Below are 213545 nucleotides of genomic sequence, written 5' to 3'. Positions count from 1 at the left end.
TCCAGGCTCTCTCATCCCTCCAATACCAGCCAGCCGCCCTCAATGCACACAGCAGCAAACCTTGGGTGTCGGTAGCACTCCTGCCTGGATTAGAGACAAGTGTTCTGTCTGCCCCATAGGCAGAAGCGGGGCCTGCCCTGGGAGTCTTCTGCTGAGGCCTCACTGACCTTGTTTTTCCTCCTTCCCTGAAACTGAATCCCCTAGAGCATCTGGCCTCCCAACCAGCAGACTGTGGCAAGGTGCAGACACCACTCAGAATTTCCTTCCCCACCTCAGGTCCCACGTGGGCCCTCTGAGGCTGCTCTGCTCACAGAGTGCGAATGCAGCCCCTTCTGGCGCAGACCAGATGGGGCAGGACAGGAGAGCAAGGGAAGGAAGAAAGGGGAGAGGCGGGGAACTGTGGCCAATAAACCAGGTCCCGGCTGGGTGCGGTGGCTCACGCCTGTAATCCCACCACTTTGGGAAGCCGAGGCGGGAAGACCACCTGAGGTCAGGAGTTCGACACCAGCCTGGCCAACACAGTGAAATCCCGTCTCTACTAAAAATACAAAAATTAGCCAGGAGTGGTGGTGGACGCCTGTAATCCCAGCTACTCAGGGGGCTGAGGCAGGAGAATCGCTTGAACCCAGGAGGCCGAGATTGCAGTGAGCCGAGATCTCACCACTGCACTCCAGCCTGGGTGACAGAGCAAGACTCTGTCTCAAAGAAAAAAAAAAAACAAAAACAGGTCCCCTGGGAGTGGTGGGCAAGGGACAAAGGAAGGTCTCCTTGGTGGGTGGTTGATAAAGAAAGAAACAGGAAGGATACGGATCACTGGTGATGGAGGCCCCCACATGCTGCCTAAAATCACCCTCACCCAAATATTGATACAGGAGATAGAAAGAAACTATTTAGGCAGATAGTGAGGGTAAGAAAGTCCTTGGCAGAGTTTCCCTTTTAACAAAAAGCAGCCCAGGCTGGGTGCAGTAGTTCACGCCTGTAATCCCAGCATTTCGGGAGGCAGAGGCAGGAGGATCATCTGAGGTCAGAAGTTTGAGACCAGCTTGACCAACATAGCGAAACTCCGTCTCTACTAAAAAAAAAAAAAAAATACAAAAAATTAGCCAGGCGTGGTAGCAGGTGCCTATAATCCCAGGTACTCGGGAGGCTGAGGCAGGAAAATCACTTGAACCCGGGAGGCGGAGGCTGCAGCGAGCCAAGATCGCGCTATTGCACTCCAGCCTGGGCAACAAGAGCAAAACTCCAGCTCAAAGAAAACAAACAAACAAACAAACAAAAAAAGCCCAAGAAATTATTTTTTTTAACAAGCATCCTGAGAAATTGAGCTGCAAACATAGATAAGCAAGCTGGAAGCTTGCATGAGAAAATGCCAGGAGCTGTGCCAATAGAAAAGAGCTACCTGAGGGCCAGCCATGTTCAACATGGAGGCTCCATCTTCCCTTTTATTATCATGTGTACAGTAAAAAAAAAAAAAAAAAAAAAAAACGGGCAAGATGGTGCAGGCCAGGCAGAGAACCTACCTACATAATGAAAGATTAGGGTGGGGGGACTTCCAGAAATTCGTGCCCTATGCAAGTGGCACACCTAGTCCTAACCAGTTTTTGCACCCTATGCAAATAGCACACCTGGCCCAACCAATCTTTCAAGCCCTATGTAAATCAGACACAACCTGCTCACCAAGTGTCTATAAAACCCCCTGCATTTCACCTCAAAACCGGCAACCTGTTCGGGACCCCTTTCTCTGCATCAGAGACAGCTATTCTTTCACCTATTAAACTTCCACTCTTGAACAGGTGTGGTAGCTCATGCCTATAATCCCAGCACTTTGGAAGGCCGAGGCAGGTGGGTCACTTGAGGTCAGGAGTTCAAGACCAACCTGGCCAACGTGGTGAAACCTCATCTCTACTAAAAATACAAAAAAATTCGCTGGGTGTGGTGGCACACACCTGTAATCTCAGCTACTCAGAGGCTGAGGCACGAGAATCGCTTGAACCCAGGAGGCAGAGGTTGCAGTGATCTGAGATCCTGCCATTACACTCCAGCCTGGGCAACAGAGCAAGACTCCATCTCAAAAAATAAGTAAATAGGCCAGGAGGGTGACTCACACCTGTAATCCCAGCTACCTGAGAGACTGAGACAGGAATTACTTGACCCCAGGAGGTGAAGGTTGCAGTGAACCGAGATTGTGCCACTGCACTCTGGCCTGGGTGACAGAGCAAGACTCCATCTCGAAAAGATAAATAAATAAATATAAACTTCCACTCTTAACCTCACTCCTTGTGTGTCCACATCCTTGATTTCCTCCGCTGTAAGACAACGAATCTCAGTTATCACCCCAGACAATGGCCCTTTCAATATCATTCCCCCCAGGTCCCCAGTGCTCAGTAAGGCTAGGCCAGGCTGAACCATTTGAGTCCTGGAAGCTTAGAATGGAATGGGCCACATGCCTCCACGCCCAACCCCAGTCATCCCCGGCTTGAATCCCTTCAGCCTCTGGTGAAATGACTAGTCACAGTAGCCTCCTTTGTTTGGCTTTCTAGCGCCAGATTGTGACCTGGATGAAAGAAACAATAGTGAGCATGTATTGAGCACCTACTGGATGCCAGGCACTAAGCGCTTTTGATGCAACCATCTGATTCTTCCACCTCTATTTATTTATTCCTGTGTTTATTCAACAAATTATTTATTTTATTGTATCATTTTGTATTCATTTTCAGAGACAGGGTCTTGCTGTGTTGCCCAGGCTGCAGTGCAGTGGCATGATCATTGCTCACTGCGGCCTCAACCTCCTGGGCTCAGGCGATCCTCCCACTTCAGCCTCCCAAGTAGCTGGGGCTACAGGTGCATGCCACCAGCCCGGCTAATTTTTTTTTTTTTTTTTTTGTAGAGACAGGGGTCTCCCTATATTGCCCAGGCTGGTCTCAAAGTCCCGTTCTCAAGTGATCCTTCTACCTCCGCTTCCCAAAGCCGTGTAATTACAGTCATGAGCCACCTCACCCAGTCTATTCAACAAATATTTTCTAAGCATCTACTGCACACCAGTTCTGTTCTAGGTGCAGTAATATGGCAGTGAACAAGACAGACAAAATTCCCTGCTTCACAGAGCTGAGTTGAGAGGAGAGACCAATAATAAACAAAATAAATAAGGCAAATGGATCGCAGTTTAAATGGTGCTAAGTGCAAAGGAGGAAAATAAAGGCCCAGCATGATGGCTCACGCCTGTAATCCCAGCACTTTGGGAGGCCAAGGCGGGTGGTTTGCTTGAGCCCAAGAGGTTGAGATCAGCCTGGGCAACATGGCAAAACCCCATCTCTACAAAAATACAAATATTAGCTGGGCGTAGTGGCACGCACCTGGAATCCCAGCTACTCGGGAGGCTGAGGCAGGAGGGTCGCTTGAGCCCAGGAGGCGGAGGCTGCAGTGAGCCGAGATCATGCCACTGCACTCCAGCCTGGGTGACAGAGCAAGACCCTGTCTTGAAAAAAAATAAAAAAATAAAGCCAGAAAAGGGGTGGAATCCATCAGGAGGGGAGCCCTCCCTGGCTGGGAACATTATGAGATAGGTATTACAAACCTCATCTTACAGATGAGTAAACTCAGTCTCCGAGAAATGAAGTCACTTCTGGAGGTCACACAGGGAAAGTGAGCTAGTCTCTGGACTCCCTTTGAGCTCTGACCTCTGGGTGAGCAGCTGAAGCACAGAGAAAGGGAGATTAAGGAGACACGCCCAGAACAGGGCAGGGGTCCCGGGTGCAGCTATGCAGGCTGTGCACTGCACAACTCCAGAAGCACCATTCATAGAGATCACAATGTGAATGCTGCCCCCTTGAGTCTAGAAGGGCACAAGAATTACAGATTAATGTGGTGGCCTGGAGATAGGGACAGGTCACACAGGTAGCCCTGGAAAGAAGGTCTCAGCTGGATGCAGTGGTTCATGCCTGTAAACCCTGCACTTTGGGAGGCTGAAGCGGGTGGATCACCTGAGGTGAGGAGTTCAAGACCAGCCTAGCCAACATGATGAAACTCCGTCACTACTAAGAATACAAAAAATTATTTGGGAGGCCGAGGCGGGCGGATCACAAGGTCAGGAGATCGAGACCATCCTGGCTAACACGGTGAAACCCCGTCTCTACTAAAAGTACAAAAAAATTAGCTGGGCGTGGTGGCGGGCGCCTGTAGTCCCAGCTACTCGGAGAGGCTGAGGCAGGAGAATGGCATGAACCCGGGAGGCGGAGCTTACAGTGAGCCGAGATTGCGCCACTGCACTCCAGCCTGAGCGACAGAGTGAGACTCCATCTCAAAAAAAAAAAAAAAAATACAAAAAATTAGCTGGTCGTGATGGCACCCACCTGTAATCCCAGCTACTCAGGAGGCTAAGGCAGGAGAGTCGCTTGAAACCAGGAGGCGGAGGTTGCAGTGAGCCGAGATTGCACCACTGCACTCCAGCCCGGGCAACAAGAGTGAAACTCTGTCTCAAAAAAAAAGAAAGACAGAAAAAGAAAAGTCTCTATTGCCAGTTGTCTATTCTCAATAGCTTGCTTTTTTCACTTAATATATCAGCAGCCACTTCCCCATGTCAACCCATAAAGATCTAGTTGAGTAATTCTCCCAAAGCTAGTCACTAGACCAGCAACATCACATCACCTGGGAATTTTTATAGACAGGGTCTCACTCTGTTGCCTAGGCTGGAGTGCAGTGATGGGATCACAGCTCACTGCAGCCTGGAACTCCTGGACTCAAGTTATCCTCCTGCCTCAGCCTCCCGAGTAGCTGGGACTACAAGCATGCACCACTACACCTGGGTTTTTTTTTTTTTCTTTTTTTTGTAGAGATAGAGTCTCGCTATATTGCCCAGCTGGTCTCAAACTCCTGAGTTCAGGCGATCCTCCCATCTCAGCTTCCCAAAGCTCTGAGATTACAGGTGTGAGCCACTGCCCTGGCCCATATTTTTTTTTCCATTAGACTGTTTTTCTGTTCCATTAGACTGTAAGCTTGAAAGACAGGAACTATGTCTGCCTTTCTGACCACTGGACCCAGCATACCATACAGTAGATGCCTAAGACATGCTTTGTCAGACTGGGGGAAAATATATATTTAAAAATTTTATAAAGATTGCATATATATATATAATTTATTTGGAATTTCAGCTTTAAATAATTGTTTTTGGTCAGGCACAGTGGCTTACGCCCATAATCCCGACACTTTGAGAGGCTGAGGCAGGAGGATCACTGGAGCCCAAGAGTTCAAGGTTGCAGTGAGTTATGATTGTGCCACTGTGCTCCAGCCTGGGCGACAGAATGAGACCCTATCTCAAAAAAAATATAATAATAATTGTATTTATGAATAACTTTTATTTAAATTAAATTTATCAAAATCTTTCTTGGACAGGCACTGTGGCTCATGCCCGTAATCCCAGCATTTTGGGAGGCTGAGGCGGGGGAATCACTTGAGGTCAGGAGTTCGAGACCAGCCTGGCCAACATGGCAAAACCCCGTCTCTACTAAAAATACAAAAATTAGCTGGGCGTGGTGGCAGGCGCCTGTAATCCCAGCTACTCAGGAGGCTGAGGCAGGAGAATTATTTGAGCCCAGGAGATGGAGGTTGCAGTGAGCCGAGATCGCGCCAATACACTCCAGTCTGGGCGACAGGTACTGTGTCTCCAAAAAAAAAAAAAAAATTCTTAAAGTGACTTTATTCCAAATGACATACATTAACGATATAATAGATATCGTGCCTTTTTTTAAAGAGAAATTTGAATGTTTTCAAAGAAAAAACTTTTTGGAAAATGGTATGAAAAATAATTTTAATATGTGCTTTAGCCTCGGGCTACCAGAAGAGCCCCAGATAGGGTCCAGGGAGGCCTCAGTCCCACACCGTCCCCTTCTGCCCCGCCCAGATGGATTTCCAGGCTCAGGGAAGTCCGCTCTCGGGTCCAACCATATCCTGGGAAGGGACGCAGCACCTGTCCCGCCTCCGCCTGTCCGCGAGGTGACGCCAGGCGGACCGGAGCTATCCTCTGGAGTCCTTCATCTCTATGATCTCCGCAGCGGCCTAAGCGACCCGGAAGCCGTGTCAGACTGAGGGGTCAGTGGTTCCGGGTAGGAGCTAGGTGACCCTCGGCTACAGCAGGGATCTGCAGCGACTGCAGCCATGGGGGCGCACCTGGTCCGGCGCTACCTGGGCGATGCCTCGGTGGAGCCCGACCCCCTGCAGATGCCAACCTTCCCGCCCGACTACGGCTTCCCCGAACGCAAGGAGCGAGGTGAGGCCCAGTGCGCAGGCGCAGCCAGAGGGAGTGGGGCGCGGGTGCCTGAACCCCCGAACCCGTGGCACCCCAGGGCTGAGATAACCTCAGGTGTTGTATCTGGGTTTGGGTCTAGACTAGGAGTCCACAGGACGTGCGTGACCCCACCTGAATGTGGAGGCGTTCCAGCCCAAGGGCACGGCTTGAGCAAAAGCCAGGGAGCAAAAGTGAGGCGACAAGTGGGGGTTCGGGCAGGAATGCGACGCGCAGAGCTGGGTCGAGTCTTTTTTTTTTTCTTTTGAGACGGAGTCTCGCTTTTTTCTTTCAGGCTGGAGTGCAGTGGCTTGGTCTCGACTCACTGGCAGCCTCCACCTCCCGGGTTCAAGCGATTCTCCTGCCTCAGACTCGCGAGTAGCTGTGATTACAGATGTGTACCACCATGCCCAGCTAATTTTTTGTATTGTTAGTAGAGACGGGGTTTCGCCTTGTTGGCCAGGCTGGTCTTGAACTCCTGACCTCAAGTGATCCGCCCGCCTTGGCCTCCCAAAGTGCTGGGATCGCAGGCGTGAGCCACCACACCCGGCCTCGGGCCAAGTCTTGGGGGACGTGGGAAGTCATGAGAGGGCATGGACACGTTCATTGTATCCCCTTCCTGATGTCGCTGCAATTGCGGGGTATGCACAAGGAAATAAGGAAGATTCACGCCGCAAATACTGTCCTGCAAAGTGCTTTGTTTTGCTTTGAGACGGGATCTTGCTCTGTTGCCCAGGCTGAGTGCAGTGGCGCAATCACAGCTCACTGCATCCTCGACCTCCTGGGCTCAAACCATCCTCCCGCCTCAGCCTCCCGAGTAGCTGGGACTACAGGAGCGCCCCAGGATGCCAGGCTGATTTTTTATTTTTTGTAGAGATGGGGGTCTTGCTATGTTGCCCAGGCTTGTCTCAAACTCTTGGGCTCAAACGATCCTTCTGCCCAGCCTCCCAAAGTGCTGGAATTGCCGATGTGAGCCACTACGCCCAGGACGGTTTTTTGGTTCGTGTGTTTGTTTTTGCTTTTAATGTAGTAATATCACAGGCATACCGAGCACCAGCTCTGGGCCACGTCCCACGTTAGGCACCGCGGATACAGCAGGGAACTGGAGGGATGCAGGCACTGTCTCCAGAGAATTCATAGAGCAGTGGGAAAGACTGTGGAATCAGGCAGAGCTGGGGGGTGTCAAGGCAGGCTTCCAGGAGGCAGTGGCTGGAAACAAAGACGTGAAGGGTGGCCGGGCACGGTGGCTCATGCCTGTAATCCCAGCACTTTGGGAGGCTGAGGCGGGCAGATCACCTGAGGTCAGGAGTTTGAGACCAGCCTGGCCAACATGGTGAAACACCATCTCTACTAAAAATACAAAAATTAAGGCCAGGCACGGTGTCTCACGCCTATAATCCCAGCACTTTGGGAGGCTGAGGCAGGCAGATCACCAGGTCAGGGGGTTGAGACCATCCTGGCCAATATGGTGAAACCCTGCCTCTACTAAAAATACAAAAATTAGCCAGGGGCGTGGTGGTGCGCACCTGTAGTCCCAGCTACTCAGGAGGCTGAGGCAGGAGAATCGCTTGAACCCAGGAGGCGCAGGTTATAGTGAGCTGAGATCACACCACTGCACTCCAGCCTGGGCGACAGAGGAAGACTCCATCTCAAAAAAAAAATACAAAAATTAGGCCAGGCACGGTGGTTTATGCCTGGTAATCCCAGCACTTTGGGAGGCCAAGGCCGGTGGATCACCTGAGGTCAGGAGTTCGAGACCAGCCTGGCCAACATGGTGAAACCCTGTCTCTACTAAAAATACAAAAATTAGCCAGGTGAGGTGGTGTGTACCTGTAATCCCAGCTGTCTGGGAGGCTGAGGCAGGAGAATTGGCTGGAACCCGGGAGGCAGAGGTTGCAGTGAGCCAAGGTCAGGCCACCACACGCCAGCCTGGGTGACAGAGCGAGACTGTCTGAAAAAAAAAAAAAAAAAAAAAAAAAAAAAAAAAAAAGATGTGAAGGGGCATGAGTAGGGGTTGACCAAAGAGAGGTGGCAGAGCCAAAGCTTCTAAGCAGAGGAGGGACACAGTCAGGTTTGGTTGGTCAAAAGTGGGCAAGTGGAGTCTGCTGAGTGGGCGACAAGCTTGAGACAGAGACCTCTAAGCAGCCTGGATTTGAGAGAAAGTTGGGAGATGGTATAATCACTCCAGTGTCCTCACTCCAGGGTAGTCCTTCCGCCCCAGCTGAACCTGCAGTTCATTGGTCCATCCACCTCCCTCCCACTGCCTCACATACCTTGCTTTGCCCAAGATCAGCTTTGCAAACGCTAGCAACCTGCTGCCCTTCTGTCTTGCTTACTCTGGATAAACTCACCTCTTTCCCTTCCTTGGTGTCTATCCCCGTGCAACTGAACGTGATGGGGTGGGGGAGATAAGAAAAAAACAGCTCTAAGCCAGGCAAAATGGCTCATGCCTGTAATGCCAACGGTTTGGGAGGCCAAGGCAGGAGGATTGCTCGAGGCCAGAAGTTCAAGAACAGCCTGGGCAACGTAGCAAGGCCCTGTCTCTACAATTTTTTATTTTTATTTTTTTAATTAGCTGGGTGTGGTGACGCATTCCTGCAATCCCTGCTGACTGGTCTCCCGATTGGTACTCCGGTGGACTCTATATGCTGCCTGGCCTTTCTCTTACCTCCCGGATCCTTCACTCTCTCCCTCCCTCCTTGATCACTGTCCCCTGCCCTCTCTTTCCTCCTTTCCACCCCTTTCAGCCAGTCACTTTGCTCACTGCAACATCTGCCTTCCTGGTTCAAGCGATTCTCCCGCCTCAGCCTCCAGAGTAGCTGGGATTACAGGTGCGCGCCACCACACCAAGCTCATTTTTGTATTTTTAGTAGAGACAGGGTTTTACCATGTTGGCCAGGCTGATCTCGAACTCCTGACCTCAAGTGATCCACCCGTCTCGGCCTCCCAAAGTGCTGGGATTATAGGCGTGAGCCACCGCGCCCGGCCCATATTTATTTATTTGTTTATAGAGATGGGCTCTCGCTCTGTTGCTTAGGCTGGAGTGCAGTGGGGTGGTTATCACCCACTGCAGCCTCAAACTCCTGGGTTCAAGCGATCCTCCCGAGTAGCTCTGGCTACTCGGTGTGCACTACCATGCAAAGATAATTTTATTATTTTTTCTAGACATGGGATCTTTCTGTGCTCCCCAGGCTGGTCTCCCTAGTACTTAAGCACTGCCAGACACGCTGTGGTGCTCTGTCTTCTGTCTGTTCTGTGTCTCCCTCCGAGGGCAGAGACACTTGTGTGTTCTGTTCCCTGCTGTATCCCCACCACTAAGCACACAGTAGGCAGTCTAATGTCCTTGCCACTAGCTGATTATAAGTTCGAGACAAAAGAGGGAGGAGTCTAGCATTGCCACCTGGAGCTCCAAGTGCAGATAGGGAACGGCCAGGGGCTGCAGGTGATACCCAGGCCTGGGGCTCAAGCGAGGTGTGGGATGGAGGGACCACATCAGGCTCATCTACATACGGGGCGGCAGCAGAGAAAAAGGCTTTCAGGCCAGGCACAGTGGCTCACACCTGTAATCCCAGCACTTTGGGAGGCCAAGGTGGGTGGATCACCTGAGGTCAGGAGTTCGAGACCAGCCTGACTAACATGGCGAAACCCGGTCTCTACTAAAAATACAAAAATTAGCCGGGCATGGTGGCAGGTGCCTGTGGTTCCAGCTACTCAGGAAGCTGAGGCAGAAGAATCGCTTGAACCTGGGAGACAGAGGTTGCGGTGAGCTGAGATCTTGCCACTGCCCTCCAGCCTGGGTGACAGAGTGAGACTCCATCTCAAAAGAAAAGAAAAAGGCTCTCAGAACAAAGCATAAGGTAAGGCAGCCATAGAGATGGGAGGAAACCTGGGGAGGCGGGATGTGGGAGGAGCCACAGGAAAGAAGGAAGCGGGAGGCTGGGGTCCTGGGCTGTTGGGTGGCCCTGTGAGAGCCCATGTCTGGGCAGCGAGGGGGTGGGGCAGAAGCCAGGGAATGGGACAAGGGGCAGGAGAGGAGGATCTGGGCCTCAGTGGGATGAGAGAACCGCAGCTGGGAAGCAGAGGGGAGAGAAGCCAGCCGGGGACGACTGCCATTGAGATGTGAATGTGTCTCGTCTCACTTGCGCAGATGGGAAGGAGCTGGGACCGAGAAAGATGTGGACGTCAGGAGGGCTAGGGAGGCTGGGTCTGAGGGAGGCGGCGGGGAACGAGTGCAGGATCGCCAGGCACAGGCTCCGGGGTGAGTGTCCAAGATTCCTCACGCTCCCGTCGGCCTCCTCCTGAAGGTTGATTTGTCCGGAGTCGGATTTGCTAGGTGAGTGGGGCACCGGGACCCAGATACTAGTCCAGCTGTCTTCTGAGCCCACGCTTAAGTACCTTACAGGTACTGTTAGCCCAGTGGATGCTCGGGTAACTTCCATGACCGGATGGTCAGTTCTGAGGCTCAGAGAGAGGCCACCCCGCCTGTAGGGACCAGCCGCACAGGATCAGTGGGTCTCTCCCCGTGTGCGGCGACGAGAGAGCGTAGAAATAAAGACACAAGACAAAGAGATAAAAGAAAAGGCAGCTGGGCCCAGGGGACCACTACCACCGATGCGCGGAGACCGGTAGTGGCCCCGAATGTCTGGCTTCGCTGTTATTTATTGTATACAAAGCAAAAGGGGCAGGGTAAAGAATGCGAGTCATCTCCAATGTTAGGTAAGGTCATGTGGGTCACGTGTCCACTGGACAGGGGGCCCTTCCCTGCCTGGCAGCCGAGGCAGAGAGAGAGAGGAGACAAAGAGAAAGACAGCTTATGCCATTATTTCTGCATATCAGAGACTTTTAGTACTTTCACTAATTTACTACTACTGTCTAGAAAGCAGAATCAGGTGTACAGGATGGAACATGAAGGTGGACTAAGAGCGTGACCACTGAAGCACAGCATCACAGGGAGACGGTTAGGCCTCCGGATAACGGCGGGCGAGCCTGACTGGTGTCAGGCCCTCCACAAGAGGTGGAGGAGCAGAGTCTTCTCTAAACTCCCCCGGGGAAAAGGTGACTCCCTTTCCCGGTCTGCTAAGTAGCGGGTATTGTTCCTTGACACCTTTTTGCTACCGCTAGACCACGGTCCGCCTGGCAACGGGCGTCTTCCCAGACGCTGGCGTCACCGCTAGACCAAGGAGCCCTTCTGGTGGCCCTGTCTGGGCATAACAGAAGGCACTCTTGTCTTCTGGTCACACCTCACTATGTCCCCTCAGCTCCTATCTCTGTATGGCCTGGTTTTTTCTAGGTTATGATTATAGAGCGAGGATTATTATAATATTGGAATAAAGAGCAATTGCTATAAACTAATGATTAATGATATTAATATATAATCATATCTAAGATCTGTATCTGGTATAACTATTACTGTTTTATATATTTTATACTGGAACAGCTTGTGCCCTCGGTCTCTTGCCTCGGCGCCTGGGTGGCTTGCCGCCCACATCTCCCCCCTTTTATTAACTAGGATCACGATCGCCATCATTGCTTGTCATTGACTTCGGACTTGGTTTCGGACTCCTTGGAGGCATCTGCAGACTAAAAGGAGACAACATAAGCATACCAATATTAATAATGCCAGTGACAACAATGATCCTCTGAGGGGCTTGATCTATTTGAAGGGATTAAAATCAGATGATTGTTTAGTTAGGCCTTCAAAAATGTCTGAGCCAGGAACAGTGGATAAATGAGCTTGTGAAGCCTCGAAAATTTGCTCTTTAAGTGGCGAAATATTCGAGGTTAAGTTATCATCCCAGGCTTTTAAATGTCTTGAGACCTTTTCCCAGCTATGTTGATCTTGATTATAAGCATAAGGCGTTATGCAATAATCAGAAGTATTCCAACCACACTGTAGTTGCATACGGTGTTCCAAGTTCATAACTCTATCTCCCAGCCAGGTTACACTTTGGCGGAGATCATTAATTTGATTAGCTAATTTTTGATCAATTTGAGCCTGAGAATTCCAAAGTCTGGAGGAGTTTTTTTGCCATGCTTCGACATAGTGAGCGGTTTAACAGAATTGTGGATGGCAACTCCAGCAGTTGCTGCTGTTGCAGTAACCGCAATTAGTCCTGCAATGGCTGCAATAAGAGTAAAAATAAATCTCTTTGTTCTTTTGAGGATACCTTTAAGAACTTCATTGACTATGTGAATAGAGGGGAAGATTCCCATGGACGATGTAAAGAAACTGGTATCCATACCCCCTCCCTAGCCCTTACTAAGAGAATACTTGTAGTGGGATTAAAAGTTGCGTCAATGCAAGTGAACAGCTTACAGTTATCACATTCTATAGTTTGTGCATTAGGAATAATAATTATATTTCCAACCAACAGCATATAAGGGGGTTTGACACAGCTCGTTCAGAAATGAGGGTGATGTTGAATGTGGGTGTGTTGGTATTAGTACGAAGGAGTTGATAGGTAGCATTCCATATCCTTATTCCTGTCAGGGCTGCAGCTAATTTCCATAGTTCAGGATGTTCCGGGGTAACAAAGGGATGAATCATTTTTGGTCTAGGAGGAGCAATGCCTGCATCCTTCCATTTAAATGGGTAAAGAGACACCCATTGTCTCAGCCTGTATGACTGCCATCCATGCTCTATATAATTTAAGGAATAAATAAACTCCGAGCATGAGGTAGTTTTGCCGGAGCAATCTTGCCAATAATATCCTTTTGGAGCCCAATCAATAACAATACCCATGGCTAGAGTTTGAAGTACAACAGCCTTAGGAGCATTACAATCATCCTATAAAATCAAAGTCACTATAAAAGGCCCCTTTGTAGGTTTCTTTGGGCAGTCTGACAGTCCTTTTGTTTTATTAACTTTGGTAGTGAGAGGAGCTCTCCATGCCTCATGTGGAGTAAGTTTGACAGTGAAAAGTTGAAAAGAATTGGTACTGAACACGTTATGCAATTGATAAGAATCATTTGTAAAGGACGGTACAGTCCACATCCAATTCTGGTACAAATAAGCTAAACAGCCAGGCGTCTTCCCAATGCGTAGTGGTGGATATTTATAACCACTGGACAGATTTAAGTGCATACCTTCTTCTTCCGGTTGAGCTGGAAACCGATCACCATTAGGGACTGGCATGAATGCACTATTATTAGTGTAAACTTCTACTGGGGAGTCCATCCGAGAGACAAACCGAATTAGAGGGGGAAAAGGAACATATGCCCAGTAAGTATCATTTTGAATTGCCCCAACCGGTGGTATACTTACCGCTGCACTGACTACCATAAAGGCAGCCAGAATTATATTACCAGTCGTTTTTGGAATGCCTTTTTCTTTTAAAAAATTTTCTGTTTGATGAGGTAAAACCTTTATATGACCCCATGTTGGTGGAGTTGAACAAGCGGTGTTGTAGGTCACACGGCGAGATTTTGTCTCAATGTGGAGGTTCTGAAGTGTATGTGTCAGGCGGTGAAAGTTGCTCTTTTGTTTCCAATGGGTCTTTGCCTTTTGTTTCTGGTAGCGTTTCATCTTTGGAGTTATGGTGCAATTTTAATTGTCGGGAGGGAACCCACACGGGCTGTAGTCCTTTTCCTGGGGAAACACAAGCAAAACCCCTACCCCCAGTTATGACCGTGCCTGATTGCCATGTGTTAGTTTTTACGTCCTTCCACTATACCCGCATTCCTTTTTGTGGATCAAATTTATTTCCAGTGAAATGTTGTTCTGCGGCTGTGAAAGGTTGATTTCTTGTTACATTTAAGAAATTTAGTGTGAAAAGAGCCAGATTTAATTGGGCATGAGGAGTAGCAGCATCTCTCTTTGATTTAGTTGCTTGTTTTCGAAGTTGATCTTTGAGTGTTTTATTGGCTCGTTCAGCTAAAGCCTGTCCTTGAGAATTATAGGGGATGCCAGTTGTGTGAGTAATTGCCCAGGTCTGAGTAAACTGTTTGAAAGCAGCACTAGTGTAGCCGGGGCCGTTACCAGTTTTTAGTTTCTCGGGACAGCCCATAACCGAGAAACAGGAAAGAATATGTCGTTTAACATGAGCTGTACTTTCTCCTGTTTGACAAGTGGCCCAAATAAAATGCGAAAAGGTATCAATAGTTACATGTATTACATGTATTACAAGTTTGCCAAAAGGAAGATAATGAGTCACATTCATTTGCCAGAGAGCATTCTGTGAAAGTCCTCTAGGGTTAACTCCTGAAGAAAGTGGCTGTAAAATTAACACTTGACATACTAGGACAGTGACGTACAATGGTTTTGGCTTGTTTCCATGTAAGGGGGAACTTTTTTCGGAGTCCCGCAGCATTGACATGGGTTAAAGCATGAAAGTTTTCTGCATCTGTAAATACGGGAGTAACTAATGTATCAGCTCTGGCATTTGCTCTCGAGAGGGTTCCCGGGAGGGGTGTGTGGGCCCGAATGTGAGTAATGTAGAAAGGAGAAGACCTTGCTCTGAGCACAGACTGAAACTTTTGAAAAAGAAAGAACAGGTTATCATCAGGCAGAAATTTGATTAAGGCAGTTTTAATGTTGCGAGCAACATGTACTACGTAGGCTGAGTCAGAGAGGATGTTAACTGGTTCAGGGAAATCTTCAAGGACAGCCATAACAGCAAGCAGCTCAGCTCGTTGTGCTGAAATAGCTCCTGTGCTACGAACACGTTCTCTTGGTCCTGTATATGCTGCTCGGCCATTAAAGGAAGCATCAGTGAAAACAGTGACAGCTTCAGGTAATGGGGTGTTTCTAGTAATATTAGGTAAAATCCAAGCAGTGAGTTTAAGGAACTGAAATAATTTTACATTAAGATAGTGATTATCAATTATACCCGGGAAACCTGCCAAATGCACTTGCCAAGCGATGCAAGCAGCAAAAGCCTGTTGAACTTGTAATCAGGTGAGGGGAACAATGATTTTTTGGGGCTCTGTTCCCGAAAGACGAAAGAGACAAGAACGAGCCTGACCAATTAAGGTAGAAATTTGATCTAGATATATAGTTAGCGTCCGTAAAGAGTTGTGTGGAGGAAAGCACCATTCAATTAAATTATGTGCCTGAATAATGAGTCCTGTTGGAGAATGTTCAGTGGGAAAAATTAGTATTTCACAAGGTAAATGTGGATTCACTGTGGTAACCTGAGACTGTTGAATGCATTTTTCTATAAGTCGTAATTCAGAATCTGCCTCAGGAGTCAAAGACCTTTTACTGCGTAAATCAGGATTGCCCCATAGTGTTGCAAAAAGATTAGACAGAACATAAGTAGGAATGCCTAAGGAGGGACGAATCCAATTAATATCTCCAAGTAATTTTTGGAAATCATTTAGAGTTTTTAAGGAGTCTCTGGCCGGGCGCGGTGGCTCACGCTTGTAATCCCAGCACTTTGGGAGGCTGAGGCGGGCGGATCACGAGGTCAGGAGATCGAGACCACGGTGAGACCCCATCTCTACTAAAAATACAAAAAATTAGCCGGGCATGGTGGCGGGCGCCTGTAGTCCCAGCTACTTGGAGAGGCTGAGGCAGGAGAATGGTGTGAACCCGGGAGGCCGAGCTTGCAGTGAGCCGAGATTGCGCCACTGCACTCCAGCCTGGGCAACAGAGCAAGACTCCGTCTCAAAAAAAAAAAAAAAAAAAAAAAGGAGTCTCGTCTGAGTTGAACTTTTTGAGGCTTAATGACCTTGTCCTCTAGCTGCATTCCTAAATAGTAATGGGGAATGAAGTCTGAATTTTTTCTGGGGCGATAACCAAGCCAGCTGCTGTGACTGCTTGTTGTAATGCAGAAAAACAAGATATCAATACAGAACGTGAAGGTGCTGCACAAAGAATATCATCTGTGTAATGAATAATATAGTAATATATATATAATTATATATATATTATAATATATAATTATCAGGAGATCGAGACCACAGTGAAACCCCGTCTCTACTAAAAAATACAAAAAATTAGCCGATCGTGGTGGCGGGCGCCTGTAGTCCCAGCTACTCAGAGAGGCTGAGGCAGGAGAATGGCGTGAACCCGGGAGGCGGAGCTTGCAGTGAGCCGAGATTGCGCCACTGCACTCCAGCCTGGGCGACAGAGTGAGACTCCATCTCAAAAAAAAAAAAAAGAACCAAAATATGAAGTGCCTCCAGCTTATTTTTTGGAAGCGGCCACTGATCTACCCAGACAGGTTTTTGAGTTTTCCACGTCAAAGGAATGGGGTCTGGAGGCTTAATAGTGACCGCTTCTAAAAAGAATAACCAAGTCCTGTAGAGTCTGCTTTAGGAGTAGGTATGATAGCCTCAGTGATGCCTTGTGCTGATTTTCCTAAACCCATACCTTGAACAAATCCCATTTTAGTCATCGTATCTTTACTCTGCTGGCTGTAATTGCCTTTAGGAAAAGTAATCCGAGCCCCCCATTGATATAAAAAATCTCTTCCCCACAGATTAACAGGAATGGGTGTAATAAGGGGGCGAATAGTTCCAGTCTGTCCTTCAGGGCCTGTGCAATGTAAAATTGTGGAGCTTTCATATACCTCTGAAGCCTGACCGACACCCACTAATGCTGTGGAGGCATGCTCCTTTGGCCAGTGTCAGGGCCATTGATGTAAAGATATAATAGAAACATCAGCACCCGTATCAGTCATTCCCTCAAACTTTTTTCCCTGAATATGCACGGAGCACACAGGACGAGTGTCAGAAATTTTGCTGGCCCAGTAGGCCGCTTTACCTTGATAATCTGTGCTACCAAAAACCTCCTTTTCTTGTACTAGAACTGGATCCCAAAGGAATGTAAGGAAGTATCGGGAGTTGAGCAATGCAGTCCCCTGCTGCTGCATTCCAAGGGACTGCAGAGCTAATGACAATATGAATTTCACCTGAATAGTCAGAATCAATTACACCAGTATGTACTTGAACACCTTTTAAACTTAAACTTGAACGTCCTAGTAGCAAACCTACACTGCCAGCCGGCAAGGGACCAAAAACAACACCTGTAGGAATAGCAATAGGTGGCTCTCCAGGCAACAAAGAAATATCTCTGGTACAACAGAGATCTACTGCTGCTGAGCCTGTGGTGCGGGGGACAAGCATTGTACTGAGATTCGTGCTGGGGCTGAGCCATTAGATCCTGTGGGACAAATTGCTGAAGTGGGAATTGGGGTGGAGGTTGAATGGAATGAACTGGGAAGGCTCCCGTCTGGCTGGACGCCCGGGGCTGAGAGTTGAGGAATGCCCCATTGTTTAAAGGGTCCTGGGGCCAGCCCCTCATCCCATTTCCCTGATGTTTAGAAGGTCGTAAAGGATTGCCATTGATATCAAATTTGGAATGGCATTGAGATGCGCAGTGAAAGCCCTTTCGGCATCATGGGCATACAGTAGAAGGTGGGGTGTCCTGCTGCTGAAAAGTTTTTTGTTGTTGGTGGTGATGTAAGGGACGGCAACCTGCACACCGAGGGCAATTTCTTTTTGCATGTCCCTTCTGGCCGCATATGAAGCATTGGCCAGAGAATTGTCCAGGCATTCAAATAGAGGCCATAGCTTGTGCCATAATCATTGCTGTATGCAGAGTTCCTCCCAGCCCTTCACAGGCTTTAATGTAGGAGGTGAGTACATCACCACCCGGTGGAATTTTGCCTTTGACGGGGCGAATAGCCGCCTGACAATCTGGATTTGCTTGTTCATAAGCCATAAGTTCTACAACAAGTCTTTGGCCGTGGCTATCAGGAATTGCCTTTTCTGCTGCGTCTTGAAGACGAGCAATAAAGTCTGGGTAGGGCTCATGTTGTCCCTGTCTGACGGCTGTGAAAGATGGGCATACTTTACCATCATCTTGAATTTCGTCCCAAGCATCTAAGCAACATTTTCGCAGTTGTTCAATAACCTCATCATTTAGTATAGTTTGGTGTCGGATTGCAGCCCATTGACCCATTCCCAGTAACTGGTCAGCAGTAACGTTAACAGGAGGATTAGAGCCCTGATTAAGACGAATGCGTTCCTGGACAGCATCAACCCACTAAGTCCTGAACTGTAAATACTGAGATTTAGATAAGACTGACTTTGCTAAAAGTTCCCAATCATAGGGTACCAAACGTTTATCTTCTGCTAAGGCTTTTAATGTGGAACGGACAAAAGGAGAGTTGGTGCCATATTGTTTCACTGATTCCTTAAAATCTTTAAGGAATTTAAAAGAAAAACTTTCCCAAGTAGCAGGGCGTAGCTGGACCTGGCCTGGACATATGGGGTCAGGCTGAACTACCGCCTGAACAGCGGGAATGCCAGGTATCGGCTGTGCCCCAGAAGCAGGCAATTGCGGAGCCTGATTATTTCCCTGAGCAGCCTGATTTTCGGGCTGAGGGACTTGATTATCAGCCTCTTGATCTTGTTGAGCTGCGGGGTCAGCCGCCTGCTGGGCAGGATCAACAACAGGCTGTGGGTGGTTTTGCACTGTTGGGGTGGCATGTACTGGAGGTTGTAAAATTACAGGAAATTGCCAGGCTTCGGGATCCCCGTATTCCCTTGCCTGAATTATAGCCCTCATAAGCGGAGTGTCATTTTCAGGGATGTATGTAATTTGTTGCTTATGAGCGGCAATAGTAGTATTAGCAACAGCAGTTGTGACGGGACCAGGAGCAGGAAAAGGTGTAGAATTTTGAATAGAAGGAGAGTTGAGAAACTTAGAGCCAGATTGAGACCAGATTACCTGCTGAGCAGGTCTTTCATGGGCCTGAAAACCAGGCTGCCACGGCAACTGCAGACCAGGCCTCAAGGGAGCCTGTGACTCTAGCCGAGTCTGATTTGTAGGAAAGGAACCAGGCTTCAAGGGAGCCTGTGACTCTAGCCGAGTCTGAGTACTTAGTACTGGCTTGTCCCATGGTGTCCCCGGAATACTCTGAGTGCTCTAGCTTACCACCAAGCTTATCGACCGCAGTCCTCAGGAATCTCTGGTTGAACTCCTCCGCTGAATCCCACACTCAGAGTGCAACTTCACACAGCGAGGGAGAGCCCCCACGTCGGAGCACCAGATGTAGGGTCCAGCCCCACAGGGTCGGTGGGTCTCTCCCCGTGTGCGGCGACGAGAGAGTGTAGAAATAAAGACACAAGACAAAGAGATAAAAGAAAAGGCAGCTGGGCCCGGGGGACCACTACTACCAATGCGCGGAGACCAATAGTGGCCCCGGATGTCTGGCTTCGCTGTTATTTATTGTATACAAAGCAAAAGGGGCAGGATAAAGAATGTGAGTCTTCTCCAATGATAGGTAAGGTCACGTGGGTCACATGTCCACTGGACAGGGGACCCTTCCCTGCCTGGCAGCCGAGGCAGAGAGAGAGAGAGGAGACAGAGAAAGACAGCTTACGCCATTTCTACGTATCAGAGACTTTTAGTACTTTCACTAATTTACTACTGCCATCTAGAAAGCAGAATCAGGTGTACAGGATGGAACATGAAGGTGGACTAAGAGCGTGACCACTGAAGCACAGCATCACAGGGAGACAGGCCTCCGGATAACTGCGGGAAAGCCTGACTGGTGTCAGGCCCTCCACAAGAGGTGGAGGAGCAGAGTCTTCTCTAAACTCCCCCGGGGAAAAGGTGACTCCCTTTCCCGGTCTGCTAAGTAGCGGGTGTTGTTCCTTGACACCTTTTGCTACCGCTAGACCACGGTCCGCCTGGCAACGGGCATCTTCCCAGATGCTGGCGTCACCGCTAGACCAAGGAGCCCTTCTGGTGGCCCTGTCTGGGCATAACAGAAGGCACTCATCTTCTGGTCACACCTCACTATGTCCCCTCAGCTCCTATCTCTGTATGGCCTGGTTTTTCCTAGGTTATGATTATAGAGCGAGGATTATTATATTGGAATAAAGAGCAATTGCTACAAACTAATGATTAATGATATTCATATATAATCATATCTAAGATCTATATCTGGTATAACTATTACTGTTTTATATTTTATTATACTGGAACAGCTCGTGTCCTCGGTCTCTTGCCTCAGCGCCTGGGTGGCTTGCCGCCCACAGCCGCCGGCCAGTGCAGAGCTGGGACTCAGGCGGGTTGCAGACAAGAAAGGCTGGGCGTGCTGCCTGGAGCTCCAGGTGCAGGTGGAGGGGCTGAGGGGTGCTCTGGGAGAAGGTGGATTCCGAGCTCGGACTCTGGAGAGCGGGGCTGTAGAGAGTTGGGGACGGGCATCCCTGTGGGAGGGGAGGCAGGGATCAAGCATGGGATGTTGAGGTGCCTCAGGGTGAGGGGGAGCCACCTTCTCCTGTCTGGGCCTTGGTGTCTGGAGTTGCCTTTGTGCAAATTAGAAAAGGAGGCCCCTTCAGGACAGTGCATCTGTCAAAGGCATCTGCCATCCACTGCCATCTGCCACCTGGATGTGTATGGCGGACACGCCGAGCCGTGGCTTCCTGATGCCGTGTGCCTTGGTCCCCTGGGGATCCCCGGAATTGGGTTGGGGGGCCTCCAGCCTGGTTGAGCCCCGCCCACTCCCTGCAGAGATGGTGGCCACGCAGCAGGAGATGATGGACGCGCAGCTGAGGCTCCAGCTGCGGGACTACTGCGCCCACTACCTCATCCGGCTGCTCAAGTGCAAGCGCGACAGCTTCCCCAACATCCTGGCCTGCAAGCAGGAGCGGCACGACTGGGACTACTGCGAGCACCGCGAGTGAGCACTCCCACACCGGCCCACCCACACCCCCGGCCCGCAACACCCCATACCCCCAGCCTTCCACACCCCCGGCCCGCCCAAGCCCCACCCCCAGTACCCACAGCCTGCACCCCACCCAGGCCCTGGCCCCTGGCAGGATGTGGCTCCAGAGGCCAGGGACCTGAACTGCACTGAGGTTTGTTTCTAGCCGGGCCCCACCTTAGTCCCAGAGAGGGCTCTCTAGGGGCCTGTTGGATGGGGACAGGGCAGGTGGCTGAAGCCACCTAGGTGAGTGGCCAAGCCCAGATTCCAGTGGGAAGCCCTGCCACCTGCGTGGGCAGACCCCAGACCCAAGCCACAGGCACTGGGACATGTCTTCTTCAGAGGCCTCCCCCACAGTGCTCTGGGACAGCCTCTCCGCTTCCCAGGGCTTGCTTCCCAGGGCTTGGGGGGCGTGTCCTGGCCAGGGACCCTGACAGCCCCTCTCGTGCTTTTCCCCCAGCTATGTGATGCGCATGAAGGAGTTTGAGCGGGAGCGGAGGCTGCTTCAGCGGAAGAAGCGGCGGGAGAAGAAGGCGGCAGAGTTGGCCAAAGGCCAGGGACCCGGGGAAGTGGACCCCAAGGTGGCCCTGTAGGGGGTGCACCCCCCACCCTATGGACCAGTCAAATAAAAGCCTTCAGGCCCCTCAACCAGAGTCCCCTCTTACTGCTCCGCCGCGAGGGTGAGAGAGCAAAGGGCAGTGTGGTGGTCCCCAACCCTGGAAAGAAACACACAGAGCCCGAGTCCAACTGGGGCAAGCAGGCTTTATTCCGGGTGCTGGAGAGCTGTGGGCCCCACTCCTCCCCCAGAATGCCACCGGGGTGAGGGGCTGAGCCCCAGCATGGGTGAGCGCTCAGAGCAGGAAGGGGATGATGGGCATGCGCAGGGGCGGGTAGTCCCGGAACTCCTTCAGGTAACTGCGGTGCTTGCCCTTGGCCCAGATGGTCATCTGGGTGAAGCCCACCAGGGAGAACAGGGCCACTGCAGGAAAGAACGGGCGTCAGGGAGGGGCTGCCGGCCCGGAGGGGCAGGGCCCCGCCGAGGGAAGGCTGCAGGCTCACCTGGGAGACACTGTGTCATGATCGCGAAACCGATCCAGGACCCCACCTGTGGGCAGGGGCGCAGAGTGAGTGTGGGCAGGGCTGGGCAAGGCCCGCTGTTCCGCCAGCCTCGCACCCCGTGTATGTCCTGGACTCAGCCAGCCACCTCCCGCCGCCCCTGCTTTCTGAGTCAGGGATGGGAACCCAATTCCAGCGAAGGCGGGGCTGTATACGGCGGAAGCCCAGCGGCACACGCCTCCCGGCCCCCAACAGCAGAGGCGCCGCGGTCTCCACCTCCCAATGCTCCCGTTGCAAGCGGCAAAAGCAGCTGCCCAGCCAGACGCCCCCTCCCAGGGACTGGTCCCTCCACATGGGACCCCAAGTCCCAGGGCAGAGAGGGGTAAGGCAGCCCCTCACCTCGTAGGTGTAGTTGGGGCAGGACACCAGCAGGAAGAGCCACGTGAAGGGGTTCTTGGTGGGGTATGGGATCTTCCGGGTCTTGGACCCTGGCAAGCAGGCCAGGAGAAAGTCAGACCCCCTCACCCAGCTCATCTGTCCCCCTGCCCCCAGCAGGCACTCACCAGCGGGCCGCAGGTCCCGCAGGGCCATGTGGATGGAGAAGTTGCCGAGCTGGCAGATCTGTCAGAGAAGCAGGATCAGCCTAGGGCCGCCCAGACTCCCCCACCCGTCCCCACACCCAGCCTCCTTACCACAAAGATGGCGAGCGCCAGTTTCACCTGCTGAGCTCCGTAGGCTGAAGAGGAAGCAGGGAGGGAAGGCCCATGAGGGGAGGACCCGCTGGGTGGGGACCGTGGGGGAGGGAAGGACGGTCTGAGGCCACTTACTAGGGGGCGTGTAGAGAGGGTGGTTGATGTAATAGGCCATCCACGCGGCGAAGCCCCAGTAGTAGGTGCAGTTCTGAAAGGGAGCGGGGCAGGGATGGGACCTGGGCCAGCGCCGGACAGGGCAGATTCTGCCCATGTCTCATCGCGAGGGTCCTGGGAGCATGGTGGGAAAGGACAGGAGGGGTCTTGGGGCGGGGCTAGGGAGGATAGGCGGGGCAAAGTGGTGAGGCTAGGGCAAGGCTCTGTGAGGGCGTGGTAGACAGGAGGGGCCTAGGGGCGAAACTGAGACGGGGCTCTGCAGGGGCGGGGCTGGGGGGATAGGCGGGGCCTAGGGGTGAGACTGGGGTGGATAGGCAGGCCTAGGGGCCCGGCGGGGGCGGGGCTGGAGGGACGGGCGGGGCCTAGAGGCTCTGTGGGGGCGGGGCTGGGGAGGTTAGCGGGGGGCCTAGGGGTAGGGCTCTGCTGGGGCATAGTGGAAGACAGGAAGGGCCTTGGGGTGGGGCTCGGTGGGGGCGGGGTGGGGAAGAAAGGCGGGGCTTAGGGGTGAGGCGGGGGCGGGCTCACCTTGAAGATGTTGCGCAAAGGCATGGTGCCATGGGAGAAGCGGTGCACGAAGAGCGTCTCCAGCAGGCGCTTGACGTAGTGGAATGAGTGACAGATGCAGGCGAGGCTGGTCAGGGGGAGCGGGCTCAGCTGGGGCTGGTCCGGCAGGTCTTCTGCCTTCCCCTACCCTCCTCCCGCCTGCCCCACTTACTGCACCACTGTGTGCCGACTGGACGTGAAGTCATATTTGTGGCCATAGATGAAGGGCACTCGGAAGTAGAAGAGCAGGTAGATGAAAAGGGGCCCCGCGTACTCTGTTAGGAAGACCTGAGGGTAGAGGGGGGCAAGATGAGTCACCCAATGTGGCTGACGGGAAAAGAGGCCGTGGGTAGGGTCAAGACTCACCGTCACCCAGCTGATCTGGGCCCCCAGGTCCCGGAAGTAGAGTGTGGCCGTGGTGCCCACGGGCAGCTTCTGCAGAACATCCTCATCCTTCAGGGACTTGCCCTCTGCAGAGAGGCGGGCCAGGGCTCAGGGGCTGCCCGGGCCTTCTCCCACTGCCACCCAGGAGCCCAGGGGGCGGGCCGAAGTGGACAGCTGTACTCACTGGGGTCCAGGCGGAGGGACTGGCGGGCGGGGTACCACTGCGGATCTGCGGAGAACAGGGCGGTCACAGCCCACAGCCTGGCACGGCTCAGCCGGTCCGCTGCCCAGCCGCTGTGCCAGCTTCTCAGGGTTCCCAGGGTGCAGGGACCCCAGGACTCCACAGCTCCTCTCAACCGGGGGCAAAGCGTCAGGCTTGTGCAGTTCTAGCACACAGGCCGGAAGAGCGCGGGCAGAAGCAGGATCTTGTCCTTCCCAGAGCCTAGCAAGGGCGTTCCTGCAGAGTGCCACGTGGGGGCGCCTGCCCCAGTCACGCCTCAGAAGCCTGGGCCACAACGGGGCATCTCTGCAGGACCCTGGGAGAGGGGTGCAGGATGGGATCCCTCCCACCCTAAGGTCCCCCTGGTCAGAGGGGTTGCAGGGGCAGTGTGGCCGGGCCTAGGACTCACGAGTCTTGGTGAAGAGGTTCTTGATCTCCGCAATGGTGGCGTGGGGCTCCACCTGGGGGAAGCACAGGCGCAGGGACGTCAGCTCTGCGGGGAGCCCAGACCCAGGATGGGGAGGTACTGAAGGGGACAGCAGGCTGGGGGTTGGGCTGCAGCTATGGGAAGGGGAAAGGGCTGGGGTCCAGGCCTCTGCCTGCAGTCAGGGAAGGACCAGCGAGGGCCCTGCCAGTGCAGTGACAGCAAGGGTCTGGGGCTCCACTTTCACCCTCAGCCAGCAGGCCCCCAGCCCGGCTAGTGTCGGATTAAGCATGGGAAGGCGAGCCTGCTTCTCTGCCCCTCCTCTCCACTCCTCACCCATGACTCCCCTGGGAGCAAAGGCCCTCTGTCCTCCCCAGGGACAGCCCAAGCCCCTTCCCCCAGGCCTGGCCTCAGCAGGGGCAAGGCTCACTCCTCCACCGCCCTCCCAGGACCAAAATCCCCACAGGGTCCACTGAGACTCCTGTGCCTCCATTTCCCCGCCACACCCAGGGGACGTGGCTATCCACCCTACCCCAAGTGAGGGCATACCCCTCCATAGGGCAGAGGGTGGGGCACAAAGGGCCCCACTGGACAGCTCCTGGGCTGGAAGGAGGGGGGTCCCGAGCCCAGTGCCCTCGGCCCAGTGCAGCCCACGCCCCAGTCCTACCTTGTCCAAGAAACACAGCTTCTCCCTTGTCTTTGCATCCAGAATCTCCACCTCGAAGAAGAGAACAGCCTTTTTAGGTTTCTTGGCCACCTTTGGGGGTGCGGGCCTGGGGAGCCCATTGAGGCCAGGGAGGAGGCCTGGGGTGGCCTCCCGGGCCACCAAGCTCAAGTTCATGTCCATGCCGCCTGCCACCAGCCCTGCCGCTCGGCTCTGCCCACGGTGGCCAGCAGCCCCAGCTGCCGGCCCTCAGCCCCCACCACCGACCTCCCCACGCGAAGCAGCCCTGGGACGGGCAAGCGCGATCAAATTCTGCCGCGGTGCTGGAAAGGAGCCCGTGCCGGCCCTGGCACTGCCGGCTTCTGTGCCAGATGTAACCCGAGTGGCAACCACAGCCACAGCCCAGCTAAATATAAAACCACCCCAGACTACGCCCCCCAGGAGCCATGCCACAGACCTTCTCTGAGGGGGGCTTGGGAGTCGCCCCTGGGAGCCAGGCTGCCCTGAAAGCAGCATTTGAGTGGTCACAGCCCCTCAACGGCACCAGCACAGGGAAAGCCCCAGGGGCAGGCATGATGACACCTCCCAGCCCCCGCCCTGCACAGAGCCAGTGGCTGGAGGAGAGTGAGAGGCCAGCGGGCCGTGCAGGCCCCGGCTCGCAGCTCAGGCCTAGGGAGTTCACTGGGCTTGGAGAAATCCCAGCTATTTTGAGAATCCGAGAGACAGATCATCCATTTCCCCTTCTGAGCTGTAAGAGACACTTTGGATTATTTTCCTTGTGCATTTGTGTCAGGGAGGTGACAGATTCTGGAGTTATGGGTGCAGAGAGCCTCTCTCGAAGTGTGGAAAGGATCGGGGTGCGTGGAAGTTTTAGGCAAGCGCCTCCAGCTTGGGCTGATGAGGCCTCCCCAACCTTCCTCCCCACCCACTTCTCACCTTGTAGCCACCTGTGGGGCAGGCTTTCCACTGAGTCAGCCCAAACACTGTACCCCGACCCAGGACCTGCACCCCACTAAAGCCTGGCGCTTCCTGCATCCAAGAGCCAGGCCTGTGCCAGCCCCTGAGGGAGGAGTCTGGCCCAGCCCTCCCTGAGCCCCCAGGCCAGTGATGAACGATGGGGGTGCAGAGGGGCAGGGCTGGAGGGAGCCAGCCCCCAGGGATCTGACCCACCCTATGCAGGGGTCAGTGCAATCCTATTATACAGGGGTCGTGGCAAGCAGGCAGGCCTGATCCCAAGTCAGCCACCAGCCAGCAATTCTTAGGGGACCCTTCCTACCCACAGAACCCCCAGCGGGGGCCCCCAGAGAGTGCCTGAGGAAAAGGAGCAGGACACAACGCTCAGAAACAAACCTCTGGGCCGGGGCCATCCCAGGGCAGGCGCACCCACCCAGAGCCCAGGGAGACCGGGCCACGGCAGCTAGGGCCCACCCTGAAGGAGAGGGCACCACGGTCAAGCCAGAGAAGCTGGGCACCCCTCCTGCACACTCCCAGCGACAGTAGGAGACAAGGGGGCTTGGTGGCCTGCACTCGGGAACCGTAACCAGTCCTGCCTTGTAGTCCCTGGGGGACCCCAGGCATGTCACCTCTCTCTAGGCCTCAGAAGGGGGCAGGTAGGAAGCAGACTACCTCCTAGGACTGTGAGGGTCCCCTGAGACAATGCATGGGGTACACTAGGTGACCCCTGACAGATGGGAGCACCCCATGGGATGGGAGGCATTGTTGCCCGTGGGTTTGGTTCAGATCCTCACTCCCCTGCTGGCCTGGCAGTCACCACAGCATGGGGGCCTATTTCCCCAGCTATGACACACTCGCCCCCACTTCCTGGACCGGAGGGTGGGAACGGGCCCAGCAGCCAGGAAATCCTGGCCCATGGGGCCTCCTGAGTCCCTGCTGTCAACTCCAGGCACTGCCTGGCCATGTGGCCTCTAGGGGAAGGTTACTGAACTCCTCCGAGCCACAGCGATAACAAGGCCAAAGAACTGGCACATGGAGGAGCCAGAAAAAAGAGCTCGGTCACACCATGCAGGACGTTGGGCCCCACCAAGGGGATTTGTGGGATAGGGACAGAGGACACGGGGCGGGATGCACGGGAAAGGGTTAGCATAGCAGGGCCCTGGGCGGGCACGGGGCCTGCCCTGTGGCTGTAGGTATATTAATAGTTCCTGGGCCCCAGGCAGGCACTGCCCACATGCTTCCAAGCCCATGTGGCCTGCAGGAAGGCAGCCCAGCGTCCACAGGGAGAGGAGGCCTCCGAGTTCCTGCTGAACCACTCAACAGCTTAAAATACAACCAGCCCCTCTCCCTGTCCAGCCAGCTGCTAGTGGGAGGGGTGAAATCCTACCCTGCTCCCCCCAACCTGGGCACCGAACCAGGGCCCAAGAGGGAGAGTACGGCCATCGGGGTCCCGGCTAGCTGCTGGGAGAGGACGCCGGGCTGCGGCAGGAGGGGGTGGCCGAGAGAGGGGCCACGCTCACAGCTGCAGCAGTGGTGCCCAGGCCAGAATGAGGCCCAAGGAGAGGAGACGCCTGAACCTGCAAGGAGGTAAGCACGGGCTGCAAGGTGGCGCCTAGGGGCCCCTGGGGACAGGAATGCCCAAGGCTAGGGCCACCTGGGCAGGATGAGTCCTCAGTGGGACGGGCACCCGTCTCCCATTTCCTGCCCCAAATCCCCAGCGCATCAGCCCATCTCCTCCTAGAGAGAGGACTGAAGGGCTCTGGTGGGAGCGTGAGACCTCTCCGTACCATTTTTGCAATTCCCTGTGTCTCTATAATTTTTTTTTTTTTTTTTTTTTGAGACAGAGTCTCACTCTGTTGCCCAGGTTGGAGTGCAGTGGTGCGATCTCGACTCACTGCAACCTCCACCTCCCGGGTTCAAACGATTCTCCTACCTCAGCCTCCTGAGTAGCTGGGATTACAGGCACATGCCACCACATCCAGCTAATTTTTTGTATTTTAGGAGAGATGGGGTTTCACCACATTGCCCAGGCTGGTCTCGAACTCCTGAGCTCAGGCAATCTGCCCACCTGGGCCTCCCAAAGTGCTAGGATTATAGGCGTGAGCCACCTGGCCCAGCCTATAATTATTTCTAAGTAAGAAAGTTAAATAAGATATTCCAGGTGAGGTAAAAGAAATAAGTTATGCTAGGTGAAACAAGCCGGACACAAAAGGTCCCATATCTATGCGAAATGCCCAGAGCAGACAGACAGAAAGCAAATTGGAGGGGCCAGGGGCTGGGCGGGGGGAATGGGGAGTGGCTGCTGCTGGGTACCCGGTCTCCTTTCAGAGTGGGGAAAATGTTCTGGAACGAGACAGAGGTGGAGGTTGCACAATGATGTGCATGCACTCAATGCCACTGTTCACTTTTAAACGGTTAGTTTCATGTTACGTGAATTTCACCTCAATAAATTATTCTTTAAAAGTGTGAGGGGTAACAAACAGGCCCCAAATACCCATCAAAATAAAAACAGTCAGGTGGGAGGAACAGGAGAGATTCCCAACCCCCCAGAGGGAGGGCCTAATGTGAGACCTCATCGAGGGCTCCGCGCCCCACACCCCACTGCCACCCCAACCTCTGCTCTGTGCCTGCCACACACACACACACACACACATAAACAGACACACACACACACACACACACACATGCCTGCCCAGGCCTGAGGTCAGCAGGGGGCAGGGGCTCCCAGGGGAAGCCCAGGGCTGCAGAGGGTACAGGCAGCTGCTGAACAGAGATCCAGGCAGGTGGTCCTGAGAACAGACTGGGAGGCAGCAGGCTCTGGCCCTATCTCCAGGAGAAGCGGTGAGGCAGGGAGGAGAGGCAGGACCTCCTGAGGAAGCCCACGGAGCCACTCGGAGGGGCTGGGAGAGGCTGAGATGCTCTGGGCGGATGAAGGGATACCTGTGGGAGGGGGGCTACTGGTGTCAGCGAGGTCCCAGCAATGGCCACGGGCAAGGGATGTGACCCCATAGCCTCAGGCACGATGGGCAGGGAGAGGGCAGGAACAGGCAGACAGGCAGGCATGCGCTCTGGCCTGGGGCACAGGCTGGTGGCGCTGCCGGCCTGTGACTCTGTGATGACAGTTCCACTAGCCTGAGAGGAATTCTCACCAGGAGGCCCAAGATTCCTGGGCCCAGCCAACAGCAACTCGTGGCAGCACGAGGTCAGGGCAGGGCCAAGAGCCAGGACACCAAGAGCGCGAAGCCCACCCTGCAAGAGGGAGCAGGGGCAAGGTTTGTGCCTCCCAAGCCGGGAGGGGAGTGCCGCAAGCAACAGAGCCCCTGTCTTCACTGACTTTGTGATCGCGAAGATATTACTAATGGGGGCAGGAGGAGTGAAGAGGGGGGCTCTTGTTGTCTAAGCACTTGTCACAGCTCCTGGGAATGCACCCGCCTGGTGGGTGAACAACCCAGAGAAGCAGACCCGCCCATTTCCTGGCTGTGTGGCCCTGGGCAAGTTACCCAACCTCTCTGAACCTCCATTTCCTCATGGCAAAGTGGGCTGTCCCCACCTGCCATCTGACAGGGTTATCGTAATCATCCCCAGTTTAGGATAAATCTTATGATGACCAGGCACGGTGGCTCATGCCTGTAATCCTAGCACTTTGGGAGGCCAAGGTGGGCAGGTTACCTGAGGTCAGGAGTTCAAGACCATCCTGGACAACATGGCGAAACCCCGTCTCTAGTAAAGATACAAAAATTAGCCAGGCGTGGTGGCGCATGCCTGTAATCCCAGCTACTCAGGAGGCTGTGGCAGGAGAATTGCTTGAACCCAGGAGGAAGAGGTTGCAGTGAGCTGATATTGCACCACTGCACTCCAGCCTGGGAGACAGAGCAAGACTCCATCTCAAAATTTAAAAAAAGAATAAATATGATTAGGCGGGGCACTGTGGCTCACACCTGTAATCCTAGCACTTTGGGAGGCCAAGGCAGGCAGATCACCTGAGGCCAGGAATTCGAGACCAGCCTGCCCAATATGGTGAAACCCCATCTCTAATAAAAATACAAAAATTAGCCAGGCATGGTGATGTGTGCCTGTAATCCAAGCTACTCAGGAGGGTGAGTCAGGAGAATTGCTTGAACTTGGGATGGTGGAGGTTGCAGTGAGCTGAGATCATGCCATTGTACTCCAGCCTGGGCAACAGAGCAAGACCCTGTCTCAAAATAAATAAATAAATAAATACGATTAGACCAACACTAGCAGAACAGCCATGTCAGGTGCACAAGGGGGCCAAACCCTGGCAGGATCCACAGGCCCCTTCTCCTGGGACGCTGACCATGCTCTTGAAGGGGCCCATCCACAGGAAGCCAGGGCCAGAGAGCTGATGCAGTGACGCCTTGCCCAGCTGGTCACAGTGAACCCAAACCCTAACAATAGCGAGATACTTTCGGGGCAGAGGCCGAGCTGACCTGTCACCACAGGGATGACTAGTTGCAAGCCGCGGAGGCTGCGACGCTCCCCACTGCCCCCTTGTGGCCGCACAGCCTCACTCCCGCCTGCTGGAAGGGCTCCCGCAGCAGCCGGCTCAGGCACAGTCCCAAAGCCCATGTGAGGGAGGGAGACAGCTCTGGTGCAGAATGGGACCTTAACCCTGGCCCTGCCACCAGCCAAGAGAGCTCAGGGAGCCTGCATTCATTTATCCATTCATTCATTCCTGCCTCCCTCCATCCCACACCCCAGGCACTGTTCCAGCTCCCAGGATATGGCAGTGAAAAAAACCAAGCCAGCCTCTGGGGTTCATGGGACCTGAATTCTGGCCTGTGCATGCTGGGGAAGCAGGGGGTGGGGCAGATAGCCATAACATGTTTTGTCACCAAGAGTTGTGAACAAAACTAGAAGGTTGGGGGGGGAGGTCAGATTTTTTTTTTTTTTTGAGACAGAGTCCGGCTGTCGCCCAGGCTGGAGTGCAGTGGCGTGATCTCGGCTCACTGCAACCTCCAAGAGGATGGCCATTTTAGAGTGGTCAGGGAAGGCCTTTCTGAGAAAGGGGCGTGTGAACAAAGGCCAGTAGACAGTGGGGGAACCAGTGCAGTCCAGGCAGAAGGAACAGTAAGTGCCAAGGCCCTGAGGCTGGACCATACCAAGCGTGGCTGAGCAGGAAGGAGTCCTGTGTGGCCTGAGCAGAGTTGAGTCAGGGAGAGAGTGGGAGGAGGTGAGGGCAGAAAGGTGACGTGGCCGTCTGTGCCACGGCTTTGTGGGCCATGGGGAGGACGTTAGCTTTTACTGTGAGTGAAGTGGCAGCCATAGAGGGTTCTTCAGCAGAGGAGGGATGAAACTTGCCTCAGGGTCAAGACTTGGCTTCCCCAGCTTTACCTGCTTGCCACTGCTGGGTGGAACAGACTGGAGGAGTGAGGGCAGGAGCTGGGAGCAAAGATGGAGCTGCAGAGAGGTGAAAAGCGGGCTGGGCGCAGTGGCTCATGCCTGGAATCCCAGCACTTTGGGAGGCTGAGACAGGACGATCACTTAAGCCCAGGAGTTCAAGACCAGCTTGGGCAAAATAGCAAGGCTCTGCCTCTACAAAAAGTGTTTATAAAAATTAGCGGCCGGGCGCGGTGGCTCACGCTTGTAATCCCAGCACTTTGGGAGGCCGAGGCGGGCGGATCACGAGGTCAGGAGGTTGAGACCACGGTGAAACCCCATCTCTACTAAAACTACAAAAAATTAGCCGGGCGTGGTGGCGGGCGCCTGTAGTCCCAGCTACTCGGAGAGGCTGAGGCAGGAGAATGGCGTGAACCCGGGAGGCGGAGCTTGCAGTGAGCCGAGATCGCGCCACTGCACTCCAGCCTGGGCGACAGAGCGAGACTCTGTCTCAAAAAAAAAAAAAAAAAATTAGCTGGGTCCAGGCACAGTGGCTCACACCTGTAATCCCAGCACTTTGGGAGGCTGAGGTGGGCAGATCACCTGAGGCCAGGAGTTCAACACTAGTCTGGCCAACATGGTAAAACCCCATGTAAAAACACAAAAATTAGCCAGGTATGGTGGCACACACCTGTAATCCCAGCCACTTGGGAGGCTGAGGCACAAGAATCACTTAAACCCAGGAGACGGAGGTTGTAGTGAGCCGAGATTGCGCCACTGCACTCCAGCCTGGGCAACAGAGTGAGACTCTGTCTTAAAAAAAAAAAAAAAAAAAAAGAATAAATAAAAATACAAAAAAATTCTTTGGGCATGGCGGTGGGCACCTGTAATCCCAGCTACTCAGGAGGCTGAGGCAGGAGAATCGCTTGAACCCAGGAGGCAGAAGTTGCAGTGAGCCGAGATTGCACCACTGCACTCCAGCCTGGGCCACAGAGCAAGACTCCATCTCAAAAAACAAAAATAAAAAATTAGCCAGGTGTGGTGACTTGCACCTACAGTCCCACCTACTCCTCAGGGGCTGAGACCGGAGGATCGCTTAAGCCTAGGAGTTCCAGGCTGCAGTGAGCCATGATTGATTGCACTACGGCACTACAGCCTGGGTGACAAAGCAAGACCCTGTCTCAAAAAAAAAAAAACCAGGGCCAGGCACAGTGGCTCACGCCTGTAATCCCAGCACTTTGGGAGGCGGAGGCGGGCAGATCACCAGGTCAAGAGATCAAGATCAGCCTGGCTAACACGGTGAAAACCCATCTCTACTAAAAATACAAAAATTAGCCGAGCATGGTGGCACGTGCCTGTAGTCCCAGCTACTCAGGAGGCTGAGGCAAGATAATCGATTGAACCCAGGAGGCGGAGGTTGCAGTGAGCAGAGGTCGGGCCACTGCACTCCAACCTGGTGACAGAGTGAGACTCCATCTCAAAAAAAAAAAAAAAAGCACAAGGCAGAGACAAGCAGTGAAATTCTAGACACACTGTGGAAGTGAAGGCAACATGGCCTGGGAGTGGAGTGGGTGGGGGGATGAGAGGTACAGGGAAGGAGGGAGGAGCAGGCACCACCTGAGCCGAGACTGGAAGAGCTGAGCCTGCAATTCCTGCTCACCCCCTGGAGGCGCAGCCTGCAGGCCTGGCACACACAGCCATGCACAGAAGGCCTCTGGAGCTTCGGCTTCCCCAGCTTCACAAATAAGCCAAGCCTGGTGCTTCCCAGTCCCCTCCCGGCTGTAAACAAGCAGGTTCAATGGCCTTGCTGGCGGCAGAGTCCACACCACAGGACACAGCAAGGTGCCTGCCTGCCCTCTCAGCCCCAGACTAGGGGCAGACCCGGGCCAGAGGGGGAGCTTGGATTCTGGGCCGGCCTCATCTCCCATGGCTTATGAATCTGCAACTTCTGTGTGTCCTAGGACGTGACCTGCCTAATGGTGATGAGTGAGAACAGCGACCAACAGTTATTTCACGTTCCCTGCCCGGGGCTGGAACTGCCACAGCTTCCCAGACATCTCTCCTGCAGCAGCCGGAGCGAGCAGGAGCCATTAGCTCCGTTTCACAGACGAAGAGGCCAAGATCTAAGCAGTAAATCCCAGAGCCCAGAAGACCACGTGTGCATGTTCAAAGCCAGGCCATACCCCACCACACATGGGCCTCCAGGGCCCCCTTGCAGAGCTGATGTGGTGCCGCACAGCCCACCTCTTGAGCTCAAAGCTCCAGCAGGCTCTCTCGGACCCCGCAGGGGACTGCACTCCCTGGTAGGAAGCATCTTCTCCCAAGTCTGGGGCACGAGAGGCCTGGCTGGGGGTGCGAGCCCTGGTCAGTGCAACCAGGGCCCCAGGTAAAGACACAAAGGGCCTGACAGGTCCTGCAGCTGGCCAGCCAGGCACTCACCATCCCTGCGCCGGGCACAAGCCCTGCTGCACTCATCACCTGAGCTCCCTGTCCAGGCAATGCCCAGCACAGAAGTCGGAGGCCTGGCCCGATCATGCCCAGAGCCACGCCGGCCACCTCACCCCCATCACCTCGCCCCCATCACAGATGCAGAGACTCTGGCACATTCATCTGGACTCTGGCTCAGTGGCTCAGCCCTCTCGGCTCCCTTTCCTTCCCACTTCCAGAAATATCAAGTCAACCTGCTAATGCCAGGATGGCTGAGAAGACCTAGGGCTCAGCTGCCAGGAACGCTGCACAGGCCACACCTGCTCGGCCAGAAATACCACCTTCCCCAGTGGCCTCAGCGTGTGACCTCGTTTCTCAGTGGCACCCGGGGGCGGCTGCACCAGCCTCCCCGAGGCGCCACGGTGGAAGCAGAATGTCACCCAGGGTGGGGAGGAAGGGCTGAGAGACGCTGACCTCCCACTCCCAGGTCCCTGGAGTGCTCTGCTCCTGTCTTCTACCCGTGCTGGCAAGACGAGAGGTGCCAGGGTCTCAATGCCAATGTCCCTGGGCTCTCGGATCCGAGGCCACGGCCAGGTGCAGAGGCAGCGGTAGCCCGGGACCCGGAGAAGCTGGAGTTGCTGTTCCCACCCAGCGGAGCCCCGAGCGAGCAGGTAGCAATCCAGCCTTGGAGGATGGTCATCAGACACACGAGCTCCTGGCTTGGGCGACGCAGCCACAGGAGTCGGAGGATGAATATGGCACAGGACAAACACAGGGCGAAGTCGGAGAACCTGGGTCTCAGCCCTGGGCCTGCCCCCCATTCTCAGTGGCACCCACAGCGTACACCCGTCCCTGGGGCTGTGCCCTCAGGGCCTCCGAGGAGCACTGGCCACCCAGAGCGGCACGGCTCTGGCCTGTTTCATTCAGATGTGACATCTATCAGATGCTCACCCTGTACCTAGGACTACGCTGAGACCGCCACCCAGGCCTCACCCAGGCCCTATAAGAAAAAGACTGTGGGCCAGGCGCAATGGCTCACACCTGTAATCCCAGCACTTTGGGAGGCAGAGGCGGGTGGATCACGAGGTCAGGAGATCGAGACCATCCTGGCTAACACGGTGAAACCCCGTCTCTACTAAAAGTACAAAAAAAGTTAGCCGGGCGCAGTGGCGGGCGCCTGTAGTCCCAGCTACTCGGGAGGCTGAGGCAGGAGAATGGCATGAACCTGGGAGGCAGAGCTTGCAGTGAGCCCAAGATCGCGCCACTGCACTCCAGCCTGGGCAACAGAGCAAGACTCCGTCTCAGGCCGGGCGCGGTGGCTCACGCTTGTAATCCCAGCACTTTCGGAGGCCAAGGCAGGTGGATCACGAGGTCAGGAGATCGAGACCACAGTGAAACCCCGTCTCTACTAAAAAATACAAAAAATTAGCCGGGCGTGGTGGCGGGCGCCTGTAGTCCCAGCTACTCGGAGAGGCTGAGGCAGGAGAATGGCGTGAACCCAGGAGGCGGAGCTTGCAGTGAGCCGAGATTGTGCCACTGCACTCCAGCCTGGGCGACAGAGAGAGACTCTGTCTGAAAAAAAAAAGACTCCGTCTCAAAAAAAAAAAAAAAAGAAGAAAGAAAGAAAGAGAAGAAAAAGACTGTGATGCCTGTTAAGTGGCTTGGAAAACTGGGGCTTGGGAACGAGGAAGCCCTCGCCCAAGGTAAGTAGCCTGGAAGTGCCCATGTGAGTGTCTACCCAGCTTGCTCAGGCCCAAAGCTCCTACAATAAAATAATGCCTCCATCCTAGAGAGCAGGGCTATGTGCAACAGAGAAAGGAAAAGGCAGGCCAGGCACGGTGGCTCACGCCTATAATCCCAGCACTTTGCGAGGCCAGACTGGGAGGACTGCTTGAGCCCGGGGAGGTCAAGGCTGCAGTGACCTATCATTGGACCGCTGCACTCCAGCCTGGGGGACAGAAGACACATCATCTCAAAAAAAAAAAAAAAAACAAAGAAAGAAAGAAAAGAAAAAGGCCGGGCGCAGTGGTTCACGCCTGTAATCTCAGCACTTTGGGAGGCCAGGGTAGGTGGACTGCTTGAGCCCAGGAGGTCAAGGCTGCAGTGAGCTATGAGTGCACCACTGACTGCACTCCAGCCTGGGCGACAGAGGAGACTCCATCTCAAAAAGAAAAAAAAAACAAAGGGAGAGAGAGAGAGAGGGAGAGAGAGGGAGAAAGAGGGGGAGAGAGAGAGAGGGGGAAAGGGGGGGAGACAGAGGGGAAGGGGGGAGGGGGGAGAGAGAGAGAGGGAGAGAAAGAGAAAGAGAGAAAAAAGAAAAAAGAAAGAAAGAAAGAGAGAGAGAAAGAAAGAAAAGAAAGAAAAAGAAAGAAAGAAAGAAAGAAAGAAAGAAAGAAAGAAAGAAAGAAAGAAAGAAAGAAAGAAAGAAAGAAAGAAGAAAGGGCCGGGCGCGGTGGCTCACGCTTGTAATCCCAGCACTTTGGGAGGTCGAGGCGGGCGGATCACGAGGTCAGGAGATCGAGACCACGGTGAAACCCCGTCTCTACCAAAAATACAAAAAAAATTAGCCGGGCGTGGTGGCGGGCGCCTGTAGTCCCAGCTACTCGGAGAGGCTGAGGCAGGAGAATGGCGTGAACCCGGGAGGCGGAGCTTGCAGTGAGCCGAGATCGCGCCACTGCACTCCAGCCTGGGTGACAGAGCAAGACTCCGTCTCAAAAAAAAAAAAAAAAAAGAAAAAAAAAAAAAAAAAAAGAAAGAAGAAAGAAAGAAAGAGAGAGAGAGAGAGAAAGGGTAAAACCAAAAAAAAAAAAACAACAACAACAAAAACCTACCACACTGGATACGATCCTCCAGCAGACACTGAGGACTGAGCCTCTGCCTGGCCTGGGGACCCAGCCCGCTGGCCTCTGCCCCACAGCCTCATACACAGCCAGGCTGTACCAGAGCAAAAGGTCTATCAGCAACTCATACCACAGGGGAGCCCAGGCAGGGTTTACAGCTGTGGCAATGCCTCCTGCATGTTTTCCTGTCACAAGCTAAGACAGCCAATGGGCCTAGAAAAGCAGGGGCGTGTCCTCAATGCTGACTGAGAGGCACTGCCACAGGGGGCGGTGTCAGACCTGCCTTGCCTGCTTCTCCAACTAGTAAATGGGTGTGCCTGCAAGAGGATCTAACACAGGCACTGCTTAGGAATTAGGGAATTCCTGCAGCCTGGGCAACATGTCAAAACTCCATCTCTACACAAAATACAATAATTGGCCAGGTGCGGTGGCTCACGCCTGTAATCCCAATACTCTGGGAGGCCGAGGCGGGTGGATCACCTGAGGTCAGGAGTTCGAGACTAGCCTGGCCAACATGATGAAACTCTATCTCTACCAGAAATACAAAAAAATTAGCTGGGTGTGGTGGTGGGTGCCTGTAATCCCAGCTACTCAGGAGCCTGAGGCAGGAGAATCGCAGGAACCTGGGAGGTGGAGGTTGCAGTGAGCTGAGATCGCACCACTGCACTCCAGCCTGGGTGACAAAGCAAGACTCCACATCAAAAAAAGAAAAAAAAATAGTGTCTTTGCAGACATAATTAAAGATCTTAAGATGACATTATCCTGAATTTAAGGTGGACTTAATAAGAGAAAGGAGTGCCCTTATAAGCAAAAGAACGGCCGGGCGTGGTAGTTCATGCCTGTAATCCCAGTACTCTGGGAGGCCGAGGTTGGCAGATCACCTGAGGTGAGGAGTTCGAGACCAGCCTGGCCAACATGTTGAAACCCTGTCTCTACAAAAATTAGCTGGGCATAGTGGTACGGGCCTGTAGTCCCAGCTACTCGGGAGGCTAAGACAGGAGAATCGCATGAACCCAGGAGGTGGAGGTTGCAGTGAGCTGAGATCACGCCACTATACTGCTGCATGTGCGACAGAGAAAGACTCCATCTAAAAAAAAAAAAAAAAAAAAAAAACTGACGCTCCTGGCTGCTGGGGCCAGCCCTCAAGGAGCTCCAGTGTAAAGGCCAACCACTCAACTCCCCAGGTCTCAGACCCCCAGGGGATGGTCCAGAACTGCATCCCTGCACCCACGGCTGGGTGGCAGTCGGTGACGACACCTGGGTCTCTCTCCAACTCAGGGCAGGAAGGCACTGTTGGACCAGGAAGCTGGAAGGTGGCCAGAGGCTGAGCCCTGCAGATACAAACTGACTGGAGGAGCAGGAGGAGCTCATCCGGGCCAACCCCCGACTGCCCGAGTCCAGCAGACAGGTTAGTCCACCCCCATGAGCTCAGCTTGCCAAAGAGCCTAGACTGGGGTCTACGTGGCCAGCCTTATACACGCGGCGGCAGCTAACACCACCTGCCCACTCACAACCAGCCAGGCACGGAGGCTCATCCTCAACACGAATCATCTCCTTTACAATGTATTCATCCTCTTTTGCAGATAAGGAAACTGAGGCTCATTTCTTCACTGACACATGCCAGGCACTGTTAAGGACTTTGCGGTTCAGCTATAGAAGGAGAGATAAAAATCCTTGCTCGCATGGAACTGACATCTTAGCAAAGAAAGAGTCACAATGAAATAAATCGTTATATGCAGTATGTTCAAAGGTGATGTGCAACATGGAAAGAAGAAAGGGGACAGGGAGTGGCAGTTGAAGGGGGAAGGTGTATAGTTTATTTATTTATTTATTTTTTTCTTGAGACAGAGTCTCACTGTGTTGCCCAGGCTGGAGCGCAGTGGCGCAATCTCGGCTCACTGCAACCTCTGCCTGCTGGGTTCCAGTGATTCTCCTGCCTCAGCCTCCTGAGTAGCTGGGATTACAGGTGCATGCCACCATGCCCAGCTAATTTTTGTATTTTTAGTAGAGATGGGGTTTCACCATGTTGGTCAGGCTAGTCTCAAACTCCTGACCTCATGATCTGCCTGCCTCAGCCTCCCTAAGTGCTGGGATTACAGGCATGAGACACTGCGCCTGGCCTATAGTATTTTATAAAAAGGCCTGGCCAGGCGCGGTGGCTCACACCTGTAATCCCAGCATTTTGGGAGGCCGAGGTGGGCGGATCACAAGGTCAAGAGATCAAGACCATCCTGGCCAACATGGTGAAACCCTGTCTCTATTAAAAGTATAAAAATTAGGCCGGGCGCGGTGGCTCAAGCCTGTAATCCCAGCACTTTGGGAGGCCGAGGCGGGCGGATCATGAGGTCAGGAGATCGAGACCATCCTGGCTAACACGGTGAAACCCCGTCTCTACTAAAAATACAAAAAATTAGCAGGGCGTGTTGGCGGGCGCCTGTAGTCCCAGCTACTCGGGAGGCTGAGGCAGGAGAATGGCGTGAACCCCGGGAGGCGGAGCTTGCAGTGAGCCGAGATCGCGCCACTGCACTCCAGCCTGGGGGACAGAGCAAGACTCCGTCTCAAAAAAAATAAAAATAAAAAAAAATAAAAAAATAAAAGTATAAAAATTAGCTGGGTGTAGTGGTGCACGCCTGTAATCCCAGCTACTCGGGAGGCTGAGGCAGGAGAATCGCTTGAACCCGGGAGGCAGAGGTTGCAGTGAGCCGGGATTATGACACTGCACTCCAGCCTGGTGACAGAGCAAGACTCCATCTCAAAAAAAAAAAAAAAAAAAAAAAAAAAAGAGGCCAAAAGCTGAGTGCAGATCGGGTACACTGGCTCATGCCTGTAATCCCAGCACTTCGGGAGGCCAGGGCAGGAGGATCACCTGAGCCCAAGAGTTTGAGGCCAGGCTGGGCAACATAGCAAGACCCTTATCTCTACAAAAACTTTTAAAAACTTAGACGGGTTAGGGGGCCGAGGAGGGCAGATCACAAGGTCAGGAGTTCAAGACCAGCCTGGTCAATATGGTGAAACCCTGGCCAATATGGTGAAACCGCATCTCTATGAAAAATATAAAAGTTAGCTGGGCGTGGTGGCACACGCCTGTAGTCCCAGCTACTTGGGAGGCTGAGGCAGAACTGCTTGAACCCGGGAGGCAGAGGTTGCAGTGAGCCGAGATCGCATCACTGCAACCCAGCCTGGCGACAGAGTGAGACTCCATCTCAAAAAAAAAAAAAAAAAAAGTCCAATTAAAGGTTGTGGAAATAATTCTGTGAAGGTAATGATGGCTTAGACAAAGGGGTCAGCAAATTACAGCCAATAGGGCGACTCTGGTCTACTGCCGGCTTTTGAACCAACTAAAAACGGCTTTAACTTTTATCTTTTAAAAAATACATGAGGTTTTTACATTTTTAAGCGGATGGAAAAAAGAAAATCAAAGAAACCTATTTCATGATATGTGAAAATTAAATTCAAATTTCAGTGTCCATAGAGTTGTATTGAACACGCCATGCTCACTGGATGATGTCTGTGGCTGCCACTGTAGTAGTATCACTGCTGCTAAGATGTCTGAGATGATTGGATGTGGTGGCTCACGCCTGTAATCCCAGCACTTTGGGAGGCCAAGGTGAGCAGATCACTTGAAATCAGGAGTTCGAGACCAGCCTGGCCAACATGGTGAACCCCTGTCTCTACCAAAATACAAAAATTAGCCAGACGTGGTGATACGTGCCTGTAATCCCAGCTACTTAGGAGGCTGAGACAGGAGAATTGCTTGAACCCGGGAAGCGGAGGGTGTAGTGAGCCGAGATCGCACCACTGCACTCCAGCCTGGGCAACAGTGCAAAACTCCGTTTCTAAAAGAAAAAAAAGAGACGACAGAGACGAGTTGTGCTACGGAGACCTTTAGGCAAAGCCTAAGATCTTTACTAGCTGGATTAAGTTTGCCAACCCCTGGCTTAGGCCTGGTAACAGCAGTGAGGCTGATGAGAAGTGGTTAAATTCTAGAATGCTGAGCTAAGGGATGTGCTGACATTTGGACATGAGGCATGAGAGAAAGAGCAGAGTCAAACAGCTTAGGGCCTGGGTAACAAACAGGCCGGAACTGCCACCAATGGGGTGGGGAAATGCAGGTTCAAGGGGAAAAATCAGAAGCTCCATTTTGGACATGTAAAGTTTGAAATGCCCATTAGGGCCAGGCATGGTGGCTCACACTGGTAATCCCAGCACTTTGGGAGGCCAAGAGGGGGCGGATCATGAGGTCAGGAGATCGAGACCATCCTGGCTAACACAGTGAAACCTCATCTCTACTAAAAATACAAAAAATTAGCCGGGCATATTGACATGCACCTGTAGTCCCAGCTACTTGGGAGGCTGAGGCAGAAGAATCACTTGAACCCAGGAGGCAGAGGTTGCAGTGAACCGAGATCATGCCACTGCACTCCAGCCTGGGCGACAGAACGAGACTCCGTCTCAAAAAAAAAAAAAAAAGAAATGCCCATATGCCCATTAAACATCCACATGGTTGGGAGGCCAAGGCAGGAGGATCCCTCGAGGCCCAGAGTCCAAGACCAAGACCCAAGACCAACCTGGGCAACATCGCAAGACCCCATTTCTACCAAAAAAAAAAAAACAAAAGTAGCCGGCTGTAGGTGATATGCACCTGTAGTCCCAGCATACTCAGGAGGCTAAGGCAGGAGTATCACTTAAGCCCAGGAGGCCCAAGCTGCAGTGAACTATAATAGCACCATTGCACTCCAACCTGGGTGACAGAATGAGACCCTGACTCAAAAAAAAAAAAAAAAAATTAGGCCAGGCACAGTGGCTCACACCTGTAATCCCAACACTTTGGGAGGCCAAAGCAGGTGGATTACCAGAGGTCAGGAGTTTGAGACCATCCTAGCTAACATGGTGAAAACTCATCTCAACTGAAAATACAGAAAATTAGCCGGGTGTGGTGGCACACGCCTGTAGTCCCAGCTACTCCAGAGACTGAGGCACAAGAATCACTTGAACTTGGGAGGCAGAGGTTGCAGTGAGCAGAGTTCATGCCACTGCACTCCAGCCTGGGCAACAGACTGTGACTCTGTCTCAAAAAACATAAAACAAGGCCGGGCGCGGTGGCTCACGCTTGTAATCCCAGCACTTTGGGAGGCCGAGGCGGGCGGATCCCGAGGTCAGGAGATCGAGACCACAGTGAAACCCTGTCTCTACTAAAAATACAAAAAAATTAGCCAGGCATGGTGGCAGGCGCCTGTAGTCCCAGCTACTCGGAGAGGCTGAGGCAGGAGAATGGCATCAACCTGGGAGGCGGAGCTTGCAGTCAGCCGTGATCGCGCCACTGCACTCCAGCCTGGGCGACATCTCAAAAAAAAAAAAAAAAAAACATGGCCGGGCGCGGTGGCTCACGCTTGTAATCCCAGCACTTTGGGAGGCCGAGGTGGGCGGATCACGAGGTCAGGAGATCGAGACCACGGTGAAACCCCGTCTCTACTAAAAAATACAAAAAATTAGCCGGGCGTGGTGGCGGGCGCCTGTAGTCCCAGCTACAAGGAGAGGCTGAGGCAGGAGAATGGTGTGAACCCAGGAGGCGGAGCTTGCAGTGAGCCGAGATTGCGCCACTGCACTCCAGCCTGGGCGACAGAGCGAGACTCTGTCTCAAAAAAAAAAAAAAAAAAAAAAAAAAAAAAACATAAAACAAAACAAAACAGGCCAGGTACGGTGGCTCACACTTGTAATCCCAGCACTTTGGGAGGCCGAGGCAGGTGGATCACGAGGTCAGGAGATCGAGACCATCCTGGCTAACACGGTGAAACCCAGTCTCTATTAAAAATACAAAAAATTAGCCGGGCGTGGTGGCGGGCGCCTGTAGTCCCAGCTACTCGGGAGGCTGAGGCAGGAGAATGGCGTGAACCCAGGAGGCAGGGCTTGCAGTGAGTCAAGATCACGCCACTGCACTCCAGCCTGGGCGAAAAGAGCGAGACTCTGTCTCAAAATTAATTAATTAATTAATTAATTAAAATAAAATGAAAATCCACATGGAGAGATCCAGTTCATTGAGAAGCACCAGCTGCCACCACCCTCCACCCTGAATCAGACAGAAATATCTGAGTGTGCAAACTCAGGGCTCTGCAAACTTTTTGCTCCTAAAATAATTTTGCAAATGTTATACACACCCCCAACATTTTTAAGGTGACATCTAGTATTTTTTACCTAAGCTTTAAGAGTTGCAAAAGATGTCATTTCTGGCCAACTGTCGGTATTAAAAATTTTACATAAACATTTACAGGGCTCTGTTAAATCTATCTAGAGTCTAAATGCTTTAGTAATTTGAAACCTACCATTATCCCTTTAAAAAAAAATAAGAGGCTATGAATAAGCTCTTTAACATTTGCTCTCATTTTGCTTTGAAGTTGGTTTCTGTTCCCCTCCTCATAGGATCTTATTCTAATACATGTTTATGACTGAAAATTAGCACTGATTACCCTATCATATTGATCAAACTGAAATTTAATTTTTAGGCTGGATGCAGTGGCTCATGCCTGTAATCCCAGCACTTTGGGAGGCCAAGGTGGGCAGATCACTTAAGGTCAGGAGTTTGAGACCAGCCTGGCCAACATAGTGAAACCCTGTTTCTACTAAAAATACTAAAGTTAGCTGGGCATAGTGGCGTGCACCAGCTACTACCTGGGAGGCTAAGGTGGGAGAATGGCTTGAACCCGCTCTCAGAGGTGGAGGTTGCAGCAAGCCAAGATCGCGACACTGCACTCCAGCCAGGGCAACAGAGCAAGACTCTGTCTTAAAAAAAAGAAAATAGAAAAGAAACTTAATGTTGGCCGGGCGCGGTGGCTCACGCTTGTAATCCCAGCACTTTGGGAGGCTGAGGCGGGCGGATCACGAGGTCAGGAGATCGAGACCACGGTGAAACCCCGTCTCTACTAAAAATACAAAAAAATTAGCCGGGCGTGGTGGCGGGCGCCTGTAGTCCCAGCTACTCGGAGAGGCTGAGGCAGGAGAATGGCGTGAACCCAGGAGGCGGAGCTTGCAGTGAGCCGAGATTGTGCCACTGCACTCCAGCCTGGGCGACAGAGCAAGACTCCATCTCAAAAAAAAAAAAAAAAAAAAAAGAAACTTAATGTTTAAGAAATATTTCAGTGACCAAAGGTTCTAAGCATAGAAAGAAAAATCCAGGCTAGACATGGTAGTGCATGCAGCCAGGCCAAGATAGTGAGAGCCCTGTTTCTGTAATAAATAAATAAATAAAAAGAAAATTTCTGCAGGAGGTTGCTCACTACAACCTCTGCCTCCCGGGTTCAAGCAATTCTCCTGCCTCAGCCTCCCAAGTAGCCAGGACTACAGACACGTGCCACTGCACCTGGCTAATTTTTGTATTTTTAGTAGAAGAGGGATTTCAGCATGTTGACCAGGCTGGTCTTGAACTCCTGACATCAAGTGATCCGCCCACCTCGGCCTTCCAAAGTGCTGAAATTACAGGTGTGAGCCACTGCACCTGGCCTAGGATGGAGTTTTCTTAGAGCAAAAAAAAAAAAAAAAAAAAAAAAAAATCCCAAATCTAGAATTCCTTCTGAGTTAGATGCCCAAAAACTTTCAGTGATCTATGATCGGAAATGTCTGCAATGATTTCCCAGCTGAGTAGCCCCCTAGCCCTGCCCCCATGATTTTTCTGAAAGCAGATTTGTGACCACCCCAGGTGCAGCAGGACTCGGTCCCCAGGGATGAGCTAGCATGGATCGCTTCCTCACCTTCCAGGCAGGTCCCCCAAGAGTCAGTGGTATGGCAGGCGTGACCCGGCCAGGAAAGGAGATCAGGGTCCCAACTCCTAGTCCAGCCATGTCCTGGGGGCTCTATGTGGCCCAGAGGAGCTCTGATCAAGCCTTGGATGGAATACTGAGCCACTCAGCTCTGCCTGAGGGAGGCTGCAGTTACCTGCTGTGTTGTGACCCATTTCCGATGCTCCTCAGGGACAGCAGGAAGAAGCCGGGCAACCCACACAGCCCTTTCCCAAGCACAGCAGGGATGTACTTGTCACACGGAGACCTACAAAGGGCTCAACCATGTGCAGGGGTATCTGTCACTCCCAAAAACCTTTTCTGCTAACTGTGCAGTTTGCAGTCACCACGCACACAACCAACACGGACTGTGCCCCTTGCTGCACCGGGCCTGCCTGTGCCAGCTGCTGGGCTCGGTGATGAAGGGCAGTCAGGTGGGTCTACGTGTGACAAGAGCGTGCGGGCAGCAATCCAGGGGCCGGGATATGACAGTGCACACGACTGAGAGAAGCCATCCCCACCAACCCCCAGGCTTGCTGGTGCTCAAGAGGACATGAACAAAGCACCTATTACATAATACAGGGTCACCATGTACCAGGCACTGTGGAGAGGAGACAGTGGGGCAGAGGGCCAAGAGGGCCACAGTGGGTATGCCCGGGAAGGCCCTGCCGAGGAAATGGGATTTCAGCAGAGGGCCAGCATGAGGCTCCCTGGCGGGGAATGCAAAGGCCCTGGGGTAGCACAGAGTTTTGGGGAAGCAGGTGACACCCGGAGGCTGGAACAGAGTAAATTTTAGGGGGAGCAGCTAAGCAGCAGGCTGGAGCGGAGCCAAGACAAGTGCTTTAGGTTTTACCCTTGAGCAATGAGGAATCGCTGGAGTGCCACAGGCTGCTCTGGTTTCTTGAAGAACAATCTCTCTGCTGGGGACAGAGGAACAGTAAGGGAGCAAATGTGGCTTCAGAGACAGCAGTGAGAGACTTGGAAGCAACCCAGGGGAGAGACTCAGGTGCTTAGACCAGGGAGGGAATAGAGGAGGGAAGGAGTGAAAAGGACACCGTAGTTCCTAGATTCTGAGGTGTCAATGGTTCAAAACAAGCCGCCTGCTGGGCGTGGTGGCTCTTGTCTGTAATCCCAGCACTTTGGGAAACAGAGGCAGGAGGATCATTGGAGCCCATGAGTTCAAGACCAGCCTGGGCAACATAGCAAGACCCTGTCTCTACGGAAAAATTTTAAATTAGCCGGGCATGGTGGCATGCACCTGTGGTCTCAGCTACTTGGGAGGCTGGGGCACAAGAATCCCTTGAACCCAGGAGTCGGAGTTGCAGGGAGCCGTGATCATGCCACTGCACTCTAGCATGGGCGACAGAGCAAGACCCTGTCTCAAAAAAAGAAAAGAAAAGAATGGCCAAACACCACAGCAGCAAAAGATGAGCCCAGTTCATGGAAGAGCAGAACCCTCCACTACTGTCATCAAGGATATGCTATAAGCTCAGGACCCACACTCAAAGCCAGACCTGCCAGTCCCATAGAATGGCCGCACACCCCAAGATCATGCAAGCATCCTCGTCCTCATCAGTTACAGTGACTTTTGAGGGCAGGCATCAATTATGCGGCTGAACGCCTGAGCCTGTCCTGTGTGCTCCGTAAGACAGTGGCCTCTACCAAACATACACATACTCGTTCCACAAGTATCCAGAGACCCTCCCCAGGGCCAGGGGTTACAGGGGAGAGCCAGGGACTTACACAAACTGCCTTATCAGAAGGTGCCAAGTGCTGTGTGGAGAATTCAAACATGAACGGTGACAAGGTGATAAGTATGGCCTGGGTGAGTCAGGGGCAGAGGCTTCTCGGAGGTATTTTGTCACATTCAGACCAGTATTTGGATAGGGATTCTCCAGCTCTGTCCTCTGTGGATCCCCCACCCCTGGTTGGGAGATTTTGTTAAACTATTCTCTGGGCCCGGCGCGTTGGCTCACGCCTGTAATCCTAGCACTTTGGGAGGCTGAGGCGGGAGGATCATTTGAGGTCAGGAGTTCAAGACCTGCCTGGCCAACATGGTGAACCCGTCTTTACTAAAAATACAAAAATTAGCCAGGTGTGGTGTGGTGCATGCCTGTAATCCCAGCTACTCAGGAGACTGAGGCAGGAGAATTGCTTGAACCCGGGAGGCAGAGGTTGCAATGAGCTGCGATCACACCATTGCACTCCGGCCTGGGCAACAAACGGAGACTCCGTCTAAATTTAAAAAAAAAAAAAAAAAAAAAAAAAAACTATTCTCTGAAACAAGTAGTATACAGGCAATACACTGTTTCCAACTATACATGTCTCCTCAGGAATTCCAGTATCTGCACACACACTCCCACCCCACCCTCTGCAATCCTCCAACCCCACCCAGCTCCTGAGAAACATTCATTCAGCAGCTCCACCCATCTGCCCACCTCCTGAGTTAGACACTTCAGGTGTCGGGGGAACAGCTTCTCCCCACAAGGAGCCTGGAGGCTCAGCTCCTTGACTTCAGCCTGTTTCCAGATGGTTCCTGAAGCTCCAGGGCTTGTGTTAACTTCCCACCCCCACCCCCAACTTGGCACCCCACCCTAAGGACAAGCCCAGATCCCACGCTCTGGCCAGTGATCCCTGTTCACTTTCAAATGGAAAAAAAAAGAAAAAAAGAATTCGGAAGGACCCAGGAGACCGCACAAAGCCCTGCATTCTCTCAGGCAGTCTGTGAATGGCTGGTGGGCTCTGCTTACATAAGAGCCTGGTTCGAGCAGGGACAGAGGCAGGGCCATGCCAGCCTGTCAGTGTGACACAGCTACAGGCCCACAGACAGGGCCTTTACACCTTGCAGGGCTGGGAAACACTCATGACCCACATCCAGCTAACCATGTAACTGGGGTGAGTCGCTCTGCTCCCAGTAAGCCCCACACGCAATCCACGGTACACTTCTCAGAATAAGGAACAAGTGCTCTGTGCATTTTTATTACAAACACCATGGTGGGCAGGTGCAGTGCCTCAACACCTGTAATCCCAACACTTTGGGAGGCCAAAGCGGGTGGATCACCTGAGGTCAGGAGTTTGAGACCACCCTAGCCAATATAGCAAAACACCGTTTCTACTAAAAATAAAAAAATTAGCCGGGAGTGGTGGTGGACGCCTGTAATCCCAGCTACTCGGGAGGCTGAGGCAGGAGAATCGATTGAACCCGGGAGGCAGAGGTTGTAGTGAGCCAAGATTGCACCACTGCACTCCAGACTGGGCCACAAAAGCGAAACTCCATCTCAGAAAAAAAAAAAAAACACTATGGCATGAAGGCCCTCTGAGGACTTAAAAATGAACTGCCCTCCAATAGGGAATCTTTTAGGTAAAATCAGTAGAATGTGGTCAGGCATGGTGTCTCACACCTGTAATCCCTGCACTTTGGGAGGTCAAGGCAGGAGGATCACTTGAGCCCAAGAGTCGGAGACCAGCCTGGGCAATATAACAAGACCCCATCTCTACTAAAAACAATAATTCATAGGTAATTGAATAAAACAGAAAAGGGACTTTCATTGCCATCAAAATGAGGCAGAGCACAGTGGCTCGCGCCTGTAATCCCAGCACTTTGGAAGGCTGAGGTGGGTGGATCAGTTGAGGTCAGGAGTTCGAAACCAGCCTGGCCAACATGTGAAACCCGGTCTCTACTACACATACAAAAAATAAGCCAGGCATGGTGGCGTGTTAGCTGGTAATCTCAGCTAATCGGGAGGCTGAGGCAGGAGAATCGCTTGAACCCAGGAGGCGGAGGTTGCAGTGACCCAAGATTATGCCATTGCACTCCAGCCTTGGTGACAAGAGTGAAACTCCATCTCAAAAAAAAAAAAAAAAAAAAATGAAAAGAAGTCCACAGGTCTCTCTGGGTAGCTACAAAGCCGTGCCCTGTCAGCCTCATCCCTCAACGTAGGACATCTGCAAACTCTGGGCTCCATGCCTCTGCACACACCACTTGGTTCCCTCCACCTAGAACACCATTCTCCTCCCTGGCCCCAAAGACCTCGACCTTCAGGCCTTGGCTTAAATGAAAAGATCTTGAGGGCAGAGAATGTGGTTTGTTCATCCTAGGATTCTTAGCATTGATAAGAGGGAAAAAACATGTTGGAACAAATGAACTAACGAATAAGTGATGGACTGGAAAACAGAGGCAGGGCCCCATGACGGGAAAAGGCCTGGACCAGCAGGACCTGCCCACAACCTGTGTGGTGAGGGGAAGGCCTGAGTGTTGTCTTGGCAGCTTCCATCTCAGAAGGGCCACTGTGCCAGGAGGGTTGAGATGATGGGGAACAGGACAGCCACTGGCAGGATAGACCCAGGGCTTGTGGCCAAGAGGCCAGAAGAAGCCGGTTGCCAGCCAGGCATGGTGGCATACACCTAGAATCCCAGAGCTTTGGGAAGCTGAGGCAGGAGATCACTTGAGCCAAGGAGATCACTTGAGCCAAGGAGTTCAAGAACAGCCTGGGCAACATGGTGAGACTGTGTCTCTACCAAGAAAAATCCTTTAAAAATTAGCCAGGCACTGGCCCGGAACAGTGGTTCACACCTGTAATCCCAGCACTTCGGGAGGCCGAGGTGGGCAGATCACTTGAGCTCAGGAGTTGGAGATCAGCCTGGCCCACATGGTGAAACCCTGTCTCTACTAAAAATACCAAAATCAGCTGCGTGTGGCCTGTAGTCCCAGTTACTCGGGAGCCTGAGACAAAAGAATGGCTTGAAACTGGAAGGCTGAAGTTGCAGTGAATCGAGATCACTCTACTGCACTCCAGCCTGGGCAAGAGCAAAACTCCAACTCAAACAAACAAACAAACAAAAAAAAAACAAGCAGCCAGACATAGTGGTACACACCTGCAGTCCCAGCTACTTGGGAGGCCGAGGCGGGCAGATCACTTAAGATCAAGAGTTCGAGGCCATCCTGGCCAACATGGTGAAACCTTGCCTCTACTAAAAATACAAAAATTATGGCCAGGCATGGTGGCTCATGCCTGTAATCCCCACACTTTGGGAGGCCAAAGCAGGTGATCATTTGTGGTCAGGAGTTCAACACCAGCCTGGCCAACACAATGAAACCCCATCTGTATTAAAATACAAAAATTAGTGGGGTATGGTGGTGGGCAGCAGTAATCCCAGCTACTCAGGAGGCTAAGGCAGGAGAATGCTTGAACCCCAGAGGAGGGGGTTGCAGAGAGCCAAGATTGCACCACTGCACTCCAGTCTAGGTGACAGAGCAAGACTCTGCCTCAAAAAAATATATTTTTAAATAAATAAATAAAAATACAAAACTTAGCCAGGCATGGTGGTGGGCACCTGTAGTCCCAGCTACTCAGGAGGCTGAGGCAGGAGAATCACTTGAACCCAGGAGGTGGAGGTTGCAGTGAGCTGATATCCCACCACTGCACTCCAGCCTGGGTGACAGGGCAGGACTCCGTCTCAGAAAAAAAAAAAAAAAAAAAAGAAAGAAACACAACCCAAGCCCAGATGGGCTGCGAAGGAGATGAGTGGGGTGCCGAGGTGACAGGCAAGGGGTTGGACTCTAGATTGGATGGCCAAGGAAGGTCTCTCTGGGGGACATGGAAGCTGAGCGCTCGCTAACAACAAGGGCCAGGCATGAGAAAAGCAGAGGGAAGGGCATCCGGGGCCCAGGGAATAGCATGTGCTCAGGGCAGGAACGTGGCTTTGGGTATCTGCAGAGATGAAAGACAGTAGCGTAGTGACAAGTGAGGAAAGCAGGCAACAGATGACAAGAAGCCTCTGAGGGAGGGTTCTGAGCCATGGCACACTAAGATCCTCCCACTTACAGGCAAAAAGGCCTTCTGCCTGTGGCTGGGTGGGGGACAGACAGCCAGGAGGGAGCAGGAACACAAGCAGTGTGCTCCTAGGTGAGGCAGCTGTGACAGGCACCTGGTGGCCAGACTGTCTTCCAGCCTCCACTTCCTGGGATGATTCTTTGTCACAACAGGTTAAAAAGTGGGCTCTGAATGTGTTGTGACTTCCCCAAGGGTCTTCCCACGAAGGAAAGAACTGATCATCTCAAAATGTGACTTGCGGCCAGGTGCGGTGGTGCACGCCTGTAATCCCAGTACTTTGGGAGGCCGAGGCGGATGGATCACGAGGTCAGGAGATCGAGACCATCCTGGCTAATACGGTGAAACCTCATTTCTATTAGAAATACAAAAAAAAATTAGCCGGGCGTGGTGGCAGGCGCCTATAGTCCCAGCTACTCGGGAGGCTGAGGCAGGAGAATGGTGTGAACCCAGGAGGCGGAGCTTGCAGTGAGCCGAGATCGCGCCACTGCACGCCAGCCTGGGCAACAGAGTGAGACTCTGTCTCAAAAAAAAAATTAGCCAGGTGTGGTGGCGGGTGCTTGTAATCCCAGCTACTCGGGAGGCTGAGGCAGGAGAATCGCTTGAACCTGGGAGGCGGAGACTGCAGTGAGCCGAGATGGAGCCACTGCACTCCAGCCTGGGTGACAGAGCGAGAGGCGGAGCTTGCAGTGAGTCAAGATCGCACCACTGCACTCCATGCAGCCTGGGCGACAGAGCAAGACTCCTTCTCAAAAAAAAAAAAAAAAAAAAAAAACAAAAGAGAGAGAGAGATAAGAACAGCATCTATTTCTTATGTTTAGTATGAGATTCAGATATGTTACTAGATAAGAAGCACTTACACTGCCAGGCGCAGTGGCTCATGCCTGTAATCCCAACACTCTGGGAGGCTAAGCTGGGCAGATCACCTGAGGTCAGGAGTTTCAGAACAGCCTGGCCAACATGGTGAAACCCCGTGTCTACTAAAAATACAAAAACTAGCCGGGTGTGGTGGTGGGCACCTGTAATCCCAGCTACTCGGGAGACTGAGGCAGGAGAATCGCCTGAACCCGGGAGGCGGAGGTTGCAGTGAGCCGAGATCACGCCATTGCACTCCAGTCTAGGGGATAAGAGCGAGACATCGTCTCAAAAAAAAAAAAAAAAAAAAAAAAAAAAAAAAAAAAAAAAAAAAAAAAAAAAAACACTTAGAATTAAGCACTATATTCACCGTAATTTACTAGGATGATTACTATCTTCTGGCTGCTGCGGGAAATGTCCCAGGTATTAAAACATTCTCAGCAGCCACTGTCAATATCAGCAAGAGGGTGTTAAGACCCAGCCTGAACCTGACCAACTAGCTCAAGGTCTCTGACCTTTCTCACGCAGCCAGGCTTGTCAATCAAAGGGCAGGATTCCCGACCAAACCCAACCACCTTATCAAGAGTCGCAAGGCCTTTCCAAGCACCGCCCTCACTCAAGGCTGTCAACCCTCCTCTGTTCTCCTCAGGAACCAGTTAGTCGAGAGGGCTTTGCTGGGCCCAGCTGGTGGAGCCTCTAAATCCACCTGGGTGCGACTGAAATAGCTACTCCACCTGGCACACACCAAAGCCCACCACTCATCCGGTCCCACTTTCTTGCTACTCGGCCCCGCCTCCCCCATCCAGGCCCGCCGCTTCCTCCTTGCCCCGCCTCCTCTCCCCGACCCCCACCTCCTCCTCCTCCTTAGCCTCGCCTCCCCATCCCTGGCCCCGCCTCCCCCTCCCTGGCCCCGCCTCCCACATCCCGGGCCCGCCTCCCACATCCCGGCCCCGCCTCCCACATCCCGGCCCCGCCTCCCACATCCCGGCCCCGCCTCTTCCTTCTTGTCCCGCTTCCTCCTCCTGAGCCCCACCTCCTCCTCCTCGGCCTCGCCTTCCCCCCGGCCCCGCCTCTTCGTTCTCAGCCCTACCTCCTCATCCTCAGGGATCGCTTCCTCCATCTCAGCCTTGCTCCCTCCTCCTCCGGACCTGCCTCTTCCACCTCGGCCCTGCCTCCTCGGCCCTGCCTCCTCCTCCTCAGGACACGCCTTTTCCTGCTCAGTTCTGCCCCCTACTCCTTGGGACCCGCCTCCCCCTCCCAGGCACCCCTCCCCTTCCTCAAGCCCCACCTCCTCCTCCTCCTCGGCCCTGCCCCCTCCTCGGCCCCGCCTCCTCACATCTGCCCCACTGTGTCCAGAGGTGAACAGGGCCGCACTACTTGTCAAGCGTTAGCTACTGCAAGGTGCTGCACCAAGCTGAGGCTTTCCAGGCATGTATCTGCTCATACAATGCTCACCAGACCAAGAACACCTTGAAACGATAACCCTGGGAGGCAGGGACAATTATCCCGGTCAATATGAACATCGGGCAGGAGAGAGGAAGGGGCCTGAGCTGTAGCGTTTGCCACTTTCCATGGTGTAAATACCCTACCTGTGACTTAGAGATGTCAGCCTGATATCCCTGAACACAGAGTTGGGAAGATGCACACCACCAGCCAATGTCAGCCGGGTCTCGCACACCCAGGTGTCATTTTATGAATTAAAAAGCTAGCTCAAGGCCAGCCGTGGTGGCTCACGCCTGTAATCCCAACACTTTGGGAGGCCGAGGCAGGAGGATCACTTAAGGTCAGGAGTTCGAGACCAGCCTGGCCAATATGGTGAAACCCCATCTCTACTAAAAATACAAAAATTAGCCGGGCGTGGTAGTGGGCGCCTGTAATCCCAGGTACTCAGGAGGCTGAGGCAGGAGAATCGCTTGAACCCAGGAGGCAGAGGTTGCAGTGAGCCTAGATGGCACCACTGCACTCCAGCCTGGGCAACAGAGGAGGACCCTGTCTCACAAAAAAAAAAAAAAAAAAAAAAAAAAACTAGCTTGAGAGGCTAAAGAACTTGCCTGTGGGCTCCAAATCTTGTCAGTGGCAGTTAAGCATATGAGCCCAGCACTGATCCAAAGCCCGTAAGCATTGCCACCTTCCCAGGAAGAGTATCAATCAATACTGTCCAACCCAAAGGGGAACTGGCCTGCAGCCCTGGAAAAGGCCTTCTTCTCTCAGGTCCCTCATCTGTAACTTTACAGAAGTTAAACCAGAAAAATTCTCTCAAGCCTGGGGCTCTGAGATTCTGAGTGCCTACAGCAAAGAAATGGCCTAAGTACAAAGCTACAGCCAGGGGGACAGAAGGGATTCCACCAGAAGATGCCCAGTGAGTCACCATCTGCTCAAAGCAAGAAGCCTGCAGGAAAATCTGAAAAGCCTAAGATCCCCTCCAAGCCCCTCAGGATCTTGGCCTGAGTCAGGCTAACATAGGAAAGGTCTTTATAGCTCACCACAGCTCAAGGCTCGCCACTTTCCCTTTTTTTTTTTTTTTTTTTTGAGATGGAGTCTCGCTCTGTTGTCCAGGACTGGAATGCAGTGGCGTGATCTCGGCTCACTGCAAGCTCCGCCTCCCAGGTTCAAATGAATTCTCCTGCCTCAGTCTCTCGAGTACCTGGGATTACAGGCACCCGCCACCAGGCCCAACTAACTTCTTCTATTTTTTACTAGAGACGGGGTTTCACCATGTTAGCCAGGATGGTCTCGATCTCCTGACCTCGTGATTCGCCCGCCTCAGCCTCCCAAAGTGCTGGGATTACAGGTGTGAGCCACAGCGCCCGGCCATTTTTTATATTTTTAGTGGAGGGGGGTTTCGCCATGTTGGCCAGGCTAGTCTCAAACTCCTGACCTCAGGTGATCCTCTTGCCTCAGCCTCCCAACATGCTGGGATTACAGGCATGAACCACTGCACCCAGCCAAGGCTCATCACTCTCAATCCTACCCTTACTGCAAGGGGCAGCCCATCCGATTTCAGGGCAGAGAAAGACCCTATCCCAGCAGTCCACACTGACCCGCAGCACCTCGCCCTCCCTTCAGGGATGCTCTGTCCTCAGAACACAGCAGGACAGCCACCAGCTGTCCTAGGGCAGCATCGGCAGAGAAGCCATCGGTGTGGACAAAACTGGAGTCAGACAAACCCAGGTTCAGCTCCCTGGCTTCCAGGCTCTGTGACCTTGACCAGCTTAGTTTACCTCTCTGAGCTTCAGTTCCATCATCTGTAAAGTAGAACACTAGTCCCCATCTGATCAGGTGCTAATAAGACTCACCCCTGGGCAAGGCGTGGTGGCTCACACCTATAATCCCAGCACTTTGGGATGCCAAGGCAGGAGGATTGCTTGAGCCCAGGAGTTCGAGACCAGCCTGGACTAACATGGTGAAACCCCATCTCTACTAAAACTACAAAAATTAGCCAGGTGTGGTGGCACCCACCTGTAATAGCTACTTGGGAGGCTGAGGCAGGAAAATAGCTTGAACCGGGGAGGTGGAGGCTGCAGTGACGTGAGATCGCATCACTGCACTCCAGCCTGGGTGACAGAGCAAGACTCCCTCACCAAAAAAAAAAAAAAAAAAAAAGGCTGGGCGTGGTGGCTCACTCCTGTAATCCCAGCACTTTGGGAGGCCGAGGCGGGCGGATCACGAGGTCAGGAGATCGAGACCATCCTGGCTAACATGGTGAAACCCCGTCTCTACTAAAAAATAGAAGAAGTTAGCTGGACGTGGTGGCGGGCGCCTGTAGTCCCGGCTACTTGGGAGGCTGAGGCAGGAGAATGGCGTGAACCTGGGAGGCGGAGTTTGCAGTGAGCCAAGATGGAGCCACTGCACTCCAGTCTGGGCGAGAGTGTGAGACTCTGCCTAAAAAAAAAAAAGAAAAGAAGAAAGAAAGAAAACATCCTAAATGTGGGTTATGGGGATCCCAAGAGGCTCGCCTCTGGGTACTCAGCTGCGGGAAATGGGCAGCGACTTGGACTGCTGGAGGCTGAAGAGAGACTGATTTTCTCAGGAATTAACAGGCTCATTTACAAGATGTAGTAGCTGTTTTTTCCAGTTGCTACTGGGCTCATTACTTTGAGTCTCATCTGCAGTGGCAAAAACAGCAATAAAATAAAAAAATACATTAAAAAAAAAACTACCATATCCTAGGATAAGCAGTTTGCTTACCGACCTAGCTCTGACCCCAAGACAATGCCAAGGCCTGCTCTGGTATTCTAAGAAAAGGGCTTCAGCCAAGGCCTGGAGGTGACCTGTTCTAGAGAGAGGCTTCACCTCAATTAGGCCACAGAGTGGATAACTTTTCCTCTCAGATGAGATTTGGCAGTGATATGAGGCTACTGTGGAAATAGCCACCGATCTCCCCTCCTGCTGGGATCCCAACTGCCATGATAACAGTCCTCAACCAGACATTAATTCGTTGTGTGACAGTCAACACGTCCTGCACCCTTCTGGGCATTACCTCTATCAATTGTAAACTGCACTTCATAATCTCCAAGGTCTCTCCAGGAGCCAACCTCTCAGCGGACAAGAGACTGCTTGAGGGTGGGAAGATGGATTTAGTCCCAAGCAGAAATAGATTTTTTTTCTTTTTTTTGAGACAGAGTCTCGCTCTTGTCACCCAGGCTGGAGTGCAGTGGTGCGATCTCAGCTCACTGCAACCTCTGCCTACCGGGTTCAAGTGATTCTCATTCCTCAGCCTCTCAAGTAGCTGGGATTACAGGCGCGCACCACCACACCCAGCTAATTTTTTATTTTTTGTAGAGACAGGGTTTCATCATGTTGGCCAGGCTGGTCTCGAACTCCTGACCTCAAGTGATTCACCCGTCTCAGCCTCCCAAAGTGCTGGGATTACAGGCATGAGCCACCTCGCCCGGCCAGAAATATACTCTTTGATGTAGATAAACCTTTTCTCAAATTGCTTGTTAAATGTGAGTGAAAGCATCCTTTCTATTTTTACTGACCTACAATAAACACATGCAGTTAAACTAATCTGCTTGCTATGCAATCTGCTGGGCCGGGAAACAACTGCTTCTCCCACCCAGAAGCCCTGTAGCTATCGCTTCTATGGGTACTTGGCAAAAGATTGGCAGAGAATAACAAACAACACAGCAAAATAACAATTTATTTTTTTCCTTCAAGGTCACTATGAACAGTGAGTTTGAAGCTTCCCCCTTTTTTTTTTTTCTTTTTTTTTTGAGACAGACTCTCGCTCTGTCGTCCAGGCTGGAGTACAGTGGCATGATCTCAGCTCACTGCAACCTCTGCCTCCAAGTAGCTGAGATTACAGGCGTGTGCCACAACACTCGGCTCACTTTTGTATTTTTAGTAGAGACGAGGTTTCTCCATGTTAGCCAGGCTGGTCTCAAACTCCTCACCTCAAGCCATCCGGCCACCTCAGCCTACCAAAGTGCTGGGATTACAGGCGTGAGCCACCATGCCTGGCCAAAGCTCCCCCTTCCTTCTGGGAGAGAAAAGGATTAAGTATGGTGGAGCATATTCTCCAGTCCAAGTCTTGGGCCTCAGGCTGTGCCCAGCTTCCTGGAACAAAAGCACACACCCCCAGGGTGCTCAGAGGCCTACTTTATCTGACAGTTAACTAGCAAAACTAAACCAACTACATTTGCAAAATGCCATATGGATGTTCCAAACTGCATGTTTCAAGCTGGACGTGGTAGCTTTTTTTTTTTTTTTCCTTCAAACAGGGTCTCTCTCGCCCAGGCTGGAGTACAGTGGCCTGATTTTTGGGCTCACTGCAGCCTCAACCTCCTGGGCTCAAGCCATCCTCCTGCTTCAGCCTCCCGAGTAGCTGAGACTACAGTAGTGGGACTACAGGTTTAGACAGAGTTTGAGAGGGGAATCCACATCAGAACTTTATTCTAGAATGAAAACTTAAATGACAGAGATCATTGAATACAAACCTCCTCATTCTTGATATACCATGTCAAAAATTACAGGATTTCTGGGTCAAAGGCTTCTAAGGGGCCGGACACAGTGGCTCACACCTGTAATCCCAGCACTTTGGGAGGCCAAGGTGGGTGGATCACCTGAGGTCGGGAGTTCGAGACCAGCCTGACCAACATGGAGATACCCCGTCTCTACTAAAAATACAAAATTAGCCAGGCGTGGTGGCTCATGCCTGTAATTCCGGCTACTCGGGAGGCTGGGGCAGGAGAATCACTTGAACCCGGGAGGTGGAGGTTGCGGTGAGCCGAGATCACGCCATTGCACTCCAGCGTGCGCAACAAGAACAAAACTCCATCTCAGAAAAAAGGCTTCAAAGGATTGTAGGTAAATTTCCAAAAATAGTAACAATAAAGGGGGCAGAAGGCAGAGGTAGTAATATTCAACTTGTGAATAAAAACAAACAACCAGCCGCGCTCCTTCACACCTGTAATCCCAGTACTTTGGGAGGCTGAGGTGGGCAAATCACTTGAGGTCAGGAGTTTGAGGCCAGCCTGGTCGACATGGTGAAACCCCCGTCTCTACTAAAAATACAAAAAATTAGCCGGGCTTGGTGGCGGGCACCTGTAATCCCAGCTATTCAGGAGGCTGAGGCAGGAGAATCGCTTAAACCCAGGAGGCGGAGTTTGCAGTAGGCTGAGATCGCGCCATTGCACTCCAGCCTAGGCAATAAGACCGAAACTCTGTCTCCAAAAGAAGAAAAAAAAAATCCTACGTATCCAAGGTACCTAGAGTAGTCAATTCATTGAGACGGAAAGTAGAATGGTGGCTGCCAGAGGCGGAGGTGGAGAGGAATGGGGAGTTAGTATTTAATGGCTCCAGCTGTTTTCCAAGATGCAGAGTTCTGGAGATGGGTGGTGGTGATGGTTGCACAACAATGTGAATGTTCTTAATGCCACTGAACTGCACACTTAAAAATAGTTAAGATGGTAAATTTTATGTGTATTTTGCCAGAATTTTTTAAATTGGAGGGGAAGTGAGAAACAAGAAATTGCTCGACCTGCCATTTTTCATTTGAGGACCAGCATGGCATAGTGGCTAGGAACTAAGACCTTGGCGTCCTGAGTTCCTCTATCTGTTTTGCATTTACTAACTAGGGGCCTTTGAACAAGTCACTTGGTATCTCTGAGACTTTATTCATCCTTACAAACAGGAGTAATAATAGTTCTTATACAAGGTAACAGAATCTCACCAGCACAAGAGTAAGCACTTGCTAAATTGTTCTTATTTTGAATTTTAATAACAAATTTTATTATTTGATGATAGTTACTTAAAAGTTAGCAATAATTCAGGGATAATTGGTTGAATTATTAATATTATATTATCACCTAGGGCGATAACCACATCAGAAGACTTCGTTTTAAGGGAAAAAGAGACCCAAGTTAGGAGTCAGAAGACTTGGGCTTCAAGAGTGGCTGTGGGTGGGTATAAGATTTCTCCTTGGTGACAACCAAGGGTTGACGGAGATGACCTCTTAGATAACCAGAAAGCACGATCAGCTTCGCTGCTCTAGGAAAGCCAGCCGTGGAGCTGCACCTCCCTCACCGCCTAAGTCTCCTGGGAACGTCCCGGGCGAGGGAAGCGGTCCAAAGGTCGTACACAAGAATACTGATTGCAAAGCCCCTTCCTACGCTGGTGACGGCGGCGTGGCGCAAGATTTGTGCAAGACTCCCTCGGATTGGGAGCAAGGGTCCCGCACCTTCGTGGCTCCCATGACAAAGTCTGCAACTCAGCCCGCTGGGGGAGCTGCAAGGAACCTGCAAGCGTCCCAGCCCCTGCAGAGACCCCCAAGAAAAAGTACCCCCAAAACAGCCTGGGTTGCAGATTTATAAATACTTCCTCCGCACATGCGCATTGGAATTTACGAGTGGCCCGGGGCGCAACGCTTGCCCACTGCGCCTGCGCCGTCCGGCTCTTCCTTCGGGGCACAGGACCAGAAAGTGGGGTCCCGTGGTCCCGCAAAGAAGGAAAAAGAATGGGTCAGCAGTGGCCACACGGTCCCTGTTTCTCGTTTCTTACCTCGTAGTGCTTCATGGCTCCCTCCCACAGCGGCTACTGCTCCGCGGCTGCTGCTGCCTAACTGCGCGGCACAGCACAGGGTCCCTACAGGGCTCGCAACCGCTGCGATAGACTAAACGCGGCTCTGCGTCCGCCCCGCCCCTCCCGGCCGCGCGCGCCCCGTCGGCCAATCAGGGCACGAGGCGCCCACCTTCGCCCCTGCTCCTTGGGGCCGGTCCGAACCAAGACTGGGGCTAGCACCAGGGGATTGACCAATCAACTTGCGAGACCCATCGAAGGGGGCGGAACGCCTGTAGGAGGGGCTAAAGAGAAGGGGCTTGACCATCCACCAATCCAAAGGAGGTCTCTGCGCCGCGCGTCCCTTTGCCACGCCCCCTGATGGCGTCGCTGTGGAAACCAAGGTAAGCAACGGTTAAACCAGACGCGGGGGCGGGGTAAGAAGTTGAGTGACAGGCAAGGCAGTATCCACATGACAGGCGGCGCCGACGGTGTAAATTCTGAGGTGGGCGGCCCCGGGGGTACACCAGGAACAGCAGGAGAGGGCTAGGGGCTGGGGTCGCGGGCTGCGGAGTCTGGATGGCGAGGTCACTATGGGAGGAGACTCTTGAGTGGCAGGGAAGGAAAGGGGAAACGGGGTGGCGAAAAGCTCCCCATTTGGGAACCCCCAACCTGCGAGAGCCCCATCCCCATTCTGGGGGTGGCTTCACTGCTGTTTTTAATGAAAGCCCCCGCCCCGCTTTGTTTTTTTGTTTTGTTTTGTTTTTGAAACAATCTCGTTCGGTCCCCCAGCTGGAGTGCAGTGGCGCAATGACGGCTCACTGCAACCTCCGCCTCCCGGGTTCAAGCGATTCTCATGCCTCAGCCTCCCAAGTAGCTGAGATGACAGGCGCTCGCCACCACGCCCGGCTAATTTTTGTATTTTTTTTAGTAGAGACGGGGTTTCCCCGTGGTTGGCCAGGCTGGTCTTGAACTCCTGACCTCAGGGGATCCTCCCACCTCAGCCTCCCAAAGTGCTAGGATTACAGGCCTGAGCCACCGCGCCCGGCCCCCCTCCCCACTTTGCTCCGCCCTATGGACAGGGGAACTACATTTGTCTCTGCTTGACGTCCAGAATGGTGTCTAGTGGCTCCATGGGGCCACTGAGCCCTTGAAATGGGGCTGGTCCAGGCCAGGCACGATGGCTCACACCTGTAATCCTAGCACCTTGGGAGGCCGAGGCAGGCAGATGACGAGGTGAGGAGTTCGAGACCAGCCTGGCCGATATGGTGAAACCTCGTCTCTACTAAAGATACAAAAATTAGCCGGGCGTGGTGGTGCACACCTGTAGTCCCAGCTAATCAGGAGGCTGAGGCAGAAGAATCTCTTGAACCCGGGAGGCAGAGGTTGCAGTGGGCCAAGATCTCACCGCTACACTCCAGCCTGAGCAACAGACCGTTTCAAAAAAAAAAGAAAAGAAAAAAAGAAATGGGACTGGTCCAAATTGAGATGTACTGTAAATGAAAAACACATAAATTTCTGGCCAGGCACGGTGGCTCACACCTGTAATCCCAGCACTTTGGGAGGCCAAGACGGGCAGATCACTTGAGGTCAGGAATTCAAGACCAGCCTGGACAACGTGATGAAACCCTGTCTCTACTAAAAATACAAAAATTATTTTAGGTGTAATGGCGGGCGCCTGTATTCCCAGCTACTAGGGAGGCTGAGGCAGGAGAATCGCTTGAACCTGGGAGGTGGAGGTTGCAGTGAGCCAAGATCACACCACTGCACTCCAGCCTGGGCGACAGAGTGAAATTCTGTCTCAAAAAAAAAAAAAGGACTTCTGACAGGCAAAGGAACAGGCACTACCTGGCACACTTCGTCACCTCCTCTCCTTATTGTTGTTTCCAGATCCTGCCCCTGAGCCTTCATGAGCTGTTGAACCATCCGGAATTCACAGGCCTGTCATGAGAGACACGATGAGAAGTCCTTAGAGGTAGATCGCTGATTCACAGGGGAGCAGGCGGAGGCAAGGGTGAGTCAGTGCTTGGAACTCAGTCATCCGGATTTGGCTCTGGAAACTTCTGAAGCTGTAGGCTTTGGGGATCCCTGACTGCGAGTACAGGAAGCCAACGCTATGTGGTCTTCAGGAAACTCATTATCTTTTTCACTGGCGCTATCTGGGAAAAACAGATGAAAACCTGAAGGTGTTTTGTATGTGTGCTTTCAAAAGCAAGGATCTGGCCGGACGCAGTGGCTCAGGCCTGTAATCCCAGCACTTTGGGAGGCCGAGGCAGGTGGATCACTTGAGGTCAGGAGTTCGAGACCAGCTTGGCCAACATGGTGAAACCCTGTCTCTACTAAAAATACAAAAATTATCTGGGTGTGGTGGCAGGCACCTGTAATCACAGCTACTCAGGAAGCTGAGGCAGAAGAATCAGTTGAACCCAGGTGGCAGAGGTTGCAGTGAGCAGAGATCACACCACCGCACTCCAGCCTGGGTGACGAGTGAAACTCCGTCTCAAAAAAAAAGCAAAGATATTTTTCTGGTGGCAGTTTTGAGTTTTGAGGCCTTCTGTGTCATGACAAGCCTCACTCCCTGCCCTTCTTGGGTGCTGGGGGAGAGTATTTGCTTCCATGCCACAAGTTAGTTTTTTGGTAGAGATGAGATCTCATTATGTTGCCCAGGCTGCTCTGGAACTCCTGGCCTCAAGTGATCCTCCTTCCCTGGCCTCCCAAAGCGCTGGGATTACAGGCATGAGCCATCCCACTCGGCCTGAGACCACAGTTAAAATCCTATCAGATTGAATTACCTGAGGTACTTGATTGTGAGGGGCCATGGGGATAGGGTTGAACCCCTAACTAAGACCCAGCCACGTGTTGCTCCTTCACCAGTTATAAAATTTTCAACTTATTTAATGTGATCTGAAGAGGTGAGTCTTCCAGCTCTGGGTTGCAGCTAGATAGGGCATGACGGTGTACAAGTAGGTGTCATTTTGAAGAGATTCCATACATATTCCCATAAACTCAGAATGTTTTGGAAATTCCCTTTTGAGACTGCTTTTCTGAGCCCCACACTTACTCAACAGGCACCAAATCATCCTCATACACCTACTATGCTGCATGTCAACTGGAACATACAAATAATTTTCACCCCCTCCTCACCCATAAGAAGCTGGCAGAAAGGCAGGATCCAGCCTCCAAAGTAGAATTCCTCTTTGTTTTTGAGGGGTGTTGCAGGCTTGAGGAACCCCTTGTTTGCCCATCTGGCTTCCAGTAACCAGGCTGTCAGCAGAAATGAAACCCACCCTTGGAATGAAGACTGGCCACTTTGTTCAAGCCACTGAGGACACTGTACTGTGGCCCTCTGATGGTGCCTGTCTGTAGGGACAGCTAGATCCTGCTGGTGTCTTCACAGTCCCAGCAGTGGCTGATTCACAATGGTGACTGGTAGATCTGTTGGGTCCTTGCTGAGCTGATGGTAACTAGCTCATTTATTAAAGTAATTTCCAAGGGAGAAACTGCAAGAGACGGCCTAAGCTGTGGCAGCTTCCAAGGATGAGCTTTTCTGGACCTCAGGTTTGGGGGAACCCGAGACCATTTGAATGCCAGAGATGTGATGTGTTTGGTAATGTCGTGTCTCACAAGCTCCTTTTGTATTTCCCATGGGCAGATCGGGTTGGATCTTGACTTTTTCCAGAAACTGGCTTGGCTGGTTTGGGGTGTGTGTGAATGAGCTGGCTCGCCGGGTGTGTGAGGGGAGGTGAAACTGGGACTAGACAAGCCAGGGCTCGTTAGCAAGTTTCCGCTGTGTCAGGAATCCTGGAGAGAGGTTTCCCAAGCCCTATCCTGTCTTGCCTGGGTTGTTTAGTTTTTCTCCTTCTTTGTTTTTTTTTTCATTGAAGTGTAATTGACATGTAGTAAAATTCACCCATTTCAGTGTACAGCTCTGAACACATACAGTCATGCAACCACCATTACAATCAAGATACAGAACATTTACACCAACCCAAAAAATTCTCCAAACTACTCCATTTGTTGCAAGTCCCAGCCCCTGGCAAGCATTCATCTGCTTTCTGTCCTGATACTTTTGCCTTTTCCAGAAGGTCGAATGAAATGGAATCACACAGCCTTTTGAGCCTGGCTTCTTTCACCCACATAATGCATATGAGGTTCGTCTGTAATGTTGTTTTTTTGTATCTGTAGCTCGTTCCTTTTTATGGCTGAATAGTATTCCATTGTGTGGATGGATCCCATTTGTCTATCCATTCATCCATTGAAGGACAGTTAGGGTTTAACTGCTGTTGGTAATAACTAATAAAGCCTCAGCAAACATTCGCTCATGAGACTCCATCTCAAAAAAAAAAAAAAAAAAGTAGATTTTACCCTGCTGGTGTTGCTATGTGGATGAAATTGAGAGGAGCCAGGAGATGAACATTATAATAGTATCTTTTTTATTTTTATTTTTGAGATGGAGTCTCGCTCTGTCACCCAGGCTGGAGTGCAGTGGTGCAATCTCAGCTCACTGCAACCTCCACCTTCTGGGTTCAAGCGATTCTCCTGCCTCAGCCTCTCGAGTAGCTGGGATTACACGTGTGCACCACCATGCCCAGCTAATTTTTGTATTTTTAGTACAGACGGGGTTTCACCATGTTGGTCAGGATGGTCTCCATCTCTTGACCTTGTGATCCTCCCGCCTCAGCCTCCCAAAGTGCTGGGATTACGGGCATGAGCCACCGCACCCAGCCATGAATTTTTATATATGAACAAAGGTTTTCATTTCACATGGGTATCCCACTAGGAGTGGGATTACTGGCTCATATGGCTATAGTACTTTTTGAAGGTCTTTTTTTTTTTTTTTTTTTTGAGAATGAATCTTGCTCTGTTGCCCAGGCTGGAGTGCAGTGGCATCATCTCGGCTCACTGCAACCTCCACCTCCTAGGTTCAAGTGATTCTCCTGCCTCAGCCTCCCAAATAGCTGGGATCACAGGCACACGCCACCACGCCTGACTAATTTTTGCATTTTTCGTAGAGATGGGGTTTCACCATGTTGGCCAGGCTGCTCTCAAACTCCTGACTTCAAGGGATCCACCTGCCTCAGCCTCCCAAAGTGCTGAGATTACAGGCATGAGCCACCGCACCCAGCCTTGAAGATCTTTTCAAAATTTATTTGGATTTTTATTTATTTTTGAGACACGGTCTCACTGTCTGTCAGGCTAGTGTGCAGTGGCACACTCATAGCTCACTGCAGCTTGGAATTCCTGAGCTCAAGTGATCCTCCCACCTCAGCCTCCCAAGTAGCTGGCACGTGCCACCATGCCCAGCTGATTTCTTTGTCATTCTTTGTAGATATGGGGTCTCACTATGTGGGCCAGGCTGATCTGGAACTCCTGGGCTCAAGTGATCCTCCTGCCTTGGTCTCCAAAAGTGCTGGGTTTACAGGTGTGAGCCACCACACCTGGCCTGAAGGTCTTTTTTTCAACAGGTGAGCTGAAGACAGGAGTGATGCAATTTTCTTAAAATTAAGGCTTTATGATCATCTGAGTCACATTATACACAAGCTGAGTGTCTACTGTAAGCACTCAGTATGCTAAACACTTCAGCATTTTACTCTCTGGGTGACGCTGGGGAAGTCACATGACCTCTCAGAATCTCCATCTCCCCACCTGTAAAATGGGTGTAATGATAGCCCAACCTCATAGGGCTGTTGTGACAAGTATATGAGTTAATATTCATCAAGTACTTGGAACAGGCTTGGCCATGTCAATGTTAGATGTTATTATAGGCCAGACATGGTGGCTTATGCCTGTAATCCTAACACTTGGGGAGGCCAAGGCCGGCGGATCACCTGAGCTCAGGTGTTTGAGACCAACCTGAGCAATGTGGCAAAACCCCATCTCTACCAAAACCATACAAAAAATTAGCCGGGCATGGTGGCAGGCACCTGTGATCGCAGCTACTCAGGAAGCTGGGGTGGGAGGATCATTTGAACCTGGGAGGTGGAGGTTGCAGTGAGCCAACATTGTGCCACTGTGCTCCAGCATGGGTGACAGTGTGAGACCCCATCTCAAAAAAACAAAAAAACAAAAAAACAAGGCCGGGTGTGGGGTTCAACCCCTGTAATCCCAGCACTTTGGGAGGCCAAGGTGGGTGAATCATGAGATCAGGAGTTCGAGACTGGCCTGGCCAACATGGTGAAACCCAGTCTCTACTAAAAATACAAAAATTAGCCAGGTGTGGTGGTAGGCACCTGTAATCCCAGCTACTCGGGAGGCTGAGGCAGAGAATCGCTTGAACCCAGGAGGCGGAAGTTGCAGTGAGCCGAGATCGCACCACTGCAACTCCACTGCACTCCAGCCTGGGTGACAGAGCGAGACTCCATCTCAAAAATAAAAATAAAAATGTTATTATAATGTTCATTTCCTGGCTCCTCTCAATTTCATCCACATAGCAACACCAGCAGGGTAAAATCTACTCTTTTTTTTTGAGACAGAGTCTCGCTCTGTTGCCCAGGCTGGAGTACAGTGGCGCGATCTTGGTTCACTGCAACCTCCACCTCCCAGGTTCAAGCAATTCTCCTGCCTCAGCCTCCTGAGTAGCTGGGAGTATGGGCGCATGCCACCATGCCCAGCTGATTTTTGTGTTTTTAGTAGAGACAGGGTTTCACCACGTTGGACAGGCTAGTCTCAAACTCCTGACCTCAAGTGATCCACCTGCCTCAGCTTCCCAAAGTGGTGGGATTACAGGCATGAGCCACCACACCTGGCCTAATCTACTCTTATCTCCAATTTATGGAGGACAGACCTAATGCTCCCAGAGATCGAGCAGGCTATGGAAGATCACACACGTAGGGAATAAGGAAACAGTTGGTCCAGGATTTGAACTAAAGCAACCATCCTCAGACTCACTTGTGTAGTTCCTATATCAGTCAGGATTTTACCAAAGACACAGAGCCAGAGCCAGTAGGAGTGAGAGTGTGTGTGTGTGTGTGTGTGTGTGTGTGTGTTTGTGTGCAGACATTTATTTCAAGGAATTGGCTTACATGTTTGTGGGGGCTGGCTAGACAACGCCAAAATCTGCTGGGTGGGCTAGCAGGCTGGAAACTTAGGCAGGAGCTGATGCTTTTTCTGCCGGGAAACCTCAGTGTTTACTTTCAGTGTTGGCTTTTTTTTTTTTTCTTCGAGATGGAGTCTTGCTCTGTCACCCAGGCTGGAGTGCAGTGGCCTGATCTCGGCTCACTGCAACCTCTGCCTCCTGGGTTCAAGTAATTCTCCTGCCTCAGCCTCCCAAGAAGCTGGGATTATAAGCGCCCGCCACCACACCCAGCTAATTTTTTTTGTATTTTTAGTAGAGACGGGGTTTCACAGTGGTCTCGATCTCCTGACCTCGTGATCCGCCCGCCTCGGCCTCCCAAAGTACTGGGATTACAAGCGTGAGCCACCGCGCCCGGCCTAATTTTTGTATTTTTAGTAGAGACAGGGTTTCACCATGTTGGCCAGGCTGATCTCGAACTCCAGACCTCATGATCTTCCTGCCTCGGCCTTGCAAAATGCTGGGATTACAGGTATGAGCCACCACACCCGGCCTCAGTGTTGGCTTTTAAAGCCTGTAGACTGATTGGATGAGTCCCGCTTACATCCTCACATCCTTGAGGGTCATGTCCCGTTTTTAAAGTCAAGCGACTGTAGACGTGTTAACCTAACCGCATCAACATAATAACTTCACAGCAACACCTAGATTAGTGTTTAGTTGAATAACTAGGTTCTAGAGCTTAGCCACACTGACACAACAAACAACTATCACAGCTTTTCCAAGTTAAGAGCCCAATATCTGCTGAAGTTTACGAAGAGGCCATTTTTTCAGTAATATTCTGAAGTTCTCAGTGAGTGTTCAGGTCACAGTACCATGTCCATTACGAGAGAGTTACTGGGTTTGTTTGTTTGTTTAATTTCCTGGCTCCTAGAACTGATTAAAATAAATAAATAAAACTTCCAGAACTGGCTGGGTGTGGTGGCTCACGCCTGTAATCCCAGCACCTTGGGATATCAAGGCAGGTTGATCACCTGAGGTCAGGAGTTCAAGACCAGCCTGGCCAACATGGTGAAACCCTGTCTCTACTAAAACTACAAAAATTAGCCAGGCATGGTGGAAAGCGCCTGTAATCCCAGCTACTTGGGAGGCTGAGGCAGGAGAATCACTTGAACCCAGGAGGCGGAGGTTGCAGTGAGCTGAAATCGTGCCACTGCACTCCAGCCTGGGCAACGAGAGTGAAACTTCATCTCAAAACAAACAAAACTTAGTGAACATGACCCAGGCTTACTCAAGGAGAGGAGAGTTCCCAGCCCTAACATTGACCCCAAGCACAAAGACATCCCTTGCACAGTGTTTTTGGCAAAATGTTGCCCTCCAGTGTGTCAAGAAACTTTATTATTATTATTATTATTATTTGAAACTCTCACTCTGTCATCCAGTCTGGAGTGCAGTGGCGCCATCTTGGCTCACTGCAACCTTTGCCTCTCAGGTTGAAGTGAGTCTCCTGCTTCAGCCTCCAGAGTAGCTGGGATTACAGGCACCTGCCACCACGCCTGGCTAATTTTTGTATTTTTAGTAGAGACAGGGTTTCACCACATTGGCCAGGCTGGTCTCGAAATCCTGACCTCAGGTGATCCACCCGCCTCGGCCTCCCAAAGTGCTGGGATTACAGGCATTGAGTCACCGCGCCTGGCCTATGGCAAGAAACTTTAGAACCACCAGAAAGATCCACCCTGGTGGAGCCATGTTAAGGCCTTTGGAGGCTGTTGCATTTGTAATTCTAAATTAAATTTATATTATAAAATACTAGCTTATAAGTATAAAGTCACGAGCTCTGAGTTTTTCCCCATGATGCTCCTGATAGTTATTTATATAATTTTTTTATGGGGAGTCTCAGGATCTCACTGTCACCCAGGCTGGAGAGCAGTGGCACAATCATAGCTGACTGCAGCCTCAAATTCCTGGGCTCAAGAGATCCTCCCGCCTCAGGAGGCAGGAGGATGGTCTTCTTCCGTAGGAGTCCCTGTCTGCCCAGGGGCAGCTGTCACTGGAATCTTTTAGCTGTGATGCTGCCAGGAATGAGGTGATGGCTGAAGAGCCCACCACTAAGAACATGGTTAGTCACCCCTTTGACAATGCTTCCTTTGTGCCATGCCTGCTCTGAGCACTTCGCAAATGTTGACTCATATAAACTTCAAAGCCCTCATGATGTGGGCACAATTGCTATCCTCATTCCTCATTGTGCAGATGAAGAAGCTGAGGCCAGCAAAGGCCTAGTAACTAACCCAAGGTTACACGGCCGGGAAATGCTGGAGCTGGGAATGAAGCCCAGCTGTCTGGTTCCAGAGCCAGTGTTACTGACCTCCCAGGCAGTTCTTCCAGGAACCTCCTCCACTTCCCTGGGCCCTTCCCAGGTGGAACCCCTTTCTGAGCCTCCTTTTCCCATCAGCCCTGTCTTTGACGGAGGCACCCCAGACTTTCAGAGCCAAACGCAATCGTGTTGCCTACAATTGAGGAAACAGAGGCCTTGAAAGGTGTGTGACACACCTATGTCCCCCCAAATTATAAAGGTAGTTGGGGAAGAAAAAGAAGCACGTGTGTAAGAACGGGGAATATTTATGAGGTTCTCACTGTGTTCCAGGCACTGCGGACCCAGTGCAGACAGGACCTGGCCCCTGCCCAGGTGGTGATGTCAGGCTGAGAGGGAACACACTGGGAGGAAAGCAAAGAAACAAGATAAATTTCAAATTTAGCGGCAAGTGCTCTTGAGACGGCAGTAAAGTGAAGAAGGCGGGACTGGGAGGACCTTGGGAGATAAGCTTCCGTCCAGATCCTCACCTTGCTTTAGGAGGTGAGAACAGACGCAGTCTTCCATCCCAACATCCTTCTCCCCACGGTTGGGAGAATAGCGCTGGTGGGTTTTTTTGTTCATTTTACTTTATTTTACTTATTTTATTTTACTTATTTATGAGACGGAGTCTCGCTCTGTTGCCGAGGCTGGAGTGCAACGGCGGGATCTTGGCTCACTGCAACCTCCGCCTCCCCGATTCAAGCTATTCTCAGGCCTCAGCCTCCTGAGTAGCTGGGATTACAGGTGCGTGCCACCAACGCCCGGGTAATTTTTGTATTTTTAGCAGAGACGGGGTTTCACCATATTGGCCAGGCTGGTCTCGAACTCCTGACCTCAGGTGATCCGACCGCCTCAGCCTCCCAAAATGCTGGGATTACAGGCGTGAGCCACCGCGCCCGGCCTGTTTGTTCATCTTAAATAGAAACGGAGTCTCCCTATGTTGCCTAGGCTGGTCTCCAACTCCTAGGCTCAAGAGACCCTCCTGTCTTGGCTTCAGGAAGTGATGGGATTACAGGCGTGAGGCTCCGCGCCCGGCCTGATAGGTTCTCTTATTGCCATGTTGTAGATCGAAAGGGGCCCCTGGGCTAGGCAGACACAGGTTAGGTAGTTCGTCCGGCATCACCCGGCGGGAGCCCACCACAGGCCCCGCGAGACAAGAGCGGGCAGGTTTATCACCTCCCAGGGAAACGACTGGGTAGTCCCAGGCCCCACCCCTTCCCGGTACAGCATGTTCGCTGTGGCTCTCGACCCACTGACCCAGGCGGAGGGCGGGACGCAGGGTAGCTGGGGTCGCGTAGAGAGTGAAAGAAGGTCGCGATTGGCTCGTCCCGAAAGGTGGGCGGGGCCTCCTCCGACCTGTGCGCGCGCGCCGCGGGGAGGTGTTGCCGAGGGCGGAGCAGGAGGGGGCGTGCCCCCGCGCTGGCGGCCGTTGACGGTGAGGCCCCGCCCCGGATGTCGTGTGTCGCTGAAAGGGCAGCGGCGATTGGCCAGCGCTGCGGGGGGGGGGGCGGGGCGGAAGGTTCTGGAGGGGGCTGGCGGGCTCTGGAAGCTTCCGCCGGACGGGTATATAGAGTCCGGGACCGGGCGGCGGCGGAGCCGGGGGACGGCAACAGCGGGTCGGCGGGTCGCAGGCGGGGGCTATGGGTAAAGACTACTACCAGACGCTGGGCCTGGCCCGCGGCGCATCAGACGAGGAGATCAAGCGGGCCTACCGCCGCCAGGCGCTGCGCTACCACCCGGACAAGAACAAGGAGCCCGGCGCCGAGGAGAAGTTCAAGGAGATCGCCGAGGCCTACGACGTGCTCAGCGACCCGCGCAAGCGCGAGATCTTCGACCGCTACGGGGAGGAAGGTGTGTGCTCGTGGCCAGGGGTGCGGCCCCGCCGTTTGACAGACAGGGAAACTGAGGCACGCTGGTCCGTCTCGGCAGCCCCCCCGGGGAGGACGCCCCGAGCCCTGGGGCCGAGCTGCCCCGCCCTCCGGCCTCGCGAGCCTCCGCCCTCGGATTGGCGGCCGCGCGGTGGGAGGAGGAGCCTTGGCCCAGCCGCTTGCCCAGAAGCTTCTAGCATGTCTGGGGCTGCCCCTCCCCGGCCGTCTCCTCCCGCGGCCCCGAGCAGCCCCAGGGTGCGGTGCAGGGGGTTGGGGGAGCCGGGGGTGACGACGGGGACGGCGCGGTGGAGCCCGCTGCGGACCCGGGCTCCGCAGGGCGGCGCCTCTGGCTCAGCTACGGGGCGCGGGGCTGTGAATGCAGGCGCCGACCCCGTTCGCAGGCTTGGGGGCTGGGTTGGGATAATAACCGGGAAGGGATGATCTGGCCCCGGCCGGGCACGCAGGAGGCAGCGGCAGCCCAGGTGCGGAGAGCGGGGCTTTTTGTCCCTGTGCCCGTTGATGACTCAGGCTGGCTTCTGGGATTGATCTGGAGCTGATTTTTTGTGCAAGGATGGTGGCAGTGAATGCTAATTTGCGAGAATTTAAAAACTCCCCATCTATTTTGTTTTTTGTTTTTTTTTCTTATTTCTACTCTTCCTACCCATCACTAGCCCTAAAACATTGAGAGTAAACACTTACCGAAAGCCAACCCTGGACCGTGTGTCTTTAGCCATCTCTTGGGTGACATTGCCAGGAGGATGGGGTCAGTCCAGGAATGGCAGGGCCAGGGTGGCACCTGGAGGTGGAAATGTAACCGCACGAGTCCTTTTCCACTGTCAGGCTACGCGGAAGTACTTGGTGGGGGCGGGCGGGGGGGGGGGCGTCTCTGCTGCTGCAGTGGGAGGTAGAAGCTTGGGTTTCTTCCTTGCTCTCCTCTGACAGACTAAAAAAAGTTCCTCCCCCATGGCTTCCAAGCTTTTTTCCCCCTGTAAGGGAAGCGCGAGAGAGTCTGCTGTTCAGCCATCTGACTGCTTCTAATTCTGCTTTTCAGGCCTAAAGGGCAGTGGCCCCAGTGGCGGTAGCGGCGGTGGTGCCAATGGTACCTCTTTCAGCTACACATTCCATGGAGATCCTCATGCCATGTTTGCTGAGTTCTTCGGTGGCAGAAATCCCTTTGACACCTTTTTTGGGCAGCGGAACGGGGAGGAAGGCATGGACATTGATGACCCATTCTCTGGCTTCCCTATGGGCATGGGTGGCTTCACCAACGTGAACTTTGGCCGCTCTCGCTCTGCCCAAGAGCCCGCCCGAAAGAAGCAAGATCCCCCAGTCACCCACGACCTTCGAGTCTCCCTTGAAGAGATCTACAGCGGCTGTACCAAGAAGATGAAAATCTCCCACAAGCGGCTAAACCCCGACGGAAAGAGCATTCGAAACGAAGACAAAATATTGACCATTGAAGTGAAGAAGGGGTGGAAAGAAGGGACCAAAATCACTTTCCCCAAGGAAGGAGACCAGACCTCCAACAACATTCCAGCTGATATCGTGTTTGTTTTAAAGGACAAGCCACACAATATCTTTAAGAGAGATGGCTCTGATGTCATTTATCCTGCCAGGATCAGCCTCCGGGAGGTAAGGTGCCAGGTGGGGCAGTGTCTGTAGAGGGCGATGGCTGCTCTTTAAAGCAGTTTAGTATTTGCTGAACAAATGTGTTGGGGTGTGTAGTGCGTGCCAGGCTTGGGACACAACAGTGAACAGGACTGACCAGGGCGCTGTTCTGGAGCTTTCATGGAGGGGACATGTAGATTTGGGGCCCAGGTCTTAGCTGCAGAGGCCTGATGGGTCTTACTCTATGCCAGATGGCCTCTGGGCAAGAGCTGAGCCTGTTGAGCTAGCTTCCATCTAATGCTGTCCCTTTGCTCTTCAAGGCTCTGTGTGGCTGCACAGTGAACGTCCCCACTCTGGACGGCAGGACGATACCAGTCGTATTCAAAGATGTCATCAGGCCTGGCATGCGGCGAAAAGTTCCTGGAGAAGGCCTCCCCCTCCCCAAAACACCCGAGAAACGTGGGGACCTCATTATTGAGTTTGAAGTGATCTTCCCCGAAAGGATTCCCCAGACATCAAGAACCGTACTTGAGCAGGTTCTTCCAATATAGCTAGCTGAGCTCCCCAAGGACTGACCAGGGACCTTTCCAGAGCTCAAGGATTTCTGGACCTTTCTACCAGTTGTGGACCATGAGAGGGTGGGCCCAGGGAGGGCTTTCGTACTGCTGAATGTTTTCCGGAGCATATATTACAATCTTTCAAAGTCACTAGACGTCAGTGGTTTTTCGAGCTATAGGGCATCAGGTGGTGGGAACAGCAGAAAAAGGCATTCCAGTCTGCCCCACTGGGTCCGGCAGCCCTCCCAGGATGGGCCCACATCCATCTCCAGTCCCTATCCAGGGGTGAGAGGCAGACCAGCAGCTGGACTTGATCCCTCTGCGTCCCTTTGCTTCTGGCTGCTAGATAATGTCGACCTGCTGTCTTGGTTCCCAGACCCCGTACACTCCTCCGTTTCTGTTGCGTGATCAGTTCGTGGTTTATTCTGTATTTGTCTCCCATGTCTTGCTCTTCTCCTGGAGAATTCTGTCTTCTCTTTGGCCATCTCAAATTGAGAACCTAAACTATTCCTGTAGAACTGCCTGGTTGGCACCCACAAGCAATACCTCTTGTTCCAGCAGGACCAAGGGAGCCAGCCTCCAGTGAGTGACTCCAGCAAGTGCAGCCACCTTTCCCTTGAGGGTCTGGGAGCCTTGCCCCACCAAGGGGCCCTCCTGACCTCTGGCTCCAGTGAAGCTGAATGTCCTCACTTTGTGGGTCACACTCTTTACATTTCTGTAAGGCAATCTTGGCACACCTGGGGCTTACCAGTGGCCCAGGTAATTTTTTGTTTCATGGACTATGGACTCTTTCAAAGGGATCTGATCCTTTTGAATTTTGCACAGCCCTAGATACAATCCCTTTTGATAAAAGGGTCTTTGCTTCTGATTACAGGAGCACTGTGGAACGTCTGTAAATATGTTTTTATAATTCCATGTATAGTTGGTGTACACTCAAAACCTGTCCCCGGCAGCCACTGCTCTCTGTATATGGCCATAATGGAATTCTGAAGAAATGTTGGGGAGGGAAGGGGAGTTGGAACAAATGTCTGTTCCCTGGAGGCCAGTCTGGTGCTCAGACCTTTAGACTCATTGTAAGTTGCCACTGCCAACATGAGACCAAAGTGTGTGACTTGTCAATGCAGCGTGACAGCATTAAAGACTGATGTTAAACCTCAGGGGAGCGGTCCTGCGACTCTGTTTGAGGGTTCTGCTGGTTTTGGGGGTGGATTAGGGACCTGGGTATCCCTCCAAATGCAATCAAGATGGGAGGGTGGGATGGGCAGGAGGCAAGTGCCCTGCAAGGGAAAGATAAGTCCCCCTTCCTCGGCCATAAGTGGTTTGGAGAACTTCTACCCACACTCAGGGTCCAAAAAACCAGAGACCCAAGCACAGTGGCCTTGGGGATCATTTTTTGATGAAGGTTGGAGTCAAAGTAGAGGTGGGGGGAGGCAGGGTCTGGCTCTTAATTCTGCCTTTCTTCAGGGTCCCTGGCTTTTTCAGCAGACCTTGGCTCTGGGGCCAAAAGACCAACCCAGGGTCTGGCCTCTTAATGCCCAATCACTCCTTTCCTGCTAGAATGGGCTGGGTGTCCTGAAAGCTGGCCAAACCGGAGCTCAAGGTCCTGCCCAGGACTAGCCCCACCCTAGAGAAGACCCATTTCCTGCCTTGGCTTTATTTGCAGGCTACTAAATCTGCTTTTACTTTGTAACTTTTTTTTAAGTAACTGGTTTTATTGTAAGTAATTACTCAGGCTTAAAACAATGTATTGCTGCTTTGCTACAAAATGTTCTAAAGTGGAAACACTGTATATAGACCAGGAGCAGTGGCTCAGGCATGTAATCCCAGCACTTTGGGAGGCCAAGGTGGGCAGATCCCTTGAGCTCAGGAGTTTGAGACCAGCCTCAGTTTGAAACCCCATCTCTACAAAAAAAATTTTAAAATTCAGCCGGGGGTGGCAGCGTACACCTGTAGGGCCAGCAATTTATGGGACTGAGGCAGGAGGATCACTTGAGCCCAAGAGGTGGAGGCAGCAACGAGCTGTGTTTGTGCCACTGCACTCCAGCCTGGGTGACAAAGTGAGACCCTGTCTCAAGAAAAAAAAACTAAAACAATATCCAAAAGTCAAACTGGGCCAGACGCAGTGGCTCACACCTGTAATCCCAGCACTTTGGGAGGCCAAGGCGGGCAGATCACCTGAGGTCAGGAGTTTCAGACCAGCGTGGCCAACATGGTGAAACTCCGTCTCTATTAAAAATACCAAAAGTCAGCCAGGCGTGGCGCATGTACCTGTAGTCCCATTTACTCAGGAGGCTGAGGCAGGAGAATCACTTGTACGTGGGAGGCAGAGGTTGCAGTGAGCAAAAATCCCACTGCTGCACTCCAGCCTGGGTGACAGAGCGAGGCTGTGTCTTACAAATGTCAAGCTAAGAGTTGCTTTCCCTTCCCACTGAAACAGTTTAAGCGCTGAAAACAGTCTAGGGGCAGCCCTGCCAGTCCAGGAGAACTTTCTGCAATGACTAGAACATTCTATGTACCGTTTTATTTAAACATCTTACAAATTCAATAAAATTAGAATCAGTTCCTTAGTCCTGCCACGCTTCAGTTGCTTAGCAGCCACACATGTATGTGGCCAGTGGCAACTGTTGGACAAGTCAAGTCTAGAGGGCTTTTCCCCAAAGACATTGCAGGGGTGACTTTGAAGAGCAGCCACATTAAGCCAGGAGACGCCAGCCCAATCAGGAGGTGACCCTGGAATATCAGAGCTAAGAGATGTTTACCAAAGTATCCCAAACGCCAAGGTCACATTTACTGGGGAACTGACCTGACCTCATTGGTGACACAAATCCCAGGGCTGCCATCCCCACCCCCAAGTCTCCATTATACACCAAGTCCCTGTGAACTTAATACTGAAGTGTCACAAACACAAAGGTGCATGAAACCTTAAGGTATATACAGTTCTGGGAACTTCACAAAAAATACGGCCAAGCAACCTACCGGGTAGCAGTGTGAGGAGTGGGACGGTGGGATTTTGAGGGGAAAATCAGTGGTAAAAGGACCCAAAGACCTTTCACACATGCATTTTTTTGCTCAAAGGCCACTACTTGGCTTGTCTATCTTGGCCGGATATCTGGTGCACCCACATGCAAACTTTTCCCAAAGTCTTGGGCTTTTTTTGTTTTTTTCAGACAGAGTCTCGCTCTATCCAAGCTGGAGGGCGGTGGTGCGATCTCGGCTCACTGCAATCTCCACCTCCCAGGTTCAAGCAATTCTCAGCCTTCTGAGTAGCTGAGATTACAGGCGTGCGCCACCACATCAGGCTAATTTTTGTATTCTTAGTATAGAGATGGGGTTTCACCACATTGGCCAGGCTGGCCTCAAACTCCTGACCTCAAGTGATCCACCCGCCTCGGCCTCCCAAAGTGCTGAGATGACAGGCGTGAACCTGCGCTGGCCGATATCTTGATATCTTGATATGTTGCTGTGGCCTCAAGCGATTCTCCCACCTTGGCCTCCCAAAGCTCTGGGATTACAGACAGCCTTGGGCTTTCTTTAATGGATTTATTTCACTTTTCCATGCTGCGTCTCTGATCAGGTCTCAGAGCTCCTTCCATGACAGTACATGTGCAACAGACTCATTCTTTGACCCACCTGCATTACAATCCATTATAGCAGCAGTATTTTATCTTTTTATAATTATAGGACAGCACTCAATAGGTCCATTTGGCCCATGGTGAAAAGCCGAGTCCTCCCATCCCTCCCCTGGCCCTGAAGTCCCCATCCTACTGCACCACTATAGACACTGGCATTGGCATCGCAGATTTTTTTTCCTTTTCTCATTTTTGAGACAGAGTCTCGCTCTGTCGCCAAGGCTGGAGTGCAGTGGCGCACTCTCGGCTCACTGCAACCTCTGCCTCCCAGGTTCAAGCGACCCTCCTGCCTCAGCTTCCCTAGTAGCTGGGATTACAGGCGCGTACAACCACGCCCGGCTAATTTTTGTATTTTTAGTGGAGACGGGATTTCATCATGTTGGCCCAGGCTAGTCTCAAACTCCTGACCTCAAGTGATCCGCCCACCTCAGCCTCCCAAAGTGCTGGGATGACAGGCGTGAGTGAGTCACTGCACCCGGCCTTTTTTTCCTTTTTAAAAAAACCATTTCTGTGCTTCCTCCAAGAGATGAGTCTGTGCTTACATAAGCATAAACACAATTTCTAAATTTTCAATTTTATTTTTTGACTGTGTAATCACAATACAACACTGGAAAGGATACAGAGAGTGAAAGTCCTCCCTCCCACCCTACCATCCGATTCCACACCCCCGAACTGGGTACGAATGTTCCCCGTCTCTCCTGCGCCTTTCCTGAGATGCTGCGGGGAATACATTTTTCTTTTTTTACACAAGGAGTACATACTGTACACTCTGCTTTTTTTTTTTTTTTTCCTCGCACAAGATGCTGTGAACATAAAGAGCTTCCTCATTCCTGTGCTATTCCCCACCTTTATTCTGGCAAGCCCACCCAGATGGGTGTGAAGATCTAAATTAGTGTTTGGCGACCCCTGACTCCTCTCACATCGTTCTTGCTTCCAGCTTTGAGTCCCAGTTTGATCGCTTGCTTTATTTTATTTTATTTTATTTTATTGACACAGAGTCTCGCCCTGTCGCCCAGGCTGGAGTGCAATGGTGCGATCTCAGCTCACTGCAACCTCTGCCTCCTGGGTTCAAACAATTATCTTGCCTCAGCCTGCCGAGTAGTTGGGATTACAGGCACCCGCCACCACGCCCGGCTATTTTGTATTTTTAGTAGAGATGGGGTTTCACCATGTTGGTCAGGCTGGTCTCAAATTCCTGACCTCAGGTGATCTGCCCTCCTAAAACGTTAGCTGAGCGTTAGCCAGGTGTGGTGGCTCATGCTTGTAATCCCAGCTCTTTGGGAGGCCGAGGCAGGTGGATCATTTGAGGTCAAGAGTCCAAGACCAGCCTGGCCAACGTGGTGAAACCCCGTCTCTATTAAAAATACAAAAAGTAGCTGGGTGTGGTGGCAGGTGCCTGTAATCCCAGCTACTCGGGAAGCTGAGGCAAGAGAATCACTTGAAACTGGGAGGTGGAGGCTGCAGTGAGCCCAGATCCCACCACTGCACACCAGCCTGGGTGACAGAGCAAGACTGTCTCAAAAAAAAAAAAGAAAAAAAAAAGGCAGAAGAAACCGGAAACAGAAGTGCAGCTCTCATAGAGATGCTGTGACATCTGGGTGAGTTAGTGCATTTAGGCAGCAAAAGAACATAGCGATGAAGAACCCAGCTTCTGGGGTGGGGGGGTGCCAAGTCCAAGTTCTGCTCACCACGTTTCCTCAAACAAATGACAAAACCTTTCAGAGCCTCAGTTTCTTCCCATGTATAAAAGGACTAATCATACATCGCAGCCCCTCGTTTCTCACTCTTCTGGAGCTAGAACTCAGACAGCTAATCCCTGAGAAGCGCTTTATCCAGGCCAGGAATAGAGTAAGTGTGAATAACAATAGCAAATATAGCTAAAGCACTTAGCAGAAAACCTGCCCCAGGCCAGGTGGAGCAGGTCATGCCTGTAATCCCAGCACTATGGGAGGCCATGGTGGGTGGATCACTTGAGGTCAGGAGTTCGAGACCAGCCTGGCCAATGTGGTGAAACCCCATCTCTACTAAAAACTGAAACATTATATCTAAAAGTCAAGCTGGGCCGGGCACAGTGGCTCATGCCTGTAATCCCAGCACTTTGGGAGGCCAAGGCGGGTGGCTCACCTGAGGTCAGGAGTTTCAGACCAGCCTGGCCAACACAGTGAAACCCCGTCTCTACTAAAATTACAAAAATTCGCTGGGCGTGGTGGCAGGCACCTGTAACACCAGCTACTCGGGTGGCCGAGGCAGGAGAATTGCTTCAACCTAGGAGGCAGAGGTTGCAGTGAGCTGAGATTGCCCCACTGCCCTCCAACCTTGGCAACAGAGTGAAACTCTCTCTCAAAAAAAAAAAAAAAAAAAAAAGGAAAGAATAAAAGAAATCTCAATGCACCAAACTTCCACTAAATACTAAAAATGGGCCAGGTGCAGTGGCTCACGCCTGTAATCCCAGCACTTTGGGAGGCCGAAGTGGGTGGATCACCTGAGGTCAGGAGTTGGAGACCAGCCTGGACAACATGTTGAAACCCTGTCTCTACTAAAAATACAAAAATTAGCTGGGCGTGGTGGCAGGCGCCTGTAATCCGAATTACTCTGGAGGGTGAAGCAGGAGAATCGCTTGGACCTAGAAGGTGGAGGTTGCACTGAGCCAAGACTGTGCCACTGCACTCCAGCCTCGGTGACAGAGCAAGACTCTGTCAAAAAAAAAAAAAAAAGAAAGAAAAAAAACACCTAAAAATGGCACAACACAAACAAGAAGCATCTATCTATATTCTCTATTAAAATCTAGGCCTTGGCTGGGTGAGGTGGCTTGTGCCTGTAATCCTAGAACTTTGGGAGGCTCAGCCAGGTGGATCACCTGAGGTCGAAATCTCGCCACTGCACTCCATCCTGGGCGACAGAGTAAGACACTGTCTCAAAAAAAAAAAAAAAAAATCTAGGCCTTAAAGAGCATGCACTCATCTTCTCTCCCACCGACCTGACAGCACTTTTTTTTTTTTTTTTTTTGAGACAGAGTCTCACTCTGTCACCTAGGATGGAGTGCAGTGGCACAATCTTATCTTGGCTCACTGCAACCTCTGCCCCCGAGGTTCAAGCGATTCTCCTGCCTCAGCCTCCTGAGTAGCTGGGATTACAGGCGCATGCTGCCACGTCCGGCTAATTTTTTGTATTTTAGTAGAGACAGGGTTTCACCATGTTACCCAGACTGGTCTTGAACTCCTGAGCTCAGGCAATCCACCCGCCTCAGCCTCGCAAAGTGCTAGGATTACAGGCATGAGCCACCCCTCCTGGCTGAAAGTACTTTCATAGTCTGTTGATATCACACTTGCCTGAGGGGAAGCAGAGGCTGATTTCTCAAACTGCGTGATTATTAGTTGAGACACCTTCCCTCTTTGTCAGTGGGGCAGGAGAGACAACGGCAGGAGAATACTCAAAAATGTCCCCTGCTTCGTGGCAACTGTGAGTTCCCTTGAGGTCACCAACTACATCCTAATAATCTGTATCACCAGTTGCCAGAGTGATGCTTGCCCCGGAACTGACCCTTTGAGTGTTTGTTAAGTGAGTAATTAAGTGACAAAGTGATTCAGACAAGAGGACCTGCAACATTTTTCCTACGATAGTTCATGTCATGGTATGTGCAGAGGAAGGATAACCCAGCCCTCGGGTCGGCTGTTAGTCCCCACCACTCTTGCCAGGGACCCCACTCCCATACCCCAATTCCTTCAGCTCTCCCACCAGGAAGAAGCAGATATTCAGTCCGGGAGAGCCCCTCTTTCCTGAGGCACCTGTTTCTTTTTCTCTTCTTCTTTTTCTTTTCTTTTCTTTTCTTTTCTTTTTTGAGACCGAGTCTTGCTCTGTCATTCAGGCTGGGGTGCAGTGGCATGATCTCAGCTCACTGCAACCCCTACCTCCCAGATTCAAGCAATTCTCATGCCTCGGCCTCTTGAGTAGCTGGGACTACTGGCGCCCACCACCACGCCCAGCTAATTTTTTAAATTTTAGTAGCAACGTGGTTTCACCATGTTGGCCAGGCTGGTCTTGAACTCCTGACCTCAGGTGATCCGCCTACCTCGGCCTCCCAAAGTGCTGGGATTACAGGCGTGAGCCACTGCACCTGGCATGGGGGACCTGTTTCTATTTCACGATCTGTAGACCAGTCTATGGGCACAGTTCCTGAGGGACACCTCAGTGCTAGGCCCAGGAGATGCACCAAGCAGAAAACTTGGCTATCTGGGGTAGGGGAGGGAGGATGGAGCTCGTGAAACTCAGTCTCCTAGGAAACACACCTGTGGGTTTCAGTGTCCTAGGGCTGCCACAACAAACTGGGTGGCTTCAAATGACAAGTAATTTGTTGGTGGTGGTGGTATTGAGGCAGAGTCTCACTCTGCCACCCAGGCTGGAGTGCAGTGGCGCGATCTCAGCTCACTGCAGCCTCCGCCTCCCAGGTTCAAGTGATCTGCTTCAGCCTCCCAAGTAGCTGGGATTATAGGCACATATCACCACGCCCAGCTAATGTTTTGTATTTTTAGTAGGGACAGGGTTTCACCATATTAGCCAGGCTGGTGTCAAACTCCTGACCTCAGGTGATCTTCCCGCCTCAGCCTCCCAAAGTGCTGGGATGACAGGCATGAGCCACCACACCCAGCCTGTTTGTTTTGAGACAGGATCTCACTCTGTTGCCCAGGCTGGAGTGCAATGGCACAATCAGGGCTCACTGAAGCCTCGATCTCCTGGGCTCAAGCGATCCTCCTATCTCAGCCTCCTGAGTAGCTGAGACCACAGGCGTGCACCATCATGCCAGGGTAATTTTTAAATTTTTTTTGTAGAGACAGGGTCTCACTGTGTTGCCCAAGCTGGCTTTGAACTCCTGGGCTCAAGCAATTCTCCTGTTTTGGCTTCCCAAAGTGCTGGGATTACAAGCATGAGCCTTTGCACCTGGCATTAACAAGTGGGGACGGCTTTCTCCTGGCTTCTGGTGGCTTCAGCAATCCTTAGCCTTCCTTGGGCTTGTAGCTGTATCGCTCCAATCTCTGCCACTGCCCTCCCGTGGCCCTCCCCTCTGTATGTCTCTGTGTCTTCTCCTTTTCCATTTCTTATAAGGACACCCGTCATTGGATTTTGGGGCCAGCCACCCTAATCCAGGATGATCTCATCTCGAGATGCTCCACTGAATTACATCTGTGAAGACACTTACTCCAAGTCAAGTCACATTCACAGTTCTGGAATGTGGACATATATTTTAGGGTGGGGCATCATTCAACTCATTAAACTGACCGAGCCACTTCCCATAGCCCGCAGCGTGGAGGGGAAGACGCCTGGCAGGCCCTGGACACACAGGCCAAGGGACAGGAGCTTGTTAGGGTGCAGGGAGGGGCTCCTGGGACCGAGGCCCGGGGATGAGGCCCCTAGGCTGGAGATCTGGGAACCACTCCCCCACAGGGCCATACACACACACACACACACACACACACACACACACACACACACACGCCTGGTGTGGCTGGAATCGAGAGAACAGGAGAGAGCAGGGCAGGGCGTGTCTAGGAATGAGACAGGCCAGGCCCTGCATTCCTGAGTGGGAAGAGAAATTGAGAGTTAGGAGGGACAAGGCCTGATTTGCTTTTACCAGGGAGACCGAGCCGGGACCTGGTGGTTTGCCTTCACGGGGCCCCAACGTTCCCCAGGAATGTTACGCTGGATATCAATGTAGCCAGGTGTGACACCTGAAAAAAAACACTTTGGCTCACAGGGGCGGGTTCTTTGGGGGCACATGGCCTTCTGGGGGGAGGTCCTCCGTAGGGAAAGGAGGTGACCTGACTTGGGTGCTCACGGGCGCCCCCTGGCCTCTGTGCGGAGAACTGACTGTAGGGGTAAGGGCAGAGCGGGAGTACCAGGACCGAAGCCATTCACTGCACCGCCAGGCAGGAGGTGATGGGGCTGGCTGGACCGGGAGAGGTCTGAGCAGGTGGGGGGAAAGTAGTCCAGGATTTTTTTTTTTCTTGAGATGGAGTCTCGCTCTGTCGCCCAGGCTGGAGTGCAGTGGCGCAATATCGGCTTGCTGCAACCTCCATCTCGGGGGTTCACGCAATTCTCCTGCCTCAGTCTCCCGAGTATCTGGGAGTACAGGCGTGTCCCACCACACCCGGCTAATTTTTGTTTTTTTAGGAGAGGTGGGGTTTCACTATGTTGGCCATGCTGGTCTCAATCTCCTGACCTCAGGCAATCCACCCGCCTTGGCCTCCCAAAGTGCTGGGATTACAGGCATGAGCCACCGCACCTGACTGATTTTTTTATTTTTATTTTTGGCTTTGCTTTGTTTTGTTTTGTTTATTAGAGACAGGGTTTCATTCTGTTGCCCAGGCTGGAGTGAAATGGTGCGATCATAGCTCACCACAGCCTTGACCTCCTGGACTCAAGTCATCCTCTTACCTCAGCCTCCCAAGTAGCTGGGACCACAGGCACGAACCACCACACCCACCCAAGAATACATCTTGGGGCCGGGCACGGTGGCTCACACCTGTAATTGCAGCACTTTGGGAGGCTGAGGAGGGCAGATCACTTGCGGTCAGGCGTTCAAGACCAGCCTGGCCAATACGATAAAACATCATCTCTACTAAAAATACAAAAATCACCCGACCAATCAGAGAGCTCGCTAAAACGCTAATTAGGCAAAAACAGAAGGTAAAGAAATAGGCAATCATCTATCGCCTAACAGCACAGCGGGAGGGACAATGATTGGGATATAAACCCAGGCATTCAAGCCAGCAACGTCTACCCCCTTTGGGTGCCCTCCCTTTGAATGGGAGCTCGGTTTTCACCCTATTAAATCTTGCAACTGCAAAACAAAACAAAACAAAACAAAAAAATCAGCCGGGCCTGGTGGTATGCACCCGTAATCCCAGCTACTTGGGAGGCTGAGGCTGAGAATCATTTGAAACCGGGAGGCCAAGGTTGCGGTGAGCTGAGATTGTGCCACTGCACTCCACTCCAACCTGGGTGACATAGACAGACTTTGTCTTTAAATGTATGTATGTATGTATGTATGTATGTATGTATGTATATCTTGGGCCAGAGATGAGATAGGTGGCTCCCTCCTGTAATCTCAGCTACTTGGGAGGAGGCTGAAGCGGGAGGTTGAGCCCAGGTGTTCGAAATCAGCCTGGGCAACATGGCAAAACCCCATCTCTACGAAAAATACCAAAATTAGCTGGATGTGGTAGGAGGATCACTTGAACCTGGGAGGTCAAGGCTATGGTGAGCTATGATGGCACCACTGCACTTCAGCCTGGATGACAGAGCGTGATCCTGTCTCAAAAAAAAAAAAAAAAAAAAAAAACAGAGAAGAAAAGAAAATATTGTGCCTATAAGAAAAGCTTTTTAAAAATATCTGATGTGTCTGTGGTTTCACTGTCATTGCTTGCCCATTGGGATTTAAAAAAAGGAAAAGAACAGAAAAGAAAGTAGTGCTGATAGGACGTGCTGCTGACAGAGCTGGAGTATAAGAGAAAGGTAGGCTGGGCGCAGTGGCTCACGCCTGTAATCCCAGCATTTTGGGAGGCCAAGGCAGGAGGATCATTTGAGCTCAGGAGTTTGAAACCAGCCTTGGCAACATGGTAAAATCCCATCTCTGCAAAAAATAAAAAAAAATTAGCTGAGTGTAGTGGCCCGTACCTGTGGTCCCAGGTACTTGAGAGGCTGAGGTAGGAGGATTGCTTGAGCCCAGGATGTTGAGGCTGCAGGGAGTCATGATTTTGCCAGTGTACTTCAGCCTGAGTAACAAAGCAAGACTCTGTCAAGAAAGAAAAGAAAAGAAGAGGAGAGGAGAGGGAAAAGGAAGGAAAGAAGGAAGGAAGAGAGGAAGGGAGGGAGGGGAAGGAAGAAGGAAAGGAAGTAAGAAAAAAAGAAGAGAAGGAAGGAAGGAAGGAGAGAAAGAGAGAGAAAAGAAAGGAAGGAGAGAGAGGAAGCAAGGTAGGTAGTAGTCAAGTCTTATTCCAAGGTTTGGGGCCTGATCAACTGAAAGTCAGAATTGCTGTCACCATGCGGTGGAAGACAGGGTAAAGGGCATATTTGGGGTGTCAATCAAAACCTAAATTCCAGATGGTTTCAGTTTGAGATGCCCTGAGACGTCCTTACAGAGAAAGCAAGACAGAGAAATAGAAATACCTCAGGAGTTCAGGGAGAAGGGCTGGTGTGGTGTTTTTCATCACCACTGTTGCCATTTGTTTCTCTTTGCTGCTGCAAAGACCCCTCTAGAAAACAGTGTGACGTGCACAGCTGCTGGGTGTCACTTCCTAAAACCCAGCAGTCAAAAGCAGGTGCCAGGCCAGGTGCAGTGGCTCACGCCTGTAATCCCAGCACTTTGGGAGACTGAGGCGGGTGGATCACCTGAGGTCAGGAGTTCGAGACCCACATGGCAAAACCCTGTCTTTACTAAAAATACAAAAATTAGTCAGGCATGGTCGCGGGCGCCTGTAATCCCATCTACTCAGGAGCCTGAGGCAGGAGAATTGCTTGAACCTCCGGGAGGCAGAGGTTGCAGTGAGCCAAGATTGCGCCACTGCATTCCAGCCTGGGAGACAGAGCAAGACTTCTGTCTCAATTAAAAACAAACAAACAAACAAAAAAGGCAGGTGACAGTGCTGGGGCTGTAACCTGAGGCCACAGGACTCAGTCCCGTCTTCAGGATCACCTGGCTGGGGCTATATCCCTTGGTGCTGTCCCTCCTGTCCCCCACATCTCAGTCCACCCTGTCCCCAAAGTTGAAGAAAGTAGAACTCACTCCCTCGAGGGACGTCTCATGTCCTGGGGTTGGAGCTAAGATTCCACATCTATGAGTTACTGTGCATCCTTCAGCTCGTGTCTCCCCTCTCTGAGCCTCAGTCTCCTCCTCTGTAGAGTGGGGGTGATATCAGTCCCATCTCCAGGAGCTCAACATGATCCATTGAGATTAGACATGAAAAGCAACCAGCACAGAGCCTGACACACAGCGAGGGTCCAATACAGGTTTCTATTTATATGATGTGTCCATTATGACATATTGCATCTATCCATGGTTGTGACCTCAGCACATTTTAGTAATAGCAGCTGGTATGCAGTAAGTGCTTACTATCTGTCTGGCACCATCAGGGGCATTTGACGTGGAATAGCCCATTTAATCCTAACATGCTGATAACCGCCTAAGGAGGTGTGTACTATTATTATTATTATTATTTTTTTTTTTTTTTGAGACGGAGCCTCGCTCTGTCGCCCAGGCTGGAGTGCAGTGGCGCAATCTCGGCTCACTGCAAGCTCCGCCTCCCGGGTTCATGCCATTCTCCTGCCTCAGCCTCTCCGAGTAGCTGGGACTACAGGCGCCCGCCACCACGCCCGGCTAATTTTTTTTTTTGTATTTTTAGTAGAGACGGGGTTTCACCGTGGTCTCGATCTCCTGACCTCATGATCCGCCCGCCTCGGCCTCCCAAAGTGCTGGGATTACAAGCGTGAGCCACCGCGCCCAGCCTATTATTATTTTTTATTATTATTTTTGGAGATGGAGTCCTGCTGTGTCTCCCAGGCTGGAGTGCAGTGGCATGTTCTGAGCTCACTGCAACCTCCGCCTCCCGAATCAAGCTCACTGCAACCTCTGCCTCCCGAGAATCAAGCGATTCTCCTGCCTCAGCTTCCAGAATAGCTGGCATTACAGGTGCAAGCCACCGTGCCCGGCTAATTTTATATATATATATATATATATTTTTTTTTTTTTTTTTTTTTTTTTTTTTTTTTTTTTTTTTTTAGACGGAGTCTCGCTCTGTCGCTCAGGCTGGAGTGCAGTGGCATGCTGTCGCCTCACTGCAAGCTCTGCCTCCCGGGTTCACGCCATTCTCCTGTCTCAGCCTCCCAAGCTGGGACTACAGGCGCCTGCTACCACACCCGACTAATTTTTTGTATGTTTAGTACAGACAGGGTTTCACCATGTTAGCCAGGATGGTCTTGATCTCCTGACCTCGTGATTCGCCCACCTCGGCCTCCCAAAGTGGTAGAATTACAGGTGTGAGCCACCACGCCCGGCTGGTGTGTATTATTATTATCTCCATTTTACAAATGAGGAGACTGAGGCACAGAAGGGAACGGGCTTCATACAAGGTCACAGAGCTGCTGAGCAGCACAGGTTATGGAGAAAAAGAAGACAATTCTACCCCACAACCTCAGGTGGACTACGGATGGAATAAAGACTCAGGAAAAGTAACACTGTAGAATGCGCGGGGCGCAGTGGCTCACGCCTATAATCCCAGCACTTTGGGAGGCTAAGGTGGGCAGATCATGAGGTCAGGAGTTCTAAACCAGCCTGGCCAATATGGTGAAACCCTGTCTCTATTTTGTAAAATACAAAAATATTAGCTAGGCATGGTGGCACAGCCTGTAATCCCAGCTACTCAGGAGGCTGGGGCAGGAGAATTGCTTGAGCTCAGGAGGCAGAGGTTGCAGTGAGCTGAGATCACGCCACTGCACTCCAGCCTGGGCGATAGAGCAAGATTCCGTCTCAAAATAAATAAATAAATAAATGAAATAACAAAACCAAAAAACGTAGAATGAAGAAATGAAAATGGGGCCGGGCGCGGTGACTCATGCCTGTAATCCCAGCACTTTGGGAGGCCGAGGTGGGCAGATCACGAGGTCAGGAGATCGAGACCATCCTGGGTAACATGGTGAAACCCCTCTCTACTAAAAACACAAAAAAATAGCTGGACGTGCCCGGGCGCGGTGGCTCATGTCTGTAATCCCAGCACTTTGGGAGGCTGAGGCAGGCGGATCACGAGGTCAGAGATCGAGACCATCCTGGCTAACACGGTGAAACTCCGTCTCTACTAAAAATGCAAAAAAATTAGCCAGGCATGGTGGCGGGCACCTGTAGTCCCAGCTACTCGGGAGGCTGAGGCAGGAGAATGGCATGAACCTGAGAGGCGGAGCTTGCAGTGAGCTGAGATCACGCCACTGCACTCCAGCCTGGGAGACAGAGCAAGACTCCGTCTCAAAAAAAAAAAAAAAAAAAAAGAAAAAGAAAAGAAAAAAGAAAATGTGGAAGAGTCAGGTGCGGTAGCTCACTCATGCCTGCAATCCCAGCACTCTGGGAGGCCAAAGCGTGCAGATTACTTGAGGCCAGGAGTTCAAAACCAGTCTGGACAACATGGCGAAACCCGGTCTTCACTAAAAAAATACAAAAATTAGCTAGGTATGGTGGCACATGCCTCTAATCTCAGCTACTCGGAAGGCTGAGGCATGAGAATCGCTTGAGCCTGGGAGGCGGAGGTTGCAGTGAGCTGAGATCACACCACTGCACTCCAGCCTGGGTGACAGAGTGAGACTCTGTTTCAAAAAAAAATAAAGAAAATGTGGAAGTATAAGTTTGCCATATAGGGATGAAAAGGCCTTCTTTTGTTTTGTTTTGGGAGATAGGGTCTTGCTCAGTCACCCAGGCTAGAATGCAGTGGTGTGATCAAAGCTTACTGTAGGCTTGAACTCCTGGGCTCAAGTGATCCTCCCATCTCAGCCTCCTGAGTAGCTGGGACTATAGTCCAGTGCCTCCATGCCCGGCTAATTTTTATTATTTTTTGTAGAGACAGGGTCTCACTATGTTACCCAGGCTGGTCTTGAACTCCTGGTGTCAAGCAATCCACCCGCCTCAGCCTCCCAAAGTGCTGGGATTACAGGCATGAGCTAGGGTGCCCAGCCAAGCCTTCTTAATATAACTTCACAGTGAGTTCTATTATATCAAAATTAAGAATTTCCCTCCAATGAAGGATATCATGGGTGAAGCAAATTTTCCCATGACAGAGTGGGAGGATAAATACACGATGTCTAAAACTGCACCTAGGTCATCAGGAGAGTTACATGGTTTAATAAACAGGAAGTTCTTGGAATGATGCCTGGCACATAGGAAGCTGTAGCTCATAGCTCACTGTAGCCTCAACTCCTGGGCTCAAGTGATCCTCCTGCCTCAGCTTCCCGAGAAACTGGGACTACAGGCACACACCACTACACCCATTTTTGTAGAGATGGAGGTCTTGCTATGTTGCCTAGGCTAGTCTCGAACTCCTGCCCTCAAGGGATCCTTTCAGCCTCAGCCTCCAAGTCACTGAAATTAGAGGCTGCAGCCACTGCACCCAGCAAAACAATGATGTTCTAACTCACTCAATCTTCCCTTTTGCATGTGTTAGCTGGCATTCAAGGATGGAATTTTTTTCTTTTTTCTGTTTGTTTTTGTTTTTGTTTTGAGATGGAGTCTCCTTCTCTCGCCCAGGCTGGAGTGCAGTGGCGCAATCTCGGCTCACTGCAAGCTCCGCCTCCCGGGTTCACGCCATTCTCCTGCCTCAGCCTCCCGAGTAGCTGGGACTACAGGCACCCGCCACCACACCCGGCTAATTTTTTGTATTTTTAGTAGAGACGGGGTTTCACCGTGTTAGCCAGGATGGTCTCGATCTCCTGACCTCGTGATCTGCCCGCCTGGGCCTCCCAAAGTGCTGGGACTACAGGCATGAGCCACAGCACCCCGCCTGTTTTTTTTTTTTTTTTTTTTTTTTTGAGACAGAGTTTCGCTCTTTCACCCAGGCTGGAGTGCAGTGGCTCAATCTCCACTCACTGCAACCTCTGCCTTCTGGTTTCAAGTGATTCTCCTGCCTCAGCCTCCCGAGTAGCTGGGATTACAGGCGTCCACCATCACACCCAGCTAATTTTTGTATTTTTAGTAGAGATGAGGTTTCACCATGTTGGCCAAGCTGGTCTCAAACTCCTGACCTTGTGATCTGCTCGCCTCGCCCTCCCAAAGTGTTGGGATTACAGGCGTGAGCCACTGCACCCGGCCTCTTTTTTCTTTTAAAGGAACAGAGCTGCTCACCACTGGACTTCCCAGCCTCAGCTTTTAGGCATTCCTCTTGAGCTATAAAATCAGGAAGGAGAAGGCCGGGCGCTGTGGCTCACGCCTGTAATCCCAGCACTTTGGGAGGCCGAGACGGGCGGATCACGAGGTCAGGAGATCGAGACCATCCTGGCTAACATGGTGAAACCCCGTCTCTACTAAAAACATAAAAAATTAGCCGGGCGCGGCGGCAGGCGCCTGTAGTCCCAGCTACTTGGGAGGCTGAGGCAGGAGAATGGCGTGAACCCGGGAGGCGGAGCTTGCAGTGAGCCGAGATCGCGCCACTGCACTCCAGCCTCGGGGAAAGAGCGAGACTGTCTCAAAAAAAAAAAAAAAAAAAAAAAAAATCAGGAAGGAGGGCTGGGCATGGTGGCTCACACCTATAATCCCAGCACTTTTGGGAGGCCAAAGAGGGAGGATGGCTTGAGCCCAGGAGTTCGAGACCAGCTCTGTGCAACATGGTGAGACCCTGTCTCTATCAAAAAACAAACGAGCCTGGCGCAGTGACTCATGCCTGTAATCCTAGCATTTTGGGAAGATGAGGCAAGTGGATCACTTGAGGCCAGGAGTTTAATGGGAAGATGAGGCAAGTGGATCACTTGAGGCCAGGAGTTTAAGACTGGCCTGGTCAACAGGGTGAAACCCTGTCTCTACTAAAAATACAAAACTAGCCAGGTGTGGTGGCGGGCACCTGTAATCCCAGCTAATCAGGAGGCTGAGGCAGGAGAATCACTTGAACCTGGGAGGTGGAGGTTGCAGTGAGCCGAGATTGTGTCATTGCACTCCAGCCTGGGCAACAAGAGTGGAACTCTGTCTCAAAACAAACGAACAAACAAAGGAACAGGCCGCACGCAGTGGCTCATGCCTGTAATCTCAGCATTTCAGGAGGACAAGGCAGGTGGATTACTTGAGGCCAGGAGTTCCACACCAGCCTGGCCAACATGGCGAAACCCCATCTCTATTAAAAATACAAAATATTTAGCCGAGCACGATGGCGCACGCCTGTAATCCCAGCTACTCAGGAGACTGAGGCGTGAGAATTGCTCGAACCTGAGAAGCGGAGGTTGCAGTAAGCTGAGATTGCACCACTGCACTGCAGCCTGGGTGACAGAGTGAGGCTGTGTCTCAAACAAACAAACAAACAACAACAACAAAAAAAAATTAGCCAGGTGTGGTGGTACATGTCTGTGGTCCCAGCTACTCGGTGGGCTAAGATGGGAGGATTGCTTGAGCCTAGGAGGCGGAGGTTGCAGTGAGCTGAGATCTTGCCACTGCACTCCAGCCTGGCCGACAGAGCTAGACACTGTCTCAAAAAAAAAAAAAAAAAAAATCAGAAATGAGGTGCCCAGTGCTGCTCTGTGTCTTGAGCAATCCCACAATCCCATCACCCCTTCTCTGGGCACTTCCTCATCAGGAAACAGGAGCCAATTGGAGTCTGGCTCAGGACTCTGCAGCCTCAGTCATGCTGTCCCCTGGGCTCAGCATCCGTCCTCTCCAAGTGTGCAGGGGGCAGCTCAGATGCCAGGCTCAAGCAGGGCAGGCAGCACAGTCCCACAGAGGGTACTGGCCAGCCCAGGCAACTGATTGCTCAATGGGATGGCAGAGGTCAGCAGAACAGGAAGGGACGGACAATAGCTGTGCCTGTTGCCTGGCCTGCCACAGCAATCTCGGTGTTTGCCAGCTGGGTGGGGCTGGCTAGGCAATCCGCAGCAGCAAAGCTCAAGGTTCCATCTCCCCTTTCAGTTTGCCCCTCTGCAGGTCCTGGTGGGACTGAGATGCACAATATCTCACCCTGGGAACTGCAAAGAACCAGTCTTTCTATGGAGCTTGAGCAGGGTCTCAGCACTTAGAAGCTTCCAGGAACTACAGTTCCCAGAACACACAGCATTCAGCCCCAGTTGCTGTCCAAGTGGCTGGGTTTGAACTAGAACAAGAATCTCACTTGTCCCGGGAACTGAGCGTCCTGGCCTGGTCCAGGTGCTTTTTTGACTCTTGTTTCTTGGATCTGTGCCCACCTGATAAATCCCCCTTCCTTATAAACTACCTGGTCTATTTGTCCACACAGGTTTGCTGAGAACCTGCTGTGTGGCAGCCTGAGGTGGGAGTGAGGGGTTGACAAGAGAGATTCAGCCTCCACCCTCACAGTCAGATGGAGGAGACAGATCTGTGAAAGGCTGGCTGGGTACCTTCTGTGACCTAGCACATAGTAAGAGCCCAAAAAACCAACAAGCAAATAAACTATCTCACCCTTGTCTTTCATTCCATCTCGCCTTTCCACACTGACTTACTAGCTCCCACCGTATTGCACTACCCTAAAGCGTGCTGTATCTCTCTGTCCGGCTTTTGCACGCTCTGTTATCTCTACCAGGAGCACATTCGGCTTATTCACTGACGCGTCTGCAGAGGTAGGACAGAGTCTGGCACGGAGCAGGGGGCACATTAAATATTTGATGAGTGAGTGAATGAATGAATGAATGCCTTTGTCCATTGTACAGCCCAGGAAGCAGGGACACTCGGGACCCTCCCTATTCATCTCGATCCCCCGCCCGCCCCCAGAGAATGAATGCATCTTTTTATCCGCTCCGAGGATGGCCGGGCTGGGGCAGAGGAGGCCAGGCGAGGAACTGGGTTGGGGACTTCCATTGACCCTCACCCAGGTCTCCTAAACGGTCCGCTTTCCTGGACGTCGGAAGTTCGAATCCTTTCCCCGAAACCTGGCCTAGGTCACCTGACTCCCCCGCCCCTCACCACCCAGGGCACCCGAGACTGACACTCAGCCGACAGCACGTGGTTCAGGGGCCCCAGCTTCCTTCCCATTGGCCGCTCGTCTCCTTCCTCCCTCGCGATTGGCCGGGGCCCAGCTGCAGCTCCCCCCCTTCCTCAGCCCTCCGGTGGTACAGCCCGCCGCGGCTTAGGCGGGGCGGAACGGTCCACTGCTTCGCGGCACGGGGGGGAGTCGGGAAGAGCCGGGCGAGGCGGAGGGATCCCTCTGGAATGTTTCTGTCGGGTCCACCCGAAGCGGACGACGCGGATTGGCCGCGAGCCCGGGAGGCAGCCGCTGATTGGCCGGCCGCGGGCGTCGGCCCCGCCCCCAGGCGCCGCTGCGGGAGAGGCCCGGGCTGGAGTTTGCGGAGGGCCGAGCCGTGTGCGCACGGGGAGGCGGGGGCGGCGGCGGCGGAGCAGGTGAGTGGTCTATGCGGGAAGGATGTGTCTGCTCCGGGGGTCGCGGACCTGCGAGGATCCGGCCGATCGTGCAGGGTGGGGCCGGCCCCGTGGACGCGACTGGAGGTCTAGGCTGTGCGCGGGGATACCGGAGGCCCCTTCCCAGGGGGAGCGGCGGTTGGGGGTGGTGGGGGCAGCTCCCTTCCTGCTTGGGGGCAGGGGATAAACGCCTCCCAACGCAGGGCTGGGGTCTCTGGGCTTGCCCCTCCCCCCGTCCCCCGTCTGGACGGTCCCCATCCCAGCGTGGACAGGCGCGGGGTCAGTGTTTCTGACCCTTTCCTGGGCACTTCCCCTGAGCTAACCGCGTCTGAACCCTCCAGGGCCTGGGGGGACGCAGTGAGGACCAGGGTCTGGATAATAATCATCATGAAAAACTCCACCTCAGCTAGCATTTATTGGAGAGCTTCCGTGTCACGCATTTACCATGAGGATAATTGACTCTAAACACCTCATGGGAGGTGCTGTTCCTTCTTGTAAAAAAGGTGAGGCAGCCTACCCAGAGAGGTGGAGTGACTTGCCCAAGGTCACACAGCTGGTAACTGGCACATCTGGGACTGGAACTCATGCCCCAGGGTCCAGAACTGGAGTCACACCCACTAGACTGGATACCAATAACTCCATGGCTCAGTTGTTGCTGAGTAGCTCCGGCCCCCGACCCCTGCCACCCCCTACCCCGTACTCATCATCAGGGCCGCACCTGCTGGTCTTTTGCTTTACCAGCCACTCAAACAGGAAGCTGCCCTCCTTTCTCTTCTCCCCTGAGCTAGAGAGGGCAGGTCTAACTACCTGGGTCCAGAGAAGAGAGTGACGCCTGCAGGGGGCCAGGATGCTGGGGTCCTGGGCCCACTGGGTCCCCCCTGGCAACCTGGGCCGAGGCTGGGAAGTAGGCGTTCTCCCCGGAAACACCCAGGAGCCGGTTTTTCAAGAGTGAATCAGAGGCCTCTCTCCCTCCTTCTCTCCAAAGCAATACTGTGCTGGAAGGGGGAGCCTGGGCGGGGTTTCCCCCTTCCCCTAGCTTCTGTGTGCTCCCAGGAACCCCCTTCCCCTCCTCCTGCTGGCCACACTGCTTCTGTGTGGCGGTGGGGTTGCTAAGTTTCAGGCCCTTCCCAGGATGAGGGGGTGAGGATGCTGAAATTCCAGCCCAAACACTCAATATCCGGGCTGAAGTGGCTCTTCTTCATCTCTGTGTTCAGGTGTGAGGGGAGCCGGGAAAAGTGGGGAGGCTAGGACAGTTAGCAACCCCACAGCAGGCATTTTGGGGGGCTGTTTCGAAGATGGAGGAGCACAGCGAGCAATCAGAGTAAGGACCTGAGACATATTCATTCATTCACTCAGTCTACAAATATTTAGTGAGCACCTACTATGTGCATGTGCTAGGCACTGTTCTTGGCACAGAAAATACAATAGTGAACAAAACAAAAGTCCTGCTTTTGAGGAGTTGGCACTCTGAAAGGAAGCAGCCAACAAACAAGTTAGCAAGTAAATAAAGAAGATAATTTCAGATGGCACTAGGTGCTATGTATAAAATATGAGCGGGTCGCCGGGCGCGGTGGCTCACGCCTGTAATCCTAGCACTTTGGGAGGCCGAGGCGGGTGGATCATGAGGTCAGGAGATCGAGACCATCCTGGCTAACACGGTGAAACCCCGTTTCTACTAAAAGTACAAAAAATGAGCCGGGCGTGGTGGCAGGCGCCTGTAGTCCCAGCTACTCGGGAGGCTGAGGCAGGAGAATGGCCTGAACCCGGGAGGCAGAGCTTGCAGTGAGCCAAGATTGTGCCACTGTACTCCAGCCTGGGCTACAGAGCAAGACTCCATCTCAAAAAAAAAAAAAAAATATGAGCGGGTGGTACTGTAGAGAGTAGTTGTGGGCAAGGGGTGCCAGCCCCGCAAAGATCAGACAAGGGGCCGGGCGCAGTGGCTCACGCCTGTAATCCCAGCAATTTGGGAGGCCGAGGCGGGTGCGTTGCTTGAGGTCAGGACTTTGAGACCAGGCTGGCCAACATGGGGAAACCCTGTCTCTACTAAAAATACAAAAATTGGCCGGGCACGGTGGCTCACCCCTGTAATCCCAGCACTTTGGGAGGCTGAGACAGGTGGGTCAAGAGGTCAGGAGTTGGAAACCAGCCTGATCAACACAGTGAAACCCCCTCTCTACTAAAAATATGAAAATTAGCTGGGTGTGGTGGCGCATGCCTGTAAGTCCAGCTACTCAGGAGGCTGAGGCAGGAGAATCACTTGTACCCGGGAGGTGGAGGTTGCAGTGAGCTGAGATCGCGCCACTGCACTCCAGCCTGGGCTACAGAGCGAGACCCCATCTCAAAAAAAAAATAAAAATAGACTGGGCATGGTGGCTCATGCCTGTAATCCCAGCACTTTGGGAGGCCAAGGCAGGCGGATCACCTGAGGTCAGGAGTTCAAGACCAGCCTGACCAACATGGAGAAACCCTGTCTCTACTAAAAATATAAAATAAGCTGGGCGTGGTGGCACATGCCTGTAATCACAGCTACATGGGAGGCTGAGGCAGGAGAATCGCTTGAACCCGGTAGGCGGAGGTTGCGGTGAGCCAGGATCGCGCCATTGCGCTCCAACCTGGGCAACAAGAATGAAACTCCGTCTCAAAAATAAATAAATAAAAATAAATAAATACAAAATAAAAAAATTAGCTGGATGTGGTGGTGCATGCCTGTAATCCCAGCTACTCAGGAGGCTAGAGCAGAAGAATCATTTGAACCCAGAAGGTGGAGGTTGCAGTGAGCTGAGATGGTGCCACTGCACTCCAACCTAGGTGACAGAGCAAGACTCCATCTCAAAAAAAAGAAATGGGCAAGGCCAAGGTCTTTAGGCAAGGCCAAGGTTTTTAGGCTGGACCAAGTTTGGAATCATGTGGTTGGAGCAGAAGATGAACCCAGAGTAGCGATTCTGCAGGGGTTTGTGGGTCACAGTAAGGAGTTGCAGTTTTTCTTCCAGAAGGGAGGAAACTGTTGTAAAGTTTCAGGCAGGGCAGTGATGCCATCTGGTTTACGTTTTAAAATAGAGACATGAAGTTAAATGACAGCCTGAGGCTGGAAGACAAGAGTTCTGCCAGGGCAGCATGCAATTAAGTTCATGGGCCTGAGCCGTCTGTACCACAGGGGCGGTTCCAGCATGCTGGGGCAAGCCTGGGAGGCTCCCTGGAGGAGTGGGCCTGGAGTAGGTATTGGCAGGCAGAGAGGGCTGGGATATTCCTGGGCAGGGCAGGGCAGAGGAAGAGACACCCATAACAATGACAACAGCGTCCTTAAATGGAGTCTGAGGCAGAGTGTAGATGGGATACATGGGTAATCTCTTTGGATTTCCACAACCACCTTGAGAGTGACAGGAATTCCACCCATTTTTCAGATGAAGAAACTGAGGCCCTGTGACGTGAAGTGACTTGCCCCCGGCCACACAGCTGGTAAGTGGCAGGGGTGGGATTTGAACCCAGGCCACGAAGCCTCTTATGGCAGTGGCAGGCAGATTCATTACTCACTCACTTTCCTCACTGCTGTTAATCCCTCCTCATGGGTGGGGACACGGAAGCCAGCATGAACCAGGGCAGTGGGTGTGGGCAGAGAGAGAGAGTAAGGAGGCTGGGAATTGGTGGTCAGAATGTAGGGATCTTGGGGAAAGGAGGAAGCTTGAATCTTGGTACAGATGGCAGTAGCAAGGCCGGGCGCAGTGGCTCACGCCTGTAATCCCAGCATTTTGGGAGGCTGAGGCGGGTGGATCACGAGGTCAGGGGATCAAGACCATCCTGGCTAACATGATGAAACAGCGTCTCTACTAAAAATACAAACAATTAGCCGGGCATGGTGGCGGGCACCTGTAGTCCCAGCTACTCGGGAGGCTGAGGCAGGAGAATGGCGTGAATCTGGGAGGCAGAGCTTGCAGTGAGCCGAGATTGTGCCACTGCACTCCAGCCTGGGCGACAGAGTGAGACTCCATCTCAAAAAAAAAAAACAAAACAAAAGATGGCACTAGCAGTAATTGTCACCAATATTTATGCAACCATTATTGTGTGCCAGGACTGTTCCAAGCACATGCATGATTTCCTTGGAACTCAGAGAGGTTAAGACCCTTGCCCAAAGTTACACAGTTATTAAGAGATGAAGCCAGGTTCCAGATTCATGTTTTTAGTTTCCTGCCTCCCAGTGCGTAGAGCTGGCGGAGTTGGAGGGATGATGAGGGGTCTTTTCTTTCTTCTTTTTTTTTTTTTTTTTGAGATGGAGTCTCGCTCTGTCACCCAGGCTGGAGTGCAGTGGTGCGATCTCGGCTCACTGCAAACTCCGCCTCCCGGGTTCATGCCATTCTCCTGCCTCAGCCTCCCAAGTAGCTGGGACTACAGGCACCTGCCACCACGCCCGGCTAATTTTGAAAATATATGGCTGGGTGTGGTGGCTCGTGCCCTCCTCGGCCTCCCAGAGTGTTAGGATTACAGGCATGAGCCACCACGCCCGGCCGACACTGATTTTTCTTTCTAGCGAGGTCAGAGTCCGGGGAGGGGTCAGAGCAGAGACAAATGTGACATGACTTATGTTTTACAGGACCATTCTGGCTGCTGTCTGGACAAGAAGTCGTTGGGGGGTGAGGGTGGAAGCTGGGAAACCCACAGGAGGCAACTACACTAATTTAGGTGAGTGATCATGGAGATGGACCAGGTGAGATGAGAGGGTGTGTTAGGGGACAGACGAATGAATGGATGCATGAACAAATGGATACATGAGACTGGGTGCAGGCTGGGCACAGTGGCTCACACCTGTAATCCCAGCACTCTGGGAGGCCAAGGCGGGCGAATCACCTGACGTCAGGAGTTCCAGACCAGCCTGGTCAACATGGAGAAACCCCATCTCTACTAAAAATACAAAAATTAGCCAGGTGTGGTGGTGTGCACCTGTAATCCCAGCTACTCAGGAGGCTGAGGCAGAAGAATCGCTTGAACCTGGGAGGTGGAGGTTGCAGTGAGCCGAGATCATGCCATTGCACTCCAGCCTGGGTGACAGAGTGAGAGTTCATCTCAAAAAAAAAAGAAAAAAAAAAAAGATTGGATGCGGCCAAGCTGAATCCAGCATGGCCCCTGGAAGAGACCATTGGATAGGAGGCACCAGGAAGTCCCTTTTACGTAAGAAAATATAGGCTGAGCGCAGTGGCTCACACCAGCCTCCTTTGGCTCACGCCATTTTGGCCAGGCTGGTCTCGAACTCTTGACCTTAGGTGATCCACCCGCCTCGGCCTCCCAAAGTGTTGGGATTACAGGCGGGAGCCACTGCCCCTGCGCCCAGCCTAACTAATGTATTTTCTTTCTTTCTTTCTTTCTTTTTTTTTTTTTTTTTGAGATGGAGTCTCGCTCTGTCACCCAGGCTGGAGTGCAGTGGCACGATCTCAGCTCACTGCAAGCTCCGCCTCCCAGGTTCATGCCATTCTCCTGCCTCAGCCTCCCAAGTAGCTGGGACTACAGGTGTGTGCCACCACGCCCGGCTAATTTTTTTTGTATTTTTAGTAGAGATGGGGTTTCACTGTGTTAGCCAGGATGGTCTCGATCTCCTGACCTCATGATCCACCCGCCTTGGACTCCCAAAATGCTGGGATTACAGGCGTGAGCCACCACGCCTGGCCTTTTTTTTCTTTTTGAGACGGAATTTCGCTCTTGTTGCCCAGGCTGGAGTGCAATGGCATGGTCTCAGCTCACCTCAACCTCTGCCTCCCAGGTTCAAGCGATTCTCCTGCCTTAGCCTCCCTAGTAGCTGAGATTACAGGCATGTGCCACTACACCCGGCTAATTTTGTATTTTTAGTAGAGATGGGGTTTCTCCATGTTAGTCAGGCTGGTCTCGAACTTTCGACCTCAGGTGATCCGCCTGCCTCTGCCTCCCAAAGTGCTGGGATTACAGGCATGAACCACCGTCCCTGACCTAACTAATGTGTTTTCTTTTTTTTCTTTTTTTTTTTTTTTTTTTGAGACGGAGTCTCGCTCTGTCGCCCAGGCTGGAGTGCAGTGGCTCAATCTCGGCTCACTGCAAGCTCCGCCTCCCGGGTTCACGCCATTCTCCTGCCTCAGCCTCTCCGAGTAGCTGGGACTACAGGCACCCGCCACCACGCCCGGCTAGTTTTTTGTATTTTTAGTAGAGACGGGCTTTCATCATGGTCTCGATCACCTGACCTCGTGATCCACCCGCCTTGGCCTCCCAAAGTGCTGGGATTACAAGCGTGAGCCACCGCGCCCGGCCAATTCTTTTTTTTCTTTTTGAGACTGAGTCTGTCTCTGTTGCCCAGGCTGGAGTGCAATGGCATGGTCTTGGCTCACCGCAACCTCCACCTCCCAGGTTCAAGCAATTCTCCTGCCTCAGCCTCCCCAGTAGCTGGGATTACAGGCGCCCGCCATCACACACAGCTAATTTTTGTATTTTTAGTAGAGATGGGGTTTCACCATGTTGGCCAGGCTGGTCTCGAACTCCTGACCTCGTGATCCGCCCGCCTCGGCTTCCCAAAGTGCAGGGATTACAGGTATGAGCCACTGCACCTGGCCAACTACTGTATGTTCTGGAGAACAATCCAGGCTCTTGAGAGCAAGCACTCATTGCCTCCAGAGCTACTTCAAGCCATTCAGGAGAGATCTGGCCCCATAACACAGACACCTCCCACTAGGCCCCACCTCCCAACACCACACCACCACTTTGGGGATCAAATTTTAGCATGAGTTTCTTTTTTTTTTTTTTTTGCCATGTTTCACATTTATTAAGATTCTTTCACTTTAATACATAAACCCTTTGAAATCAATATCAAGCAGGAAAATTCATGTTAGAAAAAGTTGGAATAAGAGCTAATATTGTATATTCAGAACGTCTGAGAAAGCATTTTTGACTATTACAAAAGTTGATTTAACAAAAAGTCTAATATGAAAATGTACATGACCTAATTTTTACATCATAGTAAAACAGGCCCTATGGAGAGAGGACATGAGTTTCTCTCCTGAACAGCCATTATTTATACTCGTTCCAAGGCTTCTAACATGATGATACTATCTCCTAGTATTTTCACCATTCTGATATTGTTCTGTTGTCCACTAGTCGCCATCTCCACACATTCATCTATCACAAGGTTCATAAAGGGATCAAATCCCCGCAATATTCCTTGGACATGTCTGCCATCATTTAATTTCAATGATAACTTCTTGTCCATAAATTTTTTCAACTCAGGAGGGTGAGCTTTGCTCGTGGTGTATACTCCACAGGCTCACAGATGCCTTGGAACGGAACGCATGGCTTCCCTCACGCTACCGCGGTAGGCCCAATGTCTTGCGTCTGGCGTCATCGACCTTGTTAGCCAATCGATTGTTCTAGCATGAGTTTCAGTGGGGCAAACCTTATCCAAACCATAGCAGGTTGGGTGTGGTAGCTTATGCCTATAATCCCAGCGCTTTGGATGGCCAAGGCGGGAGGATTGCTTGAGCCCAGGAGTTCAGGATCAACCTGGGCAACGTAGTGAAACCCATCTCTACAAAAACTAAAAATTAGCTGGGCATGGTGGTGAACACCTGTAGTCTCAGCTATTCAGGAGGCTGAGACAGGAGGATTGCTTGAGCCCAGGAATTTGAGGCTGTAGTGAGCTGTGATCACATCACTCCACTGCAGCCTGGACAACAGAGTGAGACCCCATTTAAAAAATAATAATAATAAAGAAAACATAGCATCCTGTTACCTCCCTGCCCTCACGTTCTCACTATCCCCCTTTACTCACTGTTCCAACCCCACAGGCCTCCTCACTGTTCCTCAAACATGCCAATTGCATGCCCAGTTCAGGGCTTGGCTTTTCTTTCTTTTTTTTTTTTTTGTTTAGACAGAGTCTCGCTCTGTCGCCCAGGCTGGAATGCAATGGCGTGATCTCAGCTCACTGCAACCTCAGCCTCCTGAGTAGCTTGGGGTTACAGGCATGTACCACCACGCCCAGCTAGTTTTTGTATTTTTAGTAAAGATGGGGTTTGCATGCACCACCATACCTGGCTAATTTTTGTATATTTAGTGGAGATGGGGTTTCACCATGTTGGTCAGGCTGGCCTCAAACTCCTGACCTCGTGATCCACCTGCCTTGGCCTCCCAAAGTGCTGGGATTACAGGCATGAGCCACTGCGCCTGGCCAGGGCTTTTCTTTGTTTTCTTTGAGACGGAGTCTCGGTTTGTCACCCAGGCTGGAGTGCAGTGGTATGATCTCGGCTCACTGCAACCTCCGCCTCCTGTGTTCAAGTGATTCTCCCACCTCAGCTTCCCGAGTAGCTGGGATCACAGGTGTGCACCACCACGCCCACCTATGTATTGGATTTTTAGTAGAGACGGGGTTTTGCCATGTCAGCCAGGCTGGTCTCGAACTCCTGACCTCATGTGATCTGTCAACCTCAGCCTCTCAAAGTGCTAGGATTACAGGCTTGAGCCACCATGCCCAGCCCCAGCTCAGGGCCTTTCTACTGGCTGTTCTCTCTACTTAGAATGTTCTTGGCCAGGCGCGGTGGCTCAAGCCTGTAATCCCAGCACTTTGGGAGGCTGAGGCGGGCAGATCACGAGGTCAGGAGATCGAGACCATCCTGGGTAACACGGTGAAACCCCGTCTCTACTAAAAATACAAAAAATTAGCCGGGCGTGTTGGCGGGCGCCTGTAGTCCCAGCTACGCGGGAGGCTGAGGCAGGAGAATGGCGTGAACCCGGGAGGCGGAGCTTGCAGTGAGCCGAGATTGTGCCACTGTACTCCAGCCTGGGGGACAGAGAAAGACTCCGTCTCAAAAAAAAAAGAACGTTCTTGCCCCAGATCATTGCATGAATGCTTCCTCCTGTGGTTCAGGTCTCAAGTTCAGCTTCACGTGCTCATAGACGCCCTCACCGATCTTGTCTGTAGAACTTGTCTTGCTTTGTCTCCATATCATATTAAAAATTATATGAGACTGGGCACAGTGGCTCATGCCTGTAATCCCAGCTCTTTGGGAGGCCATGGCAGGAGGATTACTTGAGCCCAGGAGTTTGAGACCAGCAGGGGCAACATAGCAAGACCCTGTTTCTAAAAAATAAAAATAAAAAAATTAGCTGAGCATGGTGGCAAGCACCTGTGGTCCCAGCTACTCATGAGGCTGAAGTGGGAGGATCACTTGAGCCCAGGAGGGCAAGGGTGCAGTGTGCTCTGATTGCACCACTGCACTTCAGCCTGGGCAAAACAGCAAGACTCTGTCAAAAAAAAGGAAAATAAAAGAAAGGAAACAAAATTATATTAGACATTTACACATTTCCCTGCTCACTGTGCATTTCCTCTTCCGGACTGTCCACTTCTGGTGGTCATGGGCAGAGCCCCAGCTAGCCTATATAGCATCTGTGAGTGAATTAGAAAGATATCTCTTCGGCCAGGCGCAGTGACTCACACCTGTAATCCCAGCACTTTGGGAGGCCGAGGCGAGCGGATCACGAGGTCAGGAGTTCAAGACCAGCCTGGCCAACATAGTGAAACTCCGTCTCTACTAAAAACACACAAAAAATTAGCCGGCGTGGTGGCATGCACCTGTAGTCCCAGCTACCTGGGAGGTTGAGGCAGGAGAACTGCTGGAACCTGGGAGGTGGAGGTTACAGTGAGCCAAGATCGCACCACTGCACTCCAGCCTGGGCGACAGAACGAGACTCTGTCTCAAAAAAAAAAAAAAAAGAGAAAAAGAAAGACATCTCTTCCTCCTGGCAGACACCACACCAAGAAATGTAGCTTGGCAGGCAGTGCGCAGGCCGAATTTCAGTCCTACTTGCCACCTTGGTCTAGTAATTTTGCACAGTGCACAACTTGTGTAACTGAACATGATGGCCCTAGTCAGGGATCTTGCTTTTTTTATTGAAGACAATATCTAAAATGGTGCGTAGAATATAGTAAGTACTTAAAAAAAAAAAAAAAGTTTGAAGGGAGTGGAGAATGGAGAAAGAGAGAAAGAAACTGGCCAGGCATAGAAACACTCCAAGAGGCAGAGGCGGGTGGATCACTTGAGGTCAGGAGTTCAAGACCAGCCTGGACAACATGACAAAACCCCATCTCTGCTAAAAGCACAAAAATTAGCCAAGTGTGGTGGTGCGCTCCTGTAGTCACAGCTACTTGGGAGGCTGAGGCAGGTGAATCGCTTGAACCCAGGAGGCAGAGGTTGCAGTGAGCTGAGATTGCACCATTGCACTCCTGCTTGGGTGCCAGAGCACGACTCTGTCTCAAAAAAAAAAAAAAAAAAAAGAGAGAGAGAAAAGAAAAGAGAGAAAAAAAAATGTATGTCCATCAAGACAAGTTTTGCTGTAGAAAACAACCCCAAAAGTCTTAGTGGCTGAATTCAGAAGCAAAGGTTTGCTTTTTCTTCCTGCTACGCTTCCATTGCGGCTCAGCAGGGGTCGCCATTCACCATAGTCATTCAGGACCTGGCCTCATAGAGTCGCCGCCATATCAAGTGTGGCTCATCACCCTGCCTGGGAAAGATAGATCTCTGGAGGCTCCAGCACTTAAATGCCTCAGCCCAGAAATGTCATGTGCCACTTCCTCTCACAACCCATTTGCCAGAAATAATCATTTAGCTGCCCAGTCACAAAGAGGCCAGGAAGTGCCATCCACCTGTTTGGTCCAAAGGGGGAGAGTCAGAAATTTTTTGCACACAGTGTTAGTGAGTGTGGCTGAGAGGAAAATAGAAGCATAGTCGCTTTGAGGCTCCATTTTCTCATCTGTTCAGTGGGCATAATTACAGCATAACATGATCCCTATGTTACAGTGTGGTGTGAGGGTTAAGGAAGGTCACAGGCCGGGCATGGTGGCCCATACCTGTCATGCCACAGCTTTGGGAGGCCAAAAGCTCCTGGAAGCCAGGAGTTCCAGACCAGCCTGGGCAACATAGAAAGATCTCCTCCTTGCTGGGCGCAGTGGCTCACGCCTGTAATCCCAGCACTTTGGGAGGCCGAGGCAGGCAGATCACAAAGTCAGGAGATCGAGACCATCCTTGGCTAACGTGGTGAAACCTCGTCTCTACTAAAAATACAAAAAATTAGCCGGGGGTGGTGGCAGGCGCCTGTAGTCCCAGCTACTCCAGAGGCTGAGACAGGAGATAGCGTGAACCCTGGAGGTGGAGCTTGCAGTGAGCTGAGATCGCGCCACTGCACTCCAGCCTGGGTAACATAGTGAGACTCTGTCTCAAAAAAAAAAAAAAAAAAAAAAACGCCTTTCTCTCTCTCTCTCTCTCTCTCTATATATATATATATAATTTTTTTTTTTTTTTTGAGACGGAGTCTATCTCTGTCACCCAGGCTGGAGTGAGTGCATTGGCACGATCTCTGCTCACTGCCAACCTTCGTCTCCTGGGTTCAAGCGATTCTCCTGCCTCAGCCTCCCCAGTAGCTGGTACTACAGGCATGTGCCACCACACCCGGCTAATTTTTGTGTTTTTTTTTTAGTACAGACAGGGTTTCACTATGTTGGCCAGGCTGGTCTTGAACTCCTGACCTCATGATCTGCCCACCTCGGCCTCGGCCTCGGCCTCCCAAAGTGCTGGGATTACAGGCATGAGCCACCATGCCCGGCCTGCAAAAAGTTTTGAAACATTAGCTGAGCATTAGCCAGGCGCAGTGGCTCATGCTTGTAATCCCAGCCCTTTGGGAGGCTGAGGTGGGCAGATCACTTGAGGTCAGGAGTTCAAGACCAGCCTGGCCAACTTGGAGAAACCCATCTCTACCAAAAATGTAGAAATTAGCCTGGTGTGGTGGTGCACACCTGTAATCCCAGCTTCTCGGGAGGCTGAGACAAGAGAATCGCTTGAACCCGGGAGGCAGGGATTGCAGTGAGCTGAGATTGCACCACTGCACTCCAGCCTGGGCAACAGAGCAAGACTCAGTCTCAAAAAAAAAAAAAAAAAAAAGTGTCAGGGTCTCCTCTTTAAGAATTGCTTGAACCCGGGAGGCGGAGTTTGCAGTGAGCCAAGATCACACCACAGCACTGCAGCCTAGGGGACAAAGAGAGACTCCATCTCAAAAAAATAAAATAAAGGTTAGCTGAGCTTCATGGCATGTGCCTATGGTCCCAGCTATTTGAGAGACTGAGGCGTGAGGATCCCTTGAGCCTGGGAGATCAAGGCTGCAGTGAGCTTTAATTATACCATTGCATTCCAGTCTAGGTGACAGAGCAAGACCCTGTCACAACAGCAAATGAAACAAACACAAAGGGGCACAAAGCAATAATCCTAGCTGCTGCTGCTGCTGCTGCTGCTGTTATTATTATTATTATTATTATTATTATTATCATTGTTATTATTATTGAGACAGTCTTGCTCTTTCGCCCAGGCTGGCATGCAGTGGTGTGATCTTGGCTCACTGCAACCTCTGCCTCCTGGGTTCAAGCAATTCTCATGCCTCAGCCTCTTGAATCGCTGAGATTACAGGCGTGTGCCACCACGCCTAGCTAATTTTTTTGTATTTTTGTAGAGATGGGATTTCAACATGTTGGTCAGGCATCTTGAACTCCTGACCTCAAGTGATCCTTCCGTCTCAGCCTCCCACAGTGCTGGGATTACAGGTGTGAGCCTTTTATTTTATTTTGTTTTATTTTATTTTATTTATAGACAGAGCCTTAGTCTGTCACCCAGGCTAGAGTGCAGTGGCGTGATCTCGGCTCACTGCAACCTCCACCTCCCCAGTTCAAGCTGTTCTTGTGCCTCAGCCTCCCAAGTAGCTGGGATTACAGGTGCGCACCACCACCCTGGGCTAATTTTTATATTTTTAGTAGAGGTGGGGTTTCACCATGTTGGCCAGGCTGGTTTCAAACTCCTGACCTCAAGTGATCCGTCCACCTCAGCCTTCCATAGTGGTGGGATTACAGGCATGAGCCACTGCACCCAGCCCTGTTATTTTATATAAGTATCCTGTCACTATACAAGAGATGAGGATTTCAACTGAGGCCAGTTTGTTCTCTGAGTACTTCCTTGGGCCTGTCTGGTTCGAGTAGTGTGGGAGGGGCACCCAAGGCCCCTGCCCAGGCCCTGAGCCCCACTTCCTGTCCTACAGATCTTCTGGTGACCCCACTTCTCGCTGCTCATGCCGCTGGGACTGGGGCGGCGGAAAAAGGCGCCCCCTCTAGTGGAAAATGAGGAGGCTGAGCCAGGCCGTGGAGGGCTGGGCGTGGGGGAGCCAGGGCCTCTGGGCGGAGGTGGGGCGGGGGGCCCCCAAATGGGCTTGCCCCCCCCTCCCCCAGCCCTGCGGCCCCGCCTCGTGTTCCACACCCAGCTGGCCCATGGCAGTCCCACTGGCCGCATCGAGGGCTTCACCAACGTCAAGGAGCTGTATGGCAAGATCGCCGAGGCCTTCCGCCTGCCAACTGCCGAGGTACCCACTGGGGAGCCGGGCACCAGGGTCCCTGATGGTAGACCAGAGGTCTGGGCCTGCATCCTGTTCGTGAGCTGGGGCTCAGATGCCGAAGCTGCAGATGCTGAGCCTGTGCCCCACTCAGTAGTGGGGGCCAATGGCCTGGGCTGGATGCTGAGTTCCCATCAGGCACTGGGAGGCCTGTGCCCCTGTGAATTGTGGGGAACTGGAGGCCAGGGCTGGATGCCCAGTTCCCATCAGGCACTGGGAGGCCTGTGCCCCGGTGGATTGTAGGAGCTGATGGCCAGGGCTGCATGCTGACATCCCATCAGGCATTGGGAGGGGTGTACCCCCAGTAGAATGTGCAAGACTGGGGGTGGATGCTGAGTTCCCAGCAGGCACTGAGAGACCTGAGCTCCAGTGGATTGTGGGAGGCCAGGGCTGGATGGATTGATTGGATGGATGGATTGAGAGGCCTGCCTCCCAGTCGATTGTGCAAGACTGATGGCCAGGGCTGGACGCTGAGTTCCCATCAGGCATTAGGAGGCATGTGCCCCAGTGAAGTATGGAGAACTGGAGGCCAAGGCTGGATGCTGAGTTCCCATCAGGCATTGGGAGGCCTGCACCCCAGTGGATTGTGGGGAGCTGATGGCCACAGTTAAATGCTGAGTTCCCATCAGACACTCAAGAGAGGCCTGCACCCCAATGGACTGTGGGAGCTGATGGCCGGGGCTGGATGCTGAGTTCCTGTCAGGCATTGGGAGGCCAGTGCCCCAGGAGATGGTGGAGGCTAGAGGCCAGCTACAAGATGCACTTCCTCGTGATGCCTTGGAGAATCTCAACACTGTGGGAGGCGGGCTTGCCTGGTGCCAAGCACTGTGGGGATAGATGGGAGAGGGGCAAGGAGAGCAATAGTGGATTTGAGCAAGAAGTAGATGCAGGGGTCTCCATAAGTGGGATGAGTTTCTGTGTCCTCCACAAACATTTCGCGAGCACTCACTGTGTGCCAGGCTGCGTTCCCTGAAAGCAGCAATGAATTTTTTTTTTGAGACGGAGTCTTGCTCTGTCACCAGGCTGGAGTGCAGTGGCGAGATCTTGGCTCACTGCAACCTCCATCTCCTGGGTTCAAACCATTCTCCTGCCTCAGCCTCCCAAGTAGCTGGGATTACAGGCACCCGCCACTACACCCAGCTAATTTTTGTATTTTTAGTAGAGACAGGATTTCACCATGTTGGCCAGGCTGGTCTCGGTCTCCTGACCTTGTGATCCCTCCACCTCGGTCTCCCAAAGTGCTGGGATTACAGGCGTGAGCCACTGCACCCGGCACAGCAATGAATTTTTGCTAGGACAGAAATCCTAGCTGGGTACAGTGGTGCACACCTGTAGTCCCAGCTACTTGGAAGGTTGAGGTGGGGGGATCACTGGAGCTCAGGAGTTCCAGGCCAGCCTGGGCAACATACTGAGGCTCCCATCTCTAAAAAAATTATTTTAACTATGTGGATGTGGTGGCACGTGCCTGTGGTCCCAGCTACTTGAGAGACTGAGATAGGATCACTTGAGCCCAGGAGTTGGAGACCAGCCTGTGCAACATAGACCCATATCTCCACAGACAATAACAAAAAATAGCCAAGCATGGTGGCGAGCACCTGTAGTTCCAGCTACTTGGGAGGCTGAGGTGGGAGGATTGCCAGAATCCGGGAGGTTGAGGCTGCAGCGAGTATGATTGCACCACTGTACTCCAGCCTGGGTGACACAGGAAGACCCTGTCTCAAAATAAAAAAAGGAAGGAAAACTAAATCCTAGCCCTAGCAGAGCTAACAGGCTAATGTGGGCCCTGCCCTGGCCCTGGCTCTGGCTCAGTGGGTGATCGGGCACTGGGATGGAATCCACTCCCCCCCCACTCTCCCACGCCACCCCCCCCCCCCCCCGTCTTCTCCCAGCTCTCTCTCTTTGCCCTCCAGTGTTGATTAGCAAAGGGGGAGGGAGGGGGGAGAGGGTTCAGCGTCTCCCACCCCTGCAGGTGATGTTCTGCACCCTGAACACCCACAAAGTGGACATGGACAAGCTCCTGGGGGGCCAGATCGGGCTGGAGGACTTCATCTTCGCCCACGTGAAGGGGCAGCGCAAGGAGGTGGAGGTGTTCAAGTCGGAGGATGCACTCGGTCTCACCATCACGGACAACGGGGCTGGCTACGCCTTCATCAAGGTGCCTGGGGAGACGGGGCACCCCGGAGGCCTGGGAGCGAGGGTGGGCCATGGGACCCCGGAAACCAGGGCAGAGCCCCAAGGGCTGATGACTCCCCGCCCCCGCAGCGCATCAAGGAGGGCAGCGTGATCGACCACATCCACCTCATCAGCGTGGGCGACATGATCGAGGCCATTAATGGGCAGAGCCTGCTGGGCTGCCGGCACTACGAGGTGGCCCGGCTGCTCAAGGAGCTGCCCCGAGGCCGTACCTTCACGCTGAAGCTCACGGAGCCTCGCAAGGCCTTCGGTGAGGAGCCGCCCCCTGGACCTCCCCAATGTGGCTGCTCGCATGGGCGCAGGCGGTGGTGCCGCGAGCGGCCAGCAGGTGGCGCCCAAACCTGGCCTGCCGAAAGGGAAGGGGTTGCAGCTCCTCCTGGCCCCAAGACGGGGTGCTGGCCCTTGGCCCAGCCGGGGAGAAGGGCAGGGTGAGGAGGAAGTTGCCCTCACACCTAGCTTCCAGGGGCCATTAGCCCAGCCAAGTGCCCTCACCCCGGCCAGCCCCCAGCCCCCAACCCCCAACAGGCCAGGCTTGACTGCTCAGTGCCAGCCCCCCCACTTTTCCATCTGGCTTCACTAACTCTCAGGAATGGGCCCCAGGCCCCTGAGGTGGGGATGGGGTATTAAATCATTTCCCCGGGCAGGTAGGGCTGGTCTGTGGCCCAGCAGCCATACCCCCTTGGCCAAGAGGAGACAGACTCAGACAGCTGGAGACTCAGGCTGGGGTACACCCGCTTCCTGTCCCCCAGCCCCTGGGAGCAGAAGCGGCCCCTCCAGTCTCCCCTCCAGCATTTCCTATTCCTGGCTCCCAGCTGTCCCCCCTGCTCTGCCCCACATCCATGCCAGGCCTGAGTCAGGATTCCTGCCCTCCTGGGATCACCCCGGCCCCAGCCCCCAAGAACTTGCAGAAGCTTAGAGAAGTTTGGGGTGGTGGTGAAAGCCAGGAAGGACAAGTTCCTGCCCAGAGCATGCTAAAACCAAGCTTCCCCCACACTCACTCCTCTCCTGCCTCCCACAGACATGATCAGCCAGCGCTCAGCAGGTGGCCGCCCTGGCTCTGGCCCACAAGTGGGCACTGGCCGAGGGACCCTGCGGCTCCGATCCCGGGGCCCCGCCACGGTGGAGGATCTGGTGAGTGCTCCAGCCGGACCCTATCTCCGGCATCTCTTCCCTTTCTTTTTTTTTTTTTGAGACAGAGTCTCACTCTTGTCACCCAGGCTGGAGTGCAGTGGCGTGATCTCAGCTCACTGCAACCTCTGCCTCCCAGGTTCAAGCAATACTTTTGCCTCAGCCTCCCAAGTAGCTGGGATTACAGGTGCCCACCACCATGCCCGGCTGATTTTTGTATTTTTAGTAGAGACGGGGTTTCACCATGTTGGCCAGGCTGGTCTCGAACTCCTGGCATTAGGTGATCCAGCCTTCTCGGCCTCCCAAAGTGCTGGGATTATGGGCGTGAGCCACTGCACCCAGCCCTCCCTTCCTTTTCATAACCAGCAGCATTACCCGTTAGCTGAGGGGACTCTGGGCAGACAGCCTGGATTCTAGTCCACTTCTGCCACTTCCCAGCTCCCAGGGACCTTCCTTGGGCACGTGGGCCTCAGTTTGCCCATCAGTAAAATGGGGATGAGCTGAACACCGATACCTTCTTCTCAGGGTTGTCCTGAGGTCTAAATACGAATATATGTAAAGTGGTGACAAGGGCGGCCAGTCCAATTACAGTGTATATTCACATTGTTATGATGTCGCTGTCACCCCTCCCTGGCCCCAGCCCTCCGCCTTTGAAGAGAAGGCCATTGAGAAAGTGGATGACCTGCTGGAGAGTTACATGGGTATCAGGGACACGGAGCTGGGTGAGTGAGGGCTGTCTGGGGGAGGGGGCATCTAGGTCTGCTGGGGGCCGAATCCACCCTGAGCCCCTTGGTCCCTGGTGTCATTTGTGCCTCCGTTCTGCCCCCTCCCCCAATAGCGGCCACCATGGTGGAACTGGGAAAGGACAAAAGGAACCCGGATGAGCTGGCCGAGGCCCTGGACGAACGGCTGGGTGACTTTGCCTTCCCTGACGAGTTCGTCTTTGACGTCTGGGGCGCCATCGGGGACGCCAAGGTCGGCCGCTACTAGGACTCCCCCCGGACCCTGCGATGATGACATGGGCCCAACCTGGTGGGGGCCCCCAGCAGGGACACTGACGTCAGGACCGGAGCCTCCAGCCTGAGCCTAGCTCAGCAGCCCAAGGACGATGGGGAAGGGAGGTGGGGACGGGCCCCCTGCCCCGCTCCAATCGGTACCATCCCCTCCCCGGTTCCCAATCTGGCCGGGGTCCCCGGTCCCCCTGTGCCCTTTTCCCCACCTACCTCAGCCGGGTCAGGCACGGGGAGGGGAGGGATCGGCCAAATTGGGCGGCCACCCCCGCCTCCGCCACTTTCCACCATCAGCTGCCAAACTGGTCCCTCTGTCTCCCTGGGGCCTTGGGTTCTGTTTGGGGGTCATGACCTTCCTAGTTTCCTGACGCAAGGAATACAGGGGAGAGGGTTGTCCCTCCCCTAGCAAATGCAATAATGCCCTCGCTCCTCCTGAGAGGAGCCCCCTCCCCATGGAGCCTGTTACCTCCGCATTTGACACGAGTCTGCTGTGAACCCCCAACCTCCTCCCCACCTGCCATCTCTTCCCTCCAGCCCCATCCCTGGCCCAGCACAGGAGGGAGGGAGGGATGATGGCGGTGGGCTTTTGTATCTGAATTTGCTGTCTTGAACATAAAGAATCTATCTGCTGTTGGACCTGTGTGGCTTCAGGGTGGGAGAGGGGGAAGGTTGGGGCTGAGAAAGAATTCAGCAGCTGAAATCCATCTTCCGCAGGCTCCAAATTGAATTAGGAGCTGGCACCAGGCCGCCTGCCCCCTCCCACTGTCCCTTCTGGCTGCAGGCCACCAGGCTTCCAGGCAGGGCCAGAGCTTCCTGGACTACTGAGGGTTCAAATCCTGCCCCTTCTCCCACAAGGCCTCCCACCCCCTGGAGCTTCACAAGGCTGCTGTCTGCAGCTGGTGACAACCCCGGGACTGTGGGGAGCACCAGGGCATTGAAACGTGGCTTGGAAATAGAAAGATGGAACCTCAGGCCTGCCAGAGCCCCATCCCTACACCGGGAGGTTGGGGGCAGGCATGATGCAGCCCCCACCCCACCCGGCCCAATGCTGGACACGCAGGCATCCATGGGGCACCCTGCTTTGCCCTAGACATAAGCCTGGCATACTTGTTTTGACAACCCACTCATCTTCGAGGATTGAGGGTGATCAGGGAAAGGCAGGGTGGGACCCTAGCCAGACCTGGAAGGGAAGGGATTGAAGCAAGGGGCGCTGGGCCAGAGGCCCCCACAGGAATGCTTGGGGGTGAGCCGAGAGGCTGTGGGGAAGTCCGAGGCCAGCTTGTAATCCTCATTCCAACAGGCGGGCGGGCACTGGGCCACCAGGAAGAGGGGAAGGGGGAAGAGGGGAAGACCCTCGGGGCTGGGTGTTGGTGGGCAGACCCGGGTGGAGTCGGGGAGCCGCAGTCCTGGTGACTCAGGGCATCCCTGGGCACCTGTGGGCTCCTCAGGTGTCTGTGCTGGGAGCCAGCTGCGGTGGTGAAGGGGTGTGGCTGTGTGCGTCTCGGGTGTGGGGTAGGACTGTGAGTCTATCAGAGTGTTGATGGCTCGTGACGCAGTGAGGGAGGGCTGTGTCGTGGGTAAGGGATGTGATAACCGGCTCTGTGTTCCAGGGCAATTGCAGGTGTAACTGGCAGTGTCTGATGGTGGCGAGTGCAACGGAGTGACTGTGTCTTGGGGTGCCCGGGGTGTGGGCGTGTGTGTCTTAGGGTGCTGTTGTTTCTGGGGCAAGGAGGGGTGCCTGGCTAGGTCTTGGGGTGTTCAGGGATGTCAGGGTATGTCTCGGGATGTTGCTGTTTCCTGGGTGGGGGTGCTGGCTAGGTCTAGGGGTGTCTAGGGGTGCAGGTGTGTGTGTCTCAGGGCATTGCTGTTTCTGGGTGAGGGTGGGGGTGGCCAGCTAGGTCTCTGGTGTCCAGGAGCAGGGGGTGTCACTTCTTGTGCCTTGGGTGTACGGAGTGTGCTTGTGGGGCCTGTCTGGGATTGTTGGGGGGTCATCACAAGTCATACAGAGTGTGGTCAGGGGCAGTTTTGGCAATAAGGAGTGCGTGTGCATGTGTGTGTCTCTCGGGGTGCCAAGCGAGACCCTATTTCCCAGCACTAAGGAGGGTGGTGCAGGTGATCATCTCAGAGGGCTGCATTTTGGGGTGTTGAGGGGAGGGGCTGGAATTGAGGCAGTAACTCTGGGTGCGTCCCGGCGCTGGGGGTAAGACCCTGAGTGCAGGGATGTGGCGGCAGCAACCTGGCTGTGCTGAGATGGGGACAGGATGAAACTGAGTGGGAAGTGACAGGATTGTATGTCTTAGGGTGTGAGGCTGTGCCAGTGTGACCCAACTTCTCAGGGCAGGAGGCGAGTATTTGTGGCTTAGGACGTGTGTCCCAGGTGTCACTCAGCCCATCTTAAAGCAGGAGCCAGACACTGGGGAGAGTCCCCAGGTCACCAGGCCTCCTGGTTCCGCTGCCCCATTTCAGCCTCCTCCCCTTGCCTCCCAGGATATGACTCTCTGTGGCCCTAGCCAGGGCTTAAGCCCCTGTATAAATAGTAGGCGGATCCCCTGGCCAGGCTGGGCCTGACCCAAGCTGGTCTACCGGAGGCCCTGCCCACCAGCACCCACCCCGACATCCACGAAGGCTTTGGCAGGGCAGGGGGCATTGCTGGCCCCACAGAATTGGAGTTAGCCTCCCTAGCCCCAAAGCCCCAGGGAGGGGGCAGTGGCACCCCCTGCAGCCGCCCCGGCCAGCCCCAGACGACGCTCACATTTTCCAGTGTTTAGATTTTATCCACTTTATTAATGAGGCAAGAGGCCCGAGCCTCGGGGGGGAAGGGGGCTGCTCCTGCCCTGCTGGGAGGAGGGGGTCACAGGGGGCCAGACTGACTCCAGGGAGCTTCACTCCTCGTGGAGGGAGCCGCTGGGGCCCAGAGTGGCCCCCGCCCATTGCCAGGAGCAGAGAGTGGGGTCTCTGCCTCTCCAGGCCCCCAGCGGGCGTGCGCGGGGTGGAGCGGCCCCTGGAGGCCAGCAAGGGCGGCGGGAGGAGCCGAGGAGCCACCCCAGGAAGAGGGAGGGAGGAAGCGGCTTGCCGGAGAGCCAGGGCGCAGTTGGCGGCAGGGCTGAGCGGCCGGTGATGGGGACCCCGCATCCCAGGCAGTGCCGGGTAAGCGGGTTGCACATGAGGGTCCCTGATTGCGGAGGAGGAGGGCATGAAGAGGTGGGGCCATGGCCACCTGCTGTCAGTCCTGTGTCCCTGGGCTCTTCTCCCTGATCTGTGCGTCCCTGTCTTACCGTCTGCCCATCCTCCCTTCCCATCTGGCCTGGTGGGCAGTTCCGCCCTTTCAGCCCTCACCACCAGGATATCAAAGAGTGAGTGGATGGTCGTGGGGCCGCCTCCAGGCCTCTGGGGCAGGGATATGGAGTGGAACCGTGGGCACCCAGGATGAGGCAGAGGTGATCAGGGTAGGGCCTGGCGAGAGACCGCAGTGGAGCAGAGGCAGGTCCGTGGGGCAGGAGCAGAGATGGATCCATGGCACAGATGTGGCTATGCCATGTAGAGTCAGAGATGGGTCCATGGGGGACAGGGACATGGCCGTGGGGAGAGATGTGCCCATGGTGGTAGAGATGGGGCTGGGGCATCGAGGATGGGACTGGAGTAAAGCTGACATGGGGAAAGTCAGGTAGGGCCACAGGGGCAGAAATGGGTGAGAGCTATCAGATGGAGCCACAGGCCTCAGGAATTTGCTGCGGTGTAAAAATGGAAGGTGGGGGTCGGGGGGTGGGGAGAAATCTGTGAGGCCCAGAGGCACTGGCAGAGATGCCTGAGGACGGGCTGGGGGGAATATTGCAGGGAACCATGAAGGGCAGAGAAGGGGCCAGTGGGGATAGAGGGAGGCCCTGGAGCAGGAGATGGGGTGGTGAGAGGCGAAAGAGAGGGAGGAGGGTTTCCAAATGGAGTGGCCAGGTCATTTGGAGTTGCCCATGGCAACTGCCATGGGCAGAGGGGCCGCCTGAGAACGCCATGGAGTCAAACAGGCCCTGATGTTCTGAGATGGCACCGTGGGCTGGTCCCCGCCCCGGCCCAGCCAGCCTCACTCTGCCCTCCTCTCCTCTATCCAGCACCCCTGGCGCCTGACATGAGCCCTTGCGGGCCCCTCAACCTGAGCCTGACGGGCGAGGCGACCACATGCGCGGCGCCCTGGGTCTCCAACACGTCGGCCGTGGCGCCGTCGGGCGCTTCGCCCGCGCTGCCCATCTTCTCCATGACGCTGGGCGCCGTGTCCAACCTGCTGGCGCTGGCGCTGCTGGCGCAGGCCGCGGGCCGCCTGCGACGCCGCCGCTCGGCCGCCACCTTCCTGCTGTTCGTGGCCAGCCTGCTGGCCACCGACCTGGCGGGCCACGTGATCCCGGGCGCGCTGGTGCTGCGTCTGTACACTGCGGGGCGCGCTCCGGCCGGCGGGGCCTGCCACTTCCTGGGCGGCTGCATGGTCTTCTTCGGCCTGTGCCCGCTGCTGCTGGGCTGTGGCATGGCCGTGGAGCGCTGCGTGGGCGTCACGCGACCGCTGCTCCACGCCGCGCGGGTCTCGGTCGCCCGCGCGCGCCTGGCGTTGGCCGCGGTGGCCGCGGTGGCCTTGGCCGTGGCGCTGCTGCCGCTGGCGCGCGTGGGCCGCTATGAGCTGCAGTACCCGGGCACGTGGTGCTTCATCGGCCTGAGTCCCCCGGGCGGCTGGCGCCAGGCACTGCTTGCTGGTCTCTTCGCCAGCGTCGGCCTGGTCGCGCTCCTCGCCGCGCTAGTGTGCAACACGCTCAGCGGCCTGGCTCTGCTACGCGCCCGCTGGCGACGCCGCTCCCGACGGCCTCCCCCGGCCTCAGGCCCCGACAGCCGGCGTCGCTGGGGGGCGCGCGGACCCCGCTCGGCCTCCGCCTCGTCCGCCTCGTCCATCGCTTCGGCCTCCACCTTCTTTGGCGGCTCCCGGAGCCGCGGCTCTGCACGCAGAGCTCGTGCCCACGACGTGGAGATGGTGGGCCAGCTTGTCGGTATCATGGTGGTGTCGTGCATCTGCTGGAGCCCAATGCTGGTGAGGGGCGCACCGGCCCCTCGAGCCACGCTCCTTCCCGCTCCCTCTCGGCACCCTCCCGCCCTTTGTCGTCCCAGGACACCTGGGGCCTCCATCCTGGACTCAACCAAGGCCCCGGCCCCTGGAGGCCCCACCTGTCCCGAAAGCCAGCATTGCCTTCTCCATCTGACCTCCCATCCTTCCTCCTAGCCCCCCCTCCTCTTCCTTTTTGGGATCTTTGTAGCGCACCCCGACCCACACAAGCCTCCTCTCCTGCCCCACCGTTATAAGCCCCCGCGCTTCATTCCCTAGTCCTTTCACCCAACCCCCTCGTTTTTCCTCTTTCCGGGATACCTGAGACTCTTCTACGGCCGGACCCTCACCCACTGAAGGTGTTTGTTTCTTTGCCCCCCTTTTTTTCCGTATCCCCTTCCCATCTGGATCCCCATTTACCCTCCTGCGACGGCTCACCCCTCCTCCCAGGCTTTTACCTTCCGGCCACGCCCCCACCATCCCTGAGCCCCCGTGCGCCCGCGCCTGCTCTAAGGCTCACACCGGCTTCCCCCGCAGGTGTTGGTGGCGCTGGCCGTCGGGGGCTGGAGCTCTACCTCCCTGCAGCGGCCACTGTTCCTGGCCGTGCGCCTTGCCTCCTGGAACCAGATCCTGGACCCTTGGGTGTACATCCTGCTGCGCCAGGCCGTGCTGCGCCAACTGCTTCGCCTCCTGCCCCCGAGGGCCGGGGCCAAGGGCGGCCCCGCGGGGCTGGGCCTAACCCCGAGCGCATGGGAGGCCAGCTCGCTGCGCAGTTCCCGGCACAGCGGCCTCAGCCACTTCTAAGCACAACCGGAGGCCCAACGACTAGGCCAGCCCACTCTGGTCTGGGCCCAGGTGCGCGGCGCAGAGCCTTTGAGGAATAAAAAGCCATTCTGCGAGCCCAGGCAGGGCGGTGTGTCCCGTCGGGGCTTCGGCATCCACTGGGGCCGCGCGGGGGGCTGCCGGGACGTCGCGTGCGCCTCCAGGGCGGATGCAGTTCCGGGGCCTGCCAGAAGAGGGCGCGGAGACACGGAGGCGCGGTTCTAGGAAGCTCGAGGGTGCCAGGCCCGTGGGCGCCGGAGCCGCAGGAGCAAGCACACCGTGCGGGCGGCGGAGGCTGGGGCTCCGGTGGGAGCAGAGACAGAGGGTGTGGGGGGCGTTTCCTGACCTTGCCGCCGCCCTAACGGACTTCCGAAACCATTCTGCTCACTGCGGCTTTGAGCTCTTCCAATACAGCCCCAAAACCCTACCCCCAAACAATTTTGCCCCATGCCCCCGGGCGCCCCCCAACACAATCCCGACCCCCCTCCCATCTCGGCTTACCCGCGCTCCCCACCATAATAACAGCCCCGAGTCCACACTGCTCCTTGATCCTCTTCAAATGACACCCCCATCACTCGAGACTCCCACGACCACCCAGCCACCTGCCCCCCAAACGTCCGCAACTCCAAGCACGCCCCTACCCCCAATGACTGCACACAAGAAGACACGGAGGACGCAAGGATCGGGCAAATCCCAAAGGCCTTTTTAAAAACTAAGAGCTCTCGGGCAGGGGCAGGGGCAGGGGAGGGGGCTAGCAGCCCCCGGCCACGAAGTCGAAGTCCAGGAAGGCTGCCTGCTCCGTGGCTGTGAGGGGCCGCGCGTCGCGGGGCGGGCTCAGTGTGGGGGCCTCCCCGGTGAACTCCTCGTCGAAGTTGCTAACGTCGGTGCGGCCGGACAGCGTGGGCACAAAGGGCGGCGGCAGGCGCCGGGCCAACAGGGCTTCCCAGCCCAGAGTCTGCAGGGGAGGGAAGCGGAGGGGAGGGTCAGCCTGGAGGCTGAGGAGGGGGCGTGCTGCAGTGGGGACCAGTCCTGGGGCTCGGGGACCACGGAGAGGAGTCAGCATATAGAGGAAAAGTGGAGTGGGGGGACTGGTGCTCAGGAGGGATCACCTGCAAGAGCCTGGTGGAGAAGCGGGATTAGGAAAAGTGGAGGCCGGGCATGGTGGCTCACGACTGTAATCCCAGCCCTTTGGGAGGCCGAGGCGGGAGGATCACTTGAGGCCAGGAGTTCAAGACCAGCCTGGCCAACATGGCGAAACCCTGTCTCTACTAAAAATACAAAAATTAGCCCGGTGTGGTGAAGTGGTGTGCACCTGTAATCCCAGGTACTTGGGAGGCTGAGGCAGGAGAATCGCATGAACCTGGGAGGCAGAGGTTGCAGTGAGCCGAGATTGAGCCACTGCACTCCAGCCTGGGTGACAGAGCAAGACCCTGGCTTAAAAAAAAAAAAAAAAAAAAAGGGAAAAGTGGAGATGTGGGATTAGGAGGGTCCCTGGGGGGAACAAAAGTGGAGGGGGGAAATGGGGGTGTCAAAGGAGGTGACGATGTTGCCCTGGAGGTGCAACAAGGCCCTTGAGGCAAAGCGGCTAGGCATGGGGGGCATTGGGTGTGGGGTGATGAATCGGCCCTGGGGGAGGACCGGGGTCACTGAGGTCCTCGTGGGGAATCTCACCCTGAAGAAGGGCTGTTTCTTCACATCTTCTGCATCTCTCTCGCTAGATCCCAGCCTCCGCTCTGGGTTCCTCCGCAGCAGCTTGGAGGAAGGAGCGCTGTGTCAGGATCTGTCCCCTCCTGGGACCCAGTGCCCTCCCCAGGCCCGCCCCACGTCGGGGGTCCTCACCCTTCTCATGATGCCGATGGCTTCAGCCGACAGGAAGCGGGGGTAGCGAACCTCGTCATTGACGATGCTGTCGAAGACCTCCTCCTCGTCATCCCCTGGGAATGGGGACTGGGGAGAGGGCGGCCCGGGGTGCATGAGGCCTCTCATCTGGCTGCTCCACACCCAGCCCGGCCTGAGTCCCACACTCTACTGCAGCTCTTGGGTGCTAGCTTACTTGGGCAGCGAAATGCCCCATTTTATAGATGTGGAAACTGAGGCCAGGGAAGCAGAGGCAGCAGCCCTCAATCACACATGTGGTAGACGCAGACTTGGATCCCACCCCGGGCACACGCAGGTTCCGATGAGATCCAAGACACACAGGGGCGGGGTCTCACCTCGCCAACCAGCATCTCGTAGAGCAGCACACCCAGCCCCCACCAGTCCACAGCCCGCGTGTACGACGTGTCCGTCAGCACCTCAGGGGCCAGGAACTCCGGGGTCCCACAGAATGTGCTGGTCCGGTCCCCATAGCCCATCCCTGGGGACAGCAAGGCCGTGTGAGGTTATGGGGGCCAGAGGAGTCGCTCAGCCCAATGTGGGGTTGTCCACACAGCCAGCCCTGTCCCAGGGTCAGGGTGGGGGGCACCCTGAGTAGGGTTAGGGACCCCATTCCTTCCCCCTCCTTTGTCTACTCCCGAGGCCAGCCCCTCACCCTCCTTGCAGAGGCCAAAGTCTGCGATCTTGACGTAGCCCTCGGTGTCCAGGAGCAAATTGTCCAACTTCAGGTCCCTGTTGGGGGTTGGAGGGGTGGAAAGAGGGATGAGCGGGGGGCTGGGCGCTGTCCACACAACGGGCAGTGTGCACACGCATGCACACACGCACACACCTGTAGACGATCTTGTGTTCGTGAAGAAACTGTAGGCCCAGTACCACGCAGGCAGAATAAAAGCTGCAGAGAGAGAGAGGCTGCTGAGAGGGGTAGGGCCACCCTTCAAGGAGGGAGGGTCACATAAGCCTGGCTCCCACATCCTCAAAAGCCCCCCAGTCCACCCAAAGCTCTGGGAGGCTGAGGGAAGTAAAGCCTGAGGGTGGAGGGGTGAGAAGCAGGCTGCCAGCCTCTCGGGGGGACTGAGTGTCAGATGCTGTAGGGGGAGGCAGGGGCCCAGGCTAGGGGGCCAGGCTCACACGGCACGGGGCTCAGAGAACACGTCGCTGTGGATGTGCAGCATCAGGTCCCCACCAGCCGAGTACTCCATCACGAAGCACACGTGCTCCGGTGTCTGGAAACAGCCAAAGAGGTTCACCAGGAAGGGGTGTCCGGCGGTGGTCACTGCTGCCAATATCCGCTTCTCACACATCAGGCTGGGGAGGGGTGGGGGACAGAAGTCAGAGACCGTGGCCGCCACTTACCCCAGACTCCCAGATGGCAAGCAAAGCCCATACAGAGGGAAGCAGAACTAAGAAACATCATCTCAGCAACTGGATACAGCCATGCCTGAAGGCAGCCCACTCCTGGACTTTTCTGATCCAGACAAATAAATTTCTTTACTTGTTTCAGCCTTTCTGAGTTGGGTTCCTGATTATCAAAAGGATGCTGGGAAGAGCAAGGACAATCTCAGTGCCTGTACCGAATGTTTAGAGGGGTTAGGCACTGTGTAGAGAGCTCCTGACAACCATGTGTGGAAGGCAGTAACATTCCGCTTCTCCACATCAAGAGGGGTTCTTTTTTTTTTTTTTTTTCCAGACAGAGTCAGGCTGGAGTGCAGTGGCGCGATCTTGGCTCGCTGCAACCTCTGCCTCCTGGGTTCAAGCGATTCTCCTGCCTCAGCCTCCCAAGTAGGTGGGACTACAGGCATCCACCACCATGCCTGGCTGATGTTTGTATTTTTAGTAGAGACAGGGTTTCACCATGTCGGCCACACGGGTCTCGATGTCCTGACCTCAGGTGATCCGCCCACCTCAGCCTCCCAAAGTGCTGGGATTACAGGCGTGAGCCACTGCGCCCAGCCAAAAGGCTGAGGTTCTGAAGGGAAAAGTGACCTCCCCTGGATCTCCAAGCCCATGCTGCACAAGTGAGATTTGAACCCAGGAACCTGACCCCAAAGCAGAGGCAGTATGGTGGCACCACGAAGGGCACAGGCTTCAGAGCCTGAGTCTCTAGCTTTGAATCCTGGACCTGCTTCTTACTGGCTGTGTGACCTTGGGTAAATTGCTCAACCTCTCTGTGCCATCAGTATTTAGCTTATAGGGCTACATGGAGGAACAAATGAGTAACTTTTCTAAGAACTATTATTATCTTGGTATTAGGCTAGTAGGTATTAGTGACTTTTTGTTTGTTTTGAGACAGGGTCTCACTCTGTTGCCCAGGCTGGAGTGCAGTGGCACGATCTCGGCTCACTGAAACCTTGACCTACTGGGCTCAGGCGATCCTCCTATCGCAGCCTCATGAGTAGCTGGGGCTACAAGCATGTGCCACCACACCCAGCTAGTTATTTTGTATTTTTTGTAAAGATAGGGTGTCGCCATGTTGCCCAGCCTGGTCTTGAAATTCTGAGCCCAAACGATCCACCTGCCTCGGCCTCCCAGAGTGCTGGGATTACAGGCAAGAGCCACCGTGCCTGGCGTTAGTGACTACTATGAGTCACTCTCCCTGCAGCTCCAAGGAGAGAACTGTTCTGTCATTTCCCAAAAAAGAAGACAGAGGTCCCCAGAGGACCACGGCAGGTCCCCACCTCTCCACCTCGTCTCGGGCCACAATGTCCCCTTTCTTCAGAGCCTTGATGGCGAACAGCTCCCCACTGGGCCGGAATTCAGAGAGCAGCACCTGGAACCACAGTGGGCAGGGATGGTTTTAGTGGCCAGCCAGGGACCTGGGGGGTCTCCCAATTCCCTGCCCTCCACCTCACCTTCCCAAAATGACCCCGGCCCAGCACCGCCAGGAACTTGAAATCCTCAAGGGTCAGAGGTGACTTCCTCAGAGGGCTGTGGAGAGAGGCCACTGGTGAGAACAAGGACAGCGGGCAGGGGTGGTGGACAGGGGGCCAGGGAGTGGTGTCACCTGCACAGGGCGGGGCCTGGGGTCTCCTGGGTCTCCGAAGGCAGCTCGGGAGTGGTGGAGGATTCCTGGATCGGGGAGCTCTGTGACGGAGAGAGGAGGCCAGAGTAAGGGGAGTCAGAGATGCTGTCATAACCACAACAGCCTCCGAGGCCCTGCAAGATCTGCCCCCGACCTCTCTGTCCTCACCTCTCCTCCCACGCGGCCCCTCACTCACTCTCCTCCAGCCACACGCCTGCACCACCACGCCTGGCTAATTTTTGTATTTTTAGTAGAGACGGGGTTTTACCATGTTGGCCAGGCTGGTCTGGAACTCCTGACCTCAGGTGATCCATCCGCCTCGGCCTCCCAAAGTGCCGGGATTACAGGCGTGAGCCACCATGCCCAACCCGATTTTTTTTTTTTTTTTAGAGACAGAGTCTTGCTCTGTCGCCCAGGATGGAGTGCAGGGGCACAGTCATAGCTCAGTGCAGCCTCCAACTCTACCTCCGCCTCCTGAGTAGCTGGGACTAAAGGCTTGCACCACCACGCCCAGGTAATTTTTTTTTTTTTTTTTTTTTTTTTTTTGAGACGGAGTTTCGTTCTTGTTGCCCAGGCTGGAGTACAATGGTGTGATCTCCACTCACTGCAACCTCCGCCTCCCAGGTTCAAGTGATTCTCCTACCTCAGCCTCCCAAATAGCTGGGATTACAGGCATGCACCACCACGCCCGGCTAATTTTTTATATTTTTAGTAGAGACGGGGTTTCTCCATGTTGGTCAGGGTGGTCTTCAACTCCCGACCTGAGGTGATCCACCTGCCTCAGCCTCCCAAAGTGCTAGGATTACAGGCGTGAGCCACCGCGCCCAGCCTAATTTTTGTAGAGATGGGGTCTTGTGCTGTTCCTCGGGCTGGTCTCAAACTTCTGGCCTCAAGCGATCTTCTTCGTTCAGCTTCCTGAGTAGCTGGGACTACGAGTGCAAGCCATCATGCCTGGCTCGACAACGTCCATTTTTTATTTTTTTTTTTATTTTTGAGACTGAGTCTCACTCTGTTGCCCAGACTGGGGTACAGTGGTGTGATCTCGGCTCACTGCAACCTCCGCCTCCCGAGTTCCAGCAATTCTCCTGTCTCAGCCTCCCGAGTAGCTGGGATTACAGGCGTGCGCCACCATGCCCAGCTAATTTTTGTATTTTTAGTAGAGATGGGGTTTCACCTTGTTGGCCAGGTTGGTCTCCAACTCGTGACCTCATGATCCGCCCACCTTGGACTCCCAAAGTGCTGGGATTACAGACGTGAGCCACCGCGCCCAGCCGACAATGTCCATGTTTAGCTCAGCCAGCTATAGCCTGCATTATATGCACTTCCTGCCTGAGGAGAGGAATTGATTCCTGTGCCTCCCACCGAGTGCCTATTTCCCCACATCTCCCCACCCCCGGCATTCTGTCATCAACCTTTTGGATTTTCTGCCACACTCATCTACTTTAATGAGGTATGTCATTTAATGGAATGCCACGAAGCATTTATTCTTATTCCATTTTTTATTTTTTTTGAGACGGAGTCTCGCTCTGTCGCCCAGGCTGGAGTGCAGTGGCGCGATCTCGGCTCACTGCAAGCTCCGCCTCCTGGGTTCACGCCATTCTCCTGCCTCAGCCTCCCCAGTAGCTGGGACTACAGGCACCCGCCACCACACCTGGCTAATTTTTTGTATTTTTAGTACAGATGGGGTTTCACCATGTTAGCCAGGATGATCTCGATCTCCTGATCTCGTGATCCACCTGCCTCGGCCTCCCAAAGTGCTGGGATTACAGGCATGAGCCACCACGCCCAACCCATTACTTCTACTTTCTAAAAAATTAGATCTATAAAAAATTAGCTGGGTGTGGTGGTGCACGCCTGTAGTCCCAGCTACTTGGGAGGCTGAAGTGAGAGGATCACCTGAGCTCTGGAGGTCGAGGCCGCAGCGAGCCGTGATTGCACCACTGCACTCCACCCTGGGTGGCAGAGCGAGACCCCGTTTCAAAAAAAAAAAAGATAAAAGATAAAATGCATTCAGGCGGCCGGGTGCAGTGGCTCACGCCTGTAATCCCAGCACTTTGGGAGGCCGAGGCAGGAGGATCACGAGGTCAGGAGATCGAGACCATCCTGGCTAACACGGTGAAACCCCGTCTCTACTAAAAATACAAAAAATTAGCCGAGCGAGGTGGCGGGTGCCTGTAGTCCCAGCTACGCGGGAGGCTGAGGCAGGAGAATGGCATGAACCCTGGGGGCGGAGCCTGCAGTGAGCCGAGATTGCGCCACTGCACTCCAGCCTGGGTGAAAGAGCGAGACTCCGTCTCAAAAAAAAAAAAAAAAAAAAAAAAGGCATTCAGGCTGGGCGCAGTAGCTCATACCTGTAATCTCAGCACTTTGGGAGGCTGAGGAGGGGAGAACACTTGGGGTCAGGAGTTCAAGACCAGCCTGGCCAACAAGGTGAAACCCCGTCTCTATTAAAAATACAAAAATTAGCTGGGTGTGGTGGCACACACCTGTAGTCCCAGCTACTCAGGTGGCTGAGGCAGGAGAATCCCTTGAAACTGGGAGGCAGAGGTTGCAGTGAGCCTAGATCACGCCACTGCACTCCAGCCTGGGCAACAGAGTGGGACTCCATCTCAAAAAAAAAAAAAAAAAAGAGATGGAGTTTTGCCATGTTGTTCAGGCTGGACTCCAACTCCTGGGCTCAAGTCATCCTCCTGCCTCGGCCTCCCAAGTAGCTCAGACCACAGGTGAACTGATTTTTACATTTTTAAATCGTTGGGGGAAAAAAAAACAAAGGAATAATATTTCATTGCCCATGAAAGTTCTACAATGTTCAAACTTCCACATGTACTACCAATAAGGTTTTACTGGAATACAGACACGCTTATGGTGTACATATCATCTGTGGCTGCTTTCAAACTACAAAGCAGACAGGGACTGTCTAGCCCACAAAGCCAAAAATATTGACTCTCTGACCCTTTCTGGAAAATGCGTGCTGACCTCTGACCTAGATCAAGATGAGGAACATTTCCATCACCCAGCAGGTCCCCTTGTGGCTCCCAGCTTGTGGTAGCCTCTGCCTAGAGAACTGCACTCTCTCAATCATTCTATCATTGACATGAGTTTTAAATATGCTCGTTTTGCAAAGCGGTACACTGAGGCACAGAGGTGAAGCACAGAGCCAAGAGGTGGCAGGGCAGGGGTGGGAACCCAGGGGGTCCAGCCCCTGAGCTCACAGTTTTATTTACTTATTTTTATTTTTTGAGATGGCGTCTTGCTCTGTCGCCCAGGCTGGAGCGCAGTTGGTGTGATCTTGACTTACTGCAACCTCCGCCTCTCAGGTTCAACTGATCCTCCTGCCCCAGTTGCCCGGGTAGCTGGGATTACAGGTGCCCACCACCGCACCCGGCTAATTCTTATATTTTTAGTAGAGATGGGGTTTTATTGTGTTGGCCAGGCTGGTCTTGAACTCCCGGCCTCAAGTGATCCACCCGCCTCAGCCTCCCAAAGTGCTGGGATTGCAGGTGTGAGCCACTGCACCCAGCCTGTTTTGTTTTTTGAGATAGGATTTCACTATGTTGCCCAGGCTGGAGTGCAGTGGCAGGATCATGGCTCACAGTGGCTCACCGTGTTGCCCAGGCTGGTCTCAAACTCCTGGGCTCCAGCAATCCTCCCATGTCAGCCTCCCAGAAGTGCTGGGATTATAGGCATGAGCTGTTTTTTTAACTAGGATGGAGATCTGGGCACAGTTTTTAACCAGCATAGAGATCTGGGGCCCTGGTTCTGCCATAGACATGCTGCGTGGCTCCAGGGAAGTTCCTAGTGGTCTCTGAGCCGGAGCAGGACCCCTGATGCTGCCCAGGCCAGGCCTAGGGGGAGAGAAGGGGGGAACCTCACCAGGCTCGATGGGCTGGAAGGAGGATCCCGCGAGCTCTTCTGAGGTGAGCTGTCCGAGTCAGTGCCGAGGTTCAGCTTCTCCACCGATACGTCACTGCAGCAGACGAGAGGAGGGTGTGTCTGGGACCCAGGACCCTCGAAGGCTTCAAGGGGCAGCCAGGACCATGGGGCCCCCCTTCCTTACCCCGTGGTCCGGGCCTCAGATCCCGGAGAAGCCCCAGGGCTGAAGGTGCCTGTGGCCGTGGCATTGGGGATGAGCCTCCGCAGCAGCCGCACCCATGTGGCGACATCGATGTTCATCTGCCTAGCACGCTGGAACGCCTTCCCTGGGGGGACAGGGGCAGGCGTCACCCTCCATGACACTCCCAGGACCCCTGGCCTCTCCCGCAGGAGGCCTGGAGCACCCTCTCACCTTGCTGCTTGGAGAAAATTTTCTTCTGCCGTCGGAGCCGAGGAATCCTCTCAATGACAGGGTTGCGGAAGGTGACCTGGAGGAAGGGACCAAAATGTGAGGACCCCCTGCCCACCTGCAGGCAGACAGCTTGGTAAGGAAGCCCCTAGGAGCACAGGTGTGCGCACCCAAGTGGGGTTCTGGTCATGTGGCATCAGATTCAACCCGAGTACCAGGTGACAATGAAGAGGTCATCAGTGCAACCCATGGCTCCCCTTCTGAAGGGACGTCTTGGAAAAGCAAGAAGCAGACAACCAGGTCCCCTTCTAGAGGTGGGGAGAGCATCTGACCCAATAAGACTGACAGACAGCGACTGCAAACAGATGCCATGCCATCCCACACCCAGATTCCCCACATGTGCTCCCAGACCCCAGACCTGCAGTAGCAGCAACACCTGGGAACTTGCTAGAAACGCAGGTTTCCAGGCCCCCCTTTGACCTACTGAGCCAGAAACGTGGAGTGGAGGAAGCGCGCGCACGCGCTCTCTCTCTCTCTCTCTATATATATATATATACACACACACACATATATATGTATATATATATACACACACATATATATATATGCACATATGAGTAGTCCAATCTCGGCTCACTGCAGCCTCCACCTCCTGGGCTCAAGAGATCCTCCCACCTCAGCCTCCTGAGTAGCTGGGACTACAGGCACGCACCCCCCTGCCTGGCAAATTGTTGTATTTTTTGTAGAGACGGAGTTTCACCATGTTGGCCAGGCTGGTCCTGAACTCCTGGGCTCAAGTGATCTGCCCACTTTAGCCTCCCAAAGTGCTGGGATTACAGGCGCGAGCCACCGCGCCTGGCCTTAAAGCACTCAACATTTCAACAAGCCCCCAGGCAATGCTGGTGCCCACCCATCTACGGAAGCTACCTGTCAAGTTGAATTCTCCCAACTTCAACACAACTTCTAGAAGGTGCTGAAGTCACAGAACTGCAGTGTCTGGTACGGTTGTCACATGTGGCGATTTAAATTTAAATTAGTGAAAATGTCAGTGAAATTAAAACTTTTGTTCCCTGGTCACACTAGTCGCACTTCAGATAGAGAACATTTCCATCTACAACAGAACTCAGCTACTGTGGGTGCGTCGACAACAGAGCTGCAGAAAGTTCCTTTTTTCTTTGAGACTCTGTTGCCCAGGCTGGAGTGCAGTGGCGCAATCTGGGCTCACCACAACCTCCACCTCCCAGGCTCTAGGGATTCTCCTGCCTCAGCCTCCTGAGTAGCTGGGATTACAGGTGCCCACCACCATCCCTGGCTAATTTTTTTTTTTTTTTTTTTGAGACAGAGTCTCACTCTGTTGCCCAGGCTGGAGTGCAGTGGTGCGATCTTGGCTCACTACAACTTCCGCCTCCCGGGTTCAAGTGATTCTCCTGCCTCAGCCTCCCAAGTAACTGGGATTACAGGCGTGTGCCACCACACCTGGCTGATTTTTGTATTTTTAGTAGAGACTGGGTTTCTCCATGTTGGCCAGGCTGGTCTTGAACTCCTGATCTCAGGTGATCTGCCTGCCTACCCCCCAAAGTGCTGGGATGACAGGCGTGAGCCACCGCACCCAGCTGAATTTTTGTATTTTTAGTAAAGATGGGGTTTCACCATGTTGGCCAGGCTGGTCTCAAACTCCTGACTTCAAATGATCCATCTGCCTCAGCCTCCCAAAGTGCTGGGATTATAGGCATGAGCCATAGCACCTGGCCAGAGCTGCAGAAAGTTCTATGGAATGGTGCTTCTGTAGAGGCATAAAAACAAAATAGAATGCCACAGAGAGACCTTGAAGGCAAGGAGAAACGCTTTAGAATGTGTCCCCCAGGCCACCCACCATCACTTTCCATTTGGTTTGGGCTGTGTTCTGAATGGGAGAACAATTTTAAAGCTCTGCCATCTGGAGTCAACTCTTCTCCATGCCCCCTTCTTTTTTTTTTTTTTTTTTAAGACAGAGTTTCGCTCTTGTTGCCCAGGCTGGAGTGCAATGGTGCGATCTCAGCTCACTGCAACCTTCGCCTCCCAGGTTCAAGTGATTCTCCTGCCTCAGCCTCCCGCATAGCTGGAATTACAGGTGCCTGCTACCACACCCGGCTAATTTTTCTATTTTTAGTAGAGACGGGGTTTCACCATGTTGACCAGGCTAGTCTCGAACTCCTGACCTGGTGATCTGCCCGCCTCGGCCTCCCAAAGTGCTGGGATTACAGGCGTGAGCCACCATGCCTGGCCCCGCCCCTTTCTTTCACTGGTGCTTGATGGTCAGACCAGGGCAGAACCTCTGCTTAGGGATATGGATATAGAGAGATGGATAAATAGACATAGAAAGAGACAGATATAGACGCAGGTAGATAGAGAGGGGCATGGATGGAAGGGTAGTTACAGATAGAGAAAGAGAGAGGGACTGATAGAGAAAGGGATTCATAGAGAGAGAAGGATGGATGGATCGATGGATAGATAGATATAGCTATCGAGAGAAAAATAGAGACACAGATAGATATAGAGAGGGATAGATAGAGACAGAGAGAGGAATAGGTGGATATAAATAGAGATAGAGTAATATACAGAGATGGGTGGATAGAGGGATGAGCATAGATAAATGGATGGATAAGATGATAGATAATATAGATGGATAGATAATATAGACAGATGGGTAGAAAGATAGATTAGTTGATAGATAATATAGGTGGATGGATAGATACAGCAATATAGAGAAAAATAGAGGCACGGACAGATATAGAGAGGGATAGATAGAGATAGAGAGAGGAATGGGTAGATATATATAGAGAGAAATATACAGGGATGGATAGATGGATGGATGATGCATTCATAAGATTGATGGATAATATGACTGACAATAGAGACGGATGCATGGAAAAATAGATTGGTTGATGGATAATATATAGATAGATAGAGAGACAGATAAATGGATAGATGGATTAGATAAATAGATGATATAGATACCTAATATAGATGGATACATAGATAAGACAGATAGATAATATAGGTGTATCTATCAATGGATAGAGGATGCATTGGTAAGATGGCTGGGCCAGGCGCAGTGGCTCACGCCGGTAATCCCAGCACTTTGGGAGGCTGAGGCAGGCAGATCACGAGGTCAGAGATCGAGACCATCCTGGCTAACACGGTGAAACCTCATCTCTACTAAAAATACAAAAAATTAGCCAGGCGTGGTAGCGGGCGCCTGTAGTCCCAGCTACTTGGGAGGCTGAGGCAGGAGAATGGCATGAACCCGGGAGGCAGAGGTTGCAGTGAGCCAAGATAGCGCCACTGCACTCCAGCCTGGGAGACAGTGAGACTCCATCTCAAAAAAAAAAAAAAAAAAAAGATGGATGGATGAATGCATAGACAGACAGACAGAATGGATGGATGGACACGTAGGTGGGTAAATAATAGATAACATGTGTGTGTATACATATATAGGTAATCTATCATATATATGTAAAACGGGGTACACATATAGGTTAGCAGAAGATTAAAAGAGTTGTTTAGCATAATTTGGCTAAATGAGGGGTCAAGTGACTTTCCTTCTCTGTGCCCCAGTTTCCTCCTCTATCAAATTTGAGTAATAACAGTCCCTCTTTTGTTGGTTGGTTGTGAGAATTAATGAGTTCACATCGCCAAAGTACTCGCTACAGAGCCTGGCTTATACTATAAGAACTCAGCTAGAAATGTCATTCAGACCAGGGGTTCTCGGCCAGGGAGCACTTGACAATGTCTGGAGACCTCTGGGCTGTCAAAACACAGGGGGAGGCGGTGCTACTGACATCCTGTAAGCAGTGGGGAGAGGTGCTGCTAAACATCCTCTAGTACACAGGACAGCCCCACTACAGAGGATGATGTAGCCCCAGATCTCAACAATGCCAAGTACAGGCCACCTCAATTCAGACCTTCACCCTCACACAGCTGTGGAAGGAATCGCTTTCTCTTGACTGTGGCTCTGGTAGCAATCACCACGATATGTTGCCAGGTTTTGTATCTCTTTTCTGGCTGGATGAAATTTTATAATTTATTTCCTTTTTCTTTAAACATTTCTAAATTTGGAAATCAGCTGCTGCTGCTGCTTTTTTTTTTTTTTTTTTTTTTTAATATCTTGCCTCAGAACAAAACCAATCCCAGCTAAGGTCCTATCACTGATGTGGCTAATCAGAAGTGCTTTTCTTCTTCTTCTTTTTTTTTTTCTTTTGAGACAGAGTCTTACTCTGTTGCCCAGGCTGGAGTGCAATTGCGTGATCTCACCTCACTGCAACCTCCGTCTCCTGGGTTCAAGCAATTCTCCTGCCTCAGCCTCCCGAGTAGCTGGGATTACAGGTGCCCACTAACATGCCCAGCTAATTTTTGTATTTTTAATACAGATGGGGTTTCACCATGTTGAACAGGCTAGTCTGGAACTCCTGGCCTCAAGTGATCCACCCGCCTTGGCCTCCCACAGTGCTGGGATTACAGGCATGAGCCACCACGCCTGGCCAAGGTGTGCTTTTCTATCAAGGTTCAGAGACAGATCTAAAATGTATCTTCCCCTTCTAGAATACACTGATATAAAACATACCTGCCACTTCTAAAAGAGCCTGATCTGAAACTATCTTTCCACACTAAGAGAAACCATATCTAAAACATATCTTATGCTTCTAAAAGAGCCTGATCTAAAATATATCTTCCCCTTCTAGAACCGGCAGATCTTTTTTTTTTTTTTTTTGGAGATGGAGTCTCGCTCTGTTGCCCAGGCTGGAGTGCAGTGGTGGGATCTCAGCTCACTGCAGCCTCTGCCTCCTGGGTTCAAGCGATTCTCCTGTCTCAGCCTCCCGAGTAGCTGGGACTAAAGGCATGTGCCACCACAGCCAGCTAATTTTGTATTTTTAGTTGAGATGCGGTTTCACCATGTTGGCCAGGCTGGTCTCCCTGACCTCAGGTGATCCACCTGCCTCCGCCTTCCAAAGTGCTGGGATTACAGGCGTGAGCCACCACGCCCAGCCTAGAACAGGCAGATCTAAAGCCTATCTTCCCTTTCTAGAAAAGCCTGATCTAAAACATACCTTTCCCTCTACAAGATATCTATTTAAAACGTATCTTCCCCTTCTAGAAGAGATACATCTAAAACATATCTTCCCTTTTTAGAAAAGCCTGACCTAAAACATGCCTTCCCCTTCCAGAAAAGGCAAATCTAAAACGTATCTTCCCTTTTCAGAATAACATGATCTAAATTGTTTTTTTTTTTTTTTTTTTTTTTTGAGATGGAGTCTCGCTCTTTCACCCAGGCTGGAGTGCAGTGGCGCGATCTCGGCTCACTGCAGGCTCCGCCCCCCGGGGTTCACGCCATTCTCCTGCCTCAGCCTCCCTTGTAGCTGGGACTACAGGCGCCTGCCACCTCGCCCGGCTAATTTTTTGTATTTTTAGTAGAGACGGGGTTTCACCGTGTTAGCCAGGATGGTCTCGATCTCCTGACCTTGTGATCCGCCCGCCTCGGCCTCCCAAAGTGCTGGGATTACAGGCGTGAGCCACTGCGCCCGGCCCAAGAATAACATGATCTAAAGCCTATCTTCCCTTTCTAGAAAAGCCTGATCTAAAACATATCTTTCCCTTCTAGAAAAAAGCAGATCTAAAACGTCTCTTCCCCTTCTAGAAGAGCCTGACCTAAAATGTATCTTCTCCTTCTAGAAAAGGCAGAGTTAAAACGCGTCTTCCGTTTCTAGAAGAGCTGGATCTAAAATGTATTTTCCTCTTCTAGAAGAGCCTGATCTTCCCCTTCTGAAAGGGCCAGACCTAAAACGTATTTTCCCCTTCTAGGAAACTGGGAATGGGGCAGTGAGGGAGAAGAAGCATTTTCTCAAGGTCAGGTGTGGGCTATACCTCGGCCACCAGGCAGCCCTGGGGTTCCATGTCCAGCTGCACCTCATGCCTCTCATTGTCCAAGAAATCCTCCAACTTCAGGAATTTGAGGGCACACAGGCCCCGCTGGTCCCGCCAGAACACAGCCAACTCCAGTTCCCGTGCCTGGAGGGAGAGGAAGAGGGCCGTCACTCAGGGTGCCAGAGGCATGGAACCCCTCCTCCTCTAGGCCCTGCTGTCCTCCAATGCAGCTCACCCTCTCCAGCTCCAGAGTGAAGCTCTGGTCCCAGGCATTGGGGCCACATGGCTTCCAAGACGTCTGCCCCACCACTGTGTTATCCAGCTTAAGCACAGTGCTGACTTCACCTGAAATGGGAGAGAGGGCCCAGTCAGAAAATGCTGGCAGTGGCCAGACAAGGTTGCTCATGTCTGTAATTCCGGCACTAGGAGGTCGAAGCAGGCAGATCACTTGAGGCCAGGAGTTCAAGATCAGCCTGGCCATCACAGCAAAACCCCGTTTCTACTAAAAATACAATTAGCTGGGCGTGGTGGCATCCGCCTGAAAGGCCAGCTACTTAGGAGGCTGAGGCAGGATAATCACTTGAACCCAGGAGGCAGAGGTTGTAGTGAGCCGAGATCGTGCTACTGCACTCCAGCCTGGATGACACAGTGAGACTCTGTCAAAAAAAGAAAGAAAAGAAAAGAAAAGAGAAGAGAAGAGAAGAGAAAAAAGAAAAGAAAAGAGAAAAGAAACAAGAAAAACGGCCAGGCACATCTCAACACTTTGGGAGGCTGAGGCAGGTGGATCACCTGAGGTCAGGAGTTTGAGACCAGCCTGACCAACATGGTGAAACCCCGTGTCTACTAAAAATACACAATTACCCAGGCGTGGTGGCGCATGCCTGTAATCCCAGTTGCTCGGGAGGCTGAGGCAGGAGAATCACTTGAACCCAGGAGGCAGAGGTTGCAGTGAGCCGAGATCGCGCCACCGCACTCCAGCCTGGGCAACAAGAGCGAAGCTCCATCTCAAAAAAAAAGAAAAAGAAAAGAAAAGAAAGAAAATGCTGGCAGAAAGGGGCATGTCTATTTACTTTTTCTTTCTTATTATTTATTTTTTTTGGTAGAGATGAGTCTTGTTATGTTGCCCAGGCTGGTCTCAAACTCCTGGCCTCAAGTGATATTCTCCTGCCTCAGCCTCCCAAGTGTCTGGGATTACAGGCATGAGCCACCAGGCCTGGCTGTGTGCTATCTTTTTAAAATAAATCCTCCCCTCCATAACTTTTCTCCCACTGTAAAGTTTTGCATTTGACATTGAAGCCTTTAATCCAGTTGATTTTTTTACATGGTGTGATGTAAGGCAGGGATCCAAATTCAATTTTATTCTACATGGAAGTCCCAGCAACATACTCCTAAGGATTTATTTACTCATCTATTTTTTGAGCCAGAGTCTCTCTCTGTCACCCAGGCTGGAGTGCAGTGGCACAATCTTGGCTCACTGTAACTTCCACCTTCTGGGTTCAAGCAATTCTCGTGCCTCAGCCTCCAAAGTAGCTCAGACTATAGGCACACACCACCATGCCCAGCTAATTTTTGTGTTTTTAGTAGAGATGGGGTTTTGCCATGTTGGCCAGGACGATCTTGAACTCCTGACCTCAAGTGATCACTGGCCTTGGCCTCCCAAAGTGCTGGGATTACAGGCATGAGCCACCGCGCCCAGGCACTCCTAAGAATTTACCCTAGCAAAATGCATGTGGGTATACATCAGGAGATGCATTTATATAAAGTGTATATAACAGTCCAAAATAGAGGCATCCCACAGTCCATTAACAGGAGAATTAATATTTTAATACTGCTATACAGTCTTAGTAGCTGAGTACGAAATTGCTGATATTTAACTATTTTTTTGCTTTCAGAAAAAGGCAATTCGATATGGCTCAGTCTAACATAATGGATTACTAAGCAGGAATAAATATGAATTAACTATAGCTTCTCAAAACAAAATGGATGAGTCTACCACAACAATGCTTTTTTTTGGTTTGGTTTTTTGCATTTTTTTGTAGGACAGGGTTTCACCATGTTGCCCAAGCTGGGCTCAAATTCCTTGGCTCAAGTAATCCCTCCACCTTGGCCTCCCAAAGTGCTGGGATTACAGGCATGAGCCACTATGCCTAGCCCCGAAATAATGTTGAATGAAAGAAGCCATGTGATAGAATACAGTCTGTATGAGCCTGTCAATATAAAGTTCTAATACCAGGCAAAATTAAAGTTTTTGGAGATGCAAACATGGGGTTCTACAACTACAAATTATAGCAAGGAAATGATAAAAGTCGGGAGAGTAGCCACCTCTATGGCAGAGGAAGGAGCTGGACTTGGGGAGGAGACAAGAGGGGGCTTCTGGAGAGTTAGAAATATTCTATTTCCTTTTTTTTTTTTAAGATGGGGTCTTGCTCAGTTGCCCAGGCTGGAATGCAGTGGTGCAATCACGGCTCACTGTAGCCTTGGCCTCCTGTGCTCAAGCAATCCTCCCACTTCAGCCTCCCAAGTAGCTGGGACCGCAGGCACAAGCCACCATGCCCGCGCCTGGTTAATTTTTGGTTGGTTTGTCTTCTCTTTTTTTCCCTTTAGTTTTTTTTCTGTGACACAGACTCAGGAGGGCCTGATGACATGTACCCCCAATTTTTTTTTTTTTTCGAGAGAGTCTTGCTCTGTCGCCCAGGCTGGAGTGCAGTGGCACAATCTCAGCTCACTGCAAGCTCCGCCTCCCAGGTTCGTGCCATTCTCCTGCCTCAGCCTCCTGAGTAGCTGGGACTACAGGTGCCCACCACCACACCCGGCTAATTGTTTGTATTTTTAGTAGAGATGGGGTTTCACCATGTTAGCCAGGATGGTCTCGATCTCTTGACCTTGTGATCTGCCCACCTCGGCCTCCCAAAGTGCTGGGATTACAGGCGTGAGCCACCGCGCCTGGCCATGTGCCCCACTTTTTAAATTATTTGTAAAGACAAGGTCTTGCTATGTTGCTCAGGCTGGTCTTGAACTCCTGGGTTCAAGTGATCCTCCTGCAAATCCCAAAATGCTGGGATTCCAGGCATGAGCCGTGGCACCTGACGGCCATATTCTATTTCCTAATGCAGGTGGTGGTAATATGGGTGTCTGCTCTCCTGTTACTCTTCTCCACACTCCCTTTTTTTTTTTGGTACATACATATTAATTTTCTTTTTCCTTTTTTAGCCACGAGATTATGAATCAAATTTTCTTTTAAAAAAATTATGGCCAGCCGGGCGCAGTGGCTCACGCTTGTAATCCCAGCACTTTGGGAGGCCGAGGCGGGTGGATCACGAGGTCAGGAGATCAAGACCACGGTGAAACCCCGTCTCTACTAAAAAAAAAAATACAAAAATTAGTCGGGCGTGGTGGCGGGCGCCTGTAGTCCCAGCTACTCAGAGAGGCTGAGGCAGGAGAATGGTGTGAACCCGGGAGGCAGAGCTTGCAGTGAGCCAAGATCGCGCCACTGCACTCCAGCCCGGGGGACAGAGCGAGACTCCATCTCAAAAAAAAAAAAAAAAAAAAAAAAAAAAAAATTATGGCCAACATGGTGAAACCTCGTCTCCATAAAAATACAAAAATTAGCTGGGCGTGGTGGCGCACGCCTGTAATCCCAGCTACTTGGGTTGGCTGAGGCAAGAGAATTGCTCGAACCCAAGAGGCGGAGGTTGCAGTGAGCTGAGACGGTGCCACTGCACTCCAGCCTGGGCAGCAGAGCGAGACTCTGCCTCAAGAAAAAAAAATTATGGTAAAATACATATAACATAAAATTTACCATCATAATCACTTTTAAGTGTCCAGTTCAGTGGCATTAAGTACATTCACACTGCTGTGCAACCATTACCACCATCCATCTCCAGAACTTTCACCTTACAAAACTGAAACTCTGTCCACATTAAATAATAAACTCCCCATTCCCCCTCCCTCTACTCCCTGGCATCCATCAATCTACTTTCTGTCTCTATGAATCTAACTACTCTAGGAACCTCATATAACTGGAATCAAACAATATGTCTTTTGGGGACTGGCTTATTTCACTTAGACTAATGTCCTCAAGATTTACCCGTGTTGCAGGATGAGACAGGATTTCTTTCCCTTTTTTTTTTTTTTTTTTTTTTTGAGACAGTGTCTCGCTCTGTCACCCAGGCTGGAGTGCGGTGGCATGATCTTGGCTGACTGCAATGCCTGCCTCCTGGGCTCAAGTGATTTTCCTACCTCAGCCTCCCGAGTAGCTGGGATTACAGGCGTGTGCCACCACGCCTGGCTAATTTTTGTATTTTTAATAGAGATGGGGGTTTCACCATGTTGCCCAGGCTGGTCTCGAACTCCTGACCTCAAGTGATCCACCTGCCTCGGCCTCCCAAAGTGCCGGGATTACAGGCATGAGCCACTGCGCCTGGCAGGATTTCTTTCCTTTTTAAATCTGAGCAATGTTCCACTGTACGGCTGGCCCACGTTTTGTTTATCCATTCATCTATTGGTGGATCTGGGTTGCTTCCATTTTTGGCTTTCATAATGCTGCTGTGAACACAGGTATACAAATATCTCTGAGACCCTTTTATTTTTTTAAAATATTTTTCTATCACTATTTTTAAAACTGACAAATAAAAATTATATATATTTATCACGTACAACATGTTGTTTTGAAATACATATACATTATGGAACGTCTGAGGCCCTGTTTTTAATCCTTTTGGGGATATGCCCAGAAGTAGCTTTGGATCATATGGTTACTCTTGTTTTTTTTTTTTTTTTTTTTTTTTGAGATGGAGTCTCATTCTGTCACCCAGGCTGGAGTGCAGTAGCATGATCTCTGCTCACTCCAACCTCTGCCTCCCAGATTCAAGCTAATTCTCCTGCCTCAGCCTCCTGAGTAGCTGGGACTACAGGCGTGCACCACCACCATGCCCAGTTAACTTTTGTATTTTTAGTAGAAATGGAGTTTCGCCATGATGGCCAGGCTGGTCTTGAACTTCTGACCTCAGGTGATCCACCCACCTTGACCTCCCAAAGTGGTGGGATTACAGGTGTGAGCCATTGCGCCTGGTCTGCTTAGTCTGTTTTTAATTGTTTCAGGAACTGCCAATATTCCTTCCTTCCTCCCTCCCTCCCTCCCTCTCTCTCTCTTTCTTTCAGACAGAGTCTCACTCTGTTGCCCAGGCTGGAGTGCAGTGGCTCGATCTCAGCTCACTGCAACTTCTGCCTCCTGGGTTCAAGCGATTCTCCTGCCTCAGCCTTCTGAGTAGCTGGGATTACAGACACACACCACCATGCCCAGCTAATTTTTGTATTTTTAGTAGAGACGGGGTTTTGCCATGATGGCCAGGCTGGTCTCGAACTCCTGACCTCAGGTGATCTGCCCGTCTTGGCCTCCCAAAGTGCTGGGATTACAGGTGTCAGCCACTGCACCCAGCCATGCCAATATATTTTCCATAGGGCTGCACCATTTTATATTCCCACCAACAGTGCACAAAGGTTCTGATTTCTCTCCACATCCTCACCAACACTTGTTATTTTCTGTTTGTTTTGTTGGGTTTTAAAAATAGTATTAGTCATCCTAATGAGTATGATATATTGGTTTCTTGTTTGGTTTTCCTTTCTTTGTAAATTTATTTATTTATTATTATTATTTTGAGATGGAGTCTTGCTCTGTCACACAGGCTGGAGTATGGTGGCGCGATCTCGGCTCACTGTAACCTCTGCCTCCCGGGTTCAAGCGATTCTCCTGCCTCAGCCTCCCGAGTAGCTGGGATTATAGGCACCCACCACCACGCCTGGCTTTTTTGTATTTTTTGTAGAGATGGGGTTTCACCATGCTGGCCAGGCTGGTCTTGAACTCCTGACCTCGTGATCCACCCGCCTCAGCCTCCCCAAGTGCTGGGATTACAGGTGTGAGCCACCATGCCCGGCCTTTTTTAAATCTAAATAAACTTGAATTTTTTTTTTTTTTTTTTTTTTAATTTAGAGACAGGGTCTCTCTGTCACCTAGGCTGGAGTGAAATGGCTCAATGATAGCTCACTGCAGCCTGGAGCTCCTGGGCTCAAGTGATCCTCCCACCTCTAGAACAGCTAGGACTACAGGTGCGGGCCACCACAACTGGCTAACTTTTACATTTTATTTTTTGTAGAGATAGGGTCTTGCTATGTTGCCCAGGCTGGTCTCAAACTCCTGGCCTCAAGTGATCCTCCTGTCTCAGCCTCCCAAAGTGCTGGGATTACAGGCATGAGCTGCTGCACCTGGCCTGTTTTTTTGTTTTTGTTGTTATTTTCATTCTTTTGAGACAGAGTCTCACCTGTCACCCAGGCTGGAGGGCAATGGCGCGATCATGGCTCACTGTAATTTCCACCTCCTAGGTTCAAGTAATTCTCCTGCCTCAGCCTCACAAATAGCTGGGATTACAGGTGTGCACCACCGTGCCCAGCTAAGTTGTATTTTTCAGTAGAGACAGCGTTTCACCATGTTGGCCAGGCTGGTCTCAAATTCCTGACCTCAAGTGATCCGTCCACCTTGGCTTCCCAAAGTGCTAGGATTACATGCATGAGCCACCACGCCCGACCCATAGCTTATTTTTTAAAGGTTTACAAATATGGGGCATTCCAGGCCCCCAATGCCACCTCGTTTCTCAGGGCCCACGATGCCCACTCACTGGTGTTTTCGGCTTCTGCTTTGAGGCTGCTCCGGCCACTGAGGCTTCCGCTTCGGCTGTAAAGGCCCCGGGCTGGGCGGCTCAGGAATGGGGGGCGGCTGTCTGGGGTCCCAGGTCCCCCCACTGAGGCCGTAGGGTTCCAGGGGATGGTCTCTGGGAGGTCTCTGCAGCCCACCACGCGTACCTCCAGGGTCCCTGCAGGAGGGGAAAGCTCAGCAGGAGGCCACTTCTGGGGCAGGCTGAGCGGAGGGGACCACAGCGGGGAGGGGACACATCCAGACACAGCCATGGTATAAGTGGGAGCCAGTGAGGGACAACCAGAATGGAGCACGGGGCATGAGGCCGGGATGTCCGTGCTGGGATAGGAGAATATGAGACAAGCAGTCCTTCCGGGAGGGGCTCGGATGCGGGAGTTTAGGGGCAGACGAAAGGCTCAGGGTGCAGGCCGTGCGCCCAGGCAAGCAGGAACAGGGTGGGACTAGGTGTTCTAGGGGAGGACTCGGTGGACAATCTGAGGTCTGAGATGGGCTAGGGGTCTACGGTGGGGCTGGTCTGGAGGGGTAGATGCCTGAAGGGTCTGTGGAAGGTGGGGCTGGCTGGTCTGCAGCAGGCGGATAGGAGGCTCATGGCTGAGCGTTGTGAGGCTGAGGTGGGGCTGGGAGAAAAATACTGGGCCAGGTGAAGAGAGATGGAGAAACTGAGGTGTGGGGAGGGGGCAAGAGCCCAGAATCAGAGGGCAAAGGAGGGGAGGAGACAGTGGGATGGGAGTCCAGGGTTCGGGACAGTGGAGATTGAAGTCGGGGGTCACAGGAATGGGGAAATGAGAGGAGTCGGAGGCCCAGCTGCGGGGGTGGGGCAGGTCTCAGGCCCACCTGTGAGCGGCGCGGGCTTGCACAGGGTGCTGTAGTGCGTGGCGGGAAAGGGCCCGGCCAGGCGGGAGCTGAAGGCGGCGGACGAGGCCGCAGCGAGCTCTTCTCGCAGCAGCCGCCCCTTGGGGTGGTCGGCGGGCAGCTCCCCGAGTCTCCGCTCCAGAGCCTCTCGCAGCAGCCCCAGCTTCTGGTTGGATTCTGTCAATTTCTCCTGGGCCTGCGGTGGGAAGTGTGGGGCTGGGGGCGGGACCAGGCTTGCCCCTTCCCAAGTGCAGGCCTAGGCCCCACCCCCAGGCTGAGTCTCGCACTGAGCTCCTCCCTAGAGGGCTAAACCTCAAACCAACTTGGTCCCACCCCTGGGAAAACCTGGCCCCGCCCCTTGGAGAGGCCCCTCCCCTCACCAAGGGCCATTCCTGCCTGAAACCATGCCCCCTCGCTGAGGCCCCGCCCCTCACAGTGGCACTGTTCCTGCCTGACGCCCTGCCCCTCACAGTAATCTACCCTGGCTGAGGCCCCACCCCTTATGAAGTCACACCCCCTTTGAGGCTCCACCCCTCACCATGGCTGTTCCTGGCGAAGTCCCCGCCGCTTGCTGAAGCACCGCCCCTTGCTAAAGCCCGCCTCTAAGGAAAGCTCCGCCCCTCACCTCGCTAACTGCCTTGCGGTCCGGGGCCTTGGCAGCGCTGAGCAGGCGCAGTACGTTCTTAGCACCCTCGGCCACCGCGTGCTCCACTCGGAAGTGGTGCCGCAGCTCTTCGATGCGCAGCTCCACAGCCCCCAGGTCAGGACTCCCTGTGAGCGTGGAATACAGGGCAGTGAGCTAGCCTACAGCGCCCCACCAACCTAGTCCCAGACACAGCCATTCGCAGGAACAAGCACGGGCCACAGACAAACCATCATGAAGATGCAACACGCTTCATCCAAGGGGCAGGCACAGTGACACTGTCGCACTGTCACCTGCAGGCAGCCACACTTCCACCCAGACTCTTTTATCCAAACACCATCACTCACAAGGCTAGTCCTAGGGAAAAAGTTACCCTGTTACGGGGGACAGTCTGAGCAATGACACACAGGCACACTGTCACCCCAGGCTTACCGACAGACACATTGTCATGGTCCCTCTTCACCTCCAGGGATTTGCACAGGGACAGACGCAGGCACATTGTGGCCCCCAGGGATAGCCACATTATCTAGATTCAGACACTGTCACCCAGGGGCTGTCACCCAAACAGACAGGAACATATAAATCATAGGCCAAGCATGGCAGCTTAGGCCTGTAATCTCAGCACTTTCGGAGGCCAAGGTGGGTGGATCACTTGAGGTCAGGAATTTGAGACCAGCCTAGCCAACATGGTGAAACCCTGTCTCTACTAAAAATACAAAAATTAGCCGGGCACGGTGACGCATGCCTGTAATCCCAGCTACTCAGGAGGCTGAGGCAGGAGAATCACTTGAACCCAGGAGGCAGTGGTTGCAGTGAGCCGAGATTGTGCCATTGCTTTCCAGCCTGGGTGACAGAGTGAGACTCTATGTCAGAAAAAAAAAAAAAATACTGTCATACCCATGTTGACACACCTCATTCCCCAATGAACAGTCACCAGGTTACACAGTCAACCAGGCACGGTGACACTCATGGGCATTTGGACAACCACAGCATACTACATTCACACAGATGGTGTCAGTCACAAAGACACTGTTAAGAGACTCAATGTTCGTCTCCTACCAAATTCCTATGTTGAACCCCTAATCCCCAGTGGGATGGCACTTGGACTTCTCCAAGTGCCTTTGGGAGGTAATTAGGGTTAGAGGAGGTCATGGAGGGAGGTCCCATCATGATGGGATTAGCGCCCTTATCGGAGGAGGAAGAAGCTGGGTGCAGTGGTCCACACCTGTAATCCCAGCACTTTGGGAGGCTGAGGCAGGAGGATCATCCGAGGCCAGGAGTTTGAGACCAGCCTGGGCACCATACAGAGACCTTGTCTCTACTAAAAATAAAAAATAAATTAGCCAGGCGTGGTGGCGTGTGCCTGTAGTCCCAGCTACTCAGAAGGCTGAACCAGGAGGATCACTTGAGCCCCAAAAGTCGAGGCTGCAGTGAGCTGTGATCACGCCACTGCACTCCAGCCTGGGTGACAGACCAAGACTCTGTCTCAAAAAACTAAAAATGAAAAATAAGAAGAGGAAGAGACACTAAGGCTCTCTCCCCCTGTGAGGGCGCAGTAAGAAGGGAGCTGTCTGTAAGCCAGGGAGAGCGCCCTCACCAGGAACCAACCACGCTGGTACCCTGATCTGGGACTGCCAGTCTCTGGAACTGTGAAAAACATAAATGTCTGTTGTTTAAGCCACTCAGCCTATGGGACTTTGTTACGGCAGCCCAAAGAGAGTGAGACAGGCGCTGTCGCACTGACACTGTCACACTGTCGCCCACAGGGACACATGGCATTACCACTTTGCCACCAGCGTAGGCACACTATCACCAGAGGAACACATACTCTGTCACAAAGATGCAGTCACCCTGCCACATAGAGACACTGTCATGAGTCAGACTCTGTTACACAGACATCAGCCCTGTCATCTTGGGCACAGGGACACCATTATAGTGGCAGAGAAACACAGTCACAGACACAAATGCATTTATGCCCAAGCACAGGGTCAAGAAAGGGGGCACAGGCTGGGCATGGTGGCTCACGCCTATAATCTCAACACTTTGGGAGGGTAAGGCAGGAGGATCACTTGAGGCCAGGAGTTTGAGACCAGCCTGGGCAAGACCTAGTCTCTACAAAAAAAAAAAATTCTTTTAATAAGCTGAGTGTGGTGGCACATGCCTATGGTCCCAGCTACTCAGCAGGATTGCTTGAGCCCAGAAGGTCAAGCCTGCAGTGAGTTATGATCGTGCCACTGCATTCTAGCCTGGGCAACACAGCGAGACCCTGTCTAAACAAAAAAAATGTGTCGGCCAGGCACGGTGGCTCACGCCTGTAATCCCAGCACTTCAGGTGGCCGAGGTGGGCAGATCACGAGGTCAGGAGATAAGAGACCATCCTGGCTAACACAGTGAAACCCTGTCTCTACTAAAAATACAAAAAATTGGCTGGGCGTGGTGGCTCAAGCCTGTAATCCCAGCACTTTGGGAGGCCGAGGCAGGCGGATCATGAGGTCAGGAGATCGAGACCATCCTGGCTAACATGGTGAAACTCCATCTCTACTAAAAATACAAAAAAATTAGCCGGGCGTGGTGGCAGGCGCCTATAGTCCCAGCTACTTGGGAGGCTGAGGCAGGAGAATGGCATGAACCCGGGAGACGGAGCTTGCAGTGAGCTGAGATCGTGCCACTGCACTCCAGCCTGGGCAACAGAGCAAGACTCCGTCTCAAACAAAAAACAAAGTTAGCTGGGAGTGGTGGCGGGCGCCTATAGTCCCAGCTACTCGGGAGGCTGAGGCAGGAGAATGGCGTGAACCCGGGAGGCAGAGGTTGCAGTGAGCAGAGATTGCGCCACTACACTCCAGCCTGGGCAACAGAGCAAGACTCCGTCTCAAAAAAAAAAAAAAAAAAAAAAAAAGGCCGGGCGCAGTGGCTCACACCTGTAATCCCAGCACTTTGGGAGGCCGAGGTGGGTGGATCACGAGGTCAGGAGATCAAGACCATCCTGACTAATACGGTGAAACCCCGTCTCTACTAAAAATACAAAAAATTAGCTGGGCGAGGTGGCGGGCACCTGTAGTCCCAGCTATGCAGGAGGCTGAGGCAGGAGAATGGCATGAACCCTGGGGGACGGAGCCTGCAGTGAGCCGAGATCGTGCCACTGCACTCAGCCTGGGTGAAAGAGCGAGACTCCTTCTCAAAAAAAAAAAAAGTGTGTCCTTGCGGTGTGTGTCAGTCCAACAGTGCACGTGATTGTGTGCCTGTACTGTGGATATCCACATGGACTTCGCAGTGACTATGTGTGATGGTAGGATCACACATTCCTTTGTCTCTGGGTGTTGTCACAAGGATGGGTGACTGGATGACTTTATTCCTAAAAGTCCCGGTGACTGATAAAGCGCCATGTGGCAGCAGGTCTAGGGTGACAGTGAGACTGTGTGTTTTTTTGTGTGTGTTTTTTTGAGACAGAGTCTCACTCTGTTGCCCAGGCTGGAGTGCAGCGGGGCGACCTCGGCTTACTGCAACCTCCGCCTCCCGGGTTCAAGGGATTCTTCTGCCTCAGCCTCCTGAGTAGCCGGGACTACAGTGCATGCCACCATGCCCAGCTGATTTTTGCATTTTTAGTAGAGACAGGGTTTCATCATGTTGGCCAGGCTGATCTCGAACTCCTGACCTCAAATGATCCTCCCGCCTCGGTTGCCAACGTGCTGGGATTACAGGCGTCAGCCACTGCACCCAGCCCAGACTGTGTTTATAAGGCAACATGCCTGTGACTATCAACTTCCTTGGAACTGTGTCTGTGTTACTGTTGTCCAGGTGAGTGACACGTGTGGACACAGTGTGACTCTGAGTGTGACTCTCTGTGACCAAGTGCCAGGGTCATTATTCAGAATAGACAGGCCGTCAAAAACATAGTAAATGAATGGGCGTGGCTGGGTACCAATAAAACTTTATTGACAAAAAAAAAGACAATGGATAGATTTGGTCTGAAGGTGGTAATTTACCAACCCCTGATGTAATCCAAACTTTGCATGGGACAAAACGGGAAGCTCTGGCCCAGAGAGGGTCAGGAATGTGTTGAAGTCTCACACTGGATCACAGGACCCACCTCCCTGCCCCAGAAAGAGACTCATTATGGAGCTAGAGGCTGAACCCTGCAAGGCGAGATGCAGGCTAAGCTGTCTGGAAGCAAGGGACTCACCTTGGGTCTCATCCGGGGCTGCCTGGTTCTCTAGCTGGCCGGCCTGCAGCGCCCGGCGGAGTTGCATGCGGATGATGTCAATCTTGGTCTTACTGTCCTGCAACATCTGCTGGGCTGTCAGCAGCAGCTTCCGGTCCTGGAGGCAGAGACAGTCTGAGAGAGGAAGGCTGGGTGGTTGGTGCCTGGCCACACCATGCAGGTCTTAGGTGACTGTGGCAGTGTTCACATGTGGATGTAACAACATGCATTTGCAGGCCAGGCACGATGGCTCACGCCTGTAATCCCAGCATTTTGGGAGGCTGAGGTGGGTGGATTGCTGAGCCCAGGAGTTAAAGACCAGCCTGGGCAACACGGCAAGACCTTGTCTCCACAGAAAAATGCAAAAATTAGCTGGGCGTGGTGGTGTGCACCTGTGGTCCTAGCTACTCAGAGGTCTGAGGCGGGAAGATCACTCAAGCCCAGGAGTCTGAGGCTGCATTGAGCTGAGATTGCATCACTGCCCTCCAGCCTGGGCAACAGAGCGAGACCCTGTCTCAAAATAAATAAATAAGTAAATAAATGTACTTCCATGCATTCCTGGATACAGTGGCATGACGTAGTCCATGGAGTCCTCAGCCTCCTGAGTAGCTGGGATTACAGGCGCCTGCCACCACGCCCAGCTTTTTTTTTTTTTTTTTTTTTTTTTTTTGAGACAAAATCTCACTCTGTCGCCCAGGCTGGAGTGCAGTGGTGTGATCTCAGCTCATTGCAACCTCCGCCTCCCAGGTTCAAGCGATTCTCCTGCCTCAGCCTCCCGAGTAGCTGGGATTACAGGCATGTGCCACCACGCCCGGCTAATTTTTTATTTTTTTAGTAGAGTTGGGGTTTCACCATGTTGGCCACGCTGGTCTTGAACTCCTGACTTCAAGTGATCCGCCCGCCCGCCTCAGCCTCCCAAAGTGCTGGGATCCACACCTGGCCTACTCTATTCATTTTCATCGCGTCAATATCACCCCCGAGGGGGGGCATAAATTCTTAGGGGTGAAAAACTCTTATTCTTTTTCTGCATAATGCTCAGATACATGTAAAAGATACACAGTTGATCTAGGTTTTAAATTTCCATAGAATGGTGTTCAAATACTTGTACACAGGCGTTCATAGCAAAACTATTAACAATCGCTAAAAAGGTGGAAACAACCAAATGCCCACCAATTGATAAATGGGGCGCAGTGGCTCATGTCTGTAATCCCAGCACTTTGGGAGGCTAAGGCAGGAGGAATGCTTGAGCCCAAGAGTTCGATTCCAGCCTAAGCAACATAGACCCCTATCTCAATAAAAATAAAAAATAAATTAAATAAATAAAATAATGTTAGGCCAGGCGCGGTGGCTCACATCTGTAATCCCAGCACTTTGGGAGGCCAAGGTGGGCAGATCACCTGAGGTCAGGAGTTCAAGACTCGCCTGGCCAATATGGTGAAACCCCATCTCTACTAAAAATACAAAAATTAGCAGGGCATGGTGGCACGTGCCTGTAACCCCACGTACTTGGGATGCTGAAGCATGAGAATCGCTTGAACCCAGGAGGCGGAGGTTGTAGTGAGCCAAAATCACGCCACTGCACTCCATCCTGGGTGACAGAGTGAGACTCCGTCTCAAAAAATAAATAAAATAGTGTCATTAAAAAAATCCATGCAGTCTGTCCTCCCATGTGACATTCACATGGAAGGACATGCGTACACCAGCCTGTGGGTCTGGACATTAATCCTCTAGCTGTAGGTCGGCCTGTGCTTGTGGTGTCAGAATTTCTGGGTGTTGATGGAGACCTGTGTTTTCCTGGGACTGATTAGCAGGACAGGGGATGTGTGTGTGTCTGTGGGTCCATGTGCACCAGTCTCTGGGTATGAATGTAAGAGTGTGTGTGTGTCCAGATGTGGCTGTGGTGGGATTCTCCATGTCTTGCTAGATGTTGTTACCTCTGTGTGTCTCTAGATGTTATGACAGCGTGTGTGTGTGTGTGTGTGTGTGTGTGTCTAGATGTTATGATGGTGTGTGTGTGTCAAGGTATTGACATGACTGTGTGTACTTGTAACAGGACACACCGTCAGCAGTGAGAGGCTGCATGTTGCCCTGACTGTGGATGGGCCTGAGGCTCTGCAGGGGACTGTGGGAGGAGGAGAGACAATTTGCCACATGTCTGTCTGACATCACCCATAGTCATGCTTCCCATATGCCCCCATGAGCTGCCTGTGCCTTAGTCCTGACACCAAGTTACACCCATCAGCCAGCATGTCCCCAATCCAAAGGCTCCCAGCCTCCCATGGGGGCAGCTGTAGGCTGCACCCTATGCCCCCAGCCTGTGATCTGCTCACAGTCGTGTGCATACATGTGCATTGTGTGTGCAGATACATGGGTGGGTGTGTACGTGTGGGTGTGTACATGTGCATGTGCACTGCAAATGTGTATGCAGGTGCAGGTGCACAGGCAGGAGTGTGTGCATGTGCAGGTGTGTGTGCACATGGGGGGTGTATGTACACATGCTGGTATATGCACATGTGGGTGTGTGCAAGTATACATGCACGTGCAGCTGTGTGTGCACGTTCAAGGGTGTGTACACATGCAGGTGTGTGCACGTGTGGTGGGTGTATGCATGTGTGTGTACACATTTGTATGAGTGTGTACATGTGGGTGAGTGTGTATGCACGCAGGTAGGCGTGTGCATGTACAGATGTGGGAGTACATGCCAGTGAGTGTGTGCACATACATGTGTGGGTGCACACTCGAGGGGGTGTGTGTACACGCGGACAGGTGTGTACACACGCAGGTGGGTGTGCACGTGTGGGGTGTGCATGCACAGGTGTGGGTACACATTCGAGTGGGCGTGTGCACACGGGGACAGATGTGTACACATGCGGGTGAGTGTGCACATGTGGGTGGACTGTACATGTGCAGGTGTGGTGTGTGCACATGGCGTGTATGCACGTGCTGCCTCACCTTGGTGCTGCCATTGCTGTAGGTCTGGATCATGTTCTCTGCCCCCTGCTTCACCTTCAGCTCAATGGCCAACTGCTTCTCCAGGCCCGCCACACGGCTCAGGTTGGTGGCCGAGCAGGTGGGGCCGCCCGCACCGGGGGACTGGGGGCCATCTGGAGGCGACAGGTGGGAGAAAGTCACCACGCATCATCACCTCGGTCTGCCTGGGAGGCTTCATCCTTAGCCCAGCCTGGGCACTGCCCCTGAGGCATGGGGCAGGGGGAGCTGGGGGCCAGCAGACAGGCAGGCAGGGGGACACCAGGGCCCAGCAGTCTACCCACCCACCCTCCCAGGGAAACCCCTTGGGGCTGGCGCAGGACCCAGGATGAATGAGTGCAGGTAAGCACCCAGGTGTGTTAGTGTGTCCTTGGTGCTGGGTCCACTGCATTTGGGAGGCCCGTGAGTAACTACGTACATGGCTTGTGTGAGCCTGTAGGTGTGGGAGTGGTGCCATCTGTGAGCTGCAGGGTGTTGGCATGGCTAAGTGTGTGTTTCCCTAGGTGTTAGTGTAACTCTGTGAGACACCATGTGTTAGAATGACTGTCTGAGATTGTGGGTGTTGGGAGATGCTCTGCGTACATCTCTGACTGTTGCTACAACTGTGAGTTCAGATCTCCAGGTTGGTATGACTGAGTCTCCGGGTGTTGGCACATCTGGATGCCTGTGTCTGCATGAGTCTCTGGAGGGTGGTGTGATGCTTGAGGGGACCCTGGGTGCAGAAATGACTGAGGCCGGGCGCAGTGGCTCACACCTATAATCCCAGCACTTTGGGAGGCCGAGGCAGGCGGAACTGCTTGAGGTCAGGAGTTAAAGACCACCCTGGCCAACATGGCAAAACCCCGTCTCTACTAAAAATGCAAAAATTAGCCAGGCGTGGTGGCTCATGCCTATAATCCCAGCTACTTGGGAGGCTGGGGCAGGAGAATTGCTTGAACCTGGGAGGCAGAGGTTGCAGCAAGCCGAGATTGTGCTATTGCACTTCAGCCTGGGTGACAAGAGCGAAACTCTGTCCCTCCCCCCCCCAAAAAAAAATGTAAACCGCTGAGCGAGGTGGCTCACACCTGTACCCAGCATTTTGGGAGGCAGATCACCTGAGGATCAGTTGAGGTCAGGAGTTTGAGACCAGCCTGGCCAACATGGTGAAATCCCATCTCTGCTAAAAATACAAACATTAGCCGGATGTGGTGGTGCAAGCCTGTAGTCCCAGCTACTCAGGAGGCTGAGGCAGGAGAATCACTTGAACCTGGGAGGTGGAGGTTGTAGTGAGCTGAGATTGTGCCACTGCCCTCCAGCCTGGGTGATGGAGCAAGACTCCATCTCAAAAAGAAAAAAAATGTAAAACCAATAAAAATTTTTTAACTTAAAAAACAGGCTGGGTGCAATGACTCACACCTGTATTCCCAGCATTTGGGAGGCCAAAGCAGGAGGATCACTTGAAGCCAGGAGTTCTAGCCAAGCCCTGGCAACATACCAAGACCCTGTCTCTACAAAAAAAAAAAAAAAAAAAAAAAAATTAAATTAGCCAGGCATGGTGGTGTATGCCTATAGTCCCAGCTACTTGGAAGGCTGAGGTAGGAGGATTGTTTGAGCCCAGGAAATTGAAGCTGTAGTGAGCTTTGATCACACCACTGTACTCCAGCCTGGGTGACAAGGCAAGACCCTGTCTCAAAACAAAAACAAAAATAAACAGTCTTTGGGTATCATCCATGTAACTGTGGGAGTTTCTGGGCATTCGTGTGACAGTGTGCACATCCTTGAGTGTTGCCTGGGTGTTGGCGTGGCTGTGTCTGGAGGTATTCGTGTGACAGTTTTTTTAGGTGTTTGTGTGACTGCGCGCACACCCTTGAATGTTGCCTGGGTGTTGGCGTGGCTGTGTCTAGAGGTATTCATGTGACAGCGTGCACAGACTTGAGTGCTACCGGGTGCTGGTGTGGCTGTATGTGCCTCTCTGGGTGTTGGTGGCTACGTGGGTCATGGCATGCATCTCCCTGGGGGTCCGTGGAGATGGGTTAACCTGGCTCTGGAGACCATGGGTGAGCCAGTGAGCAGTGGAACCCCTGGAGTCCCGCATCCCCAGAGGCATCCCAGCTCACCGTGGGTGGCCGCCGGGTCGGGAAGCACCACGTGGGCGTGCAGCTCCTGCAGCTGCTGGTGCAGCAGGTCGAGGCGGCGCGAGGAGCACCGCAGCAGCAGCTCCACGGGGCCCAGGCTGCGGCCCAGGTCAGTGGTGGCCCGCCGCAGGTTCTCAGCACCCTCCTTCAGCTTCAGCTCCTTGCGGATTTCCCGCCGCAGCCGCTCCCGCTCCAGCTCCAGCTGCTGCTGTACCCCGGGGGCCGCCAGGTCTGCCCCAGCCAGGCCCAACTGCTCTAGCAGGGACCAGCTGCGAGGCTCACTCTGCGGAGGACAGAGCAGGGTCAGTGGGGCTAGGAGGACTCCAAGTGCAGACCACGTGCAGCCAGCCTGGCCCAGCCTCTGCCCTGGATTGGGGCCCCCAAGGCAGGGCCTGCTCTACCTCCTCTGACTCCCAAAACTGGAAGGTGATGAGGCCTTGTCACTGCTTCCTGACCTCCCCAAACTGGGAGATCTCAAGAGCAGGGCCTTGTCACCCCCACCACCACAGTGTCCCCCACATTAAGGGAGTCTCAAGACTAAGATCTGTCTCCCTTCTGCTGCCTCCCCCAAACTAGAGGGTCCCAAGGGAAGATTCCTTCTTTTCTCTGCTGCTCCCCGAAACTACGAGGGCCCAAGGGCAGGCCCTGTCTTCTCTCTGCTGTACCCCTAAAACTACAGGGTCCTGAGGACAGGCCCCATCTTCCCTCACTTGTACCCTGAAACTATGGCATCCTGAGGGCAGGCCTCATCTTTCCTTGGCTACACCCCCAAAACTAGGGCATCTCAAGGGCAGGCCAAGTCTTCTCTCTGCTGTACCCCCAAACTATGGGGTCTTGAAGACCCTCATCTGCTCTTCTCCTATCTTCAACAACTGGGACCCTAAAGAGCAGAGCCCGGTCTCCTTCCTTCTGTCTCTCCCCAACCTGGGAGCCCCGAAGGGCCCTGGATAGTCTCATCCTCCAAACAGAGAATTCTGAGGCCAGCGCCCCATCTCCTCTCCTTGTTCCCAAACGGAGAAGTATCCGGGGAAGGACTACTGGCCTGTGCCACTTGGGGTCCCCTTCTGCCTGCCCCCACAGGGACCCTGGACCCCACCTCCAGCTCCTGCTCCGAGGGGTTATTGGCCTCCGCCATCCTGGGTCCGGGCTGAGGGCCCCGCCCTCTTCCTGAACCTCAGCCCCACCAGGGCCTCTCGGCCGCCACTTCCTCTTTCCTGTCAACTCCCAGCACCCCTCGCGCGGGGCCAACTCCAGGGCATCTAAGGGACCTTCCCTTCAGCCACCTCTAGGGCCAAGCCTGTTCCTCTAGATGAAACCCAGGGACAGTCCTTGCTCCCTGTCCCTGGAGAATGTCCAAGGTGTAGGCAGTTTGTACATTCACACACTCATGGTGTATCCATGAGGGGATGCAGGCTCCGGGGGCTGACTTGAGTATGCACATACTTTCAAATACATATGTGGATATGCACAGAACACAGGCTCACAAATGTTTGCACACTTCTTTTTCTTTCCCTTTTTTTTTTTTTTTTTTTTTGAGACAGAGTCTCCCTTTGTGCTGCCCAGGCTGGAGTGCACTGGTGCAATCTTGGCTCACTGCAACCTCCACCTCCCAGGTTCAAGCAATTCTCTTGCCTCAGCTTCCCGAGTAGCTGGGATTACAGGCATGCGCCACCACGCCCAGCTAATTTTTGTATTTTTAGTAGAGACAGGGTTTCACCATGTTGTCCAGGCTGGTCTCGAACTCCTGACCTCAGGTGATCCGCCCCTCCTTGGCCTCCCAAAGTGCTGGGATTATGGGCGTGAGCTACCACGCCTGGCCTGTGTTTGCACACTGTTATGGCTGCAGGTGTGTGCCTGCAACACAGGCTCACATGTGTGCAAACTCCCATGCCTGTGTGTGGATGAAACAAAGATCCATACACAGGTGCACATTTCTACACACTACTTGGGAGGTGTGTGCCTGGAAAATGGGCTCACAGTGTACCCATTCCCATGCCTACCACATATGCACTTATTTGCAAACACATACAAGTGCTTATGAGCTTCGCTCTAGAACCCATACAAGACACACTCCCACCTGCCCGAGAGGGCGTGGCCCACATGCTCATGCATGTGCACATGCTCACACACGTATGCATGCTCCCCGAGGCCCCTGCAGCACATCCATGCTCCCACAGACCTCCAGCCCTGTGACTACCTGCATGTGTCCCTACAGCCAGACTCTCCCAGCCATCCCTTGTCCCCGGCTTCCCCTTCAGGGTCAGAACAGCCACTTCTTCAGAGGCAAGGCCCCTTTCCTGCAGACGGGCCGTCTCAACTTCCTGCTTCCCCTCAGTCCAGTCGCCAACTGTTATTGACCATAGCTGAGAGGCCCAGGGTCCCCAGCCAGCCCAGTGGCACCTCCCTCAGGCCAACACAATTAGGGGACAGCACTGGGGGACTGGGATAAGAATTTCCAAAACCAGGCCGGGCACGGTGCCTCACGCCTATAATCCCAGCATTTTGGGAGGCCGAGGTGGGTGGATCACCTGAGGTCGGGAGGTCGAGACCAGCCTGACCAACATGGAGAAACCCCGTCTCTACTAAAAAAAAAAAAAAAAAAAAAAAAAATACAAAATTAGCCGGGTACGGTGGTGCATGCCTATAATCCCAGCTATTTGGGAGGCTGAAGTAGAATCACTTGAACCCAGGAGGCAGAGGTCGAGGTGAGCCAAGATCGTGCCATTCCACTCCAGAGCAAAACCCCGTCTCAAAAAAAAAAAAAAAAAAAAAAAGAATTTCCAATTTCCAAAACCAACGCCGGACATGGTGGCTCATATCTGTAATCCCAGCACTTTGGGAGGATGAGCGAGGCAGATCACTTGAGGTCAGGAGTTGGAGACCAGCCTGGCCAACATGATGAAACCCCATCTCTACTAAAAATATGAAAATTAGCCAGGCATGGTGGCACGTGCTTGTAATCCCAGCTGCTTGGGAGGCTGAGGCATGAGAATCACTTGAACCCGGGAGGTGGAGATTGCAGTGAGTCGAGATCACACCACTGCACTCCAGCCTAGGTGACAGAGTTAGACTCTATCTCAAAAACAAACAAACAAAAAGAATGCCCCAAATCAGCAGCCTACAAAACCACTTGCTAAGTACACAGTAATGTTCAAGAACAACTTATGATGGCATTACTTCCTGATAAGCTCATTATAAGTTGAGAATATCATAAGTCAAAAATGCATTTAATACACCTTACCTACTAGACATCATAGCTCACCCTGGCCTACCTTAAATGTGCTCAGAACACTTACCCAAGCCTACAGTTGGGCAAAAACGTCTAACACAAAGCTACTTTACAATAAAGTTGAATATCTCGTAACTTTTTTTCTTTTTTTTGAGACAGGGTCTTACTCTGTCACCCAGGCTGGAGTGCAGTGGTGTGATCATGGCTCCCTGCAGTGTCTACCTCCCGGGCTCAAACAGTCCTCCCAGCTCAGCCTCCCGAGCAGCTGGGACTACAGGCATACGCCACCACATCTGGCTAATTTTTGTATTTTTCATAGACATGGGGTCTCACTATGTTGCCCAGGCTGATCTCAAACTCTTGGGCTCAAGTAATCCTCCTGCCTTGGCCTTCAAAAGTGCTGGAATAACAGGTGTGAGTCACTGCCCCGTGGCCAGGGCCTTGATTTAAAACAAGAGCACCCAGATTCCAAATGCTGGCTAGGAAATGGCCCCCTGGGGTTATCTCCTTCAGCTGGGAGCATCCATTTCACAGACAAGGAATGTTATCCTTGGCTCGTGACTGATCTCAAGAGCAGCTGCCCCCAGGGAAGAATGCCACAGACCAAGTGTATCACTCCCACCATCTTCCCAACCCCTCCCTACTAATCTTGAGTAGCTGCCAAGAATCTCCCCACTTCACAGGTGAGGAAACTGAGGCACCAGGAAGTAAAAGTAGCATTTTTTTTGTTTTTGTTTTTTTTGAGACACAGTCTTGCTTTTTTTTTTTTTTTTTGAGACAGAGTCTCGCTCTGTCGCCCAGGCTGGAGTGTAGTGGCACAACCTTGGCTTACTGCAATCTCCACCTTCTGGGTTCAAGCGATTCCCCTGCATCAGCCTCCTGAGTAGTTGGGACTACAGGCACGTGCCACCGTGCCCAGCTAATGTTTTATATTTTTAGTAGAGACGGGGTTTCACACGTTGGCCAGGCTGGTCTCGAACTCCTGACTTCAAGCGATCAGCCAGCCTCGGCCTCCCAAAGTTCTGGGATTACAAGTGTGAGGTACTATGCCTGGCCAGTAACAGTTTTCCATGGAGGGGAGATTTTCTCCCCATACCCGGGGACATGTGGCAACATCCAGAGACATTTTTGGTTGTCATGACTGTGGGTAGGGAGGTAGCTTCTATCAGGGTGAGGCCAGGCATGCCACTCAACGCCCTGCAGTGCACAGGACAGCCTCTACTGCAAAGAATGACCCAGGCCTCAATGTCAGTAGTGCTAAGGCTGAGAAGCCTAAGGTTAAGGGTCATAGATTTGGCCAGGTGTGGTGGTTCACGTCTGTAATCCCAGCGCTTTGGGAGGCTGAGGCAGGAGCAGTGTTTGAGGTCAGGAATTGGAGATCAGTCTGGGCAACACAGCAAGACCTACAAACACTTCTACAAAAAATTAAAAAAAAGTATTGGCCAGGTGTGGTGGCTCTGCCTGTGATCCTAGCACTTTAGGAGGCCAAGGCCGGAGGATTGCTTGAGCTCAGGAGTTGGAGACCAGCCTGGGCAATGCAGTGAGATCTCATCTTTACAAAAAATATAAGAATTAGCCAGGTGTGATGGAGTGTGCCTGTAGTCTCAACTACTTGGGAGCCTGAGGTGGGAAGCTGGCTTGAGCCCAGGAGGCAGAGGTTCCAGTGAGCCGAGATCACGCCATTGCACTCCAGCCTGGCCAACAGAGCCAGGCTTTGTCTCAAAAAAGAAGAAAAGAGGCCGGGTGCGGTGGCTCACGCCTGTAATCCCAGCACTTTGGGAGGCCGAGGCGGGTGGATCACGAGGTCAGGAGATCAAGACCATCCTGGCTAACACGGTGAAATCCTGTCTCTACTAAAAATACAAAAAAAATCAGCCGGGCGTGGTGGCGGGCACCTGTAGTCCCAGCTACTTGGGAGGCTGAGGCAGGAGAATGGTGTGAACCCGGGAGGCAGAGCTTGCAGTGAGCCAAGATCAAGCCACTGCACACCAGCCTGGGCGACAGAGTGAGACTCCATCACAAAAAAAAAAAAAAAAAAGAAAGAAAAAGAAAAAAAGAAAGGCTGGGCACAGTAGCTCACACATGTAATCCCAGCACTTTGGGAGGCCTAGGCGGGCAGGTTACTTTGAGCTCAAGACTTCAAGACCAGCCTGGGCAACATGGCGAAACCCTGCCTCTACTAAAAATACAAAAATTAGCCGGGCATGGTGGTGTGCACCTGTAGTCCCAGTTACTCAGGAGGCTGGGGTGGGAGAACGGCTTGAGTCTAGGAGGCAGAGATCATGCCGCTGCACTCCAACCTGGATGACAGAGTGAGACCCTAGTCTCAATTTAAAAAAATAAAGAAAAAAAAATTAGCCAGGTGTGGTGGTGCATGCCTGTAGTACTGTAGATCAGGTGTTTGAGGCTGCAGTGAACAAGAATCTCGCCACTGCATTCCAGCCTGGGTAACAGAGCGAGACCCTGTCTCTACAAAAGTAAAAGGAAATTAGCCAGGCATGTTGGTCTGTGCCTTTTGTCCCAGCTACTCGGGAGGCTGAGGCAGGAAGATCACTTGAGCCCCGGAAATCGGAAATCGAGGCTGCGGTGAGACAGGATCGCACCACTGCACTCCAGCCTGGGTGACAGAGCAAGACTCTCTCCCCTAAAATAAATAAATATAAATAAGTAAATCAATCAATAAGGATACAGATTCACACCCTGAGCTGCTGACCGGGCCGCTTACCAGTAACGACTTCACAGCAGCCCCGCCTGCCAAGTGCTGGTGAGGTCTGGGTCTCTCTCTCTCCCATGAACACCCTCTTAGTCCCATTTTTCCTGGGTCAGAACCCAGGCTCAGAGAGGCGAAGGCACTGGGCCCAGGACACACAGCGAGGAAGTGTCAGCGCTGGAATTTAAGCCCAGGCTCACCAAATACCACCCTCGCTCAGAAGGCCCCACCCCATCCCCAGCAGGCAGAGGGAGGACACAGGCAAGAGCGGGGCCAGCTCAACTGGGGAAGTCCAGGCAGAGAGGAGAGGTGGCCACCCTCGGCCCCACCTCCAGCAGCTGAGGTCTGTAATGCACAGAGGGAGGGAGGCTGGGCTCCTGGGTTCTCCTCCCCTGAGTGACTCACTTCTACTCAGGGCATAGGGGTCACCTGAGGGCCAGCAAGGCAAACCCAGAACTCAGGGCCCTGGCCTGGCCTGGCCTATGGGGAACCCCTGCTCCTCCGCTGCCCACCATGGAGCAGAGACCTCAGACCCAGAGGACCTGCCTCCCACATTCGCCATCTTGCCAGAGCAGCCAGGGACCTAGACCCCCACATCCGGAGATTTCAATGCCTTGGGCGTTTCCGGAATCTGGACAGGACATCCGTTTGCAGGACACAGAACAGACAGGCACACGTTGGGACAGACAGAGGGACAGGGCAGCAGGCCCAAGCAACCATGAGAGAGGGATGACCAGGAGCGGGGAAGAGACTGGGGAGGAGATGGGAAGGGGGGACCAGGGCGTGGGTCCAGCCTCAATGCAGGAATCACAGCCTGTCTGGGTCATGTGTGGGACGCGCCAAGCGCATGCATGCGCCCGGGGATTCCTACACAGCCCTCCCTGGGCCGGGGGTAGAGGCAGGGACCCCGGCCCATCCCGGCCCTGAGGTCTGACCTTGTGTGATCGGCAACACCAGATACGCCCAGCTCCTCGGCAAGGCCGGCAGGCCATCAGCAGGACTGGGGAAGCGGGAGGGACCGGGGGTTACCGGGGAGACACAAAGGGTCCGGGGGCAGGTGCAGAAGGAGACGAGAACCCAGTTACACAACAACCACAGGACAATGAACTGGATGGTGAGGTGCTAATGGGGGCACCGAGGCACAGACATTTCTCAGATTTGGGTCACTTGAACCAAAGAAGGTTGGCAGTCACCCTGGCCGTGCTTGTCACAGACGGGGAAGATAAGTCCAGGTCAGTGATACCCACCAGGTGGCACAAGGGGAATCTGGCTGGGCAGGAGGCTGGTGCCAGTCACGTGTGTGTGTTAGCAGGGTGGGGGTGACCCAGCCGTGCCCAGTCACCATGTAAAAAAGTAGGATTCTATATATGGGAGCATCCCTGGCCTGTTGACTGAGACACTCCCCACCCGGGAGAAGGTTCCACCTGACAGCCCAAGGGTGGGAGTGGGGGTTCCCAGTCCCCCGACCTAATGCAGTGACTCGGGTACTTCCGCCAACAGGTGCCAATCTGGGTGGCGTCTGGAACATCATAAAGCTGTCTAGAGGCAGGGGTGGCTGGAGCTTTGTTATGCGGGGGAAGGGCACGGGCCGGGCCCAGCGGCCTCCTCCCCTCCCAAGGCACTGCGCCAGGCACCTGCCCCAGGTGGAGCGGCACCTGCCGGGTACCCAACCCTGGGGAGGGGGATGAGTTTGGGGGCGGACGAGAGGCACCGGGACTCCCAGCCAGCCAGACACCCGAAGTAGAGCCTCCGCCGCGCCCCTTCTAGTTCTCCCGGAGAGGCCGAGTTTGAGGGTGCAGCAGGGGTTGTCTCCGGGATCGCCCCCAAACCAGCCCCGTCCACATCGCCACCTGCTGAGAAGAGGGCCTCGCTCGCTCCACAGTCCCGGCCCAGGGAGGGGGCGCCGGGCGCTCCGGAGGCCCCCGCCCTCGCCATCGCCGCCCGAGTCCCGTTCGGGGGGCTGCGGGGCTCCCCCGGCAGCGCGCGGGCGGGGTCCGCCGGCGCCGTCCGGTCGCCCCGGGACTCCAGACGCAGGTGCGCCTACCTGCACGGCGTCGCTGGCCATGTCCTCCTGCCGCCCGCCAGGGGTCCCCGCGCGGAGGGAGGGGCGGCCAGAGGAGCGCGCGTGCGCCCCGGGCGTGGCGGGGAGGGGGCGGGCGCGGCGCGACCCTACCGGGCGCACGGCCCGCTCCGGCCTGCTCAGCTCCCGCCTCGCCTGGACAGGCCGCCGCGTCCCCGCGCCGCGCCCTCCGGCCCCAGCGGCCGCCGGGCCTGGTCACGTGACCCCGGAGGTCGGCGCCCGGGGAGGGGGCGGGGCCGAGGGGGGAGGGGTTCCCAGAGGCCCCCGGGGCTGCGGGGTCCCGCCCGTCCGCCCCCTCGATCTCCCGAGCCCGGAGCACCCCGATCGGCTCCCCACCTTTCCTCTTTCCGGGTCCCGCGACGACCGCACGCTGCCGAGGGGTCCCCCATTGGAGCGCGCGGGAACCCGAGGAGAACGGTTCCCCGCTTTCAAGCCAAGAGCGGCGGAGGCCTTTGGGCCTCCCGGGACCCCTGAAGAAACAAACAGAATAACCCCCCACCCCACCCCACCCCACCCCGGTGTATTTGCAAGCTCGGGACGCCTGCATCTGTGGTCCCCTATTCAAGGGCATGGAAGTTTCCCCGTTACCTGGAGACAAGCTCTGGGCAGATCTGCATTCAAATCCCAGCGCTTTACGCCTTGGGGAAGCCAAACCCTTCCGGGCACCTCATCTGTGAAATGGGAATGATGCGCTCACCTCCTAGGTGTTGGTAAAATTCAATGAGATAGTGCAGGCCAAGAGCTGAGAATACACTAGACGCTGCATAAGTGTTAGCTGCTGTCACTTTTAATGTTATCATAATTGTTTGTTTGTTGTTTTGCTATTTTTGGGCGGAGTTTCGCTCTGTTGCCCATGCTGGAGTGCAGTGGCGCGATCTCGGCTCACTGCAACCTCTGCCTCCCGGGTTCAAGCGATTCTTCTGCCTCAGCCTCCTGAGTAGCTGGGGTTACAGGTGCCCACCACCATGCCCGGCTAATTTTTGTATTTTTAGTAGAGACGGGATTTCATCACGTTGGCCAGGCTGGCCTCGAACTCCTGATCTCAGGTGATCCGCCCGCCTCGGTCTCCTAAAATGCTGGGATTACACAGGCCTGAGCCGCCGCGCCCAGCCTCTATTATCGTTATCGTTATTAAAAGAGGTTTGAATCCCAAACTCGCTGTTCATCCTGGGGACCCCTGTGGCCTCTGAGTCTCAGTTTTCCCCGCTATAAAATGGGCACCGCCTTCTTTTTCTGGGTTGCTGCATGCAGATGGCGCTCCATAAATGCAGACTCGTGCCCAAGCGGAGAATGGAGGCCTCTGCGGATTTTCTAGGGGATCTCCGGGGTCTGCAGAGCGTGCAGCTTTGTTTGTGGCCGCTGTCGGACCCTCACTCCTTCGGAAACCAGGCGAGGGAGCCAAACCTTGGTCTCCGGGGCTCCGGCGGGGAGCGCTCCCTGGCGGCGGTGCCTGCACACTGGCGCCCTTTGGGACCCGAGGAAGCGCCGTGGGCTGCGGGTACCTTGGTTTCGCGTGGCTCTGCGTGGTTTCAGTCGTCCCAGAAACCAGGGCGGAATGTTTTCTCTCTTATTTTTCCCTCTGAGCAACTCTTTGGGGGATATTAACAACAGAAAGAGAGAAGGAGGAGAATCATGCTGATCCAGAACCCATCCAGCCAGGCATGGTGGCGCACGCCTGTAGTCCCAGCCACCAAGAGGCTGAGGCGGGAGGATCGCTTGAGCTCAAGAGGCCGACAATGCATCACTGTGGGGAGCGATCATGACGCCCCTGCACTCCAGCCTGGATGACAAAGCGAGACCCTGTCTAAAAAAAGAAAGAAAGAAAAAAAAATCGGCTGGGTGCGGTGGCCCACCCCTGTAATCCCAGCCCTTTCGGAGGCCAAGGTGGGTGGTGGGTGAATCACTGGAGATCAGGAGTTCGAGACCACCATATTGGGTTTCACCAATATGGTGAAACCCGTCTCTACTAAAAAATATAAAATTAGCTGAGCATGGTGGCGCACGCCTGTAATCCCAGCTACTCGGGAGGCTGAGGCAGGAGAATCGCTTGAACCCAAGAGACGGAGATTGCAGTGAGCCGAGATCATGCCATTGCACTCCAGCCTGAGCGACAGAGCAAGATTCCGTCTCAAAAAAGAAAAAAGAGGGGGCCAGGTGCGGTGGCTCACGCCTGTAATCCCAGCACTTTGGGAGGCCGAGGGGGTCAGATCACGAGGTCAGGAGATCGAGACCATCCTGGCTAACACTGTGAAACCCCGTCTCTACTAAAAAAAAAATACAAAAAATTAGCCGGGCGTGGTGGCGGGCGCCTGTAGTCCCAGCTACTAGGGAGGCTGAGACAGGAGAATGGCGTGAACCCAGGAGGAAGAGCTTGCAGTGAGCCGAGATCACGCTGCTGCACTCCAGCCTGGACGACAGAGCGAGACTCCGTCCCAGAAAAAAAAGAAAAAAGAAAACAACAACAACACACACACACACAAGCCCAGAATTCACCCACATTTCACCTTTCCACTTTGTCGCATCCAGTCCCTACCATCACTCACCTGAACCAGTGTAGTCACCTCTCTCCTGGTCTCCTGGTTTTGCCCTCCCCCCACAGTCTGTTCCCACAACAGCCCAAGGGAGTGGTGAACACATGAGATGGGGTATGCCCCTCCTCTGTCTAGAACCCTCCATGGCTCCCAGCTCACTCAGGGAAAAAACTCAAGTCCTCCCCACAGCCCACGAAGTTCTGCACGATCAACTCTTACTTCTTCCCATCTCTCCCCCTTGCTCACTCCTTCCAGCCACATGAGCCTTCTAACTGTTTCTCAAATGCTCGTTGATTGAATAAAAGAAAGAACTCTGTGGCTGGGCGCAGTGGCTCCCACCTGTAATCCCAGCAATTTAGGAGGTCAAGGGGGGGGCGAATCACTTGAGGCCAGGAGTTCGAGACCAGCCTGGCCAACATGGTGAAACCCCATCTCTACTAAAAATTTAAAAATTAGCCAGGTGTGCTGGCGGGCATCTGTATATCCAGCTACTTGGGAGACTGAGGCAGGAGAATGGTTTGAACCTGGGAGGCGGAGGTTGCAGTGAGCCAAGATTGCACCCCTGCACACCCCCCGGGTGATAGAGCAAGACTGTGTCAGAAAGAAAGAAAGAGAAACAGAGAGAGAGAGAGAGAGAGAGAGAGAAGGAAGGGAGGGAGGGAGGGAGGGGAAGGGAGAAAAAGAGAAAAGAAAAGAACTCATGGCCAGGCTTGGTGGCTCACGCCTGTAATCCCAGCACTTTGGGAGGCCCAGACGGGCGGTTCGCAAGGTCAGGAGATCGAGACCAACCTGGCTAACATGATGAAACCCCGTCTCTACTAAAAATACAAAAAATTAGCTGGGCATGGTGGCGGGCGCTTGTAGTCCCAGCTACTCAGGAGGCTGAGGCAGGAGAATGGCGTGAACCCAGGAGGTGGAGCTTGCAGTGAGCCGAGATCACGCCACTGCACTCCAGCCTGGGAGACAGAGTGAGACTCCAGCGTGGGGACAGAGCGAGACTCCCTCTCAAAAAAAAAAAAAACTCTGCGAGCTAGTTCTTTGATATTTATTTGTTTGTTTGTTTGTTTTAGACAGAATTTCGCTCTTGTTGCCCAGGCTGAAGTGCGATGGCATGATCTCGACTCACCGCAACCTCTGCCTCCCTGGTTCAAACAATTCCCAGCCTTAGCCTCCCAAGTAGCTGGGATTACAGGCATGTGCCACCACACCCAGCTAATTTTGTATTTTTAGCAGAGATGGGCTTTCTCTACATTGGTCAGGCTGGTCTCGAACTCCTGACCTCAGGTGATCTGCCCACCTTGGCCTCCCAGAGTGCTGGGATTACAGGTGTGAGCCACTGCGCCAAGTCTGATATTTATTTATTTAGAGACAAGGTCTCACTCTGTCACTCAGGCTGGGGTGCAGTGGCGCCATCACAGCTCACTGCAGCTTCCACCTTGCAGGTTTAAACGATCCTCCTGCCCCAGCCTCCCAGGTAGCTGGGACCACAGGTGTGCGCCACCATGTCTGGCTAGTTGTTTTCAAAAAAATTTTTTTGTATGTGTATAGATACTGGATCTCATAATATTGCCCAGTCTGGTCTTGAACTCCTGGGCTCAAGCAATTCTTCTGCATTGGCCTCCTGAAATGCTGAGATTACAGGCATGAGCCATTAAGCTTGGCCCAAACTAGTTCTTTTGCTCCAGTTTTGCAGGTGAGTAAGCTGAGAAGTCCCTTACCCCAGTCATCAAGCCAGGATGTCTGTGGCCCTTTCCCTGAGAAACGAAGTAGCTCCCTCTAATTCTCCAGCCCACTCATTCTACAGATGAGGAGGACAAGGCAGAGTGAGGTTTCGTGGGGGCCGAGGGATTGGGTTGTCTGGAACCACCTTGCACAGGGATGGGCCCTCCCTCCCCTGCCTGTGAGGTCCCAGGCTGCCTCCTCAGATGGAGCTGGGGAAACCAGCCAAATTCTCGCTCCACCCTTCAGGCATTCATTTACTCAGTGAATATTTACAGAGACCCACTGGGGAGTTTGGTGGCACTGGAAATAAAGTTGCCGTTCAGGCCTTTTTTTTTTTTTTGGAGACAAAGTCTCATTCTGTCAACCCAGGCTAGAGTGTAGTGGGTGAGATCACAGCTCACTGCAGCGCAGCCTCAACCTCCCAGGTTCAAGTGATCCTCCCACCTCAGCCCCTTGAGTAGCTGGGACTGCAGGCATGCACTACCATGCCTGGCTAATTCTTTTTTTTTTTTTAATTTTTTGCAGAGATGAAGTCTCACTGTGTTGCCCAGGATGGTCTCGAACTCCTGGCCTCAAGTAATCCTCCCACCTCGGCCTCCCAAAATGCTGGGATTACAGGTATGAGCCACCACGTCCAGCCACACTTTGTTTGCACTTTAAAAGGGAGACGTGGCCAGGTGTGGTGGCTCAAGCCTGTAATCCCAGCACTTTGGAAGGCCGAGGTGGCTGAATCACCTGAGATCAGGAGTTTGAGACCAGCCTGGCCAACATGGTGAAACCCCATCTGTACTAAAAATACAAAAAAAATTAGCCGGGTGTGGTGGTGAGTGCCTGTAGTCCCAGCTACTCGGGAGGCTAAGGCAGGAGAATCACTTGAATCCGGGAGGCGGAGGTTGCAGCAAGCCAAGATTGCACCATTGCACTCTAGCCTGGGCAACGAGAGCAAGACTCCGTCTCAAAAAACAAACAAACAAAGGGGGTGGGGAGACAGAGTCAGGCATGTGGCGCACGCCTGTAGTCCCAGCTACTCAGGAGGCTGAGGCACCAGAATTGCTTGAACGTGGGAGGCAGAGGTTGCATTGAGCCAAAATCCCACCACTGTACTCCAGACTGGGCAACAAAGCAAGACTCCGTCTCAAAAACAATAAAAATAAAAAAGGAGTGGGGGGTGGTTGCCGGGCACGGTGGCTCATGCCTGTAATCCCAGCACTTTGGGAAGCCGAGGCAGGCAGATCATCTGAGATCAGGAGTTTGAGACCAGCCTGGCCAACATGGCAAAACCCCACCTCTACTAAAAATCCAAAAATTAGCCGGGTGTGGTGGCACATGCCTGTAATCCCAGCTACTCAGGAAGCTGAGGTAGGAGATCGCTTGAACCCGGGAGGCAGAGGTTGCAGTGAGCCAAGATCATGCTACTGCACTCCAGCCTGGGAGACAGTGCAAGACTCAAAAAAAAAAAAAAAAAAAAGCAGTGCGGGGGGGAGACAAAGGACTAATTGTACAATCTCAACAAAATATGATAACTGCACCAGCACATCCTTGCAGCTGTTCTTACCCCTCTCTAATTCACTCTGGGGCCTTGGAAATCCTAAATCACACCATCACCATCCTTGCTTCTCCCTGCTGGAAAACGTGCCTGCGCCTGGTTTCCCAGCAGACTTAGGAAAAACTTCATACTCCTTACCTGGCCTACAAGGCGGTCTTGTCAGACTTTTCTGCCCACCTGTCCAAACACCTCACTCTCCTCACCCCCGTCCAGCAACATTAGCCTTCACTACGTTCTTCAAATAGTCTCACCTTGGCCAGGCGCAGTGGATCACGCCTGTAATCCCAGGACTTTGTGAGGCTGTGTCAGGTTGATGACCTTAGGTCAGGAGTTCGAGACCAGCTTGGCCAACATGGTGAAACCCCATCTCTACTGAAAATACAAAAAAAATTAGCCAGCTGTGGTGGCAGACGCCTTTAATCCCAGCTACTTGGGAGGCGGAGGCTCGAGAATCGCTTGAACCCAGGAGGTGGAGGTTCAGTGAGCCAAGATTGTGCCATTGGGCCGGGCGTGCCTGTAATCCCAGCACTTGGGGAGGCAGAGGCAGGTGGATCACCTGAGGTGAGGAGTTCGAGACCAGCCTGACCAACATGGTGAAACCTGTGTTTATTAAATACAAAAAATTAGCTGGATGTGGTAGTGGGCGCCTGTAATCCCAGCTACTTGGGAGGCCAAGGCAGAAGAATCGCTTGAACCTGGGAGACGGAGGTTGCGGTGAGCCAAGATTGCGCCATTGCACTCCAGCCTGGGCAGCAAGAGTGAAACTCCATCTAAAAAAAAAAAAAAATAGCTGGGAGTGGTGGCAGGCGCCTGTAATCCCAGCTACTCAGCAGGCTGAGGCAGGAGAATCGCTTGAACCAGGGAGGCAGAGGTTGCAGTGAGCTGAGATCATGCCATAGCACTCCAGCCTGGGTAATAGAGCAAGACTCTGTCTCAAAAAAAAAAAAAAAAAAAGGCCAGCAATTGACCCACGCCTGTAATCCCAACACTTTGGGAGGCTGAGGCGGGTGGGTCATGAGGTCAGGAGTTCGAGACCAGCCTGGCCCACATAGTGAAACCCCGTCTCTACGGAAAATACAAACATTAGTTGGGTGTGGTGGTGCTCGCCTATAATCCCAGCTACTTGGGAGGCTGAGACAGGAGAATAACTCGAACCTGGGAGGCAGAGGTTGCAGTGAGCCGAGATCATGCCATTGTACTCCAGCCTGGGCAATAGAGTGAGACTCCATCTCAAAAAAAAAAAAAAAAAAAAGAAAAGAAAAGAAAAGGCCAGGCGCAGTGGCTGACACCTGTTATCCCAGCACTTTGGGAGGCCAAGGCAGGTGGATCACAAGGTCAGGAGTTCAAGACCAGCCTGGCCAAGATGGTGAAACCCCATCTCTACTAAAAATACAAAAATTATCCGGGCGTTGTGGCGGGTGCCTGTAATCCCAGCTACTTGGGTGGCTGAGGCAGAGAATTGTTTGAACCCGGGAGGCAGAGGTTGCAGTGAGCCGAGAGAGTGCCATGCACTCTGGCCTGGGTGACAGAGCAAGACTCCGTTTCAAATAAAAAACAAAAATCGTGCCACTACATTCCAGCCTGGGCAACAGAGTGAGACCAAAGAAACAAAAAAAACACCTCCCACTGTCAAAAAAAAAAACAAAAACAAATAGTCTCACCTTACTTCCAACCACATGGCCCTTGCACTGGCTGTTATCTGTTCTGGAATGCCCTTCTATCACATCTCTCCAAGGCTGGCCCCTTTTGCTCATTTAGTTATCTGTTTAAATGTAACATCTTCTGAGCAACCTTCCCAGACCACACCAATGTCATTTCTGGCCCTTGGCCCTGTTTGATTATTTTGCATGTTACTCCTCCCTGAAATTGCACAGAGCCTGTGCTACTTCCGTCTTTGTGAAAGGAATGAGTGGGCGCAGTATGAGGTATCAGGTGAAAGGTATCCCAGACTGCAAAGGCTGGAGGGGGTAGCCATCTCACTTCAGAGGAAGCAGTCAGTGTAGGCTTCCCTGAAGGGCAGGTACTGGAGTAAACTTGGGAAAGACAAGCTAGAAAATTGCAAGGTGGGCTGGGCGTGGTGGCTCACGCCTGTAATCCCAGCACTTTGGGAGGCCGAGGCAGGTGGATCACGAGGCCAGGAGATTGAGACCGTCCTGGCTAACACGGTGAAACCCCGTCTCTACTAAAAATACAAAAAAAAGGCCGGGTGCGGTGGTTCACGCCTCTAATCCCAGCACTTTGGAAGGCCGAGACGGGAGGATCACAATGTCAGGAACTGGAAAGCAGCCTGGCCAATATGGTGAAACCCTGTCTGTACTAAAATATAAAAATTAGCTGGGCGTGGTGGTGGGCGCCTGTAATCCCAGCTACTCGGGAGGCTGAGGCAGGAGAATCGCTTGAACCTGGGAGGTGGAGGTTGCAGTGAGCCGAGATCGTGCCACTGCACTCCAGCCTGGGCAACAGAGCAAGACTGTCTCAAAAAAAAAAACAAAAAGGACTAAGCATAGTGCCTCAAGCCTGTAGTCCCAGTACTCTGGGAGGCAGAGGTGGGAGGATTACAGAGGACAGGAGTTCTAGACCAGCCTGGGCGGCATAGGGAGAACATCATCACTAGTTATTATTATTATTATTATTATTATTATTATTGAGACAAAATCTTGCTCTGTCACCCAGGCTGAAGTGCAATGGCACGATCTCGGCTCACTGCAACCTCTGCCTCCCAGGTTTAAGCAATTCTCCTGTCTCAGCCTCTTGAGTAGCTGGGATTACAGGCGTGTGCCACCGCGCCTGCCTAATTTTTTGTGTTTTTACTAGAGACAGGGTTTCACCATGTTGGCCAGGCTGGTCTCGAGCTCCTGACCTCAAGTGATCCACCCACCTCAGCTTCCCAAAGTGCTGGGATTACAGGCAGGAGCCACTGGGTCCAGCCTCTAGTTATTTTTTAATAATGATACTAAAGAGAAAGAAAGAAAATGATGCAGTCTGATACCATTTGTATCAAACACACACACACACACACACACACACACACATATATAAAGTGAAAAAATGTATAAAGTAAAGGAGGCTGGGTGGGGTGGCTCATGCTTATAATCCTAGCACTTTGGGGAGGCAGAGGCGGGAAGATTGCTTGAGCTCAGGAGTTCCAGAGCAGCCTGGACAACATGGCAAAACCCCATTTCTTCTAAAAAATACAAAAATTAGTGGGCCCAGGAGGTGGAGGTTACAGTGAGCTGAGATCTCACCTGGCACTATGGCCCGAGTGACAGCCAGACTGTTTATTTTTTTATTCTTATTTATATTATTATTTTTTTTTTTTGAGACGGAGTCTCGCTCTGTCGCCCAGGCTGGAGTGCAGTGGCGCAGTCTTGGCTCACTGCAAGCTCCCCCTCCCGGGTTCACGCCATTCTCCTGCCTCAGCCTCCCGAGTAGCTGGGACTACAGGCGCCTGCCACCACGCCCGGCCAATTTTTTTTTTTTGTATTTTTTAGTACAGACAGAGTTTCACCATGTTAGCCGAGATGGTCTCTATCTCCTGACCTCGTGATCCGCCCGTCTCGGCCTCCCAAAGTGCTGGGATTACAGGCATGAGCCACCATGCCCGGCCTATATTATTTATTTATTTATTGAGACAGAGTCTCACTCTGTCGCCCAGGCTGGAGTGCAGTGGTGTGATCTCAGCTCACTGCAGCCTCCACCTCCCGGGTTCACAAGATTATTCTGCCTCAGACAACTGAGTAGCTGGGATTACAGGTGCCTGCCACCATGCCCACCTAATTTTTGTAGTTTTAGTAGAGACGGGGTTTCTCCATTTTGGCCAGGCTGTTCTTGAACTCTTGACCTCAGGTGATTCACCCGCCTCGGTTCCCAAAGTGCTGGGATTACAGGCGTGAGCCGCTGTACCCGGCCCAGACCCTGTTTGAAAAAAAAGAAAAATTAGTCGGGCGTGGAAGCAGGTGCCTGTAATTGGGAGGCTGAGGCAGAAGAATCACTTGAACCCAGGAGGTGGAGGTTGCAGTCAGCCGAGATCGTGCCATTGCACTCCAGCCTGGGCAACAAGAGTGAAACTCTGTCTCAAAAAAAAAAGTAAATGGGAAAAGTAAAAAGGGAAATGAAAGGAAATGTATATGAAGTAGCTTTTTAGCTTTTTTTTTTCTTTGGTAGAGAAGAGGTCTCACCACATTGCCCAAGCTAGTCTTGAACTTCCTGCCTCAGCCTTCTAAAGTTCTGGGATTACATGTGTGAGCCACTGCACCCAGTACCTTTACTATGTTTTGATATGTATAGATGATATCCAAATACCTACCATTGTAACATCACAAAGAAGATGAAGGTGAAAACAACAAAACAAATATTTAGCATTGTGTTGCAATTACCTACAGTATTCAGACAGTTACACGCTGTCCAGGTTGGTAGCCTAGGGGCAGTAGGCTTTATATAGCAGGGGTCCCCTCCCCCACCCCTCCCCGGCCTCCTGGCCTGTCAGGGACCAGGCCACACAGCAGGAGGTGAGTGATGGGTGAGCATTACCTACCTCCTGAGCTCTGCCTCCTCTCAGATCAGCAACAGCATTAGATTCTCATAGCAGCTCAACCCTGTTGTGAACTGTGCATGTGAGGGATCTAGGTTGCCCATTCCTTATGAGAATCTAACTAATGCCTGATGATCTGAGGTGGAACAGTTTCATCCCAAAACCATTCACCCTCCTTACGTCCATGGAAAAATTGTCTTCCATCATACAGGTCCCTGGTGCCAAAAAGGTTGGGGACTGCTGGGCTACACCACATAGCCTACATGTGTAGTAGCCATACCATCTAGGTTTTTTTTTTTTTTTTTTTTGAGATGGAGTCTCACTCTGTTGCCCAGGCTGGAGTGCTGGAGTGCAATGGAAGGATCTCGGCTCACTGCAACCTCCGCCTCCCTGGTTCAAGTGAGTCTCCTGCCTCAGCCTCTTGGGTAGCTGGGATTACAGGTGTGCACCACCATACCCAGCTAATTTTCGTATTTTTAGTAGAGACAGGGTTTCACTATGTTGGCCAGGCTGGTCTCGAACTCCTGACCTCGTGATCCACCCGCCTTGGCCTCCCAAAGTGCTGGGAGTGAACCACCATACTCGGACCCATTGAGGTTTATCTAAGTTCCCTTGTCTAGGTCAGTTTGCATTGCTATAAAGGAATACCTGAGTCTGGGTAATTTATAAAGAGGTTTATTTGGCTCACAGTTCTGCAGACTGTACCAGAAGCATGACACTAGCATTTGTTTCTGGGAGGGCCTTGGAAAGATTCCAATCATAGTTGAAGGGGAAGGGGAGCAGGCATCCCATGGTGAGACAGGAAGGAAGCCAGATCCAGAGAGGACAGCAGTGCTGTGCTCTTTTAAACGATCAGCAATCTCATGAATAGAGGGAGAACTCACTTTACCATGGAAATGTCACTAAGCCATTCATGAGGGATCTGCCCTCGTGACCAAAAAGACCTCCCACTAGGTCCCACATCCAACACTGCGGATCACCCGTCTGCCTGCCTGCCTTCCTTCCTTCCTGCCTTCCTTCCTTCGTTTACCCTTCCTTCCTTCCTTTTTCTTTCTTCTTTATTTTTGTTTTATTCTTTTTCTTCTTTTTTTTTTTTTTTTTTTTTTAAGACAGAGTCTCGCTCTTTCACGCAGGCTGGACTGCAGTGGCGCTATCTCAGCTCACTGCAAGCTCCACCTCCCAGGTTCACGCCATTCTCCTGCCTCAGCCTCTGGAGTAGTTGAGACTACAGGCGTCCGCCACCGCGCCCGGCTAATTTTTTGTATCTTTAGTAGAGACGGGGTTTCACTGTGTTAGCCAGGATGGTCTCGATCTCCTGACCTCGTGATCCGCCCACGTCAGCCTCCCAAAGTGCTGGGATTACAGGCGTAAGCCACCGCGCCCAGCCTCTTTTTTCTCTTCTTTCTTTCCATTACTTTTATTTTTTGTTTTATTTTTATTCTTTATTTTGTTTCTTTCCTTCTTTCTCTTTCATTTCTTTCCTTCTTTCTTTCTTTCCTGCTTCTCCTTCTTTCTTTCTTTTCTCTATTTTTTTTCTTTTTGAGACAGTCTTGCTCTGTCGCCCAGGCTGGAGTACGGTGGCGTGATCTCGGCTCACTGCAGCCTTGGCCTCCCGGGTTCAAGCGATTCTCCTGCCTCAGCCTCCCAAGTAGCTGGGATTACATGTGTGAGCCACTGCGCTCAGCCTTTTTTTTTTTTTTTTTTAATGGAGTCTTGATCTGTCGCCAAGGCTAAAGTGCAGTGACGCAATCTCGGCTCACTGCAAGCTCCACCTCCCGGGTTCACGCCATTCTCCTGCCTCAGCCTCCCGAGTAGCTGGGATTACAGGTGCCCGCCACCACGCCCGGCTCTTTTTTTGTATTTTTAGTAGAAACGGGGTTTCACTGTGTTAGCCAGGATGGTCTCAATCTCCCGAGCTCATGATCCGCCCACCTCGGCCTCCCAAAGTGCTGGGATTACAGACGTGAGCCACCGCACCTGGCCTCTTTCCTCTTTTTATTTTTATTTTTATTTTTTTTAGACAGTCTCACTCTGTTGCCCAGGCTGGAATGCAGTGGCACACACATGGCTCACTGCAGCCCCAACCTCCTGGGCTCAAGAACGATCACATTTCAACATGAGGTTTGGAGGGGACAAACATCCAAACTGTATCAAACTCCATGATGTTCACACAATGACAAGATTGCCTAAGGAGACATTTCTCAACATGTCCCTGTCATTATGTGACCCCATGACTGTAATTCTTGTAAAGTTGGGTGCAGTAACTGTTCAGTATGACTGTTTTTCTTTAAGACATTGTTTCTGTACTGGGAGGAAAGGAATTGGAGTGAAGCACAGGTGACTTCAACTTTTTATTTTGAGACAGAGTTTCGCTCTTGTTGCCCAGGCTGGAGTGCAATGGTGCAATCTTGGCTCAATGCAACCTCCGCCTCCCAGGTTCAAGCGATTCTCCTGCCTCAGCCTCCCGAATAGCTGGGATTACAGGCATATGCCACCACGGCTGGCTAATTTTGTATTTTTAGTAGAGATGGGGTTTCTTCATGTTGGTCAGGCTGGTCTCCAACTCCCAACCTCAGGTTATCTGCCCGCCTCAGCCTCCCAAAGTGCTGGCATTACAGGTGTGAGCCACTGCACCCGGCCGTGACTTTGACTTTAATTACAATGTGTTATTTATTCATTTATTTTAGAGACTGGGTCTCACTCTTTCACCCAGGCTGGAGTGCAGTGGCACAATCATAACTCACTGAAGCCTCAAACTCCTGGGCTGGAGCAATCCTCCTGCCTCAGCCTCCTGAGTAGCTGGGAGTACAGGTATCAGCCACCATGCTTGGCTAGTTTTTATTTTATTTTATTTTTTGTATAGATGAGGTCTCACTATGTTGCCTAGGCTGGTCTTAAACTCCTGGCCTTAAGTGATCACTCTTGTTGCCCAGTCTGGAGTGCAATGGTGCGAACTTGGCTCACTGCAACCTCCACCTCCCAGGTTCAAGCGATTCTCCTGCCTCAGCCTCCCGAGTAGCTGGGATTACAGGTATGTGCCACCACGCCCGGCTAATTTTGCATTTTTAGTATAGACGGGGTTTCTCCATGTTGGTCAGGCTGGTCTCAAACTCCTGACCTCAAGTGAACCGCCCTCCTTGGTCTCCCAAAGTGCTGGGATTATAAGTAGGAGCCATGGTGCCCGGCTGATCCTTTCTTTACTTGGCATTTTCTTTTTCTTGTGCTGGGATTATAGGCAGGAGCCATGGTGCCCGTCTGATCCTTTCTTTACTTAGCATTTTCTTTTCTTTTTTTTTTTGAGACGGAGTCTCTCTCTGTCACTGAGGCTGGAGTGCAGTGGCACGATCTCGGCTCACTGCAAGCTCCGCCTCCCGAGTTCACGCCATTCTCCTGCCTCAGCCTCGCGAGTAGCTGGGATTACAGGCGCCCGCCAACTCGCCTGGCTAATTTTTCTATTTTTAGTAGAGATAGAGTTTCACCATGTTGGCCAGGCTGGTCTCAAATTCCTGACCTCAAGTAATCCACCCACCTCGGCCTCCCAAAGTGCTGGGATTACAGGTGTCAGCCACCACACTCGGCCTGCAAAACCCCACCTTTACAAAATTTTTTAAAATTAGTTGGGCATGATAGGTAACAGTGACACCCTGAAGAAAGAAAGAAGAAAGTGGAGGGAAAGAGGAAGGATGATAGAAAAATAAATCTGCCAGGATCTAATAAAGCTTAGTGACCATGCCACCATGCCACTCCTAGGTATTTAAAAGAAATGAAAATTTATCTTCCCCAAAATACTCTTACAATACAAGCTCTATTAACAGTAGCCAAAGACAGGAAACAATCAATTGGCCAAGAACAGGTGGATGAAACTATATTGGCCACATTATAGTACAGCCACACAATGAAATACCACTCAGCAATAAAAAATAACGAGTTGTTGATATCCCCACAACATGAAAACTCTCAAAAACACTTTGTTGCAGCCAGGCAGGGTGGTTCATGTAATCCCAGCACTTTGGGAGGCTGAGATGGGCAGATCACATGAGGCCAGGAGTTCAAGACCAGCCTGGCCAACATGGCGAAACCCCATCTCTCCTAAAAATATGGAAATTAGCCAGATGTGGCGGCGGGCGCCAGCAGTCCCAGCTACTCAGGAGATTGAGGCAGGAAAATCGCTTGAACCCGAGAAGCGGCGGTTGTGGTGAGCAGAGATCGTGCTGTGTCCAGAATTGGTGGGTTCTTGGTCTCACTGACTTCAAGAATGAAGCCACAGATCCTCACAGTGAGTGTTACAGTTCTAAAGGTGGCGTGTCTGGAGTTTGTTCCTTCTGATGTTCAGATGTGTTCGGAGTTTGTTCCTTCTGGTGGGTTCATGGTCTCGCTGGCTCAGGAGTGAAGCTGCAGACCTTCACAGTGAGTGTTACAGCTCTTAAGGCGGCACATCTGGAGTTGTTTGTTCCTCCCGGTGGGCTCGTGGTCTTGCTGGTTTCAGGAGTGAAGCTGCAGACCTTCACAGTGAGTGTTACAGCTCATAAAAGCAGTGTGGACCTGAAAAGTGAGCAGTAGCCAGATTTATTGCAAAGAGCGAAAGAACAAACCTTCCACAGTGTTGAAGGGGACCGGAGCGGGTTGCCACCGCTGGCTCAGGCAGCCTGCTTTTATTCTCTTATCTGGCCCCACCCACGTCCTGCTGATTGGTAGAGCCAAGTGGTCTGTTCTGACCCGTCGCTGATTGGTGCGTTTATCATCCCTGAGCTGGACATAAAAGTTCTCCACGTCCCCATCAGATCAGTTAGATACAGAGTATCCACACAAAGGTTCTCCAAGGCCCCACCAGAGCAGCCAGACACAAGTATGGATTGGTGCATCCACAGATCTCGAGCTAGACACAGGGTGCTGATTGGTGTGTTTGCAAACCTTGAGCTAGATACAGAGTGCCGATTGGCGTATTTAAAATCCTTGAGCTAGACATAAAGATTCTCCAAGGCCCCACCAGAGCAGCTAGATACAGAGTGTCGACTGGTGCATTCACAGACCCTGAGCTAGACACAGGGTGCTGATTCGTGTATTTACAATCCCTGGGCTAGACATAAAGGTTCTCCACATCTCCACCAGACTCAGGAGCCCAGCTGGCTTCATCCAGTGGATCCTGCACCGGGGCCGCAGGTGGAGCTGCCTGCCAGTCCTGTGCCGTGCGCTCGCACTCCTCAGCCCTTGGGTGGTTGATGAGACTGGGCACTGTGGAGCAGGGGTTGGTGCTCGTCGGGGAGGCTCCGGCCGCACAGGAGCCCATGGAGGGGATGGGAGGCTCAGACATGGCGGGCTGCAGGTCTCGAGCCCTGCCCCGTGGGAAGGCAGCTAAGGTCCGATGAGAAATCGAGCGCAGCGCCAGTGGGCTGGCACTGCTGGGGGACCTAGTACACCCTCCGCAGCCACTAGCCTGGGTGCTAAGCCCCTCATTGCCCAGGGCCAGCAGGGCCGGCCGGCTGCTCTGAGTGGGGGGGCCCGCCAAGCCCACACCCACCAGGAACGCCAGCCGGCCCGTGAGCGCCGCGCGCAGCCCCGGTTCCCGCTCGCGCCTCTCCCTCCACACCTCCCCGCAAGCTGAGGGAGCCAGCTCCTGCCTTGGCCAGCCCAGAAAGGGGCTCCCACAGTGCGGCGGTGGGCTGAAGGGCTCCTCAAGTGCCACCAAAGTGGGAGCCCAGGCAGAGGAGGCACCGAGAGCAAGCGAGGGCTGTGAGGACTGCCAGCATGCTGTCACCTCTCAGTGCCACTGCACTCCAGCCTGGGTGACAGAGCCAGACTACGACTCAAAATAAAAAAAAAGCTTTGTTGAGCAAAAGTCAGACACAAAAGACAACCTATTGCATGCTTCTACTAATGTGAAATTCAAGGAGACAAAACTATCATGGAGCGATAGAAATCCAAATACTGCAAAATGTTCTATTTGAGTCATTCCAAGCTCCCTATTCTTTTCAGAGCCTACACTGTGGAGGACTGCCAGGCCACAGATTGATAGCAACTGGGACAGTTCCGGTTTCAGCGCCCAGCGCAGAAGCCACTCTTCGAAAGGGTGGGGCACACACCAAGAGGCAACCATCCGGTCTTCAGTTATCAGTACTAAACATGGCGGCTCCCACCGAGCACCACACCCAGATCACGAGACCGCGCGCTGCAGGAGCCAGTCTGTCGGCTCACTGGGGCGCGCCTACTTTTAGATTGACCAATAAACGCGAGGCGTAGGGCACGCCCTCTTTCTTCCCGTCTCCGCCAATAATCTCCCGGTCCCTTCCACAGGACCCAATCACCGCTTCGGCCTCTCTTGAATGAAAAGGCAGCGGCCCAGTGAGCAGAGCAGCAGTCCGACGCAAGAAACAGGAAGCGCGGCAGCTCGTGTCTGCGCGCCCGGCGGAAAACCGAAGTCAGAAGCCTCTCTTAGCAGCACGCGGAGAAGAACGGGGAGCCAGGTGAGCGGCTGATCCCGGGCGCGGGGCCGCGGTGTGGGGACGTCTGAACTGAGAGCGAGAGGACGAGGGGAGACGTTGGGAGCTAAGGGGAGGAGGAGAAAGGGTCGCGAGACGGGGGGGGCGGGGCGGTTGGTGTGTTAGAGCGCTGTGTGTTAGCCGTTGGGCACCGGGGCGCATGCGCTAGGGGTAGGCCGGTCGTTGGCGCGAGGTGCTCGGAGCTCGGGGCTCGGGGCTCGGGGCTCGGGGCCCGCTTCTGGGAGGGGCTGTCATGGCCGACGGCGCTCCGAGCCCTACTTGGAGTCTGTCAGTTCGTCCGAATAGATCTCGCGGCGGCCTGGGGCCATTTGGAGAGGGACGAGGGGGTGACGCCGGGGTCTGGGTCCTGGGTGGGAGAAGTCGGAGCTTCCAGTTGTCAGGGGTTTTTTTGGGACCGAGGGACTTGACCCCTTTCCCAGTCTACCTTCTTCTTGGTCTACTTTTTACGGGATTCGGGATTCTGAGATTTAGGGCAAATAAGACTTTATTTTGGAAGGCCGGGCGTGGTGGCTCTTGTAATCTCAGTACTTTGGGAGAGACCAAGGAGGGCGGATCACTTGAGGTCAGGAGTTCGAGACCAGCCTGGCCAACATGGTGAAACCACGTCTCTACTCAAAATACAAAAAAAATCAGCCGAGCGTGGTGGCGAGCGCCTGTGGTCCCAGCTACTCGGGAGGCTGAGGCTCGAGAGTCGCTTGAATCCGGGAGGTGGAGGTTACAGTGAGCCGAGATAGCGACACTGCACTCCAGCGTGAGTGACAGAGCGAGATTCTGCCTCAAAAAAAAAAAAAAAAAAAAAGAAAAGAGAAGAAAAAAAAAGGCTTTCTTTTGGAAATAGGAGTCTCCAGGTGGGAATAAACTCCGGGGTGGAAAGCCTGCCTGGGGACACTTGAGGGTAACTGGGTACACGTGGCGTGTCTGGGTTGTGAGTTCCCCGCTGTCAACTTTAAAGTTAATGCGCTCCTGGCGCCTCAGCGGTCGTGGCCACCCACTTTGGGCGGGGAAAACCCCGCCGGATCCTTTCCTGATCTAATCAGTTTTGAGCTTTAGATCCTGTCCAGCCCAGTTTCTCGAAAATTTTATCTTAGCAGATTCGGTTTACCCCAATTTATCTCTCTCTCTCTGTCTTTTTTTTTTTTTTTGAGACAGAGCCTTGCTCTGTCGCCCAGGCTGGAGTGCAGTGACACTATCTCGGCTCACTGCAGCCTCCGTCTCCCGGGTTCAAGCAAGCACATCCGGCTAATTTTTGTATTTGTGGTAGAGACAGGGTTTCACCATGTTGCCCAGCCTTGTCTCTAATCCCTGACCTCAAGTGATCCGTCCGCTTCGCCTCCCAAAGTGCTGGGATTACAGGCATGAGCCACCACGCCGGGCCCCAATTTCTTTTTTTAAATTTATTTTTCTTGAGAAAGGGTCTCCCTCTGTCATCCAGGCTGGAATGCCATGGCGCCATCACTGGCAGCCTCGACCTCCTGGCTCAAGCGATCCTCCCGGCACAGCCTCCCAAGTAGCTAGGACTACAGGCCCATGCCACCACACCGGGCTAATTTTTTTTTTTTTTTTTAATTTCTATTTATTTTTTAGCCTCTGCTACATAGAAGGTGCCCCTTGGGCTATGTCTTTTTTTTTTATACTTTTAAGTTTTAGGGTACATGTGCACAGCGTGCAGGTTTGTTACATATGTGTACATGTGCCATGTTGGTGTGCTGCACCCATTAACTCGTCATTTGCATTAGGTATATCTCCTAATGCTATCCCTCCCCCCTGCCCCCACCCACCCGGCTACTTTTTAAAAAATTATTTTTGTGTAGACGTGGTCTCGACTTACTGTCCAGGTTGGTCTCGAACTCCTGGGCTCAAGCCATCCTCCCACCCTGGCTTCTCAAAGTGCTGGGATTACAGAAGTGAGGCACCATGCTGGGCCTGCCCCAAATTTGTTTCCCCACCAACAAAACAACTTTGCTTTATTTCCTTAAAATACACCATCTCTTGGCCACCTAGATTTGGAGCCCAGAATAGACTGTGGCTCTTCTCTACCCATGGATTGCTCAGGGGATGTTCCTGTCTTGTGGCGTGTCCCACCCTTTCTTTCCTTACCTCACGCCCCTACCCTGGTTACTTCTCTTTCATTTGGTGACTGGTTTTCCCTGCTGCTGGTCTTAACCTCCCCCTTCATCAGAGGAGTAAATTACAGTACTCTCGGGCAGATCCTGATTGAGTGACTCAGCTCCAATCTAATTAGCAATTCCCTATTGCTTAACAAGTACACAGGCCCGGGCCGGGCATGGTGGGTGGCTCATTCCTGTAATCCCAGCACTTTGGGAGACAGAGGCAGGAGGTTTGCTTGAGTCCAGGAGTTCACGACCAGCCTGGGAAACATGGTGAAACCCTGTCTCTACTAAAAATACAAAAATTAGCCAGGCGTGGTGGCATGCACCTGTAGTCCCAGCTACACAGGAAGCTGAGGTGGGAGACTCACTGGGCCTGGGAGGTCGAGGCTCCAGTGAGCTATGATTGCACCACTGCACTCCAGCTTGAGTGACAGAGCGAGACCCTGTCTCAAAAAACAACAACAACAAGAACACATGCCCTTTGTGGCTGACCAGCTCTTCCGGCTTTGTCTTCTGCCCTGACGCCAGCAAGCTAGTCCTACTCTCCATACCCCAAAAGGCTCTGGTGCTTTTTGGACTGACCTTTCTTGGCTCCTGTTTTCCCTGCTGCCTGGGAAGTGACCCCTTCAGATTGCCTGTTTGAAGGGTCAGATAGAGAGACATGTTCAACTCTGCCTGAATGCCTTTATTCTAGTTCATTTATTCAGCCATTGCTATGGAGTGCTTATTAGCTGTTCTCACAGGACAGGGCTGACTGGAAGCGGTGCTGTTTTAGTTGGGGCTGTAAGGAAATGCCTTTCTGGAGCAAAGGAGGCCCAAAAGAAGTGGGGGATTTGTGACCCCTCCAGGCAGCAAGAACAGCAAGTGCAAAGGTGCTGAGGTGTGTTTGAGACACGACAGCAAGGCCGGCGAGTGAGGGGCAATGGGGGAGATGAGGTATGAGTATAGAGGAGTCAGGTTAGGAGGGGCCTCGTAGGCTGGCTTTGTGAGGACTCGAGTTTTTTTCTAAGCACAGTAGGAACCTATTAAAAGTTTTGAGCAGAATAGTAATGTACTCTTAGGTTTTTTTTTTTTTTTTTTGAGACAGAGTCTTGCTCTGTTGCCCAGGCCGGAGGGCCGTGGTGTGATCTCGGCTCTCTGCAACCTCTGCCTCCTAGGTTCAAGTGATTCTCCTGCCTCCAAGTAGCTGGGATTACAGGTACGCACCACCACACCCGGCACATTTTTGGTATTTTTAGTAGAGACGGGGTTTCACTGTGTTGGTCAGGCTAGTCCTGGACTCCTGACCTCAGGTGATCCACCTGCCTCGGCCTCCCAAAGTGCTGGGATTACAGGTGTGAGCCACCGCGCCTGGCCATGACTTAGTTTGATAGGGTCTTTCTGGCTGCTCTGGGAAGGGGCTGGGGGATGGCAACAGGGAAACCAGGGAGGAGGCTATTGGCTTTATTGGCTTAATTCAGGCAAGAGATGATGGCACCTACATGTCCAGCTAACAGTGGTTAAGCAAAATGTAGTATGTTGGCGAGACGGAACATTAGGTGACCATGGAAAGAAATGAGGCCGGGTGTGGTGGCTCACACCTGTAATCCCAGCACTTTGGAAGGCTGAGGTGGACAGACTGCCTGAGCCCAGAAGTTGGAGATCAGCTTGGGCAACATGGTGAAACCCCATCTCTGTTACAAATACAAAAATTAGTGGTGGCGGGCGCATGTAGCTCCTGCTACTAGGGAGGCTGAGGTGGGAATATCGCTTGATTGAGCCTGGGAGGCAGAGGTTGAAGTGTGCTTTGATTGGGCCACTCCAGCCTGGGCAACAGAGCAAGACCTTGTCTCAAAGGGAGGAAAAAAAAAAGGAAGGGAGTACTGACGATGTGCTAGAGCACATTGTGCTGAGTGAAAGAAGCCAGACACAAAATGTCACAAATTGTAAGATTTCATTTATGTGAAATGTCCACAACAACAGGCAAATCCATAGAAACAGAAAGCAGATTAGTGGTTGCCTGGGGCTGGGGTGGGGTGTTTAGAGTATGGATAGGTAAAGGGTACAGGAGCTTTTATTTCAAGGTGATGAAGTATTCTAAAATTGCACATGTGGTAGTGGTTGCACATGTCTGTGACTATACTAAAAACCACTGAATTGTCTGCCTTAAGTGGTGAGTTGTATAGCATGTAAGTATCTCTGTGAAGCTTTTCTTTTTTTTTTTTTTTTTTAGGTTGGAGTGAAGTGGCGTGATTTCGGCCCATCACAACCTCCGCCTACCGGGGTTAAGCAATTCTTCTGCCTCAGCTTCCCGAGTAGCTGGGATTATAGGCGCCTGCCACCATGCCTGGCTAAATTTTTGTATTTTTAGTAGAGATGGGGTCTCACCATGTTGGTCAGGCTGGTCTCGAACTCCTGACTTCAGGTGACCCGCCCGCCTTGGTCTCTCAAAAGTGCTGGGATTACAGGCGTGAGCCACTGCGCCTGGCCTGTAAAGCTGTTCTAATTAAAAATAATAATAATAAGGCCAGGCGCAGTGGCTCAGGCCTGTAATCCCAGCACTTTAGGAGGCTGAGGTGGGTAGATCATGAGGTCAGGAGTTTGAGACTAGCCTGACCAACATGGTGAAACCCTGTCTCTACCAAAAATACAAAAATTAGCTGGCCATGGTGGCAAGCACCTGTAATCCCAGCTACTCAGGAGGCTGAGGCAGGAGAATCTTGAACCCTGGAGGCGGAGGTTGCAGTGAGTCGAGGTTGCACCACTGCACTGCAGCCTGGGTGACAGAGCAAGACTCCGTCTCAATAATAATAATAATAATAATAATAATAATATAATAATAATAAAAAAAAACAGGTGATAGCAGCTTGGGGCCAGCATGGTAGCATAGGTGAGAACTGGCCAGAGGGCCTTGGTGGGATTCACTGCCTCATGGACAGGGAGGTTGAGAGAGAGAAAACAGCCATTGAGAGAATGGAATTGATGTTTCTGAGCCGGGAATGAGTGACAGTGAGGCCAGAAGTGGCCTAGGATCCTCAGCATCCAGCCTCAGGAAGAATTGTAGCAGCTGTCGCCCTCTGCTCCACCCCCCCGACTGGAGTCTGGGGTAGGGGAGGAGGACGAAAGACAATTGTCCTCATGTTTGGGTCCCTTGCACCCAGCAGGCACTTAGTATGCATTAGATTAATAAAGCAAAGAGGTAGGCAGACTTTGTATTAATTGCATTTTCCATCTTCTTAGCTTTATTTTTATTGGCCCAGGCCCAATAGGAGGCCTTTCATGAGAGCACTTAATTATTCCCCTGTGCAGACCACAAAGAGTGGGAGAAGCTGGGGCTGGGCAGATACTGCTTGCTCTCTCGCAAACTCAGTTCTCGCCAGCATCCTGGCAGCCCTACCGCTGGGGTCTTTGGGCTCCTGCCCCATGCAAGCCCAGTGGATTCCTTGGGGAGTGATAGGGAGGGGGCTTCTCTGGGCTGAGTAGTCTGAGGAAGTTCACTGGAGCTGAGGCTTGCGTGTGGAGAAGGAGGCATTTGTGCAGAGACCTGGGGGCAGAGCATTCCTGGCGGTGACAGCCAGGTTCAAAGGCTTGGGGCAGGGTCTCCAGGGGTCTGAGCAGCTGAACAAGGCTGGGGGTGGTGTGGGATGAGGTGAGCAGGGGTTAAACCAAGGGGATTGCCTGGCCTGTGGTGAGAGTTGGGATTTTAACTCTGTGAGCCATGGGAAGCCCTTTGGAGGTGGAGGGTGTTCTGCCTGTGGGTGTGGCCAGCAGGGCATGGGGGAGAGATGGGGTAGCTTGAGGTTGGGGAGGTGGAGACAGGGCAAAGCTGGGAGGTGCAGCCCAGGTAGAGCTGAAGGGCTCCCTCATGGAAGGAGGCGGCAGAGAATGCCGTTTGAATGAAGCTTCATCATCCTTCTGTGCCCACTTGCGGGACCCTGCCTCTGTCTCTTCTCAGCGTCATGGCAGAACAGGATGTGGAAAACGATCTTTTGGATTATGATGAAGAAGAAGAGCCCCAGGCTCCTCAAGAGAGCACACCGGCTCCCCCTAAGAAAGACATCAAGGGATCCTACGTTTCCATCCACAGCTCTGGCTTCCGGGACTTTCTGCTGAAGCCGGAGCTCCTGCGGGCCATCGTGGACTGTGGCTTTGAGCATCCGTCTGAGGGTATGCCTTCTGGGTGTTATCCTCTTGCCCAGGTCCTCACCAAGACAAGACCAGCCCTGCCCGCCCAGAGCGGTGCTGCCTCCAGTGTGCCGTGGGTGAGGGCGGGGCCTGTGGCTGCCCTTGGCAGCGGGGTGTTCTGCTTTGACCAGGCTGATACCCCAGCCCTGCAGGTGTCTATGGCCTTGTCCGGAGTCAGCCTTTTCTGATTGCCCTCACTGTGGGCCCCCGGTCAACTGGTGAGGACCCTGCACGGGGATGCGTCCAGGTTCTCATCCCTTACGCTCTGCTTCTCCTGCAGTCCAGCATGAGTGCATTCCCCAGGCCATCCTGGGCATGGACGTCCTGTGCCAGGCCAAGTCCGGGATGGGCAAGACAGCGGTCTTCGTGCTGGCCACCCTACAGCAGATTGAGCCTGTCAACGGACAGGTGGGTGGGCTCTTCCCTTCCTGGCCCCACCCTGCCTGTGGCGGTGGAAGTAGAGTAGGCTAGATGGGGTGGCTCACACCTGTTAGCCCAGCGCTTTGGAAAGCTGAGGCTGGAGGATCGCTTGAGCCCAGGAAGTCGAGGCTGCAGTGTGCTATGATCACACCACTGCACTCCAGCCTAGGTGACAGAGGGAGACTCCATCTCAAAAAATAGAGTAATTAGTTATAACAAAAATTAGAAATTGCCAATAAGTCAAAATAACTGGAAAGTGCCCACGATTTGCCCCTTGCCCCAGAGGCACCGTTGCTGTTTTGCCGTGCCACTTACCTAGAGAGTGTCCATCTGTGAAGGTTAGGTTGCTCTGAATATAGCTGTCACCACTGTCCTTGCTGTTAGGCCCTGGCTGTCTTCTCCCATTGTCTTGTGTGCCACCATCTTGGGGAGACACTTCAGTGAATTCTGGTGTCTTGCTCCTGAGTCAGGCTGGGTGCACATCATTGGGCTTCACATTGGCGCCCGTGCCCTCGTTATCTCAGCACATCCTGAAGGATGAAGGTGCTGTGGAGGGCTGTGGTGTGGTCCAGTGTCTGATGGCACGGGTGGGAAGACCAGGGCCGCCCGAGTGCCGAGATTCAGGAAATCCTTATCTCTAAGGATTTCCTGGTCCCATGTCACCCAGGCAGGGCAGGTCTAACCATTACATTATGCGGGCCATTTGCTGTTCCATTTTCTGTTTCTCATCGCGGGTCCTGGTGTTGGGAGACAGGTTTCAATAGCTGTGGGAGGGTGTAGGGAGTGAGGGGTGGGGAAGGGCTGTGAGAAGTGGGAGGCATTTGGACCGGGCCTTCAAATGGCCTGTGATGTTGGGTGCAGTGTGTCGGGGGGACTGGGTTGGGTGGACTCTGGTGGGGAAGGGGTTTAGGACGCTGCCTGAAGGCCCTCTTCTCATGCCACTTCCCAGGTGACGGTCCTGGTCATGTGCCACACAAGGGAGCTGGCCTTCCAGATCAGCAAAGAATATGAGCGCTTCTCCAAGTACATGCCCAGCGTCAAGGTGAGCCCCTCGGGCTGGACTGGACCAGGTGCCGCTTGGTTTCTGCAGCTTTGTTAGCCTCGGCTCTGGCCCAGCCAGCATTTACCAAGCTTGGCAGGGGCAGCCGCCTTTGAGGTTTGCGGTGGTTTTTGCTCCTTAAAAGCCTGATGAATTATGCATGGCTCCCAGGGGCCTGCGTAGGTCCCAGTCTGGGGCTGCCTTTGAGTGGAGCCCCAGGAGGCTCTCAGGCCTGCCTTGGTCCCCTGAGGGCTCCTGTTCACAGGTGCTGGGGCCGTGCAGGTTGGGGCCTTGGGCCGTGTATCAGCATGGAGCAGCTTCCTCCTCATCCCCATAGGTGTCTGTGTTCTTCGGTGGTCTTTCCATCAAGAAGGATGAAGAAGTGTTGAAGAAGAACTGTCCCCATGTCGTGGTGGGGACCCCGGGCCGCATCCTGGCACTCGTGCGAAATAGGAGCTTCAGCCTAAAGAATGTGAAGCACTTTGTGCTGGACGAGTGTGACAAGATGCTGGAGCAGCTGGGTGAGTCTTCTGCCCTCGCAGCCCCAGCTGGAGAGTCAGCGACTAGGTGGGCCCCATAGCAGGTGGAAGGCTCTTAAGTGGGTCACATGGGCGGCTGGCAGGTGGGGCTCCTGTGGTGATCTTAGGGAAAGCTCTGCTGCTGGCAGAGGGACGTGCTGTTTCTGAGCCCGAGCCGAATGGGACCACGGGGCCCAGACGAGCCCCCGTCCCTCCTGGATGTAAAGGCATGCGCACATACCTCTGGGAGTATGAGGTTTCTGCCACCTGTTGGGTTGGTTCCAGGCCCTGCCTGCCCTCAGTGAGCCCCAACAGGGCCGGTGGGAGATGGGCTTGTGTCCTGGGAGGCAGCTGCAGCTCTCACCCCAGCGGCTGTCTCTGCCTCAGGCTCCCCTCCCTGAAGCGTGGCTCGAGGCGCACGGGCACGGCTGCTCCGCGCCAGCGCGTAAGTGGATTGCAGCTCCTCCCGCGCCTGCGCTCGCTGGCCACCCCCCAGCCCCTCAGGCACCAGGACTGGCCACTCCCGCGGCTCACTCTGCCCTCATCACGGTGCCACTGGCTCCCTGGCACAGGTTGGGAGGGGTCTGGGTCTGGTCTGGGGTGGGGGTCCTGCATGGCAGACGCTCATGTCCACCCATGTCTTGCTTTCCCCACCCAGACATGCGGCGGGATGTGCAGGAGATCTTCCGCCTGACACCACACGAGAAGCAGTGCATGATGTTCAGCGCCACCCTGAGCAAGGACATCCGGCCTGTGTGCAGGAAGTTCATGCAGGATGTGAGTAGGGCGAGAGTGGCAGCTTCGGCCTTCCCCGGGGCCTGGAGCCTGGGGCCCCAGGACACCCGCACGGCCCACATGGCACAGAGGATGCTGGGATGCTGGGAGCCGGCGGAGCCTCCTTTCCTCCCCTCGGTCTTGTCAAACTGGGAGTCAAGCTTGGTCCACACCTGAGCCGGGCCAGAGCTTACATCCAGCTTTTGAGCGATGTTTACTGAGGTCTGGTGCAGCAGGTCCTCTGGGAAGTGTCGCACAAAGGAGTCGCCCACTGGAAGGTTTTGGGCAGGCGAGATGCCCAGAGGTGATCCCTGCCCGCCCCTCCCACCTCCCTTCCCACACAGCCCATGGAGGTGTTTGTGGACGACGAGACCAAGCTCACGCTGCACGGCCTGCAGCAGTACTACGTCAAACTCAAAGACAGTGAGAAGAACCGCAAGCTCTTTGATCTCCTGGATGTGCTGGAGTTTAACCAGGTGACACTTCCATCAGCCCGTCCTGGGGCTCTGGACCTTCGGGAGGTCACTGGGCCGAAGGGACTGTGTGGCCCTGACTGCCACTCCTTCCCTCAGGTGATAATCTTCGTCAAGTCAGTGCAGCGCTGCATGGCCCTGGCCCAGCTCCTCGTGGAGCAGAACTTCCCGGCCATCGCCATCCACCGGGGCATGGCCCAGGAGGAGCGGTGAGTGCGAGCCGCCCACCAAGGCTGCAGGGAGCGCCACCAGGAGCCCAGTGTCTGACGGCCTCCACTTGTTTCTCCTGCACCCCAGCCTGTCACGCTATCAGCAGTTCAAGGATTTCCAGCGGCGGATCCTGGTGGCCACCAATCTGTTTGGCCGGGGGATGGACATCGAGCGGGTCAACATCGTCTTTAACTACGACATGCCTGAGGACTCGGACACCTACCTGCACCGGGTGAGCAGCCTCATGGGCATGTTGCTTTCCCCTGGCGGTGGGGTGGGACCCCAGCCCTGCTTTTCCTCAAGTCCTGAGGTAGTATCTGTGGCCTGACCCTGATCCTGTCTGCCTGCAGGTGGCCCGGGCGGGTCGCTTTGGCACCAAAGGCCTAGCCATCACTTTTGTGTCTGACGAGAATGATGCCAAAATCCTCAATGACGTCCAGGACCGGTTTGAAGTTAATGTGGCAGAACTTCCAGAGGAAATAGACATCTCCACATACAGTAAGTGCCTTGGGCAGGGCAGGGATCTGGGGCAGAGGGTTCCTTCCCCGGCCCTTCGGTTCACTGCATCCCATGTCTTACAGTTGAGCAGAGCCGGTAACCACCATGTGCCAGAGCCGCCCACCTGGAGCCGCCCGCATGCAGCTTCACCTCCCCTTTCCAGGCGCCACTGTTGAGAAGCTAGAGATTGTATGAGAATAAACTTGTTATTATGGAAGCCTCGCTCCCACCCCATCTGTTTCTTGGTCATCTTGGCCTTTCACGGACACCCTGGCCTGGCCTCTGAATCACCACCAGCAGGCAAGGCCATCTTCTGTATTCATGTGTTTAATTTTGTGTCAACACTGAAAAGTTTGAACAGATAAAAACACATTACACAACGTCCACAACCTTCACAACAGTGAGAACCTCCTGCCCAGCCAGGCAGGGCAGGCCTGTGTACCGTGAGCCTCAGGCAGTGGCCCCAAGGGGCCTCGCCATGGGGCCTCTGACATCAGTCTTAGCTTAAGAGGGAAGCTGAGCCCCAGCGCCTAGTCTCTTCAGTTCGGCAGCAAAGACATGAAAGGAAAAGTCCAGGACGGGACAAGAGCCCTCAGTCTGTCCCGAGTACTGGCCACAGGTGCCAGGGCAACACGCTGTAGCCCTAGGCCAGCCCCTGTCCCCACCCTGGGTCACAAGGTGGAGCAGAGAGGCAGCCAGCAGCAGGACCAGTGGCTCCGACTCTACCCCACTGGGTGGACTTTGGTGCCAGACTATAGCTGCCACTCCCTCCTGGTGGCACACGTGGGGCTCAGGGAGGGAGAGTGGAGGGAGCAGAGCGGTGGACGAAGGGAGGATGGATGGTCTTCGTGTACAAAGCTGCTGTGGCCACAGGAGCTGCTGGACCGTCCAGAACCATGCGCCTTCATATGCCGGACTCTGACGCCCTGAGGGCCTGGAGAGGAGAGCCCAGAGGCCTGAGCCCCGCTAGCCCTGGTGCCTTCCTGCCCACACCCGCCCCAGATGCAGCCCCTTACCCGGGTCTGATTGTGGCCAGTGCCAGACGTGGTGGAGGTGAATTCTGAGTACTTGCTCCCCCCGGCAACTAGGCAGGCCCACTTCCGGTATTCTTCCCGAACCTGCCGGCCCAGACACCAGGTCAGGGCAGGAGCAGGCCCTGGGACCATGCATGCTCCTCCCCATGCTCTGCCCTCAGCCCCACCTTCTTCATGTTTTTGTGTTTGTCTTTTTTTGAGATAGGGTCCCCCTGTCGCCCAGGCTGGAGTGCAGTGGCACCATCATAGTTTACTGCAACCTTGAACTCCTGGGCGCAAGTGATCCTCTTACCCCAGCCTCCTGAGGAGCTGAGGTTATGGGCCTTTTTTTTTTTTTTGAGATGAGTCTCACTGTCACCCAGGCTGGAGTGCAATGGTGCCATCTTGGCCCACTGCAACTGCCGCTTCCTGGTTCAAATGATTCTCCTGCCTCAGCCTCCCAAGTAGCTGGGACTACAGGCATATGCCACCATGCCCGGCTAATTTTTGTATTTTTAGTAGAGACAGGGTTTCACCATGTTGGCCAGGCTGGTCTTGAATTCCTGACTTCAGGTGATGTGCCCACCTCGGCCTCCCAAAGTGTTAGGATTACAGGCGCCTCACCCTGGCTATCTTTGAATTTTTTTGTAAAGACAGCATCTGGTTATGTTGCCCAGGCTGGTCTCGAACTTCTGGGCTCAAGCAATCCTCCCCCTCAGCCTCCCAAGTAGGTGGGAGGACGACAGGCGTGCGCCACCGTGCCCAGGCCCCCACCTTCTTGTTGAGCAGGCAGTGCAGCAGGTAGAGGAAGGCGCCCTGCAGGCAGTTGAGGATGGTAAACACATAGGTCAGCACCAAGCTCCGATCGTCGAAGATGAACAGGCCAAAGACCCAGGTGCAGCCCAACAGGAAGAGCTGCGCGATGGCCGTGATGATCAGCGCCCTGCGGGGAGCAGGGTTGCAGCGTGGGCCCCCACCTCATCTCCAGCTTCACGCCCCCCACCCTGGCCCTGCCTCCAAGTCCTCACAGCCCCTCCTCTCACCTCGCCTTCTTTAATTTCTTCATATCTGGATTGATTTCAGAAAACTTCTGAGTGAGCTTCCAGACGGTAGTCACAAAAATGACAGCATTGCACTGGGCGGGGAGCAGATTGTGGGTTAGAGGGCCAGAGCGATGGTCCAGCTGGGCCTGGGCCTGTGGCGCTCGGGCTTCGGTGGAGGGAGAGTGGGTACTTACCAAAATGATGAAGGTCACAGGTCCCAGGAAGCTCCAGAGGAAGCCCTGCTCAAAGTCCAACCAGCAGCTAGGAGGGAAGGGAGGGGTCCCATCAGTGCCCCAGGAAGCCAGGAGCAGAACCGAGGGCGGCCAGACATTGTGTGTGGCACTGCCTGTGAGCCCCGGGCCTAGCACCCCGCCTTCCTCCTGCCCCACCTCGCTGCACTCACTATCTGGGGCGGCCGTAGCCCTTGCTGTAGACGGCAGCCGAGACGCCCACGATGAGCAGGGGCACGCCATAACCGATCAAGCAGAGCCAGCGCGTACTCAGGCCCTGGCCTTGGAACACGCGCACCACAAGAAAGTAGAGCTCCAGGCCTTCCAGGCTCATCCAGCAGAAGGAGGCCAGGAAACAGTAGTGCAGCAGCCCGGCCACCAGGCGGCAGCGCAGCCCCACCTGCGGGGAGGGGACGGAGGGGCAGGGCGACGTCAGCGCGGGGCGGGGCATGCGGCGCCAGAGCCAGTCTGCCAGGTCCCGAGAGTGGGCGGGACCACAGCCGAAGGGTGGGCGGGTCTGGAGCGGAGGCCAGGTTTCCCCCCAGGACCCACCCCCAACAACGCTCATAGAAGCGAGCGGGCACTCGGGGTGTGGCCAGGCAGCTCCAAAGCCAGCGCCCTTTAAAGAGACAACCTGACCCCCCGGTGGGCGGGGGCCAGATCCCGGGCAGGGGCGGGGCCTCATGCCTCCAGGGCCCGCCTACCAGACTGAGCCCCGGGAGTGGGCGGGGCTAACCCCTCCCAGGCCTCCCTGATCGCAGAGCTCAGGAGGGAGCGGGGCGGGACCTCACCTGGCCGCCTTCGTTCTCGATGCCGGCCAGGAAGATGGTGGAGCCCACGAAGAGGCAGATGCAGAGGTGCAGGTGTATGGTGGTGCGCGAGCCCTGGATGGACCGCACCAGCAGGAAAGTGAGGATGCACAGCAGCAGGCAGAAGAGTGACAGCGCCAGTCCCACCCTGGTGATCAGGGTCAGCTTCCAGTCCTAGGAGTGGCACCGGGTGCTCACGGTTCCTTCAGGGCATGAGGACTTCCTGCCCTCTTTGTGGTCCCTTTTCCCCCCACACTCTGACGGGCCCACCTCTCTGACCTCCTCCCTTGGCCCTCCTAGATCTGGCCACACTTACCAGCTGGTAGGGGAGTCTAGGGATTTCACATTTTTGTGCTTGCTGGGCCTTTGGCCTGGACCACAGGCGCCCCCCTTCTCTGCCTGGCTAATTGCAGTTTTCGACACGGCCCAGCTTAACTATGGATCCTACTGAAGTCACATACAGAAAGTGGTGCTCCAGGCTGGGTGCAGTGGCTCATGCCTGTAATCCTAGCACTTTGAGAGGCTGAGGTGGGCGGATCACCTGAGGTCAGGAGTTCGAGACCAGCCTGCCCAACATAGTGAAACCCCCGCCTCTACTAAAAATACAAAAATTAGCCGTGCATGGTGGCGTGCACCTGTAATCCCAGCTACTTGGGAGACTGAGGCAGGAGAATCGCTTGAATCCGGAGGCGGGGGTTGCAGTGAGCCAAGATCAGGCCACTGCACTCCAGCCTAAGCGACAGAGCAAGACTCTGTCAAAAAAAAAAAAGGCCAGGTGCGGTGGCTCACACCTGTAAGCCCAGCACTTCAGGAGGCCGAGGTGGGCGGATCACCTGAGGTCAGGAGTTCGAGACTAGCCTGGGCAACATGGTGAAACCCTGTCTCTACTAAAAATACCAAAAATTACTCAGGCATGGTGGCGCACGCCTGTAATCTCAGCTACTCTGGAGGCTAAGGCAGGAGAATCCCTTGAACCTCACTAGCTGAGGTTGTGCCACCATACTCCAACCTGGGCGACAGAGACTCCGTCTCAAAAAAAAAAAAAAAAAAACGGGCAATGGTGCCCCCTTGGAATGCTCTCCACGGGGAGCTTTCAGTTGACATCTCACAACTGGTACGGGATGGACAGGCAGAGGAGCGGAGCTAGTGGCTGCACTCAATGTATAGTTGCTGGGTTGTAGAGAAGAGGCCAAAGAGGCTGCGAGGGGTGTGATGTGGGGACACCTGGGCTGTGCAACCATGCAGACATCTCTGAATAACCAGCAGGGCTCCATGGAGAACTAGCTGCCTGTCTGGTTGCAGCTGGACCTTGTTACCTGTGGGCGCTTGAGGATGGCTCCAGCTACTTACCTCCACATCATAATGAGCCATAAGGATCGCAAAGCTGCTCAGGTGGCTGCATTGGCAGGTGGTGCTGCCGTTCTTGCTGCCCAGCACCTGGCAGCCCTCGGTGGCCCAGTGCCCTCCCCTGTTGCTGTCACTCTTCCAGAAGGCACAGAGCAGCTCCTGCCGTGGCCCAGGCGTCACATCCTGTGGGCAGATGGGGGTGGTCAGAAAGGTTGGCCTGGAGCTCACTCTTAGGTCCTGGGCTTGGGCTGAGTCTAAGAGGGCTGCTTTTTACTAGATGAGTATTGACTGAGCGCCTACTGAATGTAACAGGTTTGGAGCACAGCAGTGAACAGGGCACACAAAAGTACCTACCCTTGTGAGGTTGACATAAGAGTGGGAGAGGTGGCCAGGCATAGTGGCTCATGCCTGTAATCCCAGCACTTTGGGAGGCCAAGGCAGGTGGATCACCTGAGGTCAGGAGTTTGAGACCAGCCTGGCCAACATGGCGAAACCCTGTCTCTACTAAAAAATACAAAAATTAGCTGGGCCTGGTGGCAAGCACCTGTAATCCCAGCTACTTGGGAGTCCTAGGCAGGAGAATCGCTTGAACCTGGGAGGTGGAGGTTGCGATGAGCCGAGATTGAGCCACTGCACTCCAGCCTGGATGACAAGAGTGAAACTCCATCTCAAAAAAAAAAAAAAAAAAAAAAAGTGGGAGAGGCAGATTATGTCATAAACCTAATGAATAAGTAATGTAGATAGTGTATTAGAAGGTGGCCAGGGATAACGGCTCTTGCCTGTAAGTAATTCCAGCACTTTGGGAGGCCAAGGTGGGAGGATCACTTGAGGCCAGGAGTCTGAGACCAGCTGTGGCAACATAGCGAGACCTCTATCTCCATTAAAAAATTTTTTTTTTAATTAACTGGGCATAGTAGTGCACACTTATAGTCCCAGCTACTCAGGAGGCTGAGGTGGGAGGATCACTGGACCCCAGGAATTCTAGACCATCCTGGGAAACATAGTGAGGTCCCTGTCTCTATCAAAAATAAAAAAGTTAGCTGGGAGTGGTGGTGCATGCCTGTAGCCTCAGCTACTCAAAACTCTGAGGCCGGAGGAATGGTTGAGTCCAGGAGTTCGAGGTTGCAGTGAGCTATAATCGCACCACTGCACTCCAGCCTGGGCCACAGAGTGAGACCCTCCTGTCTAAAAATATAAATAAGAAAAGAAAGGCCGGGCGTGGTGGCTCACGCCTGTAATCCCAGCACTTTGAGAGGCTGAGGCGGGCATATCACCTGAGGTCGGAAGTTCGAGACCAGCCTGACCAACATGGAGAAACTCCGCCTCTACTAAAAATACAAAATCAGCCAGGTGTGGTGGTGGGTGCCTGTAATCCCAGCTACTCGGGAGGCTGAGGCAGGAGAATCACTTGAACCTGGGAGGCAGAGATTGCAGCAAGCCGAGAACGTGCCACTGCACTCCAGCCTGGACGACAGAGTGAGACTCTGTCTTAAAATAAATAAATAAATAAATAAATTAAATTAAATAAATAAAGTAAAGAAATAAATAAGTAATAAGGTTGGGCAAGGCCCAAACGAGAAGGCCAGAAACATAAAAGACTGAGTCACGTGGGGAAAGAGCCTCCCAGAGAGAGGCCCAGCATGTGCAAAGGCCCTGGGTTCTTTGAGGAAGTGAGCAGAGTGAGCAGAGACCTTGGCAGGAGGGTCTCTTCCCACCTCCCCACTGGAGGACTCAAGGTGGGAGAAGGCGAAAAGGATGGGGGAGTTGAGTTCCTTGGTGTTGTTGTGGCTCAGAAAGACGGAGTTGACGGCCGAGAGGCGTCTGAGTCGGACACCGCGGATGTTGCTTTCATATATCTCCTCCAGTTCAGCTTGCTTCTTGGAATGCAGGTTCAAGGAGGCATTGGCCAGCAATGTCGTCATGTTCCGGATGGAGAGGATGCCCGCCACGGCGAGGCCTGGGGAACAGACACGCTCGCTGCCTACTCCTGTTGTTCTCCTCCCACGCTCTATCCTCCCTCCCAAGATGGCCCAGCTCAGGCTCAGCCAGTCCACCACAATGACGCCAGGAGCCCCTCCCGATGAGTCAGTTTCTAGTTGTTCCTTTTTTTTTTTTTTTTTTTGAGACGGAGTTTCACTCTCTCGCCCAGGCTGGAGTGCAGTGGCGTGATCTCAGCTCACTGCAACCTCCGCTCCCCAGGTTCAAGTGATTCTTCTGTCTCAGCCTCCCGAGTAGCTGGGATTATAGGCCCCCGCCACCACGCCCAGCTAATTTTTGTATTTTTAATAGAGACAGGGTTTCACCATCTTGGCCAGGCTGGTCTTGAACTCCTGACCGCAGATGATCCACCTATCTCAGCCTGCCAAAGTGGCATAAGCCACTGCGCCTGGCCTTTTTTTTTTTTTTTTTTTTAAGACAGGGTCTCACTATGTCATCCAGGCTGGAGTGCTTTGGCACGATCATAGCTCACAGCAGCCTTGACCTCCCAGGCTCAATTGACCCTCTCGCTTCAGCCTCCTGAGTAGCTGGGACTACAGGCACGTGCCACCACACCCGGCTAATTTTTGTATTTTTTGTAGAGACCAGGTTTCACCATGTTGCCCAGGCTGGTCTTGAACTTCTGAGCTCAAGCGATCTACCCACCTGGGCCTCCCAAAATGCTGGGATTGCAGGTGTGAGCCACAGCGCCCGGTCAGTTGTTCCATATTCTGAACCTCATCCTGGCCCCATCCCAGTACCTCCATCTCTCTCCCACGGGCTCCCCCTCCAGACCGCCGCTGCTACCTGGCTCCTCGGCTCCAGCTGCCACAGCCCAATTCAGCTTCATGCGTGCGTTGCTCTGACCCATAGTGACGTTCTTGTCCCCCGGCTCCTGGATCATCAGGGTCAGCTCTGAGGGGATAGGAGCAGTAGTGATTACAGACCCCAGGTACCAGGTGGGGCCCAGGGTTGGGGCAGGGCAGGCCAAGGCCTCACCTGTGTTCGAAGGGGAAACGTAGGTGAAGGGGCCTTCAGGCAGGTTCTTGGCCAGGATCCTCATGACATCTTCAAGGATTGAGAGCAGCTGGGTGGCTACGAGGTGCCGGACAGGTGGTGCCAGGGCCTCTATGTCTCCAGGAGCTTCCATCAGTTCGTCCACCAATTTGATGACGTTCTAGGGGTTGATGGGTGACAGAATCGCTGGAGCATGAGACCACAGGGGTTGCCTGAAGGACCTGGATCTCACCCCCTACCAGGGGACACACTGGAGACCCACAGGCACAAGGGAATCACTGAGATGATGCAGTAACCAGAAAACAAGCAGTGGATTGAGTATTTGCCTGCGTGCACATATGAATCACAGCGCTTAACACTGGTCGGGCACAGGCTGCCTGCCAGGCTCTGTTTTGATTTCCTGTTCTTTTTTTTTTTTTCTTTTTTTGAGACAGGGTCTCAGTCTGTTGCCCAGGCTTGAGTGCAGTGGCATAATCATAGCTCAATGCAACCTCCACCTCCCAGACTCAAGCGATCCTCCCACCTCAGCTTTCTGAGTAGCTGGGACTATAAAAGCGTGCCACCACACCCGGCTAAATTTTGTAATTTTTTTTTGTTTGTTTTGAGATGGAGTTTCACTCTTGTCACCCAGGCTGGCGTGCAATGGCGTGATCTCAGATCAAAACAAAACAAAACAAAAAATCATTCCATGTTAAAGTGGTTAATATGTTGGATCTATTAGGTTAAATGCAATCTTAACTTTATTTATTTATTTATCTGAGACTGAGTCTCACTCTGTCTCCCAGGCTGGAGTGCAGTGGCACAATCTTGGCTCACTACAACCTCCGACTCCCGAGTTCAAGTGATTCCCTAGTAGCTGGGACTACAGGTGCCCGCCATCATGCCCGGCTAATTTTTTTTGTTATTTTAGAGATGGGTTTTCACCATGTTGGTCAGTCTGGTCTTGAACTCCTGACCTCAGGTGATCTGCCTGCCTCAGCCTCCCAAAGTGCTGGGATTACAGACTTGAGCCACCATGCCCGGACTGCAATCTTTTTTTTTTTTTTTTTTTTTGAGACGGAGTTTTGCTCTTGTTGCCCAGGCTGGAGTGCAATGGCACGATCTCGGCTCACCGGAACCTCCGCCTCCCGGGTTCAAGCGATTCTCCTGCCTCAGCCCCCCGAGAAGCTGGGATTACAGGCACGCACCACCACGCCCGGCTAATTTTGTATTTTTAGTAGAGATGAGGTTTCTCCATGTTAGTCAGGCTGGTCTGGAACTCCCAACCTCAGGTGATCCGCCCACCTTGGCCTCCCAAAGTGCTGGGATTACAGGCGTGAGCCACTGCGCCCGGCCTGGGACTGCAATCTTAACTTTAATTTAACTTTATTTTTACTTTATAAAGTGTAATTATTAGACAACAGGCACAGTGGTGCACGCCTGTACTTCCAGTGCTTTTGGAAGCTGAAGTGGGAGGATCACTTGAACCTAGGAATTCAAGACCAGCTTGGGCAACATAGCAAGGCCCCCATCTCTACAAAAAATGAGAAAATGGCCGGGCGCAGTGGCTCATGCCTGTAATCCCAGCACTTTGGGAGGCCGAAGAGGGTGGATCACGAGGTCAGGAGATCGAGGCCATCCTGGCTAACACGGTGAAACCCCGTCTCTACTAAAAAATACAAAAAATTAGCTGGGCGTGGTGGCGGGCGCCCGTAGTCCCAGCTACTCGGGAGGCTGAGGCAGGAGAATGGCATGAACCCAGGAGGTAGAGCTTGCAGTGAGCTGAGATCACGCCGCTGCACTCCAGCCTGGGTGACAAAACAAGACCATATCTCTAAAACTAACTAACTAACTAAATAATCTAGCAACTGGAAAAGTTAAAATGATGTTAAGTGGCTCACATCATTTTTCTACTGTGCTAAAAACATATGGGAAAACTTTTTTTTTTTTTTTTAAGACAAAATCTTACTCTTGTTGCCCTGGCTGGAGTACAGTGGCGCAATCTCGGCTCACTGCAACCTCTGCCTCCTGGGTTCAAGCGAATCTCCTGCCTCAGCCTCCTGAGTAGCTGAGATTACAGGCGTGCACCACCATGCCCGGCTAATTTTTGTATTTTTAGTAGAGATAGGGTTTCGCCATGTTGGCCAGGCTGGTCTCAAACTCTTGACCTCTAGTGGTCCACCTGCCTCAGCCTCCCAAAGTGCTGGGATTACAGGCATGAGCCACCATGCTTGGCCGGGAAATCTTTTATATAAGGCTTATCATGTATCAGGCACTGTTCTCTGAGTCTTACTTCTATTAGTTGATTTACCCTTCAAACTGACTATATGAAGGAGGCATTATTTTCATGTCTGTGTTGCAGATGAGGAAACTGGCCAGGCACAGTGGCCCATGCCTGTGATCCCAGCATGTTGGGAGGCCGAGGCAGGAGGATCACTTAAGCCCAGGAGTTCGAGACCAGCCTGGGCAACATAGCAAGACCCCCATCTATAAATATGTTAAATAAATAAATAAATAAGCCAGGCATGGTGGTACATGCCTTTGGTCCCAGCTACTTGGGAGGCTGAGGTGGGAGGGTCACTTGAGCCTGGGAGATTGAGGCTGCAGTGCGCCATGATCGTGTCACAGCCCTCCAGAACGGGCAACAGAGCCAGACCTTGTCTCCAAAAAAAAGCAAACAAACAAAAACAAAACAAAACAAACAAAAAAAACCACCACAACCCCAAAAACAGATGAGGAAACTGAGGCCCAGAGAGGGCGAGTCACTTGCCTGAGATCACACAGCAATAAGTGGCAATAGGGGGATTTGAACTCCTGTGGCCCAACTCCAGGTTCTTTTTTTTTTTTGAGACAGAGTCTAGCTCTGTCACCCAGGCTGGAGTGCAGTTGCATGACCTCGGCTCACTGCAAGCTCCACCTCCCAGGTTCACGTCATTCTCCTGCCTCAGCCTCCTGAGTAGCTGGGACTACAGGCACCCGCCACCACACCCGGCTAATTTTTTTTTGTATTTTTAGTAGAGACGGGGTTTCACCATGTTAGCCAGGATGGTCTCGATCTCCTGACCTCGTGATCTGCCCGCCTCGGCCTCCCAAAGTGCTGGGATTACAGGCGTGAGCCACCGCGCCCGGCCTCAACTCCAGGTTCTTAAGTGCTGCACTCTGTTGCCATTATACCTGGTGTGTGTGTGTGCATGTGTGTGTCTTCACGTGTCCGGGTGTGTATATGTTTGTGCACATACTGTATGTGGTGTGCGTATGTTATGCGCATGTGTTTCTCTGACTAGAGGCCCCTGCTTGGGTTGGGCACTCTCTCTGGCCACATGGAAGCCTCCGCTAGCTGATTCTACACTGTCCTGGGGTCCCCCAGCGTCCTGCCCTTACCTGGATGGTGACCTTGGCTGAGCTTGTCTTGGAGTCTCTGCCCAGGTCCTGGACTTTGTCAAAGAATCGGGAAAGCGTCTGCAGAGAGAGGAGATGTGGGGGTCAGAGAGCCTGGACGGTAGGTGGGAAGTTTAGGACAAGGAGACAGATGCAGTGCTGTGTGGATGGACTTCCTGCCGCCTCATCCCTGCGGGGGCCACTCACCTGGCTGTGGACTCCAGGGGGCGGGGTCCAGGTGGGGAAAGTCATCTCTGTAGGGAACAAGACAAGCGGCTCATTAGGCGGGAGTGTGTCAGTGTGTGTGTTGGGGGTGGGGAGCTTCTAGGATCAGGTCATACCTTCACAGACAGTGTCCTTTTGGTTATTCGGGATTCCGTGTTTGGGCTTCCAGCCTGGGTGGCAGCGGCAGCTGTATGAACCCAAGGTGTTGAAGCAGACGGTGGAGTTGTCACACTGATGCTGCCCAGAGCTGCACTCGTCCACATCTGAGGACAGGAAGAAGGGGGTCAGGCCCTGTCCCAGCCTGGAGAGGGTCCTGTCTCCTGTCTGTGCCCCCAGCTCGTTCTTCCCGGCATTAGTGCCCCCCTTGGAGAGGTGGACGCTAGGTTATGGAAGCGTGGAGAGGCCTGGGCACAGCAGGTGGGCCCCGTGCAGATGTGCAGGTTATGAATATGGTGAAAGGCCCTCCTCGCAGTGAGTCATCAGCTGTTGCCTGAGGTTCCCCTGATCCTCCCCTCTGAGTACCCCAGCTCCTTCCGGAGGACCCCTGCTCTTTTCTCATCTAGACTCAGAACAAACGCCTGGCACAGCCGGGCACCTCCAGCGCTCAGTCTGCGTGGTTTGTGTGGGCGCCGTTGAACATGTGATCAGATGTTTGTGGGTCTCTGGGAATGTGGGATCTGAGCTCTCGACCTTCACAGACGGTATTGTTTGGGCCATTGGGAGACCCCGGAATCGGTTGCCAGCCTGGGCGGCAGCGGCACTGATAGCTGCCCACGTTGTTGAGGCAGTGGGTGGAGCTGTGGCACGGGTTTTGTCCGGAGGTGCATTCATTCACATCTGAGGACAAAGCCAGAGGGTCAAACTCTGTCCCTGACCAGCCCGGGCCTGCCCTCCACTCTGCACCCACTTCCCTATCTTTTCATTGCCCCAGAATGAAGACCATTATTGCACGTGCTGCCACTTGGTGACCTTCAACTTCACCTTCAAAGCATCTTATAATGGTCTTCCTACCAGGTGGGCACAGCAGGGACCATGGTCCCCAGTTTATAGGAGGTGAAACCAAAAGGGAAACTGAGTCATGGGAGCTAGACTTCCATGACTAAAAACTAAAAACTCTCATCTGCTCCCTCCCTGGTCATAGTGGAGGTTCCCCTTCTTAGAACTGGAAGTGACACCTTCTTCCACTAGCACCTGACAGATGAGGAAGGGGTGAGGTCTGGGGGCCCACAAGGGCACTCCAAGCCCCGAAGGCCCTGCCGCCTCCCTGCCGTGTGGCGGGACCTTCCTGGGAAGTGAATCCTTAGGCAGGGGCTTAGCAGGTCCTTGACTTTGTGGGAACCTGTGGCTCTTCTCCCTCCTCCTCGGCTGCTTTGCAGGACCTGCCTCGGCTCCATCCCCAGCTCCCGTCCAGCCTCACAGCGTCTTCCTGGGGCCTCTACCTGTGCAGAGCTTCGGGTCCTCAGCTTTGATCTTGAAGCCAGGCAGGCACTGGCAGGTGTAGCTGCCGAGAGTGTTGACGCAGGTGCCGTAGCTTTTACAGAACCTTGGGTTCTGCTGACATTCGTCCACATCTGCAAGAGGAAGGAGAAGGTGAAGGATGCCCGTAGCTGTGAGCAGCTTTCAGGGCTGAGGGTCCACCATGTTTCCTGGCACGGAAGCATCTGGAAGGCACCACTGTCTCCTCCCTTTTCCAATCCACACAGAGGCATCCTATGGTGAGGGTGGTGGCTCAGGCCCTCTGTTGTCCAGATGTGGCTGGAAGCAGCCAAGTCCTCCCCTTCTCCTCTGCCTTCCTGGGCAGCTCCAAGCTGGGGTGTCCCAGCCATCTGCGTCCCAGCCTGAGGATTCCGGGCAAAGGCCAGGGTGGGGCCTTCCTGAGAACCAAATGCAGGGGACATGCCGTATGCCTGGGCAGGACACGTCTTGGTTCCCAACGGTGGCCCTGGGCCTGACTCCCCTAGGACGGCAGCTGGCTGGCCAAATTCTCAGAATCCTGGTGGCCCTAGCAGGATGGCGCTCTCCCATCCACACTAGATCTGAGAGCCCAGCTTCACGGGCATGGACCAAGACCCCTCCCTGAGCCAGGGCCCCCGCGATGAAGCGCAATAGCAGGGGTGGGGAGAGCAAGGGTTGATGCGGGACAGGCTAGGGCTGCCCGAACAGTGGGCACCAGGCTGGGGTGGACAGTGGGGGCTGATGTCCAGCCAGGCAGCCCCAAGTCTACAAAGATGCTTTTTTCTTTTTTTTTTTGAGACAGAGTCTCACTCTGTCGCCCAGGCTGGAGTGCAGTGGCGCAATCTCGGCTCACTGCAAGCTCCGCCTCCCGGGTTCACGCCATTCTCCTGCCTCAGCCTCTCCGGGTAGCTGGGACTACAGGCGCCCGCCACCATGCCCGGCTAATTTTTTTTTTTTTTTTTTTTTTGAGACGGAGTCTCGCTCTTTCACCCAGGCTGGAGTGCAGTGGCGCGATCTCGGCTCACTGCAGGCTCCGCCCCCCGGGGTTCACGCCATTCTCCTGCCTCAGCCTCCCGCATAGCTGGGACTACAGGCGCCTGCCACCTCGCCCGGCTAATTTTTTGTATTTTTAGTAGAGACGGGGTTTCACCGTGTTAGCCAGGATGGTCTCGATCTCCTGACCTCGTGATCCGCCCACCTCGGCCTCCCAAAGTGCTGGGATTACAGGCGTGAGCCACCGCGCCCGGCCTTTAATTTTTTTGTATTTTTAGTAGAGACGGGGTTTCACCGTGGTCTCGATCTCCTGACCTCGTGATCCACCCGCCTCGGCCTCCCAAAGTGCTGGGATTACAAGCATGAGCCACCGCGCCCGGCCCAAAGATGCTTTTTTCTGATCCCCAGGAAGGGATCTATGGATATGGAAATAGCAGGAGGTGGTGAGAATCCACATCTGAGCAGAGCTGGCCGTGAGCGGGGGCTTGTGGCTAGAGAGGGCACAGGTGCCGATGGGTGAGGGGTGGCAGATGTATCTGTCCTCTCATCCCTTGTCATTCCACCAGGGACGGAGACCTGTGGGCCCTGCTGAATGGGGTTCAAGCTTCATCTCTGTCCTTGAGTGGTCCAGACCAGGAGTGACCATGGGAGAGGATCAGGCCTGGGGCGACGGCCGCCAGTGAAGCTGCCTCTTGCTGTCTAGTCCAGGCTAGAGCCGCTTCCTTCATCCAACCCTCTGAGTGCGGTTTTTTTTTTTTTTTTTTTGGAGACAGCGTCTCTGTCTGTCACCCAGGCTGGAGTGCAATGATGTGATCTCAGCTCACTGCAACCTCTGCCTCCAGGTTCAAGCGATTCCCCTGCCTCAGCCTCCTGAGTAGCTGGGATTACAGTTGCACACCACTGCGCCCGGCTAATTTTTGTATTTTTAGTAGAGGCAGGGTTGCACCATGTTGGTCAGGCTGCTCTCGAATTCCTGACCTCAAGTGATCCTTCCACCTTGGCCTCCCAAAGTGCTGGGATTCCAGGCATGAGTCATGGCGCCCGGCCCTCTGAATCCATTTGTGGGGTCCATGTCACCCTGCCCACACCTGGCCACAGCATCCTCCCAAGCTTTGGTCACTGGAGGTGAGTTCAGGCCCAGGAATTATCAGGGTGGGTCAGGGTGGAGCCTTGGATGGGGAAATGGATGAGGGCTAAACGGCCAGGAAGGCAGTCAGGAGGCATCTTCTCCAAGCAAGGTTGTTGGCTGGAGACAGTTGTCCTGTCCTTGAGATTCCCTCCTCCTGAGTTTCTGGACAGGGTTTTGGGGTTCATTATGGTAGGGTTGGGTGTCAGAGGGGTTCCCGGTGTGGCTGAGCTCATGTGAGCCCCAGTGGCAGCAAGTCTCATCCTGGCAGTCCCCGGCGATGGCGGAGAGGATGGAGACTGTACTGGGATGCACCACCACACTCCTCCATGTCATGAGCCCATGAAATATCCCGAGTGCCAGCCCCCTTTTGTTTTATGCAAATAAGATGCCAGATGGGCAGGGGGATGTTCCAAGCTTCCGAAGTGGCCCCCTGTGGAGGGTCCCCAGTCTCAGGGTTGGGACAAAGACGGGTGATCAGGTGTCTAGGATGGCCCTGAGACGCCTGGAGACAGTGGGGTGAGGAGTGGAGGGAGCCACCCGAGGTCTCTGGCCTGGATGTCAGAGGCCCCATGGGCTGTGACACTGGGTGCACGTGTCCTCAGGTGCAATAGTGAAGCCTGGAGTGCCGAGGGTTAAAGGGAGGGGCCCAGGCCCCTCTGAGCTTCTCACCTCTGGTGATAGGTCCTGCTCCAAACCAGCAGGCTGCTGGCTCCATCACCTGCCTTGATGTCCGTGGAGGTCCCTCTATCCCCTCAGCCCTGCTGTCCATGTCTCTGCCCAGCTGCCTGACTGAGTCCCCTTCTCTCAGCCCAGGCCTGTTTCTAACACAGCAACACACCTCCTCCATAACCACAACCACCATCCCATGCAGGGGGCTCATAGCAGCGGGTGGGTAGCAGCCCTAGCCGGGGCACCCTGGGAGGAAACCATGATCACCAAGTACAGTTGTGCAGGTTGCTCACTGCACAAAGGTATTGGGCCAGTGAGATGAGCAGGGGCTGAAAACCAGCCCACTCTGTCAAATGTATCCACCGGGAGAGGGGGATCTCTTTCCAGTTCACATGAAGACTCTGTCCTCCGGCCAAGTCACATGCATGTGGGGTAACACGATGTCCACTCGAAAGGGGCCCCTGGGGACTAGCAGTGTGGCGGACAGAAGCCTCCTTCTGGGCTCCACGCAGGTGTACGTCCCAGGTACGTGCATCTCTGCCTTGTCCCCCACCCTACCTCCCTCTTTGTCCCTCTGCGCTCTGCCTGAATGCAGGGCAGGAGGGGTGGGGCTGGGATCTGGGCTGCAGGCCCTTTCTTCTCTCTGTAGTCTGAGTCTCATCACCTCCCACCTCTGCGCCACTCCTCTTCCTGATCTCGGTACCCTGCACTAACTCCCTCTCTTTGAATGAGTCGCAGCTCCCAGCTGCCCACTGCTGGCTCCCATCTGCCCCTGCGAATCCTGGAAGCCCCTCCCCTGCACAACCAGCTTCCCTGGAAAATAGGCAAAGCCTGGAGTCCCAGTTTCTCCTGGCCTGGGCTGTGGCCTCAAGCAAGACCATAGCAAAGGCTGTGGCCTCTGTGCAGGGTTAGAGCCTTGCAGCTGCTCTCTGATCTCACACCCTATGGATACCCATCCTGGGGGCGCATCAGATCGGAATTACAATAAAATCCCCAATAGCTATTGCTGATAGAGCACATTCTGCAAGCCAGGAGCTTTTAAGTGTTTTTTTTTTTTTTTTTTTTTTTTTTTTTTTGAGACAGAGTCTCGCTCTGTTGCCCAGGCTGGAGTGCAGTGGCGCAATATCGGCTCACTGCAACCTCCGCCTCCCGGGTTCACGCCATTCTCCTGACTCAGCCTCCTGAATAGCTGGGATCACAGGCACCCGCCACCACGCCCGGCTAATTTTTTGTGGTTTTAATAGAGACCGGGTTTCACTGTGTTAGCCAGGATGGTCTCAATGTCCTGACCTCGTAATCCACCCGCCTTGGCCTCCCGAAGTGCTGGGATTACAGGCGTGAGCCACCGTGCCCGGCCTTTTTTTTTTTTTTTTTGAAATGGAGTCTTGCTCTGTCACCTAAGCTGGAGAGCAGTGCTGTGATCTCGGATCACTGCAACCTCTGCCTCTCAGGTTCAAGTGATTCTCGTGCCTTAGCCTCCTGAGTAGCTGGGATTACAGGCATGCACCACCACACCCAGCTAATTTTTCTATTTTTAGTAGAGACGGGGTTTCGTCATGTTGGCCAGGCTGGTCTTGAACTCCTGACCTCAGATGATCCACCTGCCCCAGCCTCCCAGAGTACTAGGATGTCAAGTGTGAGCCACTGTGCCCAGCCTGTTAAATACTCCTGTAGGTAAATGCCATTACTCCCCTTTTACAGATGGGAAAACTGAGGTGCAAGGTTAAAGTAACTTGTCCAAGGTCTACATTTAACAAAAGTCAAAGCTACTTTTGTTTTTATCTTTAAAAGATGAGGACTCAGCCTGGGTGTGGTGGCTCACAGAGTGAGACTGCGTCTCAAAAACAAACAAACAAACAAAACAAATAAAAGATAAGGACTCCTTCTTCCCCTTGTCTACATTTTTGTTTTTGTAGAGATGGGGTATTGATATGTTATCCAGGCTGGTCTTGAACTCCTGGCCTCAAGTGAAGTGATCCTCCCACCTTGGCCTCCCAAAGTGTTGGGATTACAGGCGTGAGCCATGGCACCCGACCTATTTTTTTTTTTTTTTTTTGAGACACAAGTCTCACTCTGTCGCCCAGGATGGAGTGCAATGGCGCAATCTCGGCTCACTGCAACCTCCACCTCCCGAGTTCAAGCGATTCTCCTGCCTCAGCCTCCCAAGTAGCTGGTAGCTGGGATTACAGGCACGTGCCACCGCGTCTGGCTAATTTTTGTATTTTTAGTAGAGACGGGGGTTTCATCATGTTGGTCAGGCTGGTCTCAAACTCCTGACCTTGTGATCCACCCGCCTCGGCCTCCCAAAGTGTTGAGATTACAGGTGTGAGCCACTGTGCCTGGCCAGTTCTTTTTTCATGTAATGTTTTTAATTTTTTTTTTTTTTTTTTTTTTTTGAGACGGAGTCTTGCTCCGTCTCCCAGGCGGGAGTGCAATGGCGCGATCTCGGCTCACTGCAAGCTCCACCTCCCGGGTTCATGCCATTCTCCTGCCTCAGCCTCCCGAGTAGCTGGGACTACAGGCGCCTGCCAACACGTCCGGCTAATTTTTTGTATTTTTAGTAGAGATGGGGTTTCACTGTGTTAGCCAGGATGGTCTCGATCTCCTGACCTCGTGATCCGCCCGCCTCGGCCTCCCAAAGTGCTGGGATTACAGGCTTGAGCCACCGCGCCCGGCCATGTTTTTAATTTTTTTAAATCCTGCCTCCAAGAAAGCTTTGGTTTGATTTTTTCTTTTCTTTTCTTTTCTTTTTTTTTTTTTTGAGACAGGATCTTGCTCTGTCACTCAGGCTGGAGTGCAGGGGCTTGATCATGGCTCACTGCAGCTTTGACCTCCCAGGCTCAAGCAATCCTCCCGCCTCAGCCTCCTCAGTAGCTGGGACTACAGGTGCAGGCCATTATGCCTGGCTAATTAATTTTTTTTTTTTTGGTATTTTTTGTAGAGATGGGGTTTCACCCGCTTGCTCGTGCTGGTCTCGAACCCCTGGGCTCAAACAATCTACCTGCCTTTGCCTCCCCTTTTATAGGGGTGGGGTCTTGCTATGTTGCTATGGGCTGGTCTTGAACTCCTGGCCTCAAGAGATCCTCCCGCCTCAGCCTCCCAAAGCACTGCAGTTGCAAGCATAATAATATTATCACATCTCACATGTGGACAGCGGTTTCTGAATAAGTATCCTGGCCACTGTCATACACTTGGTTATCAGGATTTGGCCCAGGCAGCTGGTCCCAGAGTCAGCCCTTAATCCTCACATCACGCTGCCTCTCTGGGGTGGTGGGGTAGGTACATGCACACCTGTCCCATCTCAGACCCCAGGCACTGACCCTATAACCAAGGCCCTGCTCTCTGGATGCTGCCAGAATGGCGCTGGTGACCCCAAACCTCATGGATGGAGAGTCAGAGGACGTGGGGTGCTTCTTACCTTGACACGTGTTCTCACTGTCATTCTTGAATGTTTTTGCCCCAGAAGCAAGCTCATATCCCGGGCTGCACATGCAGTGGTAGCTCCCCTCTGAGTTCCTGCAGTCTGCGAATTTTCCGCATGACACTTTCGGTGGTGATGCACACTCATTGATGTCTGGAACACGACAGGACAGGGAGTCACCTCCCAAAGATGTGAGTTCCATCAGGGCAGAGACCCCTGTCCTGACTCCCCAACATGGGGCCTGCTGCTTAGTATCTTTTGGAAAGAATCTCAAGTTGCACTGCACAGGCTGTGCTGCAGCTGGAGCAAGCCATTCCTGAAGACCACACTTGATCTCAGTTCTCTGGCTGGCATCCTAGATTTGGACACAGTGAACAGTGCTGAGGTGTGGGATGGACAGGAAGCTCCACATCCTCATCCCCAGTCTTTTTGTAAAAATTTAAACCCCATGGCGGCCAGGTGCAGTGGCTCACGCCTGTAATCCCAGCACTTTGGGAGGCTGAGGCAGGTGGATCCCCTGAGGTCAGGAGTTCGAGACCAGCCTGGCCAACATGGCAAAATGAGCCGGGCATGGTGTTGCATGCCTATAATCACAGCTACTTGGGAGGCTGAGTCAAGAGAATCACTTGAACCTAGGAGGTGGAGGTTGCAGTGAGCCGAGATCGGGCCACTGCACTTCAGCCTGGGCAACAGAGTGAGGCTCTGTCTCAAAAAAAAAAAAAAAAAAAAAAGAAGAAGAAACTCATAGCCAGAATGTACACCCTCCCCAGTCTTTTTTTTTTTTTTTTTTTTGAGACGGAGTCTTGCTCTGTCGCCCAGGCTGGAGTGCAGTGGCGCAATCTCGGCTCACTGCAAGCTCCGCCTCCCGGGTTCACGCCATTCTCCTGCCTCAGCCTCTCCGAGTAGCTGGAACTACAGGCGCCCGCCACCACGCCCGGCTAATTTTTCGTATTTTTAGTAGAGACGGGGTTTCACCATGGTCTCGATCTCCTGACCTCGTGATCCGCCCGCCTCGGCCTCCCAAAGTGCTGGGATTACAAGCGTGAGCCACCGCGCCCGGCCTAACCCTCCCCAGTCTTAAGGGTAAACTGAGGCACAGACTCCAGATTCCTGAGCACCCAGCTTCTCACTCTCTCCAGGAAGCCATGCCTATTCACTTCTTACCTCTCCCCCTTCATATTTTTCCCTTATTTCCTTCCTTCCTTCCTTCCTTCCTTCCTTCCTTCCTTCCTTCCTCCCTCCCTCCCTTTCTTTGCCTCCCTCCCTCCCTCCCTCTCTCTGTTTTTCTTTTCTTCCCTTTTTTTTTTTTTTTTTTGAGACAGAGTTTCACTCTTGTCGCCCAGGCTAGAGCACAATGGCGTGATCTTGGCTCACCGCAACTTCCGCCTCCTGGGTTCAAGCAATTCTCCTGCCTCAGCCCCCAGAGTAGCTGGGATTACAAGCATGTGCTCATGTGCCACCATGCCCGGCTAATTTTGTATTTTTAGTAGAGATGAGGTTTCTCCATGTTGGTCAGGCTGGTCTCGAACTCCCAACCTCAGGTGATCCGCCCGCCTCAGCCTCCCAAAGTGCTGGGGATTACAGGCATAAGCCACCGTGCCTGGCCTACTTTTCTTTCTCTTTCTCTCCTTCTCTCTCTCTCTCTTTTTTCTTTTTTTTTTTTTTGAGACAAAGTCTTGCTCTGGTCGCCCAGGCCACAGTGCAGTGGCTCAATCTTGGCTCACTGCAACATTCACCTCCCAGGTTTAAGGGATTCTCCTGCCTCAGCCTCCCGAGTAGCTGGGATTACAGGTGACCGCCACCACCCCCGGCTAATTTTTTGTGTTTTTAGTATAGAGAGGAGGTTTCACCAGGTTGGCCAGGCTAGTCTCGAATTCCCAAGCTCAAGTGATCTGCCCACCTCGGCCTCCTGAAGTGCTGGGATTACAGGCATGACCCACCGTGCAGGGCCTATCTCTCTCCCTCCCTCCCTCCCTCCCTCCCTTCCTTCCTTCCTTCCTGCCTCCTTTCCTCTCCTTCTGCCTCCCCCTCCCCTTCCAACTCTCCCTCCCCATCCCCCTCTCTTTCCCCCTTCCCCCTTCCCCTCCCCTTCTCCCTCCCCCTCCCCCTCTCCCTCTTCTCCTCCCTCTCCCTCTTCTCCTCCCTCTCCCTCTCCTTTCCTTTCAGAGACAGGATCTCATTCTGTTGCCCAGGCTAGAGTGCAATGGTGCAATCATAGCTCACTGCAGCCTCAAACTCTTGGGCCCAAACAATCCACTCCCCTCAGTCTTCTGAGTAGCTGGACCCCAGGTGTGTGCCACCATGCCCGGCTATTTTGTGTATTTTTTGTAGAGACAGGGTCTCGCCATGTTGCCCAGGCTGGTCTCAAACTCCTGGCCTCAAATGATCTGCCTGCCTCAGCCTCCCAAAGTGCTGGGATTACAGGCGTGAGCCACCACGCCTGCCCTCTTTTTCTTTTCTCTGGCCATGACGGTAGTCTGGAAGGTAAGGCTGTGGCCCCTCACAACAACCTCTGTCCCCCACTGGCACTGGGCAATGCCTCTGTACCGTCACAGGTCTCCGTGGGGGTGGTGATGATCTCAGAAAAAGAGCTGAACCCTGGATTGCAGCGACAGGCGGTGGCATTGACACACGAGGAGTTCTGAGGGCACCACCGGGCACAGCCTGCAAGAGCAGGGAGCACGGTCAGAAGGTGAGGGGCAAGGGGATCCACAAAAAGGGGGCCCTGGGGCAGATGGGACAGGGCGCTGAGTTTCCCGTGCGCGAGCCCTCTCTTTCCCTGGGCTGAAGGGGGCTGGGCGGGGGTCCAGGGCCCTCCCCAGGCTCTGGCTGTGGACTGTGCTTTCTGCTTCCCAGCAGACTCACCCCTGGAGTTCTGGGTTTCAGCTCCCGGCAGAGTCAGCCAGATACAGAATGCTGCAACAGAGAAAGGAAAGCGGGTCAGAGGGAATCCCAGGGTGGGAAAGGAGGCGTAAGGGTGATGCATTTTGTGGGAGGAGGATGCTGACCCCTCTCAGGCTCAGATCCTGTCCGTTGTTCAAACAGAGTGAGCAGATGTCATGTCCCACTCAGATGCTCAAAGCCAGAGAGTCTGTCACCCTTTCCCCACAGGGGTGGGTTTTATTGTTTTTTGTTTTTTTGTTTTTTTGACACAGGGTCCTGCTTGGTCACCCAGGCTGGAGTGCAGTGGTGCAATCATAGCTCACTACAGCCTCCAATTCCTAGGCTCAAGCCATCCTCCTGCCTCAGCCTCCCAAGTAGCTAGGACCACAGGTGTGCACTAAATTTTTTTTTTTTTTTTTTGAGACAGAGTCTTGCTCTGTTGCCCAGGCTAAAGTGCAATGGTGTGATCTTGGCTCACTGCAATCTCTACCTCCTGGGTTAAAGTGATTCTCCTGCTTCAGCCTCCCGAGTAGCTGGGATTACAGGAGTCTGCCACCACACCAGGCTAATTTTTTGTATTTTTAGTAGAGACAGGGCTTCACCATATTGGCCAGGCTGGTCTCGAACTCCTGACCTCAGGTGATCTGCTTACCTCGGCCTCCCAAAGTGCTGGGATTACAGGCATGAGCCACATTTCCTGCCTCAAAATTTTTTAAAAAATTTATCATGCCAGGCCAAAAAATTAGAAATAATTTTACTTTGTTTTTTTTTGAGATGGAGTCTTGCTCTGGGGCCCAGGCTGGAGAGCAGTGGTGCGAACTTGGCTCACTGCAAGCTCATCCTCCCGGGTTCACACCATTCTTTCTCAGCCTCCCGAGTAGCTGGGACTACAGGCACCCGCCACCAGGCCCGGCTAACTTTTTGTATTTTTAGTAGAGACGGGGTTTCAATATGTTAGCCAGGATGGTCTCAATCTCCTGACCTTGTGATCCACCTGCCTCAGCCCCCCAAAGTGCTGGCATAAGCCACTGCGCCCGGCCTGCCATCTTCATTTCTTTAGGTAAAAATGAAGGCGTGGTCGGGCACGGTGGTTCAGGCCTGTAATCCCAGCACTTCCGGAGGCCGAGGCGGGCAGATCACTTGAGATCGGGAGTTCGAGACCAGCCTGCCCTATATGGTGAAACCCTCTCTCTACTAAAAATACAAAAAAATTAGCTGGGCCTGCCTGCCTGCCTGCCTTCCTTCCCTTCCCTTCCCTTCCTTCCTTCCTTCCTTCCTTCCTTCCTTCCTTCCTTCCTTCCTTCCTCCCTCCCTCCCTCCCTCCCTGCCTCCCTCCCTCCCTCCCTCCCTCCCTCTCTCTCTCTCTTTCTTTCTTTCTTTCTTTCTTTTTCTTTCTTTCGTTCGTTCCCTCCCTCCCTCTCTCTCTCTCTTTTCTTTTTCTTTTCTTCCCTCTGTGGCCCAGGCTGGAGTACACTCGGCTCGCTGCAGACTCCCTGCGTCCGGCTCCCGTGATTCTCCTGCCCTGGCCTGCGGGCTGCCTGGGATTGCCGGCGCGCGCCACCACCACTGCCTGCTTTTTCTCCTTTGGCTGGAGGCGCAGTTTCGCCATGTCGGCCAGGCTGGTCTCCAGCTCCTGACCGCCGGTGGTCTGCCCGCCTCGTCCTCTAAAGGTGCTGGGACTGCAGACGGAGGTTCGCTCACTCGGTGCTCGGTGTTGCCCGGGCTGCAGTGCGGTGGCGTGGTCTTGGCTCGCTGCGGCCTCCGCCTCCCAGCCGCCTGCCTTGGCCTCCCAGGGTGCTGGGATTGCAGCCTCTGCCCGGCCGCCGCCCCGTCTGGGAGGTGGGGAGCGTCTCTGCCCGGCCGCCCATCGTCTGGGTTATGAGGAGCTCCTCTGCCCGGCCGCCCCGTCTGGGAGGTCTACCACAGAGGCCAGAAGCAATGTGGGGGCAGGATGTGGTGGCTCACGCCTGTAGTCCCAGTACTCTGGGAGGCTGAGGCGGGTTGATCACTTGAGGCTAGGAGTTCGAGACCAGCCTGGCCAACATGGCGAAACATATGAAAAATACAACTGACAAACCAACCAACCAACCAAGCGACAACAAAACAGGTCTACCCTGGAGTCATACTCTAATTTTTTCTATTTTCCTCCCTTTCTGATCCTTTATCCCACTTTCTTTTTCTTCGTCTTCTTTCTCCTTTGTCAAATAGAGGATTGAGTTATTATCATTGATCCATACAAAGTCCCTCTCTCATTTATTTTCTTTAATTCCCACCCCCCATTTCTATTCCCCGTCTTCCCATGTGCAACCTTCCTAATATGTTTGATATGCATCTTTTTGTTTGTATGTACTTTTAGAAAATGTTTATTGTTTTGTGTGCAAAAATAAAAATAAAAATAAAAATAAAAAAATTAGCTGGGCATGGTGGTGGGTGCCTGTTATCCCACCTACTTGGAAGACTGAGGCATGAGAATCACTTGAACCCAGGAGGTGGAGATTGCAGCAAGCCAAGATCACGCCACTGTACTCCAGCCTGGGTGACAGAGCAAGACTCCGTCTCAGAAAAAAAAAAAAAAAAAAAATGACAGTGTTGGATCCCCCAGGCTCTAAGATGCCCTGGACCTCCACGCTTCCTCAGGGACACAGGTGCACACACACCACACCACACCCACAACTGCCACCGGCCCTGGCGGTCTGTCCTGGGACCTAGTGGTGATATTTCATCCCCCGGGCGCCCCTCCCACAGGAAGACGCTGTGGCCGCCTGTTGGGGTGCACGTGGAGTGGCGGTTCCCAGCGCTCAGGGGGTTCCCCCTCCGAAGGCATGTCCTGGAGGACCCTCCTCAGGTCACCAGGGGATTCAGAGATGGGGACCTAGGGATCTCCTTGCTGTTCACCAGAGAGAAAGAGACAAAGAAGCAGGGGTGGAGAGAAAACAGAGATTAGAGAGAGAGACAGGAAGAGAGAGAGAGAGACAGATGGAGAGAGAGAGACAGAGAGAGAGAGAAAGATTCAGAAAGAGAGACACAGAAAGAGAGACAGAGACACAGAGAGAGAGAGAGAGAGAGAGGGCGGGGGGCTGTGCGCGGTTGTTCACGCCTGTAATCTCAGCACTTTGGGAGGCCGAGGCAGATGGATAACCTGAGGTCAGGAGTGTGAGACCAGCCTGGCCAACATAGTGAAACCACATCTCTACTAAAAATACAAAAAATTAGCCGGGCATGGTGGCACGTGCCTGTAATCCCAGCTATTCGGGAGGTGGAGGCAGGAGAATCACTTGAACACAGAAGGCAGAAGTTGCAGTGAGCTGAGATCCCGCCACTGCACGCCAGCCTGGGCAACAGAGCGAGACTCTCAAAAAAAAAAAAAAAAAAAGAGCAAGAATCTCAAAAAAAAAAAAAAAAAAGAAAGAAAGAAAAGGAGAGACAGAGAGATACAGGGACAGAGAGGGAGACAGAGAGGAGAAAGGAGACAGCTAGAGAAAGAGGAGACAGAGACACGGAGAGATGGAGAGAGACAGAGACAGAAATTACATGGTGATAGAGGTGGAGAGAGAAACAAGTGGCCCATAGAAAGCAGAAGAGGAAACAGGAGGAGATGGGACAGAGAGAACAGAGAGACAGAGAGATAAACAGTGAGGAAGAAAGAAAACCATGAGAAAGGAGGGTGGATGGAAACAGAAGGGAAGGGCGGGGGAAAGGGAGGGCGTTGGGATCTGAGCGGCAGGTGGGGCCTGGGGCGGGCTGGGAGGGGAAGTCCAGTCCCTGCCAATCTGGGAATACTGGGGACCCCAATAATCCAGAGAGACCTGAAGGGGGGTGTCGGGCAGAGGGATGGGGACCAGGACAACGGCTGGGCATGAGTCACTTCCTGGGCCTAAGGGAAGGAATGACTCACCACTCATTTGCCCCAATTCAACCCTGGAGGGGATCCCAGGGGAATTTTGGGGTCTGTTATGAGCACAGCTTCAGAGGGCGGGTGTTTGGGGTGCAGATTGGAGGTCCCCGGACCACTCAGCCCCTGTGTTCAAATTTAGTACCCTTTAGGTGGGTGGAAGGCAGAGATCCCCACTCCCACCTCCACACTCCTTCCAGCTGGGTTAAACCGAGGCCGAAACCCCCCAGCCCAAGCCCATACTCCTCACTTCTGTCAGGATTCCCTTCTTCCTCCTCTCTGGCCACAGGGCTTGGCTAGTTCCTCCCTCAGCCAGAACTCAGTTCCTCTTTGCAGAACAGACCACAAAATGACCTCCCCTGGCAGGACAGGATCTAGGCAGATTCATCTGTAACTCTCAAAGCCCCAGGTAACTCCTTTAAAGCTCAGAACCACTCTAGGAGGCAGGGGCTGTGTTGATGCCCATTCTACAGATACAGAAACTGAGGCTTGGAGCCCAGAAATGGATCAGGAGGAATCCAATGAACAGAAGAGGTTGGGGAAGGAGGAATTGAGGGACTGAGGTCCTCAGGGCCCTGGGCAGGGTTCTTTGATGCCCCATCCCCTCTGCATGGGCTGAGCTGGGTTCTCTACTCCCACCGTGAGGCTACAGGGCCCAGCTGCCTCCATCTGGGGCCTTGGAAGTTGCCCAAACAGAAGCCGGGAGAGAAGCTGCCGTTCTGGTTTGAGTTCCATCTGGTTTGCATTCTCTGGGCTGAGCCCTAAGCAGTCAGTTTCCTGCATTGAGATCCTGGGGTGGGGGGTGGGGCAGTCACCCCTTCTTTAGGCTTCCTCCTAAGGACTCCCAGACAATTCCCCAGACCCACCAGTGTCTTACCAGAATTTAATAATCATCATAATTTATTATTTATTCATTTATTTTGAGACAGGGTCTCACTGTCACCCAGGCTGGAGTGCAGTGGTATGATCTCGGCTCACTGCAACCTCCACCTCCCAGGTTCAAGCGACTCTCCTACCTCAGGCTCCCGAGTAGCTGGGATTACAGGTGCTTGCCACCACGCCCAGGTAATTTTTGTATTTTTAGTAAAGACAGAGTTTCACCATGTTGGCCAGGCTGGTCTCGAACTCCTGACCTCTGGTGATCTGCTGTCCTGGGCCTCCCAAAGTGCTGGGATTACAGGCGTGAACCACTGCACCCAGCCTTATTATTAATTTATTTTTTGAGATAGGATCTTGCTCTGTCACCCAGGCTGGAGTGCAGTGGTACAAACACAGCTCACTGCAGCTTCAACCTCCTGGACTCAAGGGATCCTCCCACCTCAGCCTCCTGAGCCACTAAGACTACAGGCACACGCCACCAAGCCCAACTAATTAAAAAAAAACTTTTTGGCTGGGCGCGGTGGTTCACGCCTGTAATCCCAGCACTTTGGGAGGCGGAGGCGGGTGAATCACCTGAGGTCAGGAGTTTGAGACCAGCCTGACCATCATGGTGAAACCCTGTCTCTACTAAAAATCTACTAAAAATACAAAAAGAAAAACAAAAACAAAAAACTAGCCGGGCATGGTGGCGGTCGCCTATAATCCCAGCTACTCGGGGTCGGTGGGGAGAGGCAGCAGAATTGCTTGAACCCAGGAGGCGGAGGTTGCAGTGAGCCGAGATTGCGCCATTGCACTCCAGCCTGGGCGACAAGAGCAAGACTTTGTCTCAAAAAAAAAAAAAAAATTTTTTTTTTTGGTAGAGACAGCATCTCGATATGTTGCCCAGGCTAGTCTCCAGTCCCTGGGTTCAAGAGATCCACCTGCCTTGGCCTCTCAACGTGCTGGGATTGCAGGTGTGAGCCACTGTGCCCAGCCAACACTTTTAAAATGCTGTTTACCTAATTCTTACTGTGAACCAGGAATAGTTTGTGTCCTAACTCACTCAACCCTTAAAACAATCTAAGATGGAGACGGGTTGTGCTCCATTTTATAGATGAGAAAAGTGAGGCGCAGAGGCTCTGTGACTTGGCCCCGGTGACACAGACAGCCAGGGCGTGGAACCACTGGGAAGCCAGGTCTTGGCAACTGCCCCCAACAGGTGTGCCCCCAAGAACCCCAAGGAGGGCTCTTGTCTCTCGCTCTCGAGCCCAGGGCGGGGTGCTGAGCTGACACCTGCCACTTGGGGCTGGCCCAGGGAAGCTGTGTCCCTGTGGTCTGGGAAGTTCTGGTTTTTGCCCCAAATGTCATTTTTTCACTCTCTTTGTTGCCCTGTTGCTTAGGCAACGAGCTACCCTGATAACCGTTACAGTCACCTTGGGTGGGGCGGGAAAGGGAGTCCCGGGGAAGTCACAACAAAAATCAAATTCAAACCCAGAGCCAGCCAAAGTCCCTTCGATCCGCAGCTGAGCCCCAGCCAGGTCTGCGGGGAGCAAGAACTGGGGTCTCTGGGGCTGCCCCTGCTGCTAAGACTACGAGGGACAAATTGGGGTTACCCTACAGTGGAGAAGTCCTGGCTTCTAGTTTCCCCACCCCCGCCCATGTCCTTCTATGCGTAATATTAAGCACAGCGGCTCTCAGGGTCCCAGCACTCACTTTTTGCCCCTTTCCTTCCCCCCGTGCCTCAGTTTCCCCTCTTAGGGAGCAGATGCCAGATTGGCCCCAGTAGAAGGCTTGAGGATCCCTCCGGGCAGGGTAGCAGGCTCCGAGACCACCCTAGAGTTCCTGCCGGGGTGGGGGGGTGCCCAAGCACCACCAGCCTCTCTCGCCGTGTGCCCGTGAGTGCCTGCTTGACAATGTGGCTTCCTCCATCGCAGGCCCCACAGACACCAGCGGTGCCTCCTGTTTCTCAGACGCAGCCAAGGGGTCCCGCTGGAGCTTCCTCGCCCTTCCCAGCGGGGCCCCAAAGTACTTACCGAGAAAGACGCGGCCTCCCATGGTTCGAGCTGCCGGCAGGAGCGGCAGGGGAAAGAGTGAGTGGGACAGGGCTGTCCCGCCTCCACAGGCTGGACAGTTGTGCAGGCTGTCCCGAGGCCAGGACTTTATGAAGGAGGGGGTGCGGACAGCCGCTGGCCCAGGGCCCTCCCCGGAACTGGCGGTGCAGCTGGAAGCCAGCAGGAAAGTGCAATAAAAACACAGACCCAGGGGCGCTGCACACACACACACACACACACACACACGCGTGCACTCGCTCAGCAAGAATGAAGTGCAACCTGCTTTCAAAAACCCTCTGCTAGAGTTTCCACCATGTGGCTCTGACGAACCCTTTGGCCTCTGTGTTGGGGCTGGCTGCTCTGGAGGGGAAGGTGTGGCAGCCGGGCGGGGCGGTATCGCCTGGGGCCACTTGGCTCTTCCCTGGGCAGGCGCAAAGGGGTCTTGTCAGAAATAGCTCTGGGCGCCCACGCTGGTGGGGCTCGCCCTGTGCCCAGAGCTTTGGCATGCCAGAGTTGGCAGAGCCTGCGTCCCAGCCGGCAGAACGTTTCCCTGCCATTTTCCAGATGAGGAAACAGGTCGGGTGCAGAGGCTTGCACCTGTGATCTCAGCACTCTGGGAGGCCGAGGCAGGAGGATCGCTTGAGCTCAGGAGTTTGAGACCAGCCTGGGCAACATGGCGAAACTCTGTTTCTACAATAAATAAATTAAATAAATAAATAGATAAATAAATAAATAAATAAATAAATAAATAAAATAATCCAGGCTGGTGGCAGACATCTGTGGTCCCAGCTACTACTACTCAGGAGGCTGAGGCGGGGAGAATCATCCAAGCTGGGGAGTTTGAGGTTGCAGTGAGCTATGATGGTGCCACTGCACTCCAGCTTGGGTGATAGAGTGAGATCCTGTGTCAAAAACAAAAAGAAAGAAAGAAAACTGAGGCATTACAGTGTCCACATAGCCCAGGGAGGGAGAAGGGGCCCTCTTCCGATGCCAGGCAGGTGCCAAGAAGAGAAGCTTCACTGCACAGAACAGACCTCCTGGATCTTCTGGTCTTTCTAAGCCAATTTCCCCCTGTGGGAAACTTACATTTCAGAGGCCCCTGGGCACTTCGTTAATCAACAGAGAATCATGTGATAGGAGGGTTCTTTCCTTTCTGGATAAATCACATGATTAGCTTGCCTCTTGAGCTACCTCATAATTTTTTAAAATGCTATTTTTTGGCTGGGTGCGGTGGCTCACGCCTGTAATCCCAGCACTTTGGGAGGTTGAGGTCGGCGGATCACCTGAGGTCGAGAGGTCGAGACCAGCCTGACCAACATGGAGAAACCCTGTCTCTACTAAAAATACAAAATTAGCCGGCTGTGGCGGCGCATGCCTGTAATCCCAGCTACTCGGGAGGCTGAGGTAGGAGGACTGATAGAACCCGGGAGGCGGAGGTTGTGATGAGACGAGATCGTGCCCTTGCACTCCAGCCTGGGCAACAAGAGCAAAACTGTCTGAAAGCAAACAAACGCTATATATATTTTTAAGAAATCTTATTCTGTCACCCAGGCTGGAGTGCAGTGGCACCATCACAGCTCACTGCAGACTCAAACTCCAGGGCTCAAAGGATCCTCCTGCCTCAGCCTCCTGAGGAGCTGGGACTACAGCTGTGCACCATCATGCCTG

General features: G+C 53.2%; 9 protein-coding genes across 38 annotated transcripts; 5 read left to right on the top strand and 4 right to left on the bottom strand.

Moving 5' to 3' along the window:
• The first annotated feature begins 6023 nt into the window (after window positions 1-6023).
• Window positions 6024-21588, top strand: NDUFB7 (NADH:ubiquinone oxidoreductase subunit B7). 3 transcript variants are annotated; one of them, XM_055235575.2, is made up of 3 exons: window positions 6024-6262; window positions 20748-20916; window positions 21401-21588. In XM_055235575.2, the coding sequence occupies exons 1-3, from the start codon at window positions 6151-6153 to the stop codon at window positions 21531-21533; spliced, it is 414 nt and encodes a 137-aa protein (XP_055091550.1). In that variant the 5' UTR covers window positions 6024-6150; the 3' UTR covers window positions 21534-21588. The 3 variants fall into 3 exon arrangements, with proteins under 3 accessions (XP_055091550.1, XP_063472547.1, XP_063472546.1); XM_063616477.1 differs by lacking the exon at window positions 6024-6262 and adding an exon at window positions 6584-10134 and having other exon boundaries at window positions 20222-20916; XM_063616476.1 differs by lacking the exon at window positions 6024-6262 and adding an exon at window positions 14571-15009.
• Window positions 21589-21682: 94 nt separating this feature from the next.
• On the bottom strand, window positions 21683-84991 carry TECR (trans-2,3-enoyl-CoA reductase). Of its 4 annotated transcripts, XM_063616436.1 has the most exons (14): window positions 84912-84991; window positions 60957-61049; window positions 25101-25151; window positions 24419-24470; window positions 23974-24018; window positions 23772-23875; window positions 23578-23693; window positions 23388-23493; window positions 22824-22896; window positions 22689-22732; window positions 22560-22617; window positions 22396-22484; window positions 22000-22045; window positions 21683-21919 (listed from the first exon to the last, which is right to left on the bottom strand). In XM_063616436.1, exons 2-14 carry the CDS (start codon window positions 61032-61034, stop codon window positions 21792-21794), a joined length of 990 nt encoding a protein of 329 aa, XP_063472506.1. In that variant the 5' UTR covers window positions 61035-61049; window positions 84912-84991; the 3' UTR covers window positions 21683-21791. The 4 variants fall into 4 exon arrangements, with proteins under 4 accessions (XP_063472506.1, XP_055091530.1, XP_055091529.1 ...); XM_055235555.1 differs by lacking the exons at window positions 60957-61049; window positions 84912-84991 and adding an exon at window positions 59112-59275; XM_055235554.2 differs by lacking the exons at window positions 60957-61049; window positions 84912-84991 and adding an exon at window positions 44398-44509.
• Window positions 59555-73660, top strand: DNAJB1 (DnaJ heat shock protein family (Hsp40) member B1). 4 transcript variants are annotated; one of them, XM_055235557.2, is made up of 5 exons: window positions 59555-59613; window positions 60999-61122; window positions 70192-70321; window positions 71390-71970; window positions 72267-73660. In XM_055235557.2, the coding sequence occupies exons 4-5, from the start codon at window positions 71479-71481 to the stop codon at window positions 72495-72497; spliced, it is 723 nt and encodes a 240-aa protein (XP_055091532.1). In that variant the 5' UTR covers window positions 59555-59613; window positions 60999-61122; window positions 70192-70321; window positions 71390-71478; the 3' UTR covers window positions 72498-73660. The 4 variants fall into 4 exon arrangements, with proteins under 4 accessions (XP_055091532.1, XP_055091533.1, XP_055091531.1 ...); XM_055235558.2 differs by having other exon boundaries at window positions 59558-59601; XM_055235556.2 differs by lacking the exons at window positions 59555-59613; window positions 60999-61122 and having other exon boundaries at window positions 69860-70321.
• A 7094-nt stretch (window positions 84992-92085) lies between the features above and the next one.
• GIPC1 (GIPC PDZ domain containing family member 1) lies at window positions 92086-110611 on the top strand. 2 transcript variants are annotated; one of them, XM_055235562.2, is made up of 9 exons: window positions 92086-92207; window positions 95627-95681; window positions 96811-96899; window positions 105300-105617; window positions 107617-107802; window positions 107910-108090; window positions 108859-108971; window positions 109609-109690; window positions 109807-110611. In XM_055235562.2, the coding sequence occupies exons 4-9, from the start codon at window positions 105330-105332 to the stop codon at window positions 109956-109958; spliced, it is 1002 nt and encodes a 333-aa protein (XP_055091537.1). In that variant the 5' UTR covers window positions 92086-92207; window positions 95627-95681; window positions 96811-96899; window positions 105300-105329; the 3' UTR covers window positions 109959-110611. The 2 variants fall into 2 exon arrangements, with proteins under 2 accessions (XP_055091537.1, XP_055091540.1); XM_055235565.2 differs by lacking the exon at window positions 105300-105617 and having other exon boundaries at window positions 92087-92207.
• Window positions 99117-99573, bottom strand: LOC129459191 (small nuclear ribonucleoprotein G-like). Its single transcript, XM_055235578.2, has one exon. It carries the CDS (start codon window positions 99439-99441, stop codon window positions 99247-99249), a length of 195 nt encoding a protein of 64 aa, XP_055091553.1. The 5' UTR covers window positions 99442-99573; the 3' UTR covers window positions 99117-99246.
• A 2373-nt stretch (window positions 110612-112984) lies between the features above and the next one.
• On the top strand, window positions 112985-115951 carry PTGER1 (prostaglandin E receptor 1). 2 transcript variants are annotated; one of them, XM_055235545.2, is made up of 3 exons: window positions 112985-113125; window positions 114082-115040; window positions 115590-115951. In XM_055235545.2, the coding sequence occupies exons 2-3, from the start codon at window positions 114099-114101 to the stop codon at window positions 115854-115856; spliced, it is 1209 nt and encodes a 402-aa protein (XP_055091520.1). In that variant the 5' UTR covers window positions 112985-113125; window positions 114082-114098; the 3' UTR covers window positions 115857-115951. The 2 variants fall into 2 exon arrangements, with proteins under 2 accessions (XP_055091520.1, XP_063470964.1); XM_063614894.1 differs by lacking the exon at window positions 112985-113125 and having other exon boundaries at window positions 114007-115040; window positions 115590-115912.
• A 605-nt stretch (window positions 115952-116556) lies between these two features.
• Window positions 116557-156676, bottom strand: PKN1 (protein kinase N1). 9 transcript variants are annotated; one of them, XM_055235513.1, is made up of 22 exons: window positions 156439-156676; window positions 148438-148738; window positions 146306-146457; window positions 143336-143471; window positions 139138-139283; window positions 138495-138708; window positions 137623-137817; window positions 131187-131296; window positions 130952-131095; window positions 125054-125129; window positions 124826-124967; window positions 124642-124735; window positions 120751-120830; window positions 120599-120674; window positions 120425-120516; window positions 118878-119054; window positions 118579-118641; window positions 118405-118481; window positions 118088-118230; window positions 117714-117821; window positions 117546-117626; window positions 116557-116829 (listed from the first exon to the last, which is right to left on the bottom strand). In XM_055235513.1, exons 1-22 carry the CDS (start codon window positions 156457-156459, stop codon window positions 116626-116628), a joined length of 2832 nt encoding a protein of 943 aa, XP_055091488.1. In that variant the 5' UTR covers window positions 156460-156676; the 3' UTR covers window positions 116557-116625. The 9 variants fall into 9 exon arrangements, with proteins under 9 accessions (XP_055091488.1, XP_055091484.1, XP_055091483.1 ...); XM_055235509.1 differs by lacking the exon at window positions 156439-156676 and adding an exon at window positions 155330-155394; XM_055235508.2 differs by lacking the exon at window positions 156439-156676 and adding an exon at window positions 154410-154797.
• Window positions 156677-173104: 16428 nt separating this feature from the next.
• On the top strand, window positions 173105-183725 carry DDX39A (DExD-box helicase 39A). Of its 4 annotated transcripts, XM_055235542.2 has the most exons (11): window positions 173105-173265; window positions 179347-179558; window positions 179857-179984; window positions 180946-181038; window positions 181373-181556; window positions 182212-182330; window positions 182672-182803; window positions 182900-183009; window positions 183098-183242; window positions 183361-183508; window positions 183592-183725. In XM_055235542.2, exons 2-11 carry the CDS (start codon window positions 179351-179353, stop codon window positions 183606-183608), a joined length of 1284 nt encoding a protein of 427 aa, XP_055091517.1. In that variant the 5' UTR covers window positions 173105-173265; window positions 179347-179350; the 3' UTR covers window positions 183609-183725. The 4 variants fall into 4 exon arrangements, with proteins under 4 accessions (XP_055091517.1, XP_063472454.1, XP_063472455.1 ...); XM_063616384.1 differs by having other exon boundaries at window positions 183361-183725; XM_063616385.1 differs by lacking the exon at window positions 173105-173265 and adding an exon at window positions 173603-173627 and having other exon boundaries at window positions 183361-183725.
• Window positions 183726-183819: 94 nt separating this feature from the next.
• ADGRE5 (adhesion G protein-coupled receptor E5) lies at window positions 183820-212443 on the bottom strand. Of its 9 annotated transcripts, XM_055235514.2 has the most exons (20): window positions 211860-212443; window positions 205059-205109; window positions 204741-204857; window positions 202191-202346; window positions 195966-196097; window positions 195217-195363; window positions 194643-194789; window positions 194509-194555; window positions 194305-194382; window positions 190927-191104; window positions 190735-190842; window positions 189642-189907; window positions 187954-188133; window positions 186586-186777; window positions 185968-186194; window positions 185759-185825; window positions 185565-185656; window positions 185296-185464; window positions 184525-184626; window positions 183820-184442 (listed from the first exon to the last, which is right to left on the bottom strand). In XM_055235514.2, the coding sequence occupies exons 1-20, from the start codon at window positions 211879-211881 to the stop codon at window positions 184413-184415; spliced, it is 2508 nt and encodes an 835-aa protein (XP_055091489.1). In that variant the 5' UTR covers window positions 211882-212443; the 3' UTR covers window positions 183820-184412. The 9 variants fall into 9 exon arrangements, with proteins under 9 accessions (XP_055091489.1, XP_055091490.1, XP_063472305.1 ...); XM_055235515.2 differs by lacking the exon at window positions 195217-195363; XM_063616235.1 differs by having other exon boundaries at window positions 183820-184626; window positions 211860-212254.
• Window positions 212444-213545: the final 1102 nt, after the last annotated feature.

This window comes from Symphalangus syndactylus, chromosome 13 (genome assembly GCF_028878055.3).
Source record: "Symphalangus syndactylus isolate Jambi chromosome 13, NHGRI_mSymSyn1-v2.1_pri, whole genome shotgun sequence".
Taxonomy (NCBI): domain Eukaryota; kingdom Metazoa; phylum Chordata; class Mammalia; order Primates; family Hylobatidae; genus Symphalangus; species Symphalangus syndactylus.
Note: the sequence above shows the minus strand (reverse complement) of the source record. Positions and strands in the feature narration are given on the sequence as shown.

Excerpts from the sequence above, each read along its gene's own strand:
- LOC129459191 (XM_055235578.2), bottom strand. The coding sequence starts at position 99,441 with ATGGACAAGAAGTTATCATTGAAATTAAATGATGGCAGACATGTCCAA.
- DNAJB1 (XM_055235556.2), top strand. The coding sequence starts at position 70,111 with ATGGGTAAAGACTACTACCAGACGCTGGGCCTGGCCCGCGGCGCATCA. Across the intron at positions 70,322-71,389 it reads CGACCGCTACGGGGAGGAAG|GCCTAAAGGGCAGTGGCCCC; the intron begins GTGTGTGCTCGT and ends TCTGCTTTTCAG. Across the intron at positions 71,971-72,266 it reads CCAGGATCAGCCTCCGGGAG|GCTCTGTGTGGCTGCACAGT; the intron begins GTAAGGTGCCAG and ends TTGCTCTTCAAG.
- PKN1 (XM_055235508.2), bottom strand. The coding sequence starts at position 154,496 with ATGGGACTAAGAGGGTGTTCATGGGAGAGAGAGAGACCCAGACCTCAC. Across the intron at positions 138,709-139,137 it reads ACCGCAAGGCAGTTAGCGAG|GCCCAGGAGAAATTGACAGA; the intron begins GTGAGGGGCGGA and ends TTCCCACCGCAG. Across the intron at positions 120,675-120,750 it reads CCAGGCCCCGCCCTGTGCAG|CCCTCTGAGGAAGTCACCTC; the intron begins GTGACACCACTC and ends CTCTCTCCACAG.
- TECR (XM_055235553.1), bottom strand. The coding sequence starts at position 25,280 with ATGGACATGAACTTGAGCTTGGTGGCCCGGGAGGCCACCCCAGGCCTC. Across the intron at positions 23,876-23,973 it reads GTCCCTCCGCCTGGACCCCA|AGGGCAAGTCCCTGAAGGAT; the intron begins GTGAGTACAGCT and ends GCCTCTCTGCAG. Across the intron at positions 22,485-22,559 it reads GCGGGACCTGCGGCCCGCTG|GGTCCAAGACCCGGAAGATC; the intron begins GTGAGTGCCTGC and ends CCTGCTTGCCAG.
- GIPC1 (XM_055235562.2), top strand. The coding sequence starts at position 105,330 with ATGCCGCTGGGACTGGGGCGGCGGAAAAAGGCGCCCCCTCTAGTGGAA. Across the intron at positions 105,618-107,616 it reads TCCGCCTGCCAACTGCCGAG|GTGATGTTCTGCACCCTGAA; the intron begins GTACCCACTGGG and ends CCACCCCTGCAG. Across the intron at positions 108,091-108,858 it reads GGAGCCTCGCAAGGCCTTCG|ACATGATCAGCCAGCGCTCA; the intron begins GTGAGGAGCCGC and ends TGCCTCCCACAG.
- DDX39A (XM_063616384.1), top strand. The coding sequence starts at position 179,351 with ATGGCAGAACAGGATGTGGAAAACGATCTTTTGGATTATGATGAAGAA. Across the intron at positions 181,039-181,372 it reads AGTACATGCCCAGCGTCAAG|GTGTCTGTGTTCTTCGGTGG; the intron begins GTGAGCCCCTCG and ends TCATCCCCATAG. Across the intron at positions 183,010-183,097 it reads GGCATGGCCCAGGAGGAGCG|CCTGTCACGCTATCAGCAGT; the intron begins GTGAGTGCGAGC and ends CCTGCACCCCAG.
- NDUFB7 (XM_063616476.1), top strand. The coding sequence starts at position 14,850 with ATGTTAACTGGTTCAGGGAAATCTTCAAGGACAGCCATAACAGCAAGC. Across the intron at positions 15,010-20,747 it reads GAAAACAGTGACAGCTTCAG|AGATGGTGGCCACGCAGCAG; the intron begins GTAATGGGGTGT and ends CACTCCCTGCAG. Across the intron at positions 20,917-21,400 it reads GACTACTGCGAGCACCGCGA|CTATGTGATGCGCATGAAGG; the intron begins GTGAGCACTCCC and ends CTTTTCCCCCAG.
- PTGER1 (XM_055235545.2), top strand. The coding sequence starts at position 114,099 with ATGAGCCCTTGCGGGCCCCTCAACCTGAGCCTGACGGGCGAGGCGACC. Across the intron at positions 115,041-115,589 it reads TCTGCTGGAGCCCAATGCTG|GTGTTGGTGGCGCTGGCCGT; the intron begins GTGAGGGGCGCA and ends CTTCCCCCGCAG.
- ADGRE5 (XM_063616235.1), bottom strand. The coding sequence starts at position 211,881 with ATGGGAGGCCGCGTCTTTCTCG. Across the intron at positions 202,347-204,740 it reads CCCCACGGAGACCTGTGACG|ACATCAATGAGTGTGCATCA; the intron begins GTACAGAGGCAT and ends GTCGTGTTCCAG. Across the intron at positions 186,778-187,953 it reads TGGCTCATTATGATGTGGAG|GACTGGAAGCTGACCCTGAT; the intron begins GTAAGTAGCTGG and ends TGCCACTCCTAG.